Source organism: Mobula birostris, chromosome 15 (genome assembly GCF_030028105.1).
Source record: "Mobula birostris isolate sMobBir1 chromosome 15, sMobBir1.hap1, whole genome shotgun sequence".
Classification (NCBI taxonomy): Eukaryota; Metazoa; Chordata; class Chondrichthyes; order Myliobatiformes; family Myliobatidae; genus Mobula; species Mobula birostris.
In genome coordinates this window covers 59,715,523-60,003,880 of record NC_092384.1, presented here as the reverse complement: position 1 = coordinate 60,003,880, position 288,358 = coordinate 59,715,523, and the positions used below count along the sequence as shown (strand labels likewise).

The 288,358-nt window shown below is 40.9% G+C and overlaps 3 protein-coding genes across 6 annotated transcripts; 2 read left to right on the top strand and 1 right to left on the bottom strand.

Annotated features, from left to right (window-relative positions):
• Nucleotides 1-21,905: 21,905 nt before the first annotated feature.
• kcng4a (potassium voltage-gated channel, subfamily G, member 4a) lies at nucleotides 21,906-39,654 on the top strand. Of its 2 annotated transcripts, none has more exons than XM_072279873.1 (3): nucleotides 21,906-23,395; nucleotides 24,258-25,047; nucleotides 36,528-39,654. In XM_072279873.1, exons 2-3 carry the CDS (start codon nucleotides 24,295-24,297, stop codon nucleotides 37,305-37,307), a joined length of 1,533 nt encoding a protein of 510 aa, XP_072135974.1. In that variant the 5' UTR covers nucleotides 21,906-23,395; nucleotides 24,258-24,294; the 3' UTR covers nucleotides 37,308-39,654. The 2 variants fall into 2 exon arrangements, with proteins under 2 accessions (XP_072135974.1, XP_072135975.1); XM_072279874.1 differs by lacking the exon at nucleotides 21,906-23,395 and adding an exon at nucleotides 23,402-24,110.
• A 34,975-nt stretch (nucleotides 39,655-74,629) lies between these two features.
• LOC140210683 (solute carrier family 66 member 2) lies at nucleotides 74,630-188,092 on the bottom strand. 2 transcript variants are annotated; one of them, XM_072279870.1, is made up of 5 exons: nucleotides 188,071-188,092; nucleotides 174,506-174,885; nucleotides 164,547-164,680; nucleotides 103,787-104,003; nucleotides 74,630-81,040 (listed from the first exon to the last, which is right to left on the bottom strand). In XM_072279870.1, the coding sequence occupies exons 2-5, from the start codon at nucleotides 174,700-174,702 to the stop codon at nucleotides 80,866-80,868; spliced, it is 723 nt and encodes a 240-aa protein (XP_072135971.1). In that variant the 5' UTR covers nucleotides 174,703-174,885; nucleotides 188,071-188,092; the 3' UTR covers nucleotides 74,630-80,865. The 2 variants fall into 2 exon arrangements, with proteins under 2 accessions (XP_072135971.1, XP_072135970.1); XM_072279869.1 differs by lacking the exon at nucleotides 188,071-188,092 and adding an exon at nucleotides 175,211-175,570.
• hsbp1b (heat shock factor binding protein 1b) lies at nucleotides 175,262-212,637 on the top strand. 2 transcript variants are annotated; one of them, XM_072279871.1, is made up of 5 exons: nucleotides 175,262-175,448; nucleotides 195,955-196,040; nucleotides 206,185-206,251; nucleotides 208,672-208,769; nucleotides 211,395-212,637. In XM_072279871.1, the coding sequence occupies exons 1-5, from the start codon at nucleotides 175,277-175,279 to the stop codon at nucleotides 211,404-211,406; spliced, it is 435 nt and encodes a 144-aa protein (XP_072135972.1). In that variant the 5' UTR covers nucleotides 175,262-175,276; the 3' UTR covers nucleotides 211,407-212,637. The 2 variants fall into 2 exon arrangements, with proteins under 2 accessions (XP_072135972.1, XP_072135973.1); XM_072279872.1 differs by lacking the exons at nucleotides 175,262-175,448; nucleotides 195,955-196,040 and adding an exon at nucleotides 196,054-196,200.
• The last annotated feature ends 75,721 nt before the right edge of the window (nucleotides 212,638-288,358 follow it).

Below are 288,358 nucleotides of genomic sequence, written 5' to 3'. Positions count from 1 at the left end.
GAGAAAGACTAGTGATATCCAGGTCAGAGGTCCATGCTGGCAGAATGCACGAGGGCAGGTGACCTTCACCCTGGGTTGGCGAGTCAGGGAGACAGAAGTTGAGGCCCGAAGTTAGGTCAGCAGGCGCTGAGGAAAGAGCCCAGTGATTCCCAGGTCAGAAGTCCGTGAGGACACGAGGCACAAGGTTCGGTGCTCTTCCCCCCCACCCCCCCAAGTCAGAGAGTACCGGGGTTGGGGCTCCATGCAAGTCTGGATACCGAGGTCTGAGATTGGGTTGGCAGAACGGAGACCAGCAATCCCCAGACTAGTGAATCATCGGCTAGAGGTCTGTGCGAGCAGGAGGCTTCATGATTTTTATAAGTGACTTGGATGAGGAAATGTAAGGCTAGTTTAATAAGTCTGCAGATAACATGAAGTTTGGTGGTGTTGTGGATATTGTAGAAGTTCATTGCAGGTTATAACAATATTGATAGATGCAAAGCTGGACAGAAAAGTGACAGATAGAGTTCAATCTAGAAAAGTGTGAAATGATTCACTTTAAACAACAGGAATTCTGCAGATGCTGGAAATTCAAGCAACACACATCAAAGTTGCTGGTGAACGCAGCAGGCCAGGCAGCATCTCTAGGAAGAGGTACAGTCGACATTTCAGGCCGAGACCCTTTGTCAGTTAGTCCTGACGAAGGGTCTCGGCCTGAAACATCGACTGCGCTTCTTCCTAGGAATGATTCACTTTGAACGGTCAAACATTAAGGCAGACTACAGGGTTAAAGGTGAGATTCTTAGCAGTATGGAGGAACAGATGGATCTTGGGATCTGCATCCATAAATGCTTCAAAACTGCCATGCAGGTTGACAGGGTGGTTAAGGAGGTGTATGATGTGTTGCCCTTTCACTGTCCAGAGGATTGAATTCATGAGTAGTGAGCTGAAGTTGTAGCTCTATAAAACTTTGGTTAGACCACACTTGGAGTATTATGTATATTCAGTTCTTGTTACCTCATTATAGGAAGGATGTGGAAACCTTAGACAGAGTACAGAGGAGACCCACCAGGATGTCGCCTGGATGAGAGAACATGTCTTATGAGGATAGGTTGAGTGAGTAGGGCATTTCGCTTTGGAATGAAGGAGGATGAGAGATAACTTGATAGACGTGTATAAGATGATGAGGCATTGACAGAGCGGGCAGCCCAAAGATTTTTACTCAGGGTAGAAATAGCTAACATGAGGAGGCATAATTTTAAGGTGATTGGAGGAAAAGATAACGGAGATGTTAAAGGTAACTTCTTTCCCCACAGAAAGTGGTGGGTGTGAAGAGCACTCTGGCAGGGCTGGTGCTGGAGGGAGACAAATGAGGGACATTTAAGAGACTCTTTGAGAAGCACATGGATGAAAGAAAAATGGAGGGCTATGTGGGAGGGAAGGGTTATAGTAGGTTAAAAGGTGAGCACGACATTGTGGGCTGAAGGGCCTACACTCTGTACTGTTCTATGTTAATGTAGTAAAGTACCTCATGGCATGTTCCTTCATTTTTCATATCCAATCTCAGCAGGAAACAGCTGGTCTTTTTCAGCAGAAATAAATGGCCTAGAGCATTCAGCCTCACGCAGCTCCTCGGACTCATGCCTTGGAGCAGTTTTCCAAGTGAAAAGAGGAAGCTGCTGGTGAAGTAATTCTGACTGGCATACAATGGTGACTGGTTCAGCATACTCCCTAATCCAAATCCAAATCAAGTAAACAAGGTAGGAGCACAGTAAAGTAACCAGGAAGGGAACTATAAGGTACACACTGTAGTGAGGGTGTTTTTTTTTAAAGCAGCATCGATTTCAACAATTGCACAAATGCATTTCAAATTCTCTGGATCTGATAGCACTGTTCCTGAAGTGCACTGAGGCAGTTTACAAATGACTGTGGTTAAGGAGTGAGACCTGTTGCTTTTGCATTCTTCCATCCTTTGCCGCCCTCTCTAAATCTTTTTCCCCCACTTTAATACTTTCTCCTCTTCGTTGTCCACTCCATAATCATGTTCACTGCCAATCCCTCATTCACTGCTCCGGTATCCTCAATCTCCACTCTCCTGTCCTTTCACCACTTCCTCACTCTCCTGCCTGCTGCCCCAATCACCTACAATGTATGCCTTCAATCTCATTCTTCTGATTTTCATGTTCTGGTCCATCTTTACTCCCATGTCCAATCCACTCTGTGTCTTCTTCCTGACATGGTACTACATTAGGATCCCCATTATCCAATCTCTTGCCCTCATGCCCATTCTAACCTCACGTCTCTGCCTTTGTAGAACCTCCTCGTTCTTTCCGATATCTTCCACCTTGCATTCTGTCTTCTCCGAAGATTTCAGTCCTCTACATCTCCTTTCTCTGACTTCCCTAAATGTTCTGTCTCACCACCACACTCCTCTCCAATAATCCCCTACCCACCCATCCCTAGAGTCCCTGTCCTCATCAGACTCCGTCCTCTAATGAAGTTATCTAGAAAGAGGGACATTGCTTCACACTTTAGGCTTCAGCAAGGTATGTGTAAAGGAACAACTTCAAATACACCAGTGCAGCTTTGACTATAGAACATAGAACAGTACAGCCCAGGAACAGGCCCTTCGGCCCACAATGTCTGTGATGGCACAATGACAAAGTCAACTAAACCCGCTCTGCCTGCACATGATCCATATTCCTCCTTTCTGAGCATAGCATATTCATATGCTATCTAAAGCCTCTTGAATATCACCTGTCTTCTTCCACTCCTACCTCTGGAAGCTTGTTCCAGCTACCTATCACTCTTCATGTAGAAATGAAAAGAAACTTGCCTGCACATAGGGCAGCACGACAGCGTAGCGGTTGACATAACATTATTACAGAGCAAGCAACCTGCATTCAATGTCTGTACAAGCAAGAGAAAATCTGCAGATGCTGGAAATCTAAGCAACACTCACAAAATGCTGGAGGAACTCAGTAGGCCAGGCAGCACCTATGGGAAAGAGTACAGTCGATGTTTTGGGCCAAAACCCTTCGGCAGGACTACGGAATTTTTATTTTCTACCCATAACTACATGGGTTTACTCTGGATGCTCCGGTTTCCTCCCAAATTCCAAGAATGTGTGGGTTAGCAGGTTAATTGGTCACATGGGTGTAATTGGGCAGAAAAAGGCTTGTTGGAATAGAACGACCTCTTACTGCACTGTATCTCCAAATAAAAAGAAAAGAAAACATCTCTCTTAAACTTCTCCCCTCTGACCTCTAATAGATGTCCTCTAGTATTTGACATTTCTACCCTGTGGGAAAAAAATTCTGTGTTTCTGCTGTATATACATTTAATGGCCACTTTATGAGGTACACCTGTACACCTGCTCTATACAAATATCTAATCAGTGAATCATGTCACAGCAACTCAGTGCATAAAAGCATGTAAACATCAGAATGGAGAAGATTGTGATCTAAGTGACTCTGACCATGGAATGATTGTTGGTACCAGAGGGGTAGATTGAGTATCTCAGAAACTCTGATCTGGAACTTTGACCACACAACAGTCTCTAGAGCTTACAAAGAATGGTGTGGAGGGAAAAAACATAAATCATCCAATGAGCAGCAGCTCTGTGGGTGAAAATGACTTGTTAATGAGAGAGGTCAGAGGATAATGAGAGAGGTCCAGACTGGTTCAAGCTGACAGGAAAGAGGTAACTCAAATAACCAGGTGTTACAATAGTCCCGAAGAAGGGTCTCGGCATGAAATATCAACTGTTTGTTCATTTCCACGGATGCCCCCTGACCTGATGACTTCTTCCAGCATTTTGTATGTGTTGCTCTGGATTTAAAGCATCTGCAGACTTTTTCATGTTAACGTGTTACAATAGTGGTGCTAGAAGAACATCTCTGAATGTCAAACCTTTAAGTGGATGGACCACAGCAGCAGAAGACCATGAGCATGCACTCAGTGGTACAGGAGTTTCCTAATAAAGTGGCCACTGGGTGTATGCCTCTCATTATTTTATAGGCTTTGGCGATTCAGGGCAATGTTTGCGCTCCCCAAATACAAAATATGTCATCTCAAATGCTGGGAATAGGCTTTGTGAACCAAAACAGTTCTGGGCTCACTGCTTTGCCCAGAGACGTCGTTTCTCATTCAAGAGCCAACACAGAGCCAGTCACTGCCTGTTAAAGAGGAATGAAGAAAGAAGGATTTGTGGTTTCATAACACCTTTCAGGTCTAATCACAATGAGTCCTGTTAGGATCCAATGAGATTGTAATTTTTGTGTACGGTATAAAATATAAGATACCTTGGAAATAAAAGACTGGCAGTCACTTGCCTACTTGCAAGCACACTGCAGGGACTTACCTTGTTAAAATTTCGCAAGCACCTTCAAAGCAAAAGCTGCCTCCAGACAGAATAGCAAAATAATGGCCAGCTTTAAGGCTTTGTGGCCATGTGCTATGAATGAAGCTTGAAGTGATCAAAACTTTTATCCATTATATTAATGTACTGTTAGAAGCAGACCAACAGTTCTGTATCAGTAAGTAATCTGAGAAACCCTGATAGCTAGTAAATTCCTCCAGGCTGAGCAGGAAAGGCTATCAAAGCCCCTAATTATGACAGTAGTGTACCATCCCTGGGGGCCACTTGAGTGGCAACCATGCTATTGGTTTTAAGAAAAGTACTTGATCACTACTTAAAGCATTGTCTATGAATAAGAATAAAAAGGTATTGCACAATTTTTCTTGGGAATAATTTTAATATGAATTAAGTTTATTTTGGTTAAAAAAGGACTGTATCCACCTCACAGTGGGGTTAGCAGCCCGCTGAATCATAATCTGCTTTGGAGCACAGCTTTCAGCCAGCCTTTTCACATGATACATCATGTGCAGTAGAAATAACTGACCCATTGATTCGTGTGTCACAAGAAGTAATTGCATCAGTGCATCACATAATGGACATTTTCATTGTTACCTCTGATAAAGATGCGCATCCGTAAATATTAATATTTAAAGCTGGCAGTCACTGTTCATTTACAAAAAAACACTTTCCCACATAAATAGCATGATTGCTTATGGATTTGCAGAGATATTCAAATGCGCATTCAGAGCCTGCTGAAAGGAAGCCACGTTTTGCAGTAGCTTCTAGGTTTTTGCTAGTTGTTTGACATCACCTTCTGGTCACTTCTGTGCCTCAGTTTATGGCTGCTCACCATCCAGAAACAATTGTATCCCCTCAGTGAATGGCTCTCTAGTTGATAACTGCTGGGTCACCAACTTTCTGTTAGTTTTCTCTGAGGCAAATTGGAAAGTAGGCAAAATGTATGGTGGGATGTGAAGAAATCTTGTTTATGCAGAATGATCTGCCACTCTGTTGCCATAATCTGCATAGTACTCTTTATTGCAACACAGTTGAAAATAGATTTAACACGTGTAAAATCGCAGTTATGATCATTTCCAGAATAAATCCTGTCAGTCATTGAAATTCAGCTGCGTACTTTCTGTTAGGAATCAACTTTGCAATTTTGGCGTTTGAGATGCTGCTAGAAACACCATTCTCGTTACATTGTCACATAAACACGAGAGAGTCTACCGATGCTGGAAATCCGAAGCAACACACACAAAATGCTGCAGGAACTCCCAGCAGGTCAGGCAGCAGCTATAGAAATGGAAAAACAGTCACCATCTTCAGGACTTAATTCACAGGAAAACATGATATTAGTGTTCATCCAGTTTAAAGGGTGTCCAGTTAAGTTTTATTTCCTCAGTTCTCCCAATACATCCACCCTGCCCTCCATTCTACAGTGCATTCTTATCTCACCTACATACACACCATCTCATGATCTAAACGAATCTCTGATGCAGATTTTCCTACCCACATGACATACCATCTTAAATGACATACCATCTTAATGCCTCCTCTTGCTCTTAGCTCACTGACTAATCTGCACAATCAAAATGTTTCAAACGCTGGTCTCTAACCATGTCCTCAAATTGTAGATGACTCAAGACAAGTTCCAATATCCCATCGCCTAGAGACTGAACATTCCCTTATGCAGCAGGTCCAGTCCCCATATGTTGGGTTATTGAGTCTAAAGCACCCAATGACTGCAACTGAAATCCAAATATATTTTAATGGAAGAAAAAGTAAATAAAGCAATTGCTGCTCCAAAACATTCCGACCATTTCTTTGCATTGCCTGTGGCAATCTGGAATTTCCAACCATGTGTCCATAAGGGTAGTTGAAGCTGAATGGATTGTATAGGGAACTGAGAGAAAGTAACTTTGAGAGCTGTGGAGAAATAGTGGCAGAATGGATTGACAGGATGCTCTGTAAAGGGTTGGCACAGGCTCAATGAGTCAAATGGCCTCTCTTGTTCATGTAATAATTCAATGGTTCTAATATGTTTGAACTGTTGTTTGCATAGACCCAATCTCTGCTTGTTAATTTTCCCACTCTTGAATATGTACCAGTAAATATGCCCTGCTGGGTAGAATGCTGTCATGAGTTGCAATTCTTGGCTTTCTTTCCATTAAGGAATTAACTTTGCAGCCAGTCTTTATCATGGAATGACCAGATTTCATTCATCCCATGCCTATAACCTTTAGCCACCTACTGATTCAAATGATTGTTTCCTATTGGCAGTTCAAGCCTTGCCATTGTCCTATCAAGAGGCAAGGCTATACAGCTGGTAGGACTTAAAGCATCTCTTAATTTGAAGGAGATAGGTGTAGAAATTGTGCATCATAGCTACAAAGGCTCTGGAAAACAATTTTTGAAACTGGGAGACACTGAAGGATTTCACAACTATGTCTAAGACATAGACATAAGAACAGAATCGGGCCATTCGACCAATCATGGCTGACTTACTTTCCCTCGCAACTCCTGCCTTTTTCGGTAACCTTTGACACCCTTACTAATCTAGAACTCATCAGCCTCTGATTCAAATACACCCAAAGACTTGGCCTCCACAGCCTTCTGTGACAATAAATTCCACAGATTCACCATCCTCTGGCTAAAGAAATTCTTCCTCATCTCTGTGCTAACGGGATGTCCTTCCTGACCTGAGGTTTTGCCCTCTGGTCCTAGACTTTCCCACCACTGGAAACATTCTCTTCATGACCACACTATCTAGATCTTTTAATATTTGATAGGTTCCAATGAGATCCCCCCTCATTCTGCTAAACTCCAGTACAGGCCCAGAGCCATCAAGTGTTCCTCATATATTAACTTTTTCATTCCTGAGATAATCCTTATAAAATTCTTCCGGACCTTTTACAATGCCAGCACATCCTTTCTTAGATATGCGGCCCAAAACTGCTCTCAATGCTCCAAGTGCAGTCTGACCAATGCCTTATAAAGCCTAGCTTTACATCCTTGTTTTTTTAATTCTAATCTTTTGGAAATGAGGGCTAACGTTGCCTTTGCCCTCCTTGCTATTGACTAGAGCTGCAAGTTAACCTTTAGGGAACCCTGCACAAGGACTTGCAAGCCTGTGCTTCCTATTTAGAAAATAGTCCATGTCTTTATTCCTTCTAACAACCTGCAGGACCATACACTTGCTCACTCTTCTAATCTACCTGGGTTTTTCTTCTGCAGACTCCCTGCTTCTTCAACACTATCTGCTTCTCCATTCTCCATCTATCTTTCTACTACCCACAAACCTGGCCACAAAAGTTGTCAATTAATTCCATCATCCAGATCATTAACAGAAAATGCGAAAAGTTAACAGGCACCACACCAACCCCTGCACAGCAACACTCATCACTGGCAGCCATCCAGAAAAAGCCCCCTCTATTCCCACTCTTTTCCTTCCTCAGCTAGTCTTCTGACTGTCCATGTTAGTATCCTTCCTACAACACCATGGGCTCTTACTTTGTTTACTAACCTCATGAGCAACACCTTCTGAAAATTCAAGGAAACTTTATCCACTGACTTGCCTTTGTCTATCCTACTTGATTGGGTGTAGGAGCAACCAATTATATCAATCATTTTCTATATGAGGAATACCATACTTGCTGTAAAGTCAAATTAGTCAGCAGAAGAGTAGTAACTTTAATGCAGTCACTAATATGTCAAAAGAGTGTGTTCATGGTTTTATGAATGGACCATATCCTCCTATATGGAGGTACAGCCTTTCATTCCGAAGGCCCTCTACTTCTATACACCTTCCAATATGTTGATCAAATCAAGAAATTATGAGGCCCCCATGGACTGAATCCAATAAGTTTCTCTTTAAGTCGCTCTCTCAAGATTTGCTGGAGGTTTGCTGATTTTTCAACTTACTGTTGAGTTGAATTTAAAGATCAAAAAGTGAAAATGAACAACCTGATTGGTTTACTATAGTCACGCGTACCAATTTGCATACCATCCAGGGGTGGCACGATGGCATAGTGGTTAGCACAATACCTTCTAGCACAACCAACCCGAGTTCAATTCCCACCTCCACCTGTAAGGAGTTTGTATGTTTTTCCCTGTGACCGCGTGGGTTTCCTCTGGGTGCCCTGGTTTCTTCCTACAAAGGCATACTAGTTGGCTGGTTAATTAGTCATTGGGGAATTAATCTCATGTTTAGGCTAGGATTAAACAGGGGATTGCCGGGCGCCATGGCTCAAAAGGTCAGATGGGCCTATTCTGTGCTGTATCTCAATAAAATAAAAAACAATTACATTGAGGTAGTAAAAAGAAAGTAGAATGCACAATATAGCATTGCAGTTACAGGGAAGGTGCAGTGCAGGGAGATAAAGGGAAAGGACCATGGCACAGTGGACTGGAAGAACAAAAGGTCAAAAATTCATTTTATCTTATGAGGGGTCCATCCAAGAGTCTCATAATGTGGGTTTAAGCTGACCTTGCAGTGAGTGGAATATGCTTTCAAACTTTTGTAACTTCTGCCCATTTATTGATATTGAGGAGAGCAGGATAATACGGTGAACTTCCCCCGCATCACTAAGCATCCTGAGTCTGCCTTTCTCCTCTGTAACCTTCCCTTTTCTCACCTATCATCCATTAATCCTACCATTGTTGAGTCATCCGATTCCTTCCCAGGAAGGATTTTGACAACATGAGTAAAACTGCATGCACCCTCAGTTGTTATTAGCACACCAGATTATTACAATACACACATCTTGTATGCCTATCTTTAACAAAGTAATCTATCTCCTTATAATTAACATCTTAATTAAGTTTGTATTTGAAAATGTCCTTCCTTTCAGCAGGATTATCCAGATTGAATTCAAACAAACAACTCTTTGAAGCATGTATTAATCTTGTTGCAAAGTTTCCAATATTGACCTGAAACGGATTTATTTATATGCCATTTTCTAGTTTATAGAACTTACTTTAAGGTATTCTCAAAACTGGAACATACAGTGCTTTGTTTCTCAGCAATGGATAATTAAATGTTAATGTTTTAGGTGTAAATTGCTGCACTAATTCACGCATTTTCTCCAAGTAGTCATGAAACCAAGAAAGAAAGAAAGGCAGCATGATCCACCCCCCCCCCCCGGCACAAAAAAACAAACAAAAACTGAACAGGCACATTGATCCCCAAACCAACCCCCCACCCCCCAGCACAAAAAAACGAACAAAAACTGAACAGGCACATTGATCCCCAAATCCCTGTCCTCCATACAAAAATGAGAAGGACCAGGCGAAGACACAGAATATAAAGAAAACTGTAAGCCTGAAAAAGTCTATGCTGGTTCTGTAAGGAAAAGAGAGGGTTGTGATGGTGGTATCTCAGTAAATCTGCAATGCTAGAGTCAGGAAGAAGAGAATGACAATGATACGTGTATGGCTACATTAGGAATACTCAGCAATCATGCAGTTTACAAAGGCACTAGGGAGGAAGCATGTTGCAAGTCAGGTAGAACTTGTACCTTGTTTTTTAGTTGCAACAGGTGTGACAATCTGAGTTACCCAACCCCCCGTGCTCATGATAATAATATGAGTCTCGAAACTGGAAATATATCTGTGTTTATGTGTGTCCACCCATAGGCATGCATGCATGTTTGTGAACGTGCAGGAGTTGAGCACATTGCGTAAGTCCTACTGTTGTAGCTTTTCCAAACTCTGGTTCTCAAGAGTTGTGAAATCTCCCCATGAGCTGACCAAATTGACACGAGCTTTGATATTTTGCATTTATACTGGTTCCTCCAAGAGGATCGCAACCTTGTCATGGTTTACAGATTTTCATGCTTCAATGACCCAGAGAGCTATGTTGGCTGGAGCCAGGGCTTCATGCTTTGGCTCAAGGGGTAGAGGCCAGACTGAGAGTCCACTGGTCCTCCAAGGGGTTCAGCTCAGGGTTAACAACCCAGACAGGTAAAAGAAAAGTGTTACTGAAAAAGCATAGAAGAATCCTTCTGCATCTGATTGCAATGGAATTCCTGGAGTACAGTAGAGAAAGCTGAGAGGAAGCTACTGACACAATGTAGGAAGCCCTGAACACCGCCAGAGATGGAGGACCTTTATTGCTGCCCTAAACAGGAAATGGCAGTATACACTGTTAACCAAACAGACGCCTCCAAACCCTGAGAACTGAAATGGAGACAAACCCCAAGAGAACACCCAGGAAGGAAAACTTACCATAGAAACAGGCCCTTTGGCCCTTCTTGGCTGTGCCGAACCATTTTCTGCCTAGTCCCACTGACCTGCACACGGACCATATCCCTCCATACACCTCCCATCCATGTATCTGTCCAATTTATTCTTAAATGTTAAAAAAGAACCCGCATTTACCACTTTGTCTGGCGCTCATTCCATACTCCCACCACTCTCTGTGTGAAGAAGCCCCACCTAATGTTCCCTTTAAACTTTCCCCCCCCCTCACCCTTAACCCATGTCCTCTGGTTTTTTTCTCCCCTTGCCTCAGTGGAAAAAGCCTGCTTGCATTCACTCTATCTATACCCATCATAATTTTATATACCTCTATCAAATCTCCCCTCATTCTTCTACGCTCCAGGGAATAAAGTCCTAACCTATTCAACCTTTCTCTGTAACTGAGTTTCTCAAGTCCCGGCAACATCCTTGTAAACCTTCTCTGCACTCTTTCAACCTTATTTATATCCTTCCTGTAATTTGGTGACCAAAACTGAACACAATACTCCAGATTCGGCCTCACCAATGCCTTATACAACCTCATCATAACATTCCAGCTCTTATACTCAATACTTCGATTAATAAAGGCCAATGTACCAAAAGCTCTCTTTACGACCCTATCTACCTGTGACGACACTTTTAGGGAATTTTGTATCTGTATTCCCAGATCCCTCTGTTCCACTGCACTCCTCAGTGCCTTACCATTAACCCTGCGTGTTCTACCTTGGTTTGTCCTTCCAATGTGCAATACCTCACACTTGTCAGTATTAAACTCCATCTGCCATTTTTCAGCCCATATTTCCAGCTGGTCCAAGTCCCTCTGCAGGCTCTGAAAACCTTCCTCACTGTCTACTACACCTCCAATCTTTGTATCATCAGCAAACTTGCTGATCCAATCTACCACATTATCATCCAGATCATTGATATAGATGATAAATAACAATGGACCCAGCACTGATCCCTGTGGCACACCACTAGTCACAGGCCTCCACTCAGAGAAGCAATTCTCTACCACCACTCTCTGGCTTCTTCCATCGAGCCAATGTCTAATCCAATTTACCACCTCTCCATGTATACCTAGCGACTGAATTTTCCTAACTAACCTCCCATGCAGGACCTTGTCAAAGGCCTTACTGAAGTCCATGTAGACAATATCCACTGCCTTCCCTTCATCCACTTTCCTGGTAACCTCCTCGAAAAACTCCAACAGATTGGTCAAACATGACCTACCACGCACAAAGCCATGTTGACTCTCCCTAATAAGCCCCTGTCTATCCAAATGCTTGTAGATTCTGTCCTTAGTACTCCCTCCAATAATTTACCTACTACTGACGTTAAACTCACCAGCCTATAATTTCCAGGATTACTTTTCGATCCTTTTTTAAACAACGGAACAACATGAGCCACTCTCCAATCCTCCAGCACTTCACCCGTAGACAGCGACATTTGAAATATTTCTGACAGGGCCCCCACAATTTCAACACTAGTCTCCTTCAAGGTCCGAGGGAACACTCTGTCAGGTCCTGGGGATTTATCCACTTTAATTTTCCTCAAGACAGCAAGCACCTCCTCCTTTTCAATCTGTACAGTTTCCATGGTCTCACTACTTGATTCTCTCAATTCCATAGATTTCATGCCAGCTTCCTTAGTAAATACAGAAGCAAAAAACCTATTTAAGATCTCCCCCATTTCCTTTGGTTCCGCACAAAGCCGACCACTCAGATCTTCAAGAGGACCAATTTTATCCCTTACAATCCTTTTGCTCTTAATATACTTGTAAAAGCTCTTTGGATTATCCTTCACTTTGACTGCCAAGGCAACTTCATGTCTTCTTTTAGCCCTCCTAATTTCTTTCTTAAGTATTTTCTTGCACTTCTTATACTCCTCAAGCACCTGATTTACCCCCTGTTTCCTATACATTTCATACAACTCCCTCTTCTTCTTTATCAGAGTTGCAATATCCCTTGAGAACCAAGGTTCCTTATTCCTATTCAATTTGCCTTTAATCCTGACAGGAACATACAAACTCTGCACTCTCAAAATTTCCCCTTTGAAGGCTTCCCACCTACCAATCACATCTTTGCCAGAGAACAACCTGTCCCAATCCACGCTTTTTAGATCCTTTCTCATTTCTTCAAATTTGGCCTTCTTCCAGTTCAGAACCTCAACCCTAGGACCAGATCTATCCTTGTCCATGATCAAATTGAAACTAATGGTGTTATGATCACTGGAACCAAAGTGCTCCCCTACACAGACTTCTGTCACTTGCCCTAATTCGTTTCCTAACAGGAGATCCAATATTGCATCCCCTCTAGTTGGTCCCTCTATATACTGATTTAGAAAACTTTCCTGAACACATTTTACAAACTCATTATATGTCTTATAGTTCTTCGTCAACTTAAAACAATAATACTTTCTCTCTCTTTCCATTACTGCTTGATCTACTCAATTTTATTTTGTTCTAACAATTTTTTAATATAATGTTTAGTGCATTGTGTGAAACCCCATTTTACTGGGCGTTTCTGGAAATGAGGGTCGTTTCCACTGGATTCCACAGTGAGAACCCACCTTTCTCTGATTTTGTACATCTAGGGTGTATACGACTTTGGTCCTGCCAAATCCATGGTGTTGGGATGTCTCACCCACCCAAACCCCGGTTTATGTGAATGCTGTGTGATTTACTGCCCTGTATGAAATAACAGATCACACACGGCATACAATATTAAAGAAGCCGATCTGTGAACGTTAACTTAACTAAAGAGTAAGTAAAGAAAAGAAAGAAAAAAACAAAAAGGGACCACTATAATTTAACGGTCAAATGTGCACAGGGTTGCAGCTCAAATCTTGCAAAAGATCCTTGGTAGACCTCCTGCCGTGGCTCCATCGAATCGCGCTTTCCCAATGGATCGAATCCTATAATCGGTTCTCTCCAGTGTCTTCTATCTTCATCTCCCGCCAAAAAAAGATCAACCTTCGTGTTCCTCACAAAGCTTCTCCCCCCAGCGTTCTCTGGACCCTTCTCCCAATTCCACTACCCTAATTGGATGACACACATTCCCAAGCATCCCTTTATCTTTGACGGTAACCCAGACAGGCTGAAGGCAGAACAGACTGCTCTTAAAGTGTGAACCAGAGCATTACATGTGGATTTAGGTGTAGCACTATAAAAACATACCCAACTACAAGTTTAACTTCCACTGTGACGAAAGTACACATAGGCTAAGATGTTAACTGTCCTGTGCTGGCACCAGTGGGATCAGCAGTTGGTCTGCCACCTGTCTTCAGGAGAAAGAGAGATAAGGAAAACAATGGAGCAGCATTTGGAGATGTTAATGAAGGGATGGGAGAGTTTAATGGAAGGAGACACGGTCTGAGAGCTGTCAAGATCGGCTCCTGTTTGAACCCTGAACTGTTTGAAGTGATGGACAGGCGATACACCAGCAGGGGGATAAAAAGGGACAGGTTCGCTAAGGCAAGACACACACGACACCACGAGGTAACGAGATCCTGGAAGCGGTGCGCCTCCCACAAGTCGGTGGGAGTTTTGGAGGGCTGGTCGCGGGACCAAGCCATAGACGCACAGGGTGGAAAGGTACAATTGGCGGGAACCTGGTGTGTGTCCGCCCTTGCCTGGGTGCCAGGTTCACTGCAGAGAAACGATCGTATCTGAAAACGGAGGGGTCACAGTCGGTGACCTCAGAAGATATTACAAAGGGCTCGCCCGAAAGCTGACTGCGAAGAATATCGAAGGTCTGTGTGGAAGCCATTTGAATATTCATTCGCTTTTGCTCTCTCTCCTTCTCTCCTTCCTCTCTCCCCCCCGTCCATCGCCACGGCAGTGTTTACTGTGAACTGAACTGAACTCAATTGAACTGAACTTTGCGTCACTTTGAAACTGGTCATTTACCCCTAGACGACAATAGAGCTTGATTGATCCTGTTATCCTAATTCTGTGTACATGTGTGTTTATCATTGCTGAACTGTTGCATTTATATCCTTACTATTAGAGTACTGTGTTGCTTATTTCTTTAATAAAATTTTCTTAGTTCCAGTAATCCACACTCCAACTGAGTCATCCATTTCTGCTGGTTTGGCAACCCAGTTACGGGGTACGTAACACCACAAAAAAATGTTCTATTTACAATAATCAATGGATATTTTATGGCATTTTAATAAAAAGATGATCAGCTCCAGAAATGTTTTTATATTTGAATCTTGATAGAGAAATATTACTAATGCCTCAAAATAAAAGAAAATTGTTCATGCCTAACTACTTAAGGCTATGGTCTGATTTAAAGATTTGGTTCTTCACCTATACCATTCAGATATATCACCTGCCTTTAACCTGTATCAGTAATCTAATTAATATATTTTAGAAATGTAATTAAGAAAGTTAGTCTTTGCACAGATAGAGATTATATCAGGAAATAAATAATTTTGGACTTCTGCTTAATTGTCTGCTGTAGATGGGTAGCTCAGCAGTTAGTGTGATGCTAGTACAGCTCAGGGCATTGGAGATTGGAGTTCAATTCCAGCATGCATGTTCTCCTCCAGGTGCTCCAGTTTTCTTCCAAAGTCCACAGACATTCCAGTTAGTAAACTAATTAGTTATTGTAAATTTACCTGTAATTAGTCTAGGGTTAAATAAGTGGGATGCTGATGGTGCAGCTTGTTGGGCCTGAAGGACCTGTTCTGTGCTGTATCTCCAAATAAGGGAATCAGAAGTTGTGAGCTCAGTCAGCTCCATTATGGGAATTAGCCTCCCCAGCATCCATGACATCTTCAAGGGATGATGCCTCAAAAAGGCGGTATCCATCATTAAGAACCCTCATCACCAAGGACATGTTCTCTTCTCACTGATACTTTCGGGAAGTAGGTACAGGAGTCTGAAGACACACATTCATTGATTCAGGAATAGCTTCTTCCCCTCTGCCATCAGATTTCTGAATGGACATTGAACACTGCCTCACTACTTTTTTTTCTCTTTTTGCATGAGCTATTTAATTTAACCTTTTTACTGTAATTTACAGTTCTTTATTACTATGAATTGCAATGTACTACTGCTGCACAACACCTGCTGGTGTTAATAAACAACATAATTTTGATTCTGAATATTAGCATCTGTGACTTATCTGCACACAGTTTGGCAATTTAAACAGTTGGAATGTTTTGTAGTAAGTGACTTGGTACATTTTTTTTCAGTAAATACAGTTTCTCTGTCAGATGATTCAACCTCTCATCAAATAAAAATCTTTCAATGCATATCATTAGGACAAGTTAAATATATTTCTAAGAAATGTCTGTGAGGATCAGTGAAGCATCAAACAATTTACGTTTTCACCATGTACTCTTTAATCTCCCGAGTCTCTGAAGGGTGTCTCGAGTAATAAATGTTTAATTGTTTTTTAGATTAAAGCATTTATAACTTGATAACTTTGGATGATTAAGTATTAAAACATCATTCTTTCCAACTCTAATTTAATTATTAATCAAATATTCCATCAAATGTATCAAGAATATTCTAGTACATTACTCTCCAACTTTTAGCAATTTTCATTTGTTATATTTTGATGAATTTCATGTTTTAAAAGGTGAATCCTATAAGCACAAGAGGTATGAAAACTTTTCATTTTTTCCCCTTTTTGTCTGCTTGATACCAAGGACCTTTGTTCTCAACTCTAGTATGGTTCCTGGGGCTCATTAGGCAACTATGACTAATCTTCTTTCCTGCCCCACGGTGTTCTTTCATAAGTCTTTTAGATACTTTGTTTTTAAGCACAGTATGATTCATCTTCTTACCTGGTGACCTCCGGATCTATGCGCCTGGTTAGGAAGGTTGTTGTTAGGTCCCACTCCAACCAGTGTTGACAAGTTGAAACCCAAGGCCTTTTTCTAATACTGATTAATATTCTGGTTCAGGTGATCCGTTGTACTGTAAAAGATTGGAAGCGCTTTTTTAGCTATAATTGCTATCTGCCAAGAAAAAGCTAATTTTAATGTAAGAATCATGAGGAAGGCTTGAAGTCACTAATATTTTCCATTGTATTGGGCTCAAGAAGCTCATGAGACTGAAGCAGGATATGTTCATGAGTAGAGCAGTGTTGGTGAATATTGAAATCTACAGTGGTCTTGAACTCACTTGGTTAAATATTCAGAAACCTCAATGAAATTTTGTTTATTTAAAAATCTCTGTCAATATAAAAGTTGTTTTTTTCTGTATCCAGCATGGCCACACCTCTCTGATAAATAGCCTGTTAAACAGCAAATCACCTGTTTCAGGTCAAAATATAGATTTTTTAAAAATGTCTATTTATGTTTGGAAATATATTCATTTTTGACTTTAAGAAGTTACAAGTGAATGAGGCTTATAACCTTAGATAGTTCTGAAGTTCAAACCAATTTATTTATTTCATCTCACCTTTCTCACGTGTTTCCAACATTTTAAAGTGAAACAATACAATGCTTGTCCAGTTACATTGCATCTCCTGAAGTGCTTGCCTGAAAGAACTTCAACAAGCCAACAGACACTGAGCACTTCTCTAGTTCTATCCACACTCAGTCATATCCTTGGAACAGGGGCAGGCAGTTATAATTGTTCTACTTTTAAGAAAGCACTCAGGAAGCTGAATAGTCTAAAGGTAGATAAATCTCCCGGACCAGATGGAATGCACCCTCATGTTCTGAAGGAAGAAGCTGTGGAGATCATGGAGGCATTAGCGATGATCTTTCAAAAGTAGATAGATTCTGGCATTGTTCCGGAGGACTGGAAGATTGTAAATGTCACTCCGCTATTTAATAAGGGGGCAAGGAAGCAAAAAGGAAATTATAGACCTGTTAGCTTGACATCGGTGGTTGGGAAGTTGTTGGAGTTGATTGTCAAGGATGAGGTTACGGAGTACCTGGATATGACAAGATAGGCAGAACTCAGCATGGTTTCCTCAAAGGAAAATCCTGCCTGAGAAAACTATTACAATTTTTTGAGGATATTACAAGTAGGCTAGACAAGGGAGATGCAGTGGATGTTGTATATCTGGATTTTCAGAAGGCCTTTGACAAGGTGCCACACATAAGGCTATCTAACAAGATAAAAGCCCATGGAATTACGGGAAAGTTACATACGTGGATAGGGCGTTGGCTGATTGGCAGGAAACAGAGAGTGAGAATAAAGGGATCCTATTCTGCTTGGCTGCCGGTTACCAGTGGTGTTCCACAGGGGTCCATGTTGGGGCCGCTTCTTTCTACATTGTACATCAACGATTTGGATTATGGAATAGATGGCTTCGTGGCTAAGTTTGCTGATACTATGAAGATCGGTGGAGGGGCCAGTAGTGCTGAGGAAACAGAGAGTCTGCAGAGAGACTTGGATAGATTGGAAGAATGGGCAAAGAAGTGGCAAATGAAATACAATGTTGGAAAGTGTATGGTTATGCTCTTTGGCAGAAGAAATAAATGGGCAGACTATTATTTTAATGGGGAGAGAATTCAAAGTTCTGAGATGCAACGGGACTTGGGAGTCCTCAAGCAGGATACCCTTAAGGTTAACCTTCAGGTTGAGTCGGTGGTGAAGAAGGTGAATGCAATGTTGGCATTCATTTCTAGAGGAATAGAGTATAGGAGCAGGGATGTGATGTTGAGGCTCTATAAGGCGCTGGTGAGACCTCATTTGGAGTACTGTGGGCAGTTTCGGTCTCCTTATTTAAGAAAGGATGTGCTGACGTTGGAGAGGGTACAGAGAAGATTCACTAGAATGATTCCGGGAATGAGAGGGTTAACATATGAGGGACGTTTGACTGCTCTTGGACTGTACTCGTTGCAGTTTAGAAGAATGAGGAGGGAACTCATAGAAACATTTCGAATGTTGAAAGGCATGGACAGAGTGGATGTGGCAAAGTTGTTTCCCATGATGGGGGAGTCTAGTACGAGAGGGCATGACTTAAGGATTGAAGAGCGCCTGTTCAGAACAGAGATGTGAAGAAATTTTTTTAGCCAGAGGGTTGTGAATCTATGGAATTTGTTTCCATGGGTGGCAGTGGAGGCCAAGTCAATGGGTGTATTTAAGGCAGAGATTGATAGGTATCTGAGTAGCCAGGGCATCAAAGGTTATGGTGAGAAAGCGAGGGACTGGGACTAAATGGGAGAATGGATCAGCCCATGATAAAATGGCAGATCAGACTTGATGGGCAGAATGGCCAACTCCTGCTCCTTTGTCTTATGGTTTTATTATTGCTCAGATGTTTTCTAGACATTCTAAAATGTTACAAGCAACTTTTCCATCACATACAGTAACTGTTATTTTCCATTCCCTCAAGGGTGAATACTGACACAACCATCAACTATTGCTAGATGATCGCCAGTCTGAAGTAGGCTAGTGTTCCTGTGAAAGAGTTGACCACACATGAAGGCTTGCACATTCCAAGTTACAGGTCTAGCTGATGTTTAGTGTCTTCTTCTAAAGATTTTGTGGAGAAAGGCCAATGTATGAATCGTCCTGCTAAAAGACATGAAGGGTTGGGTCCTCCATGATAACCTCACACAGGTTTCACTGAGGGGATGTTTGAAGAAGAAACGTTAGTGACATGTAAATTTGTCACTAACATTGTAAATATTGACCAGGAATGCAGTGAAATGCGTGGAATGAAGAAAATATAATATCCTGATGAAATGAATGCATTTTATTAATATAGAGTAAAACACACAAAATGTTAGAGAAACTCAGCAAATCAAGCAGTATCGATGGGGAGGCATGAGAAGTCAACGTTTCATGCTGAGATCCTTCATTGGGACATGACCTGAAATGTCAACTGTTTATTGCTCTCCATAGATACCACCTGACCTGCTGAGTTCCTCCAGCATTTTCTCTGTGTTTTACTCTGGGTTTCCAATATTCGCAGAATCTCTTGTGTTTTATACACATTGCTTTTTTGGGGTGAGGGGACAATTGTCTATATTGTAACAACCACCCCTCTTTGTGTTCAGTACTGTGCAAAAGTCTTAGGCACATATAATTAGTTATGGCGCCTAAGACTTGCATCAAATTATATTTGTCAACGTGGAGCAGAAAGCAAGTTCTTAAAGCTGCCAAGAGGAAAGGATGTTGAGAACAGTGAGGGTGGAGTGCCATGGGAGGGGTGTGGGACAGGTGGCAGAGGAAGAGTGCCGGGGCAGGGGTTGGCACAGGTGCAGATACACTCAGCCCTGAGACACTAGTCGAGGTCATTTGATTCCAAACAATTGGCTTATTGGATCATTACAGAATATCTCTCTGGTGCTTCTTGCTCTTTCCCCTCTCCTTTCCCCTTTTTCCAACCATGATTTCCCTCTTCCTGCCTCCCCTCTCCCATTCCCAGTCCACAATAGAGACCCATATCAGAATTAGGTTATTCATCACTTGCATATGTCAGGATTTTTTTTTAGTGGGAGCAGTACAATGCAATACCTAATATTACTACAGTACTGTGTAAAAGTCTTAGACACCCTAGCTCGATACAGATATATATAATTATTCTGCTTTTAAGATTAGCATTGAGATGCTTTCTCGACCTTCTAAAATGAGACAAGCAATCACTCCATCAGATAACAACAGTCACTCAAGGGTGAATACTGAGACAACCATCAACTGTTGCTAGATGATCACCAGCCTGAAGGATGCTAGTGTTCCTGTGAAAGCTTAAATCCTTGCATACTCCGGTGTGATTGATATATATATATATATATATATCAGCACTGGACCTCAAGGTCAATGGTCACGGGTTCCAATCCCACTGGCTCCTTGCATGCTTTCCATCTGCCCTGGGTTGAGTATCGATCTATCAACTCAGCTGTGTTAAAAAATAGACAAATGGTAAGGAAGCAGCAAAAGAAAATGCTGCCCGATGAGTCACAAGGTGCGAAAGGGAACAACAACAAATTATATATATATATATATCAATAAGATGGCACTTGCATACAACAGTCCTTCAGCTGACATTTTCCAGTTAGTTCATGAAATCATATATTTCACTTCTTTTATATCTTTTATGATTTCATCTTGAATGTGATTCTGGAACTCTTGGAGCCTGTGATTTGCAGCTTGGAGATCACTTGGGAGTTTCAGTGCGCTGCAGTCTCCGAGAGGATTCTGGGAGGCAGAGATAATGTGCACGAACTTCATGGCGAGCAGGCTGCGGAAAGGGCACGAGCCAACGTTTGACTCATTTTCACTGATTAAGGCTTCCATTGTTCACCAATTAAGGCAGTGAGGGAGATTGAAACATCGAGGCGAATGCAGGAAGTGAGCATTGGCTACCTGCCTTTTGATCACTGGGGGAGTAGCTCTGCTACAGGAGAGGGAAGTCTGCCCTTTGATTGTTGGGGAATCACTCTGCCAGAGAGGAGAGACCGTCTTTTGATCGCTGGAGGATTGCCCTGCTATCAGGGAGGGAAGAGGCTCCACTCTGCCCTCAGAAGATTACCCAGGTTTTCTGAATTTTGGATATGGACTAGGAATATAGACTTTTTCTTTAGTCTTATAGTTTTTTTTATACTCTGTGTTTTTGCCCGATCTTTCTCGTTTTTCTTGTGGGCAGGGGAGGAGGATTTGAGGGTCAATGTGCTTATTCCAATTTTGCTTTTTTGTGCAGGGAGGAAGGATTGTGGTGGGGGGGGGGGGTTATTGATCATGCTGCAGTTCTTTTCTTTCTTGATTTCCTGGCTATCTGGAGAAGAATTTCAGAGATGTATACTTTGATAATAAATTAGCCTTTATATATATATATATATACACACACTGTACATAAACATACATATGTATGTGTGTGTGTGTATGCCAAATACTTTTGCACAGTACTCTAAAGACAGAGATTGCTGGAAGAATTCTATTATTTTGTAGAAAGAGAAAGAGTTAAAGTCTCATGTCTGGAACCGTTCAAAAGAGCTGAGGAAGAGAATCAGCTGCAGAGTAGGTGTTGAAATGCAGTGGGTGAAACAGAGGATATTTCACTCAGGGTGAAGTAACATCGTAAGTAAGAGGCAATTAAACCCAAATTAAGCATCTTGCTCTATATAAAATCAGTAGCTCATATTCTATAGTTTGTTATGTTGCTCCAGAGTCCCCGTCTGCAGCCTGTTGTGTCTCCATAATCCGTAGAATGGTGCTTTTCAAGATTACTCTTTCCCGGGAATAATGACAGGGGTTTCACTCTATGGAATCAGCCTAGATTCTGTTTATAAACGGAACCAGTTGATTTAAGAAGCTTGGGATGCACACACGGAAACACAAGTGGCTGCTGGTGCTGGAATATGGAGCAACAACCATGATGTCACAGGTCCTTTTACTCCCGCCTCCCCCAGTGCTGCTCGACCAGAGTTCCTCCATATCGTTCTGTTGGAGTGGCGCGGTAGGCATGGCGGTTACAGCTCCGATCACTGAGTGCGGTTTGATTCCTGCCACGTCTTGTAAGAAGTTTTGGAGGTTCCCCTGACTGCTTTGGTTTCCTCCCACGTTCCAAAGACTTGCCGTTAGGGTTAGTGCGTACTATATTGGCATCGGAACCATAGCGTCACTGGTGGGCTGACTTCTGCACAGTTCTCGGATTGTGATTGTTGTTGGCGCCAAATGACGCATTTCACTGTTTCTTTAGCTTTTATCGATGCTTTTATTTTGGCATGGACTTTGACTGATCTGATTGTGCACTGGCAGCACGACCCACTTCTCTCAGCAACTCTGCGCAATGGCAAAAAGTACAAGGATCTTCGACCTGAAACCTTAACTGTTTCTCTTCCCACTGATGCTGTCTGACTACCTGAGTACTTCCAGCAATTCCTGTTGTTATTTTAGATTTTGAGCACCTGCTGGTTTGATTCTTGATTTTTACTCTTGGCATTTCGCGCGTTTCCAAGAGAACTGGAATATTGTGTTCGTCACATGAAAGTGGCCTTTAAGAAAATGATAATAGCTTGGTCCGGGAATGTACATTCCGTCTATCTTTCGTTCTTTGTTGTAAACATGCGAAGAAACTTTGTCACTATTCAGGTGAAAATCAAAAGGTACACCTCTCGACAAGGCGCCATCGTCAGGGCTCCCGTTCCTTTCGCCAGTTCCCGGCTACTGGTGGCTCCGTGCCTATTATGGGATGGTTCACAACGGAATGTTAACATCACACAAATAGAAACCACTCGCACGGAAGTGATAAAAAGATGTCTCGGAGCTTTTTTTTAACGCTTATTACGGCTTCCTTCGGGAGTAAGTGAATAAAGTTAAAAGGGATTGCAAAAGTGTTTTTTTTTAATGTCCCGTTTAATTACTGCTGCCACATACTAATTACTGCCGGGAGTTCTCAGCTCCCCTTTGCCTCAGAGCAGGCTACTTACTGTGCTGCATTGCTGAACAGTGCACAGGCTCAAAGTTTAGTCTATGACTGATTATACAGTGTTTAACGCTCGACCCCAGCTCCTTCCAGTGCGAAGCCCAGGCTATGTATGCTTCAGAAGGAATGCATTCGGGGCTCGTTGACAGCGAGCAGCACCACCACTGCCCACCCTCCTACCCCTGTGTCCCGGGACCCCAGTAAGATGGAAGCAAGCGAGGAGGATATCCGCGCAACGGCACGGTTGTTCTGAAGACTGCCCCCTACAACGAGACGGTATCAGCGTCATGCTTTGAATCGTTGCATTTTCGCGAAGACCGTGCAGAAGCGAACGCGTGTACAATCGATGTCAGGGAAAGTCTTTGCTGATAATGAGCTTTGATTGTGGAAGTTTCAGGCTTCGGTTTCCAGGAACTGGCAAGGGATGGTACCGTGGATTTTAACATCGAGTTAAACTACTCCCAAAGTGACGGTAAGTTTCTTCACTGCTGAGTCCTTTCTCCGCATGCCTTGGCTGTTCTCCGCATGGTCTTTAGCTCAATGCGTTTGCTGTTAATTCATGATTGGAATCGGCTGCTACCAGCCCAATGATGTTGCAAACTAGCCTCCCTTTCCACCGGCTCCACAGAGAACTTGCCAGGTAGCCGAGTTTGGATGCTTGTCACCAACATGACAGGGAGGAGAGAGGAGGCGACTGGCAGTTGCCAATAGTAATCTGCTCCTTTAGCCTTCCATGGCCATGTTAATCAGGAGTTATCCGAAACTGTCAGGCATTTTCAACTTGAAAGACGTTCCTTATTGTTTCCGAATCAGCGATCCAGTTACGCCCAGTTTAATATTTAAGTCCCGGTTGAATTTGAATCCGAGGGGTATGAGAGATTAGGTCGAGCGGAACCGGCGCATTTTACTGTGGTTGTGATGAATGCTGGTACAAAGTTAGATTATTCCTTAACAAGCACATATTTCGCTGGGAAAGTCCTAGCCATCAAAGGAAAGGGATGTGGGTACGGTAGGGATAATGAACGCTTACATCAATCAAGCCAGGTTTGAAAAGTTGCTGCCATGCTTGCCGCTCCTCAGAGTCGTGGAGCTAGAATCCGCGGAAGCCGGACATTCATTAATGAAAGAAAAACACAGAGAAAATGCTCAACAATTAGCGCCTCTGGTCGGCGACCTTCTGATCTACTGTAAGTCTATGCCAAAGGATGTTGTGTCTCCTCCTGAATAAGTAAATTTCTAGGTGTTGTAAACATCTAGGTGTTGCGTGTTGGCTCTTATTGATTTTAAAGGTACACAGAAGTCTCCATATAACCAACCCTCTTCTTTGTGCACAGATGACTCTGCCGCCCTCTGTAACGCACTGATATCACCATGCCCATCATTTCCCGAAGCAGCGACAACGACAACAGTAACCTGAGCGACTCGTCTTGTAGTTCCTTAAATCAGATTGCTCCCTTAATTCACGCCGAAACCGCTCCTGTCAAAGGAGCCTACTACCGACGGTCGGGAAGGATCCGCCGTGCAAATCAACTGACCCAAATAGACCAGAAGCAACACATCATCCTCAACGTGGGGGGTGCCAAGTACTTGGTGCCCTGGTTAACTTTGGACGAATTCCCACTTACACGACTTGGGAGATTAAAGTTTTGCCGCAACTATGAAGAAATCGTGCAGATCTGCGACGATTATGACGAGTCCTCCAACGAGTATTTCTTTGATAGGAACCCGTGCGCTTTCCGCATGATCATCACCTTCATTTCTGCGGGCAAACTGCGGCTTTTGAGAGAGATGTGTGCCCTGTCCTTCCAAGAAGAGCTTGCTTACTGGGGGATAGAGGAGGCCAACTTGGAGACCTGTTGCCGCAGGAAACTCATTCGGAGAGTCCGAGAGGTGGCGAAGATCAGGAAAGGAGAGGAGGTAGAGGGGAAGGAGGAGGAAGTCGATGATCTGGCTACGAACGGCAAATTGGGTTACTATATGGACAAACTGCGAGATATGGTGGAGAATCCTCATTCAGGACTGCCTGGGAAAGTGTTTGCCTGTCTTTCCATTTTATTTGTCACTATGACGGTAGTTAGTCTTTGCATTGGTACAATGCCAAATTTAAGGTCGGAAGAAGACCGGGTAAGTCCCCTTATTTAATATAATGCACTGTCATTGTATTTGGAGGTCCCATTAGTTCTTTATATCTGTGTAGAAAAACTTCTTATAAAACTATATAGTTGCAGTATTTAACTTTTAGGTCACATAATAATGTCGTTTCTATTAAATAGTTTACAACTTAGTCAAATCCCAATAATGAAGTTATTTGGTCTTCTCAGAGAATCAAAGAACTTATAGCTTGGAAATATATTTGACGTTCAGGGCAATTATAAGACATAGGAGCAGAATTAGGCCATTTGGCCCATCGAGTCTACTGGAAGGAAATTATAAGGCCACCAGCAGATTAATAAACAATCACTGCAATAAAACTTTCCTTGCCCAGAATTGGGTCAATATGCACATATTTTCTCTGTGCAAATTGGGCATAAAAGAGGTTTCTGCATGTTAGACCACAATGAGTATGTGTAGCACCAATGCTGAAATTGACTGTTGTTAGAAATTGGTGCTTGTGAAGGAAACCTATAATCTTGGTTACTGTCATGAAGTTCCACAAGCACATGGCTGAGGATCTGTGAATGGCATATAACTAAAGACCTGCACTATCCCACTAATACCCTGCGCTTGGCATCTCCCAGTTTCATTGTTTTATGATTAGCATTGCAGAAAATTAATGTGGTGTTCTAATCACAACACTTTTGTTGCATATATTTTGCATGCTATACCTGCAATCACTTGCACCTTGATCATACTACACATCGCAATAGCTTACGGACACTTATGGCCTGGATATCAATTCATCCGATCCGGTGGCTGAGTGGTAGGGTGCTGGATGTTGGCGAGGGAAAGTGGGTGCCTTGACACAAGGCAGGTGCAGTTTTCTTCCTCCACTGCATTTTCTGTCATTTCCATGGCAAACATTTCAGTTGCTGTGTGTGACTGTCATGGACAGACTTCTTGACTTCGCACACTGAGCCAATTTCACTCACCTCAAAACTCAACTGTCTTCATGACCTATTGACTCACGTTCAAGCACTCTACAACATACATTCTCAATATTATTTAACTAATTGTGTTTATTATCAGCATAATTTGTGCTAATCTGCACACTTTGTTACATATCGTTTCTCATAAAATCTATTTCATTATTTCCTGTAAATGCCTACAGGAAAATGAATAATTGGGCAGTATATAGTGATGTGTAGAGTATGTACTTTAATAATCAATTTACTTTAAACTTTGAACAGTAAGAATGGAAGTGTCACAGGACCTGTCAGGGATCATGGTGTTCCCATTTCAATGCATGAATCTGTACCGGAGCACCTCATCCCATTTCAGTTCATGAATTTATGCCTTATCACCTCATCCTATCAGTACATGAACCTGGATAACAGTACTTTTTAAAATACATATATTTTTACCCAAAATCTCATTTTTTCCCTGGAGATCAGAGAGGACATGATCATTACATTCGGCACAAGTTTAGTGCAGCAAAAGAGAGTAAAATCCAATTCCTATGCACTAGTCTCTAACTCCACTTTAATAAGAATCCTCGCTTCTGAGTGAAATGAAGACTGACATTGCAGTGACTCAAACATCAAATCTAGGTGGATGCTTCAGTCCAGATGTGACAGAAATGTGCACCGTGATCCACCCTCCCCCACCCTCTACCACTCTCAGGGGCTGCAAGTCCTGAAGCTATGCCACAGCCCCAGTGATCAGTTTTAAGTCTAATTTTCAGTGCTGCCTTTATGGAGTTTACATGTTCTCCCATATCCAAAAGATATGCTACTTGTTAGATGAAGTGACAATTATAAATTCCCCTCCTGGTAGGAGAGGAGACGAATGTTCATGGGTATGTGACTGAGATTAAATTACAAAGTAATAAGAGGGACATTGGGATTAATGGGATTTCTGTAGCACTTGACGGAGATCTGATGGTCAGAAGGGCTTCCTCACACACAATAAGGAAATATGAGAAATGAGAAAATGCACTCCTGTCTGGCTACCTATCTCAATACTGCTTATAAGGCTTTATGTCTCAATTCTTTGTACAAGATCATGTATAGGAATTAATTTTTTTTGGCTTTTGGAGGGTTTATATTTTTAACAGGGATGGCAAGATGGAGATACGTCTCTACCAAAGGAGGTGTAAAGTGCTTCTCCCCTCCACTAGCCTATAGGTCACCCTTGGGCAAGGTGCAGCACCTGCTTAACCCCCCCCCCCCACCCTTCCCACCGATCAGCATCACATGAAGCCATGGGAGCATAGATAGTTGGTTGAACAGCTGTTGCCTATCATAAGTCCTGGTTATGCTAGGCAGACAGGCTCTGAAGAGGTCTGATAATGGCCGGGGTCACCCGTCTTGTAAAGACACGGTCCAGAAGAAGGCAATGGCAAGACGCTTTTGCCAAGAACATTCGTGGTCGTAAGACGTGGCACGTAATGATGATGGCAATATTCTTAATAAGATGGGGTGTATGGGTGGATGTGTATGCACAAAACCACCACCTTGCATTGGATGTGCTGTGCCCCTCTATCCAACACTTATATCCTACACTTGTCCTTCATTACAACAGTGACTGTACATCATAAATGTTTCATTTGTTTGGAAACATTCTGGAATTTTCAAAGATTCATTTATTATTGAAGTATGCATGCAGTATACAATTCTGAGATTCTTCCTCTCCGGATAGTCACGAAACAAAGGAAAAACCATGGAAGTCAGAGATACAGCAGACCTACCCCTTCCACACATACACACACACACACACACACACACACACACACACACACACACACACACACACACACACACACAAAAGAATGCCAACACGATCAGCTACCTCTCCCAAACTCTCCTCCACCTGCAGGAGTGCATATAAACAACAAGAAAACAAGAACTTTGGAACAAGAACCTCTTCTGTTTTTAAATATTTCCTTTTTCTGTCTTATTTCAAAATGTGCAGATGTTTCAACCAAACAAAATTAATGGTTGAAAGAAAAAGCTTTGCAAGTAAAAGCATTTTTAAATTCTAATAAAACTAAATATTTTAATATGAAGATACGAAATTAGATATTTCTAGATAAATCTGTATTTCAAGAAAAAAGGAAATTTGCAGGCAGAACTCAAACCCAACTTAACCATACATTAAACAGCCCAAGTAAGAGAAATTCAAGTTACAGCAGATTAATGGGCAAATATGATGCTTTAAATAAACCATTTTATCGAAGAATTTGCATTTTGAACACTCAGTCCAAACAGACTTCAGAATCAGTTCATTTATTTAAGATCTTCACCTTTGATCAAATCTGTCCCCCTTCAATCCTTTGTCAGATTAGTGCCCATCAGATTAAAATGGAAAGAGGTTTATCGGTGCTTAAGCTTGTGATGGAAGTTTCATTGAAATTGGCCAAACTGATTTCATTTTGGACTATTAACACTGAACCGAGATGGGAAAACACATACAAAAGTGCTGGAGGAAATCAGCAGATCAGGCAGCATAAATGGAGAGGAATAAACAGTTAACGTTTTGGGCCAAGAATCTTCATTAGGACTCAGACAGAATGCTTTAATGTTATCTGCCCTTGACACATTTAACCTAATTCTAAAAAAAAGATAGCTGTCCATGAGTACTGCCAGATCTCATTCAGAACCAATTCTAGATATACTGGATAAATGAGAATCATTGTTGATTTCTAATGTATCTTAGGGTGTCTTCCTTCATGAGGAAACTACAGTATATCTCATAATCATAGCTCTGTCACAGGTATAGCAACAAGAAACAGCAGATGCTGAAATCTGGAGCAAACACAAGATGCTGAATAAACTCAGAGCAAGATCCAGGTGAAAGATCTCAACCTGAAACAACAGTTGTCTCTTTCCTGATGGTGCCAGATCCACTGACTTCTTTCAGCAGCTCATTTTTTGCCTCACGCCACATATAAGTTGGACAGAAAGTTCTGGTAAACAAATCAAAAACCAAACTTGACTACCTCTTCAAGGTAGTAGCATTACGACACATACATGAGTAAGTCTGTGTCTTTGACATTTATATTTTTCTGCTTTATGCAATTTTAGGCTTATTCAAGCTTCCGTTTTTAAGGTAGTGTTTCTTTTAAAGTTGGTTTATGGTTATCTTTGCCTAAAAGGTACGGAGTGTAATTTACTACCACATTAGCATAAAGAAAGTGTTGTTAATGGTGAAATCATATTGTTGGTACAGATTTATTTCCCCTTCTATTAATGAGACAGAAAACACAACCCAATTAATTTTGATAATTGGAATACATGCAAAGCTCTGAACACCAATATTCAATAAATTATTTCAGCAAACTTAAATTGCTGGCTAGCACGCCAGATGGAAATACAAGAGACTGCAAATGCTGGAGTCTGCAGCAACACTCAAAGAGATGGAGGAACTCAGCTGGTCGGGCAACATCTATAGAGGGAAATTGAAAGTCAACATTATAAAGGGTCTTGACTCAAAATGTCAACTGTCCATATCCCTCCATAGATGCTGCCTGGACCACTGAGGCCCCCTGCTGTATTGGCTAGTGTGTCAATTCTTTTATAATGTTATAAACATCAGGAAGAAAATTTCAGATAATTTCACTGTTCTCTGTATGTGGGACATGTTAATATTAAAACCGAACACAAGCAACAAGGGACTCATTGATAGTACTCTTGGTTTAGATCAGAGATTTAGAATATCAAACGGTAATGCATTACATAAACCTAACATAATAATGTAATGAGGCACCGTATGCAGATTCAGATTCATTTATTTACCACATGTACATTGAAACATACAGGGAAATGCGTTGTTTGCGTTAACAACCAACACAATCTGAGGATGTGCTGGGGGCAGCCTGCAAGTGTTGCCCACATTCTGGCACTAAATAGCATACCATCGTGTTTAGCAGAACAACACAAGCTGCAACAGCAACAATGTGAGAACAAAAGAAAGCAACAACAGTGAAATAATACCCATTTCCTTCTTTCCACCCTACTCACACACACAGACCTGCTTCCAACCCCAGCACAGGTTGCCCTCTGGGCCTATGACCTCCATAGAAGTGTTAATTTTTGGTGAAGAAAATAAACCAAGTTCTCATCTAACCTGGGTGGACATAAAACTTTTATAGTGCTGTTTAAAGAAAAATAGGTTTTATATCCTGACCAATATTGTTTTCTCAATCAAACTACTTAATATATTACCCTAACATTTATTCTACTCATGTTTGTTAGAACTATGTTTTATGCAAACTGAGCACAACACTTCCCTACAACAACTTTAGTAACTGTTCTTCAGAAATGTTTTTTGACTGTACGCCATTTTCACATGACCTGAGATTATGAAAGGCACAATAGATAGAAGTTGTTTTGTCACCAGCCACACACACAAAGGCTTATACCAGCCCAGAGTCAACTGCCTACGTATAACTAGAGAACAGCGAATGTAATATCTGTAAACAGCCAAGGCACTATATACTAATGATATCTCATTCTATAATTATCTACAAAGCTCACTGGAGCATCAAGGTATTCTGATCTGTTTTTGCCTGATGCCTTTAGAAATTAGTAGTTTATAGTCTCAAAAATCACATTCTTTCTCATTTCATAATTCATCATTTTATTGGGTTCCTATATCATGGACGTCCATCTGCGGAGAAGGCAGGAGGTGTATAGTGCTGGTATATTTTCATCAGAGTCTGACAATGCTACAGTGTGATATGAATTACCAGAAAACGGCAGATACTTGCATTTGCAATGCTTCTCTCCTAAAGAAATACATGATGTGTTTTCTTAAGAACAATATTTTTGTAAATTACAAAGCATATAAAAGTGATTTTTGACTATAAATTTGACTATATTTGTGGTCAGGTCTCATATTTGCACAATCATTCCTCATTTAGTGAGACTTCCTGGAATTTTTAAAAACAAAATTAAACTGACAGTCCAGAAGTTCTGAATATGGTAGAAACTTAAGGTATGATGGTATTCTAATGAATGAACATAACAGCTGCTAGTGGAATATAAGGGGAAAAAAAAGCTAGCTGAAGAAAGAATTAATTTCTGACATATTCATTGATCCATTGCATATTCAGATTATTTTTGCTTCAGCATTTATTGGGAAGTGAAAGGTGATTGGACCTAGATATCAATCCATTTAATACTGAGCTATCTCAACCAAAATTTTTTTTCTCTATTCTCCCTCCACATAATGCTTTCAATTGACCTACTCTGACGCCTGGTCCACCAATGCCTTAATTTTAAAATGTCTAAATACCTCTATGACCTCACCTCTCCCTTTCCCTGTAATTCCTCTTGTGGTTTTCAGGATCTTTGCACTCACTGAATTCTACTGTCTTGAGTATCGCTCATTGTTCCGTGACACACTATTGACTACCTAGTTCCTAAACTCTTGGAGTTCCCTCACTAACCCATCTACCTGTGCACCTCCATTTCTTTGAGCTCTTTCATGAAAGCTACCCAAGTTGTCTATGGATACGTGTATGGGATTTGGTATTAAATACTATTTGAAATGGTTCTATAATCATCCTGGCCACTCAATAACATTAATTTTATATATATATGTATATATACTTATTGTCATTAAATCTTTAGCTATATACTGCTGCACCATTACATTAGTTCATAACTCATAATTTTCCAGATGCAACCTTCAGCTGATTTCTCCTCTCAATCTCTCAATGCAAGATTCCTAATTATTAATTTATCTCCCCTGATAGTAACCTGAAAATATAATATTAAATCGTCCATGCTTTCAAATGGTCACTCTAAACCGTCTTCCAAGGCACATAAAATGTCTTCATCCATCTTTCCTCACATCCGTGCTACTGATGTAAAAATCATCCATAATGATTTTGTTCAGTAAAATGTCAGTGAGCAGAGCTAACACAAAATTCTTCCAATATCAAATTCAGCATGTTGCTATATAAAAGGAAACTCCCTCAATTTTTAGTTTACCACCACAGCAGGGAGTTCATAAAATTCATTTTGTCTTATCAACAAAATTATAAATGCTTTATTTGCTTAATAGTGTCGTCTTGTAATTAGGAACAACGGGCTTTATCAGTTACTTGACTAATATTCCGACTGTAAAAGGCCTTTACAGATTTTGCTCAGGGCTCATTACCAATTGCACCTAGGGCTTTTTTTTGAAAGACAACCTTTTATGATTGTCCTGTAAAACAATGAAAAATAGAATTGATTACTTGCTGCAGTATCTGAATGGGAACACCTTCTTTTAATTTGACAGCAAAATAAATAAGCTTGGGGAGAAATATGCCACATTAAGTTAAGGTAGAAACATAGAGCAAACAGCACAGAAGTTATTTTCACTTGTGTGTGGAAAGCAAAGCAAAAATTGTGAATGAGTTTATTTTACAACTGCACTTATTTCTGTAACTCAAATCAAAGGAATATGATTATTTTGATCACAGATCTACTTAATCCATATTTTGGGTTGCGGTAATGTTATTTATTCTAAATTTATGTTCCTCTCAGGTCTTCATGTGCTTTGTTAACCTTAATTTCCCAGTACATATCTATCTGACTTTTAAACCCAACAATTGATTGTACATTTATATTCTTCTGAGACAACATTTTCACAATTATTTCCAGAAATTCTTTATGCATTCAGTTTAAGATGACTTATTTCAATTCTGAGATGTACAAGTGCATTTTCATATCTCATTGATGTGCCTTTTAATAAAAGTAGTGTTCACAAGGTCTCCCAGTAGGATGAGATGCTTTGCTGGACTAAACTGATAGAATGTCAGCATTTGAATGACTAGTAAGTGCCTCTTTCTAAAATGATAAATTTAACAATCTGCAAAAATCTTTAAAGCCTGCAGCACAAACTTACGTCTGATTTACAGATGTATCTTCCAACATAATCCAAATTCTTAGCACCTTCTATATTAATAATTTTTCTTTATGTTCTGTCAGTATATTCCAAATTCAACATGAAAGAATAAACAGCATTCGGAATGCTCCAGAAAATGGGATTAATCTTTTGAGGTCTGTCATTCACAGCAAGAGTCTTGCCTTTCAATAAGCAACTAATATGCTATGTTGACAGTATGCTAAAGCAGATTCCTTATATACAGTATCTGTTGTACAGCATGGCTGACAAGTTTAATCATTAAATATGCTGCACTGTCTGCATAGTGTAAGTGTACGTAATAGGATTTTCATTGAGCAGTTATTTAAACTGAGAAAATACTCATTTAACTTCCACATGTATCCTTTAGGTAGTGTTATCATTATGGACAATATCCCTCAAAAATGATTTTAATACAAACCATGTAATATTGCTGAGATCCCTGCTGAGTTCCTCTCTTTCCAGGTACAGCTTGAACCACAGCAGTTGTCTTTACCCCGTGATAATAAGGCATGTTATGTGAAATTCTAACAGTCACTAGTTCGACAGCACAAAATCCACGTTGATTTCCAGATGACAAAGTAGTTTGATTTCAACTGATTCTTAGTCCATGCAGGTCAATTAGTTATTGTAAACCTCACAAGCCTAAAACATCAGCCAAATATTAGGATATACTCATCACGTCACAGACATTAGTGAATTGGAGTTCTTTATATGATAAAAATCAGATTTCCAGTATTTTCAAACTAGTAGCCTCACAATAAATTCTTGTTACTCTCCTTTGGATATCCACTGGTTTGGATTTTCTATTATTCATATATCTAAGATACATTCCAGTCACCCACATAGATTCTTTCTTAGATTAATATATTAAAGTTGAGGAGAACTGAGTTCATTGTTAAACCTTATTTTAAACTTTAATGTTATACAATATCATGTGTATGACTACAACCAGGATGAATGCAGTCTTTTTGCATTGTGTTATCCAGTGCAATTTAAACAATTCCCACGCAAGGTGAATGTAATATATCAATTTTTACTGATTATCTCAATAAAGGACTGGATAATGCATTTGCTACAGTGCAGTCTTGACTTTATCATCACTCCACTGCATCAAGGAAGTGCGAGCGAAGAAGAATCAAGCATTTCATGTTCATATCTGGTCGCCTCATTATAGGAAGGATGTGGAAGTTTTAGAGGTGATTTACCAGTATGCTGCCTGGATTAGGGGGCATATCTAATTTGAAGAGATTGAGCGAGCTATGTTTTTTCTTTTTGGAGTGAAGGAGAATGAGAGGTGACTTGACAGAAATGTGCAAGATGACAAGGGGTATTGATAGAGTGTATAGCCGGAAATTTTTCCAAGGGCAGAAATGGCTAATACCAAAGGGCATAATTTTAAGGTGATTGGAGGAAAGAATGGGGGTTGTCAGAGGTAGTTTTTTAAGACAGAGACTGGTAAGTGCATGGAGTGCCCTGCCGGGGGTGGTGATAGAGGTAGATACATTAGGGACACTTAATAGCCTTATTGATTGGTGCATGAATGAAAGAAAAATGGAGGTTATGCAAGAAGGAAGTATTAGATTGATCTTGGAGCAGGTTAGAACATCCATGCAGTATCATAGGCTAAAAGGCCTGTACTGTGCTGCACTGTACAATGTTCTAATATTAGCTAATTAGTGTATAATATATTCTTATACCTTCTGCTATTTAGTAGATGTGTACTTCCAATTAGTATTTAATTAATTTTCCTTTACTATTCCGATATCTAACACCTCCATTAGGATATCTGGGAATTGATGAGAGAAGATTTAAGAGGTTGCCTTCTAATAACTAGCATCTTCACAGTAGCCAATAAATTTCCCATCTAGGTGATGTTAAACATAGGACAAAGCCCTGAGGAAGTCCTTTTGTGATGTCTTAGGTTAAATGTTTCCTTGAAGTCATTTCGGTCCCCAGAATTCAGCTCTGTTGTCCAAGTTGCACCAAGAGATTTAGAGCTAAATAATACCAGCAGAATCCGAGCAAGCATTTATTGGTAAGTTAATGCCTCTAGGAGTACAGTCATCCTGCATGGAAACAGATTCTTTGGGCCACCTAGCTCTAAGCACCCAACACAAATCCCATTTTTATTCTCTCCATTTCAACTCAGCTCAACCCAGAATCTGTCATTCACCTGCACATTTGGGACAATTTACAAAGGCCGATCAACTTACAAGAAGGAAACACTTGCTGTCACAGGGACAATGCGCAAGCCCCACGCAGACAGCACCAGAGATCAGAATGAACCTGAGTAAATGGACTGTGACATGGCTGCATTACTGTGTCGCCCAAGGCTGGTCATGTCTCCATCTCCATTGGTGATTAAGCATAGACTGATTGGTGGGAATTAGCTGAAATGGATTCATGCTTCTTTTTCTGGACGGGAGCCAGCAAAGTGATGTGCTGCTTTGTCAGGGAGATGCCAGTTTACAGTTATGTTGGATGAGCACGGTTAAAGATGCAACTAATCCTAAAACACAGCTCCCGAGTGCTACAGTCAAAATATCAGCACTGCACAGCGTTTCCCAAATAAAACACACTCAGTGATGTCTTGATTTTACAAATCTGAAAAGCAAGCAGGGCTGCAAGTAGCAAGCCTTTCTTCAAATGCAAAATCCTTAATATCCACCCAACATGACAGATTGGATCTTGGTTTAATGTTTCCTCAGAAGACTGCATGTGCCACATTTCCTCTGAATTGTCTTAGCACAGTCTACGGTTTCTGCTGATTTTCTGAACCCACGCCTTTGATTTATCAACAAGAACAAGGGTCCAGAGGAGGTTCACAAGGATGATTCCAGGAATGAAAAGGTTATCATAACAAGGAACATTTGATGGCTCCGGGTCTGTACTCACTGGAGTCAGAAGGATGAGGGGGTTCTCATTGAAACCTTTCGAATGTTAAAAGGCTAGACAGAGTAGATGTGGAAAGGATGCTTCCCATGGTGGGAGAGTCTATGACAAGAGGGCACAGCCTCAGGATAGAGGGGTGCCCTTTTAAAACAGAGATGCGGAGTAATTTCATCAGCCAAAGGGTGGTGAATTTGTGGCAATTGTTGCCACATGCAGCTGTGGAGGCCAGGTCATTGGGTGTACTTAAGGCAGAGATTGATAGGTTCTTGACTGGACATGGTATCAAAGGTTACAGGGAGAAGGCCTGGAACTGGGGTTGAGGAGGGGAAAAAAGGACCAGCCATGATTGAATGGCGGAGCAGACTCGATGGGCTAGATGGCATAATTCTGCTCCTATGGCTTATGGTCTTATAGTCTAATATCTTAGCAGTATCTGAACTTGAGTTTAGTAGGCAGATTTCCATATGATTTGCAAGTGCTTCCACCATCTTCTAAACATTAATTATGGAATTCTTAATCAGTAATATTCAAGATAAATAAATGATTGCAAGATTTATTGGATATTAAGTGAAAAGGGAGCAGATCTTTGAATTAATGAAATTTGTAATTTGTGAACTGCTGATTAGATATTCAAATAATACATTTTTTATTACTAATTATGTGTATTTCCTTTTTTTTTGGCATTTTGTCTGCAGGATAAATGTTCCCAGAGGTGCTATAACATGTTCATAATAGAAACCATCTGTGTAGCCTGGTTCTCCTTGGAGTTTGTGTTACGTTTTATCCAGGCACGAAGCAAGTGGCAGTTTCTGAGAGGACCTTTGAACATTATTGACATATTGGCAATTCTACCATATTACATTTCGCTCTTGGTTGACAAAGGACCCGGAGATAGTTATAAATCTTCAGGAAGCAACATCTATTTGGAAAAGTTGGGGCTGGTGCTCCGAATATTGCGGGCCTTGAGGATTCTGTATGTCATGAGACTTGCCAGGCACTCCCTGGGCCTTCAGACACTGGGTCTTACTGTGCAGCGGAGCGTTCGTGAGTTTGGACTCTTGCTTCTTTTCCTCTGCGTGTCTGTCACTCTATTTGCACCACTTGTCTACCTTGCAGAGAAAAAGACAGGAAAAGGAGGAGACTTCAGCAGTATTCCTGCATCCTATTGGTGGGCTATCATTTCTATGACAACAGTCGGGTATGGCGACATGGTGCCTCAGAGTATTCCTGGGCAGGTGGTGGCTCTAAGCAGCATCCTCAGTGGGATCCTAATAATGGCATTTCCCGCAACTTCTATTTTCCATGCATTTTCCCGTGCATATGTTGAACTAAAACAAGAACAAGAGAGGGCCCAGGCCCGGCTGAAATGCATTGAAAAGGCAGCAAAGCACTCAGAGAATGAAGGCTTCAATGACACAAACAATTGCTCTAATGAATTTATTGGCAAAGAGAAAAAAGTTTTCAATTACTTGTAATTTTATGGATTGGTTCGTTGTTGCTCCTTATTTATGTTGAATTACAAGGAATGTATAGCACTACAAAAGGCCATTTGCCCAAGTAACCTGTGGTAGTGTTTATACTCCACACAAACCTTCTCTCATTCCATCTACCTCATCTCAGACTTACAGTATATCTTTTTATTCCCTGTTCTCTCCTGTCCTTATCTACTTTCCTTCTGATCAAATTCAAGCCCACTAATATTCCAAATAATAGTGATTTACAAATGCAAACTGGTTCCTCAGTTAAAAAAAACAAATTCCTTACTTTCCTATAAATTCCTTATTTTGGATTCCTCCTTGGGAAACACTAGGGGCAACATTAATTCTCAATACTGGGTCAGTTTTAGTGGGTTGAGAACTTAAATTATAAAAGCAGAAACAGCAATGCAGTTTGCTTAAAACCTGCTCCTTCCTTGTTAAATAAAATGGCGGAAGTGGTAGGTGGCAGTCCCTACCCTGGAAGAAGGCCATGTGATAAACCCTTTGAAGAAACACTGTGCTTCTTTTTATTTAAAGAAAACAGCTATTTTTGACATGTTGGACAGAATTTCTGGGTCCTGACAAATCCAGCAGATAAGCCAATCAAACGCGTCTAATGGATCTTGAGTAGGACCAAATGTTCTTAGCAAGATTAATCAGTTAATCCCTGCAATATATCTAACAACCACACACTACTTGTTTGAACCCTTGATTGAGAACTACTTGTATACTACCTGAACACGGCTCCGTCCCACAACGCCAGGCTCCTCAAAATCAAAAGTGATTTCTCCTGTGGTCAAAATCCTGAATCCTTCAACAAGAATTGAACATTGATTTCTTCTCCTTGTCATTCTCTACAGCTTCCAGCACCACACAATCACCAATTCCATCCTTAACTGTCATCTCTTACCAAACATAATTTCCAGTATAGTGACAACCTTTCTCATTCTCAGCACTAACTCCCATCCTTGGGATTTCTTCCTTATCTGCTAAATAGTTTTGACAAAAATTATTCCCTTTCTCAATTCCTGCTCCTTTACTGTGTGCTGAGCGCTTCCCCATCCAATGGATAGTTAGTTTATCAATCAGGTAGGTTGCCAGCCAGAAAAGCTGGACGAATCATTTGAAAGACATCTTGCTGTTAGCAACAGCAGAACACACAAGGATCTCATCCTCTAGTGTCTCATATTATAACACCATGTGGCCACAATCCCTCCAACCTCAGCTCTCAGGAAGCGCAGCCCTATAAATATCAAGACCCTTTCTTGAAAGATCAGAAGTAACAAGCCTGGTTATCCTTGATTCAGATTTGAATTTTAATCCCACATAAAGAAATTGACCAGAGCAGCATTTCTACACGTAAGAAATAAAGGTATGTCCATCTTTATCAAGTAACCTTGGTATTGAATAGAGTACAGTACTGTGCAAAAGTCTTAGGTACACACACACACAAACACACACACACACACACACACACACACACACACACACACACACACATACTCTCACACTCACAGACACGCAAATACAAACACACACTCAGACACACATACATACAGACATACACACACACACACACACTCTCACACTCAGACACACAAATACAAACACACACTCAGACACACATACATACAGACATACACACAAACACACAGTCACAGACACACACACACACACACACACACACACACAGTTCTGTAGTAATTTTATGTTTTGCACTATACTGCTCCAAAAAAAATCATGACCTATGTGAGTGATGATAAACTTGATTCTGATATGGACCTCTGTTGTGGACTGAGAGTAGGAAGGGAGTAGGGATAGGGGAATCATGGTTGGGAAAACTGGAAGGGAAAGGGGAGAGGAGAGGGAGTGGAAAGCACCAGAGAGACATATTGTAATGATCAATAAGCAAATTGTTTGGCATCAAATGATCTTGCCTGGTGTCTCGGGGCTGGGTTTCTCTACATCCGCACCACTGCCTGCCCCTGGTACTCCTTCCCTGCAATCTGTCCCACTCACCTCCCATGGCACTTGATCTTTGGCATTCCCAACCTCCTATGCTCTCACAAGGTTTACAAACTCGCTCTCTGCTTCACGTTGATAAATACAGTACTGTGCCAAAGTCTTATGTACCTGAGCTATATATATGTGCTTAAGACTTTTGCACAGTATTGTATATTACTGCAATGCACTTTTTACTGGTCTTCCAAAGCAATCTATTGACAAAATTCAACTCATTCAGAAATGCTGCTGCTGGACTTTAAACTAAAATCAGGATGAGAAAGCATATCGCTTCCATCCTAACTATGAGGGGTGATTGATAAGTTCGTGGCCTAGGGTAGAAGGAGTCAATTTTAGAAAACCTAGCACATTTATTTTTCAGCATAGACCCCTCCTATATTTACACACTTAGTCCAGCAGTTGTGGAGCATACAGATCCCTTCTTTGTAGAAGTCCGCATCTTGGACCTCCAGAAAGTGGCCCACAGCAGGGATGATTGATAAGTTCGTGGCCTAAGGTAGAAGGCGATGAGTTAACTTCAAACTTCCTGCATAATTACTCAAAAAGTTGAACTGCATGTGCATGAACGGGAGCTGTATAACCCATGTTCTTCTACCTTAGGCCACGAACTTATCAATCACCCCTGCTGTGGACCACTTTCTGGAGGTCCAAGACGCCGACTTCTACAAAGAAGGGATCCGTAGGCTCCACGACTGCTGGGCTAAGTGTGTAAATGTAGGAGGGGACTACGTTGAAAAATAAATGTGCTAGGTTTTCTAAAATTGACTCCTTCTACCTAACGCCACGAATTTATCAATCACCCCTCATACAGTACTCTGCATTGACTTCCTATATCTTTTACAATTGATTTTAATATTATCTTACTTGTTTTTAAAGCTTTCAATGGTATTATAATCCTGTTCAAGCTCCCAGGTCTTCTCCTGCTGGTCTCTTAAGTTCAAACAATTTCCCTCAAAAGATAATTGGCAGATCAGCTTTTTTAAACGACGCTCCTAAACTGTGGAACTTAATATCAAAAACTTTAAGGGATGTAGGCTCAGTTGACACTTCTAAACACCACCAGCTCTAAACTGATTTATTTAGTTTTGCTGTTAACTAACATCATTTCATCTTTTATTTTCATGTTTGCACTTTATCCCATTGTAAAGCACTTTGAAATACATTGCTTGTACGAAAAGTGCTATATAAATAAATTATTATCATTTCCCGTTTTTCTAAACCCCCAACATTAATTTACTCCCCTCAACCTCACTCAATGGGGTTGCTGTCATGTCTAAAGAAAATCTTCAGAACTTGTTCAATCTTTCATGATAGTTGCAATCTCTTAGTTTGGTGTATTATTGTAAACATCTTCTTAAATGCCTGTATCTCCTTTCAATAGAATGGAGATAAAAAATGAGCAGATGTAAGTGTGCCCAGAACCTTAAGTGTTTAACTACCTTACTGCTTTTGAATTCTGCAAGAAATAAATGCCATTTCAAGGTTAACAGCTCTTAATTGCTTGGCTGACCTCCAATGCTACCTTCAATCACTTTTCCCAAGATTTCTGGATCTTTTAACCGATTTGATATTTTATTTTCTGAGGGGCAGGCCATCTTTTTGTTTGTGCCATTAAGACACACCACCCCACATTTATCAGTTAAGGTCAATTTGCCACTGTCCATTCTATAGGTCTTCTAATGCCATTTTGTGTTATGTTGCATTTTACAGAGGCCTATAATTGGCTTGCTTGTTTTTGGATTTAGTGAAAGTATTTTTCTTGAATTGTAGATGACTCCTTTGATGACTTCCTGCCGCTTTCTGTCTCCTTGACTTTCAAGGTTTTCTCTATTTATTTTCTTTAATCTCATTCTCATTACCTTACTGCTTGCTCTTTTTTAGTCTATCCTTACACTGTGTCCCATTTATGTCAATCTGAATCTTGAATCCTATGATGTTGTTATCACTACCACTGAGATGCTTGCCTATTCTAACTTCTGTTATCCGTTCTGCTTCTTTAATCATTATAATATACCAAACTGAATCCCTTCTTCTTGGACATTTTATATTTTTAATGAGAAAGGCCTCAAGTACATATGGCTTTTCTCACTATAAAGATAAAGATTAGCTTTATTTGTCACAGGTACATCAAAACATACAATGAAATACGTTGTCTTTGCGCCTGTCTCATGTACACTGAAGGATCGAAACATGTGACGAAGCGTTCTGTTTTCATCAACGATCAACACAGTCTGCAAGTGTCAACATAGCATGCCCACACCTCACTAACTCTAACTTGCACATCTTTTTGAAATATATAAAATTAGATGGCACTGAAATATGTGCATTAAAAATTCAGTTCTCTGCGAGTCAATGAATACTTTGTTCGTAGGGCAGAAATGGGAAATTTTAAATCAATGGACTTGTGAGTTTGAACAGGCGCTCCATCATTAAGGAGTGTTCAGAGGTGAACAGGTTTGTCTGGGGTCAGTGATCGGTGGAGTAGAGAGGATGGCTGTCAGGGATTGTGGACATGTGGTGGAGAAGAGGCCAGCAGTTAGGGGGCTGGATGCCAGTGGATGGTGACTGGTTGAGAGATGGTGTCATTTTTCATTCAGGTCAACACAACGAAAGATGGGAAGTTCAATTAAAGGCAGCACACTGGGAGAAGAGACCAGCCCCAAGGATTTGCAGATGAGATGTCAGCTGTTGTAATGTCCCTCAATGGTAGGTTCTCAGGGCCAACCCCTCTGAGAAATGTTAATGCAGATCCCACCACAGTCATTAAGGAGCAAATAAAAAGACTCCTGGCAGATCAAACAGCATTCGTGGAGGTTAAGGGATAGCTACAATTTCAGTTTGAGACCCCACATCAGAAAGTGTAGAAGGGAGCTGACCAGTGTAAAGAGGTGAGAGAGAGAGGGTTGAGGTAGGGGCTGGCAGATGGTGGGTGAAATCAGGTGAGTATAGCGATGGTGGGGAGTTGGTGCCAGTGGGTTAAAGGGGTGGGCTGTAGTCAGGAGACAGTGGTTGGTGGGTGATACACAGAAAAAGATGTCAGCGAAGGTTCTCAGTATTCCAGTCCGTTGCATATCAAGCAGTGGTAAATCAAGGCAACTGGATTTGCTGTGTTGTCTAAAAGACGTTTTGCCACTCATCCGAGAGGCTTCTTCAACTGCTTGATACACAGAGAAAGAATGTATCTGTGCATTGCACTGTACTGCTGCCCCAAAACAACAAATTTCATGACATATGTCGGTGCTGGTAAACCTGATGCTGACTCTGATTCTGAAAAGGGACAGGTGGAGCCAGGAGGGAGAAAGAGGAGGAAGGAGTGAGAGACAGAGGTCTAAATGTGATGGGGAAACAAGAGGTTACCAATACTGGGATCTGATCCCTAAAGGCCTGTTCTGCTTAAGCACATGTGTGAATGAAATTAAGTCCTTGGTACCTTGGAGAGGATTGCAGACATTGAAGCTATTGGAATTGCTAGTGCATAGATCAGATGAATGGAGGACCCAGAATGAAATCAAAAAGAGCCCCTGTAATTTGCAGTCAAAATTCCACTTTCCATTCTATTTTTCATTGCTATTCAGCTGCGTAGTGCAAAAAAACATAGTATGCAGTTTGTTTTTAAATAGGTATAAAGGGCCTACTAGGTTGTCATCTGTACAATTTACTCCTACTGCCCACTCCTGTCCTTGTTCTCTTTCTTTGCTTTCATTGTTTGGCTTCTTCTGCCTCTATAGTTGATGTGCCTTAATTCCAATTATATGTTAACTGCTGGATCCTGCCCACAAACTGACCGTGCCTAATTCACTGAGTGCTGGAACTTACACAAACATGAAGAAGAAGAAGAAAGCCCTTAACTCCGAGTGGAGTCATCGAGACACCTTCATGACAGTGTTTTTTTTAGCAGGCTTTCTTATTTTTACGAGACCGAGTTGCTAGCTCGACGCTCAACCCAGCACGGATGGAAAGCATGCAAGGGAGCCAGGCTGGATTCAAACTCAGGAACCTTCGCTCCAAAGTCCGGCACTGATGCCTGTACGTCACCAGCTGGCTACACGAACATGGTAAACAAAATTCCTGGACACTGATGCTATGCTTTTAATACTGAATTTCATCAAAGGATTCAACTACTCTCTCTCTCTCTCTCTCTCCCCCTCTCCCCTCCCCCTCCCTCTCTCCCCTCTCTCTCTTGTACATTTCTATTCTGTATGTGTGCTCCAACTTCACAGAATTTTTCCTGCCCTGCAGCAATTATGCAGATTTCCCTCAGTCTCACTACATCCACTAATTCTCCATCGTCCCCTGACTTCAATCCCTCATCATTCTTGGACAACAGATTCTATGTCCCTGTGCAAAACCAACCGACCACTGACTTTAACTCCAGACTCCATTCCATTGCCTCTTCTCTTTACTCACGGGTTAAGTGAAGCACTATTCATTTTATTCATTTATCTATTTTGACTGCTGATCTATGCTGAGCATTACTGTTAAATTTTTGCCCCTCCCTGATTCCTCTTTTCTGTTATCATTTTAATGCACTGCTCTTTAATAACCCAACCCAAAACTGAATCCCAGCACCCTTGACTTTCATACTTTCCTGCCACAGTTCCAGGATAGATAGAGTAAGTGTATAAGTTTGCTCTGTGACTCCTATCACTGGCTTCAAAGGACACTAATTGCATCCATTTTATGTGGAATAATTATAACTGTTAATCCTATACTTTTGCCAACTTTCCTGCGCAGAATTCTATCAAGGTGCTCATCTTCCCAATCTCCTTCCCACCTGAATTGTCCTCCCTGTGCTGATCTGGAGCATTGTCAGTGATTAAACCATCATCATCCATTTCCATGCCTCCATTAGAATCTCTCTCCTGTGGTGAATGAGACTCTTATCAAAGAGTTTATTATGGATTGCAACCACATCATGCAACGGGATCCCACCACTAAGCACATCCTTCCCTCCCCCCCACCCCTGCTTTCCACAGGGATCGCACCTTACACGACTCCCTTGTCCATTCGTCCCCCCCATCCCTCCCCACCGATCTCCCTCCTGGCACTTATCCTTGTAAGCGGAACAAGTACTACACATGCCCTTACACGTCCTCCCTTACCACCATTCAGGGCCCCAGACAGTCCTTTCGGGTGAGGCAACACTTCACCTGTGAGTCGGCTGGGGTGATATACTGCGTCCGGTGCTCCCGATATGGCCTTCTATATATTGGCAAGACCCGATTCAGACTGGGAGATCATTTTGCTGAACACCTATGCGCTGTCCGCCAGAGAAAGCAGGATCTCCCAGTGGCCACACATTTTAATTCCACATCCCATTCCCATTCTGATATGTCTATCCACGGCCTCCTCTACTGCAAAGAAGAAGCCACACTCAGGCTGGAGGAACAACACCTTATATTCTGTCTGCGTAGCCTCCAACCTGATGGCATGAACACTGACTTCTCAAACCTACGCTAATGCCCCACCTCCCCCTCATACCCCATCCGTTATTTATTTATATACACACACATTCTTTTTCTCTCTCTCCTTTTTCTCCCTCTGTCCCTCTCACTATACCCCTTGCCCCTCCTCTGGGCTTTCCCCCCCTCTCCCTTTTCTTTCTCCCTAGGCCTCTAGGCTCCTGTCCCATGATCCTCTCATATCCCTTTTGCCAATCAACTGTCCAACTCTTGGCTCCATCCCTCCCCCTCCTGTCTTCTCCTATCATTTTGGATCTCCCCTCCCCCTCCTTTTCAAGTCTCTTACTAGCTCTTCTTTCAGTTAGTCCTGAAGAAGGGTCTCGGCCTGAAACGTCGACTGTACCTCCTCCTAGAGATGCTGCCCGGCCTGCTGCGTTCACCAGCAACTTTTATGTCATTTGCTTGAAATTCCAGCATCTGCAGATTTCCTCGTGTTTACTCCCTGACCAGTCTGCTTCATAAAGACCTCACATTTGTCCTTTAGCAATCAAGTGAGAAAGGAGTACTGCCTTTTTGGAGGCATTGTCTTTCAGTTTAATGATGCAGTCAAACTTCTGTCTGCTGGATATAAAAGACCCATGACATTTATTTGGGTGAAGAGTAGGAAAGTTATCTCTGATGACATGGCCAAAATGTATTCATAATTTAACATTACTGAAGCAAATTATCTGATTATTATCATTTGCTATTAGTGGGAGTTTAGTTTTCCATAATTGGTTGAAATATTTCCTATAATGCAGCAGAGCTACACTCAAAATCACTTATGTAAATTGCTTCAGAACATCCCAAAGGGATTTGGGATTACAAAATTCTTTTCTCAATGGAATGAAATGGGAAAACGGAACTTCTTATGTGACCCATTTAGTTCTATCAGCATTGGAAAGGTATATTTATCCTTCAACTTTACTGTGGCTTAAAATTAAAACTGAATTCCACATTGTGAGTGAATAAAGTCACTTAACTATGCAGCACTGCGCCGAACACAGATGGAATTCAGGCCTAAAGGTGACCTTGGAGTCCTGGTGTAAAGCAACTCCTGTTGCACTCTAACTGCATTCTGAAGCAATCCATCGGAACGATCCACTGAAAGCTGTAATTCTAACTGCAGTTACTGAGGGAATGAGTACTTGAACTGCACCTTCCCCATTAGAACCAATCTCTTTGATGGTTCCACTTCTTTCTTCCAGATTACTTTCTTGTGAATGTGACCTTGGTTCCCAGGACTATACTATCGTTAGATGCTTTGTTCATTGTTAGTATGCTCATTATCCTTCTTAGAAAAAGAGAAATTATAAAATAGTCTTTACAAAACATTTCTGCACAGCACCAATGTAATTGCTCCAAATTAACAATAGTCCTCCCCTTTCCTATATTTACTGGCAGTGAATCAAAGCCAATTAATTTACCAGCTCAACAACTGCCTTCAGAATTACTTTCCATCAGACTAGATGGTAATTTACAATTTACACAATGTTGCCTAATCAAGGTATCTCCAAGAGTTTGTAGCTATTCTTTATTAAATTAGGAGTCGATTTGAGTCATTAATTTCCGTCTGTCACATAAGAGGAAGTAATTAGTACTCTTTGCTCACTGGTGATTCACTGAGGCTCAATAATTTTTACACAAAGCAAGATCAACAGGACTATGCTATTTATAGGCAGGAAACAACCACTTACTTTTGATGCTTAAGGCTCAGGGATCAGGATTAAGGATCAATCTTATTCCGCATATACATTTATATGTATTAGGAATTTTCTGTGGTGTGTTGGCATGACATGCAGCAAAAAACAATGTTTAACAATTATAAAGAATAAAGAAATATATAAAAATAAGTTAGAGGTTAAATTACAGATATGGAATAAAATGTGCATTAATGAATAAATACCAGCATGTATTTATAATGTAAACAGTACATAAAAAGTGGTTTAAAGTGTTTATTGAGTGACTGAGCTAATAGATCGAGGGGGTGGGGAGGGGCTAACTGGAATGAACTGATTGTGGGAAGAATCTTTTAAGATGGCGTGAAGTTTTTGTTTTAAAAGCCCAATATCACTTTTCAGAAGGGAGTTTTTTTTTGGGAAAGTCAGTTTGCAGAGTGGGTAAGTAAAGTAAAATCATGCCACGTGTTGTTCGAAAAATGCTGCTCTTGACCACCATGGGCATGTTTTCTGTTCAGCAAAAATGCCAACTGTTGATGTCTTTGGCATGGTAAAAAGAAAGATTTCAGCATTGTTACTTCTTGACAACAGGAACAGTTGTCAACACATTCCATAACTAGAAACAGCATTGTCATAATTACTACTTCATAGCATCATGGCTTGTATTAATTACAGCCCTACAGTGCAGTCAGTCATTCATTGCTAGCTCAACAAATCTGCTTGGCACTGGAAAGAAATCATTAATGTAATGTTAACAATGCTATTATGTACCACAGGGAAATGAAGTGTTTAAAAACATTGGAGCTGCAGTTAATATTGAATAATAAAAGAATTTTTGTTGTGTTTACTTCTAGAACCTTCCCTTAGCAGGATCAATGGCACGCAGAGGAAATTTACTGGCTCCAGCCACCTAACCCTGGCCTTGCCACCCTCACCGCTGCCCTTTTCACACCTCCCAATGTTGTTTTTAACCTCTGGCTGGTATTTCTGGTCTGTTGGCATGGATTTTGCAGATGCGCTCTCAATCTGTCAGAGATCCTTCTTGTCCCTCCCCCCAAAGCAATGACCTTACATGAGGTCAGCGGCTGCTGACAGTGGGCCCAAAGGGATATCCATACTCCGATGTATAATCCAAGCACAGTATGATAATTTTGCCTCGGGAAATTTCAATGAACATTAATTTTGCCTCTGTTGATTAATTTGGACAAAAAAAGTGGATGCTGGCAGGACCAGCAGACTGAAATTATGGATCTGTTGGCAACTAGTTGTTTTCTGGAACATGCAGCATATTTTTAAATCACAGCAAATGCAAGTGGATTTGGAAAAAACTATAAATGAACACTGATTCTAAAGTTCAAGCTCCCAACTCATGTTCGTCATCTAGATAAAGAGAATAATATTTAATGTCACTTCATAATAAAAGGGACTTTGTAGCCACTGAGGAAGACTACAGTAGTAATTGGTTTATTGCTTACTGCAAAAAGGTGATTGCTTGAGAGCATGATATAGAGGGACAAAGTATCCCAAGCAGTGAACTTATAAAAGCAATTACTTATTGTTACTTTAAAAATGTCAAGACAAAGCAAATTGATTTCAGCACATTACGAGTAGTAAAATTTCCAGCTACATTAATTTCCGAATCTCCCATATGAATACAGTGCTGTGCACACTTTTATTGGTTAATCTAGTAGAGATAGGGACATTAAGTATGAAATTTTGGCCATTGATAGTTGGAAATCCATAGGCAGTGCAGACATAATTCTTTTGGTAAGAATTTCATTTTAGTAGCAGAGTTCGCCCTTGTAAAACAGAACACTTCAAGATACCAGGCTTGGAAAAGGAATTGTAACTGAGATATGCACCCATAGAGAACTGTCCAGTTTAGATCCACAACTTATACTTTACCGCACTTTTCTACAGATTAGTTACCTCCTGGGACATGCCAAATAACCTTTTGGAAGTGGCAATGCAATGTGATTCCACCAGCATCCATTCCACTCTAAAGTTTCACCAATTCATTTAAATCAATGTCTTCCAGTTATCAATCCACTTATTAGAAGATACGATTTCTCCTTATTTATTGCACCATAGTTTAAAATACGTTTATAGGGTCTTTGCATAATCTGAAATCCTCCAACTTTGGTGGTATAAACCTTGGTGTTTTTCTCTAAGTACTTGGCATCATTCCCAATTTACACCAGTCTTGCCCAATGCTCTCAAGCTGACTAATGGTTTAGTATGATTTTTTTATTGGTATCCCTATTGTAATCAATTTGTCCCACTGTTACGTTTTGTAACTCCTGTAATGAATTATGTAACAAATGAATGCCTAATCAATCAAAATATTTACAATATTACTCAAATATTACTGAAATATTAAATACATAACACCTGCCACCTAAAAAGAAAAAAGCTAATGGCATGCTGGCCTTCATAACAAGGGGAATTGAGGTCCTTCTGCAGCTGTACAGGGCCCTGCTGAGACCACACCTGGAGTACTGTGTGCAGTTTTGGTCTCCACATTTGAGGAAGGACATTCTTGCTATTGAGGGAGTGCAGCGTAGGTTCACAAGGTTAATTCCCGGGATGGCGGGACTGTCATATGTTGAAAGATTGGAGCGACTGAGCTTGTATACTCTGGAATTTAGAAGGCTGAGAGGGGATCTTATTGAAACATATAAGGTTATTAAGGGATTGGACACGCTGAAGGCAGGAAGCATGTTCCCGCTGATGGGTGAGTCCAGAACCAGAGGCCACAGTTTAAGAATAAGGGGTAGGCCATTTAGAACGGAGTTGAGGAAAAACTTTTTCACCCAGAGAGTGGTGGATATATGGAATGCTCTGCCCCAGAAGGCTGTGGAGGCCAAGTCTCTGGATGCTTTCAAGAAAGAGATGGATAGAGCTCTCAAAGATAGCGGAATCAAAGGTAATGGGGATAAGGCAGGAACTGGATACTGATTGTGGATGATCAGCCATGATCACAGTGAATGGCAGTGCAGGCTCGAAGGGCCGAATGGCCTGCTCCTGCACCTATTGTCTATTGTCTATAAAAAGATTTGTGACTTGAGTTTCGAGGTCACCAAGCTCTTTCCCACTGCTCAAAATAGTAGTGTTTATATTAATCTTCCTTTCTATATTATTTCTGCTAAAGTGCTCAACTTTACACTAAGTTGTAACCACAATCTTCTTGTCTGCTTCACAAGGCTGAATTTGTTTTTCTTCAGTGTAGGGCTAATCTGTTACTTGGACCCAGAACCAGCTCATTCGTATATAAAGCAAGAAAAGAAGTCATCCAGATGCTCTTCAACAGACAGAAAAAAACATCAGCCACTTTTGTCTGCCTCCACTCCTTACTCATTTAACCTTTAACAACAAATGCTTCTACTTTTCAAATAATTCTGCTGTAACAACATCTTTGTGTCCATCTCCTAGACTTTTTCATGAACTTTATTATTTCATCAAATAATTAGTTTGGGCTAGTGAGACACAATTTGAGCCGATTATAAATCTACATTGGTTATCCCCTATTAATCTAAGTGAGAAGTACCACTTTCCAAACTCCCCAGCCAAGTACTTCCAGCCCCACTGATGGCAGAAACTGCAGGTGAAACACTGGTTACATCAGCCACCTCAGAACCCACTAAACCAGAGTAGACGTAAGTTATCTTGACCCCACATGGTTGCCTAAGAGAATAAGAAAGATAATGTTTTACATTTCAAATCAAATAGTAGCAATCTGATCTAATTTTAGTTTTAATTTTAGTTCACCAATGCTTTTAGTTAAAAGCCACTGATGAGAAGTACGACAAAATGGTACAATTAACTTTCAATCCCTTTGCCTTATCACTTGGTGCATGTTATCATCAGCAAGTACATAGCTTTGAATTAAGTGCCACTGAAAATTCTGGAGCCACAATACATTTCCTTCAAAAATTTGCTTTAAATCAAGAAACACAGTTTAGTTTATGAGTTGATTTAATCTAAGTGAGAATTCATTTTGTCTTTGAAAATTATGTCCAGCATTCGTTCCACATACTAGCATTAGGTTACCTGGCTTGTAGCTACTAGTGTTATCTTTCCTTCTATTTTGGAAGTAGGAAACAACCCCCTGCATTCTCCAACCCCATATTCATGAACTGAAAGATTGTTGTCAATGCTTCCCTCCCTGATGTAGGATGTATTTGTCCTAGCTCAGGTGACATTAATTGTCACAGACTATATACAAACCTACTTTTGTACCTATTTTATCAATTTTAATGCAGTCTATTAATACTATTACATTCTCCTCTACTGAGGCATTAACTTGACCCTTCACTTATTATATTTCTCCTGCAGAAATATAGTGCAAATTAATTTGAATTATGGACATAATTCACCTGAGATCACTGCTGCTGGTGAAAATGTGGCTTTCGTTATTTTGGCAGGATTCAGATTTAAGGTGTAGTTGACAATCCATAGTAACACAACGTTGCTTAACTCTCCTAAGTCAGAAGACACCAACTTAACAGATACATCAGACCTCAATGTAACAATTTGAGATATAATTTATTTTATAATTACTTTCTGCAGTTTGGTTCTTTTGAATGCCATATTTAATGCTGGTTCCATTTGCTGAGAGAAAAGAAAACTTGAATCCAGCGAAATCAACTCATAAACAAAACTGTATTTCTTGATATAATGATAACAAACTTTTGAAGCAAATGTTTTGTGGCTCCAGAATTTTCAAAAGCACTTACTTGCTGTTGATAACATGCACCAAATGATAAGCCAAAGGGGTTGAAAATTAATTGTACCATTTTGTCATACTTCTTATGTGTGGCTTTTAACTAAAAGGAAAGCATTGGTGAACTGAAATGAAAATTAAAATTAGATTATTTTGCTACTATTTGATTTGAAATGCAAAATATTATGGTTTTTTTTGCTTAGGCAATCATGTGGGGTCAAGATGACTTACGTCTACTCTGGTTTAGTGGGTTCTGAGGTGGCTGATGTAACCAGTGTTTCACCTGCAGTTTCTACCACCAATGGGGCTGGAAGTACTTGGCTGGGGAGTTTGGGAAGTGGTAGCTCTCTTCTGCTGTTTCTGTGTACACCTGGCAAGTGTCCCAGTGGCCCTTTATGCTTTTGGAAAATTGTCCTTCCCTATGAGCCAGGGATTCCCTCAAGTTAGGTGTTTGGCGCACATTAGTGAATTGTATCAGTGGTGAGAATAGTCCACTCTCTTTTACGATAGTGCTCAGAACATGATACCTATTTCGGGAGTCTAGTGTCTGGTCTGAGACTGCATGGTGACAATCCTTCTTCTCCAGCCCGTTGATATTTCCAACCCACTTCGCTTCACCTACCAGCTAGCCACCTTCTCTCCCCCTCCCCCCCCCCCATCTTTTTATTCTGGCACCTTCTCTGTTCCTTCTCAGTGCTGAAGAAGGGTCTCGGCACGAAATGTCAACTATCTATTCATTTTCATAGGTGCTACCTGACCTGCTGAGTTTCTCAGCATTCTGTGTGTGTTGCTTTAAATTTCCAGCATCTACAGAATCTCCTGTGCTACTGTTGACATTGAGACACTTACCTTGTCAGTTTGGAGGATCGCAAAGCAACAGCGTAAGTGATATTTCTCCAGGGCTTTCAATGCCTATTTAGGGAGTCCATAACTGATAAAGGTATAGTAGGGTAGGGATTACTGTTGCACATTAGGACATTAGCTTTGTGCTGGGCGTAGGAACCTAGCTTTCAAATCTCAAAATGGCTAAAGGCTGTGCGCTGATGTACTAAAGCCAAGGATAATTCATATTGTCAGCAACATCTCCTCCACAATCCCCATCAGCACAAGTGCACCAGAAGGTCTGTGCCTAGCCCCCTGCTCTACTTGCTTTGCACTTATGACTGTGTGGCTAAGCAACAGCTCCAATGCCATATTTACATTTGCTGGTGATATCACTCATTGGAGATTGAAAATCTGGCTGAGTGATGCCACAATAAAACCTCCTACTCAATATCAGCAAGACTCAAGAGCTGATTATTAACCAGGAGGAGGAAACTGGAAGTCCGTGAGCTAGTTCTCATTGGGGGATCAGAGGTGGCGAGGGTCAGCGTCTTTAATTCCTCAGAGTTACCATTTCAGAGGACCTATGCTGGGCCCAGTACATATGTGTAATTACAAAGAAAGCATAGCAATGTTGCTACTTCCTTAGAAATTTGAAAAGATTCAGCATGATATTTTAAATTTTGACAAACTTCTATAGATGTGCAGTGGAGAATATATTGACTGGCTGCATCACAGCCTGGAATGGAAACACTAATGCCCTTGAACAGAAACTCCTACAAAAAGTAGTGGATATGGCCCCGTCCATCACGGGTAAAGCCCTCCCAACCACTGAGCACATCTTCATGGACTATCATCACAGGAAAACAGCATCCATCATCAGGGACCTCCACCACCCAGATCATGTTCTGTTCTTGCTGCTGCCATCAAGAAGGTAGCACAGGAGCCTTAGGACTCACACCACCATGTACAAGAACAATTATTATCCCTCAACCATCAGGCTCTTGAGCTAGAATGGATAACTTCACTCAACTTCACTTGCCCCACCACTGAACTGTTCCCACAACCAATTGACCTCTTTTTCAAGGACTCTTCATCTCATGTTCTCAATACTTATTGCTTATTTATTTATTATTATTTCCTTTATTATCTTCTGTATTTGCATCGTTAGTTCTTTGCAAATTGGTCCATTTTATACCAGGGAGCTATTCAATTGTCTTATAATAGGGGGAGTAGAAGCTCTTCTTCGGTCTGGTGTTATGTGCTTTCAGGCTTTTGTATCTTCTGCCCAATGAGAGAGGGAGAAGAGAGAATGTCCTGGGTAGGTGGGGTCCTGGCTGCTGTACCAAGGTAGCAAGAAGTTTAGAAAGAGTCCTTGGAGAGAAGGCTGATTTCCATGATGTGCTGAGATCTGTCTACAACTCTGTAGTTTCAGCAGTCTCAGGCAGAGCAATTGCCTTACCAAGCTGTGATGCATCCAAATAGGATGCTTTTTATGAGCATAAGTGAAAATTGGTGAGGATCAAAAGGGACATGCCAAATTTCTTTAGCCTCCTGAGGAAGTAGAAGTGCTGGTGAGCTTTCTTGGTTGTGGTATCTATATAGTTGGACTGGGCAGGATATTGGTGATATTTATTCCTAGGAACTTTAAACTCTCAACTCTCTCAACCTTGATGTAGATAGGAGCATGTGCACTGCCCTTCTTCCTGAAGTTTTGCTGACATTGAGGGAAAGATTGTTGTCATGACACCATTATCACTGGGCTCTATATCTTCTTTCTGTGTTCTGACTTGTTATTTGAGATATGACCCGCTATGTTGATGTTATCAAGTCAAGTTTATTGTCATTTCGACCATAAGCTGCTGGTACAGTACACAGTAAAAATGAAACAACGTTCCTCCTGGACCCTGGTGCTACATGAAACAACACAAAACTACACTAGACTATGTGAGACAACACAAGGCTACACTAGACTACGTAAAACAACATAAAAACTGCACTAGACTACAGACCTGCACAGGACTACATAAAGTGCACAAAACAGTGCAGGGCAGTACAATAATTAATAAACAAGATAATAGGCACAGTACAGGACAAGTTACAATATAATAATAAATGATGTAGATGTCAGTCTAGACTCTGAGCATTGAGGAGTCTGATGGCTTGGGGGAAGAAACTATTGCACAGTCTGGTCGTGAGATCCCGAATGCTTCGGTATCTTTTGCCAGATGGCAGGAGGGAGAAGAGTTTGTGTGAGGGGTGAGTGAGGTCCTTCACAATACTGTTAGCTTTACAGGTGTAGCATGTGGTGTAAATGTCTGTAATAGCAGGAAGAGAGACCCCGACGATCTTCTCAGCTGACCTCACTATCCGCTGCAGGGTCTTGCGATCCGAGATGGTGCAATTTCTGAACCAGTCAGTGATGCAGCTGCTCAGGATTCTCTCAATACAACCTCTGTAGAATGTGGTGATAATGGGGGATGGGAGATGGACTTTTCTCAGCCTTCGCAGAAAGTAGAGACGCTGCTGAGCTTTCTTGGCTATGGGGCTGATGTTGAGGGACCAGGTGAGATTCTCCGCCAGGTGAACACCAAGAAATTTGGTGCTCTTGACGATCTCAACAGAGGAGCTAAAACTTGGAGGTGGAACTAGATCAGAATGTGGTCACACAGTTGTGACAGTATAGAGAATGGAGCAGTGGGTTGATAATGAGGTCTTGTGGGTTATCAGTATTGAGGATTATCATGGTGGAGGTGTTGCTGTGTATCTTTACTGACTGCAGTCTGTTGCTCAGGAAATCAAGAATCCACTTGCAAGGGAAGGTGTTGAGTCACAGGTCTAGAAGTTTGGAGATGACTTTGCTTGGAATTATACTATTCAAGGTGCAGCTGTAGTCAATAAAAAATAGTTTAATGTAGGTGTCTAATGTCTTGAGGACTCGGAGATCAAGATCTCTTGTAGGGTCAAGGACATGGTGTGTGCCATAGACTTGTTTCAGTAGTAGGTAAACTGCAATGTATCAAGGTTGAAATGCCATGATCAGCCTTTCAAAATGCTTTAATGATGGTGGATATCAGAACAACTGGGTGGTAATCATTAAGGCACATTACCTGGTTTTGATAGGCACTGGGATAACACTGATCTTCTTGAGGCAGAGAGGAAGCTGAGACTGAAGCCAGAAGTGGTTAAAAATGTCTGAAAATACTACTATATAAGCAATGATCACTGCTGACAGGGCAGGATCTGGGCATACAGCCAGTGACGCCATCCGGCCCAGATTGGATTGTTTTCCTTTTTTAAAGATAGTCGTGATTATGGCTGGGAACTTAATTGTTTTTGCTAAGATAGTTTATTTGAAATTTCAATGCCTCTGTGTTTGAAGATCCCTCTGGGAAAGGTTGAGCTTACTAAATAGATTCGAGACTTTGCATTATTATTTTTTAATAAAATCCTTGACTTTGCTTTCATTGGTGTCTATTAGCCACTCAGTATAAAAAAGAATGGGCATGAGCTCTGTGGTTGGCATGGATAAGTTGGGGCAAAAGGCTGGCTTCTATCGGGGGTTACTCTTTGATCCTATGCCCCAAACCTTAAATATTTCTGGTTTTTTTACTTTATATTGAGTCACCTTTTTTCAGGTTGTCTTACATGCAGTTTTAAAAACATGAAATTATCATTGCTTAAATTGTATTACTATATTTCTACAAAGGTAATCTTTATCCCCAGAATTCCTCAAGTACTCTCTTTGCCTCTGACTCTGGTCTTACCTCATTCATCATATTCCTGTCACATCGTGCATTCCACAAGCTCTTAAAATTCTTCCCTGACCCTCCCTGCTTCTCTAGCCTTCACTGAGACCTTTCCTGAAATTCCTCTGAGCAGGACTTAGGCCACATTTTTCTTTCAAGTTTGCAGCACTGCAGTTTTTTAAACTATCTTCACTTATTAAAATACTTTCATGAATACACTGAGAAGTTTGAACATGATAAAAGCTTCTGAATAAACGATAAATTATTTTCCAATCAGGATTAAAGAAAGTTGCACTTCAAGGTTTCTGGAGATGAAGAAATCTATAAACTCATTAGCCTCTGGGAGGGACAAGGATGGCAAGTGAAAGGTAGATTGTGAAGAAAGTGGTTTGGGAAGGGAATTAAAATCTTAGTGTAGGTCCTTGTCATGGATCAATTTTCTGCTATTAAGTAATTTATAAAAGAGGCTGCCATAAGCGATATAGTATTTGAAGGTGTTTCAAAAAGTAGAAGAAATAGTGGATATCACCATTGACTGTTTCTGCTGCTACCTATTAGTTTCTCAATATCAAAAACATATTAGGAATATGGGTGCCACAGAAATGTAGTGGTTAGCGCAACTCTTATCACCACTTGGGATGTCAAAGAGTTTGGAATTCAATTCCGGTGCTGTCTGTAAGGGGTTTGTGCGTTCTCCCCATGAGTGCATGAGTTTCCACCAAGTGTTCTGGTTTAAAGACGTACCAGTTACTAGTTTAAATTAAATCATTGTAAATTTCCCTGTGATTGTGCCAGTGTTAAACAGTTGGGATGCTGGGCGACCTGGCTCATTGGGATGGAAGGACCTGTCTGCGCTGTACTTCTAAGTAAATAAATATTAATCATTGAGGCAAGTTTTATGGGCACCATGGTTGGCATGGACAGGCTGGATATTGGATAAGACCAAGTTTGCATTGATCGTGTGGATAGTCAGAGGCTTTTTCCCAGGGCTGAAATGGTTGCCACAGGAGGACACAGGTTTAAGGTGCTGGGGAGTAGATACAGAGGAGATGTCAGAGGTAAGTTTTTTTTACGCAGAGAGTGGTGAGTGCATGCAATGGGCTGCGAGCAACGGTGGTGGAGGCGGATACGATAAGGTCTTTTAAGAGACTTTTGGATAGGTACATGGAGCTTAGAAAAATAGAGGGCTATGGGTAAGCCTAGTAATTTCTAAGGTAGGGACATGTTTGGCACAATTTGGTAGGCTGAAAGGCCTGTATTGTGCTGTAGGTTTTCTATGTTTCTATGCTTCTAAGTCTCAAAATTGGAACTGTGTACAGTGAGTAATCCAATGTAATAACAACATGCATTTATATAGTATTTTAGGTGCAATAAAAGGTTTTGTGATAGCAGTTATCTCAACTATAATTTGACATTAAACAATTAAAGAGATATTAAGGCAAATACTAATTTTAAGAAAAGTTTTTGTTTAAAAGACTGAGGTAGAAATTGGAATGACTGACGAGGCAACTCCAGTGCTTAGAACCTCTGCAGCTGTAGGCTTAGCCATCAAATATAAAAAGGAAAGTTCAAAGGCTTGAATTTGAGATTCGTTGGCAGATTACAGGCCTGAAGGAAACAGCAGGGGGAAAAGCCACGTGAAAGGATTTCAAATTAAGTGTGAACATTTTTAAAATGTCGATGAATGTGGAGCAGGAGCCATTGTGGATCATTGAGGACAAATAATTATCAGTATCAGGATTTATAGCAACTTGCAATGTAAGAAGAATTCCCTTAGTTAAGGCACATTTACAATATCCTATCCAGCCCTTTCATCTGAGAGAGAAATTTAGACATCTTGGAAAGGGATTTGGATGAAATTGGCAGATTTAAGGATCCTCAGACTGATGGATCTGCAGAACTTTAATGAAGAGATTGGATTTAACTCAGGTGTGCTGGTTATTCAGGTTAGGGAAGTTAGCAAAATCCAAAGACAACAAGTATAAATAACAAAGACCAAGTTGAGGCCCCCAGAATCACCTCTTGTGAGAGAAAGTTCAACACTTGTGTGGCCATTTTATTAGGTACAAGAGTGGAGCCTGCAGTAGTCTTCACCTGCTGTAGCTCATGCACTTCAAGGTTTGATGTATTCTGCATTCAAAGATGCTCTTCTGCATACCAGTGTTGTAACATGTGGCTATTTGAGTTACTTTCACCTTTCTGTCAGCTTGAACCACTCTCAGCGTTCTCCTCTGACCTCTCTTATTATCACATAACCGCTGCTCACTGTCCATTTACTGTTTTCTGCCTCTGTAAAATCTAGAGACTGCTGTGTGCCGAAATCCCAGGATTTCTCAAATACTCAGTTTCTAAAATACTCAAACCAACAATAATCCTACCGTCAAATTCATTTAGAACAAATTTCTTCCCCACCCTGATGTTTGGCCTGAACAACAACTGAACTACTTGATCGAGTTTGCATGCCTTTATGCATTGAGTTGCTGCCGCGTGATTGGCTGATTAGATATTTACATTAACGAGCAGTTCTGCAGGCAGACATCCCACCCTGCAAAAACTCATTTCAGGGAGGTATCACCACCATTTCAGGGAGGTAGCACCCCCCCCCCCCCGCAACACCATATCCCGCACCGCCCCCCCGCCCCCGTCAACCTCCAAGGGTGTATGTAATACTTTGTTTAGTTATTTTGTCTAATCTGTAAACCAAGTTGGGTATATGCAGCAAATGTGACATTAAAATATGTCCTTATATTATATTATAATGTTTATTCTATTATAACTTTAAGCAAGTCTATAGGGAGTTTGGCCTCATCACGTAGGACATCAATAGAGTAGCTCCTCAGCAGCTCGCCAGCTAGTTTAAATAACCTTAGCTATGCTGTAATGACACCTGTTAAATTCACCTCAACATGTCTTTTACATTTTAACCCACCATGGGCAATAGAAAAGTCACTGTTGCAAACAGTGCAGCGAGCAGCGCTGTCATTATTTTTGAGGTCGACTGTAAAGCCCGCCCACAGAGAAAACTGATAGGTCTACTTAGCAGGGGTCCCCAACACTTTTTGCAAAGCAGACCCGTTTCATATTGACAATATTCTTGCGGACCGGCCGACCGGGGGTGGGGTGTTAGTCACGACCGGATTATAATCAATAGCATCATAACATTTTAAGTAACGTTTGGATATTAAACACACAGCATGAACATATAAAATCGTTGCAACACACCAATATCGCTGAATCAGTGGGAGCCCTGGGCTTGTTTTCCTGCAACAAGACAGTCCCATCGAGGGTTCAGGGGAGACAGCGATACTCGAAGGGGGTTCCTTATGTCCAGTCTATTCCGCAATTTAGTTTTCGTTGCATTCATTGCAGAAAACTCCGCTTCGCAGCGATATGATGTTGGAAATGGAACCAACGTTTTCAGTGCTTCCGTGGCTCTCTCAGGATATTTAGCCTTGACTTTGATCCAGAATGCGGGCAGAGATGTTATATCAAACATACTTTTCAGCCCGCTGTCACTTGCAAGCTCGAGTTGATCTTCTTCCCGCGCTGACATGGATGACGCGTGCGTAGTGACCTCGCATGTGTTCAAGCTCAACAGTGCGTGACAGGGAATGAGGAAAGGTGCAAATAACTCGTATCGTTTCATATCGCCAAATCATAGTGTTTCCTCACGGCCCTGTGGTTGGGGACCACTCTTAGCACGAAGAGAGACCAATCAGGATACTCGCTCTCCCTCTCAAAAAAATCTATTTCCGGGATATTGCATATAATTTCCGGGCGTCAGGGAGCCACTATCGATATGCGGGAGACTCCCGGATCTTCCGGGAGAGGTGGGATGTCTGTGCGGGTGTCCTGGGAGGGGTAGCACCTCTGGTCGCGGGCTCTGTCCAGGGGCAACTCATCCACCTTTGATCCCCCACCTGCCACCCAGCTCTCAACTTTGGCTCCAAGTAACTACATATGAAAGTGGCCACACTCCCAGTAAATCACTTTGACAGGCGAGCTAAACCCTGTTGGTTTGCCAGGAACCTCCAACTCTGGTGAAATAGAAATATGCCTACCCCAGCATGCAAAGCCGGCGGACTGGGCGAATCAAGATTTTTGAGGCCAAGAGAGTGGAACTGCCCCAGTGCAATGGCTTTTTCACTATAAGACTCCTCCCGCACGGGTTTTAACGTCATCGTCAGAGCCGGCAGACAGGTGTTCCAACACACAGGTAATAGAGCGGCCACCGAGTTTGCGTCAGTGCAAACAAGCCGATCAATGTTCAGGCGGAGTTTTACTTAGCGAACTTTAGAAGGAAAGGGCAGCAGTGTTAATTCACAGTTAGTCAGGGTTTTCTTGTTCATTTTTCAGGCTGGCAGCTGCTGCAGTCCCCAGAGCTCAATGTATGCGTAAGTGAAAATGTATTGAAACTGCAGCATGTCAGGATGGAGCACGCTGAATCGACCAGCTGATACCCAATTGTCCTTTTTATGTGATCGCGTACAATCAAAAAATCACCAATTTTATGAATAGTAACAAAACAAAGGCAATCAACACAATCTAAATCAAATTAATAAAGACTCTGGAGAAAACTAGTAAGTTATTCACTGGAAGAAGAGGTGAATTTACATCATTAAACTCCCAACAGATAGAGCAGATTTACAATTCAGTTTCACATTATCAATGGCTTTGCAGGTTTCTTCAAGTCGAAACTTGTACAAATTATATTGTGTTTCTCGAGTTTTAATTCCCTAGGAAACATTTAGAGCATTTGTAGTTCACGTTTTTCTTTGAGCAGTACAAGTCAAATATTTACATTCCTGGTAAATTTCTGGGATTTCTATAGCTGCTCCAAGAAACATTTTCTTTTTGCACAGTAAACCATGTGCCACTACTTAGCTTGACAAGGACAAACTGTCTTAGCTATTCTGAAGGTCAGAGGGCTGCTTTTCTATTTCACAGTGAGAAAAAGGAAGCTATTCAGTCCATTAAGTTTATATCATCTCTTAGGACAACCTCATTCCCCTATTTCTTTCCCTAAAAGTTATTGTTTACCATTACATAGAAAAAATAGGTGCAGGAGTAGGCCATTTGGCCCTTCGAGCCTGCACCGCCATTTATTATGATCATGGCTGATCATCCAACTCAGAACCCCGCCCCAGCCTTCCCTCCATACCCCCTGACCCCCGTAGCCACAAGGGCCATATCTAACTCCCTCTTAAATATAGCCAATGAACTGGCCTCAACTGTTTCCTGTGGCAGAGAATTCCACAGATTCACCACTCTCTGTGTGAAGAAGTTTTTCCTAATCTCGGTCCTAAAAGGCTTCCCCTCTATCCTCAAACTGTGGCCCCTCGTTCTGGACTTCCCCAACATCGGGAGCAATCTTCCTGCATCTAGCCTGTCCAATCCCTTTAGGATCTTATACGTTTCAATCAGATCCCCCCTCAATCTTCTAAATTCCAACGAGTACAAGCCCAGTTCATCCAGTCTTTCTTCATATGAAAGTCCTGCCATCCCAGGAATCAATCTGGTGAACCTTCTTTGTACTCCCTCTATGGCAAGGATGTCTTTCCTCAGATTAGGGGACCAAAACTGCACACAATACTCCAGGTATGGTCTCACCAAGGCCTTGTACAACTGCAGTAGTACCTCCCTGCTCCTGTACTCGAATCCTCTCGCTATAAATGCCAGCATACCATTCGCCTTTTTCACCGCCTGCTGTACCTGCATGCCCACTTTCAATGACTGGTGTATAATGACACCCAGGTCTCGTTGCACCTCCCCTTTTCCTAATCGGCCACCATTCAGATAATAAATCTGTTTTCCTATTTTTGCCACCAAAGTGGATAACTTCACACTTATCCACATTAAATTGCATCTGCCATGAATTTGCCCACTCACCCAACCTATCCAAGTCACCCTGCATCCTCTTAGCATCCTCCTCACAGCTAACACTGCCACCCAGCTTCGTGTCATCCGCAAACTTGGAGATGCTGCATTTAATTCCCTCATCCAAGTCATTAATATATATTGTAAACAACTGAGGTCCCAGCACTGAGCCTTGCGGTACCCCACTAGTCACCGCCTGCCATTCTGAAAAGGTCCCGTTTATTCCCACTCTTTGCTTCCTGTCTGCTAACCAACTCTCCACCCACACCAATACCTTACCCGCAATACCGTGTGCTTTAAGTTTGCACACTAATCTCCTGTGTGGGACCTTGTCAAAAGCCTTCTGAAAATCCAAATATACCACATCCACTGGTTCTCCCCTATCCACTCTACTAGTTACATCCTCAAAAAATTCTATGAGATTCGTCAGACATGATTTTCCTTTCACAAATCCATGCTGACTTTGTCCGATCATTTCACCGCTTTCCAAATGTGCTGTTATCACATCCTTGATAACTGACTCCAGCAGTTTCCCCACCACCGACGTTAGGCTAACCGGTCTATAATTCCCCAGTTTCTCTCTTCCTCCTTTTTTAAAAAGTGGAGTTACATTAGCCACCCTCCAATCCTCAGGAACTAGTCCAGAATCTAACGAGTTTTGAAAAATTATCACTAATGCATCCACTATTTCTTGGGCTACTTCCTTAAACACTCTAGGATGCAGACCATCTGGCCCTGGGGATTTATCTGCCTTCAATCCCTTCAATTTACCTAACACCACTTCCCTACTAACATGTATTTCGCTCAGTTCCTCCATCTCACTGGACCCTCTGTCCCCTACTATTTCTGGAAGATTATTTATGTCCTCCTTAGTGAAGACAGAACCAAAGTAATTATTCAATTGGTCTGCCATGTCCTTGCTCCCCATAATCAATTCACCTGTTTCTGTCTGCAGGGGACCTACATTTGTCTTTACCAGTCTTTTCCTTTTCACATATCTATAAAAGCTTTTACAGTCTGTTTTTATGTTTCCTGCCAGTTTTCTCTCATAATCTTTTTTCCCCTTCCTAATTAAGCCCTTTGTCCTCCTCTGCTGAACTCTGAATTTCTCCCAGTCCTCAGGTGATCCATTTTCTCTGGCTAATTTGTATGCTTCTTCTTTGGAATTGATACTATCCCTAATTTCTCTTGTCAGCCACGGGTGCACTACCTTCCTTGATTTATTCTTTTGCCAAACTGGGATGAACAATTGTTGTAGTTCATCCATGCAACCTTTAAATGCTTGCCATTGCATATCCACCGTCAATCCTTTAAGTGTCATTTGCCAGTCTATCTTAGCTAATTCACGTCTCATACCTTCAAAGTTACCCCTCTTTAAGTTCAGAACCTTTGTTTCTGAATTAACTATGTCACTCTCCATCTTAATGAAGAATTCCACCATATTATGGTCACTCTTACCCAAGGGGCCTCTCACGACAAGATCGCTAATTAACCCTTCCTCATTGCTCAAAACCCAGTCCAGAATAGCCTGCTCTCTAGTTGGTTCCTCGACATGTTGGTTCAAAAAACCATCCCGCATACATTCCAAGAAATCCTCTTCCTCAGCACCTTTACCAATTTGGTTCACCCAATCTACATGTAGATTGAAGTCACCCATTATAACTGCTGTTCCTTTATTGCACACATTTCTAATTTCCTGTTTAATACCATCTCCGACTTCACTACTACTGTTAGGTGGCCTGTACACAACTCCCACCAGCATCTTCTGCCCCTTAGTGTTACGCAGCTCTACCCATATCGATTCCACATCTTCCCGGCTTATGTCCTTCCTTTCTATTGCGTTAATCTCTTCTTTAACCAGCAACGCCACCCCACCTCCCCTTCCTTCATGTCTATCCCTCCTGAATATTGAATATCCCTGAACGTTGAGCTCCCATTCCTGGTCACCCTGGAGCCATGTCTCTGTGATCCCAACTATATCATAATCATTAATAACAATCTGCACTTTCAATTCATCCACCTTATTACGAATTCTCCTTGCATTGACACACAAAGCCTTCAGGCGCTCTTTCACAACTCTCTTAGTCCTTTTACAATTATGCTGAAAAGTAGCCCTCTTTAATGCTTGCCCTGGATTTGTCAGCCTGCCACTTTTACTTTTCTCCATAGTACTTTTTGTTTCTACCCTCACTTTACACCCCTCTGTCTCTCTGCACTGGTTCCCATCCCCCTGTAGTGAACTAACCTCCTCACGCCTAGCCTCTTTAATTTGATTCCCACCCCCCAACCATTCTAGTTTAAAGTCACCTCAGTAGCCCCCGCTAATCTCCCTGCCAGGATATTGGTCCCCCTAGGATTCAGGTGCAACCCGTCCTTTTTGTACAGGTCACGCCTGCGCCAAAAGAGGTCCCAATGATCCAAAAACTTGAATCCCTGCCCCCTGCTCCAATCCCTCAGCCACGCATTTATCCTCCACCTCATCGCATTCCTACTCTCACTGTCGCGTGGCACAGGCAGTAATCCCGAGATTACTACCTTTGCGGTCCTTTTTCTCAACTCCCTTACTAGCTCCCTATGCTCTCCTTTCAGGACCTCATCCCTTTTCCTACCTATGTCATTGGTACCTATATGTACCATGACCTCTGGCTCCTCACCCTCCCACTTCAGGATATCTTGGACACGATCAGAAATATCCCGGACCCTGGCACCAGGGAGGCAAACTACCATCCGGGTCTCTGGACTGCGTCCACAGAATCGCCTATCTGACCCCCTTACTATCGAGTCCCCTAGCACAACTGCCCTCCTCTTCCTTGCCCTACCCTTCTGAGCTACAGGGCCAGACTCTGTGCCGGAGGCACGGCCACTGTCGCTTCCCCCGGGTAAGCTGTCCCCCCCAACAGTACTCAAACAAGAGTACCTGTTGTTAAGGGGCACAGCCACCGGGGTACTCCCTATTACCTGACTTTTCCCCTTCCCCCTCCTAACCGTGACCCACTTGTCTGCCTCCCGTGGCCCCGGCGTGACCACCTGCCTGCAACTCCTCTCTATCACCTCCTCACTCTCCCTGACCAGACGAAGGTCATCGAGCTGCAGCTCCAGTTCCGTAACGCGGTCCCTTAGGAGCTGCATCTCGATGCACTTGGCGCAGATGTAGACGTCCGGGAGGCTTGGAGACTCCAAGGCCTCCCACATCCGACACCGAACTGCCCTCACACTCATACTGCCCCTCTCCTCAAATAACAACAGAAAATGAATGCCAAACCTTCCTCGCCCGTTTCCGCCTAAGCCCTTAAGTCTTCACTCTGCTCCCGGCTCACTCCGCAGCCCGCAAACTACGCTCCAACTACCTCCCTCTCCCAGAAATGTTCCACAAGCCTCCTATACAAGGGATGATTAAGAACTGGTACTTAACCAGACAAAAAGCATGCCTTTAGAATGTGAGGAGAAAATGGAACTCCCTGGGAAACCTCCACAGTTACGTGTATTCGATTTCCACAGAAAAGCTGCATCATTCTTCAAAGATGAATAGGGCAAGGGTTCCCAACCTCTTTTTATGCCATGGAGCCTTATCATTAACCAAAGATTGGACCCTAGTTGAGAATTCCTGGAATAGAGGAAGAGTTATGTAAAGTTTACTTTGACACATATCTAAGCAGTATGAAAAACAAAAGTAATAGAAATATTTGGCAAATCGGGCATCTTCTAAGTAGCAAGGAACAAAATTAACATTTCAATCCAGTGATCTTTCATGAGAATTGGGAAGTTACTGATAAAATGAGTTTCCAGTTGCTGAGAAAGGTCTAGGGGTCAGTAGCGAATGAGGGATGAGGATCTAGTTAAGAAGCAAAAAAAAAGGTGTAGATTGGGAGTGATTCAATGACTGAACATTTGATGGTGTTATCTGAAAGCAGTGAGTAGAGGCTAACGAGGAACACAAACTTTGTTGGTAAGGGAAAGAGCAAATTAATGTCATCTGAAATTTTGATAAAGGGAAAGAGGAAAAGAACTGAATGTCAAAAATACCAGGAATGGATGATTATCTGACTTGCTTAATTCAAAGTTGAATACTGAGTCTGCAGTCTGGTGTTAGATAACAGAGCAGTGGTAGATTTATATTTTTTCACGTAGATGTCAAATACCCTCTGGAGGATCTCTAACAGATAATCGGCAGAGAAGATGGCATGTTGTCAACTGAATTTGCCAGAGCTTCCTTTATTTGAATTGAACAGAGGGTAAATGTCATTGACTTTCTGAAATACTAGGCTTTCATTTATGTGCATTATCTAGATAATAAAGCTTTTCCTTCTTTCAGATGAGAGTCTTCCAAAATCTGTTTGCTGCCTCCTGTGAATACAAATTATCCCATGTTCCCATTCAGGGAATTCTCCCAATTTTCAGGTTCACATTCTTCCATTAACCAACACCTAAAATAACCTATTAACCTAAAATAGGTATTCATGCCGTAAACAGTCCAATGTATTTGGTTACATAAAATGATTGCCTTCAATGTCAGGAGAACATCGTGCATATTGGAGTAAGTTACATAGTTCTGAGATGAATGTGTCTCCATATTTGATTTGTTTGAACTCTTTTTTTTATAATTCAGCATGGTGCATAAATAAAGTTGGGCATTGCATGATGCTAAGTGCAAGGGTTCTGTGTGCAGAGCAATGACACTCAATTCCTTGCATGATAATGTGTTACCAAAGTCAGAATCAGGTTTATTATCACTGGCATGTGACGTGAAATTTGTTAACTTAGCAGCAACAGTTTAATGCAATACATAATAGAGAAGAGAAAATAATAATAATAAATAAATAAATCAATTACAGTATATGTATGTGGAATAGATTTTAAAATGTGCAAAAAACAGAAATACTGTATATTAAAAAAGTGAGTTAGTGTCCAAGAGTTCAATGTCCATTTAGGAATCAGATGACAGAGGGGAAGAAGCTGTTCTTGAATCGCTGAGTGTGTGCCTTCAGGCTTCTGTACCTCCTGCCTGATGGTAACAATGAGAAGAGTGCATGCCCTGGATGCTGGAGGTCCTTAATAATGGACACTGTCTTTCTGAGACACCACTCCCTGAAGATGTCCTGGGTACTTTATAGGCTAGTACCCAAGATGGAGCTGACTAGATTTACAACCTTCTGCAGCTTCTTTCGGTCCTGTGCAGTAGCCCCCGGCCCCCCACCATACCAGTGATACAGCCTGTCAGAATGCTCCCCACGGTACATCTATATAAGTTTTTGAGTGTATTTGGTGATATGCCAAAGCGGTCTTGCCTTCTTTATAACTACATTGATATGTTGGGACCAGGTTAGATCCTCAGAGATCTTGACACCCAGGAACTTGAAACTGCTCACTCTCTCCAAGTTTGATCCCTCTATGAGGATGGTATGTGTTCCTTCATCTTACCCTTTCTGAAGTCCACAATCAGCTCTTTTGTCTTACTGACACTGAGTGTCAGTTTATTGCTGCAGCACCACTCCACTAGTTGGTTTATCTCACTCCTGTACACCCCCTCGTCACCAGCTGAGATTCCACCAACAATGGTTGTATCATCAGCAAATTTATAGATGGTACTTGAGCTATGTCTAGCCACACAGACATGAGTATAAGTAGAGCAGTGGGCTAAGCACACATCCCTGAGGTGTGCCAGTGTTGATCGTCAGTGAGGAGGATATGTTACACCAATCCGTGCAGATTGTGGTCTTCCGGTTAGGAAGTCATGGATCAAATTGCAGAGGGAGGTACGGAGGCCCAGGTTCTGTGACTTCTCAATCAGGATTGTGGGAATGATGGTATTAAATACTGAGCTCTAGTCGATGAACAGCATCCTGACATGGGTCCAAGAGCCTATTGATGACAGCATGGGAGTAGACTCCTGTGGGGTTTATAACGAGTGGCTAATCTGAAATAAAGGGGAGAGGGGGTTGGAAGGTGTGTTTTTCATAAGCTAGGCTAACCTATTGTGCTTCGCAGCAAATGAAATGTTTATGGAGTGCGATCAGTTTAATTGGAAAGATCAATTGTCAATAGCTCCTATAAAAAACAACACAATAATGATGACTAAATCTTCATGGGATGTTGGTTGAGGCAACAGTTGGCTGGCATAATAAAACAGTGTAATGGGACCAATATGTGATTGGGAATAGATTTAAAATCTGACCTAAAAATGTGACCTTTGTGACATCGTAGCTTTCTCACCACACAGGAGTATCAACTTCGATTTTCTTGAACCCCTAGCCTTCTGTCAGAGGTGAGAATGCAACAACCTTGAGCCATGGATAATAACTAACACAATCTATTGCAGTTTCTACTGAGCAGGTAGTTTAGTTTTATTGCGGCCAGGAGATGTTAAATGTGTAAATTGCAATTTTAAACTAATATCACATTTGAGGTTATTGGAACCAAACTTGTGAAAGCAAATACGATTTGCTTACACTGAAAGCTTGAGACTAATGGCAAAATTCTCCTGTTTTTTAAAGGATATAACTCATTTTATTTGTAACATGTACATTGAAACATTGAGTGAAATGAGTCATTTACATCAACGGCCACTCACAACACGCTGGAGGAACTCAGCAGGTCGGGCAGCAACCGTGGAAATGATCGGTCGACATTTCGGGCCAGAACCCTTCGTCAGCACTGTAGGGGGAAGGGGCAGAGGCCCTATAAAGAAGGTGGGGGGAGGGTGGGAAGGAGAAGGCTGGAAGGTTCCAGGTGAAAAACCGGTAAGGGGAAAGATAAAGGGGAGGGGGAGGGGAGGCAGGGAGGTGATAGGCAGGAAAGGTGAAGAAAGAATAGGAGAAAGCACAATGGGTAGTAGAAGGAGGCGGAACCATGAGGGAGGTGATAGGCAGCTGGGGGAGGGGGCAGAGTGACATAGGGATAGGGGAAGGGAGGGGGAGGGAATTACCGGAAGTTGGAGAATGCTATATTCATACTAAGGGGCTGGAGACTACCTAGACGGTATATGAGGTGTTGCTCCTCCAACCTGAGTTTATCCTCATCATGGCAGTAGAGGAGGCCATGTATGGACAACACACTCCGAGGATGTGCTATGGTGAAAGTGCAAGGTTGCCTTGCTTCTAGCACCAACATAAGCATGCCTACAACTTACTACCTCGCACCCATTCGTGTTTGGGAATGTGGGAGGAAACCAGAGCACCCAGAGGAAATTGACACAGTCATGGCGAGAAGGTACAAACTCCTTCCAAACAATGGCAGAAATGAACCCTGGTTGCTTGCACTGTAATACTGTTTCAGTACCGTGAACATTGGAGAAAAGTCATCAGCAGGATTACATGAGCTGAGATTATGTCAGCCTGATAACCCTTTGCTTACAACTGAATTCCTGGGATCATTCTTGGTGAAACCTCCATCGCTCCATTACCATGTTCCCGACTTAGGGAACTGGGACACCTATCCGATCCATGTCCAGAATTGTGGCTCCAGTAGGGGGTAGTTCTTTATTACCGAAGAAAAAAATATTTTTGAAATCTTAACTGTAGCAAACTTTGAAATTTGTATAAAGATCTTGCATCATGAACAGCTGTCTGTGTAATATTATTTGCTTCAATTATTTTGAAATAGAAATGCATTATTCATAATCAACTGTGAAATTAGGTTTGTAGTCTCAAAGGAAGTCAATAAATGAAGATTTAGAGAGTTGTTTTGCATTAGTCTCAAATATTCAAAGATCAATTTGGAAAGTATGAACCATGAATAACAATAATATTATGTATATATCTATCAATAGATCTTCTAAGTTCCTTATTTTAAAAAAAAAGTTCCATTATTTCTTCAATATTAGAACACCTTGTTAAAAACAGAGTTCATTAGACATTATGTTAACAACTCTAACAATTTACATTTATACATCACTGTAAATGCATGAAGTAGTTTACAGGAATATAAAGTTGCAAAATTTGACAAAATTGGAACTGATAGCCAAATAGGGCCATTAGTTGCATTGTTTTACAGGCAGAAATGAGGACCCTGAAACACATCTGGGTACAATAGAAAGGATAGCCAAGGACAGGCAGAAATGGAGGACCTTCATTGCTGCCCTAAACACCAGTAGTATACCAGGCAGTACCTAACTTACAGTGCCAGCAATTACTGATCGGGGTTCAGTTCTCACCACTGCATATAAGAAGTTTGTATACGAAGGGTGATTGATAAGTTTGTGGCCTAAGGTAGAAGAAGTCAATTTTAGAAAACCTAGCACGTTTATTTTTCAACATAGTCCCCTCCTACATTTACACACTTAGTTCAGCGGTCTTGGACCTCCAGAAAGTGTATCCACAGCAGGGGTGATTGATCAATTCGTGGCCTACGGTAGAATTAACTTCAAACTTTCTGCATAATCACTCAAAGAGTTGACCTGCATGTGCATGTAATGAGAGCTGTATAATTAATCTCCGTCTACCTTAGGCCACGAGTTATCAATCACCTCTGCTGCGGACATTTTCTGGAGGTCCAAGATACGTATGCTCCACGACCGCTGGACTAAGTGTGTAAATGTAGGAGGGGACTATGTTGAAAAATAAATGTGCTAGGTTTTCTAAAATCGACTCCTTCTACCTTAGGCCACAAACCTATCAATCATCCCTCGTATTCTCCTTGTGATTGTGTTGGTTTCCTTTGGCTGCTCCGGTGTCCTCCCACATTTCAAAGTGTACAGTTGTGGGCATTCTACATTGGTGCTGGAAGTATGGTGACATTTGCAGACACAATCCTCGCTGATCTGATTTGATGCAAACAGCACATTTCACTTCATGTTTCAATGTACATGTGACAAGAAAAGCTTATCTTAATCTTATATGGAGCAGAAATGTGCGGAGAGTGAAGATACCTTTGTCAGTAATCGAGAAAAGACAAAAAAAAAAATGTACAGTGGATCCTGGAAGGAATTCAGAAGAATTGATGTCCAGTGAGAGTGAAACCACTGCAGAAATTCCTCTGCCAATGACTGTCAGAGAAGCAGTAGGTGAATTCTGTCTTCCTCTGGTGGAAAATGGAGCAGTGCACTAGAGGAGGATGCCAAGACCACTGTGCCAGAAACCGAGAAGCTATCAGATTATCTTGCACCTTTGTCGCAGTCAGCATAGGATGTTACTTGCGGTTTTGACGGAGTTCACCGATGGGGGAAGTCTGATGGGTGGAGAGATCTGAATAAGCACTTGCAAGTTACAAGAGTTGCAATGACTGATTATGTCACCTCCAAGGGGAGTGAAACTACACAAGAACATTAATGATCTTCATCAAGTATTTTTAGTGCATAGTAGAAGAGATTGTCCATTACAGTTCTGTGACCCTGTAACTATTCCATTTGAGACTCATCTTACGAGTCCTCCCACCCCACACAGAATGCCTCAAATCTGACCACTCATGTTTCAGGGTCCAGCAGGCTACTGGCTCTGCAACAGTGAAAGTGTGGTGTTGGATGGAAGATTTCTTATGCATACTTCCTACATATGCCGCTATTGCTGCAGGAGAAATGGTTCTACAACACCCTAGAGCAGCAGGCCATTGGTAGGAAAAAATCTGATATAAAACAGCAGTATTTTTTCACAGTTTGAGTGCCTTGCATTTTATATACCCAGTGTGAAAAGCAAGGATGTGAATGTCATAACACTGGTGACAGCTGTCAGGTACACCCTTTATTAGAGCTCATTTCTTTGATAACTTCCATCCATCCCCTGTCAACACCACAAGATCTATGTATTTAGTCAATATTTAGCACATTACTATAAACAAATACTGTCTTTATCTATATAACAGGTTACAGAATGGGATATTTTTCTACAACTTTTATTTTTGTAAAGTTGCTCAAGGAATGTTTCACCGCAGAAATTTATGCTGGAACCTTTTTTGAGCCAGTGCTCTGCATTATTTATTTATTTACTTTTTACTTATTCATTGACAGGATGTGGACGCTATTGACAAGGCCAGCTTGGCCTGCCTAATTGCCCTTGAACTGAGCAGCTTGCTGGGACACTTCAGAAGGTCATTAAAAGTCAACCAATTATATATTCTCCCCTAGGTAGACTGCCAGACTAATAGAATTAGTTAACACAAAATTATCTTGGACAATCGGGTACTTCTGGTTACACAACCACCTACGTAAAATAGGGAAGATGTAGAAATAGTTCAATTTTGCACTATTATGAAGCACACGGACAAGAGAAATCCTGGTGATATCAAAATAGGGAGATAGGAATATATATTATGGGTGAGCCAAAGTGCTTGGTATAATCTTCTGAAAGTCACAGCAGAGGCAAAAATGGTTTCCATTTCCACACTAACATGTCTGTCCATTGCCTCATTTACTGCCGTGATGAGGCCAAATTCAGGTTGGAGGAGCAACATCTCATATTCCATCTGGGAAGTCTCCAACCTGACAGCACGAACATTGATTTCTCTAATTTCCAGTAATATCTTCCCCTCTGCCTTCCTTTTTGCTTTTCTTTTTTGTCCCTCGCCCTCACCCCCATTCTGGTTGCATGCACCCCTTTTCTCCTGCCCCCACCTCCTCTGGTTTCCCACGTCCTTCCTTTTATTCATGGTCCACTGTCATTTCCTATCAGATTCCTTCTTCAGCTCCCAGCTTCTCACATCATCCCCCGCCCCCACTTGCCCACCCCTGTGTCTGGTCTCACCCATCACTTGCCAGCTAGTACTTCCAACTAGTGCCATAGTTGGATGCATCAGCAAGGGAGATGAGGCTGAGTACAGGGCTACGGTAGGAAACTTTGTCACATGGTGTGAGCAGAATTATCTACAGCTTAATGTGAAAAAGACTAAAGGAGCTGGTGGTAGACTTGAGGAGAGCTAAGGTACTGGTGACCCCTGTTTCCATCCAGGGGGTCAGTGTGGATGATTACAAATACCTGGGGATACGAATTGACAATAAACTGGACTGGTCAAAGAACACTGAGACTGTCTACAAGGGACAGAGCCGTCTCTATTTCCTGAGGAGACTGAGGTCCTTTAACATCTGCCGGATGATGCTGAGGATGTTCTACGAGTCTGTGGAGGCCAGTGCTATCATGTTTGCTGGTGTGTGCTGGGGCAGCAGGCTGAGGGTAGCAGACACCAACAGAATCAACAAACTCATTCGTAAGGCCAGTGATGTTGTGGGGATGGAACTGGACTCTCTCACGGTTGTGTCTGAAAAGAGGATGCTGTCTAAGTTGCATGCCATCTTGGTCAGTGTCTCCCATCCACTACATAATATACTGGGTGGGCACAGGAGTACATTCAGCCAGAGACTCATTCCACCGAGATGCAACACAGAGCGTCATAGGAAGTCATTCCTGCCTGTGGCCGTCAAACTTTACAACTCTTCCCTTGGAAGGTCAGACACCCTGAGCCAATAGGCTGGTCCTGGACTTATTTCATAATTTACTGGCATAATTTACATATTACTATTTAACTATTTATGGTTCTATTACTATTTATTATTTATGGTGCAACTGTAACGAAAACCAGTTTTCCCCGGGATCAATAAAGTATGACTATGACTATCTAGATTTCCAGCATCTGCTGAATATTCTTTAAAATATTCTAAATTCAGTTTGATCCTACAGTGTGGATATTAAAGGCTGTAATTCCAAGCCTACTTTTCCTGTGTTTGTTGATTATCAGTGTTTTACTTGTCAACATCTTCATTATTTGCATCGTCTTATTAAGAATGAATCAACAGATTTGATTTACTTGAGTTTTTAAATCAGGCCATCTGTTTCATTTGGCAAAGCAGTACTACGTATTAGAATTCTGCAGAATGTGCCATTCACAAAACATACCACCCAAATCCAAAATGTCTACTATCAAAAAGAACAAGGACAATAGGTGCAAGGGAACATCATCATCAGCAGACTCCCTGCATTTTGGCTGCCACACCACTTTGGAAATATATTAGCTGTCTTCCTCGTTACTTGGTTTCATTCAGGAAGTCTCTGTCCTACAGCACTGTGGGAGTGACTTTGCTTCTGGGTATTGCAGCTGTCCAAGAACACAGCTCATCGTCACCTCCTCAAGGGTATTTAGAGATTAAACACTGATCTTGCTGGCAACATCCAGGTTCTGGAAAAAGAAATGAGAAGCAAAATGTTTGCAGGGAATTGCAAGGGAGTTTACGCAGGTTGTACTTTTTGGCACAGCAAAGTTGGGGTTGAATTCGAGAATTTTTCTCCAATTATATACTTTTCACGCATGGGGAGGAGTACTGCCAATCTTGTGTCACCTTCACAAAGCAGAAAATAGCTTGGCATTTAAAATTATATCACTACATTGATTGAACTACAGAGAAATTAATAAATTCCATTCAGTAATGAAATAAATTAAGCTTTTTAATACTGTACTCCTGTACTTTATCATATAAGTAATGAGATAATAAAAGACACATCAAAAGTTTTTTTAAGATACAATATTTGTAAGTTTTATCTGAACTCTTTTTCTGATAAAAAGGAAAAAACTTAAAATCATTAACAGCAGAATGCAGCATTAAGTTTACACTCACTATGTACACACACACAAGGAATAATTGTGTAATCTTTCCACTGTGAATAAAGTGCCTATAAAAGTACTCACCCCCCTTGGAAGTTTTCATGTTTTATTGTTTTACAACATGGAGTCACAGTGGATTGAATTTGGCTTTTTTTTACACTGATCAACAGAAAAAGGCTTTTTGTGTTTAAGTGAAAATAGATCTCTACAAAATAATCTAAATTAAATACAAATGTAAAACACAAAATAACTGATTGCATCAGTATTCACCCCATTTAATATGACACACCAAAACATCACTGGTGCAGCCAATTGTTTTTAGAAGTCACATAATTAGTTAAATAGAGATCATCTATTTGCAGTCAAGGTGTTTCAATTGATCATAGTAAAAATACACCTGTATCTGGAAGGTCCAACTGCTGGTGAGTCAGTATCCTGGCAAAAACTACACCATGAAGACAAAAGAACACTCCAAGCAATTCTGTGGAAAGGTTATTGAAAAGCACAAGTCAGGAGAATACAAGAAAGTACAAGAAAATGTCCAAGTCACTGAATATCCTTGGAGTACAGTTAAGTCAATTATCAAGAAATGGAAAGAATATGGCACAGCTGTAAATCTGCCTAGATTAGGTTGTCCTCAAAACCTGAGTGACTGTGTAAGAACGGGACTACTGAGGGAGGCCACCAAGAGAACTATGACAACTCAGGTGGAGTTACAAGCTTCAATGACTGAGATGGGAGAGACTAGGCACACGACTGTCGCCTGGGTGCTTTATGGGAGAGTGGCAAAGAGAAAGCCACTGTTGAAAAATACTCACATGAAATCTTGGTTAGAATTACTCAGAAGTCAACTGGAAGAGGTTTCTATGGTCAGATGAAACCAAAATTGAGCTTTTTGGCCATCTGACTAAATGCTATATTTGGTGTAAGCCAAATACCTCACATCATCAAAAACACACCATTCCTACTGTGAAGCATGATGACTGCATCATGCTGTGGGGATGCTTCACTGCAGTAGGCTTAGGAAAGCTTGTGGAAGTAGAGGGTAAAATGAATGCAGGGAAATCCTGGAGAAAAACCTGATGCAGTCTTCAAGAGAACTATGACTAGGGAGAAGATTTGTTTTCCATCAAGACAATGACCCCAAGCTTAAAGCCAAAGCTACACAGGAATGGCTTAAAAACAACAAAGTTAATGTCCTGGAGTTGCCAAGTCAGAATCCGGACCTCAATCCAATTGAGAATTTGTGACTAGACTTTGAAAAGGGCTGTTCAGTCACAATCCCTATGCAATCTGACGGAACTTGAGTAGTTTTGTAAGTTGTAGTGTCCAGATGTGCAAACCTGATACAGATCTATCCACACAGACCCAAGACTGCAATTGCTGCCGAAGGTGCATCTACTAAATACTGACTTGAAGGGGGTGAGTAATTAGCAATCGCTTATCTTGTGTTTAATAATTGTAATAAATTTAGACCAAATTGTAGAAATTTGATTTCACTTTGATTTGAAAGAGTCTTTTCTGTTGATCAGTGTCAAAAAAGCCAAATTAAATCCACTGCGATTCAATGTTGTAAAACAATAAAATAGGAAAAGTCCCAAGGGGGGTGTATAATTTTTATAGGGACTGTGACATAAAGCTCGAATAGATGGTCATGTGGGTTAGGAGAAGGATGTTGTGCTGTAAGATCAATAATGTGGCCCATTCAATGTACTGGGAGTGTAAATTAATAAATAACCTATTTTCTACTGGATACCATTCAATGGATGGTAGCCCTGAGAGACTATATTAGGCTTTCATTTTAGGTTAGTGTGAGGGACAATAACATATTCCAACTGGTGCAACTGGAAACATAATGAATTTCTTACATATTTTGACACCAGTGATCCTGGCACAGCACACAAAACATCAAACAAGTCTTGGATTTCTCAGTGATGAGTTCCAACAATTCTGATTCAGGCAAGTGATAATTAACTGCATCTTAAAATCTCTACACAAGTTCTAAGTAACAAGGGAGTCTGGGAGAGAATCATATGGACAAGAGTTGTACTTAATCCTCTGTACCAGCACAGAGGACCCAGGTTTAAACCGGGATCTGGCTTAACTTCTTCTGGTGTTGCTCATCAGCATGAATTATAGCTACCATGTTAAATTCATTGAAAACTATCCAGTATTTTATGTACCTACTGTTAACAATTTTTGAACATTCTCAGGTAGAATATGTTTGTTTAGCCACTGTATGTTGTGTTACAAGTGACTATAAAGAAAAATTGTCCTGGTTTACAGAATTACATCCACCATCAAGCTGCTGAAAATAAAACTCAGCCATGCATAAGTGAAAATGTAATTGAATTAAAGTTAAGTGCTGCTGTATCACATATAATAACCAAAGCTGGCCATTCTGTCTGGTGAATTGTGTTTGAAGTAACTCACTGCAGCATTAGAATTGTTATATAATGCAGTGGCTGTAGGGTTTATCTGTGCCTAAATATTAAAAATATATCAAAATAAACTATTCTGAACAGAACTATGGGATATTTCATGCATGAAAAGTTCTGTTCAGAGCATCTTTATTTTATCAAAAGGTTTTGACAAAGAAAATTATAGATGTCATATTTTGGACTGTAATGTTCGGCAAGTCTTCAAAAGCTAGCCCAGTATTGCTATATTAAAGCATGTTGTAGGCTTCGGTGCAGAAACAATGTACCTGACAATTATTGACACTGACAGGAAAAATCACTGCCAAAGTCTGACCCATTAAAAAAAAGCCATGATTAATAATGTACTAGCAAGTCACCCAGCCCTGCTGGAGTCCAATGCAATTGAACCTGAGAATCACAGTGGCAGTACATTCTGTAATGGTGCAGACTAACAAATCAAGCCCTGGAGAAGGTGAGGAAAAACTTCACCACCTATAATTGCACATGCACAAATCATCTGACGTTCATTTTCACAATGCACTAGAAGAATCTGCTTATGTAACAGATGTATTTTTGGAAGGCCGTGCTGAGTCTTTCTTTGCAAAAATCAACAAAAAAGAAATCCCAAAGCTATAGGAACATGCAGACTATGATCCCAACAGCTGCACTGGTATTTTTCTGATGGTACACTACAGCAATGACTCAGCCAGAATCTTTGGGAAGTCAAAGGAAGATGCATCATTTGCAGTAAGCCCTGTTACACTGTTGTCTTGTGCCTGAAAACTGCCTATCCCGTACCACCGCAGTGACACCCATTGTTGGGGTAAGTGGGGCAACATGAAGAAATAAAGACTCCACCTTCATTCAAAAATGGTGGTAAATGACCTCCTTTACTACACTCAGGGAATCTTGTGCAGTCTCACCATCTGTAGTCGGGCAGCCCTAGCATTCTGATCCTGCATATCTATCTCCAATGAATGAAGATGCCTTAGGGAATTAGCCATTGTCAGTACCTGCCCTATGAAGTGACCTTCTTAAATACCCCCTGAAGAGATTGAGGTCCTGCCCTTTAGAAGAGCAGAAGCAATTTTATAACAACTGCTGTAAAGAAAATTTACAAGAATGCTGCCAAGACTCAAGAGCCTGAGTTGTAGGGAGAGGCAGAGTCAGTCAGGGCTTCATTGGAATGTAGGAGGTGCAGGGGTGACCTTATAGAGGTGCATAAAATCTTAAAGGACCTAGACAGGGTGAATATGAAAGGTGTTTTCTTGGGGAAAGGGAATGTAAAACTAGGGAGTATTGATTTAAGGTGAGAGGAGAAAGATATAAAAGGGGCCTGAGGGATGACTTCTTCACACTGAAGATGGTGAGTATATGGATCAGGCTGCCAGAGGAAGTAGTTGTAGCGGGTACAATATCACCATTTAAAAGACATCTGGATAAGCATACGGATAGGAAAGATTAAGAAGGATTCAAGTAAAATACGAGCAAATGAGACTACCTTAGGTGGATGCCTTGGTCAGCATGGATGAGTTGGGTTGAAGGGCCAGTTTCTGTTCTGTGTTCCTCTATGACTATAATTGCTGGCAATTTTCCAAAGTTGTCCATTGGACTCTTGCCAGTAGTACTGTGGAATGTTGGCAGTACAACTGAGAGAATCCAGCACAGCACATCCTGAGATAAAGGAATCGGGTATTGGTGCAAAAATATGGAAACAGCTATATTTGATTGATGTTACTGACTGTATTTGTACAGTGAATGAGAAAGGTTAAGGCAGAGGTCAATTCCACAATTTTAAAACTACAGTAACATTTTTTTGGATGACATTATGGATAAAAAAATTGTAACTGCTTAGATAATCTGATAGAACTCAATGGATTAGATTTTAAAAATGACTAAAGTGACTAACAGTCTTTCATTTCATTGTTATTGCTAATAAAACTTTTTTTCAGATCACAGTGGTATAAGGATACTGGGAAAATATTTCTAATTAATGATCCAAAGGTCTTTATGGAGTTCCGAAGCTGGTGGCCCTTGCTAGCACAACTAATAGATTGTGGGGAAGATGGAGAGGAGGGTAAATTTTATCATTCACCTATTATGCTTGCTTCATGGAATCTCCTGGCGTTGAGCAGCCTACTCATCATCAAAAGAAAGGAGGATGACTAAATATAAAAACCGGTACTCCAGGGCACAATGTAATTTTCAGGTTGCCACTGCACCCATTTATAAAAGACATAGTGCAAATTGATCAGAGACCATTTGGGGACTACCTGAGGTTGCTCACAAAGCAGCTGAGGAAAGTGTTTCTCTCTCTTGGGGCAGAAGATGTGACCAGATGTCTCTAGCCTGAGCCCCTTCTCAGAGACAGAATCCTATTCTGGCCCACAGCTCAGTCTGGGGACCAGTTGGTTCTTTTTCATCTGATAATCAGCCAAATACAACTCCCTCAGGACTTGGGGAATGTGGGAGGGCTGCAGCTGTCCCTGTGGTCTATATGGTCAGAAATGCACACTAACCCTTTTTCCCCTACCCAACTCTACAACCAGTCAAATTACAGAAAGAAAAGTATAGCGCTCAGTTCAACTACAGTATGTGACCTTAAAAAAATCCATCAATCTATCAAGTCAATAATGCTTAAAATTAGTATGTAGAAATATTCAGCCTTGGAGTGCCCTTCCCAGCATTGTACCATTCAATATGGTACAATGGAGTTTATTTCCATCTCAGTAATGTCACAGCAACAGAAAAAAAATGCATTTTTTAGTTTTAAGGTCAAACTTCTTGTTTATCCTATCTAACAGTGTTAGTAGAGAAAATATTCACGTTCCACTTGCCAAAAATCATAACACAATAAAATAACTTCTAAAACAATATTTCAGTAATAAAAATTGCATCAGCTCCCAAATCTATTAACTGTGTCATCATTCATAATGGATACAAAAGAAGCACAGAGGGTCCATGCAAAGTTCCTCCCCAACTTACTACCTTTTCTTGTAAATGCTGTTCTTTGATTGTCAGTAAATCTAGGAACACTGTATGGTAAAGCACTGTGGAAGTGTCTGCTGCATAAAGATCGCAAGGGTTAAAGAAGGCAGCTTGACACCACCTTTGAAAACCATTAAGGATTGGAATCAAATACAGTTCTTAGTCATGATGTCCATGAATAAGTTTTTAAAAAAGTAATAAACCCAGAAATAAAAATCTAGAGTCCAAAGAAGGTCATTAAGCTGACATTTCAGCTCTGCTTCTTTTTCAATGGTGCTTCAAAACATTCGGAGGATACCAGCATTTTATATTTGTATTACTTATTATCCAATATCCTCTCATGGGGTTATTTGTATGCACCATAAATGCGGAGTACAGTAAATTAGCTTTCATGCAGCTCGGTATATGTGATTTGGAAATTCCCCAACGTCCACAAGCAAATGATAAAATGGTTGGGAAACACACCAAAAAATAAAGGCTCATAAATGATATAAAAACAAATCTAGCAATATGAAATACAAGCAAAATTGGAAAAGGAGAGAGCAGAGCATCAACAAGGACCATTACCAGTTTCCCAATCAACAACATAATGTAATGAATCCTTTACTGGATTACATTGGAATACATTTCCAATGAATTGTAGATTTTTTTTCAGTTTATATCATTAGTTTATCCAAAATAGTAAAAGAATGCCCATTAAACATTATCTGCATATTATAAAGAGCATAAAGTCATATCAATTATAATTCAATTTTAAGCACTTGCCCAAGAAGTATTAAAAGAATGAGACGCAAGGTAATTTTCTGAATAGGTGCTGACACAGTGGAGCCTCACAACACAGCATGCAGCAAGAAATGACAGGCGACACTTGATGCTAGCAAAAGTCCCTGTCCCAGTGTGGAAACAGAAAACTTTTTGATGAAGTTGAAGTTATATTAAGGTGCAAGGAGAATTTCAGAACCATTCACAGAACTTAGCAGTAATTATCTGGTCAGCCCTTATGAAATGCAGAGTGACAAGGATCAGCCTGTTTTTCTTCTGCCTTTTTATGCCTCCTCTTTTTGAAAACTGAATGGTGAATTATATAAAGCTAATCTTCTCTCTTGCCTGTTGGAGATCTTCAATATCGTGAGTGTACATCCTGTAGACAAGAAATTTTAATAGGAAATGCGTTCTTTGGCTAAGGCACTTTAGCATACTAGTCATACCATAGGACATTCTTCCCTGAATAAGGAAGGAAAACAAACTTCTTGGCATGTCCCACACAGTGTCATGTGGCTCAGGCAGGCAGGCAGTCATTCACTGTGCAGTTTTGTTAGGTATATTTTTCATGCTCTCCTTTCCTGTAGGTGAACACCTGAAAGAAAATTGCGATATCAATGCAAATCTGAAGAGTCCCACAAACCCAGAATTGCACTGGGGTTGCATTAATTATGAAGTACGCAGTCTTAAAGACATCGCCCAGGGTCCACAGGAGCACCATGTTAACACTGGAAAAAGAAAACAAAAATATTATGTTGTACTAACTCCATGAGATTTATAAATAGCAATACTGTCAAATATTAAAAAGGAGGAACACTTACATTTTATATACTACTTTTAACTGAGAAGCAAAAGCCTAATCTCAACAGTTTAGCAACACCGCAATAACTATGTTCACATTGCACTAAAATGGACCGTCTTTTTTTGTTTTAATTATGTCCTTTCTTGTAAAAATGTGTATAATTTATGCTTAATTTATGGTCTTCTTATGCTGTTTATGTGCCATGTGCCAGCGATGCTGCTGCAAGTTTTTCACTGCACCTGTGCATACAAATATTTGGGCGTATGACTATAAACTCAACTTTGACTTTGGAAACTTCACAAGATGTACACAGAACTGTAAAGGCCATAAAGGGTATGCCATTGAAGGAGAAAATATTTCAAGGGGTGACCAAATTATGAATATTAAGAGTATCTTAAATGAGTAATGGGAGAGGGAAGAGACAGATGGATTTTGAAAGAAATTTAGAGCATAGGATCTTCAAGATTGTTTAATAACATTTCCAGTACACAAGTGTAAAGGAGAACAAAATAATTGTAATTTCAGATCCAATGCAGCACAAAAACACAAATAAGATAAAAAAACACAATAATTAAGAATAATGCAAAAGTATTAAAACATAGGGTAGCTTGTATACATTAATTGTCTGACTCTGACAAGAAATGATAAAGTAGTGATGTTGGGGGTTGTGGAGGGGTGGGATAGTGGGTGGAGGTTTTGATCAGCCTTACTGCTTGAGGAAATTTACAGTTTTGAGTCATGGTCATGTGGTTGTGGTGTGGATACTACGTGGCCTCCTCCCTGATGAGAGTTGGAAAGAAGGTGGGTGGGATCCTTCATGATGTTACTAGCCCTTTTCTGACACCTTTCTGTATATATACAGTATATATATCTCCTTGATAGTGCGTGTGCTAGTGATGCATCGGGCAGTTTTGACCACCTGTTGTACAGCCTTCTTGTCTGTCTCAGTGCAGGTTCTGTACCATGCAGTGATGTAGAATGTCAGGATGCTCTCTACTGCACATCTGTAGAAGGTCGTGAGTATTAGAAGTGCTTGATAGCAAAGTAACAGTCAGAGAATCAGTGAACCCAGTAATGACTGGGGCACATTTTGCCAGTGGAAAGGTAAGAGTTTTGTTTGAGGGAAGTCTGGATATTTTCCCCTTCCAGCAAAGCCTCCATCCTAAAGGAGTCTAATTAATAGATTGGGATACGTGTTCATTTGGAGTGCACTGGAGGAAGTTATAATTTTGGCTCAGATGTTGATGAAGAACACTATTACTTGCCTAGTTAAATAGAAACAAGTCGAGTCTTTCTGCATTCCAAATGAGTATCAGCAAAATCTGGCCAATTCAAAGAGACAATGTACAGTATCTCCCCAAACCATGTAAGCTTGTTCCCCTCTTCCCCATTAAGATCAAGAAGTGAGTAATTTGGAGAAATTACATGAGCTTGATATTTTTGGTTGAACCCGACCAAAACCAATACTTTTTTAAAAAAAAGTTAGAACAACCTTGCAGTAAATTATATCACAGGAGACAGGGATTCAATAAGTTATGCTAGGAACAGCACTTCAAATGAACTAATTGGTTTCATTCCTGACACTTTCCACATGTCTTTTCATTTTCTTGCACTTCCTCTTTATATTTGCTGTTAAAAATGAAACTTAATCTATTTCAACAACCCTTTCAGGCTATGGATTCCTTGCTGTGTAAAACAATTTCTCTTCAACTCCCCTTTAGTTCCTTTGCCAATTATCTTAAGCTCCCACTGACTGTACATCCTTACTTCTGACACCAGCATTTCTGTAGCTCACCCAGGCACAGACCTGCTTATCTCTATTCTCTCAATATTCTCAGATCATATAAATGATAAATATATGCTCTTCTATTCCTCTTCTTATCATCAATACATATGTCTAAGCCTCAGCTGTGTTTTTCACGACAGAAGTGTTTGAAACCAACTGCATTCTAAAATAAGCAATCACAAGGTATATGAAAACACTGGGCTGACCAATATATTGTCAGCGATTTGCATTTCATCACCACAATTTTTAGTACAAGCCGTTGAGGTCCAAAATGTGTGATGTAAATTAAACAGCACAACAACTATAAGATAAAGCTGGGCTGATACTGTATTTTCACAAGTACTGAATACTGAGCTCACACAATAACCCTCTATCATAAATCAGAGTATCAATAATTTTAAAATATTTATTTTGCATTTCTCCAGCTCTTCTTCTGTTGTTGCAGTCTTCATTGAGAAACACCACGGACATTCACTGTTGACCTGCTGAGCATTTCCAGAATTTCCAGTTTTTGTTTCAAATTTCCATCGTTTGCAGTTTCATTGCTTTTAGATTTCTGCACAGCAAATTCAGATTTAATTTTAAATTCTCGCCTTCCATCTAAATCCCAACCAGAAATCCGTGAGAAAAATGGAAAATAAAATGTTCTGGATTTTGGTTATAATATCAGATGTGAGGTTAGGGTTGGGAGCTAGGAGTACAAAATAGTGACTGGAGGCAAGACCAGTCTGCAACACTCTGATTTCCTTGTCAAGCTCACAGGAGTTTTTTTGAAAAAAAAACCTTTCAAACTTTGCTTTGATTACTGAGTACATTCCTGCTCTCACTGTGCTCCTTTGCCTCAGAGAATGAGTTAAAATTAAAACTGGATCCTGACGGCATTACGGGTACACGTGGAAAAGGGACACGTTGACTTCTGGGCCAACAAAGTGACCCAAAATGAGAAGCTGTCAAATTCTCGCATCCCCAGGGCAGCTTATAACTATGAACAAATATCATAACCAGTTGCAGTTTTAACTGTCTGCTTACCCAACGGTGGGAGCTGTGTGGATGAGGCATGCAATGGAGAGAGATGAAGCTGCCTCACACCATGCATTAACAGAGTTATAGGAATGCAATAATAAGATTAATCATGATTTTTTTCAAATGAGATAAATTGCGCAAGTACATGAGCAATGTTAAGTACTGGCAACTACTTGATTGGCTTCTATTGGTGCAAAACAAAATAGACTGTGGAACAATTAAGCCAATTTAGAAAAAACAGAACACGCAGTAACAGTTGGCCACAGTCTGTGACTTTGAAATGGCACACAGAAGAGTACAGCCCTCACTTGATGTCTGTGCCAAACATGATGCTGAATTAAACTACATCTCTCCTGCCTGTTCATGATCCATACCCTTCCGTTCTCTGCATATTCATGTGTCTATCTAACAGCCTTTTATATACCACCGTTATATTGGATTCTACCACCTGTTCTAGGCAGCTACACTCTGAGTTTAAAAAAAAACTTGCCCTGCACATCTCCCCTCAGCTTAAATGCATGTCCTATAGTACTCAACATTTCCACATTGGAATAAAGATTCTGACTGTCTTCCCTATTTATGCCTCTCATGCTTTTATAAATCTTCCACATATCCCCTCAGCCTCTGATGTCCCACAGAAAACAACCCACGTTTGTCCAAGCAACACACCGAAAATGCTGGAAAAACACAGCAGGTCAGGCAGCGTCAATGGAAAAGTGTAAACAAACGATGTTTCCAGCTGAAACCCTTCGTCAGGACTGGTTAGGTTCCTCTTGGTGAATTGTGCTACTGAGATTATCACTTTCAGTTTTTTTCCAGTCCTGTTGAAGGGTCTCGACCTGAAATGTCAACTGTTTACGTTTTCCATGGACGCTGCCTGGCCTGCTGAGTTCCTCCAGCATTGTGTGTGTTGCTTGGATTTCCAAGATTTTCTCAACCAAGTTTGTCCAATCTCACTAACATAGTACTCCAAGAGGAGCCTAACCAAAACTTTCTACATCTGCAACATGACATTGTTACTCTTGCACTCTATACCTGACCAATGAACTGCAGGCAAGCATGCCATACGCTTTCTTTATCACACTTGTGGCCACTTTAAAGGAGCGATGGACTGGGACTTTGAGCCCTTTGTACGTCAACACTTTTAACGATCCTGTCTTTTACTGCATACTTCCCCTTTAGGCTTAACATCCCAAAATGCAACACTTGCTGGGATTAAACTCCACGTGCGATTTTTCTCTCCCCATCTCTGTACCTGATCTATATTCTATGACATTCTCAGACAGCCCTCTACATTGTCTAAAATTCCATTAATCTTTGTTCTATTTGCAAACTTATTAATGCATCCATCTACATTTTTATCCAAGCCACAAACAACAGAGGACCCAACACTAATCCCTGCAGAAAAACTGATCATGGACCTCCAGTCAGAATAACACCCTTCCACCACCATAGTCTTCCATAGTCAAGCCAATTCTGCAATCAACCTACTTCATCTTTCACTTTCTAGCTTTGTCTCCCAACCCCCACCTTTTTTCTGCTGGCATCTTGCACCTTTTTTTCCAGTCCTAAAGACGGGTTTCAGCCCAAAACATCGACTGTTTATTCACTCCCATCTATGCTGCCTGACCTGCTGAGTTCCTCCAGCATTTCGTGTGCATTGCACCAAACTGCTAAGTCAGCGTGAATCCTATGAATTGCACAATGAAAACCCAGTTTTCATTGTTCCCATGAATATATACTCAATGGGCACTTTATCAGGTAATTCCTGTACCTAATAAACTGGCCACTGAGTGTATGCTTGTGGTCTTCTGCTGCAGTAGCCTATCCACTTCAAGTTTTTATGTGTTGTGCATTCAGATGTGCTCTTTTGCACACTAGTATGGTAATGTGTTATTATTTAAGTTACTGTTGCCTTCTTATCAGCTTGAACCAGTCTGGACATTCTCCTCTGACTTCTCTCATTAACAAGGCGTTTTCAACCACAGAACTGTTGATCACTGGATGTTTTGTTTCTCGCATCATTCTCTGTAAACTCTAGAGGCTGTTCTGCATGAAAATACTAGATCAGCAGTTTCTAGGATACTCAAACCACCCTGTCTGGCACCAACAATCATTCCACGGTCAAAGTCCTTTAGACCACATTTCTTCCCCATTCTGAACAACAAACGAATCTCTTGACCATGTCTGCATGCTTTTCTGCTGGCATATGATTGGCCGATTAGTTATTTGCATTAATGAGCAATAGAGTGGCTACTGCAAGTATGTCAGCAAACTAGTTCTGTTGCCTTTAGTCAATTCAGTGTGATACTCTTCATATACAATGTTCAGTCATTCTTCTGCTTTCCTGGAATGAAACTGAAAGATATGATACTGAACAACTTCTAATAGGCATTGTCAAGAACCCTTAGTATATCCTTCAATCATTTAAGAATTACAACAGGACATAAAGACGTAAAATGGTGAACGAAGAGTACAATCATGTTAGCAATGCATTAATGTTTTACTTCTACAAATACTGCATAGCATAGTTAAACAAAGCTGAGAAGTGCTGGGAAACCGGTATGACTTTATTTGTCACTTGCACATTGCAACATGCAGTGAAATGAGTCACTTGTCTCAAATCAATCAATGAGGATTGTGCTGGGTAGCCTGCAGGTGTTGCCTCGTTTCCGGTGCCAACATAGCACGCCCACAGCTGTATGTCTTTGGAACATGGGGAAGAAACTGGAGCACCCGGAGCAAACCCATGCAGCCACAGGAACATGTACAAATTCCTTAGAGGCAGTGGCAGAAACTGAACCCCAATTGCTGGTCTGTATGATACACCAGCCACTACACTACTGTTCTGCTATCTTGCAAATATTCCTCTAGAATATTATTCCTAACTTTCTAAGAGGATTATCAGTAAGTATTAAATTGTTGAAAATTGTAATATTTAGAACATGTGTAATTAAATAATGGAAGCCTGATTTTGATAGTTGCTTCCACTTACTGCAAATGTTGAGTTTTAAAGAGTTGAGTATTTTAATTTGGAGGGGTAAGTAAGAGGGTTTGGGTGCAGCTGAGATTTAAATGGAGCACAACTGCAGCAACACATTATCGGTAGGGTAAAACTAACCTGTCTCACGACGGTCTTGTACGGGAGAGTGAGGAGATCATCGATCGGAGTTATAGGGAAGCAGTTACCCCTAAGTTGCAGAGGCAGGTAGCCGGGTGACTGTCAGGAGAAGAAATGGGAAGGTGAATAGGCAGTTAGTGCAGAGCACCCCCGTGGCCATTCCCCTCAATAATAAGTATACTGTTTTGGATACTGCTGTGGGGGATGACCTTCCAGGGGAATGCCATGGAAACCAGGTTATTGGCAGTGAGCATGATCCACAGTGCAGAAGGGAAAGAGGATGAAGAGGGAAGCAGTAATGAAAGGGGACTCAACAGTCAGACAGATAGGAGGTTCTGTGGACATGAACATAGAAATCTACAACACATTACAGGACCTTCAGCCCACAATATTGTGTCGACCATGTAACCTACTCTAGAAACTGCCTAGAATTACCCTATTGCATAGCCCTCTGTTTTTCTAAGCTCCTTGCACCTATCTAAGAGACTCTTAAAAGACCCTATTGTATCCACCCCTACCACCATCACTAGCAGTGCACTCCACACACCCACCATCCTCTGTGTGGAAAAACTTGCCTCTGATATCCCCCTTGTGCCTACTTTCTAGCACCTTAAAACGAAGTGCCCCCTCGTGTTAGTCATTTCAGCCCTGGAAAAAAGCCTCTGGCTATCCATGCAATCAATTCCTCTCATCATCTTATACACCTCTGTCAGGTCATCTCACATCCTCCGTCGCTCCAAGGAGAAAAGGCCAAGTTCACTCAACCTATTCTCGTAAGGCATGCTCCCCAATCCAGGCAACATCCTTGTAAATCTCCTCTACACTCTCTCTATTGTATCCACATCCTTCCTATAATGAGGTGACCAGAACTGAACACAGTACTCCAAGCGGGGTCTAACTAAGGTCTTATATAGCTGTAACATTACCTCTCAGCTCTTGAACTCAATTCCACAGTCGATGAATGCCAATACACCATGTGCCTTCTTAACAACACTGTCAACCGGTGCAGCAGCTTTGAATGTCCTATGGACACAGACCCCAAGATCTGGCTGACCCTCTACAATGCCAAGAGTCTTACCATTAGTGTTATATTCAGTCTTCAAACTTGACCTGCCAAAATGAACCATTACACTTATCAGGGTTGAACTCCATCTGTCACTTCTCAGTCCAGTTCAGTATCCTCTTGATGTCCCGCTGTAACCTCTGACAACCCTCCTGACTATCACAACACCCTCAACTTTTCATTGGCAAACTTACTAACCTACCCTTCTACTTCCTCATGCAGGTCATTTATGAAAATCACAAAGAGGAGGGGTCCCAGAACAGATCCCTGTGGAACACCACTAGTCACTGTCCTCCATGCAGAATATGAACCATCTACAACCACCCTTTGCCTTCTGTGGGCAAGCCAAATCTGGAGCCACAAAGCAAGGTCTCCTTGGACTCCATGCCTCTATACTTTCTGAATGAGCCTTACATGGGGAATCTTATCAAATGCCTCAATGAAATCCATATACACTACCTTCATCATTGTGTTTTGTTACATCCTCAAAGAATTCAGTCAGGCTTGTAATACACGACCTGCCCTTGACAAAGCCACACTAACTATCCCTAATCAGAGTATGTCTCTCCAAATGCTCATAAATCCTGCCTCTCAGGATCTTCTCCAACAATTTGCCCACCACTGAAGTGAGACTAACTGGTCTATAATTTCCTGGGCTATCTCTACTCCCTTTCTTGAACAAGGGAACAACATTTGTAACACTCCATTCTCTGCTATTTCTCCCGTCCCTATTGATGATGCAGAGATCATAACCAGAGGCTCAGCAATCTCCTCCCTCACTTCCCACAGTAGTCTGGGGTATACCTTTTCAAAAGCTCCAGCACATCCTCTTTATTAATATCTATATGCTCAAGCATTTCAGTCTGCTGTAAGTCATCCCTACAATTGCCAAGGTCCTTTTCCCTGGTGAATATTGAAGCAAAGTATTCATTAAGCACCTCCGCTACCTCCTCCAACTCCATGCACACGTTACCACTATCACACTTGATAGGTCCTATTCTCACACAGCTCATCCTCTTGCTCTTCACATACTTGTAGAATGCCTTGGGGGGTTTTCTTAATCCTGCTAATCAAGGCCTTCTCATGGCCCCTTCTAGCTCTCCTTAATTTCATTCTTAAACTCCTTTCTGGCAATCTTATAACTTTCCAGAGCTCTAACAGTACCTAGTTTCTTGAACCTGTCATAAGCTTTTAATTTCTTCTTAACTAGATTTTCCACATCCTTTGTACACCATGGTTCTTTTACCCTGCCATACTTCCCCTGCCTCAATGGAACATACCTATGCAGAACTCCATGCAAATGTTCCCTCAACATTTGTCACATTTCTGCCGTGTATTTCCCTGAGAACATCTGCTCCAAATTTATGCTCCCAAGTTCCTGCCTAAGAGCATCATATTTCCCCTTACCCCAATTAAATGTTTTCCCAAATTGTCTGCTCCTATCCCTGTCCAGTGCTACGGTAAAGGGGATAGAGTTGTGATCACTACCTTCAAAATACTCTCCTACCGAGAGATCTGATACCTAACAGGTTCATTTTCCAATATCAGATCAAGTACAGCCTCTCCTCTAGTGACTTATCTACATATTGCGTAAGGAAACCGTCTTGAATACACCCGACAAACTCCACCCCATCCAAACCCTTGCTCTAAGGAGATGTCAGTCAATATTAGGAAAGTTAAAATCACCAAACACAACAACCCTATAATTATTGCATCCTTCCAGAATATGCCTTCCTATCTGCTCCTAGATGTCTCTATTACTAATGGGGAAGCCTATAAAGAACACAGTAGAGTTATTGCCCCCATCCTGTTTCTAACTTCCACCCACGCTGACTCAGTAGACAATACTTCCATGACTTCCTCCTTTTCTGCAGCCATGATACTATTCCTGATTTGCAACTCTCCGCCCCACCTCTTTTGCCTCCCTCCTTGTCCTTGAAACATCAAAAGCCTGGCACACTCAGCAGCCACTCCTGCCCCTATGACATCTAAATTTCTGTAATGGCCACAACGTCATAGTTCCACGCTTTGATCCACACTTTAAGTTCATCTGCCTTGTTTAGGATACTCCTTCCATTAAAATAGACATATAACAAACCATCTGGCTGAGTGCATCTTTGCTCTATCATCTACCTATCCTTCCTCACAAACTCCGTACAAGCTGTCTCTGCTTGTGCGCCTACTGCCCCTTCCTCTGCCTCTTCACTTTAGTTCCCACCCCACTGCAAATCTGGTTTAAAGCCTTCCCAATAGCATCAGCAAACCTCCCTCCCAGGATATTGGTTCCCCTCCAGTTCAGAGGCAACCTGTCCCACCTGTACAGGTCACCCCTTCCCCAGAAAAGGTTCCAATGATCCAAGAACTTCAAACCCTGCCCCCTGCGCCATCTTGTCAGCCACTCATTCGTCTATGCTATCTTCCTGTTCTGACCTCCCCTAGCTCATTGCACCAGGGGTAATCCAGAGATTACTACCTTGGAGGTCCTGTTCTTCAGCCTCCTTCCTAACTTCCTAAACTTACTGCGCAGGACTTCTACCCCTCTCCTGCCTATGTCATTGGTACCAACGTATACCATGACCTCTGACTGCTCACCTCCCCTTCAAGAATATTTTGCAACTGTTCAGAGATATCCTAGACCTTAGCATCCGGGAGGCAATGCACTATGTTGGCATCTCTTTTGCTGCTGCAAAATCCCCTACCTGTCCCCCTAACTATCGAGTCCCCTATGACTTGCTCCGCCAGACTTCACCCTACCCTTCTAAGGCTCAGAGCTGATCACAGTGCTTGGTTGCCGCTGCATTGCCCAGATAGGTCACCTCCCTCAGCAGTATCCATAGGGATATACCTGTTGCTGAGGGAAATGGCCACAGGGGGACCCTGAACTCACTTCCTTCTCCCTTTATCCCTCTTGGTGTTCACCCATCTACTCCCTGAATTCTGTAATCTGGGTGAACCACCTGATCAAAAGTCTTATCAATTGCTCTACCTCAAGGATGATCCTTAGTTCATCCAACTGCTGCTCTGACTCCTTAATGTGATCTTTCAAGAGCTGAAGTTGGCTGCACTTCCTGTAGGTGTAGTCATCAGGGAGACCATCAAGTTCCATGAATTCCCATATCCTACAGGAGCAGCATTCCACTGCCATATCTGCCATCCTGCCTGCACTGTACTATGGGCAACCAAGACCAAATCAGTAATAATGAATGAGAAAACCTACCTTTCTTACCTGTTTCTTTGGCCCCAGCCTCTTCTTGTTGAAGCGTCTTGAGTCAAAGCCTCTAAGTTCCCACTCTGACTCTAACTATTGCTTCGATGATAGCCATTCTGCTGGACCCTATCTCTCTCTTATGATTTAAAAAATAAACACACAAGGGAAAGAACCCAACATGTTTGGTGGTGCTCCACCTGCTTTCCACCGCCATTCATGCCTCCTGAACGGGACACCGAGATAGTATGTTGCCTACCAGGTGTCAGGGTCAGGGATGTCTTGAATTGTGTCCACAGCATTTTGGAGGGAGAAGGAGTGCAGCCAGATGTCTTGGTACATATTGATACCAAAGATATGGGAAGGAAAAGCAAAGAGGCCCTAAAGAGAGAATTTAGAGAACAGGGCAAAAAAACTGAGAAGCAGGACCTCCCGGGTAGTAATATCTGGATTGCTGCTTGGGCCATGCACCAGTGAGAGTATAAACAGGATTGTTTGGCAGATTAAAGCATGACTGAGAATCTGGTGCAGGGGCAGAACTTCAGGTTCTTGAATAATTAGGATCTCTTCTGGGGGAGGTATGACCTGTACAAAAGTGATGGGTTGCACCTGAACTCAAGGGGGACCAATATTCTCATGAGCAGGTTTGTTAGAGCTGTTGGGGAGGGTTTAAATGAACTTGGCAGGGGGCTGGGAACCTGAGTGAAGGAACTCAGAATAGGACAGATGGTAAAAAAGCAAAAATAGCATGCAGTCAGACTGTCAGCAAGGGCAGGCAGATGATAGGTCAAAATTGCAGCCAGCAGGGTGAGTATCAGTGCATTAGGGATGCAGAATCAAAAAGGGTAGCAAATACACTACTCAAAAAGTGTTGTATCTCAATGCACAAAATATTATCTTGTTGCACTTTTACAGATTGTTAGGTATGACATTGTGGCCATCACTGAATCATAGCTGAAGTATGGTTGTAGTTGGGAGCTGAATGTCCAAGGTTACCATTGTATCAGAGGGATAAGAAGGTAGGCGGAGGGGAAGGTGTGGCTCTGCTGGTAAAGAATGGCATCAAATCATTAGAAAGATGTGTCATAGGATTGGAAGATGTTGAATACTTGTGGATTGAGTTAAGAAGCTACAAGGGTAAAAGGACCCTGATGGCAGTCATATACAGGCCTCCAAACAGTTGCTGGGATGTGGACCACAGATTACAATGGGAAATAGAAAAGGCGTGTTAAAAGGGCAATGTTATGATAGTTATGGGAGATTTTAACATGCAGGTAGATTGGAAAATCAGGCTGGTAATGGATCTCAAGACAGTGAGTTTGTTGAATGCCCACGAGATGGTTTTTTAGAGTAGTTTGTTGTTGAGCCTACTAGGGATCAGCTATACTGTATTAGGCATTGTTTAATGAACTGGGGGCGATTAGGGACCTTAAGGTAAAAGAACCCTTAGGAGCCAGTGATCACAATATGATTGAGTTCAACTTGAAATTTGATAGGGAGAAAGTAAAGTCTGACAGAACAGTATTTTGGTGGAGTACAGTGGCATGAGAGAGAAGCTGGCCAAAGTAAATTGGAAGGAGATGCTAGCAAGGATGACAGCAGAGCAGCAATGGCTTGAGTTTCTGGGAAAAATGAGGACGGTGCAGGATCAATGTATTCCAAAAAGAAAGAAATACTCAAATGGCAAAATGGTACAACCATGGCTGACAAGGGAAGTCAAAGCCAATGTGAAAACAAGAGAAGGCAAACATTAGCGGGAAGATAGAGGCTTGCAAAGCTTTTTAAAAAAACTACAGAGAGCAACTAAAAGAATCACCTGGGGGAAAAGAATAAATATGAAAGCAAGCTAGCAAACAATATCAAAGTGGATAGTGAGTGTTTTTTCAAGTATATAAAAAAGTAAAAGAGAGATGAGAGTGGATATAGGACCGCAAGAAAGTGAGGCCGGAGAAATAATAATGGGGGACAAGGAGATGGCAGATGAACTAAATTAGTATTTTCATCAGTCTTCACTGTGGAAGACACCAGTAGTGTGCCAGGTGTTGAAGGGTGTGAGGGAAGAGAAGTGAGTGCAGTTACTATTACGAGGGAGAAGATGCTCAAAAAGCTGAAAGACCCAAAAGTACATGAGTCACCCAGACCACATTATATGCACCCTATGGGTTTTGAAAGAGGTAGTGGTAGAGACTGTGGAGGCATTAGTAGTGATCTTTCAGGAATCACTGGACTTTGACATGGTTCCGGAGGACTGGAAAATTGCAAAGGTCACTCACTCTTTAAGAAAGGAAGAAGACAGGAGAAAGCAAATTATAGACCAGTTTGCCTGACGTCAGTCATTGGGAAGATGTTGGAATCAATTGTTAAGGATGATATCATGGATTACTTGGAAGGACAAGATAGATCAAAGTCAGCATAGTTTCCTTGAGGGAAATCTGGTCTAACGAAACTGTTGGAATTCTTTGAGGAGATTACAAGTAGGATAGATAAAGGGGATGCAGTGGATGTTATATATTTGGATTTTCAGAAGGTGTCTGACAAGATGCCACACATGAGGCTGCTTACCAAGTTAAGAGCCCATGGCACTATAGGAAAGTTACTTACATTGTTAGAGCATTGGCTGATTGGTAGGAAGCAGCGAGTGGGAATAAAAGGATCCATTTCTTGTTGGCTGCCAGTGACTAATAGTGTTCTGCAGGGGTCAGTGTGGGGACTGGTTCTTTTTATGCTATATATCAATGATTTAGATGATGGAATAGATGGCTTTGTTGCCAAGTTTGTAGATGATACAAAGATTGGTGGAGGGGCACTTGCCTGGTGGGGAAACAGGATGGCTGCTGAAGAACTTAAGCAGATTAGAAGAATGGGTAAGAAAGTGGCAAATGTAATACAATGTTGGAAAATGCATGGTCATGCACTTTCGTAGAAGAAATAAATGTGCAGACTATTTTCTAAATCCGGATAATATCCAAAATTCTGAGATGCAAAGGAACTTAGGAATCCTTGTGCAAAACATCCTAAAGGTTAACTTGCAGGTTGAGTCAGTGGTGACAAAGGCAAATACAATGTTAGCATTTATTTCAAGATGTCTAGAATACAAGAGCAGGAATGTGATGCTGAGGCTTTATAGGGCAGTGGTGAGGCCTCACCTTGAGTATTGTGAACAGTTTTGGGCTCCTCATCTAAGAAAAGATGTGCTGGCATTGGAGAGGTTTTAGAGGAGGTTCACAAGAATGATTCTGGGTATCATATGAGGGATTTTTGATGGTTCTAGTCCTGTACTCACTGGAATTCAGAAGGGTGAGGGGAGATCCCATTGAAACCTTTTGAATGTTGAAAGGCTTAGACAAAGTAGACGTGGTAAGGATGTTTCCCATGGTGGAGGAGTCTAGGGCAAGAAGGCACAGCCTCAGGATAGAAAGGGTGTCCATTTAAAACAGAGATGCAGAGAAATTTCTTCAGCCAAAAGGTGGTGAATTTGTGTAATTTGTTACCACAGACAGCTGTGGAGACCAGATCATTGGGTATATTTAAAGCGGAGATTGATTCTTGATTGGTCATGGCATCAGAGTGCAGAAGGCTGAGGAATGCGACCGAGAAGGGGAATAAAGGATCAGCCGTGATTGAATGGTGGAGCAGATTTGATGGACCATATGGCTTAATTCTGCTCCTGTGTCTTATGTTCTTTTGGTCTAACTGCCATTTAAATACACGGTGAATCAGATGCATGAACATAGGTGAAAAGGGGCAGCTGAGAAAGAAAGGAATGAGCATCAACGATCTGCAGCAGGGTGAACCAGACGGAGAAGGGCAATGGGAAGTGGACCGCAGAAAGTGAGGAGGTGCAGTGTGATGCAAACACATCTGGTAGGATGAAGTATGAACAGTCCGAGGAGACAAGGCAAAGCGAGAATGAGCCTCAAGGACACAGAGACGGTGTAAAAATTAAAAAGTAAAACATGTAAGAAATAGAAGAAAGAGTAGACCATAGAGCTGCCTGAGTTTGCTCCACCATTCAACAGATCATGTGTGAGCTGTCTGCCTGTACTCCCAAAACTCTTGAATTCCCCTTAAGTACAAAATCAATAATACAGTCTCTGTGGTGCTCTGGGGGTAAGGAATTCCGAACATTCACAGTCATTTAAGGGGAAAAAAATTCTTACTCATCAGTGTCTTAAATGGACAAAGTCATTATTCTGATGTTCTGTCTCCACACTCTGGACTCTCCCATGAATAGAAAACATCAACAAAGTTTGTACTAATAATGCAATTGAAATACCATTTAGCTTCCAAACCCTTTAAGCACTTTTTGCTGAACTCTTACTGTATATTTGATACTCTGTACAGTATATTGGATATATTTAAAGCAGAAGTTGACAAGTTCTTGATTAGTTGATGAGGTCCTGGAGAACTGGCAAGTAGCTAATAGTAGTTCTATTATTCAGGAAGTGAACCAGGGATAATCCTGGAAACTATGGACTGGTGAGTCTTATGCCAGTGGTAGGGAAGTTACTGGAAAGAATTCCTAGGGATACGATTTATGAGCATTTGCAAAACCATGACCTAATTAGGGAGAGCCAGCATGACTTTCTGTGGGGCAAGTTGTGTCTTACTAACATAATTGAGTATCTGACTATCTGATGAGGGTGCTTGATGAAGGCAGAGCTATGGATGGTGTCAACATGGATTTTAGTAAGGCGTCCGAAAAGGTCCCTCATCCAGTAGATTAATATGCATGGGATCAATGGTGAATTGACCCTTCGGATTCGAACTGGCTTGCCCATCGAACAGGGGTCCCAACCTGGTGTCCTTGGGCGCCTTGCTTAATGGTGCTGGTCCATGGTATAAAAAAGATTGGGAAACCCTACCATAGAAGTGGTTGAAGGGACATTTTTGCTGAAAATCTGAGATCAGTGGTGTTCTGTGGAGATTAGAACCTCTACTGTTTGTGATATATGTAAATGACCCAGATGAAAGTGTAGATGGGTGGATTAATAAGTTTGCAGATGATACAAAGATTGGTGGCATTGTGGATTGTGTAGATGATTGGCGGGATATAGGTCAGTTGCAGATATGGGCTGAGAAATGGCAGATGGATTTTAACCTGGCCAAATGTGGAGTGTTGCACCTCGGTAAGTCAAAAGTAGAGACAGTACGCTGTTAAGAGCAAGACCTTTAACAGTGTTGATGAGCAGAGGGATCTTGGGGTCCAAGTTCATAGCTCATTGAAAGTAGCTACACAGGTTGATAGGGTGGTCAAGAAGGCAAATGGCACTGAGTTCAAAAGTCAGGAAGTTATGTTGCATCTTTATAAAACTCTAGTTAGGCTGCATCTAGAGGATTGCATTCGGTTCTGATCACCCATTATAGGAATGTTGTCGAAGGTTCGCAAAGCATGTAGAATAAGTTTACCAGGATGCTGTCTGGATTAGGGGGCATGTGCTATAATGACAGGTTGGACAAACTTAGGTTGTTTTCTCTGGAGTGGTAGAGGCTGAGAGGAGATCTGATAGAGGTTTATAAGGTTATAAAGGATATAGATTGAGTAATCAGACTGTATATTTTTCCCAGAGTTAAAATGTCTAATACCAGAGGGCATGCATTGAAAGTGAGAGGAGGTAATTTTAAAGGAGGTGTTACAGGCGAGTTTTTTTTACACACTGAGAGGCAGATGCCTGGTAAGCGCTGCCAAGGTTGGGACTTTTAAGAGATGTTTTGATAGGCACATGAATGTGAGAAAAATGGGGGGATATGGACATTGTGTAGGCATAGAGGATTAGCTTAGTTGACCATTTGATTACTAATGTATTTGGTTCGGCATCATATCGTGGGCTGAAGGTCTATTCCTGTGCATTCACAACGCCTGAATAGTTTCATAATCAAGCAGTTTAAGAAATAAAGGTGACCCCCATGTTACCGAGAAGCTGTATTCCGAGAAAACCATTTGTATTGCAATTTGCCATAACATGAAACACTATATCCCACTGAATTCCATGTTGAAAGTGTAAATGGACGTCTACAGACGATTTTCCCTTAATAGTGTTGATAATGCCACAGCTGCTGGTTCATGGCAGACAGCCACTTTGTCAGTTTCCAAAGTAAAGTGATCAGCAGCCACATTTGGAGACAGGAGTAACAATTGAATGGAGAGAAACACTTTTAAATATCAGATGTAGATAATGATATAGCTTACAGCAAATCACAGTGGTCATTTAGGTTAAACTCACTGGACCTGTTTCAAACAACTGAGGGTAAATAATATGGAAAGCTCATAAAAATAAATTTGCTACATGGCAAAAGAAACCTACTAAAAATACCACGTGTATCAAGGAATGAGAGTTAAAAATAATGTAGAAAAAATTTGTTGTTCCTTTTGCAATCTTTATTTTTTTTAATTTACTTTCCAACATAGATTAAATTTTACTCTGTAATTTGGATTTTTGGGTAATGGTTAGCAAATATAACAATAACTCCAACAGTATTAATGTGGGGGTTACCTATACAATATTGATTTTAGGTAATAATTTGGGAAGGGCTGAAGAGAAAATTGATTCTCCAAGAAAAGCAAATGACTACCACTTGAAAAGTTACAAGAAACATAGAAACATAGAAAACCTACAGCAAAATACAGGCCCTTCGGCCCACAATGCTATGTCGAACATGTACTTACTTAGAAATTATCTAAGGTTACCTATAGTCCTCTATTTTTCTAAGCCCCATGTACCTATCCAGGAGTCTCTTAAAAGACCCTATCGTATCTGCCTCTACCACCGTTGCCGACAAATTCTCAACATTTTTAGCTTGCGTTTATCTGGATGTTCTCCTGACCAGCTGCATCACCATCTGGTATGGAAATTGCAAAGTATCTGATTGCAAGTCCCTACAAGGGTTTCAAGGACTGCTGAGAGGATCTTCGGGGTCCCTCTCCTACCTATCAAAGATATTTATCAGGAGCGCTGCGTATATAGGGTGCCTATCATTGTCATGATCCAACCAATTTGTCCAAAAATCTCTTTAACCCCTAACGTCAGGCAGGAGGTACCAGAGCATTAGGACAAGAACTGTTAGGTTGAGAAACAGCTTCTTCACCCAGGCTATAAGATTACTGAACTCCCTGCCAACACCCAGGTCTCATCACGTATAAAGCGCCAGTTTACTTTTTTATCACATACATGCATCTTATTATTTTTTAATTTATTTGTGGTAATATTACTTTATGTGCTGTGTGTTTAAGTTATATGTACTGTGTTGTGCACCTTGGTCCACAGGAACACTGTTTCAACATGTCTACGGTTGAATGACAATAAACTGAACTTGATCTTGAACTATCTTTACTAATGGAGCAGTATTCAGCCATTTAATATGGCATACCAAATTCCATCACTAAATTAAACAATATGAGAGTTCCAACACTGAAATAGGATATGAAGCAACTATAAAACAGACTTCTTAAATCATTTACTAGATAGATGGCTAGGTGGCTATAGTCTGAATCTCTGGTGGTTTGCTCAAAGTCCCACACTAATCTGCTGTCACTTCTCACTTTAAAAAATGATTAAGATTTGAGTCATCCACCAGCCATCTGCTGGCTGGGCTCCAGAGAAAAACTTTGTTGAAATGCCCCAGCACATATGCTGGGGATTATTTTTGTGATTTACAGTATTATTCATGTACTCTACTGTACTGTTGTAAAACAACAGATTTCTCAACATATGTCAGAGATAATAAACTTGATTCTGAATTCTGAATTACTTACACATAGCTTCTTTATCAGGGGTATCAAAAAGACTTAGCAGCTGGAAGAGCCAGCAAAACTGAAGACAGCATCCACCGCTTTCAAAGGGTTTGTGAAAAGTGTATAATGAGCCCCTCACATTATTCTGGGACCCGGCCCTCAGGTCCAGATGGGCAGATTTGGTTGAAGGAAGTTCAGAGGCATGCGGAATATGGACAGCAAGCAGCTATCAGTAAATTCAGAGTCTGAGTGTTCAGAGTGCCAGCAAGACAATTGGGTCAAGAAGCAGCTGAATGCCAACTTCTGGTGCTAAAATAACATTGTGGGACACTCCACTGCTTGTGTGAAAGCTGCATAAAGACCAGAAAGCTAATGGGTCATTAATGCCATCTTACAATGAGTAAACTACCACTTGCCTCCTGCCTCCTGCCTTAGCACTGCCCCTCTCCTAAGTCTTTCTTCCCTTTCCACACTTGGATCTGATGCAGACTTTTGATCCAAAGCATTGCGACTATTCCTTTTCCCTCCACATTTGCTGCTCGACCCAATGAGTTTCTCCAGTAGATTGTTTGCTGCTCCAGATTGCAACATATGTCATCCCCCTTTGTCTACAATGTGTAATGGTACACTGCTAGTATCACTGTAGCATTTCCCACTGGTATATTTCAAGTTCTTAAAAGTTGTAAACAGGTCACCTAGCAGGCAAGGTCTTAGTGGAGGACTGTCAAGAGCATCATAGCACAATGCAAGGAATAATCTGCCAGTTACTCTCAAGAGTCAGAAAGAACAACAAGCTATTAAAGATTGTTTCTGTGGGAGGCATTTCCCTTGTAGATGGGGGCAAAAAGGAATACCCTAGAGCAGCGGTTCCAAACTTTGGGTCCACTGACCCCTCGGTTAACTGATAGGGATCCATGGCACAAGAAAGGTTGGAAACCCCTGCTCTACCATCATAGCCAAGTGCTCTGGGCAAAAGGTTGCCATGAAACCTCTATAAAGACATGAACACATTCTTCACCTGTCTGCACTTTGGAAAATCTTAAAAAAGCATGAAAGTATCTGTGCTTGCTCCAGGGGAAAGGAGATAAAGTAGATGATGTCACCTCCCCTTGAATATGGAGTCTGGCTGCAGCAATGAGCAAAAACGGTGAGAGGTGGCCAATATTAAGAAGCTGAGACTGACTATGATCCTGACCTCCTCCTGCAATAGATCAAGAGGTTGCCTCACTATCACCCTCTCAATGACAATTAGGAACAAATACGGGTTTTACCACATACACTTACATTCTGAATAATGAATAAATAAGAAAACCCAAGGCACACGTGTGGTACAGTGGCTCACTCGAGGTAATAGACATTGGTAATGATGGAGACTGAATGGTGATGGCTGATTGAATATTAATCCCTAACCAGCACAGTTTCCAGGAGACAAGGTTAGTAAAATTTGGTAAATCTGAGAACAATTAAGTACTGTAATTTTTAAATCAAATTAAGGATGTGGGGGAAGGTGAAAGAATACAAGCTGGCAGGTGATAGATGAGACCAGGTGAGGAGGATGAAGTAAGAAGCTGGGAGGTGATAGGTAGAAGATTTAAGGGGCTGAAAAAGAAGGAATCTAATAAAAGATGACAGTGGATAATGGAAGAAAGAGAAGAGGTGAGAGGGTAACCAGAATGGAAAGTGGGAGGTTGAAATTACCAGAAGTTGGAGAAATCAATGTTTATGCCATATCATGTTGGAGGTTACCAGACAGAACATGTGGTTACGTTCCTCCAACCTAAGTTTGACCTCATCAGGGCAGTAGAAGAGGCCACAGACAGACATGTTAAAATGGGAATGGGAAGTTGATTTGAAATGGGGAGCCACTGAGAAATACTGCCTTTAGCATCAGCCAGAGCAAAGGTGCTTGACGAACCTGCGTTGGATCTCACCAATGTGGAGGAGGCTGCAGCAGCAGCACTGGATGCAATAGATGATCCTTTCCATATCCTACCCAGTTTTGTATTGATTCAATGAAAAGAAAATTACTGACACATGTTACAGGCAGCCAATTCACAAAACAAAATATTAACATAAACCTTCCCCCTCCCCACCCGCAGATGATACATGACCTGCTGAGATCTTCGAGCGTTATGTTCTTTTCTTCCCTAGATTTCAGCATCTAGGTCAGTCTCTTTTGTACTCCGCCAATTCAAAACTCTGGGTTTACCAACTGGCAGTGAAAAACCATTCAACAGCTCCCAAACCCTGGTATTAATTTTATGGTATTTCCTCTTGATTCTTGAAATTTGCGTAGGTACCCTTAATATGCAGAAATACCTACAGTATTTACAATCTTATTACACAATTTTTCAATCATCTTCCTTTCTGTCTTGTGCAAGATTATACAGGACACACAAACATCAAAGGTTATTTGCACGTGATGCTATTTTTGATTAAATGCACTCGTGCATGATCCAGATTCAGTAATCATTCACTATTATCTGTAAGGACTTCCAGTTTAAGATGGCGCCAATGAAGCACACTGACTACTTGCTGGTGGCAAACAAAAATAATGAGATGAATCTCAAGGTTGTATATAGTATAGGTGCATTGATAATAAATGTTTTTTGAACTTAAACCTTTCCAATAATAATTGTCCGCTTTAGTTTCTATTTTTCTACAGTGAATTTTTCCTTCTACCAGTGGTGAACAATATCTCACACCTGCACGTACCTGGAGAAAGGTCCATATGTTCAAGCCTTCCATAGTGTGGAGTCTGGCCAGTCAGGTGATGGCAAAGTCCAACTCCACAACACTACACACAGTACAGACCTTTTGTCCCACGATGTTGTGCAGGCTCTTTAACCTACACTAAGATCAACCTACCGCTTCCTCATACATAGCCTCCATTTACCTATCATCCATGTGCCCAAGAATTTATTAAATGCCCCTAATACAGGAGTTTGCAACCTTTCTTTTTCATGAACCAATACCATTAAGCAAGGGGTCCATGAACCCCAGGTTGGAGAATCCCTGCCCTAATGCATCTGCTTCTATTACCACTCTCTGTGTAAAACAAAATACCTCTGACATCTCCCAAGCTCTTTTCCAATCACATTACAATTACAACCCCTGGTGTTAGCCATTTTTGCCCTGGGGATAACGTCTCTGGCTGTCCACTTGATCTATGCCTCTAATCATCTTGTGCAGTGGTCCCCAACCACCGGGCCGCAAAGCATGTGCTACCAGGCCGCGAGGAAACTATATGATTTGGTGATAGGAAACGACATGAGTCAGCTGCACCTTTCCTCATTCCCTGTCATGCACTGTTGAACTTGAACATAGAGTTGCCAACTGTCCTGTATTAGCCAGGACATCCCGTATATTGGGCTAAATTTGTTTGTCCCATATGGGACCGCCCTGTCCCGTATTTCCCCCGCTAAGGTAGAGCGTTCCTATGAAACCTTTTGTGCCGAAATGGCGTAAAGCGAAGAAGCAATTACCATTAACTTATATGGGAAAAATTTTTGAGCATTCCCAAACCCAAAAAATAATCTACCAAATCATACCAACTAACACATAAAACCTAAAATAACACTAACATATAGTAAAAGCAGGAATGATTTGATAAATACACAGCCTATATAAAGTAGAAATAATGTATGTACAGTGTAGTTTCACTTAACAGAATCGGGAAGATTAAGCCAAAACCGATTTGTAGAAAAAAATCAGCACGTACACGCATGCGCACGTCACACATGCGACACAGGTGCCCGCGCAAGGCTTCATGGTCATGGCAGTCTTTCTCGGGGTAAACACAAGTGTCCCGTATTTGACTGCTACTTTTGTCCCTTATTTGGGAGTGAGAAAGTTGGCAACCCTACTTGAACACCCCCTCTTGTCAGCCGGTCCGCAGTGCAAAAAAGGTTGGGGACCCCTGATCTTGTGCACCTCATGAAGTCAACCCTGCTCTTCCTTCGCTCCAAAGAGAAAAGCCCTGGCTCGTTCATCCTACCCTCATAAGACATGATCTCCACTCCGGGCAGCATCCTGGTAAATCTCGGCATCCTCTCTAAAGCTTTTACATCCTTTCTATAATGAGGTGACAGAACTGAGCACAATATTTCAAATGTGCTTTAATCAGGGTTTTATAGAGCTGCAACCTTACCTCATGGCTCTTAACCCAATCCCCCATTAATAAAGGCCAATACACCACATGCCTTCTTAGTCACCCTATCAACTTGCATGGCAACTTATACTCTGATGGCAGAGTAAACCACAACCTTCTTTATGTCAGAACTGTAAGGAGCTTGAGTTTACAAACATTCAAATATATTACAAAACTACTAAAAAAATTCAACAACTAACAAGACTAAAAGCACTAGAAACTGCTTGTTTTAATTTAAGATTTAATACATCTAAATTAACTCAATTAATTTAAGAAAAACATATAAATTATGTGAAATTTAATTCTATTTCTGGCAGCTATTTTTCCCTATTGAAATGAATGAACCTGCATTAAGTGTAGGTTCGTCCATTTCAATGAAGTATTATCCTACGGATCTCCCGGGATAGTGAAGCTGGAATTCTACTGCTGGGTTCCAGGAGATCATGACTACCTTGCTGAAGTGAGTGGTCCCCTGCTGCTTTAGACAATGTCTTTGCTACCTCTATGCTACATTTTAACATAAGGCACGCCTCTTCTTTGTAGCAACATTCTAAATATTCGAGTTTTAACTTGAGAGAACATTTTTACGCACCTCATCCCTGCTGTTGACTTGTTCTTGAAGTTCCGCCAAAGCTGAGGCAACCCCAACATGGCTTCAGTGAGGACAGCCGAGAAGCCAAGAGTTTCCACAAAGAGTTGAGAGTCGATTAGGAGGTACGTCACAAAGAGGCACGCCACAGTAAAGGATAAACAAAACTGGATGTAATCAAGAAAGCGGCTCCAGGCCCAAAAATATCTGGGATCAAAATCTATGTGGAAAAAGCAACAGAAGGTTTTGATTAGCCACAGCTCCACTGAATCTCAGTTTATGACCATTTTTTATTTTTATCACCATTCTCATTAATAGCACAAGGTAATCTTTATTATTTGAAAGAAAGGAAATAGTACACTTAAATTAAAAATATCACAGAATTGGCAGAGGAAATGCATGGACATATAACATACAAAAAAATGTGTAAACCTCCCCTTTGCGTCATGACCTATCAGCTGTAAAGATTTATCTGTGTATAATAGGCAAGGAACTAGGCTGCTGGCTCCAACCAGTGCACATTGTTTACTCTCCATAATGAGCAAATGATTCCTATCATAATTTATCTCCCCATCCCAATATAAGTGTGGGCAAGTGGCCAAGTGGTTAAGGCATTGGACTAGTGACCTGAAGGTTGTGAGTTCGAGCCCCAGCGAGGCAACATGTGTTGTGTCCTTGAGCAAGGCACTTAATCACACATTGCTCTGCGACGACACTGGTGCCAAGCTGTATGGGTCCTAATGCCCTTCCCTTGCACAACATTGGTGTTGTGGAGAGGGGAGACTTGCAGCATGGGCAACTGCTGGTCTTCCATACAACCTTGCCCAGGCCTGCGCCCTGGAGAGTGAAGACTTTCCAGGCGCAGATCCATGGTCTCGCAAGACTAACGGATGCCTTTACTTTTATCCCAATATTCTCCAAACTTTCTTCTTCCTGTGCAATTTAATCATGTATGTTGACAATGTTCCTGCCTCAATCAGTAGCACTGTTCATTCCCAAAGAAAATCTCAAGAATATTTGCAAATACTTATTTAAGCACAATTAACAAGCCAAAATGACTTTTCAGCAACTATTGATCCTGTAAAATAAAAGTTTCCACTTCTGTGGTTAATAGTTACTGAGAGCTTTTGCATTGGAAGTGACTATAGAACTAAGGAGATGAAAGTTCAATGCTGTATAGTACAGCAAGGAAACAGAGAAGAGATAGAAGAGAGGAAAGACTAAGAATACATCAGTGAGTTATATTCAAGCTAAATTAGTTCCTATACATAGTGAACAACAACAGAAACTTTAAACAACTAGCCAAGAGCAGAAACAAACTCCGTGCTTTTCCTAGGATTAAGAAACAGAGTCCATTTTAAAATTCAGTAACAGCCACAAAGACTTCAAACACAGAAAATGTGATTCATTTCTGAACAACACCATTTCCTTATTAAGGAAACAAGTGGTACACATAATCACATCCCTAAGGGTTTTTTTTAAATAAAAAAGAACAAAACAAGAAGACAAACCATGCCAACACAGCATTTTTTAGTACAGCTAAGCTGCCAAATTAGACAAAGGCAAATTTTCTTTGCTTTGCAGTTGGTTCATGAACAGAGCTCATATAATGAAGCTGCACACCTAAGGCTGCTATTTTCTAGCCATTAAAATTAATGAGGAGATCTTTACGTTTACCCTGCAGTGAAATTGGAAAATTAGCCTTATTGTTCCTTTCATTTTAAAGATGTTGCATTTGATCTGCTTCAGAGAGTCAGTTAACTATGAAGATTCACAGCCAATTCAGTGGCGAATGTTATATCCTGTGAAGTTCAAAAAGAATCTCAAAATGTTACCGTGTACCTTTACAAATTTAATATTTCAAACTGAAAGCCAGTAAAGATTTAAACATTCTTTAGATATTAGAGATGGTGATCTATGCTGTAGGATGTTAAATTGGCTATTAGAGGCTGGGCACAGGAATTTTGTTGTACAACTAAACCACACAGAACAGCATGGTAGTGTAATAGTTGTCGCAACCGTTTTACATCGCCAGCGGTCACTGACTGGGTTTTGATTCCTGCCATGGTCTATAAGGTGTTTGTATGTTCTCCCCAAGCCTGTGTGGGTTTCTTCTAGGTGCCCCAGTTTCCTCCCACTTTCCAAAAGTCATACGAGTTAAGCCCAATTTATACTTCTGCATCAAATGTAAGCCGTAGGTACCGCATACGCTACGCCGTAGGGTGACGTGCACCTCCCCAAAAATGTAACTCACGTGTTGCGGCGATGCAGACCGCAACAACTGTGATTGGTCCGCTTGGCAGCATCGCATTTCCTTGGTTGCTTTTCTCCGCCATGTCTGTACACTGATGCGAAATAAATGGTTGGAGACGACGAATCAAATTGTCAAATCTACCTGCCAACATCTGAAAGTATTTGAAATGCATTTCCTCGGCCATGTCTCTCACAAAGAAACTCCAACACAGTGGCATAGAAACCCCACTGCCAACTAGCGTTTTGGCGGTGAACTGCAGAGCAATGCAGACACAACTACGCATGCTCACTACGGCGTAGGGCTACGCAAAAGTATAAACCAAGCCTACGGCGTAGCCCGTACACACAAGTATAAATCAGACTTTAGGTGTAGTAACTTGTGGACATGCTTTGCTGGCGCTAGAATTGTGGTGACACTTGCGGGTTGCCCCAGCACAATCTTCGCTGATTTGATGTGATACAAGCAACGTATTTCAATGTACATGACAAATAAAGTTAATCTTTATCTTTAATCATTACAAGTGCAGATGGGAATGGAAGTAAAATGCATCTTGCCTGTGGTTTCCACAATATCTGCATGTCGACAGTGTAAGAATCTACCAGGAACCAGATCTATGAATGGATAATATTACATTAAAGTTGGTCTAAATCAGTCAAAAACAAGCCATTTTGTGACTGCTGTGTGGGTTGGGGTCCAGTGGTACCGTCAATAATGTCTGGTCATGGAAATGAACAGGCACCACGATTGGGGGCAGCGTGGAGTCTGTTCGAGGAGAGGTAAAGGTAAACTGCCACCTGCGCATTGAGGGAATGGTATGGAGGAGGCAGTGGAGGAAGTCAACGCCATAACTACAGCACCAGGCATCAGAATCATATTTCATATCACTAGCATATGTTGTGAAATTTGTTAACGTTACAGCAGAAATACAATAAAAGACGATAAATATAGAGAAAAAAACTGATATATATCTATTAAATAGTTAAATTAAAACAAGTAGTTTAAAAACAGAAATAAAAAAGTAGTGAGGTAGTGTTCACGGGTTCAATGTCCATTCAGAAATTGGATATTGGATGGCATAGGAGAAGAAGTTGTTCCTAGATTGCTGAGTTTGTGCCTTCAGGCATCTGTACCTCCTTCCTGATAGTAACAATGAGAAGAGGGAATGTCTTGGAAGATGGGGGTCTTTAATGATAGATAGACACCACTTTCCTAAGTCACCATTCCTTGAAGATGTCATGAATACTATGGAGGCTAGTACCCATCACACCTCCAAGTGCCACATCCCACCAGTGCCCCAGACATTGGTCGATTATGCCTTCACCAACCATCAGGTTTAAATGTTCCATTTCACCCTCAGCACTAATGCAAGCCTCAAATCAGTATCTTTCAGCTTGCACACACGGCCAATTGTGCATGTCATATCATCCACCTTCCAATGAGAATGGGAGAAAAGCACTCTAACCTTCCATTCCCCACTTCCTTATCCCTCACACCCCATACCATGGAGAATGATGGTGCTGAACCTTATCAGAATTTGAAGCAACTGACAAAGTGATTCCCCACTCTTTAATCAGTCCCCTCTCAATCAATCTCTCCTTCATTTTACAGTCTGAGAAGCTATGACTGATGCAAACATGAACTTACATTGTCTTCTCCCTCACTATAACCTGGCCCTTCTCTACTTATTTATTTGATTCTGCAAAATATCAATTCGCCTTGGCACTGGAGATAATGCACACCATAATTCAATTTCTCACTAACATCCACCAGTTCAGATACAAACACTGTGCATATTTTAGGACATATCATGGAAGAAGAATCAGCAAAAGGTACCCATATTAGCAGTGTGCTTTCAGAGGCAGGTCTGTTAGGAACAACTCTTCATGAGTTTCACACTGAGAGTCCATTTGCACACTGGGATCCAGAGCCACGACGACAGCCGGCCTGCCTCTGTGGTGGCACTCAGACACTGGATGAATGCAAGGAAGCTGAGACATCAGTCAACAGACCTAGTAGTACCAGTTAATTCCAGAGGTGTACCCTATAGATGTAGAAACATTCCACATCAGAAACAATGCACAACCTTGAACTGACTCAATATTCACTTTGGCATCAAGTTCCAATGTGAACATCTGCTAGTTTTCTTCTGAGGTTATTTTCCTCCATTCAGTAGTACTGAAGGATTTTTGACCTGAAATGTTTGTTGTTTCTTTCTATAGATACAGCTTGACCTCTTGAGTATTTCTACAATTTTAGGTTTTTATTTCAACTTAGCTTTTCCAGAAGAGTTAAGGTGCAATCCTAACCTCTGACAAGACAGGAGTTCCTCCATCATTTTATCTTTCCAGTTTCTTTTACTGAGCCCTAAACTGATCTTCCCACCACACACAAGCCATTTTGTGCCCACTGCCAGCACCACTCCATTACTACCATCTGCTGCTAAATCTTTGTCACTTTTAGTTCAACACACATTGTGAGGCCTCCATTTACCTAACAACTATAAACCTAAGCTCAAACAAAATTGACACTTGCATCTTAAATCCTATCCATGCTGATTTACTCCAACCTTCACGAACCTACCCAGAATGCCAGTTTAAGCATTGTTTTCTTTTTAAGGTTCTCTTACATGTCTGTCCGTGACTCAATACACTTCATTACCCCTCTTGCCCTGAGAGTTCTTTGTACTTTTTCAATTCTGTTACCTTTTTTTTAATTTTATTTATTTTTATTGAAGGAATGACACAATACAGAAAATATAATGGATTGCATTTTCCTCCATTTTGCTTTAGTATCGTACCCCCAAAACAAACCTCTCCCCACCCACCCTCCCCGAACATATCATTGCAGCTAATATATTTACAACACAACAATTCACAAATACAAGTACGGACATTTCACAACCATACCCCCACACTACTTCAAGACGACGGCTCACACACATCTGCAACATGTCAGATGATCCAAAATACACTCATATTTACAATTCATCAACCACCCTGTGAGGTAAATTATAAGCGTGTTAAATGGGAGGCAACTTCCCAAGTACAATCAAATGCCCTTAACTAGTAGGTAATTCCTTAAGACTCCCAAAATATGACAAGAAAGGTCCCCATTTCGAATAGAACTTTTTCACAGACCCTCTCAAAGTGAATTTAATCTTTTCTAATTTCAGAAAAATCATAACATCTTCTAACCAAGCAGCAGCAGTTGGGGGAGTGGCAGATTTCCAATGCAATGATATCCGACTGGCTTGCATTTAAACCCAAATCATCATCTGCCACACCAAATACAGCTATAAGCGGGCAAGGTCTCAGAGTCACCCCAAAACCTCAATGATAATTTTAAAAACCAGTGCCCAATAGTCATCAAGCCGAGGGCATGACCAAAATGCATGTACTAAACCAGCCGGAGAGAAGGAACACCTGTCACAGCCAGCGTCTGTCCCAGGCTATATGTCTGCAGGTCTGGCTTTATTTAAATGTACCCTGTGTAAAACTTTAAATTGTATGAGCCCCAGTCTAGCACATGATGATGAGAAATGAACCCTATTCAATACTTTTGCCCAATATTCCTCCGCCAGATCCATACCGAGGTCATCCTCCCACCTACTCTTAGTTTTGTTTAGATCTTGAACTCCCAAAGACATCAGCTGAGAGTATAGTTCAGAGATCAGCCCTTTATTGTTAAAGCTAAGAGTGGGTTTTTCCCATAACATAGCAGGTGGTAGAACAGGAAAAGAGGCAAATTTTTCCTTGACAAAGTGGTGAATCTGCAGGTATTTAAAAAAATGATTATGCAGAAGGCCATACTTACCGTGCAGGTTATCAAAACTATCAAATATGTTATCAGTATACAAATCCTTAATGCGCATAAGACCGCATTGTCTGAAAGCTGAATCGAATGTGGAGGGAGGAAATAAATGGTTTTTATGAATGGGGCCCAAAACTGAAGCTGATATGAACTTATAGTGGCAGCGAAATTGATTCAAAATTTTGAGGGTGGAGAGCACAACCGGGTTAGATGTGAATTGAGAGGATTTCAACGGTAAGGAAGAATACACCAAAGCTGGGAGAGACGAGGAGTGGCAAGACCGTGACTCAAGCAGGCACCAGATTATATCTGGCCGGTGGAGCCAAAATAATACTTTTTGAATGTTCGATGCCCAGTAATAATGAATAAAGCTGGGAAGACCCATTCCACCTACGTCACGACCTCTTTGGAGAGTGTGCTTATTAACCCTTGGGACCTTATTTTCCCAAATAAAGGAGGTTATAGCTTGGTCGACTGATTTATAAAATAACTTCGATAAGAAAACTGGCAAACACTGAAACAAATAAAGAAATCTAGGAAGTATAGTCATTTTCACTGACTGAATTCTCCCAGCTACAGTAAGGGGTAAACTGCGCCATCTCTCGAAATCAGCCTTCATTTGGCTAACCTGAGGCCTGTAGTTAGCTTCAAACAGAGATGTAAAAGAGTGAGTAATATGTATTCCTAGGTATACAAAACCATCTTGAGATAAAGGAAAAGGCAAAGATTCTTGTCGGATCTGTAGGGCCAAGTTATTAATGGGAAAGCATTTTCTTTTTTGAAAGTTCAGTTTATAGCCAGAGAAGGCTCCAAGTTGACCTAATAATGACACAATAGCAGGACTACTACCAACAGGGTTGCTAACATAAAGTAAGAGGTCATTAGCATATAGGGAAACACGGTGTTCCACGTCCCCTTTTCTAACACTTGAAATAATGTAGTTGACTTAAGTGCAAGAGAAAGAGGCTCAATTTCAATTGCAATTGCAAAAAGAAGAGGGGACAATGGGCAGCCTTGGCGAGTGCCACGTGTTAATGGGAAATAGTCAGATCGAAAATAATTTGTCTGTATACATGCTAAAGGCGAGTGGTATAATAGCTTAACCCAAGCTATAAATATTCTGCCAAATCCAAATTTCTCCAAAATACTAAACAAGTATACCCACTCCACTCTATCAAACGTCTTCTCCACGTCCAAGGAGATAACAACCTCTGGACTTGGAGAATCACTGGGTGAATAAACCACATCAGCCAGTCAACGGATATTAAAAAAAGAATAGCAATTTTTAATAAAACCTGTTTGATCATCTGAAATTATCTTGGGAAGGGGACGCTCTAAACAACATGCAAGCACTTTAGCCAAAATTTTCACATCTACATTCAAAAGTGAGATGGAGCGATGTGATCCACATTGAGTTGGGTCCTTGTCCTTTTTAAGAAGTAGTGAAATAGCTGCCTGTGAAAGAGAAGGGGGTGAGGAGCTGTTCTCCAAAGATTCCTGAAACACTTCTAGAAGGACCGGTATCAGCTTATCCTTAAATTTCTTATAAAATTCTATTGGATAACCATCAGGACCTGGGGACTTACCACTCTGCATAGCCATAATGGCATTATTAATCTCTTCCTGCCCAAGAGCCTGATCTAGGTTCTCCACCTCCTCTGGTTCAAGAGTTGGTATTTCCAAATTATCTAAAAAACATTCCATATTGGTTTTATCTGAGGGAAACTCTGAGGCATACAGAGAGGAATAAAAAGTTGCAAAGATGTTATTAATCTCTTTTGGATTGCTTGTCAAGTTCTGGTGCGTGTCTCTTATCTGGGGAATAAGTCGTGATGCAGCTTGACGTTTCAACTGATGAGCCATAAGCTGGCTCGCCTTGTCACCATATTCGTAATAGACGCCACGTGTCTTAAGAATTAATTGTTCTGATAGGTTTGTAGATAGAAGATTAAACTTAGCTTGCAAATCAACCCGGCTTATATATAATTCCGCAGTGGGTGCCTCAGAGTATTTTCTATCCAGGTCCAAAATAGATTGCAATAACACTTGCATTTCCTTCCTAAGCTCTTTATTGGCATGTGAAGTATAAGATATTATTTGACCCCTCAAGTAACCTTTTAAAGTTTCCCAAAGTAAAGAGTACGATACTGACTCAGTTTTGTTAGTCTCGAAGAATGTGTCAATGTTAGCCGATATATAACTACAAAATTTCTCATTAGAAAGCAAAAGGGGGTTAAGTCTCCACAGAGGCCATTCTCTAACATCTGAAGGAAAACATAGGTCCAGTTTCACGGGCAAGTGATCAGATATAACTATAGCAGTGTATTCAATTTGTCTAATCATTGGTATCAAGGAGTTATCTATAAAGAAATAGTCTAGCCTGGAATAGGAGTGGTGAACATGAGAAAAGAAAGAGAATTGCCTAACTGATGGATTCAAAAATCTCCAAGGATCCATATAACCATTTTGTTGCATAAACATTGAGAAGGCTTTTGCCATACCAGAAAATGTTCCCCTAGGGCAAGACCTATCAAGCAGTGGGTCAATAGCACAGTTCAAATCTCTGGAAAATATTAGCTTATGTGTATTCAGGTTAGGTATTAATGACAAAACCTTATTTGCAAATTGGACATCGTCCCAATTAGGAGCATAAACATTTAGCAAAATAACAGGTATCTGAAAGAGAGAGCCAGAGACTATAATAAAGCGACCATTAGGGTCACTGATTACATCAGATGGTGTGAACTGCATTCTTTTGTGATTAATATTGCCACCCCCCTGGACCTAATATTAAATCTGGAATGAAAAACCTGACGAATCCATGCTATACGAAGTCTATTATGGTCCTCCACTCTTAAATGTGTCTCTTGTAGAAATAGTATATCTGCTTTTAATTGTTTCAGATGAGAGAAAACTTTAGCTCTTTTAACCGGACCATTGAGCCCCTTTACATTCCAAGAAATAAACCTCACAGGGTGGCCTCCATCAGCAGCACTCACGTTAACCATATCAAAAGGCACACAGGGCCTACAATCCAAAACAGTGTGAGGGCATAAGTTGCACACAAAAACGCACAATGAAAAGAAAGTCTGATCAATCCGTAACACGCAAAAGAATAAACTGCCATGGTAATCCCCTAAAACACTCTCCCCATCCCTTTACACAAACAACAAAAAAACCCAATTAACCCCCGAAACCTGGATCTACCTCCCCAATTGAGGATAATCGCAGGCAGTACCCAACAAAAAACTTCCAAGGCGTTCCCCATACAGCCCAATTTTCAATCTAATCTAGGGTGGCTCCCCTCCTTAAAATTTATCCTATCACTTATACTACCTTTAATATAACATATAGGCTAAAGATGACACAGGTCAAGCTAAGCATTAAAAACAAAAAAAAAACACTAGGCAACTTAAACGCCCGAGATACAAATCCAAAATATTTACATTTTGCTGGTTGAAAGTTTTTGTTAATCAGTTTCGGCAGCATAGCAGTTCGACCCGATCGCGTTCCACAAATTAAACTGGAAAAAATGAACAAAGAAGTGGATTGTGAAAATTAACAGTTTGCCTCAGCATGAGGCCCCTTCAATGCTGCATGAATAACCTAAAAAAAAGTCATTGCTCTTCTCGTTCTTCTTCTCCCCAGCGCGAATGGTAAAACCCTTTGGCCGCCTCTGGTGTATCGAAATAATGCTTTTTACCTTCATGTATGACCTGGAGCTGGGCAGGATACAACAGGCCAAACCTGACCCCTTTCCCACAAAGCAGAGATTTCACTTCCTTGAAAGCTGCTCGTTTTTTACCCAGCTCCGCACTAAAATCTTCATAAAAAAACACGCGGTGTCCGCGGAAATACAGCTCCTGCTTCCGTCTATTGATGATGCGTTGCTTATCTTGAAAGGAGTGAAAGCAAACCAGGAACGTTCTTGGTCTCGTTTGCTTGGCTTCAGAGACACCGGATGGTTTACGTCCGACTCGGTGAGCACGCGAAAGTACGAGAGGCCTTGGGAAAAAATTTGTCCCCAGCACTTCGTCAAAAAACTCGGTCATAAATTTAACAGGGTCTGAACCTTCCAAATTTTCAGGAATGCCGACCACTCTCAAATTGGATCTCTGTGACCGATTTTCGAGGTCATCAAGCTTTCCCTTCAGAAATGCGTTTTCACTCTGCAACGCTGCAATGGCGGCTTCAGCGCCCACCAGTTGGTCACTGTAATCATTCAGGCCAATCTTCAACCCCACGAATGCGTTCGTTGTGTGACTCGTAAGAAGATATAATTTGTTCCATGGTAGCATCCACTGGTGATAAAGCATCTTCAAGTTCTCTTTTTAGGGCAGAAAGCACCACTTGCGTCACGTCAGTAATAAGTACTAAACGAAGCCTCTCCAAGTCATCGGGTAGCGCAGGTCCGGGTCCAGGTCCAGGTCCAGCAGCATGCAACGGCGCCATTACTGTAACATTCGCCTTCTTGCTCGAGGCTTCGCTATCTTTTTCCCCAGTTTTACTTCGAAGTTACATTCTACCTGCCATTTCAATGTCCAGCTATGTCCTGCGTTGTTCACAATGGTAAATATTCAGTTATCTCGAGCATACAGCAAAGATAAACAGGTAGATTTTCATTAAAAATTGGGAGCCACACTCACACGCACTGAGTCACTCCATACTCAACCCCGGAAGTCTCTGTTACCTTATTAATTCTTGATTTTAATTGTTTCGGTATAAAAGGAAGCCAATGCCTTAAGGTCAGGAATTCTAACCCCAAACATTTTGGTTCAGTTTCCACCTTTAAGCACTAAGTTGTGAGAGATGGAAATGGGTAAGGCTGGCCAACAGGACCCTGGTGAAGATGTACAGGCCAATACCCACTAGAGTGGATACAATGGATTACTGAAACATTGATAAACTCTAATTATACCATCGACTTCAGAGGACAATAGAGATGGGAGGTCACTGATGGCCTATGTTCTACTTGGGAGCTTAAGGCCCAAGTAAGCAAGCACTGTAAGTCCATTTTTAAGGTATTTTTTAAATCCTTCCATTTTACCCGAGCACATTTCATTATGAAGCATGGTGTCAAATGTTGATTGAAGATATTCCTCAAAGCATTCTGGGATAATTATCTGCACCAAAGGCACACTGCAAGCTACTGTTGGCATCATTGCCATCAATTAAGAACATCACGAACATAAGACTCATTCCAGAATGAATATGAAAGGAGGTATTTTGAGCAGCACAGTGTCAAGGATGTGCAACATTACTGGACGTACTGTCCTTAGATGAAACATTAATCAAAGAATGTATTTATCTGTTTTAATTAGGTAATTATTGACTGGGCTATTACTAAAAGAACAGTGAGTTGTTTTAATTAGGTAATTATTGACTGGGCTATTACTAAAAGAACAGTGAGTTTTCTTTTTGGTTTGTGCTCCTCTCTCAAACAATACCACCAAATATAAATTACATGGTCTCACTGATTTTGCAAATCAGCATGGTTTCAATGCAGTTTTACATACCTGAACTACATATGAGGCACTTTGAGAGCTCTTTTTATTTATGCTGATTGCAAACCTCACTTCCGAAACAGCATTTTCATCCAAACTGATTTGAACAGAGCTTTTAACTTGGGCAGGAATGTGGTGGGAGATGACAGGCACATGCAGAAAAGCTAGAGCAATCTGGCCACATGAGGTTGTGTAACTCCTGGACCTGGTATAGACAGCGAATGGGGAAACTGGTGGATGGAAGACAGCAGGACGTCAGGCTACGAGAAAGAACCAGAAGGCACTGAGGAAACTATCCTCTAGAACTTGGATTTGTAGGGAGAGTTGATTTTTGAAAGCTGTTATGCTCATGGTGGTGTGGAGCCCTATGTGAATGGGGTTTAATATTTTCCTGGTCTGGTCTGTACCCCTCCATGCTCTTAAAGCCAATAAAACAGTACTTCAGCAGGGATTATTATTATTTTCTTGTGACTGCATGTTATACTGCTATCGTGAATTATGTGCTGTATGCACCGTGTTCTATGTGGGACCGTTGGTACTGCGTTTTGCACCTTGGCCCCGGAGTAACACTGTTTCATTTAGCTGTATTCATGTGTGGTTGAATGACAATTAAACTTGAACTGACCTGACATAGCCCTGCCTTTAGTGTTGTCCAATTAACATGAAAGAGCTCGAGTTGTATTAGCATCTAACAGTCATTTACCAACTACAATAATTTTAAAATGGCATTGATGTGTAGAATCAACAATAGCACAAAGGATTGGAATATATGGCACAGGTTAATCAAACAAATCCCGCCACAGTCTTTCATCAAGAGTACATTATTACGTTGGGCAAAAATGAAAAAGGAAAGCTGACTTACCCAGTGGTCTTTGGCAGAGATCATTTCTGTTTATCTTACCTTTCAAAAGTGGGGATGTTTAAGGACCTACTTTAATGAGCAAACCCTGATAAATTTATTGAGGTTAGTAGATTTCTTCCCTTCAAAGTTTTTTTTTCACTTCAGAACAGTGAGAACGAGATTTGAGCAAGAGCAGGAACCATAGGAATGAGCAAGTCTCATAGTGTGTGGGTTTTACTTGGGGCAATAAAAGTTCAAAGTAAATTTTATTAACAAAGTACATATATGTCACCACAGACCGCTCTCAGATTTATTTTCTTCTGGGCACACCCAACAAACCTATAGAATAATAACTATAACAGGATCAATGAAAGACTGCCTAATTAGTGCATAAGACAACAAACTGTGCAAATGCAAAAAAGAAGAAACAATAATATAAATAAATAATCAATAAATATCAAGAACGTGAGATGAAGAGTCCTTGAAAGTGAGTCTATTGGTAATGGGAACATTTCAATGATGGGGCAAGCAAAGTAGGGTGAAGTTATCCCCTTAGGTTCAAGTGCTTGATGGTTGAGGGGTAGTAACTGTTCCTGAACCTGGTGGTGCAAGTCCTGAGGCACCACTACCTTCTTCTTGATAGCAGCAGTGACAAGGGAGGTTGAAGTAAAGAGGCCATTGTGGGAGTAGCTATAGTGTGAGTGGGCAGAGTCAGAGTGGGAAACAAAAGCCTTGGCTCAAGAGGCTTCAGTGAGAAGAAGCGGAGGCCATGGTCACGGAGCTCATTTTGGACCAGCTACTGAGTGAATGGGCTAGTGGAGCAGTCTGGGATCTGAGGCTTTGGGTCAATAGACTTCAGAAAGAAGGCACAGGTATGTATCAGGTAAGAACAGATAAGGAGGAATGAAGGGTATCTCAATCATACCTATTGAATAATGAAAAGCCTAGATAGTGTGGACATAGAAAGGATGTTTTCAAAAGTGGAAGAGTCTAGGACCAGAAGTTACAGCCTTAAAATAGAAGAATGTCCCTTTAAAGCACAGATGAGTAATTTCTTTAGCCAGGGTGGTGAATCTGTGGAATTCATTGCCATACACAGTTTTGGAGGCCGAATCATTGGGTAAATTTAAAGCAGTACTTGATTAGTAAAGGTGTCAAAGGGAAGAAGGGAGAATAGAGTTGAGAGAGAAATTGAATCAGCCATGATTAAATGGTAGAGCAGAATGACCTAATTCTGTTCCTATGCCTTATGGTCTTAAAACACTCTCAGAAACACTGAATTGTCTTGTATCACAACTGAACATATGCAAATACAGGACATTTTCTATCAGTGAAATGTGGTATTAGCTTAGAATCCTCTTCTGTGAATGGCAATCGGCACTAGGTCTATTGCTAATTTTATATCTAAGAATGGAAGGTGTTTATTAAGCAAAGTTATAATGGAATACATAACAAGCACAGATACATATAGTTAGGTTACAGCCTAATTATCTTGCGGAATTTAGCATTAATATGAAGGATTTAATGGGCTAATCCCGTCTCCATATTTGTTAAAGGCCTACCTTAATCCATGAATATTTTACATTAATCTGTTTTTCCATTTTCAGTTCAATGGTTTTGAAGTTATTGATTTTTGTCTAAAACAATACTCTGCAATCTCTCTTCCCCAATGGAGATCGATTTATTTTTGTACAAACCAGTGAAGCTTCTTGTTAATCAGCTGGAAATTCTGATCAACTGACAGAAGCATTATTCATTCAAAAGCTTCTGTGGAAATTGTTATGTAACACATTGAACCATCTTGAATCAGCTTGAAATATAATATTCAAGAAGTGCCTCTGTTAAGATCAGTGATTCAGACTCTGAAAACTACAGAAAATAACTGCTTTGTTTCAGAAGGAGCTGAATGGTGCTGCTCCACTATGAAGTCTCTTTGAGTTAAGCCAATCATGCTACCGTCTGACTTTTTCATGATGTATTCATCCAGTCTGCTATCACAGCCACGTCTTTTCTGAGAATTGGTCTCTGCTGCCATCTTGCACCTAACTCCTTCCAGATTGTACTCCTTCCTCCTCCTCCCCCTCACCATCTTCTTATTCTGGCTTCTTTCCCTATCCTTACTAGTCCTGGTGAAGGGTCTTGGCCCAAACCATCAACTGTTTATTCCTCTCCACTGATGCTGCCTGACCTGCAGGATCCAGCACTTTGTGCATGTTACACCGGATGGTTCACTTGGTGATGCTATTGGCTGTCCAGTAAAATTCCACTCTTTACATTTGAGATATAGAGGTTATTTTAGCCTGGCTTATTAAAATACTGACAGACCAGACCAGAACAACCATGCATTTTACATCCTGTCTTGATTTTATTTTTGTTTATCATGTTCTATAAGAAGGAAAATTAGATGGGCTACAGGTACATGGTTAGTTTTTTAGGATCAGTTTCCTAAAACTGATCAGGTTAAACTTAAAATAGATCCAAAGGAGGTCAATGTCTTCCAAATGCTAATTTTATCCACTTATCAAATTTGGTTCAGGTGGTTACCAAGAACAATTAACCTGCAAGTGACTGGATAGTTAAATTATGCGGAAAGAATCAATCACAACCACAGTAAGGGGGTCAGCAAGCTCCCTGTCTCATCAATTCCAAGTTGGGGATCAAAGTCAGGTGTGAGGGTAGCATCTTTCACAGCCCCTTGTTAAGCTTCCACCTGACTTCTGTGGCCAATGAATCATTCACAGGATCCTCAGACTAATGTTTCACAGTACGGCGGGTGAATTGATCGGCGTGTCCTGTGCTCTTTTTGTGTTTATGGCTGGTCTCCATGTGACCTCACCCAGATGTTCCGTGCACTTCCAGATGTTGTTTCTTCATTTTGAGTGGTCACAGGCTAGGGGGTCTCTTGAGTCCATTAGAAAGTTGCACATTTTCTCAAGGAGAGGTTGAAAACATTCTTGAACTGTTTTCTCTGTGTTCCTGGAAATCACAGTAGCATATTTGATTTGGGAGTCTACTGTCAGGCATGTGACAGTGTAAACAATCCACTGTTTGAGTGTTATCAGAGGCTTAATGTTTGGGGTGTTGCCTGGGAGAGGATGCTGATGTTGTTTCATCTATCCTGTCACTGGGTAAGGATGATTTTGAGACGTAAGATTTAGTAGGTTACTGAAATCACTAGGCAGTTTCTACTGAGGTAGGGTAGATAGTATTCCGAGCAGTTGCTTTACTGCCTGGTACAGAGACTCCCATGCACAGGATCAAAAGGGTATGCAAAGGGTTACAGACTCAATTCCTCATCATGTACACAAGCCTTCTCACTATCAAGGACATCCTCAAGAAAGTGGTATCCATTATCAGGGAGGTGGTACTGGAGTCTGAAGATGCACACTCAGCCTCTTAGGAACAGCTTCTTCTCCTCTGCCATCAGATTTCTGAACAGTCCATGAACCCGTGAACATTGGCCCACTACTACTTCTATGCACTACTTTTTAGTTTTGTTGTAAATTATTGTAATTTTTTTTATGTCTTGTAATGTATTGTTGCCATAAAACAACAAATTTTACAACATATTTCAATGATAATAAATTTGATTGCGATACTGGTTTTGAGCATTGATGATAATACTCCAAATCTTTAAGGTACTTATTATTGATTATCCACAGTACCTAACCATACAGGACAGTGAAAATCAAGCTGCTTGAGAGACCTTGAACTTAGTACTGGGTCTGACATCTTACTCTCTGAAGGCTGCACTGCTACACGGGAGTTAGCAATGAGTCTGTCATCAGTGTTGGTCTGTGCTAGGAGGTGGCACCCAAGATATAGAGAGCCACCGTTGTTTTCCAGAGTCTCATTGTACCTCTTAAATAGTGAATGATCAGTGCTGTACAGAGTACAGATTGGCAGACGTCCTTTGTTTTCCAGGAGCTCAGTACAAGTCAAATCTGCCTGTATACTTCAGTAAAAGAGTCAACAAGTGCATGCTCGATTTAAACATATAAGAGAAGTCTGGATAGGTACATGGACTGGAGGGTCATGTCCAAGTACAGGTCAATGGGTTGAGGCAGAATAACAGTCTGGCATGCACTAGCAGGCTGAGGGTAGCAGACACCAACAGAATCAACAAACTCATTCGTAAGGCCAGTGATGTTGAGCGGATGGAACTGGACTCTCTCACGGTGGTGTCTGAAAAGAGGATGCTGTCTAAGTTGCATGCCATCTTGGTCAATGTCTCCCATCCACTACATAATGTACTGGATGGGCACAGGAGTACATTCAGCCAGAGACTCATTCCACCGAGATGCAGCACAGAGCATCACAGGAAGTCATTCCTGCCTGTGGCCATCAAACTTTACAACTCCTCCCTTGGAGGGTCAGACACCCTGAGCCAATAGGCTGGTCCTGGACTTATTTCATAATTTACTGGCATAATTTACATATTACTATTTAACTATTTATGGTTCTATTACTATTTATTATTTATGGTGCAACTGTAATGAAAACCAGTTTCCCCCGAGATCAATAAAGTATGACTATGACTAGATGGACCAAATGGCCTCTCTCAGTGTTGTAGTGCTTAATGACTGGAATACTCCAACTTGACAAACCATGCATACAGCAGAGTTAAAATGCACTACTAGTTACTTCTGGGTGAAAGTATGCTAAACCTAGCTGGATATTTCTGTGTGTGATTCACTTTAATATGGGAGTCGTTTTCCCAAGGTCAGTTTTAGACTTGAATTACATCACAGGCCATGAACTGCACATTTCCTTCATGGGCATGGCAATGATTATCCTTAAAAAAGAGCAGGAGCACATCATCCATGGGCTGACAAGACATTAATTAAAGAGTTAACCCTGTGACATTGATGTCTTGCACGCAAAATCTGTTAGAATCAGCTTTCGATGGTCAGATAATTGAATCCGCAACACTGCTGACCCTTGCGTGTTGGGAGTCCGTCTGTACAAATCAGGCTTATTATCACCGACACTGTTGTGGAATGTGGAACATCCCACCACTAAGCATATCTTTCCCTGCCCCCTCTCTCTCTGTTTTCTGCAGGGATCGTTCCCTACGTGACTCCCTTGTCCATTCGTCCCCCCCATCCCTCCCCACCGATCTCCCTCCTGGCACTTATCCTTGCAAGCGGAACAAGTGCTACACATGCCCTTACACTTCTTCCCTTACCACCATTCAGGGCCCCAGACAGTCCTTCCAGGTGAGGCGACACTTCACCTGTGAGTCGGCTGGGGTGATATACTGCGTCCATTGCTCCCGATGCGGCCTTCTATATATTGGCGAGACCCGACGCAGACTGGGAAATTGTTTCGCTGAACACCTACGCTCTGTCCGCCAGAGAAAGCAGGATCTCCCAGTGGCCACACATTTTAATACCGCGCCCTATTCCCATTCTGATATGTCTATCCACGGCCTCCTCTACTGTAAAGATGAAGCCACACTCAGGTTGGAGGAACAACACCTTATATTCCGTCTGGGTAGACTCCAACCTGATGGCATGAACATTGAATTCTCAAACTTCCGCTAATGCCCCACCTCCCCCTCGTACCCCATCTGGTATTTATTTATTTATATACACACATTCTTTTTCTCTCTCTTCCCTTTTTCTCCCTCTGTCCCTCTCACTATACCCCCTGCCCATCCGCTGGGTTTCCCCCACTCCCCCTTTTCTTTCTCCCTGGGCCTCCTGTCCCATGATCCTCTCATATCCCTTTTGCCAATCACCTGTTCAGCTCTTGGCTCCATCCCTCCCCCTCCTGTCTTCTCCTATCATTTTGGATCTCCCCCTCCCCCTCTCAAATCTCTTACTAGCTCTTCTTTCAGTTAGTCCTGACGAAGGGTCTCCGCCCGAAACGTCGACTGTACCTCTTCCTAGAGATGCTGCCTGGCCTGCTGCGTTCACCAGCAACTTTTGTGTGTGTTGTTGTGGAATTAATTGTTTTGCAGCAACAGTACAGTGCAATAGACAAAAATAAGAAACTTATAAAAAGTAAAAAAGTGCAAAAAGAGCAAAATAGTGAGGTAGTATTCATAGTTTAGAAATCAACGGCTTTTATTTACTTCATTTATTTGGACACAGAGAACAGTTCCAATCCAGCCCAAAGAACCGGCGCTGCCCAATTGCACTCATATGATTAATTAACTCCGTATGTCTCTGGAATGTGGGAGGAAACCAGAGCATCCAGATGAAAGTCACACGGTCACGGGGAGAATGTACAAACTCCTTTCAGACAGTGGTGGAATTGAACTTGGCTTGCTGGAGTTGCGGTAGTGTTACGATCCCTGCTGTGCTACCAAGTTTTTTGATTAGTTTACACTTTCAGTGTAGTGGGGGCATCTACACCATGGGAGTCAATGAATACAGACCATCACATGGGGGAGTGGGGGGGATGCCTAGAAAAACCGCGAGACTGTCATACCCCTTCCCCTTTTCACACATTTTCTCACGCCCACATCATCTCTTACCACAGCATTCCATAAAGGTCCTGCACAGATGCTAATTTAGTCACAATTCTCTGTGCAAACGTTTAATAGTGTTACATTTAATAGAATTCCAGCCAGCTTTATGAGATTTTGCTTGAAATCTATCTAAGCAAGGCTGCTAAATACAGCGCATATTTGGCGCACCAAAAGATATTGTAACACTACAGTTATGCAGATAAGTCTCATTACGTCTTTATTGTAAGCTGAAAGCCAGAGGAAGTGACGGATCACGGTCATTGAATCTCCTAAATTCTCTTCCCTGCTCGCCTATGGGTACTAGTTAAGGAAGAGTCAAACACGTTTTTGAAAGAATGGGAAATGAGAGAATTGAGGGCCACAGGGAACTAGAAAAGCAGAGGAATTCAACTGGAGCAGGTTAGGCTAGGATTATTCACACTGAATAGCAGGACCAGGGAGATGGTGCAGGTCGTCTTTACCTTCTCATATTTTCTTTTATTGATGTGACATCTGCAGTTAAACATGAATATGTTGCAATTAAATTTATTTATTGATTTATTGAGATACAGCACAGAGAAGGCCCTTCCGGTACTTCGAGCTACGCTGCCCAGCAATCCTCAGTTTAACCCTAGCCTAATCATGGGTCAATTTACAATGACCAATTGCCCTACTAACCCGCACGTCTTCGGAATGTGGGAGGAAATTGGAACACCTGAAGGAGACCCACGCGGTCACAGGGAGAACGTACAAGCTCCTTACGCGCAGTGGCGGGAATTGAACTGTAAAGTATTGTGCTAAATACTATGTAACCCTGCCGCCCCAAAGTAGTATACAGTATATTTAATATACAGTATACTTCTTTGTTCAACTACCACTTTCGATGACATGCCTGTGGGTAGACTAGTACACAAATCCACATTACAATGGACAATATTAATAGGCTGCAGCAAACAATTGGGGTGTCTCATCAGGAACAGTTCAGGTGAGTACTTTTCAAGAATTTCTTAAAAGAACTAACCAGAAGCCTAGTTTTGAGATTCATTATATTGCAAAATAACTACTTTAAACTATGTCCATTTCTGCATTTTGTGTCAATTATTAAAATCTTCTTCAATTATCTGATACATCGAACTGCTCTGAAAATGTTTTCCTGATTAGCTGAGATAATGCTTAACAACTTGCCATGTCTACAGACCAGGCAATCCTATTTGCTGGGATGATATAATTAATTATTTACTCTTGTATTTCGGAGAAAAATGTATAGAAACAGACATAACTGAAGCTAACAAGAAGCTTCAATTGTGGTTATGCTACATTGTGAAAGACAATGACCTCATGGATTTATTTTTATTATCAAAGGAGGTACAGGAGCCTCAGGAGTAACATATACAACTCTGACATTTATTTTCTTGTGGGCATACTCAATAAATCCAATAAACATAACAGAATCAATGAAAATCCACATCAACAGGGTTAACATCCAGTGTGCAAAAGACAACAAACTGCGCAAATACAAAAAAAAAGAAACTAATAATAAATAAATAAATAAATAAATAAGCAATAAATATCAAGAACATGAGATGAAGAGTCTTTGAAAATGCATCCAGACGTTGTGGGAATAATTCAGTGTTGAGGCAAGTGAAATTCAGTGAAATTATCCCCTCTGGTTCAAGAGCTTGATGGTTAAAGGGTAATAACTGTTCCTGAACCTGGTGGTGTTATTCCTGAGGCTCCTGTACCTTCTTTCTGATAGGCAGTGAGAAGAGAGTGGTGTGGTGGAGATCTAGGTGGTGATGATGGATGCTGGTTTCCTGTGACAATGCTCTGTGTAGATATGCTCAGTTGAAGGGAGGGTATTACCCTTGATGGATTGGGTCATATCCACATAATACATTGTGAAGAGCAGGGTCTGAATAATCTATCAGGAAGCTAATTACATATAGAGAGCAGTGGAAGGTGAGAATGAAGCACGGAAGGAAAGGCCAATATAGGCTGCAGTATGAGGCTTTATAAGGCATTGGCCAGACTGCACTAGGAGTACTGTGGGTCCTTCATCTGAGAATGGATATGCTGGCATTAGAGGATCCAGAGGAAGTTCACGATAATGATCCCAGGAATGAAAAGGTATGATAAGCATTTGATGGCTCCGGGTTTGTACTCACTGAAGTTTAGAAGAATGGTGGTGGGGTAGGGGGATCTCATTGAAACCTACTCAATATTGAAAGACATAGACAGAGTAGATGTGGAGAGAACGTTTGTTTATGTGGGGGTCTCAAAGATCAGAAACACAGTTTCAGAATACAAGGATGTCCACTTAGAACAGAAATGAGGAGGAATCTCTTTAGCCAGAGGATGGAGAACGTGTGGAATTCATTGCCAAAGATGGCTGTGGAGGCCAAATCATGGGTAGATTTAAAGTGGAGGCTGAAAGCTCTGGATTAATGAGTGCGTTAAAGGTTACCGGGAGAAGGCAGGAGAATGGGGTTCAGATGGATAATAAATCAGCCATTTTGGAATGGTGGTGCATACTCAATGAGTCAAATAGCCTAATTCTGCTCCTATATCAAATGATTTTATGCCAGCAGAGGAATAAATCTATTCAGCCGATTTGACAAAAGTACACAAGGCCCAATATGACTTTTTGAGCAATGTTTACACACAGCAACTATCAGCCAAGCTGAGGGAGTGCAGACTGATTCAAACTTAATAGATTTAAATGCAGAATTGTATATGCGATTTAGAAAATCTGAATGCAGAATTGTATATGTGTAATAACAGAATCTTAATTTAACTTGTCAATGATAAATTGAAAACTTGAGTTTAGGGACCAAAGAACTGAGAAAAATTCAGGTCAACCTTAACTAAAGGCCTGGTTGCACTCCTGCGGTTTGGTAAAGACTAGCAGATAACTACCACTATCTCCATTCAAATCTAAATAACCTGAATTAGTAGAACAGGAAACCGTTACACTTTATAACAAAATGTGATTTGCGTGCAATGCAATTTACGAATCATAATACTAATGCCTTGCTTGGGCAACAAATATGCAAAAATGCATATTAAAAGTTAGATTTATTTTTATTTATTGGGATACTGTGTGGAATAGGCCCTTCTGGCCCTTCGAGCCATGCTGTCCAGCAACATTGCAACTTAATCCTAGCTTAATCATGGGACAATTTACAATGACCAATTAACCTTTGAACCGGTAAGTCTTTGGACTGTGGGAGGAAACACACACGGACACAGGGAGAACGTATAAACTCCTTACAGGTAATGGTGGGAATTGAACACAGGCTGCTCGTATTGTAAAGCACTGTACTAACCACTACACCAAGGTGCAGCCCTGTGGACAGATGTCCAATATTCCATCTCAGTAATTTTGGTCACCTGGTGTGAACTTGCTGAGCTGAGGCTAAGTGATCTTTTGGGGTGGGGAGAGAAAGAAGAACAAAATACTTCAGGAGAATCTCTGCTTTAGAAGTCTCTTGATGGCATGGAAAATGAGGAACTGACAGAGGCAGGAGCAAGCTATCTGTACATTCTGGATGGATAATCTGGAAATAACATAGAAACCATAAAAGGGGCAAAAGCAACCCTGTGTTCAAAGGAAGGTGTAGGGTCTGGAAATAAATAGAAGAACTTGTATCAGTAGATTTACAGCTGCTGTAATCAATAATACTGATCATTGTTGTAGCGATCTGCCAGGAACGATTGAGAGTGTGTCATCCATTAAGAGCAAAGTACTACAGATGTCAGTGCTGAAAATTGAAGCAAATGCAATGGTGGGAAACACAGCAATGTAATGGGTGTTAATTGACTACTCTAAAGAAGAATCAGTACCTGAGATGTTCGTAAATCTGTCCTCTTCACAAGAGGCTGACAGGCCGACTGTGTGCTTCCACCACTTCTACTTCTGTTTCTGATTTAACTTGTTGTGCTTGTTTTGTGTGATATAAAGGACAACCTGGCTGTGGGCAGATATGACTCTAACAAAGGAAGTATAAGGTGCTGCTTCCCTCTGCTAGCCTGTAGTTCATCTTTGGGCAAGGTGTCGCACTTGTTTAGCCTCCCACCCCGATCAAGGTCATCTGAAGTAATGGGAGCAGGTGATGGATGGTCCTATGAGCAGCTGGTGCAGAATACAAGTCCTGGTTATGCATCCACTGACTCCAGGAAGGCAATCTCTGAAGAGATTGATACTGGCAGAAGTCACCTCTCTGGTAAAGCCAATGCCCAGAAGAAAGCAATGGCAAACCACATCTGTAGAAATATTTGGCAAGAACAATCATGATCAGAAACCATGATTGCCCACCTCATGCGACGTGGCACAGAATGATGCTCATTAATAAACTAATCTGCCTCACGGTCTCTTTATGCTATGAACACACACAAAATGCCGGAGGAACTCAGTAAGGCAGCATCTGTGGAGTGAAATAGACAGTTGACATTTCAAGATGAGACCCTTACCAGGGCCAGAAGTGAAGGGGGTATGAGCCAGAGTAAGAAGGTATGAGGAGGGGAAGGAGTAGTAGCTGGCAGGTGATAGGTGAGACCAGGTGAGGGAGAAGGGGAAGGAAGGATGAAGTAAGAAGCTGTAAAGGGATAGGTAAAAGAGTTAAAGGGCTGTAGAAGAAGGAATATAATGAGAGAGGCGAGTAAACCATGACAGAAAAGGATGGAGGAGGGAAAACAGGGGGAGGTGATGGGCAGGTGAGAAGAGAGGGGATAAGGGGGTAACCAAAACAGGGTATAGAAGAAGAGAGAAGGAGGGAGGGAGGAGAAATTATCAAAAGTTGGAGAAATTGATGTTTATGCTATCAGGCTAGAGGCTACCCAGATGGAATATGAGGTGTTGCTCCTCCAGCTAGAGCCTGGCCTCATCTTGACAGCAGAGGACATCAAGGACAGGCATATCAGAATCAGAATGGGAAGTCAATTTGAAATAGGTAGCAATAGAGAGATCCTACCTATTGCGGCAGACAGAGTGAAGGTGCTTGACAAAGCGGCCCCCTAATCTGCTTAGGTCTATGGTATGCTATGCTATGGATTTGTTGGCTCCCTTTGCATTTAAACTATAGAAACTGTTTTCCTGGAAATAAATGAGTAATACAACCGAGAGTCCTTGTGTTAATTCTTATGAAATACAGTACCAACATTCTGAAAATCTTAACAGTGTTTTTGCTCTCTGACTTGCTGTCTATTCTCAGTACTTGCTTTTTATTTCTGAGTTCCAGCATCTGCACAATGTTGTCTCTGGCTTCCAGATATCACACTGAGCAAACCTGCTGTATGTAATCCCAGTGCACCATACCTTACACTTTACCCTAACATTTACTTAAAGATAGGTATCAAGATACAGAATACTTATCTAAACAAATTATGAAAGCAATTCTCAGTTTTGATTGTTTTGTAACTACCGGCATTCTAAAACAAATATGCACTGTGAATTTATCTTGGCCACAAAGATAAGTAGTCCTTTGATTACCAAGTTGTTAAGTGAGGCTATGTTAACAATGGAATTTTAAGGCAGCATACATGTTTCTTTTCAATAGAGATCACATCTGTAATTAAAACTGAATGTTTAATTTTACCCAGAAAAGGAAAGCAGAGGAATCTATTTTATTTTTATTCCAAGAAAGGGCACAATGACAGACCCTTCCAGCCCAATCAACCCATGCCACCCAATTACACCCAAGCAACCAATTAGCCTACATGTTTGGATTATTGGGAACAAAACTGGAGCACCTGGAAGAAACCCACGTGGACATAGACAATAGGTGCAGGAGTAGGCCATTCGGCCCTTCGAGCCAGCACTGCCATTCACTGTGATCATGGCTGATCATCCACAATCAGTATCCAGGAGAGAATTTACAAACTCCTTACAGACAAAGGCAGTAATCAAATCTGGGTCGTTGGCACTGTAATAGTATTACGCTAACTGTGCCGCCCATAATTTAAAGCATACAGAAAAGCTTTAAAAGTATGAATTGCATGTGTATTTCAAAAAGAACAACTGACAGAGGACTGCAAAGCATTACAAGTTTAAGATGGCGAAGCTCTGGTTTAAGATGGCACCAGTGACTACTTATCGGCAGTAAAAAACAAAACAAAGAAAACTGCTAAATACCTTATGACTATCTCTATCAATAACGATCAAAAACACTTTGAACTTTGAACAAGTTATTTGACACAAATTCCCAACAATATTTAATAGCAAGCAATAAAATAGGATTTTAAGCGGATGTGGTCAAAGGGTGAAGAAGCTCTGATCAGTATCTTACAGGATAAGAGGTGGACAGAAAAAGAGAATGTCTCTGGGTGCTCTGGTTTCCTCCCCTATCTGTCAGTGTTGGTACACTAAATAGCAGCCATAAATTGTCTTGAAATTGTGAGTAACTGGTAGAATCTGGAGAGAATTGATGACATCATGGTGAGAATAGCTACAGGGAAAGTTAGTGGGAATGTGAGCTGGGATAAATTTGATGCACCAAACTTGCTTCCTTGTGTGTTGTAAGGAAATGTGGTAATTTGAGAAAAAATTCCAGACTCCTGCCTTTGGCAGCTAAAACATGGCTGCTCATGGTGGAGTGATTCAATTCAGGATAAATACTACAAGAATCATGGTTTTCTCAGAGAAATGCTGTGACTTATGGGGATTGTGGGGTACAACCCAGAAGAGAATTTTAAAATTGCAGTGTTATTTAACTGAGAGCAAATGTGGGTTAATGGTCACAAATGTTGTGAGTGATTAGGAACATTGAGCATGGCCAGCAAGATTTCTGGATGAGTTCATGTTTTCAAAAAAATCCCTCTCTTCCGTGCATTTCAAATGGTTGAAGGCCACATTTATTCAAAGCAATATTTAAGCCAAATTCCTCTCAACTATAATAGCAGCCATCTGGTGCATAACATATTATTGGACTTCATAATGGACTATAATAAAATGGATAGATCTAACCACAATGATAGGAGATCCAAAATGATAGGAGAAGACAGGAGGGGAAGGGATGGAGCCAAGAGCTGGACAGTTGATTGGCAAAAGGGATATGAGAGGATCATGGGACAGGAGGCCCAGGGAGAAAGAAAAGGGGGAGGGGGGAAAAAACCCAGAAGATGGGCAAGGGGTATAGTGAGAGGGACAGAGGGGGGAAAAGGAGAGAAAAAGAATGTGTATATATAAATAAATAATGGATGGGGTACGAGGGGGAGGTGGGGCATTAGCGGAAGTTAGAGAAGTCAATGTTCATGCCATCAGGTTGGGGGCTACCCAGACGGAATATAAGGTGTTGTTCCTCCAACCTGAGTGTGGCTTCATCTTTACAGTAGAGGAGGCCGTCGATAGACATACCAGAATGGGAATGGGACGTGGAATTAAAATGTGTGGCCACTGGGAGATCCTGCTTTCTCTGGCGGACAGAGCGTAGCTGTTCAGCGAAACGATCTCCCAGTCTGCGTCGGGTCTCGCCAATATATAGAAGGCCACATTGGGAGCACCAGATGCAGTATATCACCCCAGTCGACTCATCACAGGTGAAGTGTTGCCTCACCTGGAAGGACTGTCTGGGGCCCTGAATGGTGGTGAGGGAGGAAGTGTAAGGGCATGTGTAGCACTTGTTCCGCTTACAAGGATAAGTGCCGGGAGGGAGATCGGTGGGGAGAGATGGGGGGGACGTATGGACAAGGGAGTCGCGGAGGGAGCAGTCCCTGCGGAAAGCGGGGGGGGGGGGGGGAGGGAAAGATGTGCTTAGTGGTGGGATCCCGTTTCTGGATCCATCCCTCCCCCTCCTGTCTTCTCCTATCGTTTTGGATCTCCCCTGCCCCTCCCACTTTCAAATCTCTTACATGCTCTTCTTTCAGTTAGTCCTGACGAAGGGTCTTGGCCCGAAACGTCGACTGTACCTCTTCCTAGAGACGCTGCCTGGCCTGCTGCATTCACCAGCAACTTTGATGTGTGTTGCCTGAATTTCCAGCATCTGCAGAATTCCTCGTGTTTAAGACCTAACCACAAAGTCCTTCTCAGGGTTAAAGAGCTGTGAAGCAGATTGAGGTTCTCATTACTGTTGTGCAAACAAAAAGCAATGGAGTTGCAAGGAACATGATTTAAACATGAGAATCTGCAGATGCTGGAAATCCAGAGTAATGGACACAAAATGCTGGAGGAACGCAGCAGGTCATACAGAATCTGTGGAAAAAATCTATCAGATTCCTTTTTCTTTAGCCCTTTACCTTTTCCACTTAACACTTCCCAAGTCCTCACTTCATTCCCCTCCCCCATCTACTCCCACTGCCTCCTCCACTCCCTCATCTGGCTTCACCTACTTTCCTTCCCCTTACCTTCTTACTCTTCCTCCTTCTCTTCCAGTCCTGATGAAGGGCCTCGACCTGAAACATCAACTTTATTCCTTTCCATAGATGCTGCCTGACCCTCTGTGTTCCTCAAACAGTTCAACATGCCATCGGCTCTCTCTCACTAACAAGGGGGAGAGAGGGATCACTCCTTCCACAGCGAGAGTGGAGACCTCTGTTGAACAGTGCTTAATAGTAAATACAAAGTAAAGTCACCATATATGCACCTGAGGTTCATTTTCTTGCGGGTATACACAGTAAATCCAAGAAACACAATAGAATCAAGGCAAGACCATACCCAACAGGGCAGACAAAGAACTAATGTACAAAAGACAGCAAACCATGCAAATACTTCACTATTCCATCATGGCTGATATATTATCCTTCTCAGCCTCATTCTCCTGCCTCCTCCCCGTAACCTTTGACCCCCTTCCTAACCAAGAACCCATCAACCTCTGCTTTAAATATATCCAATGACTTGGCCTCTGTGGCAATGAATTCTACAGATTCACCACCCTCTGACTGCAGATGCATACACTTCTGCATCCTTTATTAATCACACTTTGCCCACTGGACTTACACCCGCATGGGTTCTATGGTATGGGAGCAATGATAGCATTAAATGGAAGCACACAATGTCATCATGAATGAAATGCAAATGTTAAATAAACATTTGGATGAAAAATCACCAGCATAAAATGTTAACTATGCATCTCTTTGCATCTCAGTGTGGTGTGCTGCAAGAATATTGTCAATATTAAACCGGTCCGCGGTGCAAAAGAGATTGGGGACCCCTGTTATAATTGTCTTATCACTACATTCATGCGAGGAAAATATGTGCTGTGTGTTTAATATTAAATTCGTTAGATAAGCCCCTTTAGAAATGAAATTGAGTGTATTAGCCACTTATAGTTGACTTATCACCTATATTCCAGTTGTAATTAACACCCCCCACCCGCCCCCGGTCGGCTGGGCCACAAGAATATTGTCAATATTAAACCGGTCCACGGTGCAAAAAAAGGTTGGGGACCCCTGTGGTATGGCAATTGTCCCGTATCGGACCGCAAAGCACTCCAGCATGTGGTGAAAACTGTCCAGTGAATTACTGGCACCCAATTGCCCACCATTGAGAACATCTACATAAATGCTGCCTGGGCAGGACGTAAAGCATTATCAAGGATGCATCTCACCCTAACCATGGACTTCTTACTCTCCTCCCATCTGGTAGGCACTACAGGAGCCTCTGCTCCCACACCAGCAGGCACAGGAAGAGCTTCTTCCCTGAGGCTGTGACCCTGCTGAACCTCATATCACAGCGCTAAGCAGTATTGCACTCATATTGTACTGTCTCAGTACTTTTATATTTGTGTGCTGTAGCACTTACTTTTTATTCACAGTTATTTTGAAAATAACACTATTCTTTGCATTTCTGGTTAGATGCTAACTGCATTTCATTTTCTTGAAATCTAGAAAAAGCTTGTCAGAAGGGCAGTGTTATGATAATTGTGGGGGATTTTAACATGCCAGTGGATTGGGAAAATCAGGTCGGCACTGGATCTCAAGAGAGAGAATTTGTAGAATGTCTGCGAGATGGCTTTTAGAACAACTTGTTGCTGAGTCCCTAGGGGATTGGCTGTACTGGAATGGGTATTGTGTAATGAACCAGAGGTGATTAGAGAGATTAAGGTGAAGGAACCCTTAGGAGACAGTGATCACAACGTGATTGAGTTCACTGTGAAATTTGAGAAAGAGAAGTCGAAATCCGATGTATCCGTATTTCAGTGGAGTAAAGGAAATTACAGTGGCATGAGAGAGGAACTGGCCAAAGTTGACTGGAAAGGTACACTAGAGGGAAGGACGGCAGAGCAGCAGTGGCTGGAGCTTATACGAGAAGTGAGGACGGTACAAGGCAGGTATATTCCAAAAAAGAAGAAATTTTCGAATGGAAAAAGGATGCAACCGTGGCTGACAAGAGAAGTCAAAGCCAAAGTTAAAGCAAAGGAGAGGGCATACAAGGAAGCAAAAATTAGTGGGAAGACAGAGGATCGGGAAGTTTTTAAAAGCTTACAAACGGAAACTAATAAGGTCATTAAGAGGGATAAGATGAACTATGAAGGGAAGCTAGCAAATAATATCAAAGAGGATACTAAAAGCTTTTTCAAGTATATAAAGAATAAAAGACAGGTGAGAGTAGATATAGGACCAATAGAAAATAATGCTGGAGAAATTATAATGGGAGATAAGGAGATGGCGGAGGAACTGAATGAGTATTTTGCATCAGTCTTCACTGAGGAAGACATCACCAGTATACCGGACACTCAAGGGTGGCAGGGAAGAGAAGTGTGCGCAGTCACAATTGCGACAGAGAAAGTACTCAGGAAGATGAATAGTCTAAGGGTAGCTTAATCTCCTGGACCAGATGGAATGCACCCTCGTGTTCTGAAGGAAGTAGCTATGGAGATTGCGGAGGCATTAGCAATGATCTTTCAAAAGTAGATAGATTCTGGCATGGTTCCAGAGGACTGGAAGATTGCAAATGTCACTCCGCTATTTAAGAAGGGGGCAAGGAAGCAAAAAGGAAATTATAGACCTGTTAGCTTGACATCAGTGGTTGGGAAGTTGTTGGAGTCGATTGTCAAGGATGAGGTTACAGAGTACCTGGAGGCATATGACAAGATCAGCAGAACTCAGCATGATTTCCTTAAAGGAAAATCCTGCCTGACAAACCTATTGCAATTTTTTGAGGAAATTACAAGCAGACTAGACAAGGGAGATGCAGTGGATGTTGTATATATTTTCAGAAGGCCTTTGACAAGGTGCCACACGTGAGGCTACCTAACAAGATGAGCCCATGGAATTACGGGAAAGTTACATACGTTGATAGAGCATTGGCTGATTGGCAGGAAACAGAGAGTGGGAATAAAGGGATCCTATTCTGGTTGGCTGCCGGTTACCAGTGGTGTTCCACAGGGGTCCGTGTTGGGGCCGCTTCTTTTTACGTTGTACATCAAAGATTTAGATTATGGAATAGATGGCTTTGTGGCTAAGTTTGCTGATGATACAAAGATATGTGGAGGGGCTGGTAGTGCTGAGGAAACAGAGAGTCTGCACAGAGACTTGGATAGATTGGAAGAATGGGCAAAGAAGTGGCAAATGAAATACAATGTTGGAAAGTGTATGGCTATGCACTTTGGCAGAAGAAATAAACGGGCAGCCTATTATTTAAATAGGGAGAGAATTCCAAGTTCTGAGATGCAACAGGACTTGGGAGTCTCGTGCAGGATACCCTTAAGGTCAACCTCCAGGTTGAGTTGGTGGTGAAGAAGGCGATTGCAATGTTGGCACTCATTTCTAGAGGAATAGAGTGTAGGAGCAGGGCTGTGATGTTGAGGCTCTATAAGGCACTGGTAAGACCTCACTTGGAGTACTGTGGGCAATTTTGGGCTCCTTATTTAAGAAAAGATGTGCTGACGTTGGAGAGGGTACAGAGAAGATTCACTAGAATGATTCCGGGGATGAGAGGGTTAACATATGAGGAACGTTTGTCCGCTCTTGGACTGTATTCCTTGGAGTTTAGAAGAATCGGGGGGACCTCATAGAAACATTTCGAATGTTGAAAGGCACGGACAGAGTGGATGTGGTAAAATTGTTTCTCATGATGGGGGAGTCTAGTACGAGAGGGCATAATTTAAGGATTGAAGGGCGCCCATTCAGAACAGAGATGTGAAGAAATTTTTTTAGCCAGAGGGTAGTGAATCTATGGAATTTGTTGCCACGGGCAGCAGTGGAGGCCAAGTCATTGGGTATATTTAAGGCAGAGATTGATAGGTATCTGAGTAGCCAGGGCATCAAAGGTTATGGTGAGAGGTGGGGGAGTGGGACTAAATGGGAAAATGGATCAGCTTATGATAAAATGGCAGAGCAGACTTAATGGGCCGAATAGCCGACTTCTGCTCCTTTGTCTTGTGGTCTTTGTATCTGTACTCAGCACAACGACAATAAAATTGAATCTAATCTAATCTATTCTAAGATGCTTCCTGACACGCTCAATGCTTCTAGCATTCTCTGCTTTAATTTTTAGATATTTTACTGTTTCATTACCTTTTCTATACCACAAGACATTCAGAAATAATGCGGGACATATGCAATTTATTATATGACTAAACAGATGTTTGGTAACTTGTACAATGAAAAAGATTTGTGGGGCTAAGCCTAGAATTAATTCTTATTTCACATTTGCAGTATAACATCGTCATTTTAAATACTGAAAGTTCCCTCCTATAGCTTTTATCTCACTAGTCTGCCAATCTGCCAAAATAATTATACATGTTGAAAGCAAGGAAAAAGATGACATATAAATGGTCTCCATGTCTGCATCAGTATTTGGGGACTCATTCATATTTATCCCTTCTTAGATGCTGTCAGTGACTGCTTCCACCACTCACTAAAGCAGTACATTGAAGGTAATCACCACTTTCTAGGTGAAAAGACACCCATCAGATCCGCTCTAAATCTGTAAATCATTCCCCTAAATATATGTCCTCTAGGTTTATCTACCTATGATATATGCAAAATGTTTCTTGCAGGCTCTCCTATCCAAATCCCTGTTGATTTTAATTTGTCCGATGAAACATTTTTATTGAAGCACCTTAAAGTTGACCTAGAACAGGGGTTCCCTGTTACACAGACCCCTTGGCTAATGGTAGGGGTCCATGGCATAAAAAAGGTTGGGAACCTCTGACCGAGAAACATGGTGAAGTTGAGAGGATGAATTTTAGAGATGGGTGTATTTGCACTTGGATTCATGATCAGAACTAATGGAGACGTTAAGACCAAGATGCTCAAGTAGTGATCAAGAAAGCAGGATTGATCTTTACCTTCTTTGAGGTTAGAAGAACAAGAGGTGTTATTGAAACACGCAATTTCCGAGAGATTTGGGTGTTTACAACCAGGGGTCATAGCTCAAGATAAGCAGTTGGTTATTCAGGACAGAGGTGAGGGGAAATTCTTTCACCTGAAGAGTACCACATCTTTGGAATTTTCCCTCTAAGGTGAGTGCAGCGTCTCCAAGTATATTTGAGATATAATTTGACAAAAATTAAGGGAATGAAGAGATGTGTGGTTAGTGCAGGAAAGCATTGCTCACATGAAGAAGATGGATGATCTCACTGAATGGTGGAGCAGCTCATAAGAAACCAACTGGCCTACTCCTGTTTTTACTCATGATATTCTAGTGTTAACAGGATGAAGTAAGTGCACAGATCTGATAAAGAAACTAATAAACTTAATATAAAGGTCTGGTGCCCAATTTTGACTCTATATAGCAGTGGTCCCCAGCCTCCGGGCCGCGGACCGATACATTGCCGCGAAGAATGCAGTGGTGGCCGGAACGCACCCAGCACATCTTTAAGAAAAAAGCCGAAATAAACAAGCTAATTAATTAGGTGCCGGCCAGCTTGTTTATTTCGGCTTTTTTCTTAAAGATGTGCTGGGTGCGTTCTGGCCACTGCTGCACCACTGCATTCTTCGCGGCAATGTATCGGTCTGGGGCCCGGAGATTGGGGACCATTGCTATATAGCCTCTCAGAATTGCTTTGTTCTAAAGGTGCAATATGAATGCAAATCATTGTTGCTGCTCCTACTCTTCTGACTCCGATCTTAGCAATTTCAGCTCAAATTGAGAGAAAAATATCCCCAATACCCCCTTACATTTGTCAGGCCCAGCTTGTTTATTAATGAAAATATTAATAGATTTATATTAGTTTTAAAACCACCTGGATATGCTGCACAACCTAACTGTTAGTGCTCTCTTCAAAGTTCAAAGTAAATTTATTATCAAAGCACATATATGCACGATATGCAATCCTGAGATTCATTTTCTTGCAGGCATTCTCAATAAATCTAATAACAGAACAATAACCATGATAGAATAAAAAAAACAACTGGGCATTCGACTAGTTTGCAAAAGACACCAAATGTGCAAATACAAAAAGAAAGGAAGAATAATAATGCATAAATAAGCAATAACTACATAGAACATGTGATGAAGAGTCCTTGGAAGTGAGCCCATAGTTGTGGGAACATTTCAGTGATGGGGCAAGTGAAGAGGATAACTCTTTGGTTCAAGAGCCTGATGATTGAGGGGTAATAACTGTTCTTGAACCTTGTGGTGTGAGTCCTGAGGCTCCTGTACCTTCTGGCAGCAGCAAGTCAAGAGCACGACCTGGGGGTTGGGCATCACTGATGATGGATGCTGCTCTCCTGTGACAATGCTACATATAGATTTGCTCAACAGTCAGGAGGGCTTTACCTGTCATAGACTGGGTCCTATCCATTACTTTTTGTAGGATTTTCCATTCAAAGTTCAAAAGCTCAAAGTAAAATTCATTATCAGAGTACATACAACCCTGAGATTAATTTTACTGCAGGCATACTCCACAAATCTATACAACAGTAACTGTAAACAGGATCAATGAACAACAAACTGTGTAAATGCAAGCATAAATAGATGGCAATAAATAACTAGATCAAGAAATAACAAGATGAAGCAAAAGGATTTATTTATAGCTTTTTTTTTTTACCTTTAATTGATCAGATTAAATATCTGTTTACTAAATGGTCACCAATGTCTCTATCATTGATAGGTCAGATTAATGCTATCAAGATGATTATTTTACCTAAATTCTTATATTTACTTCAAGCGGTGCCAATTTTTATTCCGAAATCCTTTTTTGATAAAGTTGATTCTAAAATTTCTTCATATATATGGCAGAATAAAAATCCTAGATTAGGTAAAAGGTATTTACAGAAGTCTAAAAAGGAGGGTGGTCTGGCATTGCCGAACTTTAGATTTTACTATTGGGCAATTAATATTCAATATTTAAAATTTTGGTCATGGGACTTGGACATAATTTCAAGCCCACATTGGGTAAATCTTGAATGTAAATCTGTAGAAGGGTTTTCACTGGGTTCTATCTTAGGGACTTCGCTTCCCTTTGCTCCTTCTAAATTGCAAAAACAAATGGAAAATCCAATAGTTAAATATACTTTACGAATATGGTTTCAATTTCGAAAATTTTTTGGGCTGAATCAATTTATGCTAGCAAGTCCTATTATATCTTTTTTTTTTACCCTTGCATTTAAATTTAGAAAAAAATTAGAAGTGTCATTTATGATCCTTCTATTAAATTTGAACAGACTTGGAGGCCATTTATTCAACATTTCCATATGATGTAATTTGACCTTTTCCAAACCTATTCTATTTCTTTTAAATATATACAGAGAGGAGCAGAGTCAATGACACTAATGGCTCTTTTTGATGTTATACAACAGCCCATGTCTTTTCTTTTCCTTAGTTTACTTGGTTAGCATTGTTAGAAATTTTTTGGGGGTATTTTTATTTTTTCCCCCTTTTTCATGCTATTTCTTCTTTTTGTATATTATATTCGTATTTTGTACGATTTTGGGAGGTTTTAATACCTGTGTGTCAACTGTTTATATTTATATATGTTAATTATTAACAATGTAATCCCAATAGCTTTGTATTAATACTTTATGTTTAACATTTTGATATTAATAAAAAGATTGAAAAGAAAGAAAAGAAATAACAAGATAAAAAGTCCAATAACAAGATGAAGAGTCCTTAAAGTGAGATCACTGGTTGTGGGAACACCAGAAATAGAATGAGTGTAGTTATCCTCTTTTGTTCAAGAGCCTGATGGTCGAGGGTTTGTAACTGTTCTTGCACCTGATGGTGCGAGTTCTGAGGCACCTGTACCTTCTACCTGCTGGCAGTAGCTAGAAAAGAGCATAGCCTGGGTGGTGAGGAACTGTGATGACGGATGCTGCTTCCTACGGCAATGTTTCACGTAGATGATGATGTACTGGACTGTATTCAATACCTTTTGTATGATTTTCTGCTCAAGGGCATTAGTGTTTCCATACCAGGCTGTGATACAGCCAGTCAATATACTCTCCACCACACATCTATAGAAGTTTGTCAAAGTTTTAGATGTAATTCCAAGTCTTCACAAACTCCTAAGGAAGTGGAGGCATTGCCATGCTGTCTGCGTAATTGCATTTATGTGCTGGGGCCAGGACAGGTCCTCTGACCTGATAACACAGAGGAATTTAAAGTTGCTGACCCTCTCCACCTCTGATCCTCCGATGAGAACTGACTCATGCACCCCTGGTTTCCTCCTCCTGAAGTCAATAATCAGCTCCTTCATCTTGTTGACATTGAGTAAGAGACTGTAGTTGTCGCACCACTCAGCCAGATTTTTAATCCCTCCCACACATGCTGATTTGTCACCACCTTTGATTTGGCCTAATACAGCATGTTGCCAGTAAACTTGAAAATGGCATTAGATCTGTGCTTAGCCACACGGTCATAGGTGTAAAGCAAATAGAATAGGGGGCTAAGTACATAGCCTTGTGGTGCACCTGTGCTGATGGAGATTGTGGAGGAGATGTTGTTGCCAATTCAAACTGACTAGGGTCTGCAAGTGGGGAAATGGAGGATCCAATTGCACCAGGAGGTATTGAGGCTATGGTCTTGAAGCTTATTAAGGAGATGATAGTATTGACTGCCAGGCCAGCTGCAGTCAATAAAGACCACCCTGATGTATACATCTTTGCTGTCCAGATGTTTCAGGGTTGAGTGAAAAGCCAATGAGATGATACCTGCTGTGGACCCGTTGCACTGGTAGGCAAATTGGTGCGGAGGGATCCAATTCGGTTCTCAGGCAGATGTTGATATGTTTCATCGCCAACCTCTCAAAGCACTTCATCACTGTGGATGTAAGTGCTACTGGATGATAGTCATTGGGACAGGTTACCATATTCTTCTTTGGCATCGGTACAAATGAAGGAAATTTTAAAATATATACTTTTTGACCACAGCACATGAAACAAGAAATATTGAGAGTAAGAGTTCGGCACGAACTAGAAGGGCCAAGATGGCCTGTTTCCGTGCTGTAATTGTTATATGGTTATTAACTAGGGTTATTGAAGAAAATCCGTTTTGTAATCCTTTTGAAAAAGGTTTTTATGAAAGTTTCTAAATAAATATTGCAAAAATCTGAAGGTATACATTTACAAATGTTTGTAAATATCCTTGTTGATAGCTCCTCTATCCCAATTATGTGCAAAGCAACCTATTATTTTTCTCTTATTATTTATTATTTTTCTTCCCTAACTGTTGTTATTCCAAGCAGTTCTAACATGGAAAAGATGTATGCTTTGACATTGATCCTGCATACAACATTTGTGCAGCCAAAGGTGTGCAGTTATGCCACTCATTGGCAGAAATATTTTGATGCGTCGGACATTAAATTTCTCTGACCCATATAAAGGGCTTCCATCTCTCTCGGTGTACTGCTGCTGTGATGGCACTGGTCCAAGCAGTAGATTGGGCTCACAGTCACATTTTATCTCAGGGGGCTCAGACTTCAAGGATGAGTTTGAAGGAGCAACAGACAAGCTGCTGGAGAAACTCAGCAAGAACTGTCTGGTCAACAACTTAACCTTTCAGGAGTAGCTTTTGTGACAACTGATACTGCACCCAGCAGGACTGGTAAAGAAGTTTTGTCCATCTGTTTGCAAAGTATGTTGGACATCCACTGATAAGCTTTCATTGTAGTTTATGAGGAGGTACTGTGTACAAAAGCTGGCCTTAAGGAACTTGAAGTGATGAAAATTGTAATCATGGTAATTAATTTTATTTCTGGGCATGGTTTGAAAATTAGAAAATTTTAGAACTTACTGAGCGACGTGAATTTGGTGTACAGAGGACTACTTAACTACAACAATGTTCATTGTCTTAACAGAGGTTCCTTACAATCTGATGAGGTACCTTAGCAGACACAATATTCTTGCTGACAACCAGCATGCTTTTAGGAAGCATAGATCATGCGAGTCTCAGCTTATCCTGACAATAAATGACCTGGCCATGAATTCTGATAACAATGTCATCAATGATTTAGTAGTGCTCGACTTCTCCAAAGCATTTGATGTTATTTCCCTCCAAAGGTTACTTAGGAAGCTCGACGTCTATGGTGTTCGCTCCAATACTAAAAGATGGATTTCTAGTTTCTTGACAAAATGTCTTCAGCGTGTGTGCGTGAATGGAAAAAGCTCTAAATGGCATCCAATGTTAAGTGGTACACCCCAGGGCACAGTGTTGGGCCCACATTTGTGTTTACTTTACATTAATGACATCCACAAAAAGGTCTCAAGCACCACCAGACTACTTGCTGATGATTGTTTGATATACCATCCAATTAAGCCAGCTGATGATGAAGATGCTCTCCAAAAAGATCTTGATAGTATGGTTGAGTGGTCACAACAATGGGGCATGTAGTTCAATCCTTCCAAATGTGAAACCATGCGTGTCACCAGGAAGAGAAAACCAGGTAAAGCATCATATAAAATCCTGGGTGCACCCTTGAAGAAACCAAACAGATCAAGCGTCTTGGTATCAAAATCCAGAATGATCTACGCTTGAATAGTCAGATGCATCATGCAACAGTGAATGAAACAGGAGTCCTACGTTTTTTGCGATGCAATTTTCATCATTGTTTAACTTCAGTCAAGGAGAAGCTGTACCTCACCCTTGTTAGGCCATATTTGGAACATGCAGTTGCTGCATGGGACCCATACACAAACAAAAACACTACTTCAATCGAGCAAGTCCAAAGACAGGCAGCCTGATTTGTCACAAATACCTATGACAGAGAAGTAAGTGTTACTCAACTTTTAAATTCATTAAAGTGGAACTCTGTCCAAGATAGACGTGAAGCACACCACCTGACCTGTTTTTACAAAATGTTAAATGGTCAGCTCAACATAGAATACCAATCCCACATCAAACCCAAACTTATTAGGAGCAGACGAGGGCACCCAATTCAATTTGAAATACTAACTACCAAACTACCAAATCGATGTGTACAGCAATTCATTTTCCCCCCGCACAATTAAAGCATGGAATAATCTTGATCCTACCATAGTCACACAACAAAACCCAATTAAGTTTAAGGCAGCTTTTCTTCTTCAAAAATCTCTTTCTTAAGTCCACCCTCTGCCACCTCCAGTTTAAATTCCATGCAGAATATTTTGGAGAATCAAGAACCAAGAACCAAGGTTCTGTCCTTAAAGAATTTGAGTGTCTGGATGAAACTTGTCTCTTTTTGACAAATGAAAAATGTTCTTTTCAAGAATAGTGTTGTCTGGATTTGTAAATTAATGACTTTTTGCAGATTTCTCCTCACATTTAAATTATTTGAACAGCAAGTTACAGGGATCTGGCAAAACACTCAATGTTATGCTTGATAATTTAAGAGCCTTTGAAATTAAACTGGAAGTATTTAAATGTGATGCCGAAAATGGCACATTTAAATATTTCACAAACCTAAAACACATGACAGATATTGAAATTCCTGAAAGGACAGACATTCAGAGCTTTCCCATGCAAGAACTGAACAATTTTCTTTCAGATATGCTAAATTCAGGTCATTTGGAGAAACAGCAGAATAGTGTAACATTAGGCACACTGGATTTGGAAATGTTGCATGGATTGATTTGAATAATTTTGAAATGCAATTAGTTGATTTACAAAATTAAATTTGGAAGCAAAAATTTGATGACTGGACTAGAAATTATTGAAGAAGGTCAGAAGTTCAAAAGTTTAAAAGTTCATAGTAAATTTATTCTCAAAGGACATATGCAGTTGCAAGAAAAGTTTGTGAACCCTTTGCAATTACCTGGTTTTCTACATTCATTACTCATAAAATGTGTTCTGATCTTCATCTAAGTCGTAATAATAGACAAACACAATCTGTCTAAACTATTAACACACAAGCAATTGTACTTCTTGTCAATACTGAGTATACCATTTAAACCATCACAGTCTAAGTTCAAAAACGTATGTGAACCTCAGGGGAAATACCTTCTACAAAATCTATATGGAGTCAGGTGTTTAAATGAATAAGATGAGATTGGAGGTGTGGGTTGTTGAGGCACCCTGCCCTATAAACTAACACACAAGTCAGGTTACTGCCAGAGCCTGCTCTTCTCAGGAAAGATCAGTTTATGTGCACTATTCCTCAATCAAAACAACTTTCAGAAGACCTTAGAAGAAGAATTGTTGCATTAAGCTGGAAAAGGCTACAAAAGCATTTCTAAAAACCTGAGTGTTCATCAGTCCATAGTAAGGGAAATTGTCTACAAATGGCAGAAACTTAGTACTGTTACTACTCTCCCTAGGGGTGGGCATCCTGCAAGGATCACACCAATAGTACAAGGTGCAATGCTGAAGAAGGTGAAAAAGAACCCAAGGGTAATTGCAAAAAACCAGAGAAAATCTCTAGGACTTGCAAAGATCTCTGTTCGTATGGCCACTATCAGGAAAACACTGAACAAGAATGGTGTTCATGGAAGGACACTATGGAGGAAACCACTGCACTCAAAAATTGCTGCATGTCTCAAGTTTGCAAAAGACAACCTGGATATTCCACAAGGCTTCTGCAACAATATTCTGTGGACAGATGAGACAAAAGTTGAACTTTTTGGCAGAAATGTACACTGCTATGTTTGGAGGAAAAGGGGCACTGAACACCAACTCCAAAACCTTATCCCAGATGTGAAGCATGGTGGAAGGAACATCATGGTTTGGGGCTGCTTTGCTGCCTCAGGGCCTGGACAGCTTGCATTCATTGAGGGAACTATGAATTCAAAATTGTATCAAGACATTTTACAGGAGAATGTCACGGTAGCAGTACATCACCTTAAGCTTAATAGAAGTTGGATGATGCAACAAGATAATGATCCGAAACACAATAGTAAATCAACAACAGAATGGTTTAAAAAGAAGAAAACTTTTGTTTTGGAATGGCCAAGTTAGAGTCCAGACTTAACCCAATTGAGATGATGCAGCATAACCTGAAGAGGGCTTAACATGCAAGGTAACCCAAAAATATTGACGAACTGAAACAACTTTGTATGGAGAAATGGTCTAAAATTCCTCCTCGTTATTGTGCAAGTCTGATCAGCAACTACAGGAAATGTTTGCTGAAGGTTATTGCTGCTAAAGGAAGTTCTACCAGTTATTAAGTACAAGAGTTCACATACTTTTTCCAACCTGGACTGTGAATCATTAAACAACATGTTCAACAAAGACATGAAAAGTGCAATTGATTGTGTGTTATTATAGAAAAATTGTTTGTCCATTATTATGATTATGATGAAGATCAGACCACATTTTATGATTAATTAATGCTGAAAACCATGTAATTGCAAAGGGTTCACAAACTTTTTCTTGCAATGGGTATGTCATCATATACTACCCTGAAATTCATTTTCTCATAGGCATTCACAGTAAATACAAAATAAATTCACAGTAAATCCACTGGACTCAATATAAAACCATACACAGCAAAGATAGACAAACAACCAATATGCAAAATAAACTGTTCAAATACAAAAAAAACAAACAAACAATACATATTGAAAACATGAGATTGAAAGTCTTTGAGAGAGAGTCCATAGGTTGTGGAATCAACACTATTGTGTTGAGTGAAGTTAACCACTCTGGTTCAGGTTCCTAATGGTTGAGGGATAATAACTGTTACTGAAACTGGTGGTGTGGGACCTGAGGCTCCTGTTTCTCCTTCCTGATGGCAGTAGCGAGGCGAGAGCATGGCCAGGATGATGAGGGGCCTGGATGATCGATGCTGCTTTTCTGCGATAATGCTTCTGGTAGGTATGCTCAACGGTGGGGAGGGCTTCACCCATGATGGTCTGGGATCTGTCTGCAACTTTTTGTAGGTTTTTCTATTCAAGGATATTGGATGGAAAGACCTACAAAATGTAATCAGTCAGCATACTCTCCACTGCACATCCAGAGAAGTTTGTCAAAGCTTTAAATGACATGCTGAATCCGTGAAAATATGTAAGGAAGTAGAGGTGCTGCTATGCCATTTTTGAAATGGCACTTATGTGCTGGGCCCAGGACAGATCCTCTGAAATGATTAGACCAAGGAATTTGAATATGCCTACCCTCTCCAAAGGACTGGTTCATGGATCTCTGGCTTCCTCCTCCTGTATCAATATTCAGCTCCTGTGTTTTGCTGATGTTGAGTGAGACGTTGTAGTTGTGGCACCACACAGCCAGATTTTCAATCTCCCTCCTATATACTGATTCATCACCACCTTTGATTCGGCCCACGTGGTGTCATCTGAAAACTTAAATATGGCACTGGAGCTGTACTTCGCCTCACAGCCTTAAGTATAAATTGAGTAGATCAGAGCTAGGCACACAACCTTGTGGTGCGCCTGTGCTGATGGTAATTGTGGAGGAGATGTTATTAATCCAAACTGACTGGGGTCTGCAGGTGAGGAATTTGAGGATCCAGTTGCACAAGGAGGTCCTGAGGAATTGGAGCTCACTGATTAGCTTTGAGTGGATGACAGCGGTGAATGTAGGGGAACTGATTACAAAGTGCTCAATGTGTTGTGACTTTTTAAAACAACACCCTCCTCTTCATTGACTAGAGCTCTGCACGATGAGCATCCTGATATATGAATCTTCACTGTCCAGATATTCAGCAAAGAGCCAATGAAAAGGCATCTGATGTTGACCTATTGTGACAGTGGGCAAAGTGGAGCAGATTCACGTCACTCCTCAGGCAGGAGTTGATATATTTCATCACTAACCTCTCAAAGCACTTCATCACAGTGGCTATAAGTACAACTACATGATAGTCATTGAAACTGGTTACCACATTCTTATTGGGCAATGGTATAATTGAAGTCTGCTTGAAGCATGTGGGTATTTCAGACTGCTGAAGCAAGAGGTTAAAGATATCAGTGAACACTCCAGTCAGTTGATTAGCACAGGTCTTCAACACTCAATCAGGCACCCTGTCTGGGCTGGATGCTTTCCATGAGTTTACCTTCTGAAGGATGCTCTCATGTCAGCCTCAGGGACTGAAATCACAGGGTCGTCGGGCTGTGGGAGTTCGTTAAAGTACCTCTATGTTTTGTGATCAGTTAGTAACTGGATAAAAATCCAGACAATGAGATTCTGAAATTCTGGAATTCTATTCCTGGAACTTCTAAATTTTTAACTTTCCTTGAATATTGCAATGAAAATATTAACCATATTTTAATACTTGTGCAGCCTCTGGTGTACAGTTCAAAGGTTCAGCTCATTGTCTAAGTACACGTACAATACAACTCTGATAACCATTTTCTCCAGATAGCCATGAAATACAGAAAACAATGCATGAGTCATTAAAAGACATCAGTTATGCTACTCAATGGCTATAATATTTTAGTACGTCAGACATTAAATTTCTCTGACCCACATAAAGGGCCTCCATCCCTCCAGGTGTATTGCTGCTGCTGTGATGGCACTGGAGCCATAAGCAGTGGATTGTGACTCTTAGTCATATTTTAACTCAGGGGCACATTTTAAGGATGAGTTTGAAGTAGTCCGTGAGCCAGGACCCCAAATTTGGGCCACCGGTACCATCTGGGGGGAATAATTCTTATAGTGATTTTTGGCAATGTGCTAGAAAATATATGATAGTATTGCAGTGGTGGTAGTTTTCTGTGAGGGGGACTGGGAGTTGCACCTCTATGCTATAAGAACCATGATCCCATGGTGCTTTGCCTATGATAAGATGAATTATGCCAGGTACCTGTCTCCTTACTTTGCTCAGATGATGAACCTCCCAGAGACGAATCCTTCTGTGTATGAGGCCTTCAAGACAGGCCAATTCTCAGCGCAGCTGTCAAGTAACAACCCCTTTGGGCAGATCCCCGTGGACCAGGCTATTGAAGCCACAGTGAACAAAGACACACAGACTCCTGGAGGCACATCACGGTTCAGCCTGAACGCTGGAGCTGTCAAGCGTTACTACATAACAGCTGAGCAGTGCAATGCATTCCTGGAACAGTTAAGGGGGATGGTGCAAGGCAACAAATCAGAGCTTTGTCATTCTTTGCCAAGAATCCAGAAAGATGAGGAAGCAGTTTCAGCAGTAGTTAGCCTCATATATGAATGGGTCAACCCATTTGCAGAGAGAAGTGGGACCTTATTAGCATCTCTACAGCAAAGGGTGCCCCCAAGGACATTGCCTCCGACCTGATGAAGGCATATGAGATTGGTGAGCAATGCTATACAACCTTCAAGGATGAGAGACCAGAAGAAGACCCACAGCAAGCCAACTACCAGGCTGGTATATGGAGAGGATGTTTGGAGAAGGACCCACAAGTGCCAAGCCCTGTTGGCACAGGATGGAAGATGGAGAGAAAAGAGGAAGCTGAACAGTTGGTGGTGCACTGGATGGAAGGCCAGCCAGCACCCGATGCCATCCTGGATCTACTGGCCTGTAACTGTCCAAAAAAATGTTCACTCCCAAGATGTATGTGTGTTGCAAATGGCCTCAGGTGTACTGACATGTGTAGACTGGCAGACTGTGAGAACCAGGCATCCACCTCAGAGAGTGTGGAAAGTTCATATGAAGATGAGGAAGATGTGGAAGACTTGGAAAATTATGATTATTAATAGGTTATGAAAGTGTGGAAAACTAAGTATGGAAAGCAGTCTTTGATTAAATATATTCATTTTACAACCAAATGGGGCCTAGGTCATGGCTATCTGGAAGCACACATTTGAATTATTGTACCATAATTCTATATGCTATGACAAAATCTTAAGATTGTTTTGATTTGATACAACAATATGGAAAATATTATGACATAGAAAAAACTCCAGAAATCTCTCCAAATGAGATTTTTTACCGGGGGTGGGGTGGGGGGGGGGGTAACATTTTTTGCTGTACTGATGTAAATCTGTAATATATACAAAAAGTGACTACATATTTGAAGTAATAAAGCTACCACTAGTGCAATGCTATCACATATTTTCTAACTCTAGAGATGTATACCTTGTCAAAAATCATTATGAGCATTATTCCCCTCAGATGGTACAGACCAACTCTACTGGCTCATGGACTAAGGTAGCAAAAAAACAACTTACTGGAGGAACTCAGCAAGTCAAGCAGCATCGGGGGGGGGGGGGGGGGGAATGAAGAATTGTCATTATTTCAGGTCCTGATGCAGGGTCTTGGCCTGTAAGGTCAACAACTCCTCTTCCACCCACCTTCCCCCTCGCCTGATCTCACCTATCACCTGCCGGCTTGTACTCGTTCCCCTCCCTCCACTTTCATAACCTGGTTTCTGCCTCATTCCAAAGTCTCGACTGGCATCATGACAAATGGCATGAGCAATGTCAGAAAGAGGAGACCCTTACTGCCAGGTACCAGCTTGTATCTTGTTAGCTTTGAATAATGTAGTTAAATCCATCATGGTGACCACAGGAAGAACAAGCCGCACTCCTGTCTGTGGTCACAGTCCATCTGCTGGTAGACAATGTGGCTCCACCCTTCAGAAATAATTTTCTTTTAAACCTTGCTTTACTCTGTCACAGGAAATCATAGGAGTTTCAGGGCTGCTACTGGCTCCTTGTACAAGGTATTGCACAGTTCAGCATGATGTGGAAGCTGTGGGGACTTTTACAGCCACAGGCAATACTGCCCATGCGCCGATTTGTGCTGATACAACAAGAGGCACAAACTTGCAACAGACTTTTTTTTTTAATTGTGGAACAAAGAACATTACCCCTTGGTAAAGGCAATGAAGGGAAATTGATTACAAAATACTCAACATAGTGTGACTTTCTAAACAACGCCCTCCTCTTCATTCTTTACCACTAGCTGAGTTTCTCACATGACTGTCATTCTCGAAGGCAGCTAATTATCAGCAATGTAGTATGACACACCATGAATAAAATATTATACATTGTAAATAAACTGTACTTTCACAGTATTAAAACATGAAAGATGAACAGTATGAAAACCAGCTACCAGCCCTGCAGTTACGTCTGATCATTTTAAATTAATAAGGATGCCTTCCTGCTGCAGAATCAGATTTAATATCACCAGCAAATGTCGTGAAATTTGTTAACTTTACAGCAGCAGTACAATGAACTACATGATAAATAAATAGAGAAAAAAATCTGAGTTACATTAAGTGTATATATGTCTATTAAATAGTTAAGTAGTACAAAATAACAGAAATAAAAAATGTAGTGAGGTAGTCTTCAAGGGTTCAATGTCCATTTAGAAATCAGATAGTAGAGGGGAAGAAGCTGTTCATGAATCACTGAGTATGTGCCTTCAAACTTTTGTACCCCTTTTTCAACAGTAACAGAGTGAAGAAGGAGTAGGTCCTGTGGGGTGAGATCCTTAATGATGGATACCACCTTTCTAAGGCACCACTCCTTGAAGATGTCTTAGATACTATGGAGACTGGTACCCATGATAGAGTTGACTATTTTTACAAGTTTCTGCAACTTATTTCAATCTTGTGCAGTAGCTTCCCCATATCAGACAGTGATGCAGCGAGTCAGAATGTTCTCCATGAAGCAGCTTTTGAGTGCTTTAGTTGATAAACCAAGTCTCCTCAACCTCCTAATGAAATATAGCTGCTCTCTTGCCTTCTTCATAGCTGCATCAATACAGGTAGGACATAAAAAAAGTCTCTTGTAGATCAATGAATCTAGTTGATTGTGAATGCAGATGTAGGCTCTTTTTTTTATCATTTCAAAGTGGATAAATATTGACTGACCTAGGAGTAGTGAACCTATGGCATGTGTGCTCAAGATGAGACATCCAAAACTTTGTTAGCATGCGGTGTGGAGTGTCACCCCTTGATTCTTTAAACCTCATTCATAATTAAAAGGTACATAATGATTATCTTTATTGCCAAATGAACCTGAGGGCAGGGAGATGTTTTCACAGGAAATGTCTTGGCACCAGCTAGATGGTTACAAGAGCACGTGACGTTGGATGATACATTTTGAAATCTTCACAGAGCTGGTGCATACATCCATATTTGCATAATAAACAGTTGAGCCAGTTGACATTGGTTTTGATCAGTTTGTGAGGCAGTGAAATTAATGGCAAATGCTCTATGCCATTTAATGCCTCCATGAATATTTAATTTACCACCATAAATATTTTCCTTATATTAGTAAAAACAATGTCATTTAAGTTTATTGGTGCAATATTTTAAAATTGTGTTTACTCTTTTACTTGTTCAGAATGTCAAATACAACAGCAAAGAAACAAGAATATTCAAATGGTGGAAGAAGCAGCAGAGATTTTTAAGAGTGGTGTGGTGAAAGATTTGGTATGATTGAAAAGGGTGATAAAGCACTATGCATCATTTGTTCCAAAAATGTGGAGTGCAGGACTTAGTCTGTAAAATGGTATTATCAAACTGTTCATAGATGGCTATGTGATAAAAGTGAGCAGTAACAAAAAGAATGCGTTTCTTGAGAAAACAACAATGAAAAATGTGAGGAAATATTTTAATGACATTTATTTCATGTGTTCCAACTTAGTTGCTGCTCACTATGTAGTTTCAAAGATTATTGCTCAACATGGAAAAGTACTCAGTGATGGGGAATATGTTGAAACATCAGGGCTGGAGTGAGCTCCTTTTCCATTTTGACAGTTTTCCAAACCAAAAAAATACTCAATGAATTGGTGAACAGAATCTCGGTTAAAAATATATTATTAATAATGGGAACAAGAGTAGTAGGACAACTAACAGAAGATATTAGTTCAGGCAAATTTCTTTCCATTTGTCTTGCTGCATCATCAGCCAGACTAGCTATTACTGCTTGATTCTGTAGGGGTGGTGAAATAAGCAAAGGACTGGTTAACATGATAATGTTACCTGAACATACCACAGCGAATGAAATATGTAAGGCAGTAGAAAAAGAATTGTCTGATCAACCAGTTAACCTTTCAAAAATAGTTTCAATGACAACTGATGGTGCACCCAGCATGATTGGTAAAGATACAGGTTTTGTCCATTTGTTTTCCAAATATGTTGAACATCTGCTAATAAGCTTTCATTCTATAGGACATGAGGAGGCTGTGTGTGCAAAAGTTGGCCTTAAGGACCTTAAAGAAGTGATGAAAATTGTAACCAAAGTAATTCATTTTCTTTCTGGGAATACTTCAAAAAAAAAAAAAAAAAAAAAAAATACAATTTCAGAATTTACCGAGAAGGGTGAATTCTACTACTTATGTACAACAATATTTGTTGACTTAGTAGAAGTTCTGTGCTTAAATGGTAAATGAAAACTTTTCTTGTCAAGAATTAAATGACGTTATCTGGATTTGTAGACTGTTTTTTTAAAAACTGATTTCTCCTCTCATCTTAGTGATTTGAACACCAAATTACAAGGATGTGGCAAAAGTGCTTGATAATATAAAACCCTTTGAAATCAAACTGGAGGTACATAAACATGATGTTGAAAAGGGCATATTTAAATATCTTCCAAACCTTTAAAAAAAATCCTGAAAAGAAACATTTAGAGTCTTCCCATGCAATTTTTGAGCACCACTGGTTCAACTACTGAACATTTTTTTAAAAAGATTTGCTAAGTTCAGCTCATTTGAAGAAACTACAAAATTCAGAAAAAAGTGTAACATTAGACAAACTGAATTTGGAAATGTTGCAATGAAATGATTTGGATAATTTTGAAATGTAATTGATTAATAAAGTTCAATTTGGAAGCAAACATATGACAACTTTTAGAAAAAAAAACTATTTAAAGAGATTGACTAATGACTGAGTAAAAATCTAGATAAGATTCTGCAATTCTGTAATTCCATTCCTGAAACTTAACTGTCTGGAAAAATCTTGCAATAGCAATATGAACAGTATTTTCATTGACATATTAATGTGTATCATTGTGTTCAGTGATGAATTTGGTGAAATATAATTTTAGAAGTAGACTTATGATTAAGCTAGTGCTACATGCATAGCTTTTGGAATAAACAAATACAGGCTGGATATTTACCTTGTTAATGTAGCAACTAAAGTCTCACAGAGTAAATTGTATTTATTTTCCTTTTCTAGATCTTTATGAATATTCACCAAAGCTTATAATTTCATGTTGAAATTTTTTTATATATATATATATATATATATAGTACAATAACAATACTATTGAGAAATTGTTATTTTTTAATTGTCATTTCAGAAGATTAATACTAATAATCTTTGAACAGATTTTCTAGAATATGACATTTATTTCAATCTCTGTTATACTTTATTAATACTAAAACAGTGCATATATGTAAATAAACAACAGGACTTATTCTTTTTCCTTATAGAGATTCATAATTATTATACTACTTAATTAATCAAAGATAATCTCTGCTCAAATTTACCATGGCACTAGAGAGAATCTTTAAAAATATTATTGCCAATTTGGGCAAACAATCTCAAAAAGATTTGCCACTAAGCATTCTATTAAAAAGTTCCTTTGAATTACAATAGTATTGAACTCCTCTATCCAATAAGCAGCTCTACAGTCGTGTAGGTCACAATGGAGCAAAGTCAACTTTCCTGTGCATTAGGTTTAACTGGCTTGGGACATTGCTAAGGTAATGGATTGTTCTACCAGGAGCTGACAAGGATCCAACAGGCTAACCGCTGTCTGTCACTATCCTAATAAAGACTAAGATCTGAACTGGAGCAAGAAACTCTAGAGTTCATTCTGGGAAAGCTATCTCTTTAGGTAATCTCTCTGGATCGAGGGGGATTTACTTCTACTCCACTTCTGAGGAATGGAAGATACCTGGGTGTAATTTTTTTTTTAAATGGGGTGGGGGGGGGGGGGGTGGTGGCCATTGCAAACCAGCTGCCATATGTACTTAACAAAGTTCGTCTTGATCCAATGTCAGGGAGGTCCAAAAGGATTCAAGATTTTTAAATTCAAGCTTGAATGTCATTTCCAGTACACAAGTATAAAGGCGAACAATGTAATTGTTACTCCAGATCAGATGCAGTACAAAAAAACCACAAGAACACAATAATAGCGAAAAAAAATCAATATAAATGCACAAGGTAGTTTATATACTGTACATAGACCGCTTGTATGACCATAAAGTGATGCTAGATCATAGGTATCTATATATAAGGTGACTGACAGGAAATAATAAAACAGGAGTGAGCTGGTGGCCAGGGGTGGTGAGCTGGTGGGTGGGGGTGTGGCAGGGTGGGTTAGTGGTCGGATGTGGTGATAGGGGCATGGGGTGGGTTAGTGGTTGAAGGTGTGACAAGATGAGTTAGTGGTTGGCGGTGGGTTGGGATGGGTTAGTGGTTGGAGGTGGTGATCAGCCTGATGGGTTGAGGGAATTAACTGTTTGACAGTCTGTGATCCTGGCATGGATACCTCTTCCTTGATGTGAGTGGGGGGGAAGAAAAAACAGTCCATGAACAGTGTAGGTGGAATCCTTCATGATATTGCTGGCCTTTTACTGACACATTTCAATATACATGTCCTTGAAAGTAGGTAGTCTGGTGCGGGTAATGCATTGGGCAGTTTTAATTACCCACTGTAGAGACTTTCTGTCCACCACAGTGCAGTTTCGGTAGCATACACTGTTAAGATACTCTCCACAGCGCATCTGTAGAACGTGTGTATAGATATGCAAAGTCCAGCTCTCTTCAGCCTCTTTCTTGATTGTGTCGGATTGGAGAACAGGATGAGTGGACACACACACACATGGACACATTTGACATCTACTTGTGTGGAATTTGACTTGCAATGTAGTCCTGCCTGGACTCCCTTGCCTGCTGTCTCTGAACTTGTTCAAAACTCTGCTCTATGTGCTTTAATTTAGACCAGATACTGAGGGCCTCAATTGATACTTAGAAAGTTAGTTTAAAAAAAACTTCTCTCCAAAACAGGTGTAAGGGCCCAATTTCTTTTTAATTCCTTAGTTTTCAGTCACTGGGTAGATTATTAAAAATCTTAAATGTACCTCATTTGTTCAGAGTTTTTGACTTTTACAGTTACAAAGCAAGTCATAATGTCTCAGTTCCACCAGAAAACAAAAGAAAACAGAAACTGCAGATATCAACTTTCCCAACAAGTGTGGTGTGATCATTATGCTTCTTCTGCCATATCCTAAGCCTTTCCTTCCTCTTTCAACTCTGGCCTTTATAACTACTTCCAGTTTATGTCACTTCCTTTTAACTTGTTTTGTCTACATAATCATTTTAATACTGTCTTCTGACTGTTAAATAATCTTACATTCCAAATGCCAGGTTGCTGATTAACTACCCTTGCTTAAAGGAAGCAAACTGAATCCAGTTACAACCAAGAATTACTTTCTTTAATCCAGCAAAGCGTTCCAACGTACTTCTCAGAAGCACCTAAATAAAAGTCGAGTCCATAGCATGTAAGGAGAGTAGTTATCAATAAACTCAGTCCATGATATAGTTTACAGGAAGAAATGAATCGAGTGGTGACCTCGGCCAATAAACACAAGGTGACCATTTGTAAAGTAATTAAAAGTCAGCATTGCAGAAGGCTTTGTTTCACATACGTGCCGCTATCTTGCAGACTTTGGATGAAATAAAGGACAGTCAACATCATGGAGGGATTTGAAAATCAGGAACACAAAAATGCTGGAGGAACTCAGCAGGTCAGGTAGCATCTATGGAAAGGAGTAAAGAGTTGATATTTTGGGCTGAGACCTTTCATAAGGATTTACTTTGAAAGTAAGGCAACTGAGCGGCTCTTTAGGTCCGCGTGCACTTGGCTGTCTTGGTAACATAGCGCTTAGCACCAATGACCCAGGTTCAATTCCAGCCCCATCTATAAGGTGCTTCTACATTCTTCCTGTGACTGCATGGGTTTCCTCTGCGTGTTCCAGTTTCTTCCCACATTCCGAAGATGTACGAGTTAGTACATAAATTGGACACATTGGTGTAATTGAGCAGCATGGGCTTGTTGGGGCTGTTACCATTAGAACCATAGAAACTACAGCACAGAAACAGGCCCTTTGGCCCTTCTTGGCTGTGCCGAACCATTTTCTGCCTAGTCCCACTGACCTGCACACGGACCATATCCCTCCATACACCTCCCATCCATGTATCTGTCCAATTTATTCTTAAATGTTAAAAAAGAACCCGCATTTACCACCTCGTCTGGCAGCTCATTCCATACTCCCACCACTCTCTGTGTGAAGAAGCCCCTGCTAATGTTCCCTTTAAACTTTTCCCCCCTCACCCTTAACCCATGTCCTCTGGTTTTTTTCTCCCCTTGCCTCAGTGGAAAAAGCCTGCTTGCATTCACTCTATCTATACCCATCATAATTTTATATACCTCTATCAAATCTCCCCTCATTCTTCTACGCTCTAGGGAATAAAGTCCTAACCTATTCAACCTTTCTCTGTAACTGAGTTTCTCAAGTCCCGGCAACATCCTTGTAAACCTTCTCTGCACTCTTTCAACCTTATTTATATCCTTCCTGTAATTTGGTGACCAAAACTGAACACAATACTCCAGATTCGGCCTCACCAATGCCTTATACAACCTCATCATAACATTCCAGCTCTTATACTCAATACTTTGATTAATAAAGGCCAATGTACCAAAAGTTCTCTTTACGACCCCATCTACCTGTAATCTTTGTATTATCAGCAAACTTGCTGATCCAGTTTACCACATTACCATCCAGATCATTGATATAGATGACAAATAACAATGGACCCAGCACTGATCCCTGTGGCACACCACTAGTCACAGGCCTCCACTCAGAGAAGCAATTCTCTACCACCACTCTCTGGCTTCTTCTATCGAGCCAATGTCTAATCCAATTTACCACCTCTCCATGTATACCTAGCGACTGAATTTTCCTAACTAACCTCCCATGCGGGACCTTGTCAAAGGCCTTACTGAAGTCCATGTAGACAATATCCACCGCCTTCCCTTCATCCACTTTCCTGGTAACCTCCTCGAAAAACTCCAACAGATTAGTCAAACATGACCTACCACGCACAAAGCCATGTTGACTCTCCCTAATAAGCCCCTGTCTATCCAAATGCTTGTAGATTCTGTCTCTTAGTACTCCCTCCAATAACTTACCTACTACTGACGTTAAACTCACCGGCCTATAATTTCCCGGATTACTTTTCGAACCTTTTTTAAACAATGGAACAACATGAGCCACTCTCCAATCCTCCAGCACTTCACCCGTAGACAGCGACATTTTAAATATTTCTGCCAGGGCCCCCGCAATTTCAACACAAGTCTCCTTCAAGGTCCGAGGGAACACTCTGTCAGGTCCAGGGGATTTATCCACTTTAATTTTCCTCAAGACAGTAAGCACCTCCTCCTTTTCAATCTGTATAGTTTCCATGGTCTCAATACTTGATTCCCTCAATTCCATAGATTTCATGCCAGCTTCCTTAGTAAATACAGACGCAAAAAACCTATTTAAGATCTCCCCCATTTCCTTTGGTTCCGCACAAACCCGACCACTCTGATCTTCAAGAGGACCAATTTTATCCCTTACAATCCTTTTGTTCTTAATATACTTGTAAAAGCTCTTTGGATTTTCCTTCACTTTGACTGCCAAGGCAACCTCATGTCTTCTTTTAGCCCTCCTGATTTCTTTCTTAAGTATTTTCTGGCACCACTTATACTCCTCAAGCACCTGATTTACCCAGTTTCCGATACATTTCATACAACTCCCTCTTCTTCTTTATCAGAGTTGCAATATCCCTTGAGAACCAAGGTTCCTTATTCCTATTCAATTTGCCTTTAATCCTGCCAGGAACATACAAACTCTGCACTCTCAAAATTTCCCCTTTGAAGGCTTCCCACCTACCAATCACATCTTTGCCAGAGAACAACCTGTCCCAATCCACGCTTTTTAGATCCTTTCTCATTTCTTCAAATTTGGCCTTCTTCCAGTTCAGAACCTCAACCCTAGGACCAGATTTATCCTTGTCCATGAGCAAATTGAAACTAATGGTGTTATGATCACTGGATCCAAAGTGCTCCCCTACACAGACTTCTGTCACTTGCCCTAATTCGTTACCTAACAGGAGATCCAATATTGCATCCCCTCTAGTTGGTCCCTCTATATATTGATTTAGAAAACTTTCCTGAACACATTTTACAAACTCTAAACCATCTCGACCCCTAACAGTATGGGAGTCCCAATCAATGTATGGAAAATTAAAATCCCCTACCACCACAACTTTATGTTTCCTGCAGTTGCCTGCTATCTCTCTGCAGATTTGCTCTTCCAAGTCTCGCTGACTATTGGGTGGTCTGTAATACAATCCCACTAATGTGGCCATACCTTTCCTGTTTCTCAGCTCCACTCATAAGGACTCAGTAGATAAGCCCTCTAATCTGTCCTGCCTGAGCACTGCTGTAATATTTTCCCTAACAAGCCTTTTCCCTAATTCTGTATCTCTAAATAAAAACACTTTTATTATGCAAGGCAGCCCAAGGGTTTTTATTTCCAGTAAGATTAACTTCATGGGAGATAAAATGTTCATAAATGCAAGAACCTACTTTGCCAGTGCTGGTCCATTAAGAACACACACAAGATGCTGGAGAAACCTTTGAGACCTCCTTCATCAGGAGTTCTCAGCCTGAAATTCAGCTGCTACTTCCTCTCCATCAGTGCTACTTGACTTCCTGAGTTCCTCCAGCATTTTGTGTTTGTTTCTAAGATTTCCAACATCTGCAAAATGTTGTGTTTTGGTCCATTAAGAGTCCTCCTGCCTCCAGTAATCCTTAAGCATTTCTTTTCTGGAATCTATTTGCAGTTAGCTGATGAGATTTTCCAATGCTACGGAGATCCATGTGTTATATACCAGGGATAACCAGTCCTACCTGTATTCTCACTTCTCACATGCAATGAGGCTGGAGATTCCTTCTCTGGCTTTAGTCTCACTACAACAGGATCTCCCTTTGGATCATGGATTCACAACTTTTTTTAAGCCATGCACAAATACCATTAAGCAGGGGGCTGTGGACCCAGGTTGGGAACCCCTGCTCTGTATATTTATTATAATTCACCAAAGATGAGCTAATCCATAAGATATAGGAGCAGTAGGCCATTCAGCCCATCAGGTCTGTTCCACCATTCAATCATGGGCTGATCCAATTCTTCCAGTCATCCCCACTCCCCTGCTTTCACCCCATACCCTTTGATGCCCTGGCTAATTAAGAACCTATCTCTGCCTTAAATACACCCAATGACTTAGCCTCCACAGCACTCACGGCAACGAATTCCACAGTTTTACCACCCTTTGACTAAAGTAATTTCTCTGAATCTCAGTTCTAAAAGGACATCCTTCAATCTTCAAGTCGTGCCCTCTTGTCCTAGAATCCCCTACCATGGGAAAATAACTTTGCCAGATCTAATCTGTTCAGGCCTTTTAACATTCAGAATGTTTCTACGAGATCCTCCCCCCCATTCTCCTCCAGGGAATACAGCCCAAGAGCTGCCAGACGTTCCTCATACGGTAACCCTTTCATTCCTGGAATCATTCTCGTGAAATAAGACTATCTATGTGTATATAAGAGAAACACTGGATAACACTGGCCTTCAAGATACAGTATAATTCACCAGATAACAATGACTGGGAACGTCCTACAACCTATTACAACTCATTCATTTAGACTATATGGTCCTCCAGTTTCAGTATCCACTTGCTAGTGCTGGTGAAGACAAATTTTAGGGTTGAATACTGCATATACACTTTGATAATAAATGTACCTTGAACCTTAAATGGTTCTACCATTGCTTATTTTTCCTTTTTACTTAAACCTTCTCTACACTAAAAGTCCATTGATCTGTCTCTTTACTTCGTTTCTACAAATATTCCTGTAGCATCTGAGTTGTCCCCTCCGATATCAATGTTCCCCTTCCCCTTGGTTTGATATCATTAGCAATTCCAACCACCTCACAATGAGGTTTTCATATGGACTATGAAATGACCATAGCTGTGGATGAACAGCCAGATGCATTTTAATGTGCCTTATAACTATATCTACTTCATGTAAAGGTAGAAATAGTCATTTATTGAACGCTGCAGTTCAAAATTGCACGTCAAACTAAGAGTGTTTGTGATTGAGAAAGGATATCTCTAAACATGAGACTCAGACAAACCAGTGCACTGTATTCTCTAACCTTGAATACAATGTTTGCACTCCAGTGGTGACTGATTGACAATTTAAATGATAAATGATATTTACATTATATTTCTAAAGCTCATGTATAATGAAATTACAATGGCTTCTTTAGAAATTAACTTGAGTGATGCTATTAAATTTTAATTGTTCTGTTTAGAAATTAATATTTTAACATCAATACAACTGTTAACAAAGGCAAAATGAAGTACATCCCATTACTGAGGTACTGAAGCTAAACACTCAGTGGCCACTTTATTGGGTACACCTGCTCATTATGGCATTTATTCAGCCAATCATGTGACAGCAACTTGATGCTTAAAAGCATGCAAACATGGTCAAGAGGTTCAATTGTCAATTGTTGCTCAGACCAAACAATGGAATGGGGAAGAAATGTGATCTAAGTGACTTTGACCATGGAATGACCATTGACCATTGGTGCTAGACGGAATGGTTTGAGTATCTCAGAAAGTGCTGATCTCCTGGGATTTTCACGCAGTCTCTAGAGTTTACAGAGAATGATATGAAAACAAAACAGAAAAAAAACATCCAGTCAGTGGCAACTTGTTAATGAGAGAGATCAGAGGAGAATGGCCAGACTGGTTCAAGCTGACAGGAAGGTGACAATATCTCAAATAACCATGCAGTTACTTCAACTGTGGTGTGCAGTAGAGCATCTCTGAATGCACAACACATCATGCCTTGAAGTGGATAGGCTACAGCAGCAGAAGACCACAAATATATATGCAGTGTATATTGGCATCTTGTAAAGGTCGAAATAGTCATTACTTAATGCTGCAGTTCAAAACTGCACATCAAACTCTAACAGTGTTTGTGATTGAGAAAGGATAGATCCCGAAACATGAGATGCAGACAAGCCAGTGCACTACATTCTCTAACCTTGAATATTGTACTGTGCTTACACTCCAGTGATGACTCATTGACAATTTAAATGATAAATGATATGTATTTGCATTATTATTTCTGAAGCTCATGGATAATGAAATTACAATGGGTTCTTCGGAGCTGAATTAGTAGGATGCAATTAGATATTAATTATTTTATTTTCAAATTAATTAACATTTTCTACTTCATTTTACCTTTGTTAACATTCATATTGAAGGACATCCCGCGACTAAGGTACTGAAGCTGAACAATATTAAAACTAATATGCTTAGAATTTCTCTTCCAGTCTCCCACAGAATATAGATTTTTCTTCAATGTTCAAATACATGAATATTTGTATGAAGTTACACACAGCTATGAAATATTTTTAGACTAAATGGAAATTTTCATGATTTATCTGCTTCCATAAACACATTCTTGCATTTAATCAGAATCGAAATGAATGAAGTATGCATTATTCATAAAAGTACAGAAAAGTTCTAAAATCAAAATTGAAGCCCTATCACCGCATATTGTCACTCATTTGAAAGTGCAAAACTGAATAAAAGGTGTACACTATGTTTAAAAACAGTCTTACATTTTTATGTTTTAACAGAGATCTGTTGTCCACTCTTGAGAGCTATACTAACTAAATTAACAGGATTGATATTTCACTTTAATGAAAGGACAATAGTAAACAAATGCTTCCCCCGCCCCTCAACAAGACACTAGCAGCTTTTCTGGAACTATCATTTCTACTGAACATGATCCCACACAGGAACAGTATACAACCATATGCTCTTTACAAATGCTATTTCATGCAGCAGTTGTAGGGAAACATACCGGTATGAATTTCTTATTTAATGAAACCTGCAAAATGATCATGATGGCACATGCAATAATGGTTTTAGGGGAAAATAGCATAAAATTGCAGAATTCATATAGCAGTGGAGGCCATTTGGTACATCTAGTCACAGCAGCTACCTTTAAAACACTCCATTTAGTCCCACTACTCTATTCTTTCTCTAAAAATCCTGTAGTCACTTTCTATCAAGTGGCTATCCAATTTGCTTCTCAAAGCCCTGAGAGAATGCTTCCATCACCTTACACACACTGACTTCCAAACCATTGCTACAGTATGCAAAAATGATTTCTTTCCTTATATGTTCATTTTCTCCTTTACCCTTCACTTTAAACCTGTGTTCCCTGATCTCTGAACCATCCATTAATAGGAAGAGCTCTTCTCATCTATTCAGTCATTGGAGCTTGACCCATACAAATGATCATAGCCTTTCATTCTGCTTGAACACTGCTAAAAGAGATTGATTTATTCTTCAATTCATCTCCACTTAAAGTGACTCTAACTCATAATAGGTATCTATTTGCAGTTGTGCTTTTGGAACAATTTTGTTAGTATTCACACACATCCTGTCTCCTTCATAAAGGATACTTAGTTTCATCCTCAGTACAGCAATGTGGTGGCACAGTTGTTAGCAATATGCTTTACAACACAGCTAACTGCTGTCTGTAAGGAACTTGTATGTTCTCCCTGTGACTATTTGGATTTCCTCCAGGTGCTCTGGTTTCCTCCCATATTTGGAAAGACCTACATTTAGGGTTAGTGAATTGTGGGTATACTATTTTGGTACCGGAAATGTAGTGACACTTGCAGGCTGCCCAGCACATTTCCCACTGATTTGATTCAAACGACACATTTCACTGTATGTTTTTAATTGCAATGCCTAGCTTCCTGCCTTGGCCTATTATCTACTGAAACCTCATCCATGCCTCTAACACCTCCCAATTAGACTACTCCAAAGCATTCATGCAGCAACTCTCACCTTGGGCTCTTTTGATACTCTACAGCTTCCGTTAATTAGTACTAAGACCCCCTTCACCCATTTTCTACATTCCCCCCCCCCCCACAAGGTCTCTCTGCTGCAATATCAGAATCAGGATTATTATCACGAGCATGTGACATGAAATTTGTTAACTTAGCAGCAGCAGTTTAAAGTAATACATAAAAAAAATAATTATAGTATACATATATTGAATAGATTAAGAATTGTGCAAAAACACAGGAAGACAATATATGTAAAAAGTGAGATAGTGTCCATGGGTTCAATGTCCATTTAGGAAATGGATGGCAGAGGGGGTGAAGCTGTTCCTGAATCGCTGAGTGGGTGTCTTCAGGTTTCTGTACCTCCCACCTGATGGTAACAGCGAGAAAAGGGCATGCTCTGGGTGCAGGAATTTCTTGTGATATCCCACTAAATCCATCACCTTGTTCTCAATATTTATCACTTATGAAATAATTCTCCATAGTCCATGACCAAATTCTGCCTGATTATGCTGCTGTGAAGCACCTTGGGGTATTTTATAATGTTTATAAGACTATACGATATAAGAGCAGAATTAGGGCATTTGGCCCATCATGCTAAGTTCACATCCTATCAATGATTTTTTGTTAAAAACCCAGTGACATCCTCTATCCAATTCTCTGGATGAAAAGTGTTCCCCAGTTCTTCTACCAATTACGTCACATGTGTAGATCCTCAATTATTGATCTCTTAGCTGGCTAAATAGTTTATAATTACGTAAACTCTGTTAACCCACCCCACTCTCCTCCAAGCTTTAACCAAATGTTCTCATGATATCATTAAAAACCTTCACATCTATCTTTAGTTGCAAAGCACTCCTACAGATTTCCGTCATTCTTTCTGTCGTATGAAATGTGATTCTGGCTGAGTGAATATCAAAAGCTAACAAACTGTATGCATGTCCCATCTCATGCATTAGCATCAAGTCAAAAGAAACACAATATACTTTAGGCCAGAATGCCACAGATCTGGAATTTAAATTGGATATGGTTAATTGACATCAGGACCCATACATTTTGACCCAAATAGCTGAAGCTTTGTGGAAACAGTAAAAGGAATAAAAAAAGACAACTACCATTTAACTAATTAAAAATATGTATTTAAATGAAATACAGAACAAATTAGAACACTACCAATTACACTACAATACTATAAAACTGTGTATTAGTTCCTAATAGATATCGATGGAGTGTGGGGTGTCCAGGGGGAGGGGTAGCTCCTCTGCTGAAGCAGCTTGTCTTTTCTATGCTGGGGCAGCTCACTCACCTTTGGGCTCCATCGGACGTTCAGCTCTCACCTGTGGCTTCAAGTAGCTGCTTGCATGCAACAGCAATCACAACGCTTCGACAGGCAGGCTAAACCAGGTGACGGCAGCCTCATATCTTGGTGAGATAGGGGTATACCTGTCCTAGCATGTGAAGTCGGTTCCTGCAGACTGGGCAGATGAGATCTACAATGGGATCTAATGGCCAGAAGGTGGTTCTGCAACACCCCAAGGAGAGCAGAGAGCATGATGAAGCAGAAGTCATGGTCATTGCTTACAACCACTTTTTAAAAAAAAAGTATACAGTATTTCTGTTTTTTCATTTTTAAATCTATTGAAAATATGTAATTGATTTCCTTGTTTATTATTTATTATTATTTTTCTCTGCTATATTATGTAATGCATTGAACTGCTGCTGCTAAGTTAACAGGTTTCACGTCACATGCTGGTGATAATAAACCTGATTCTGATGACCCCTCATACCACTAGATCTGGACTTTCGAGGTCGAGAGAGTGGCACTGCCCCAGTGCAACAGCTTTTCCAGTAAAAGCAACTCTCCCGCACAGGTTTCCTGTCATTGTCAGCCAAAATGGATAACCAACCACAGTTATCAATGGAGGAATTCATGCAATGCACACTGCGGTGTTCCTTTGATTGACTGTAAATGAACAAATTCAGTGCAGACACCTAGTACAGGTAATGGACTAGTTTTCGAAGACTGCATCCTCCAAATCATTTTCATTATAACATACAAGATGATTGTTGATACCTTCAAATTCTGCATAGTTCCTAACTTGAAGTACTGAAATCATTTCATTTTGGCTCCCAGCCATTTCTGGCATCTTTGAGCCTGAATGCTTGAAATCGTGGTGAGCAAAACAGTTCTGAATTGTCTTTCTGCTTATTTCTCACCAACTATCAGTGACCGAAATCACTGTTTTTGAAAACAGACACATGCAACTAAAGCTATTAAAGCTGTTCACTCTGAGCACGGTGTAGTGTCCGATGGCCACACAAGTGAACGCGAGAGATGCTAATTAGAAACAGTTCAGCAACAATGTCCTATCCCACTTAAGTAGCATAATGTCCCAAGTAAACGAAGGAAATCCCAGCTATTTTGTCATTTCATTTTTGTTCTTTAAAAAGGTGTCCCATATAAGCAGCTGTCCTGATTAACCAATGACCTAATTAATCAGAATCTATCAATATTGCATTTTAAACAAACACTAATCTGAATCAATTCTGTGCAATTCTGAACAGGGAGAGATTTTAACATACACAACACAACTCAAACAGATTTTAAAAAGCATTTTATGCTGTTTTAACAAGTTCATGGAAATGTGTAACAGCTTCTCTTCATTGGAAAGTAAAATAGTCAATTATTCATAATTATGGAGATATGATTATCAAAATGAGAGTTCAGACCTGTGAAACGGTGTATACTGGTGCTCATCCTGGATGATTGCTGTAGATCACAGCACAAGTACAACAAGGCCAGCATGGTGATTATCAAGACAATGCTTTGCCATACGAGGGTCACATCAAAATTTCTTCCAAACCTGTAGTAAAAAAAATCAGTGATATTATCAGTAATTTGCACCTATTACACAATATTTTACCAAAATATAAATGCAAAATTGATCACAAAAAGAAAATCTGCAGATGCTGGAAACCAAGCAACACGCACAATATGTGGCGGAATTCAGTAGGCCGGGCAGCATCTATGGAAAAGATGTTTTGGGCCGAGGCCCTTCATCAAAACGGGAGAAAAAAAAATGTCAAGAGTAAGAAGCTTGGGGGGGGAGGGAGGTGATAGTAGGTGGTGATAGGTGAAATCAGAAGAGGGGAAAGGGTGAAGTAAAAAGCTGGAAAGTTGATTGATGACTGGAGAAGAGGGAAATCTCATAGGAGAGGACAGGTGGCCATGGGAGAAAGAAAGGGGGAGGAGCGCCAGAGGTGTTGGGCAGGAAAGCAGATAAGGTGAGAGAGGGAAATAGGAATGGGGCGTCATGAAGGAGAGGGGGAGGCCATTACCGGAAGTTCGACAAATCAGTGTTAATGCCATAAGGTTGGAGGCTATCTGTGAGTCTGTTGGGGTCATCTACTATATCTGGTGTTCCCAGTTTGGCCTCCTGTACATTGGTGAGACCCGACATAGACTGGGAGCCCACATCGCTGAGCACCTATGCTCCGTCCGCCTTAAAAAGCGGGATCTCCCAGCGTCTACACATTTTAATTCTGTGTCCTCTTCCCATTCAGTCCATGGCCTCCTCTACTGCTGGGATGAGACCACATTCAGGTTGAACAAGCAACACCTTATAATCCGTCTGGTTAGCCTCCAAACCGATGGCACGAATGTTGATTTCTCGAACTTCCGGTAATGCCCCTCACCCCATCATTCCCAATTCCCATTCGTCTTATCTCCTTACCTGCCCATCACCTCCCTCTGGTGCTCCTTCCCCTCCCCTTTCTTTCATGGTCTTCTGTCCACTCCTATCAGATTCCCCCTCCTCCAGCCCTTCATCTTTCACTAATCTACTTCCTAGCTCTTCACCTCATCCCTCCCCCCCCGCCCCAGTTTCACCTACTACCATGTACTTCTTCCTTCCGCACCCCCCCACCTCCTTACTCTGACTTCTCATCTTTTTTCTCCAGTCCTGATGAAGAGTCTCGGCGCAAAATATTGAATGCAAAATTGTTCTATGCTAATCTATATAAGTTATCCATTGACTCGCTGACAACAAAAAAAAACAACATAACTTGGGCATAATCTCACTCTATTTCACCGTTCCTCAGAGTTAAGGATAATTTTCTTCCAACCTCATTCGGGTGGGTAACGTGAGATCTGAGAGCTCTGCTAAATGTAGATCAAGAGGTGCTATCAGAGGTTGGAGCAGGGATCCAATCATAGACCCACTACTGTGTACACAGTGATATTAATTGAGTAACAAATTCCAAGGTGTAAAAAAAGTTAGTGTCAAAGTTCAGGCAGGGATCAAAACATCCAGAGAAATCTAAAAACCAGAATCAGAAGACAGGCAGAGTCGATATTCAGACAGACACAATACAGATACAAGTGCTGGAAAGGCTCAGGAAAATTCACTGGTACAATCTGGCCACAAACAGTTGTCTGTCTGTATCTTGTTTTACGGCAGTTGGCATCCAGCTTAATGGTGCATTACCGCCACCCTCTGCTCTGGAATGTGCACTAGACATATATTCTAAATCCCTTCACCCAATCGTGCACACACACACCCCTACACTTTACCCTCCCATCTTTGACCATCCTAGTACCCTATTCCTGTTTATCCGTCATATCCTATAAAAAACCCCGGTACCCCTTAAAAACGCTAAAAATACCCGGACGTGCTCTCTCACCCATGCCCAGCAACCCTTTTAATGTGAATTCCTGCACCCCCAACTCCCTTAGTTTAATTCTCATCACCTCTCTCTGTCTCCCATACTTCCTACAACACAAAACTACATGTTCTACTGACTCCTCTTCCTGACATTCCTCACACAATCCTGTCTGGTATTTAACAAACAGGTGAAACCACAGGACTGAAACAATAAACAGAGATGCAGATGATAGGTGGAGCACAATGAGACACAGGTGGAAACAATACAGGTAATAATGAGAAACAGATGAGAGACGGAGTACTCAGTAATACAGGGGCCGGAGTAGAGCAGGAGCAGGGACAGGAGCACATGGCAATACAATGCCACAGACTGACAGCTAGGGGGAAAACACACAAAAAGACAAAGTTCAACTGGAGGTACTGACAGGTGCTGATTGTGTGGGTTCAAGTATATTTTTGCAAACATCTTTGCTTTGTTGAATTAGCCAACCTCAACCTTAATATGCATGGGGCAGACTAAAGACCTCAATTTGAGAATCAAATCTACTAGACTGCTTGTTCATTGGCATTTAATAATTTAATAAAAAAGATCTTTTTTGTCAAGGACAATAGGTGACTTCTTATGACTGGAGAACTTGTTGTCGGTTACGATTAAAGCTTATCTATTTATTCCTATCACTTAGATAAATACCAAAGGATATTCAACAACATGTAAACCATATTCTCTATGGAGACAAACTTCCCAGAGGGGAGAATAATAAAGGTTGCCAGAAAGTAAAATTGGCTTTAAATCACTGATTTGGACACTTTATTAGGTGCAACTGTATATCCACTCGTTAGAAACATAGAAAACCTACAGCACAATACAGGCCCTTCGGCCCACAAAGTTGTGCCGAACATGTCCCTACCTTAGAAACTACCTAGGGTTACCCACAGCCCTCTATTTTTCTAAGCTCCATGTACCTATCCAAAGGTCTCTTAAAAGACCCTACCACCTCCGCCTCCACCACCGTTGATGGCAGCCCATTCCATGCACTCACCACTCTGAGTAAAAAACTTACCCCTGACATCTCCTCTGTACCTACTCCCCAGCACCTTAAACCTGTGTCCTCTTGTGGCAACCCCTATTTCAGCCCTGGGGAAAAGCCTCTGACTGTCCACACAATCAATGCTTCTCATCATCTTATACACCTCTATCAGGTCATCTCTCATCCTCTGTCGCTCCAAGGAGTAAGGCCAAGATCACTCAACCTGTTTTCATAAGGCACGCTCCTCAATCCAGACAACATCATTGTAAATCTCCTCTGCACCCTTTCTATGGCTTCCACATCCTTCCTGTAGTGAGGCAACCGGAACTGAGCACAGTACTCTAAACACAAGGAAATCTGCAGATGCTGGAATTTCAAGCAACACACATAAGAGTTGCTGGTGAACGCAGCAGGCCAGGCAGCATCTCTAGGAAGAGGTACAGTTGACCTTTCGGGCCGAGACCCTTCGTCAGGACTAACTGAAAGAAGAGCTAGTAAGAGATTTGAAAGTGGGAGGGGAGGGGGAGAGGGAGATCTGGAATGATAGGAGAAGACAGGAGGGAGAGGAATGGAGCCAAGAGCTGGACAGTTGATTGGCAAAAAGAATATGAGAGGATCATGGGACAAGGAGGCTTAGGGAGAAAAAAAGGGGGAGGGGGGAAGCCCAGAGGATGGGCAAGGGGTATAGTGAGAGGGACAGAGGGAGAAAAAAGAGAGAGAAAAAGAAAGTGTACACATAAATAAATAAATAACGGATGGGATACGAGGGGGAGGTAGGGCATTAGCGGAAGTTTTTTCATAATTCCTCCGTCTCTGCCGCATCTGCTCTCAGGATGAAGCTTTTCATTCCAGGACGAAGATGTCCTCCTTTTTTAAAGAATGAGGCTTCCCTTCCTCCACCATCAACTCTGCTCTCAAATGCATCTCCCCCATTTCACGCACATCTGCTCTCGCTCCATCCTCCCGTCACCTCACTAGGAATAGGGTTCCCCTTGTCCTCACCTACCACCCCACCTCCGGGTCCAACATATAATTCTCCGTAACTTCCGCCGCCTCCAACGGGATCCCACCACTTAGCACATTTTCCCCCCCCCCCCCCGCTTTCCACAGGGATCGCTCCCTACGCGACTCCCTTGTCCATTCATTCCCCCCCCCACCATCCTTCCCCACCGATCTCCCTCCTGGTACTTATCCTTGTACGCAGAACAAGTGCTACACATGCCCTTACACTTCCTCCCTCACCACCATTCAGGGCCCCAGACAGTCCTTCCAGGTGAGGCAACACTTCACCTGTGAGTCAGCTTGGGTGAAATACTGCGTCCGGTACTCCCAATGTGGCCTTCTATATATTGGCGAGACCCGACACAGACTGGGAGATCGTTTCGCTGAACACCTACGCTCTGTCCGCCAGCGAAAGCAGGATCTCCCAGTGGCCACACATTTTAATTCCACATCCCATTCCCATTCTGATATGTCTATCCACGGTCTCCTCTACTGTAAAGATGAAGCCACACTCAGGTTGGAGGAACAACACCTTATATTCTGTCTGGGTAGCCTCCAACCTGATGGCATGAACACTGACTTCTCAAACTTCCGCTAATGCCTCAGCTCCCCCTTGTACCCCATCCGTTATTTATTTATTTATATACACACATTCTTTTTCTCTCTCTCCTTTTTTCTCCCTCTGTCCCTCTCACTATACCCCTTGCCCATCCTCTGGGCTTCCCCCTCCCCCTTTTCTTTCTCCGTAGGCCTCCTGTCCCATGATCTTCTCATATCCCTTTTGCCAATCAATTGTCCAGCTCTTGGCTCCATCCCTCCCCCTCCTGTCTTCTCCTATCATTTCCGATCTCCCTCTCCCCCTCCCACTTTCAAATCTCTTACTAGCTCTTCTTTCAGTTAGTCCTGACGAAGGGTCTCAGCCCAAAACGTCGACTGTACCTCTTCCTAGAGATGCTGTCTGGCCTGCTGCACTCACCAGCAACCTTTATATACAGAATTCCAAGTGGGGTCTGACCAGGGCCCTATATAGCTGCAATATTATCTCTCGGCTCCTAAATTCAATTCCACAATTGATGAAGGCCAATACACTGTATGCCTTCTTAACCACAGAGTCAACCTGCGTAGCTGCTTTGAGTATCCTATGAACTCAGACCCCAAGATCCCTCTGATCCTCCACACTGCCAAGAGTCTCACCATTAATACTAGATTCTGCCATCATATTTGACCTACCAAAATGAACCACTTCATACTTATCTGGGTTGAACTCCATCTGCCATTTCTCAGCCCAGTTTTGCATCCTATCAATGTTCCCGCTGTAATCTGACAGTCCTCCACACTATCCACAACACCTCCAACCTTTGTGTCATCAGCAAACTTACTAACCCATCCCTCCACTTCCTCATCCAGGTCATTAATGAAAAAAAAGAATTAATAAACAAAGCATTAATGAAAATATCTAATCAGCCAATCATGTGGCAACAACTCTATGCATAAAAGCACAGATAGGGTCAAGATGTTCAGTTGTTGATCAGACTGGTGAAGAAATGAGACCTAAGTGACATTGACTATGAAATGATTGCTGATGCCTTACAGGATGGTTTGAATATCTCAGAAACTGCTGATCTCCTGGGATTTTCACGCACAACAGTCTCTACAGTTTACAGAGAATGGTACGAAAAGCAAAAAAAAACCAGTGAGCAGCTGTTTTGTAGGCAAAAATGCCTTGTTAATGACAGAAGTCAGAAGAGAATGATCAGACTGGTTCAAGTTGACAAGAAGGTGATAGTAACTCAAGTAACCAGGTACTACGACAGTGATATGCAGAAGAGCATCTCCAAATGCACAATACCCCAAACCTTGAAATGGACAGGCTATAGCAGCAGCACATCATGAACATACGCCCAATGGTCACTTAATTAGATACAGGAGATACCTAATAAATTGACCACTGAATGTATAGGTCTCTTTTCTTAAATAAGGCACTACTGCAAGTTGTATAACTCGCTGTTTCCTATTCTGTCAGTTAAACCATAACAAGATATTACTATCCCATTACAGTTGAGTTCCATGTATTACGAGTGTTGCTATTACAAATAAAAATGGTGATTAGAGAAATAAAAGGCATTTTAACTAAATAACTAGATTTTTTTCTTTATAATTCAAACATATACTTCTGTCAAGCTCCCTCCAAGAACATATTGTGAATAACATTGTAAAACTGATTCTGGCTTTGTAGGTAGTGTGAATCAGAGTTTACTACTTAATTTATTTGAATACCCTTTTTTTTCAAAAATGATTGATATATGGTGATTGAACACCAGACATATTTTGTTGTGTGTGTGTGTGTCTGTCAGTTGGGGTCAACCATGGACGATGCATCCTAGCTCTTTGAGAAATAGGACAGAACAATACGGAGAGCAAACTATATTGCCCATGCAGCACCCCCAAAGCAACGGCAGAGACCAATACATTTTGCACTAGAGGTATCGCAGGAATTATCAGTCACAGTTGAACTCAACGTACCACTGCCTTAGGGACTCCAGCTCTGGACTTCTCCCTGGGGTTTACTCCTGAAGCATTTCCCAATAGTGGGTATAACCACAAGGTAGCAGGGGTTTGAGATCAGAGTTTTCATTCTCCTAGATGAGCTGCCAACCATGGCTGATAAGCCCCTTCTGCCTAATCTGACTGGTTTGAAGGCGCCATTGATCCCTGCATGTCTCTGAGGTGTGGAAGGAAACCAGGGCACACAGAGGAAAATCACACAATTACAAGTAGAACATGCAAGCTCCACAGAGGTAGCACCAGAAGTTAGGACTGAACAAAAAAATACAATTTTACTAATTGGAGGACATAGACCATAACAAATAGAACAAGTGAGCTGTCCTGTCAGTTAAACTTGACCCTCCATCTCAGTGCCATTTTCCAGCATTTGGGTGGCACAATGATGTTGGCAAGTTGAGCTGTGATCTCACAACTCCACCGACCTAAATTGGTGGTGTTGTCGTAGTTTACAACAGTATATTGATGGGATGCAGAGTTGTGCTGAGAAGTGGCAGATGGTTTAATCTGGAAAAGTGTGAAGCAATGCACTCTGAAAGGTCAAACTTGAATGCAGAGCACTGGGCTAATGGCAGGATTCTTCATAGTGTCGAGGAACACAAGGATCTTGGGGTCTATGTCCACGGATCCCTCAAAGTTGCCGCAGAAATTGAGGAGGCATATGTCTGGGGATTGAGTTCAAGAGCCATGAAGTAATACTGCAGCTCTATAAAACTCTGCATAGACCACACTTGGAGTATTGTGTTCAGTTGTGATCGCCTCATTATAGGAAGAATGTGGAAGCTTTACAGAGCATGCAGAGGAGATTTGTGAGGATGCTGCCTGGATTAGAGAACATGTCTTATGTGGAAAAGTTGACTGGGCCAGGGCTTGTCTCTTGGAGCAAAGGAGGATCAGGGGTGACAATAGAGGTGTATAGATAAAAGGCATTGATAGAGTGAACAGTCAGTGCTTTTTAACCAGGATAACAATGACTAATGCAAGAAGGCATAATTTTAAGGTGATTGCAGTATAGAGGGTTGTTAGTCGTACGTTTTTTTTACACAAAGAGTGCTAAGTGCATGGAATGCACTGACATGGTTGGTGATAGATGCAGACACATTAAGGATATTTAAGAAACTCTCAGGTAGGCACAGGGATGAAAGACAAATACAGGGCTACATGGGAAGGAAGAGTCAGAATGACTTTGGAGTAAGTTAAAAGCTTGACACAACATTGTGGGTCGAATGATTTGTATTGTACTATATTGTTCTATGTTCTAATCTCTGGCGTGGTGTGTGTGCTTTCCCCATTCTCCCTGTGACCATGGGTGTTTTCTCTAAGTGTTACCATGCCTTCTCATATGACCAGGATATGTATTTTGGCAGATTAATTGGCCAGTGTAAATACCCGCTGTGTGTGGGTGCCTGGGAGTGATGGAAATGTGGGAAGAATTAAATAGTTTTGTATACCATTAATGTAAATGAATGCTTTCTGGTAGGAGTGAACTTTGTGGGTTTCTGTGCTGAATGACTTCATAAATCTTGATTTTAAATATTGATCTCTGTTTTGTTTGAAGAGTTTAAGATGCTTAATTCCATGAACAAAAGGGAATATTAATTGTGGGGAAAATATGCAGGAATTTGACATCTTTGACTTTGAAGTAAACCAACCGAGATATGACTCTATCACATGTAAGGTATTAAATTATGTCGCAAGGTAAGTAGAGGAGCCTGATTATGTTAATTCTATGAAGCAAATATGTGCAAATAGATCTATGTCACTATATTTTTCAGCCACTGTAAGTGACTCATGAAATTAAGCCTTGGAAAGAGTACGCGAAGTCAAAGCTTGGTATTATTTAAAATGTTGAGCGTAAGACAATGATATTTTGTCTGAATGCATAAAGCAGTGGGAGAACTCAAAGGTCAGATAATCTTAGAAAAAAGGAGTTGAGAGCAATCACTACTCTGAACTGATTCTAAAACCTACAGATATTCAAGGGCTCTTTACAACTCATGTTCTCAGTATTTTGTTCATTTGCACATTTTGTCTTCTTTTGCACATTGGTTTTCAGTCTTTGTTTAAGTAATCACTTTTCATAAATTCTATTATAATACTTCTTTTCTGGAAATGCCTGCAAGAAAGTGAATCTCAAGGCAGTATATGGTAACATATATGTACCCGATAATAAATGTACTTTTAAGATAGCATGGATAATATCACATGTGTGTGCGGGTGCAGTTGTTGGAGATGTATTTTTGATTTGATGATGGTACAAAATCTTCTTTGTTCTTAGATAGTTCTTCATGATTAAGATATATTTGACCCTCTTCCCCCATTACGAGGAATAAAAGATTGTGTATGCATTTACTTTTAAGGTGAATGGCTGTTGCTTACATTACCACAGGACCTCCTTACCTTTGGACCATGTCAACTTTCAAGGTCCTGTGGTAATGTAAGCAACAGCCATTCACCTTAAAAGTAAATGCATACACAATCTTTTATTCCTCGTAATGGCGGAAGAGGGTCAAATATATCTTAATCATGAGGAACTATCTAAGAACAAAGAAGATTGTGTACCATCATTAAATGAAAAATAGGTCTCCAACATCTGTATTTCAAGGTGCACACAAGCATCACTAGTGGTACCATGACGATTCAGCCCATCAACCACTTCCCTTTCCAGAGATGATGCCTCATCTGCTGAGTATTTTCAGCACATTATTTTCACAGATTTCTGCATCTGCAATGCTTTTGTTTTTTTTTATTAGGGCTTACTTTAGGGCTAACTGAGTTAGATATGGCCCTTGTGGCTACGGGGGTCAGGGGGTATGCAGGGAAGGCTGGGGCGGGGTTCTGAGTTGGATGATCGGCCATGATCATAATAAATGGCGGTGCAGGCTCGAAGGGCCGAATGGCCTACTCCTGCACCTATTTTCTATGTTTCTACTTTTGTTCTGACACAGAGAAGGGGTTGACATCCGGGGCTGAGACACAAGCAACTGCTGATATAGGACCAAAAGAAATCAAACTGTTGAAGAAACTCAGAATATCAGAGTATCCAGATGAAAAGTCTTAACCCAAAATGGCAACTGTTCATTTCTCTCTACAGACGCTGCCTGACCTGCTGAGTTCCTCCGATGTCTGGGTTGATCAGCCATGGTCATACTGAATGTAGGGTTGAGTGGGCTACTCCTGTTTCTTTCTTTCTCCTTGTGTTCTTGTGTTAAAGATTAAAATGGTCCAAAAGACTTTCCTGATCTGAAATTATTTTGTGATCAATCTTGCTCGCCCATTATGACGACTCAACAGTCACTCCATACGAATTGCTAGCATTGAATTTGAAGAACTCCAGTAGGATCAGAGTGGCGATAGAAGAGAAAGCACGTCCTGTACTATACATGAAAACAGGAGCTAGGAATAAGTGAAGGCGAATTAAGTAGGCACTCACCAGAAGAAGAGGCGGAGAATATTCGCTATCAGCAGCACTAGGCACACATGTGTGGAGAAGCCCTCGGTATTGCCACTTTTTTGGATCTCGCGGTATTGCGGGATGTAAGGAGCCGCGCCCCCGAACACCATGAAGAAGGTCGCGACCCAGGACAGGAAAGACCAGACGAAATAGCTCTGGGTCTCTTCATCAGCCATTGGCACACTCGAAAGAAATTTGAATCTAAATGCAGCCAATGCCAAACTGCTGGTATTTAGTGTTTGTCAAACACAGGGTTGGGCACAAGTACAGGTCATCATGATCAGACAGGATACTCGCATAAAGTCACGGGCGCTTTCTGAAACTCTCTCCTCTGTACCAGGAAGTTTCGATGCTGCTTCCTGATGATTAAGAAAACAGGAATTACATTAATTTGTTCGTGTTTTTTTTTCTGCATCTTGTTTCTCATTGGAGTTAGTTCAAACTAAGTTACCTTCCCACAACCCCCAGCCTCCCTATCCGAGCATTGTCGAGTTCATTAGTGGGAACTGAGATGGTTTTTGCTTTACAGTTAAACATTAAAAAGGATTTGCAAAGTCCGACGTAACATCTGGTTGGCAGGCGGATGGGTTGCCTGCAGAAGGCTCCGCCTTACATTAAGTACACATCGGAGCCCTCTTAACAACATAAGAACAAATACTAAGATGTATATCAAGCTAACCTTACCCTGCTGCGATGTATCCCGGAAACTATTTCAGCCACAAACAGTGCAAAGAACGCACTTCCTGCAGAATGGTAATAGAATATTGCTGGCAGGACGCATACCCATCTCCACGAGGTCAATGTCTGCTGTTACTGCAAACCTGTCACATCTGCTGCCCAGTCTTTGTTACAGCTCAATACGCGGAAATTCACAGCAGACTGTGTGAGGGCGTTCTCACTCTGTCCTCATCTCTCCATTTAGGTATGTTTTGATCGACATACATACTGTCAAGCGCGCTGTTGGGCATGCTGGCGTCACGTTGTTTATATTTTCACTAACACACTGCTCGACAACAGCCTCATCCGCCTACCTGATCTGGCAGAGTAACTGGTTCTGTTGTTGCTTAATGTGCTTATCTAGCCTGTCTGAACTGTTCAACTCAGTCACTCCCTGTGCATAAACATTCTCTCAAAACGCACACAGAAAGTTTCATATTCATACTTCTTTATGACGTAGAACGACATTTGGCCCATCAGGTCCAGGTTGACTCTTAGAATCATCCTCCCAATCCCATTCCCCTCTTATTCACCTTCGTATCTCCTACACACGTATTGCTATTAACAGCGTCCTGATTCTCCTACCAGCCACCTTTATATCAGGGATAATAGATTCAAGATTGTTTAGTGTCATTTCTAGTACATACGTGTAAAGGAGAACGAAATAATTGTTACTCTGGATCTGCCGCTGCACAAGAAAAAACGCGAGAAGATAAAGAACACAATAACATAAAGCACAATAAATACAACTACATAAGGGGATACTTGATGGAGGTATACGAAGTTAGGAGGGGTATGGATAGGGAAAATGCAAGCAGGCTTTTTCCACTGAGGTGGGGGAGGGCAATAAGCAGAGGTCATGGGTTAAGGCTAAAAGGTGAAAAGTTTTAAGGGAACATGAGGGGCAATTTCTTCATTCGGAGGGTTGTGAGAGTGTGGAATGAGCTGCCAGTGCAAGTGGTGCATGAAAACTCGATTTTTAACGTTTAAGAGAAGTTTGGATAGGTCCATGGATGGTAGGGGTATAGAGGGCTATGGTCCCAGTGCAGGTCGATGGGACTTAGCAGATTAATTATTTTGGCACAGACTAGATGGGCTAAAGAACCTGTTTCTGTGCTGTACTTTTCTATGAGTCTATAGCTTATATACATGGACTGATTGTATGTCCATAAAGTGACACTAGGTACAGGAGTGTCATACATAGGTGACTGACAGGAAATAATAAAGCAGTGATGGTTGGGGTGAGTTAGTGGGTGGGGGTTTTGACCAGCCTTACTGCTTGGGGAAGATAACTGTTTTTGAGTCTAGTGGTCCTGGTGTGGATGCTACATAGGCTCCTCCCTGATGGGAGTGGGACACACAGTCCGTAAGTGATGTGGGTGAAACCCTTCATGATGTTTCTGTCACATTCCTTGAAGATGGGTCGGCTGGTGCGAGTAATACGTTGGGCAGTTTTGACCACTTGTTGTAGAGCCTTCCTGTCCACTGCAGTGGAGTTTCTGTACCATGCAGTGATGTAACTTGTTAGGATGCTCTCTGCTGCATATCTGTAGGATGACATGAGTATAGATGTACATAGTCCAGCTCTCCTCAGAAGGTAGAGGCATTAGTGAGCTTTGTGTAGGATGTGTTCTGGGACCATGAGAGGTTGTGTGAGATGTGCACTCCTAGGAATTTGAAACTGCTTGCAGTTTCCATTGTTGTGCTGCCGATATAAAGAAGGGTGTGTGTGGTGCGAGTTCTCCTGAATTCAATAACCATCTCCTTTGTCTTGCTGACATTGAGGAAGAGTTTATTTGCCTGGCACCACCTCTTCTTTGCAGGCCGTCTCATTGTCGTTGCTGATGAGCCCCACCACTGTTGTGCCATTAGTGAACCGAACAATGTGATTACTTGGGTGTTTGTCCATGCATTCATGTGTGAACAGAGTGCACAACAAAGGGCTCAGCACACAACCCTGAGGGGCACTCCTACTGCTGGGGGTAGGAGCAGCAGTTGAGCATGCTGACTATCTGAGGTTTATTTGGTTTGGAAGTCCCAACACCCAGTGGTGTACTTACACCAATAACTAGGAGTTTGTTCACCAAGGTCTGTGGGTTAATAGTGTTGAATGCCAAAATGAAATCCTGAAGCAGCATTCTGACGTAAGTGCTCTTGTTTTCTAGATGGTGTTAGCATAAGTGCACTTGAACAGTAGTTAAGTGTATTGTCACCTGCTTGTATACATGCTGTATAACTAAACAAAGCAATGGAACAGTAACCAGTTAAGTGAACAATCTTTATTCTTTGGGATGTGGGAAGAAACCAGAGCACCTGAGGAGGAAATGCAAATCTCACACACACAACACGGATTTGAACCTACATCACTGGACTGCTGCCCAAACAGCACGGCTACCAATCTCATGCAATATCACATTATTTACATGATTTCTTAGGGACATGCAGAAATGCATTCAACATCAACTTCCAAACATCATCATCAGCATGTGCCATGCCATGGTCAACCCATGACCAATCCATGACAATGATTGTTCTTGGCAATTTTTTCTACAGAAGCAGTTTGCCATTACCTTCTTCTGGGCAGTGTCTTTACAATACAGGGTGACCCCAACCATTATCGATACTCTTCACAGATTGTCTGCCTGGTATCAGTGGTTGCATATCCAGGACTTGAGAAATGCATCAACTGCTCATATGACCATCCATTACCTGCTCCCATGGCTTCATGGACACTGATTGGGAGGTGGGAGGGCTAAGCAGGTTCTACACCTTGCCCAAGGGTGACCTGTAGGCTAGCAGAGTGAAGGGGTGCCTTACACCTCCTTTGGTAGAAACTTACCTCCAGCCCACCACCCAAACTTCCATTAACATTTTCAAAATATCTAAAGGGGCTTCACAGGACTGTGGTTGACCACTGAAGAACAGAACACAGAAGGAGATGGTCAGACAGATAAGTCAGAGGTAGGGAAAAAAAGAAATGTCTTATTGGGATGATTGAGAAGGGTTGTGCTCTTGGCAGCTGAAGACTATGAGTGGCCACAAACAGTAGAAGGATGGAATTTGGGGATGAGCAGAATTCATGAATTAGAAGAGCACGTGTCTCAGTTATACGGCAGGAGGAGGTCAGTCCTCCTCACTCATTTTCCATTCCCCATTCTGACTTCCCTGTTACTCCTTACCTTCTTTGCACCTACCTGCCACCTCCCTCTGATGTCCCTCCTCTTTTCATTCCCCCTACATTCTTATTCTGGTTTATTTCCCTTTTCCTTTCCAGTCCTAATGAAGGGCCTCAGCCAGAAACATTGACTGTTTATTCAATTCCATAGATGCTGCCTGACCTGCTGAGTTCCTATAGCGTTTTGTGTGTGTTACTCTGAACTTCCAGCATTTTCAGCATCTCTTGTGTTTATAGGGGGGTTCATAAACGAGGGTAAACATTTCAAAACCAGTTGTAGATTAACAAGGAGTATGTTGCTTTATGACTATTCTATAAAAACTTACAAGAATTTTAAAAAAAATTAAGACAAATGCAGCAGGAGTTTAGAAAGGCAAATGGTGTTTAGGCCTTTGTTTTTTTTTGGATTCTTATTGTCACGTACTAAGATGCAGTGAAAAGCTTGACTTGCATGTTATTCATACATATCAAATCATTACACAGAACGCTGGGGTAGAACAAGGTAAAACAATAACGATGCAGGATAAAATTTAAAACATACAGAGGAAGTGCAGTGCAGGTAAATAATAAATTGCAAGATCATAATGAGGTAGATTGTGAAGTCAAAGTGTATATTTTATTGTACAAGAGGTCCATTCAAGAGTTCGATAATAGTGGCATAGAAGCTGTCTTTGAGCAAGGTAGTATGTGCTTTCAGGCTTTTGTATCTTCTGCCTGATGGGAGGTGGGGCTAAGAGGGGAGAATGCCCAGAGTGGGTGGGGTCATTGATTATGCCTGCTGCTTTACTGAGGGAGCAAGAAGTACAGACAGATTCCATAGAGGGGAGGCTGGTTTCTGTGATGCGCTGAGTGTTGTCCACAACCCTCTGCAGTTTCTTACGGTCACGTGCTGAGAAATGCCATGCTAAGCCATTATGCATCCAGATAGAATACTTTCTATGGTGCATCATAAAAAATAAAAGTGTCTACAGGAACATACCAAGTACCTTCTTCCTCATGAGGAAGTAGAGGTGCTGGTGGGCTTTCTTGGTGGTGGTTGGACAGGGATAGGCCATTGGTGATGTTCACTCCTCGGAACCTGAAGCTCTCAACCCTCTCAACCTCAATACCGTCGATGTAGACAAGAGCATGCACATTGCTCTTGTCTTGCCGAATGGTCTCAGCCTGAAATGTCAACTGTACTCTTTTCCACAGATGCTGCCTGGCCTGCTGAGCTCCTCTGGCATTTTGTGTGTTTTGCTTGCACACTGCCCCTTTTCCTGAAGTCAATAACCAGTTCTTTTGTTGACATTGCGAGAAAAGTTGTTATCATGACACCATGTCACTAAGCTCTCTATCTCCTTCCTGTAGTCTGATTCACCATTATTGAACATGTTTTGAAAGGGGCTTGGAGTTTAGAAAATAGAAAATACTGTGAGTGAGGTAACATCTCGAGTGTGTGCACAATTTGGTTCCCTTTTTCAAGAAAGGATACACTGACATTGAAAGTAGTCAAAAAGAGATTTACTGGGCAAATTCCTGGCATTTATCCTATCAAAAGTGACTAGAAAAATTAAATCTATTTTTAGAATTTTCTAGTATGAGGGGTGATTATGTTGAAATTTATAAGATCCTGAGGTGTAAATATTTTTGAAAGATTGAGAGATTGATAGCTATTTACAGCTAGCATGGAAGAGGAGGTGAGGGTCGAGGCAGATCAGTCATGATCATATTGAGTGGCAGGGCAGGCTTGAGAAGCTAAGAGGTTTTCATCTGCTCCTAATTTCCTGTTGTCCAATGCTATCATTCTTAGCCATTGCAAAAAGCAACTCATAACCTTATAAACCAGACAATTTGTGCACCATCTTATACAATGCATCCCAACTGACTTCAAAAAGAACCTTGTTATTGGTGATGCATACATTGACTCATTGGCAGCATTGAACATTGCCTTGGAAGACCTCCAACATAATGGAAGACAATCAGCTGGTTTTTATAATCCAATTATTTATGGAAAACAATTGCTTTAGTGTTGAACATGGAGGAGAATGCAGCAGCTGACAATTATAATGCTATAATCTACCGCAGGGAAGTGTATTGACATCGCTGTCCTTTAATTTTTACACACAAATTGCCCATCAAATCTATCCAAGTATTTGGAGCTTTACCTATGTGGATGACCTGATGACAGCAGTTGAAACAGGAATCTTGGCTGTGGTTCAGCCTAGCCTGATGGCAGCAACGGCCTGGCTGATTGTCTATCATGCTGTTCATCTACAAAGTAAACCCAAACAAATCATAGGTCACCATTTCTAATTGTGTTATTGTGATGTCAATAAAGAGCTACAAATCACCAAGAACTGTGACTGTGGTGACTAAAGCCAGTGTAGATGTAAAAGGTATTTTTTCAACAAAAGCAGATCTTCTGCAGAATCTATTTCTTCTCTCTCAACACTCACAGAACAGTGATGTGTTATATGTTTTGAACATAGAGATAGTAATAAACAATTAACTACAGTTTCAATTACTATGAATACCTACTTTAACATTTGATTGTACCCAGGTAACTTTGCAAAATTACACAACTAAAACTAGTTGGCTGAAAATAAGTAGTGGGTATTGATTGGAACTAATTCTGAAGCACGGTATTAATCAGCATTTAGCGTGCCAGAGGTTATTCAGGGACAATCAGCTTGAACTTGTTAATGGTCTGAGAAATGAATAAATATTTAGAGTAGGTAACAAGAATTCCTAATTAGGACAGTGTGTTTGAGGTATTCTGTATAGATTTTAGAACAAAGTGACGGATAATGATCAGAATCAGTTTTAATATCATCAGCATATGTTGTGAAATTTGTAAATTTATCAGCAGCTGTACAATACATGATAGCATAGAAAAAAATAAGTAAGCCAATTACAATAAATATATATATATATTAGAAAGTTTAATTAAAATAGTGCAAAAATAGAAATAATATAAAGAAAACTAAGGTAGTGTTCATGGGTTCAATGTCCATTTAGAAATCAGATGGCAGAGGGGAAGAAGCGGTTCCTGAATTGCTGATTGTGTGCTTTCAGGCTTCTGTACCTCCTTCCTGATGGAAACAATGAGAGGGGGCATGTCCTGGGTGATGGGATTCCTTAATGATGGACGCTCCTTGAAGATGTTTTGGATACTACGGAGATTAGTACCCATGATGGAACTGACTAATTTAACAACATTCAGTAGCTTCTTTCGATTCTGTGCAGTGGCCACCCCCCCCCCCCCCCCCCCACCACACATACCAGACAGTGATGCAGCCTGTACGAATGCTCTCCACGGTACATCTGTAGAAGTTTTTGAGTGTTTTATGTGACAAACCAAATCTCCTCAAACTCCTAATGAAATATAGCCACTGGCTTGCCTTATTTATAGCTGCATCGATAGGTTGGGACCAGATTAGATCCTCAGAAATGTTGACAGCTAGGAACATGAAACTGTCTACTCTCTCCACTTCTGATCCCTGTATTAAGATTAGTTTATGTTCCCTTGTCTTACCCTTCCTGAAGTCCATAATCAGCTCTTTGGCCTCACTGAGATTGAGTGCAAGGTTGTTGCTGCGACACAACTCCACTAGTTGGCATACCTCGCTCTTGTATGCCCTCTCATCCCCATCTGAGATTCTACCAATAATGGTTATATCATCAGTAAATTTATAGATGCCATTTGATCCAAACCTAGCCACATAGTCACGGGTATAGAGAGAGCAGAGCAGTGGGCTAAGCACACATCCCTGAGGTGCGCCAGTGTTGACTATCAGTGAGGAAGAGATATTATTACCAAGCAACACAGAGTTGCTGTCTTCCAGTTAGGAAGTCGAGGATCCAATTACAGAGGAAGCACGGAGTTCCAGGTTCTGTAGCCTATCGATCAGATCAGGACTGTAGGTATTAAATGCTGAGATATAGTCAATGAACAGCATCCTGACCTAGGTGTTTGTATTGTCCAAGTGATCTAGGGCCATTTGAAGAGCCACTGAGATTGCATCTACCATAGACCTATTATGGTGACAGGCTAATTGCAGTGGGTCCAGGTCCTTGCTGAGGTAGGAGTTGATTCTAGCCATAACCAACCTCTCAAAGTATTTTCTTACTGTGGATGTGAATGCTGCTAGATGATAGTCATTAAGGTAGCTCACACTACTCTTCTTGGGCACTGGTATAATTCTTTCCCTTTTGAAACAGGTGGGAACTTCGGACCATAGTAGTGAGAGATTGAAAATATCCTTGACTACTCCCACCAATTGGTTGGAGGCCATATGGCAATAAACACTCATGGGATCCAAGGCAAAGTGGTAGTTGGGTTATAGCAAACATGAGGAATTCTGCAGATGCTGGAAATTCAAGCAACACACATCAAAGTTGCTGGTGAACGCAGCAGGCCAGGCAGCATCTCTAGGAAGAGGTACAGTCGACGTTTCAGGCCGAGACCGAGACCTCTCGGCCTGAAACGTCAACTGTACCTCTTCCTAGAGATGCTGCCTGGCCTGCTGCATTCACCAGCAACTTCGATGTGTGTTAGTTGGATTATAGACTAGCTCAGTGGAACAAAGCTAAGAGTTAGGCTCAAAGGGAGAGTTAATGCCATGAGAATGATGGTAGTAGGGTTTCAAAGACTCAGCCCTAAATATATATTAAGATTTGGATATCAATACAGTGTACTTGATTATAAAATTTGATGATGATAAGAAAATTATGTTATTGGAGAGAAAGACGGTTCTAGGCTGCAGGGGAATACTGTATCTGCGGAATAGTTAGCTGAACATACAGTAGAAGTTGTAAAGGGCATTCAATCTAAGAAATGTGTGGTAATGTTTTTGAGGAGAACAAAAAAAGGTGAGGGATTCCATGATAAATGACAGGATGTCAAGAACTTCAAAGGAACTTGAACCGCCTGTCCACAGATCCCCAAAAGTAAAGGGCCAGATACATAAAATGGATAGGAAATCATGTAGAAAATTTGGCTTTATTGGCAAACTACGAAGGTAATGATAGAAGTATAGAAAACTCTTTTTATAGTACAGGATGGAGTATTTTGTATAGTTCTCTTTAAAATGCTCCTAAAAGAATTTGCAGCAGAAATATGCAGAAGAGACGTGCAAGGATGTTACCTGAGCTGAGGAATTATAGATCCGAGCAGAAAATGTCCAGGCTGCATTGCTTTCATTGGAAGAAAGGAGGCTAAAACGAGATCTCTTTAAGGTGAACAAAGTTATGGGAAACCTAGGTAAGGTGAATAGGGAAGATTTATTTCTCTTTTTGTGTCATCGTCATAAGCAGAAACCAGATTGCATTGAGGGGACAGTTGGCACATTTTGTGCGCTGCAGTCCTGAGGAAACACCAGAGTGTGTAAAGGGAGAGAGAGTTTAAAAGAAGCAAGCTGGAACAGTCAGCACATCTTGCACGCTGCCGTCCCGAGGTGACCTCAAATTGAGTTGAAGGAGAGAGAGTTTAAAAGAAGCAAGGGCGGGGGGCAATCCGGACTTTTGTGCTCCACAATCCCTAGGTAACACTGGATTAGTGGATTGCACGGAGGGAGAGAGAGTTCAAAAGAAGTGAATGGGGTAGTCCATAATTCCTTAAAAGTGGCGTCACAGGTAGATAGGGCTTTAACGCCAGCTTTTGGCACATTGGCCTTCATAAATCAATATATTGAATCCAGGAGTTGGGATGTTAAGTTTAAGTTGTATGGTGAGGCCTAATCTGGAATATTGTATCCAGTTTTGATCACATACCTATTGGAAGGATGTACCAAGATTGAAAGAGGGCAGAGAAAATTCAGAAGGATGTTGCCAGGACTTGTGGGCCTGAGTATAGAGAAAAGTTGAATAGGTTAGGACTTTGTTTTCTAGAGTGTAGGAAAATGAGGGGAGATTTAATAGAGGTGTGCAAAATTAGGTGAATAGATAGAGTAAATGCAAGCAGATTTTCCTACAGAGATTGGGTGAGACCACAACGAGAGGTCATGGGTTAAGGATGAATGGTGAAATGTTTAAGAGGAACATGAGGGGGAGTTTCTTCTCTCAGAGGGTGGTGTGAGTGTGGGACAAGCTGCCAGTGCAAGTGATAGGTGTGGGATCAGTTTTCAATATGTAAGAGAAATTTGGATAGGGACATGGATGGGAGGGGTATGGAGGGCAGGTTGAGGGAATAGGTGGATTAATAACACCATTAAGACACGAGCAGATTCAGGCCATTCTGCCCATTGAGTCAGCTCTGCCATTTGATTATGGATGATCTATTTCACTCTCAAGCTTGTTCTCCTGCGTTCTCCCCATAACCTTTCACACCCTGACTTATCAAGAATTTATCAACCTCCATCTTAAAAACACCCAGTGACCTGGCCTGCACAGCTGCCTATGGCAATGAATTCCACAGATGAACCACTCTCTGGCTAATGAAATTCCTCACAATCTTCATTCTAAATGGACTTCCCTGTATTCTGATGTTGTGTCCTCTGGTCCTAGACCCCTCCACTATAGTAGGAAACATCCTCACCATGTTCACTCTGTCTAGGCCTTCTAACATTTGACAGGTTTCAATGCGAATCCACACCCCCCCCCGTCCTAAATTCCAGTGAGTACAGGCCCAGAGCCATCAAACGATCCTCATATGATAAACCTTTCATTCCCAGAATCATTTTGTGAACTTCCTTTGAACAATCTCCAATGTCAATGGGCCCAAAACTACTCACAATACTCCAAGTGAGAACTCACCAATGCCTTATAAAGCCTTATCATTGCTTCCATGCTTTTATATTCTAGTCTTCTTGAAATGAATGCTAACATTGCATTTACCTTCCTCACCACTGACTCAAACAAGTTAAACTTTAGGGAGTCCTGCATGAAGAATTCCAAGTGTCTTTCCACCTCAAATTTTTGAATTTTCTCCCTGTTTAGAAAATAGTCTGTGCCTTTATTCCTACTACTAAAGTGATGACCATTCATATCCCGACTCTGTATTCCACCTGCCATGTCATTGCCCATTCTCAGACATCCCACCCTGCAAAACCTCATTTCAGGGAGGTAGCACCATCAATTTGCGGTACACTTCTGGGAGAGGTGGGATGTCTGCAATAGAGTAGCTCCTTAGCAGCTGGCCAGCTAGTTTAATATAAACGTTAGCTATGCTAATGAACGAATGACACCTGTTAAACTCACCTCAACATGTCTTTTACAGTTTTAACCCACCATGGGCAATAGAAAAGTCACTGTTGCAAACAGTGCAGTGAGCAACACTGTCATTATTTTGACCCCTATTAGGCAGGGGTACACTTTAGTGTAGTCTGGGGTGACGTACGTTTTATTTTTTTTTGGAATACTCTGCCATGGCGCGCTCTCGCTCGCGCTGTCTCTCTCTCTCATGGTCGCTCGCGTGCTCTCAAGTGCTCCCGCTTGCTTTCTCTCTCGCTCGCTCTCTCGCTTGCTTGCTCTCGCTCTCTCTCTCGCGCACACTCTCTCTCGTGGTCGCTCCCGCGCTCTCTCTTGCTTTCTCTCATTCGCTCTCAAAAAAAATTGATTTCCGTGATATTATATATAATTTGCGGGCATCAGGGAGCCACTATTCATATGCGGGAGACTCCCAGAACTTCCGGGAGAGGTGGGATGTCTGCATTCTTCTAATCTGTCGAAGTCCTTCTGCAGCCTTGCTGTTTCCACAACACTACATGCACCTCCTCCTATCTGTGTATCATCTGCAAATTTGGCCACAGAGACATCAAATCCATCATCCAAATCACTGACATACAATGTAAAAAGAAGCAGTCCCAACACTGACTCCTGCGGAACAACACTAGTTACCTGGCAGCCAATCCAGAAAGACTTCCTTTATTTCCAGTCTTTGCCTCATGCCAATCAGCTAATGCTCCATCTATGTAATGTCTTTCCTGTAATACCACCTATGAGACTCTTATCTTGTTAAGTACCTTCACATGCGACAACTTGTCGAAGGTCTTCTGAAAATACAAGTACACAGCATCCACTGATTTTCCTTTGTCTATCCTGCTTGTTATTTCCTCAAAGAATCCCTATAGATTTGTCAGGCAAGATTTCCCCTTTTCTGAACATTAATCAGTTGGAAAAGGAAAAATGGGGGAAATTTCCCAAACATCAATGGTTAGGCACAGAGTAGATGGGCCAAAAGGCCAGGTTCTGTGCAATGGTGTTCTATGCATCTGTGACTCTATAAGGGACATATGTTAATGCTAATTGGTAAATGGATTAGAGGGGGCTGAGGAAGATTTTTCATTCATCCAAGGAGTACCAGGGTTCTAGAACTCAAACCGGAAAGAGTGGTTAAAACAGAACCTTACAGTGCATTTGAAACCTACCCAGTGAATGAATATTTGAAAAATTGTAACTAGGAGCCCTGACCCAACAGCTGGGGAGGGAACCTCACCTAAACTGTTCCATTTCTTGCAAACATTGACTGCAAAGGGCTGCATGCACCCCCCCCCATTATAAATTTCAGTGATTCTATTATATAGTATTTTCTGTTTTCCTTCCCCCTCCGCCCAGAAATGAATTCTCCAATTTTTCTGACTATCAGCTGGTTTTGAAACTCACAAAGCTAATACATATTTCTCTGGTTACATGGCAATTAGCAACAAGTTGATGCCTGCTCCACTCACAAGATGAAGAGTATGCCAGCTAAGCAGGAAGTTAATAAATCTCTTTCTAGATAGAAATACAAATGGATTGGTAGATAACTAGTTATACTATCATAAGACATAGGAGCAGAATTAGGCCATTTGGCTCATTGAGTTTAATACACCGTCCCAGCATGTCTGATTTATTTTTCCTTTCAGCCCCATTCTCTTGCCTTCTGCCCGATTTTCTTGCCTTCTGCCCGTAATCTTTGACACCCTCACTAATCAAGAACCCATCAACCTCCGTCTTAGTTTACGCAGTGACAGCCTCCACAGACGTCAGTGGTAATGAATTTCAGTGAATTATAGATGCGTAAAGTAACAACAATGTTCACCATTTAAATAAAAGGAATGTGTGATCCCTTTCTGTGTTGCTTTGCAATATTTTCTATTCCTTATCAAACCGAAGGCTGTAAAATTTCAGTCGATGAGCACTGTCATGGAAACTTGGGCAAAATCGTGCCCATGCAGAATTGCAGTGGTGTAAAGCGCAGCGTGAATGGTACTTGAAGCCCATTCAGTAAACTCCTCCCCCGCTTGTCTATTTATAAATGTGAAGAATTGCTATGTAAACGATCAGAATCGAGTGTGTTCATTTCCTGTGCTACTCTCGGGTTTCGTTAGCTGTTGGTCTGGGTTATTTTTAATATGGAGCCATATGTTTAAAGCCAAGCTTTCTGTAATTGGCAAATAAACACAGTTGTTTGGGATAAATTCATATTTCCTGTTTGAACAGGAATATCACGAGAAAACAAAAGCTTAAATGAGTTCAATGTCACATTCCTGCCCGCGCCCTTTCCATCTGCTTTCTCCCATGCGATCTCCTTATATCTTCGCTATATTAGATTACACTGGCTTCGCCTCCCAGGGCCATGCCTGCGGTTGCCTCTCGGTCAAACTACTGCAATACCCTCCTCAAACCCATTCGCCACACTACGCCTTCCTTCCTAAAGACACAACTAAAAAATTACCTCTTTGATTCTCACCTGCCCAACATCTCCGTCTGTGACTGGTGCCGAATTTTGTTTCGCAGCGTCATCTGTGAAAAGCTGTGAAACATCTTGTTAACCTTGTGGTTTGGGGAACCATTGATCACGGAATCAGAACACTTTGGGTTATGAGAAGAAACAACCCCAACAGCTGCGTTTAAAATAGCAGAAATCCGGGTGTTCAGAATTGCTCTTCGGCTTTGTAAATCCTGGTGCATTCTAATTGCGCATGCATCAATCTACTGTCAGTAGTTCACGCCAACTTGCAAGCGGATTCCTCCATCAGCAAGTTGTTATCGAACACCGCACGATTTTTAATATTCTGCAACAAAATCCATACCGTCAAATGCGCATGCAACGGAGTAATCAAAATGTGTAGAATTAAGCGAAAATTATATACTGTGGGAAATCATTCATTGTAGCCCCCTACCTCGAGATTGTCTCTGCACAGATATCTTTATCTTCTTCTCAATGGGTGGACTTTAAAGGGGTGTGGACTTTTTTGCGGGCAGATTTGATAAACTTTACTACTCGCAAATGTTCTGCGAAATAGTAAGCAGGTTGCGTGGTCCCGGGTGAGGCCATGCTGGCCGGTAGCGTTATTTTGCTGATGCAGTGGTTTATTGTCTGAGAGTTTATTAGTACAAAAGACGGCTTAGGGGATAGCTAATTATTACGACATTCATTTATATCAGTTTACAGCAGAAAGATAATTTTTCGGAAGTAATTTCATATCAATTTAAGAGAAAAATAGCTTTTTAATTTAATACTTTTATTTAATCTTTCCGATGCACTGAGAGGAACTTGAACAACTCCATTTTTTGAATTTTAATTATCTTGAGAAGTGGTATCAAAAAAATTGTTAAAGTTTGCCAAGATTAAAGTTATGCACAGTTAAACCGAAAGCGCCCGTCTTTGGAATAGTTATAGCAAAATTCAACTAAACTCTGTTCAATTATTATGAAACTTTTTTTAATTGCTGCTTTAAATGCATGACTATGTCTTCATAGAAGGGAAAGATTTTAGATTGCGTTTTAATAGGGCCATTAAAGTCTTTAGACTTTCGTTTTGCAATTCTGGATGGTTACTTTTAATAAAACTACATTAGTTTTAATTTAATACCAGAAGCCTCCAAACAAGAGAAATGGGAGTAACTACAGGTAGTAAGTAGTTTTCTAAAATATATATGTTTATATGTCTGAAGTAATTCAGTAGGGCAGGCAATGGCTGTAATGAGAAAAAAATGTTTCAGGTCAACAATCTAGGAGCTTAACTGTTCCTTGAAGGCAATATTATTGAACTGAAGTATTAAATCTGCAAATCAACAAAGAAATCCCAGACAATGCAACAATATTTATACTTTTTCATAGGCATCCGATAGTCTCGTGGGACCGTAGATTTGCACCTGGGAAGGTTTCCAGGCCGCAGGCCTGGGCAATGTTGTATGGAGGACCGGCAGTTGCCCATGCTGCAAGTCTCCCCTCTCCACGCCACCGATGTTGTCCAAGGGAAGGGTATTAGGACCCATACAGCTTGGCACCAGTGTCATGGCAGAGCAATGTGTGGTTAAGTGCCAAGGACACAACACGCTGCCTCAGCCAAGGCTCAAACTAGTGACCTTCAGATCACTAGACGAATGCCTTAACCACTTGGCCACGCGCCAACACTATTTATACTTTACAACATTAGATTTCAATTCCAATTCATTTACTTAACATATTTAAATCAGGGAAATGCAAAGTTTGTGTTAACAACCAGCACAGACTAAATATTCGCTGGGGGCAGCCCACAAGTATCACCACACATTCTGGTGCCAACAACATTAGGAAGATATTATGCAGGCAATAGAAGTTAACCTTTCCCTAAAGTCTACATTATTTCACTGTAGCACCAATATTCTTACTGACTACACAATGCACTATCCTGTCTTCTCTGCTATCTTGATTAACTTGTTTTTTTTCTCTCTCTCAGTTCTTATGATGGTTAAGTCAAGTCAAGTCACTTTTTATTGTCATTTCGACCATAACTGCTGGTACAGTACACAGTAAAAATGAGACGTTTTTCAGGACCATGGTGCTACATGAACAATACAAAACCTACACTAAATACATAAAAAAAAACACAACACTACACTAGCCTACAGACCTACCCAGGACTGCATAAAGTGCACACAACAGAGCAGGCACTGTTTCTCTTTCCATGGATGCTACCTGACTTGCTGACTTTTCATTTTGTGTTTCTATGTTATGTTATGTGCCACGCGACAGTGAGAGTAGGAATGTGATGAGGTGGAGGATAAATGCGTGGCTGAGGGATTGGAGCAGGAGGCAGGGATTCAAGTTTTTGGATCATTGGGACCTCTTTTGGCGCAGGCGTGACCTGTACAAAAAGGACGGGTTACACTTGAATCCTAGGGGGACCAATATCCTGGCAGGGAGATTAGCGAGGGCTACTGAGGTGACTTTAAACTAGAATGGTTGGGGGGGGGGAATCAAATTAAAGAGGCTAGGTGAGAGGAGGTTAGTTCACAACAGGGGGATGGGAACCAGTGCAGAGAGACAGAGGGGTGTAAAGTGAGGGTAGAAGCAAAAAGTAGTAAGGAGAAAAGTAAAAGTGGCAGGCCGACAAATCCAGGGCAAGCATCAAAAAGGGCCACTTTTCAACATAATTGTATAAGGGCTAAGAGAGTTGTAAAAGAGCGCCTGAAAGCTTTGTGTGTCAATGCAAGGAGCATTCGTAACAAGGTGGATGAATTGAAAGTGCAGATTGTTATTAATGATTATGATATAGTTGGGATCACAGAGACATGGCACCAGGGTGACCAAGGATGGGAGCTCAACGTTCAGGAATATTCAATATTCAGGAGGGATAGACATGAAAGAAAAGGAGGTGGGGTGGCGTTGCTGGTTAAAGATGAGATTAACACAATAGAAAGGAAGGACATAAGCCGGGAAGATGTGGAATCGATATGGGTAGAGCTGCATAACACTAAGGGGCAGAAAACGCTGGTGGAGTTGTGTACAGGCCACCTAACAGTAGTAGTGAGGTCGGAGATGGTATTAAACAGGAAATTAGAAATGTGTGCAATAAAGGAACAGCAGTTATAATGGGTGACTTCAATCTACATGTAGATTGGGTGAACCAAATTGGTAAGGGTGCTGAGGAAGAGGATTTCTTGGAATGTATGCGGGATGGTTTTTTGAACCAACATGTCGAGGAACCAACTAGAGAGCAGGCTATTCTGGACTGGGTTTTGAGCAATGAGGAAGGGTTAATTAGCAATCTTGTCGTGAGAGGCCCTTTGGGTAAGAGTGACCATAATATGGTGGAATTCTTCATTAAGATGGAGAGTGACATAGTTAATTCAGAAACAAAGGTTCTGAACTTAAAGAGGGGTAACTTTGAAGGTATGAGACGTGAATTAGCTAAGATAGACTGGCAAATGACACTTAAAGGATTGATGGTGGATATGCAATGGCAAGCATTTAAAGATTGCATGGATGAACTACAACAATTGTTCATCCCAGTTTGGCAAAAGAATAAATCAAGGAAGGTAGTGCGCCCGTGGCTGACAAGAGAAATTAGGGATAGTATCAATTCCAAAGAAGAAGCGTACAAATTAGCCAGAAAAAATGGCTCACCTGAGGACTGGGAGAAATTCAGAGTTCAGCAGAGGAGGACAAAGGGCTTAATTAGGAAGGGGAAAAAAGATTATTAGAGAAAACTGGCAGGGAACATAAAAACTGACTGTAAAAGCTTTTATAGATATGTAAAAAGGATAAGACTGGTAAAGACAAATGTAGGTCCCCTACAGACAGAAACAGGTGAATTGATTATGGGGAGCAAGAACATGGCAGACCAATTGAATAATTACTTTGGTTCTGTCTTCACTAAGGAGGACATAAATAATCTTCCAGAAATAGTAGGGGACAGAGGGTCCAGTGAGATGGAGGAACTGAGCGAAATACATGTTAGTAGGGAAGTGGTGTTAGGTAAATTGAATGGATTAAAGGCAGATAAATCCCCAGGACCAGATGGTCTGCATCGCAGAGTGCTTAAGTAAGTAGCCCAAGAAATAGTGGATGCATTAGTGATAATTTTTCAAAACTCGTTAGATTCTGGACTAGTTCCTGAGGATTGGAGAGTGGCTAATGTAACCCCACTTTTTAAAAAAAGGAGGTAGAGAGAAACCGGGGAATTATAGACCGGTTAGCCTAACGTCGGTGGTGGGGAAACTGCTGGAGTCAGTTATCAAAGATGTGATAACAGCACATTGGAAAGCGGTGAAATCATCGGACAAAGTCAGCATGGATTTGTGAAAGGAAAATCATGTCTGACGAATCTCATAGAATTTTTTGAGGATGTAACTAGTAGAGTTGATAGGGGAGAACCAGTGGATGTGGTATATTTGGATTTTCAAAAGGCTTTTGACAAGGTCCCACACAGGAGATTAGTGTGCAAACTTAAAGCACATGGTATTGGGGGTAAGGTATTGATGTGGATAGAGAATTGGTTAGCAGACAGGAAGCAAAGATTGGGAATAAATGGGACCTTTTCAGAATGGCAGGCAGTGACTAGTGGGGTACCGCAAGGCACAGTGCTGGGACCCCAGTTGTTTACAATATATATTAATGACTTGGATGAGGGAATTAAATGCAGCATCTCCAAGTTTGCGGATGACACAAAGCTGGGCGGCAGTGTTAGCTGTGAGGAGGATGCTAGGAGGATGCAGGGTGACTTGGATAGGTTGGGTGAGTGGGCAAATTCATGGCAGATGCAATTTAATGTGGATAAGTGTGAAGTTATCCACATTGGTGGCAAAAATAGGAAAACAGATTATTATCTGAATGGTGGCCGATTAGGAAAAGGGGAGGTGCAACGAGACCTGGGTGTCATTATACACCAGTCATTGAAAGTGGGCATGCAGGTACAGCAGGCGGTGAAAAAGGCGAATGGTATGCTGGCATTTATAGCGAGAGGATTTGAGTACAGGAGCAGGGAGGTACTACTGCAGTTGTACAAGGCCTTGGTGAGACCACACCTGGAGTATTGTGTGCAGTTTTGGTCCCCTAATCTGAGGAAAGACATCCTTGCCATAGAGGGAGTACAAAGAAGGTTCACCAGATTGATTCCTGGGATGGCAGGACCTTCATATGAAGAAAGAATGGATGAACTAGGCTTGTACTCATTGGAATTTAGAAGATTGAGGGGGGATCTGATTGAAACGTATAGAATCCTAAAGGGATTGGACAGGCTAGATGCAGGAAGATTGTTCCCGATGTTGGGGAAGTCCAGAATGAGGGGTCACAGTTTGAGGATAAGGGGGAAGCCTTTTAGGACTGAGATTAGGAAAAACTTCTTCACACAGAGAGTGGTGAATCTGTGGAATTCTCTGCCACAGGAAACAGTTGAGGCCAGTTCATTGGCTATATTTAAGAGGGAGTTAGATATGGCCCTTGTGGCTACGGGGATCAGGGGGTATGGAGGGATGGCTGGTGCAGGGTTCTGAGTTGGATGATCAGCCATGATCATAATAAATGGCGGTGCAGGCTCGAAGGACCGAATGGCCTACTCCTGCACCTATTTTCTATGTTTCTATGTTTCTATGTTCTTTTTTCTTCCCAGTTATTATCTGGCCGACTGAGTATTTATAATATCTAATGTTTTAAATTCCAACAACCAGAATTTAAACATTTTGCTTCTTCTTTTCACTTTTTAAATTTTTATCTATAATTTAAATTACTTTGGACTTGTCAGCAATAATGTTCTATGGTGTGACATACTATATAGTCCAAAGACACTGTTTGGGTTAAATTTAACTTTAAAAGTATGATTTTAAAGGATAGTTTTTGGAGGTTTGACTAGCGATCAACCGGAGTGAGGATGTAATTCACTCAGGTGTGCTGATTAACTATTAAAGGCAGTGACTCAAGCCAGATTTTTGGAGGCTTGACCAGCGGCCAAGTGGCATTTGGGATTGATGAGCAAAAACAAATTAAAGTAATGCAGGGACAAACAGAGTGACCAGCATCCGAGTAGAGAGAGTCAGAGTGAAGATTTTGAGCCTTTAACTCTTCGAGGCTTCAGCAAAGAAAGGCTTCAGACAGGGAAGGCAAAGACAAAAAGTTGTAGGTAGAGGGTCCCCCACCTTCTTTACAGGTGGGATAGTGGAATGTTCCTCTTGTGGGATGTGGGAAAGCAGGGAGACCTCCAGTGCCTGTAACAACTACACCTACAAGAAGTGCATACAGCTGCAGCTTTTAACAATCTGCTTTAAGGAATTGGTGCTGGAACTAGATGAACTCTGGATGATTGGGGAGACTAAGGTCATGATAGATAGGACACATAGAGAGGTAGTTACACCCAAGGTAGAGGTCACGGGAAACTACTGCCTGACAGTCAGGAAGGGGAAAGGGGTGCAGGAGCCAGCAGCAGAGTACCCCTGTGGCCATCCCACTCAACAACAGGTATATCACTTTGGACACTGCCTTTTACTGCTGCTCTTATTGAAGACCGATATTGGTACATCCTTGAATATGGTTGGACGTGGAGATCAAGTGGAAAAGTGAATGAGGTACAGGGTTAGCCAAGATCTTATTAAGTAGCAAGGCAATTTTGAGAATTTATATGTTTTTTTAGACCTTACCAGCTATTGATATTTGCTTACAATACATGTCCCTTTTAAAAATGTTATTTCTTTCAGGTATTAGTAAAATACTATTTGAGTGACAAAAAAGTACAGTACAGAAACAGGCCCTTCAGCCCATCTAGTCCCTGCCAAACCATTTAACCTGCCCACTCCCATCAACCCACACCACGATCATAGCCCTCCAGAACCCTGCCATCCACGTGTCTACCCAAATTTCTCTTAACCGTTGACATCAAGCTTGCACCAGCAGCTCATTTCACACCCTCACGGCCCTTTGAGTGAAGAAGTTTCCCCCTCATTTTCCCCTTAAACTTTTCATCTTTCACCCCTAACCCAAGACTCTTGGGTTAAAACTCAAACTCAGTGGAAAAAGCTTGCTTGCATTTAACCTGTCTATAGCCCTCATAATTTTGTACAACTCCATCATATCGCCTCTCAATCTTCTATGTTCCAAGGAATAAAGTCCTAAAGTATTCAATCTTTCCTTACAACTCAGGTTCTCCAGACCCAGCAACATCATTATAAAATTTGTCCATACTCTCTCAACCTTGTTTACATCTCTCCTGTAGGTAGAAAACTGCACACAATACTCCAAATTAGACCTTACCAATATCTTATAAAACTTAAACACAACATCCCATCTCCTGTACACAGTACTTTGATCTATAAAGGCCTATCTGCCAAAAGCTTTCTTCACGACCCTACCTACCTGTGATGGCACTTTCGATGAATTATGGACCTGTATTCCCAGATCCCTTTGTGCTATTGCATTCCTCTGTTTCCGACCGTTCACTGTGTAAGACTTACCTTGGTTAGTCCTACCAAAGGGTAACACCTTGCACTAGTCTACATTAAATTCCATCTGCCATTTCTCAGCCAATTTTTCCTGCTGGTCCAGATGATATTTTAGTGTTTGCAGTAAAGAATGCCATACATTCCTGAATTATTTTAACTTACTGTTCTAGTGAGCATATTCAGGATGTTTGTTGCTGCTCTCCTTCACATGCTGTCTCATCTGCTTTCTTTCCTTAAAGACTGGAACTATAGTTGGCTGGAATGACAGTTCAATTTTGGAATGACACCTTTTGTCTCATTATTCCCTACTTGATAATGGATTTGAGTTTCTATTGTACAAGACTATGATTGACCTTTGTATTTTTAAAAATGTGTTCTGTAAATGATTTTGTTTTAGACGTTATTAGCATATACCCACAATTATTTAACTCTTTCAGTATGCAACCTTTTCCATTGGAAGTTTGACTCATCACCAAAGGCACCAGATATGGAACTACGACTCCCAGGAGGCCGTGGACGACTGGTGAGTTTTCGCGAGAGTTTAATAGTGACGTAGAGAGGAACGAACTTGAGGAGAGTTGTTGTGGTAACCGATTTGCAGGCGGAGGCTGTGTGTTTGAGGGCAAGAAACACTCGGGATGTCGGAGACCGACCCAAAGACGGTTCAGGATCTGACCGCTGTGGTGAGTGAGTAAGGCGGAGGGAAGGAGTCAGGGACGTGGTCAAGCGACCGTCCGGCTGGGCTGAGGCAAGAGCGACGCCGAATGTAGGCCGCTCCCCACTCCGCGTTTCTTTTGCATTTGTTTCCTTGGCTGCAGATTCGCTCAAATGTATCTTGCGACTAAGGAACTGCGGCTAACACAAAGTGTACAAAATAATTTGTACGAAGTTTCCGAAATGGTTTTAGGGAAACTCCCATTTAATGTTAACAAATTTCACGTCACATGCCGGTGATAATAAACCTGATTTTGATTCTAATATTTGTAAAATAAGTAAGGCTAGATCTCCATATTCATACGGATTTTTATGCACAATTTACACTTCTATCAGCCGAATTTTTTTAAGATAGTGGGCTAACGTGCAAATTTGTTTTTGAATACAGTATTTTGTTTTGGTGAATAAAAAGAACCGTATCCAAGTTTGCTGGCTGTGGATACAATTCTTTGCTACTTTTGAAAGATGCATTTCCCTGTAGTTGAGTATCTTTGCTTGTGGTGTTGTGCTGCTGCTGTTGTCTCAAAACTATGGGTGAGCGGGTATAAAAGGGATCTGTATAGGATTTTGCTGGACATGTAGCAGAAAGTGGGATGCTTGGCCCAACCAGTGCACGTTGGTGTTTATGCTCCACTCGGGCCTCATCCTCTCCATTTTTCCTTCTCCCTCAAGACTTTGCAATTTTCCTTTGAATCTGTATGATTACAGTTACCAGTCTAGATTCCTTGACTAGCATCTCTCAAACCACTGTCTTCCCACAAAAAGGAAGATATTGATAGTGGACATAATGGAGCATCACCTGCCCATTCCCCTCCAGGTTGAATACCACCCTGACTTGCAAATATAACTATCTTTCTTCATTTTCACAGAATAAATCCTGAACTCCCGATCCTAATGGTATTGTGGAATCACTATAGTAACATGGGAAGTCTCTTCATCAAAAATGTTTCCAAGTCAATTAAGGATAAGCAATTATAGAATCAAGTAACCATATAGCATGGAAACAGACTCTTTGACTCATTGTGTCTGTGCTGAACATTAAATATCTATTCGGTCAATGTCATTTTCCAGCACTTGGCCCATAGTATGGTGAAGTTTCAGATTTTAAATACTTGAGTGTTGTGAACTGCCTATCTCCACCACTCGGGTAGTGTTTTCCTTTAATCCCTTCTAATTCTTCTTTCTTTTAACTTAAGCCTTCAGGTTTTCAACATCACTGCTAAGGGGAAATATTTCTCACTATCAGTCGTACCTATGTCCCTTATAATTCTGTATTCCCATTAGGTACCTCATCTGCTCCGAAGAAGGCAAATCTAGCCCACCCTGGCAAAACCCTAGTGAATCAACTCCGATTCCTTTAAAGTACAATCACGTCCTTCCTAAAATGTGGGCAGTCTACTCCAGTTGCAGCCAAATATTTTGTATGACATAACATCGCTGGTCTTGTATTCTATTGTCTGCTTAATAAGGTCATGTACTTGTAGTATTGTCTTCAGGGACCTTTGGAAGTTCTTACAAAGGTTCCTGTATTTCTTTGCACTTCCATTGTGTATATCTGAATCTTCTCATCCTCCAAGTGCTTACAAATGCAAATTAATTAGCTCTTGTGTAGAACATTTTGTTCAGGGTATAAATTTTTTAAATGATACCAAGTTGGTAGAGGGAATATAACCTAATACAACTCTTATTGTGCTTGGCACAATTTTATGGCTAATTATGATAAAATTATCTTGACTCTTTAATGAAAATTAGTTTGCCAATTTTCCTGATTTCCAGAGTAGATCAGCAATGCACAAAATAAATGATAGCCTGTTGAATGCACAGTATTCCAAAGCAAATTGTTTTACATACCTAGAATGGTAGAATGTTCCAGTGTGGAAATGGACACATTTTGCTTTTATTTACAAGATTTCAATTAATAGAAGTCTTCTTACTTTGCCTCTGAATGCAAAGTTTCTGTTTTTGAATATTTATTTGCCTAATTACTCTTAAATGTCCATTACATTTCACCGGAAGCAAGCAAGCAGTTGTCACACAAGAAATCCAAATGAATATGGCCCTAGTTAATGTATTCTTTCCTTATAATTCAATCTTCACTTATCTGGTTATTATTTTGATAAATGTATGCTGCTCTGCTTCCAGGGCCAATACCCCTTTCCTCAGATGTGGTATAACAAGGGTTGGTATTTCCATAGTTTAATGTCTACCTCTTGTATTCCATTCACTGCGCCATTAGTCTTTTTGATAAAATGTCATGGAAAGTATTGAACTATCAGTAAAGACTCAACTAGATCTTTACTGTTCTAATTTTTTTGTTATTGTTCCTTTCCGTGCCTTCTGGTGTATGGGGCAGCAAACTCACTGTATTTTTTAGCATTTTTGTCTTTTTTTATGAGGCTGAGTTTCCAGCTCGACACCCGGCCAGCACAGATGGAAAGCGTGCAAGGTGCGGGCCAGATTTGAGCCCAGGACCATTTGCCTCAGTCTGTTGTGGATGCTACTACACCACCATTTTCTTTTTACCATTTAGAAAATACTTTAGTCTTTTGTTTTAGCCCATAATAGAATAACGTGAAAATGGAAAAGCATTAGGATGGGGATCCTATGTGAACCTTTTGCCAGAGCATCTGCAATGTTCTTGATTCTTCCCTGAAATTCATTTGTTCTTGTGCTCGTTAACAGATTCATCCATATTACTGTGGGAAAGTGGTTCCTTGCTCTCTCTGGTCAACTTTCCGTAAAACTCAAATCTTGGGGGCAGTTTCATGTATTTCCTTTTTGTACATGATATGGAAATGTAAGCAATCAAAATATTATAAATATTCATATATTGTAAGGCTGTTAATTAAATTAGGCTCAGACCAAATCTAATTTGGCTGTCTTTGGTTGTTCAAGGACATTGTTATAAGCTATCCCGATAACACAGGTATAATCTAGTCTGTTCCTAATCCATATTAAAGTTAAAATCCCTCATTAACACTACTGTCTGTTTCTGTATACTTGTTTAACCTCTTCATTTTCACACTTTTGCTTCACAACTACTACGAGGAGCCCATATACAATTGCCATAGGAATCTTAGATATTTATTTCTTTGATTCACAAACAAATTATAACCTGTGAAGTGATTGCATTGGTATTCCTACCACGGCCCTACCCCCACCCCAGAACTTTTCTGGTCACCGTCATTTTCCTAAATTCAAGGACATATTGCAGCCTCATGTATTTGGTTCCCTTAATACCAAGCCACCTTGTTGAAGTTTTAGTGATATCTGCCGTGTTATACTCTCCAAGCTGAATGTGCATCTGGAGCTTATTCATTTGTTTCTTGTATTTCAAGTACTTGAGTGACGACTGCCTGCTTGTGCTATAGACCCTAAATATTCCTTCTGATCTAATGCTTCTCTTTTGTCCCTGTTATTTTAATTCACGTGTTTTAGTTTTCCCATTGTCTGTTGAAATGAAAATAAGTTTTCTATAAGACTGGTCTCTTTTCATTTTGTTTTACAATCAACATTGCGACTCTGTTTCAGGCATCCCTTTCTGTACAAGTACTCACGTAAACAAGTGGAATAACCCCTGTTTTACTCCTGATGTAATGACTCCTGAAATAGAACCCCTCCCAGAGCTATGGGAATTTTTTTTTTAGTATTATTATTTGTTCTTCAAATTGCAAATGGCCCAGGTAATAATCCAAAGATTAATAACAGTAAGCTACAGTTCCTTATAATTCGGCTCCTTTCTCCAAGTATGACTCTTCCCTTAACCTGCTTTGTTGTAGGTTCAGGTGTATAGTTCAGTACTGGATCCTGATTCCTTCTGTTTTTGATTCTAAGCATCTAGACACAAAGAAATCAAAGGATTCTTTTTGTGTATATTTAGTTCTTCCACTGGAAGATTGACAGGATATGGAGAACATCTGTAATTTCAACTCCTTTTAGTACTTTCCAGTTTTGTAATGTTACTTTATTCTAATTCCCTCATAGTATTTTGATTTTTCTATATTGAGCCTGTGTCTGTACCTTACCTGCTCATTCTCATCACTTTCTCTACATCCCATTTGCGGGTGCCTAGGAAATTTCCATATTTCTTCTTCAGTTGTGCCTTCAACCAACTTCCGGTTGGCAGCCACATGGAGTAGTCGTAGAGAACGGGCGCTCCGTCCTACTTTTTATCTCTACGCTCCTTCTTTCCCCTTTTTTCATACCAAACTGTTGGACTTTTTACTCTTCCCTCTGCCTGTGACTATGCTCGCTTCACAATGACCTAGAAGAGTACTAAATCCGCGAAAAAAGACGACTTGGTGGTTGGCTTGACAGTAGAGGCTATCTCCATGCTACTAGACCAACACCGTGAGGCGCTAGCAGCCGAATTTAAATCTTCTTTCAGCCTGCTGGAAACGAAACTCGCCCAAATCCAATGCAAAGTGGAGGACCATGGCCAATGCCTACCCTCTCTCGAGCTCGCTACGGACGACCTGAGCCAGCATATCATTGAGCTGGAAAACATCTGCTCCAGCTTACGTGAAAACAATATCAAGCTAATGGCTAAAGTTACTGACCTGGAGGGCCGGAGCAGACGGCAGAACTTATGCATCCTGGGCCTGCCGGAATCTATTGAAGGTGGGCATCCTATTGAATTTTTTCCAGTCTGCTTTGTGAGATCTTCAGGAAGGAGACGCTCCCATTCCCGTCAGAGACTGATAGAGCCCAATGTTCACTAGCAGCTAAGCCGGCCCCAGGACAGAGACCGCGCCTGGTCATTTTTCGCCTGCAGTGCTACCAGATTAAAGATCTCCTGGTTAGAGAGCACTGGGTAAAGCCCGGCGGAGAGGGAAGCTAGAATACCACGGCCAGCAGATTCGGGTTGTGGAGGACTACTCTCCTGAAGGTTTGAGCCTGTGAGCTGAGTACAGAGAAGTAATGATGGAGCTGAGGGTTCAGGCCTTCCCTACTATATCCTGCACGGCTCTGTATCACACTTCCCAGCAGTGACAAGAAGTGGCTACGCTCGGTAGACGAAGCATGGAAGTGCATTGACAGTCTCCCCACTACACCGAATTCTTCATAAAATACTTTCCTCCCATACCCTCTGCCAGGTAATGTTAGCAGTGCTTGGATAGCGAAGTCTGGTCTGGCTTGGCAGGGTTAGGTACTGACTACCATGATAGGTGGAACAATATTCACTCAGACTTCTCCCCCCCCCCCTCTCCCCCCTCTCCCCCCCCTCTCCCCCCCCCTCTCCCCCCCCCTCTCCCCCCCCCTCTCCCCCCCCCTCTCCCCCCCCCTCTCCCCCCCCCTCTCCCCCCCCCTCTCCCCCCCTCTCCCCCCCCCTCTCCCCCCCCCTCTCCCCCCCCCTCTCCCCCCCCCTCTCCCCCCCCTCTCCCTCTCCCCCCTCCTACACTGCAAATATGAAAAGAAAGACCCATAAAGAATGACTACATCTGGCCAATCAAATTAAAGAAATAGACCAACAATATGCTCGAATTAAAAATCCGGAGCTGTACAAAAAACAAGTGGAACTCCAAACTGAATTTGATCTTGTTTCCACTCACCCAATTGTATGCCTACTTTTGAAGAGCAAGAGCCAGTTCTATATCCATGGTGACAAATCTGGTAAATTTTTAGCCAACCAATTAAGGGGAAATTAAGCTAAACAACACATCACAAAAATTCAAATGGAAAATGGAAGCATCACCTCGAATCATTCTGAAAACCATTCTGGTCAAGTCAATGGACTATTGATACAGAGAACAATCAGTTTGATAACCATTCTGGTCAAGTCAATGGACTGTTGATACAGGGAACAATCAGTTTGATAACAATTACGGCCAAGTCAATGGACTATTGATACAGAAGTACAATCAAATTTGTTAGACACTCCAGCCACCTTAATTAAAGAAAAGAATGTCCTACCTGGAGGAATGGCTCCATCCCTCCCCCTCCTGTCTTCTCCTATCATTTTGGATCTCCCCCTCCCCCTCCCACTCTCAAATTTTTTACTAGCTCTTCCTTCAGGTAGTCCTGACGAAGGGTCTCGGCCCGAAACGTCAACTGTACCTCTTCCTAGAGATGCTGCCTGGCCTGCTGCGTTCACCAGCAACTTTGATGTGTGTTGCTTGAATTTCCAGCATCTGCAGAATTCCTCGTGTTAATGCCCTATCTGGTTTGCTGGAGCCACAACTTAATTCATTCCACTATACCAGCTGCACTTGGATGGTGAGCACAGTGAAATTGCTGTTTTATTGCCAGTTCTTTTACAGATTTTCTCATTTATCTTAGCAATAAAATGAGAATGTCTGAGCTTATTGATTCAGGTAATCCATAATGGGGGAATCACTTCTCAATAATATCTTTACAACAGTATTATCAGTAGTGGATATAGCCTCTATCTGCTAAATACATCTACTATTACCAGGCAATATTTACAACAATGTACTCTAGGTAATTCTACAAAATCAAGTTGCAGACAATAAAAAGGTCCACCAGGCAAGGGGTTGGTTCTGAAAACACAAGGCATTCCCTTTCCAGCATTCGTTTTTTTCACATGCTGTGGCTCACTTTTCAACTGGAAATCGGTGCCACCGCCACCAGGATATTAACCATTTTTTCCTTGTCCAAATGTGTACAATTAACATAATCTATCAAGATAGATAAGAACACAGAGTGAACACAAACCTGTCCCACAGAGGTCACCCATAAATTGGTCTGAGGTTCAAGGTGGCAACCCATGTGGGACCATAGTTTGCGTTCTCCATCAGGGGCGTTCCCCTAGAATTTACGTACTTTCCCCCATATCTGGCATACCCGTCCTTAGGTTTTTGTCTAATAAGAGCTTGTTAGGCTCCCGAGGGGACTAAAAGTGTGGGGTGCAGGGCTGTCTGTTTTGCTCTGCACCAGTCCGAGCATTACCCTTAAATATCTCATCAGATTCCCCATTATGGGCTGCACATCTAATAATAGCCAAAACTCGAGGTAGCTGTAGAGATGTGAGTAAGTTGTTTACAAAGGCAGCATTACTAATGGGGGGGGGGCGGGCAGAGGAAGTCAGGAATCCCAGAGTTCTGTAGTCAGGGCATAACGGGAGTCTATGTAAAAGTCCGCACTTTAATCTGTTTGAGATTTATTTTCCACAGGCTTTTTCATTTTAAAATTCGAGACGTTAATCAAAGAGGCTTCCAGCTTAGGCTTGTACTTTTGGCTTCTCCACTGAAGCCCTCATTCAGGCTTTTTAAATTTTGTTCCAAATAGTTGTGGACTCCCTCTTCAAAGTCATCTTCATTTATGACTTGGCGTTTTTTTTAAGGTTTTCTACAAAGAATTGGTTCTGTAGTGGATTCTTCAAAATCAGAACTGAGTACGCTGTTAGACTATTCTGTTGTTGAGATTCAGGCACGAGTCAGAGCAAGTAGCGCAGCTTTCTGGCGGTGACAGCTGCTGCAAAGAAGACTTGTTCAATTACTTCACTGTCGTCACCTATCGCATAGCCAGAACAGTGTTTTCCTGCTGGATCCACAAAAGAGCTTCCATCCTCGTAAAACCTTGCCTTGGGCTTGAGGGGGTATTGTGGAAGGGATAGGAGAGTCTGTCCTTCTTTCATGGTGATCTCGGGGGGCGGGGGTGGGTTGGTGCAGTTGGTGTGAGCGACTTCATGGCTTGAAATTGCTCAGAGATGGGGTACAACGTCTTAGGTTTGGTCAATATTAAAAGAGTGTCTAGCAATTTTATCTAAAAATTTTATCAAATTATTTCATAATTTTATGAAACAATTCATTGTTTACAGGGATCTGAGAATCCCCCATTCCCTTAAACTTTATCAGCTAGATTCAGTCATATTGTCCTGCTAAAGGAAGGGCAAGCATCCCCGACTGAATAAAGTCCATCTTCAAAAATCTAAAAGTGTTGTGGGCATGGCTTTGCTCAATTTCTGCTTATATTACTGGGCAGCTAACATACGCTGTCTGATCTTTTGGTCTCATTTTTACAACCAACCTGACTGCCCAATATGGGTGGCAATGGAGCTGAACTCTATTAAGAATTTCTCCATCTCCGCACTTCTTGGATCCAAACTCTCTTTTCTTATGCCTAAACCAATTGTTAATCCTGTTATCAGGCACACCCTGAGAGTATGGGCTCAGCTCAGAAAGCCTAGTGGTCTCCGTGGCTTCTCTCTTTCAGATGATTATACTATATAATCATCTCTTCCAGCCTTCTATATGTGATCCAACATTTCAAGACTGGTACAGGAAGGGCATCAGGTGCTTTAAATATCTTTTTATAGACAACTGTTTTCCATCATTTGAACAACTGTCTGCAAAGTTTAACCTACCCAACACTCACTTTTCAGATATTTGCAAATTAGACATTTTATCAGCCCTTTGATATCAAACTTCCCCGAGGCACCGGACACATATGTCATTGATATGTTTCTCTGCATGAATCCATTGTGCAAAGGTCTAATATCTACTATTTGCAACAAGCTAGCGGTCCTGAGGCGAGCCTCCGCCCCCCCCCCCGACAAAATTAAAACTGCCTGGGAGCAAGATTTAAATTTCTCACTGTCAGACGATGTATGGATTCAGTTCTTAAGTTAGTTAACTCAACCTCTTTATGTGCCAGCTACTGCTTGTTACAGTTCAAGGTCGTACACAGGGCCCATATGTCTAGAACTGAATTATCTCTCATTTTAATCCCTGCTGCGACAAATGCAAAAGGGGTGAGGCTTCCCTTATTCACATATACTGGACATGCCCTAGCTTGGAAAAATACTGGAAAGGTGTTTTCCAAACTCTATCCCAAATACTTAATTATAATTTGGAACCTAACCCTTTGATTGCTCTTTTCGGCACCTCTGGAGAGGGGGACATGCACCTAGGTCCAACCAAACGTCGCACACTGTCTTTAGCCTCTCTTTTGGCCAGGCGCGCAGTCTTGCTCAGGTGGAGGGATGCTGCCCCACCCATCCACGCTCAGTGGCTCAGGGACATCATGTCCAGTCTACACCTTGAGAAGATCCATTATTCAATTCTCAATTCGGACATAAAGTTCCAAAAGGTATAGGGACCCTTCCTTGAAGATTTTCAGAATTCCCAGCCAAACTAAAGGTCCATCCTTTCTTTCTTTTCCTCTGCACATAAATCCCTGACTTCCAGCATTTCTCGGTGAAATTCTACGGACCCAGACTTGTAAACATACAGCAGTCTATGTATTAGGGAAATACACCTTCTCTATACCAATGCAGCTCTGTGGGGGAAAAAGGTTCTGTTTAACCCTTTTTGCTAATGCAGTGATGGATTGGGAGGGGTGGGTTGGGGCAGGGAGGCAACCAAAGCATGATTGTACTATGGGTGCATCTCTTTCATAGATGTGAATTGTACGTTTGATACATTTGTTATGAACTGCACAGACCTCCTTTATACTATGCTCTCTTTATTTAAAAAAAAATAAAAAGAAAAAAAAATTGTACCTTCAACCCAAAACTACTATGAAATACAGATATCACATACATGGTTATTAATACTTTTGTCTTTTAACTTTGCCTTGTTTTTGTGTTGTAATTACAATTCAAGGACAATATTTCTCTCATTTCTATATCTTTGTTTTGCCTATTAGGAGCACAATCTCTGTGCTCCTTTGTTAGTTCTTCAATATTTTATCCATTCGGTCAAGCATGATACATCTTCCAGAAATTAGTGCAGGCAGGCCTTGCTTAACATAAGTGCCTATTATTGGCTCAGTGATTACACTGGTGTCTGAGTCAGATGATTTGTACATTTTCAGTAGCAATCAAAGACCTGGTCGTAATCTAAGCTGCCATTTCAGAGGAGAATTTAGGTACTGATTAGCATGTTGTCTGCCAATCAGAATGCTTTCTTAGTAGAAAACATCATAGAGCAAGTTCTGGCATTTTTAATCAGCTGCAAGGTCCTAAAACATGATTTGTTTGTATTTTGCAGGTTACCACACTCCTCCAACAGATGCAAGACAAATTCCAAACAATGTCTGACCAGATCATTGGTAGAAATATCCTTGCTTTTAAAGGCAAAGCTTCAGTGTGTACATTTAGCTCTAGAATAGGGATGTGAGGAGCTTTGAAAACAGTTTAGGGTTGTTTCTGAGCTGCAAGTGCTTTGTAATTCTGTAATCCACATTTATCATGGCACCGCAATTTTTCATTTAATTTATATTATGCAAATTTTGTGCAAACATAAATACTATGTATAATAGTAAAACCTTAAAGGAAATTTGGTGCAATAAGCATCCTAAAAGCTCTCAAACTGCGGTAAGGTTTGCTTCTTAAGCTAAAGATTCCTTGAATGGTATATGTGAAACCCAATACATTTTCATTGGTGGCTCTGTGGGCTTTCTTTAAACAACAGAAGTCTTCAAGAATTGATGTAGCATAGTTCTGAAGTTATGGTGAAGGTCTTAATCAATTTAGAATTCATATCTAATGCAAATGCCTTGATAAATGTGACACCGTTGACAAAATAGATGAGGAAATTTTAAAAAAGCATTAGTTAACTAAAGCCAATGGTGAAGAATTTAAAGGGGTGTAAAACTGATCGCCACTTTGCCAAGACTTTTTAAGGAGGTGGCTGTAAAGACAGCGGGTGCTCTGATTTCATTCTCCAAAATTCCATAGTTTCCAGAATTGCTCCATCCCAATCTATTACAACCAATGTGAACACTTTACGAAGTGTAGTAGGGAAAATGTTGTAATCTATCAAGTGGCATCAAAGACTTTTAATATAATAATAGGATTAGGTAGAGTCAAGATAGATTTATGAAAGGGAAAACTTGTTTGATAACTTTTTTTAGGATGTAATTCACAAAATAAGTATGAATTGATCTGTATTTAAATTTTCAGAAGACTTTTGATAAGGTACCACTCAAAATCATTACATGACATTTGATTGCATGGTAATGTAATTTAATGTATTAGATATGGAGGTAATGTATTATGGATTGAGGAGATAACATTTTGAAAACTGGGTTCTTTCTTTTGTTAAACTGTAAACTGTGGGGTGCTGCACAGAGTGTTGCTGAGACTACAACTGTTCACAATCTATATCCAGGATTTGGATGATGTATTCCAATTTGTTAATGATACAAAGTTCAGTGGCCAAGTGGATTGTGTGGCGACTGCAGAAATGCTTCAAAGAATGTAGACAAGCGATCAAGAATGTGCTAAATTCAATATAATGCAGGGGAAGAAAAAAGTTATTTGTTTTGTTGTACAAAAGAGAAATGTAAAGTATATTTAAGTGGTTATCAGTTGGTGAAACAGATATGTTCAAAAAGATCTAGGTGTCCTTGTGTGAGGCCTTCTGTTGGTCAGGGTTGACCGTGGAGCTTGCTCCATAGCTGTCTAAGTAATATGCAAGCCATTGCAGTACATTATGGAGAGCAAGCTGTTGCCCGTGCAGCAGGCTCCTCCTCTCCACACAGCTGATGAATGCAGTGGGACAGCAGAGACTGATACAGTTTGACACCAGCGGCCTTGTAGGAGTTGCCAGGCAGCGTTGAACAAAACGTAGGATTGCCTTAGGGATTCCACCTCCGGATTTTTCCTCTGGGTGTACTCCAGAAGCATCCCTCATGAGTGGGTACAACTGCAAGGCAGTGGAGGTTTGAGATCAGTTTTTCTTCCCTTAGGTGAGCTGCCAACAATGGGTGACAAGCCCCATCAGTCCGAAGCAACTGGTTTTCGGGTGCCAGTAACCTGCCTTTGCTCCTTTTGCTGTCAGTAGAAATCATTCCGTCTGGCTTAGTAGCTAAGCCCCATGTGAAGGCCAGGAGCTGGACTTGGTTGTCAGAGGCTATTTGAGATGTTTGCCATTAGGTACATTTAACAGGTAGTGGGAGTTACCTGTTATCCTTGTGTATGTACTTGAAAGTTAACTTGTTAGTGCAGTAAGCAACGAGAATGGTGAATGGTAGATTGGCTGTAAAGATATCTTCCTGTAGGATTTCTGAACTTATATATCCCAGGGAGTTATGGAGCATTGAGTTCATTGGGGAAAACAGTTAGATTGGTGGGTGTTTGGGTAAAAGGAATTAAAATGGTGGAAAATGAATGTGAGGTAGAAGATTGTGATGGATGACATGTGCCAGTTCACTTAATTTGTCTGTTCAAAGGTTGCTACAAAAATCTGTAAGTTGCGAGAGGGTTGATGTTCTAAGGGACTTGGATATTCTTTGTACATGAACCTCTGAAAGCTATGTAAATTGAGTAAGCAGTTAGGAAGCAAACTTTCTTTGTGATTCTGAAATTGGGTTTTGGAGTGATTCTAATGACTTTTATCTAATCTCTGGATTTGGGTTGCTTTTCATTCTTCATAGCAGTTTCCATGATTTGATGATATTCCTTTGAGCAAATATTTACTGTTCCCTAAAAAATATAAATGCTTAAAGAATTAGACTTCCTTGACATTTTTCACTCGATGAGATGAGTGCTCGCATTGATGACTTGGAGAAAAACATTGCTGACCTGATGACACAAGCAGGTGTTGAAGAAATCGAAGCAGGAGAAAATAAGGTAAATACGAAGTTTTTAAAAGCCTTTGAGTCCCAGTCTGCTTCTCCCTCTTAGAATGAGTCAATTTCAAATAGTTCAGAGTTGGTTGGCAGTTTTTCTTCAGTTAATTCTGCATAATCAATAGTGAAACATATTTCAGTATCCAAAATAACCCAAGATCCAAAATTAAAAAAAAAGTGTATCCATTCAATAATTTAATTTGATAATGCCACTGTGTGCCAGGAATCTCTGTCTGGAAGTTCTGGTGACTGTAAGAAGCAAATACAAAAAGAAGTTAATTAATTATTGGGAACAAGCCACTGTAGTTTAATTTAATAAATAATGAATATAGCTTACTTCATTAATGAATTGCTTCCTCTTTGAGGGTGTCTTGTGTTACATCGGCATAATCCTTAACTATATGCATCATTTCCAGATGAATACATTCACCTGTAATTTTGATGGAATCAATTACTCACCATTGATATTCTAGGATTTCTGCTGAAAATGCATATGTGCATTCATTGGGATGTATTTCATTTGTGATGCTGGTTTTACAGGCAATAAACAATGCCCACCTGTGCAAGACAGAAGCAGCTTCATGTGGACTAGTGGTGCAGCTGGTAGAGGGTCTTCTAGTTTCAGTTTCTATGTTATGCAGAGTTTGCACATTTTTTCCAGTTTCCTCCCATATCCCAAAATTATGGCAGTTGGTAGGTTAAATGACCAGTGTAACTTTACTGCAGTGTATAGGTGAGTGCTAGAATCTGGGGTTGGGGAAGAGTTGATGGAAAAATTGGTTAGGATAGTTCAGTGTAAATGAGTACTTAATGTTCAGGAGTTGACCTATTACCTATTCACAGTAGATGTGAATGCCACTGGACAATAGTTGTTGAAGCAACACACCCTGCTCTTCTTGGTTACTGGTATGATTGTCACCCTTTGAAGTAGATGGGAACTTGCGATTGGAACAATGAAGATGTCCTTGAGCACTTCTTCCAGTTGTTTGGCACAGGTTTTCAGAGCCCTACCAGGTATACTATCAAGGCTTGACACCTAGCAAGGGTTCACTCCCTTGAAAGATATTTTGACGTTGGCCTCCGAGACATTAATCACAGTCACCAGATGCTGTCGGGATTCTGAAGGTTGTAGTTTTATTCTCCCTTTCAAAGCATGTAGTGACTTCATAGGAGAAGTCACAGTGTGGTAGTAGATAGTTGCCTTTATGACTGGAGGCCTGTGGCTAGTGGTGTGCCATGGTAATCAGTGTTGGGTTTGTTGTTATTTGTCATCTATATCAATGGTCTGGATGATAATGTGGTTCACTAGAATAGGAAATTTGTGGATGACACCAAGATTAGGGGTGTATTGGATAGCGAGGAGAGGATTTACAGCTAGCAACAGGATCTGGACCAGCTGGAAAAATGAGCTGAAAAATACCAGATTGAATTTAATGCAGACGAGTGTGATGTGTTGCTCTTTAGGAGGACAAACAAGGGAGAACTTGCATGGTGAGTGTAAGGACACTGAGGAGTGCGGTAGAACAAATGGATCTGGGAATACAGATCTTAAATTCTTTGAAAGTGGTGTCACAGGTAGATAAAGTCATAAAGAATGCACTTGTCACATTGGCTTTCATTAGTCAATGTATAGAGTATTGGAGATGGGATGTTTGGGGGATTGTTGGCAGAGTTTTGATCATCTACCTATGGGAAAGATGTCAATCTGATTAAGAGTGCAGAGAAAATTCAAAAGGATGTTGTCAGGACTTTAGAACCTAGGTATAGGGAAAGGTTGAATGGGTTAGACCTTTACTCCCACGTGTAGGAGAATGAGGAGGAGAGACAGAGTAAATGCAAGCAGGCTTTTTTCCAAAGAGTTTGGGTGAGACTAGAACTAGAGGTTATACATTAAGGGGAAATGTTGAAGGGGAACATGAGGTAGAATTTCTTCTCTCAGAGTGTGGACAAGCTGCCAGCAGGAGTGGTGGATGCAGTTTCGATTTCAACATTTAAGAGAAATTTGGATAGGTACATTAACGGGACGGTTATGGAGGGCTAGGGTCAAGATGCAGGTCGATGGGACTAGACAGATTAATAGTTTAGCACAGACTAGAATGGCCAAAGGGTCTATTTTTGTTCTGTAGTGTCCTGTGACTCTTGATTTTTTTTTTCCCCTCTGGAAGATAGTAAAATGTGTGTTAAGTAGTTAGCAATTCACTGAATATTATGCTGACATGAAAGACTTTTACACTAGTAAGCAAACTATACTATCTCCGATTAGCCTTCAAATATTAAAATTGAAGGTCAGTGGAAATCTGTAATAGCCCTCAGCTTCCCAGTCTGTAAAGTTGGACATGTACTGCTGAGCTGTAAAATCAAACGTGTTTAAGGTCACAGATCTTCTATTTAATGATGGTGGAAATTGGCTGTGGTAACTAGTTTACATTAATACTCTGAGGTTATGGAAACATTAGTTTACTTGGATGACACTGTCCCTAAAGTTTTGCTTTAACGTTCTAGAAATGTGTAAAAGACTTGAAATAAAACTAGGGTATTTTCTATGGTATTGCAGACTTCGGGTTGTAGATCTATGCATCATAATTCCTGTCTTTTTCCCAGTTATAATATTGTGTTCTTTATACAGGCTCCGAAGTAACCTATTGAGGATAATAGAAGGTTCTTTTTCAACAAACGCCGGTTCAGGTTGATTACTTTAAGAATTTCTGCTGTGTTAAAGTACATTTTTTTAATCAGTTATAGGTGTGCTTACAGCTCTATTTGAATTTTTTTTGTAAGGAAACACTTATTGCTTGAAATATAATTGATATTAGCAAATTATAAATTTGCTCAAATTTGAATATCTGGTCTTGCAGTTTTTCTTAGACAATTTTGAATAGTCTAAAACTCAATTTCTGATTATGTTTATTTGCATTTGAATTATTTGGACTGCATTTTTTATAAACCAATTTTGTAGTAGATCCAGTTTGTATATTTAATGCATTATTTCTATGTTTTTGTCACTTGGAATGTTTAGTAAGAGATGCAGATAAACAGTCACATGAGTTTTATCTTTGGCATTAAAAGTCAATGACCTGTTGTCCTACATAAAATAACACAATTGTTGGCAACTCTTGTTCCTAAGCTTGCAGTTATGATTGTTATTAGTTTAGTGATGCTATGTTGGGCATGTTTTGATGGTGATGCCATATTCCATTTGCCATCTTGTGCTTGTACAAAATATTTATTGTCTTAGAAATTGCTCAAAAATGTGATTAACTGTGCTCAATTTGCATCCATGGTTATCTGATTTTTCTTCCTCGTTAACTCTAACCATCTTAATCATATCTAATTTGTAATAGGGGACATATTATTAATATCGAGGTATCTTAAATCAAGTGGCAAAATGTCCATTGTTTTTCACTGAAACTATTCCATATGTGAATTAGTGTTTTTGTTTAAGATTTCACAGGATCTGTTATATTGTTTTACTTGAATGCTTAAGTCCTTCATTTGACAGCTGTATTTCATAACTAGTTGCATGTTGTGATTATTTGGATATTCAAGAAAACATGTCTAAATTATTAAATTATAGCAGAATTACTGATAACCTTTCATAATATTTTGGTTAAGCATCTGTTCATGAATGTTAAAATGTGTTTTAAAACAATCACTTTATTGTCTAATCTTAAATATTTGTACCTTAAAATTGAGATGTTTGAATTTTGACATTTCAGTAGCATATTTCCACCCAGTGATTAAACAATGGATGCAGAGATTAAATAAAATGTATAAATCATTAATCCATCTGTAAGCATGCTCAAAGGCTTGAACATGTTGGTTTGTACAGTTCTACAAGCTTTAGAATAAACTAATAAATTCAGTTACTACATTGGTTGTATTGACTGCTCTCCCAGTTCACCACATAAAACTGAACTCAGAACTTGTATTTAGAAAAACAACTTAGAACACCACAGCACACTGCAGACCCTTCAGCCCATGATGTGCCAACCTTTTAACTGACTAAGATCAACCTAATAGAGTCCTCTCCTTTTCTATCATCCACGTACCTATCTGGGTTCCTTAACCGTCCCTAATGTATCTGCCTCTACCGTCACCTCTGGTGTTCCACACATTCACTACTCTCTATGTATTATGCTTCCTCATATTAGAAATTTCTGCTCTGGGAAAAAGTCTCTGACTATCCACTCAATTTATGCCTTATATCATCATGTACACCTCTATCAAGAGAGATTCAATATTGGTAGAATTTTAAGTCTTGTGTATGTTCGTTTTAGTTTTTCTTAACATTTTAACCTTTAGAAAAATGTAAAACATGCAGCACACACAAAATGCAAAATGCTGGAGGAACTCAGCAGGCCAAGGAACATCTATGGGAAAGAGTAAACAGTCAATGTTTCATGCTGAGACATTGATTTCTCGATTCTGGTAAATCCCCCACCCGTCACCTTTTCCCGTTCATGTTTCCTCTCTCTCCTATCAACTACCACCTTGTACTTCCTTCGACCCCTTCCCCCACCTTCTTACTCTGACTTCTCTTCCTTTCCAGTCCTGATGAAGGGTCTCGGCCTGAAGATAGTCTGACCTCAGTGGTTGGGAAGATGTTGGAGTCGATTATTAAGGATGAGTTCTGTGGATATTTGGAGGCACATGATCAAATGGGCCATAGTTAGCATGATTTCCTCAAGGGAAAACCTTGCCTGACAAATCTGGTGGAATTCTTTGAAGAAGTCACAAGCAGGATAGACAAAGAATTGGTTGATGTAGTGTACTTGGATTTTCAAAGGCCTGTGGCAAGGTGCCACTCATGAGGTTGTCTAACAAGCTATGAGCCCATGGTGTTACAGGAAAGATTCTAGCATAGATAAAGCAGTGGCTGATTGGCAGGAGATAAAGCGTGGGAGTAAGAGGAGCCTTTTCTGCCTGGCTGCCAGTGACTAGTGGGGTTCCACAGGGGTCTGTGTTCAGACAGATTCTTTTTGCATTATAGGTTAATGATTTGGATGATGGAATCGATGGCTTTGTTGCAAAGTTTGCAGATGATATGAAGATAGGTGGAGGGGCAAGTAGTTTTGAGGAAGTAGAGAGGCTACAGAAGGACTTAGATTAGGAGAATAGGCAAAGAAATGGCAGATGGAATACAGTGTCAGGAAGTGTATGGCCATATCATGAGGAAATGGACTCTAGGTAAATACTCTCTCTAAGCCTCTCAGAATTTTACATATGTCTATCATGTCATCTCTCAGTCTCCTTTGATCGAGGAAGAGCAGACCCAGCCTGTCCAATTTCTCCTCGTAACTTAAGCCCTCCAATCCAGGCATCATACTCGTGCGTCTTCACTGCACCCTCTCTAACGTAATCACCACTTTCCTGTAGAGTGGTGACCAGAACTGCATATAATACTCCAGCATTTCCAACGCCTTGTACAGCTGTAATGTGACAACCTAATTCTTGTAGTCACTACTTCAACCAATGAAAGTGAGTATGCTGTATTCCTGCCTTAACCTCTTTGTTGCCAGTTTTGGGGAATTCTGTACTTGTATTTTTGAACTAGGATGAAATTGTATCCATTATGCTAAAACACCAATTGTAACTATGGTGGGTGGCATATGTAGATTTATGACATTGAAATTTGGTTCAACATTAGCTATGGACTAGAATTTGCAGCCAACAACGTAACATTACTTGGTACAATGGAAATTGCAACAGGTGGAAATGTGCTTGTAATTTCCCAAGATTGCACAGACTTCTAGCTAATTCATTTGGTTGTGTCATCGGGTACAAATATACAGCTGATAAAAGTATGTAAGGATTTGAATTAATTACAAGTCTTGTTCCATATTCCATACATTTGCAATGAATAGCAGACAGCAGACTGTACTTGATATCATGAACAAAAAATACATTTCAAGTGATAGCATCAAGACTCAAGTATTAATGGCATGGCTTAAATTATCATTAACTTGGTTGTGATTGTACACCAAAGCCACTGAACATAAAAATATTTTGCACAAGGAATACTTTGAGTTAAGAATCTGTGTGCCTTTGATCTAGGAATTCCAAAGTTAAAGAGAATTTTTTTTCCTGTTCTGTGTCCTTCTCTCTCTGTGACCAGTTTGGATGGGGGATGTTTAATCAATTGTTTTATTTTTTACAAAGCTCCTATCTACTAATAAAATCTCCTGGTGTTTATGAATCATTGATAAGGAATCCTCTATGGTTCAGGAAGCTAATGAAAAATTTAGGAGGCTGGGTGGAATTTTGCAGCTCATTAAAATATGATCATTATGGAAGACAGTTGAAAGTAAAAGCATTATCAGTAATTCTTCTTCAGTAATTATTGGTTCTTTTGAAATAGGGTTTCAAGTTCCAGGAATGCAGATGATGAAAAACTAAGAAGCGTATGAGTTGTCTTGTGCAGTAAAACACCAATTTGTGCAAGACCCTAGGATGATCCAGCAATGTTTATCTTCCCTCAACAGCCGAGACTCCATCTGTACGACATGATGGATTTTGATTCCCAGTGCTTGATGGTGGATTAACCTTTATAGAGCAATTTATGGAATATTGCTCATAGAAATAACCTGGACAGTGTATGGTATCCAACTGGAGCTCCACAACAAACTTTCTGCTCATAGTTTCTGAACTCAGCAGGTTAGGCAGTATCTATGGAAAACAGTGAACAGTCGACATTTCAGGCTGAGACCCTTCAGGACTGTAAAAGAAGTTGAATTTCTGCTGATTTAATTAAATGGAGGCCGCATTCCTGCTGAGAGACATTTTGTCCCGCATGACAGATTGAGGAATTTCAGAAGTTAGTCATATATAGCACAAATCATGCTTCCACAATTAATGCTAGTATACTAGTTCTAAAAATATAATAGGCAAGTACATAGCAATGAAATTAGAAAGTGATTTGCTATAAAGTTATTTTCACTTTTTTAAAAATAAATGAACCTCATGCAGCTGAGAACATTGGTATTAAACAGACTGCGATAACCTATTTTCAGCTATATTAATAAAGTTACATCAGGGTAACACTTATAAGAACTCCTTTATTTGATTTAATACAGGTAGTTAAAAGCAATTTCATTCTATGATGATGTGTGACTACCAATTTATGAAGGATGTCGATGGTGACTATGCAGGTAAATTTGAGTACGTTTAAGCCACTGTTTTTCTCAAGTGAAACAATGCAATTCTGAATATGATTATGAGTAGATTACTGATTATACACAATCTGCACCCACCAAAACACCTTTCAAGAGCATTAGGTATAAATTGCAGGACGTGGCCACCGGGAATTTCTGATAATGACCCTGTCAGATTTCAAAGTTCAGAGTAAATTTGTTATCAAAGTACTTTTATTTCACCATATACAATCTTGAGATTCATTTTCTTGTGGGCATACCTGACAAATCCACAGTAGAATAGTAATCACAATAGAATCAATGAAAAATGCACCAATTTGGGCATTCAACCAGCGTGCAAAAGACAAACTGTGCAAATACAGAAAGAAAGAAATAATAATAAATGTCAAGAACATGAGATGAAGGGTCCTTGAAAATGAGTTCATAGGTTGTGGGAACATTTCAATGATGGTTCAAAGATTTGCATTGATGACAAGTGATTTGATGTTATTGGAAAGTTTCATGGGTTCCAACAATATGGGTGTCTGCAGGTTTGAGAAAAGTGGTCTGTTGTAGGATTGTGAATGTAGGTACCTGTGTAGTAACTGTCTTCAGTTGCTTAGTGGGGGATAAAGCATATTGTGCAAGATACACTGAAATCAAGTTGGTATTGGTAAAGTTCAGGTTCACTTATCTCAAGGCATATAGTCACTTAAATTATTTAATTGAGATTTGAAATATAAACTTTTAATCTTTCCAGGGAAAGTGTATCCTTTTTTCATTGATTAGAAAACTGATAGTAAAAGAACCTTGAGGCTTGAACATTAATGACACTTTCACTTCATTGTATCTATTATATCTTCCTTCATTCAAAATACCACTCATGGTTCATCTATTTTTAAGCTGCTATTTTATTTATGATTTAATTTTTATGAAAAACTTACTCATTAGTGGTCAAGTGGCAGAAATGTTAATAATTCATGAAATTCAGTTTAACTATTCAGTTCTTCAGACTGCATGATTGAAATCGGCCAGACTACTTCATTTAGAATAGAATGACATTTGCTAATGAATTCATACTTTTAATGTCTTTACTGTCTTTATCTGAATGCAAATTGCAGTGAACACCTATGAAAAGCAACTTGACGTGAATGGATAGAGTGATATCACTGGGAATGCTTATATTTTGTATTTTCTGTGCAGGTTCTATTAATATCCTGGCTTAAATTCAATGAATGATTTAAAGTTTTTTTGTTTCTTCCATACTTCAGTAAATAGCTTGTATATCTCATTCTCAGCTTGTGAAGAGAAGATCTTAAAATTGGCTGAGTAACCCAAAGAAAAATTGTATCACCTAAAAAATAAGCTCTTCTAGCCAACATTTCTATCTCAAATCCTTGTGGGTGACTAGCCCTATTAGGCAGTCTAACAAAAATCTTTCCCTCAATGTCAGCAAAATAATGGAGCTGGTAAATTGAGTTAAGGAAGTGGGGAGGAGTACATGTCCCTGACTGTATCAATGGTATTGAAGTGACGATGGTTGAAAGCTTCAAGTTTCACATACCCTGTAAGTATAACCAACAATTTGTGTTGGTTCAGCCATGTGCATGCTAAGGTCAAAAAAGCACATCAATGCCTCTGCTTCCTCAGAAATCTAAGGAAATTCAGATTGTCTCTCGTGACTCTTACTACTTTTAGAGATACTCTATAGAAAGCATCCTACCTGAATGCATCATAGCTTGGTATGGCAAATGCTGTGCCCAAAACCACAATTTATAGAAGAGAAAGATGAATACAGCTCAGTCTATAACACAAACCAGTTTCTCTGTTGACTCTGCTTTGGAGTGACAGATGTGAATCCTGGCAGATGTGTTGCCTTACTGGTGCCAGTGCTGGGATCAAGAGTATCACAGAATGTTTATAGGGTGTTCTGAAAGATGAAGGTAAGATTAATGTAAAATCTGTTTGATTTTCAAATGTACGATAAAATGAAAGAAGAGATCCACAAATTTAGGGATCTAAGTCACAGGTTAAAAGCAGAACCTCTATAATGAATAAATTCTTCTCAGACTTCCAGCTGAGAATAAGTAACCCATACCTGGCTGCAAGCCCAAGAAGAGTTTGTTCATCATATACACTGGGAAAGCACTAGATCCTTTTCGGCCCTCTATAACGTTGTATCCTCTGGCTTACTTCTGGAGCCACATACATTAAGTATAGGCAATGCAAGAAAGGTCAGAAGAATTAATGTAGGAGGGAGGGATTTAGATTTCTGGATCACTGGGACTGTCGCTGGAGGAGATGAAACCTATACAAGCTGAATGGGCTACACCTGAACCAGAGCAGTAGCAATATTCTTGCAGGAAGGTTAGTCAGTACTGTAGGGAAGGTTTTAAATTAATTTGGCAGGGGAATAGGGTACAGAGTAGATGTATAGTGGGGAAGAAGTCAAATATAAAAGGGAAAGTGTCAGTGCAGTGGGCAGAATTTTTCAACATAGCTTTCTGATTTTTGCCTCATAGATGAAGGTAGATTACTCATAATAAGAATTAGCTTCCTACTCCTGCTTTTGTCCTTGGTAGTTAAATGATTGCTCACTGATGGACCCAATTATGTCGATGTTGCTGTTGAGTTCCAAGGGTTGGCAGTTATTGCCACATCAGCCAGATCTCGATTTGATCTGGTGTGAGTGCAATATGTGTGATTCCATTTTGCACTGGCATATATGCTTATACACTCAGCTTATTAGGCACATCTGCACATTAAGGCAAACATTTAAACATCAGAATGGGGAAGAAATGTGATCTAAGTGACTGAGTGATTGTTGGTGCCAAGCAGGGTGGTTTGAGTGTCTCAGAAACTGCTGAACTGGGATTTTCATGCACAACAGTCTCTAGAGTTTAAAAACAAAAAATGACAGAAGTTAAAGGAGAATGGCCAGACTGGAATGACAAGAATGACATTAATTCAAATAACCATGTGTAAGAACAGTGGTGTGCAATGGAGCATCTCTGAATGTGCAACACGAAGTATCTTGAAATGGATGGGCTACAGCAGCTGAAGACCATTAAATACACTCAATGGCCACTTTATTCGGTACAGGAGTGTTTTTTACTCCTTTAAGAGAAAGTTCAATTCTTCTATTGGCCTGCTCTTCTCTCACTCTAGATGGGTCTCCTGGTGCACAAGCCCTCTCTCCTCGCCTCCATCTTATTAACAAGCGCTCTTGTGTCCCATCATGTCAAATATGGAGCTGATTTCTTCTTCCCCAAGTAAACATTGTGTTCTTCCTGCTGTTTGGCTGCCTTGCTCTGAGTGCCTTGAAAAGCTGAAGGCGGCCTTAAATTGTGACACAGCACAATGTCGGCAGCCGTACTGAATTTAGTGTGGTCCCATCATGAATTGTATGGGCTACATTTTACACTTATTCCTAGAAGCGAAATACCTTAACTGTTCTTGCATGCTTATTTTCAAGATTCAAGTTTGTTTGTCACGAATATATCAAAATATACAGTGAAATGTGTCATTTGTGTTTACAGCTAACACAACAGAGGGTGTGCTGAGGGCAGTCTGTAAGTTCCGCACATTCTGGGGCCAACATACCATGCCCACAATGCTCGGCAGAACAACACAGAACACAACAAGCAATGAAACAATAGCACAAACAAGTCTCGTTTTTTGTTTACACATTTATCTGGGGGAACCTGATTTGTGATTTACACTGTAAAATATCCAAACTCTCAGCACTTTCTCAGATCAGTCAGATTGAAAGTCACTCTGGTAAAGATTTTTTGTTACTTTTGTTATTTTGTGTAGAGTTCCTGTTGTTGGGAAAGCTATACTTTGTGGAAGAATGGTGCTGGGGCAAGCAAAAATTCAACACATTCATAAGCAAACTTATCAGAACTTCATGAAGTAGTCACCCTTACTTTGCATCCTTTGACACTTCCAGACAAATTTCATAGCTGTAACATTTGGATAAACACAGTTTTGCTGCCACCTTCTGGTAAAAAGCGTTATAACATATAAATAGAAATCTGACCATTTTGAATCTGTCATCCAATTATAAATGCTATCAAATCACAATGTCCATTTGATAATAAGATGTATACCAATTTGCCTATGGTTTATAAACACTTGTGTTAGGATTTCAAATATTGATATATCTGTAATATTGACATACAGCTCAATGTCCATCCATCATTAAGGATCCTCACCACTTGGGACATGCCCTCTTCCCAGAACCACCATCAGGGAGGAGAAACAGGAGTCTGACGACCCAACACTCAATGTTTTAGAAACAGCTTCTTCCCTTCTGCCATCAGATTTCTGAACAGTCCATAAACCCATGAACACGACCTTGTTACTTCTCGAAAAGTTCGAAGCACATTTATTATCAAAGTATGTATACTATATGCAAGCTTGAGAGTCATCTCCTTACAGGCAGCTACAAATGAAAGAAACCCAATACCCGTAGTTTCTCTGTGTCTAAATCTGTACTGCTGGCACAACACAACATATTTCACAACATTATGCCAGTGATAATAAACCTGATTCTGATGTCGCCTATTCTTCAAAACTACACTCCCAGTAGCTTGATTAGATTTGAGTTACAACTCTATCTTTATACTTTATACTTGATTGAAGTATTGCTGGGAACACAGAATCACTGAATTTTCCTTTGTACCCTATGCCATAAAGGTACTAGAACACAGAACAGCACACACTGGGAGCAGACTTTGGTCCACAATGTCCGTGTTGAGCATGATGCCAAATTAAGATAATTCTCTTCTGCCATATGTGATCCATATCCCTCCATTAAGATTCATATTCTATCTAAAAGTCACATACTATACATGCCACTATCATATCTGTTTCCACCTCTAACAACCTATTCCAGGCACTATGGCTCTCTGTGTGTTGAAGAAACCTTGCCTCGCCCATCACCTTTCAACATTTCCCTCTCACCTTAAGACCATAAGGTATAGGAGCAGAATTAAGTCATTCAGCCCATCAAGTCTGCTCCGCCATTCCATCATGACATCCCAGATCCTACTCAACTCCATACAGCTGCCTTTTTGCCGTATCCTTTTTGATACCCTAACCAATCAGGAAACTATCAACTTCCGCCTAAACTATATCCACGGTCTATGGCAGAGCATTCCACAGATTCACCACTCTCTAGCTTAAAAAAATTCTCCTTACCTCTGGGCTCTCTCCAATGACAACACATCCTTTCTGAGATATAAATGCACTTCTTCAAATATTTGTCCTCTTGTCCTCTACTACTTGTAACATAAAGAAAATGAAAATATAAAATCTTAAATAAGTAGAAGCAGGAGTAAGCCACTCAGCCACTCAATCCTACCTTACAAAGCAATATCTACTCCAGGCCTCAGATCCTCTTTTGTGTCAGTTTCCTGTAGCCTTCCATTCCCTGATCTTTCAAGAATGTATCTACTTTCTCTTTAAATAATCCTAATACTCCAGCCTCTACAACCACTCAAATTGAGAATCCCATAGATTCACTACCTTAAAAGGAGGTTTATTAACCTCCTGCTAATCTGGTAACGATGTCCCATTATTTGACATTCTCCCACTAGATGGAGCCTTTCACTATCTATACAGTCATTGTACTGTAAAGACATGCATGCTTCAAAAAATCACCCCTTGTTCAAATCTCCAAAAATATTTTTGATCTAGATATAATTTATTGCTCTACAGAAAGAGAATGTAAATAAATAAAGAAAATGGAAATTATTATGTAGTTCCTATCCAATAAGCTACAGTTTACATCTTGGTTATTCACAATTCAGTGTGTTTGGCAGAAGTGACATTAAGCACAGCTATTCCCTTCTGAATAGAATCTTGTCTCTACTCATCTGTTTTCAGATTTTTCAGTTAGAAATAAATTTCCTGCATCATGTTTGTCTTTTTTTTGCAAAAAAACCCAAGGCATCTAATGTTGTTTCAGCAAGATTTTAGTCTATCACATAAATATTCTGTGCTTTCATTATTATTTATAATATAGGAACATTTTTATAGGTGCATTTTTCTCCAACTAATGTATAATCAGTGGCCACTTTATTAGGCACACCTGTACAGCTATTCATTAATGCAAATATCTAATTGCCAACCATGTGGCAGCAACTGAATGCATAAAAGCATGCAGACATGATCAAGAGGTTCAGCTGTTGTTCAGACCAAGTATCAGAAGGTGAAAGAAATGTGATCTAGGTGGTTTGAACATGCTTATGATGGTGCTGCAAGTAAGGTTTCCATTACTCTTGTGCATTGACAATAAACTCAACTTTGTCTTTGTTGAAGTGACCATATTCTGGTACAAAATCTTCTTTGGGATTGATCATGTGACCTGGAAAGTACATTGGGTGCTAGTTCTTCATGGATAAATAATTTGCATTTATAATAAAATATTACTGTTATCAAAGGAAAGCTGAAACTAACTTAGTTAATTGAATGGGTGTTTCAAATAAATATTGCTTTCCCTCACCTTAAGAAGCAAAGTGACAAAAAGGATTAAAGAGGAAATTATGAAGAAGCAGATGCTTCTGCTGCCAGCAATCAGAAATTTTGAACAGATCGGAACTGAAGGAGCGTGAGGATTGCAGGGCTGGAAGAGGCTGCAGAAATGGCAAGGGGGTGGCTATGAATGACTTGAACAACAATTTAAAAATCAATCCATTGCTGCATGTCAGGGCTTTGGAAGTCAGTGAGCACAAGGTGAACAAAGGTGAAAAGTGCAAGAAACAAACTACTGGAGAAACTCGGCAGGTCAAGCAGCTTCTGTATAGGCAGAGGGATAGTTAATGTTTTAAGTTAAGGCTTGCATCACTGTTAGGTATCTTTTAATATTTGTTATTGTGTATAATCAATTAATGCAATCATTATAAAAGTCATTTTAACACTTTATTTGTTTAAGTCATTTTAAATCTGGAATTAAGAGGGATCACTTTAACATTGTCAAATTTATTACCAATAACATAATATTCCTTGAGATGTCCTAGAGTTAGAGAAGGTGAGGTGAAGAATTTCCATTTAAACTTAATAAAATGAGTGTCAAACAGAAAATAAATTTTAAAAAACTGATGAAGGGTCTTACCTCGAAACTTTGACTGTTCATTCCATTCCATTGATGCTGCCTAACCTGCTGAGTTCCTCCAGCATTTTGCATATGTTATCAAAGATTTTCAGCATCTGTGGAATCTCTTGTATCTACTAATTACATGAATTCCTGTAGTTCAGCTGAACTGTGTGATCCAAGTGCAATGTTATTACTTCACAATATCCTCAGCCCTAAGAAGGAAATGCAGAAACTAATAATGCAAAAGTTATCTGAATCAGATTATGCTTACATAAGAAACTTGTATAACCTGGCTTCCTGCAGACTTAAACTGATAAAGCTCAGCTTCTGTAGTTTTAGGGCTTCCTGTGTATGTCTTGTGAACTCAACTTAAGAAAATTGTTCTTTTATGAAAAATCATATCCCTGCAAATGATTGCAATCCTGCCCTTTGATGTCAAACCACATCATGGGATGCTCAGTAGATGTAATGGCTACTTCGATATATGATAAAGATCAGCTGACTTCCTGGATTGTCTCAGGCAATTAGTATGCTTGTTTACTGACCTGTCCTCTATCTTCTATTTTTCCAGCCAAATCCCAACTTTCGCAAGATGCTGATGTATTTTATAGCAAGGTTGAAAATATTTTCACTGGAAAATAAACCAATTCTAAGTACTACGACTTACAAAAGAATTGTCTTGAGAGATGGGGCGGCACGGTAGTGTATTGGTTAGCACATCACTTTACAGCACCAGAGACCACCAATCAGTGTTTCATTCCTGCCTCTGCCTGTAAGGAATTTGTACGTTCTCCCCATGACTGCATGGGTTTCCTCTGGGTACTCTGGTTTCCTCCCACATTCCAAAGATGTATGGGTTAGGGTTAATAAGTTGATGTGCATGCAACAAATGAAACTAACCTCTCTTTACCTTTAACCAAGGTGAAGTAGCAAGACTCATTCTGTTAGAGCCTTTTGCCAAAGTAGAGTATCATAGGAGGGTCAAGCTTGTCTGAAAGCATGCTATCGTGTTTACAGATGACCGAGCTATGTCAGCATCAGCAAGCCATGGGAGCAGAAGACAGGAATTGCTGCAAATTACCCAACTATTTGCAAAGTACACCCTTTATAGCAGGGGTTCTCAACCTATGGTCCATGGACCTCTTGCTTAATGGTATTGGTCCATGGCATAAAAAAGGTTGGGAACCCTTGCCTTAGAGGTTCCCAACCATTCTGGATGACCATGAAACGAATGGTTGACTTCTTAGAGGTACAAATAAATAGCCAATAAATTTTATCATGAATAAACATTATACAGCAGGTTTTATCATGAACACAAGATGAAGGGTATTGCCCAAAATGTCGACTGTTTATTCCTCTCCATGTATGATACTTGATCTGCTGAGTTCCTCCAGCATTTTGTGTGTGATGCAGCAAGCTATTGTTGTTTAAACTGTTGTCTTCACTACACTATGAAGTACTTTACATATGTACACAGAAGAAAATTCTAATTCTAACCATAGTTGGAACTCACATATGTGGAGATCACAATGAACAATATTATGGGACAGGGACCAGAAGGAGAGAGGTAGTTTCATTTTCTATAAACCTTTTTTCCCTCTGTGTGTCTGTAATTGTCTTTATTTACTTAACACTGGTGTTGTCTTCCATATCAATGCAGAAAATAAACGGACTTTATTAGACAACCAGAGGCCTGGAATTAGCTTGATGGTTTGTATAGAATTACAGAGCTTATAATAGGATGTATGTTAAGAACATATTACTCCTAGGAACAGAAATAACATTGAAATACTCTAACAACATTTGTGTGATCCCTCCCAGTATTTTAGAGCTTTCTGAGGTTGATAATATTTTTTAAGTTCGTTGCAACACCAAGCAGATGCGAAGTGTAAAACATTCTTTACAACTTTCCCTATTTCCATACTTTAACAACCCCAATGAACACAGTGGGACTAATCTTCAAGTGTGGGTCATCAGCGTAGCATTGTACAAGGCAATTTCATGGATATGTGAAACTGTTGAATCACTACCAGGAAACCAAAATGTCATGACCAGTGTGGCTTTCAAAACCTTTGCAAATGAATCCCAGTTACATAGAAATTATACAGAAATAGAAACTCGCTTGGCTGTCACAGACTGTAACACAATCTATGGACTTTGAAGATATTATTAGCTGTCTGATCTTAATTATTCCTACTACTGACCTCATAAGACTGATTGATCATGCTGCAACCTTCTAAATCTATTCCCAATTGTAATTTGTTATGCATGATGCAGAAATCAACAGAATTAATGTTGTAGGAAAGTGTGTGAATGATTTACTATGGTTAAAAAGGAAACGGATATTTTTCTGTTCAGCAGAAATGCACTTAAAGATTGTTGGTAGAAGGAGTGCAGGAGTTGTGCACATACTTGTTAATCATGTTGTGCATGGATTTCACAGTAGTCTCAAGGCTAGTGATCTAATCAAGGGAGCCAAGTGGGGAGGAGCAATTTTCAAGGACATTGAGGCAGTCAGTGCTGCTAGGAGGAGGATTACACTGAATTCCTCAACAGACACTGTCTTCAATACAAGTGTCCTTAACTCTATCTGACAACATACTTTCTGGTCTGTCCTCACCACATAACTAGCTTGAGAAGGAGGTTGAAAATGCACAAAAGCCTTATCAGTGCATTCTATGGCTGCTGTGCCTGATGCCTGCCATCATTGACATACTGTTAAACTCAACAGATGCTGTGGCTGTGGTTTCTGGACCATTTTGGGATCCTGCAGTTTGATATTTAATATTCTGTGTGTTACTTGTTCATTTTTTGTTGTTCGTGCGAATTGCTATTTTTCCTCACATATTGGGTGTTTGATGTTTTCTTTAAATGGGCTCCAAGGTGTTTCTTTGTTTCATGGCTGCCTGTGAGGGCAAATCTTAGGTTTGTATACTGTATACATACTTTGTTATTACATGTACTTTGACATTTTCCTCGGCAGAAGTTGGCGCCAGTGAACAACGTGGCCGAAGGCGACATCTTTCAGACAGTTTTCAAAACTACTTCTTTTTCTTCATTTACTTCTTCTTCTTCCAAGTGTGATCCAGTTACTATTGGAACCCGTGCTTTACGTTTTGATGGTGTGTTTTCGGGCTAATTGAACATACTGGTGCTTCGCTGTTTCCATGGAAGTTCAGTGAGGTTTTGAAGGGTCTGGGGGCCTAGAAGCCTGGAGATGGGGCGTAGGCCCATGATCGACTCCATTTCTCATCAATTAAATCATCGAGCAAGATTGAAATCAATGAGAATGAGAACAGAAGGCGAGCGGGTGTTCAGCACAGACTCAGACAGAGAGACTGACCAAACTCAGGCAGACGACGCTGAATACCCACTTGCTTTCTGCTCTCATGCACCTGTGTTTGACCAGTCTCTTTCTCCCTTTTGCTCAATGCTGCCGGAGGATGGTGCCAGAGTATTCCATTTTGGATTGGACTCTGTAGTTCATGTTTCTGGTTCCCGGTTACTCCTTCCTTTATTGCTATTTTGTAAAAATTTTGATCAGGATGGACTGGCTCTACAGCCTGCAGCCAATGAATGGCACAACGGTAAATTAAACTGAACTGAAGTAAACCAAACATTCCTAGACTGGTTTGATGTTTTATATTCTGTATTTTTCACTTGTTTATTACTGTTTGCAGAATTTGTTCTTTATTTTTGCGCATTGGGAGTTTGATTTTTTTTTGAACGAGTTCCATGGTGTTTCTTTGTTTTATGGCTTCCTGCAGGAAAATGAATCTCAGGGCCGTTTACCGCTTACATGCCTTGATAATAAGTGTACTTTGCCTCTTTGAACATAGAAACATTGAAGAAGAAAGTCTGGCACAAATTCACAATCTTGTCTCTCATATCTGGGAAGAGAGAATAATGCTAATGGACCACAAAGGTGTCATCGTCATGAAGTCTTCAGGAAGTAGACAAATACAGTTGTACTAATTTCCTGCTTTTTTCACAAGGAAAATCATTACAAGGGGTCTCCTCCCAGTGATTGTCAGATTTGCAGTGTGAATACTCTCCATCAAGAGGTACAGTGGATGAGATTTTTTACCATGTGTCAACTCCAAGAAAACTTAGGTAACAGCATCACCCATTATGCATAGTTTTTATTTGATTTCCTCTCTGTCAGCTGAGAAGTGCAATGGTGAACTCTTTACAACATTGTCTGCTGTGGTCTTCATTCTATGTCTGCTACAGGATGACAGTTAAACCATGGTTCTAGCCCCTATAGATATAATTTTGGAGTAAAACAATTATTCTATGTTATTGGATATATTGCTTCGTGAATCCAAGAAGCTCTCCAGTGGGGTTCTGTCAGAGTCCATGATTTACAGTTGCACTCAAACTGCGTTTTTTCACAGCGGATGAGTTCTTACTCCTGGAGCTCACTGATTGGCTGTCCTCTCATACATTCAGGAGTGACCATGAAGACGCAAACCTTCAGGGTGCAGCCCCGTGGATGAACTGATTCCATGCCGGGGTCACTGACTGAGGCATCGTGGGAGAACGGAACATCACGAAGGATGGATGCGGCTGTTGGAGGCCTCCGTACTTGGGCGATTTCTCTTTCTTTTTCTCTCTCTCTCTCTCTCACACACACACACACACACACACACAATGGTGGGAGGTAGTTTGCTGCCAGTTCTCGGATCGGAGAAGCTGAATAAAAGTGATGTGGCAGACTGTAATATTGTAACAGTGAGCTGCTTGTTTTTGTTGGTCTCCCCTCTCACTGTGGAAGGGGCTGCCCCTTGTTATTAGAGAGAGAGAGAGAGAGAGAGAACCTGTGGCATGTTGAATTGTTGGGTAAACAGTAGTTTTTGTTGACTGCAGATTATGGTCTCCCTTTGGGGGCTTTGCTGTTGCCTGTTTGGTGGGTGGTGGGCACTGATGCTTCCTGCTGAACTGGGTGGGGGAGGGGGAGAGTTGATACTTTACTGCTGCTTGTGAGTGGGAAGGGGAGAGGGGGCTTTTTGGGGTTCTAACTTTTTTTTCTGTTGTTCATTCTTTGGGGTTCTCTTCTATTTTTGTGGATGTCTGTGAAGAGTAAGAATTTCAGGTTGTATACTGTATACATCTTCTGATATTAAATTGAACCATTGAATCATTGAACTAACATACAGGATGAATGGGAAACTTTTCGCACTTTATGATTTCTGATCCAGAACCCATATAACTAAAACCTCGGTCTTTAAGTTAAAATGAATCTCAGGGTATAATATAATGAATCTCAGTGTTGTATGCAGTGACATATATGTACTTTGATAATAAATTTACTTTGAATGTTGAACTTTGAATTTAGTATGGACTCTGTAAGAGCATTCACAAAGTCATCCAAATGCATTGGTAGGACAAGCGAACTAGGCTTAGTGTCCACTGCCTAGGTACCACTACTAGCAGAGAAACTCTAATTACAGTCAACCAGCAATGATAGGTCCTAGGGTCGCATCATCCACATGTCTGACATCAGAGTCCTGAAACAATTACTCTAATCCAAGCTCTGCTGCAGCAAGAAATTTTCAGGAGGGCATAGAAAATGCTACAAGGATGTTCTAATCGCCTTTTTGGAAAACCCAGGATCCTCATGAACACATGGGAATCCCTTGTTCCAGACTGTTGAAAATATATAAGAAAAATACCTATGCACGTTGTGGCCAGAAAGTTCTATTTTAACTTCATCAGTCCACAGGACTTGTTTCCAAAATGCATCAAGCTTGTTTAGATGTTCCTTTGAACCTTTTGAATAGAACTTTTTGGCCGCAATGAGCAAAGGTATGTTTGGAGAAAAAAGGTGCAGAATTTCATGAAAAGAACACCTCCCCAACTGTTAAGCACGGGGGTGGATCGATCATGCTTTGGGCTTGTGTTGTAGCCAGTAGCACAGGGAACATTTACTGGTAGAGGGAAGAATGAATTCAATTAAACACCAGCGAATTCTGGAAGCAAACATCACACCGTCTGTAAAAAAGCCAAAGCTGAAAAGAGGATGGCTTCTACAAAAGGATAGTGATCCTAAACACACCTCAAAATTCACAATGGACTACCTCAAGGGGCACATGCTGAAGGTTTTGCCATGGCCCTCACAGTCCCCTGACCTAAACATCATCGAAAATCTGTGGATAGACCTCAAAAGAGCAGTGCATGCAAGACGGCCTAAGAATCTCACAGAACTAGAAACCTTTTGCAAGGAAGAATGGGCGAAAATCCCCCAAATAAGAATTGAAAGACTCTTAGCTGGCTATAAGAAGCATTTACAAGCTGTGATACTTGCCAAAGGGGGTGTTACTAAGTACTGCCATGCAGGGTGCCCAAACTTTTGCTTCGGGCCCTTTTCCTTTTTTGTTATTTTGAAACCGTAAAATATGGAAATAAAAAAATTTTCTTGCTTAAAATATTAAAGAAATGTGTCATCTTTAACGTTATGCCTTTTAGAAATCAGTTCATCTTTTACTCGCTTAGCTATTCACAGTAACAGAAATTTTGACCGGGGTGCCCAAACTTTTGCACGCCACTGTACATGCAGGTAGACCATAGGCTAATGAAAATATGGTCATTGTATAACAAGCAAGACAATGAGAAACAACTTAAGCAAATCATTGGTTTGTACAGAGCACTAGCACCGTATGCACTTTGTAGAAAAAAATAGGTTGGCATGGTAATGTAGCGATTAGCGTAATTGTGTGAGTGGACGATGTTAGAGTGGTCAGGTTTTGGCTCAAAAGGCTTGGGCAAGCACAGGTGGAGGTTCTAAGTAAGATTGTAGTAAGTTTTTTTTCTGTTAGCACATAGCTAGTGCACTGAGAATGGGTTCAGAGTTAGTGGTATGATCCTTGTGCGAGATGTTTGGGGGACCTTCAGTCTCCCTGGCAACTACATCTGCACAGAGTGCACTGAGCTGCAGCTCCTTTGAGACCTTCTTAAGGAGCTGGAGCTGCAACTGGATGAACTTCATCAAATGAGCTGATAAATAAGAGTTACAGAGAGGTAGTTTCCCCAAAGTTTCCCGCTGGGTCTCAGGAGCGGGAAAGGGAGTAGGCAGCCAGCACAGAGCACCCCTGTGGTTGATCCTCTCAATAATAAGTATACTGCTTTGGATATTGTGGGGGGGCGAGTGGTTGGTGGTGTGACCTACAAGGGGGAAGCTGCAGCAACCTGATTTCTGGCACTGAGTCTGTCTCTGTAGCTCAGAGGGGAAGGGTGGAAAGGAGGAGTACAGTAGTAATAGGGGAGAGGAGCAGACAGCAGATTTCATGGACATGTAAACGACACCTGGATGCTATGTTACTGCCCAGGTGCCAGGGTCAGCTTGTCTTGGATTGGGTCCACAACAGTCTAAAGGGGGATGGCAAACAGTCAGAAGTCATGGTACATATTGGTACCATTGACGTCGGTAGGAAAAGAGAGGAGGTCCTGAAGAGAGAATATAGGGAGTTGCATAGAAAGCTGAAAAGCAGGACCTCCAGGGTCATAATCTCTGGATTGCTGGCTGTGCCATGCACCGGTGAGGGTAAGAATAGGATGGTTTGGTGGATGAATGCATGGCTGAAGAATTGGTGCAGGGGACCAGGTTTCAGATTTCTTGATCATTGGAATCTCTTCTGGTGAAAATATGACCTGTACATAAAGGATGGGTTGCACCTGAACACGAGGGGGACCAATATCCTTGTAGGCATGTTTGTTAGAGCTGTTGGGGAGAATTAAAACTAATTTGGCAGGGAGGTGGGGACCAGAGTGATTGGGCTGAAAATGGGGCAGTTGGTATACAACTAGATGGCAGGGTGTAGTGAGACTATAAGGAAGTACAGGAAGCTGATAGGGCAAAATTGCAGTCAGTGGGATGAGTTAAGAGATTACTAGGGGGCCAAAATGAAAAAGAGTGATGAATACAGGACTGAAGTTGTATTTGAATGCACACAGTATATGGAATAAGGTACAATTATGGCACAGTTAGAGATTGGCAGGTATGACATTGTAGGCATCACTGAGTTACGGCTGAAAGAAGATCATAATTAGGAGTTTAACATCCAAGATACACATTGTATCAAAAGGATAGGCAGACAAGCAGAGGGGATGGCTCTGTTGGTAAAAAGGAGAAATCAAATCTTTAGAAAGAGGTGATATAGAATAGAAAGATTCAGAATCCTTGTGGGCAGAGTTAAGAAACTGCAGGGGTAAAAAGACCCTGATGGGAGTTATATACAGACCTCCAAACAGTAACCAAGATGTTGGCTACGAATTACAATGGAAGATAGAAAAGGAATGTAAAAAGGACAATGTTACAATAGTCATGGGGGACTTCAATATGCAGGTGGATTAAGAAAATGAAGTTAATTTTGGATCCCAAGAGAGGGTATTTGTAGAATGTCTACAAGATGGCTTTTTAGAGCAGCTTGCAGTTGGGCCCACTAGGGGAATGCAATTCTGGTTTGGGTGTTACGTAATGACCTAGATTTGATTAGGAACCTCAATGTAAAGGAACCCTTAGGAAGCAATGACCATAATATGGTAGAATTCATTCTGCAGTTTGAGAAGGAGAAGTTAAAATTGGATGTATCAGAATTACAGTGTAGTAAAGGGAATTACAGAGGCATGAGAGAGGAGCTGACCAAGGCTGATTGGAAGGGGACACTACTAGGGATGATGGCAGAACAGCAACGGCTGGAGTTTCTGTGAGCAATTCAGAAGGTGCAGGAAAGATACATCTCAAAGATGAAGAAGTATTGTGAAGGGAGGATCAGGCAAACATAGGTGACAAGTCAAAGAGAGCACAAAAGCTAAAGAGGGCATAAATTAGTGGAAAGGTGGAGGATTGGGGAACTTTTTTTAAAACCAACAGAAGGTAAGTAAAAAGCAATAAAGAGAGAAAAGATGAAATATGAAGGAAAGGTAGCCAATAATATAAAAGAGGATATAGAAAGTTTTTTCAGAGACTATAGAGACTAGAGTGGATGTTGGAGCACTGGAAAATGACACGGAGAGATAGTAATGGGGGATAAAGAAATGGCGAATGTACTTAATAAATATTTTGCATCAGTCTTCGCTGTGGAAGACACTCGCAGAATGCCAGAAATGTGAGAGTGTCTGGTAGCAGGAGTTTTGTTGCTATTACTAAGGTGAAGGTGTTTGAGAAACTGGAACGTCTGAAGGTAGGTAAATCTCCCAGACCAGATGGACTACACCCCAAGCTTCTGAAAGAGATAATGGAAGAGACTTGGAGATATTAGTAATGATCTTTCAAGAGCTAATGGATTCTGGAATGGTTCTGGAGGACTTGAAAATTGCAAATGTCACTCCGCTCTTTAAGAAGGGAGCTAGGTAGAAGAAAGTAAATTACTGTATAGGCCAGTTAGCCTGACTTCAGTGGTTGGAAAGTTGTTGGAGTCTATTGTTAAGGATGATGTTTTAAGGTACTGTAAAGTACTTGGAGGCACATGACAAAATAGGCCAAAGTCAGCATGGTTTCCGAAGTGAAAATCTTGCCTGACAAATTTGTTGGAATTCTTTGAAGAAATAGCAAGTAGAATAGACAAACAAGAATCAGTGGATGTTGTGTACTTGGATTTTTAGAAGGCCTTTGGCAAGGTGCCACACGTGAGGCTGTTTAACAAGATAGAGCTCATGATGTTACAAGAAAGGTTCTAGCATTGATAGAAGATTGACTGACTAGCAGGAGGCAAAGAGTCAGAATAAAGAGGGCATTTCATAGTTGGCTGCCGGTGTGCCACAGAGGTCAGTGTTAGGACCACTTCAAGTTATATGTCAATGATTTGGATGACATATTTGATGGCTTTGTGGCCAAGATTGCAGACAATACAAAGATAGATGGAGACACAGGTAGTGTAGAGGAAGCAGGGACTTAGACATAGACTTGAGAGAATGGGCAAAGAAGTGACAGATGGAATATAGTGCATGGTCATGCACTTTTAGTAAAAATGAAGGTGTGATCTATTTTCTAAATGGGGAAAAAATTCAAAAGTCAGACATGCAAAGGGACTTGGGAGTCCTTATGAAGGGTTCCCTGACTATTACCTTTATGTTGATTGGATGGTAAGGAAGGCAATTACAATGCTAGCATTAATTTTGAAAGGACTAGAATATAAAAGCAAGGATATAATGCTGAGGCTTTATAAGGACCACGCTTGAAGTATAGTGAGCAGTTTTCAAGTTCAAGTTTAATTGTCATTCAACTATACATGAATGCCCATGAATACAACCAAACAAAACATTGTTACTCTGGGGCCAAGGTGCAAAACACAGTCCCAACAATCATTTACAGCACAAGGCAAACATAACACATATAAGATAGCAGTAAAATACAGACAGACACACACACACACACAAATAATATAGTCCAGGTCCCTGAGTCCATGTCTGCAGACAAATACAACACACCCTATCTTCTGCTGAGCGAACACTGGAGAGCAGCACCAACTCTATCATGGACGCTGTGCCACACGGCCTCCAGCACTCCGGAGGAGCACACCAACTCTGACACTGCTCCTCTGGCAGCTGCAAACAGGCCATACTGTAGTTTGAGGCCTAGTCTTCCCTACAACTAAGGCCGTGCCATAAAATGCCCCCGCTGTTCGCCAATAAACCAGAGAGACTTGCAGCATCCCACATTAAAACATCATTGATTGTTAACAAGCTAGTTATTAAAAATATATTTAGTTTTACTTTAATGCTTTGTTTCTACATATTTTAGTTAACTTTATTTGTTTTAATATTATGTTAATTAACATGAATCCAGTGCCTTATAAAGCCTCAACATTGCATCCTTGCTTTTACATCCTAGTCCTCTCAAAATGAATACTGACATTGCATTTGCCTTCCTCACCACTGACTCAACCTGCAAAATAACCTTTAAGGAATCCTGCACTAGGACTCCCAAGTCCCTTTGCACCTCAGATGTTTGAATTTTCTCTCCATTTAGTCTATGCATTTATTTCTTCTACCAAAGTGTATGAGCAGCTGAACGTCTGCAGATGCTGGAAACCAAAAGCAATACACACAAATTGCTGGAGGAACTTAGCAAGTCATGCAGCATCTATGGAAATGAATAAAAGGTCGACGTTTTGGGCCATACAAAGACTGACAAATAACCAATGTGCAAAAGACAAATTGTATAAATAATTAAAGACAAATAAAACTGAGAACATGAATTGTGAAAGTCAGTCTGCAGGTTGTAGAATCAGTCAGAGTGATTAGTATAGCAGACATCCCACCCCGCAAAAACTCATTTCAGGGAGGTCTCAACCAGAAGTCTCAACCTCATAGCATTCTATGTCAATGAATTTGTTAATCTTGCAAGACATCAGATTCACAAGTGTTTTGTGAGACAGCTGACTTCTGAATTCTGTCTTAATGTGCCATAATCACAATAGCTGCTGTCTTGGTTGATGAGCTGGCATAGTTTTTTGCTATTTCTGAATCAGGAAACATCTTCCCAAATAGCTTGTCTGTGTGCTTACACACCTGGAATGGCAGGTTATGCTCAATGATGAAAGATGTAAAGTACACCTCAGCACTAGTGGCCTTCTCTGTCAGACTTTAGTTTTCTGCTGAAAAGAACTGTGAAATACTTGAGCAGTTTTCCCTGCACTTAGCCTCCCTAATATGTTGTGGTCCCTAAAAGAAATAAAAGCATAAGGTGTGTCCTTATTACAGGTGTGCGCCGCTTAACGTCCATTCGGACAACATCCGATCACATATACATCCGTAGTCTCTCTCTCTCTCTCTCTCTCTCTCTCTCACACACACACACACATTGCCTGCAATACTCAGGATCAGTATTTACTTTTTTACATAGAAATGGGGGATTTTAAATGAGTGATTTAGAAGTTCTGTACCTTCAAGTTCCAGTTTATTGTCATCTGGCTGATTGTCCCCAAACAAAACAACCTCTGTCCGGACCACGGTGTAGCCATAATACATATATCACGCACACCACATAAAACAATATATTACCATATTATTTAATAAAGTGTAATTCAAAATGCATGTAAAGTGCGCAGCACAGGTAAACAGTTGGCTGTTCTAATGACGAGACCTTGGTGGGGGCCGGGTTTTTATTAAAATCATTTTTTCTTCTGAAAACAGCTGCGCTTAAACCCGGCCCATTAGGGGCTTCGATGTACCTGTAAGTGGAAGTGTTTCAGGAAAAAAAAACCAAAGAATTTGCTTGCTGCAAGCGCATTTTTAAAGATGTCTTAGCGGACGACTTTGGAATTTCGCTCCAATTTAAACCCTGCTCTATTGTATAGGACAGCCTTGCGTAGTCAGGTTGTCACCGTCAGCCTTGGGAACTTCTTCGCCAGGCTTTTGTACTTCATCATTGACAGATGTCCAGATGATTTCAGCGTCATTACAGACAGCAGTAACTGAACTGATGGAATATGGAAGAGAGAGAGAGATCGACTGTAAAACCCACCCACAGAGAAAACTGGTAGGTCTACTTAGCACAAAGAGAGATCAAGCAGGATTCATTCATTTTCTTTCTTTCTTTTTTTTCCCCTCTCCCTCTCCAAAAAAATTGATTTCCGGGATATTGTATATAATTTGTGGGCATCAGGGAGCCACTATCGATATGCGGGAGACTCCCGGGAGAGGTGGGATGTCTGGTATAGTTGTCCACACATCCCTGATGGATTGAAAGGTAATAACTGTTCCTGAACCTGGTGGTGTGGGACCCAAGGCTTCTGTGCCTCCTACCTGAAAAGAGGGCACAGAATGGTTGGGGGGGGGGGTGGTCCTTGATAATGTATTCAGTTTTCTTGCAGCAGCTTGCCATACAAAGTAACTGTGCTTAGTGATGGGGAAGGCCTTTGATGGTGTGGGTTTCTGATGTGGGCTGTTAAGTTGGTTCATTAGTGATACCTTTTGCTGTTATATATTTAAAAATAGACATTCTCTAATGATTTGACCAGGTAATTTAAATGAGGTCCTCAATTTGCTGAATATAGCCATTGTTCCAAAAGGACATAGATTGTAATGGAATTCTTGAACTGCAGTGTCTCTAATATTTTCTAGGAAGATGATTTTTTAGGAGGCAATGGTTATCTGATCTGATCTTCCCTTGAACTAAATAATGCAGTGCATGCATGCTTCTCAAATGGTGAGAAAAATCTATTTTAATCTGTTGTAATTGTTATATTGCAGAATCCAAGATAATGAGGATTCTTTTGCAAATGTGATTGTTGTCTTTTATTTTCACAAGATACAGCTCCCTATTAAGAAAGCATTCTCTTTAATCATATTTAGAACATACTGTAAATTAGACAATATCAGGGTATTGCTGCAGTTTAGATTGTTCTTGCATGCATTTTCATTGCTCTTTACAAGACTTGGATGAATGACTTGGTAATTGACCCATTTTTTTTTTAACAAAGGGGGAGTCTGCCAAAGAATGTAAAAAGATTTGATGACTGCAGATCAATCTGTAACTAGCACTGTCAATGCTAATAGAGGTCATGTTACAATAGAGGCCTGTTATGCAGAGCTTCCAGTTTTATCTCTTTTGTCAATGTTTCACAAAGTGGCTGGGTACAGAATTTCATGAGGAACCTTGTAAGTGCTTAAAGAAACACGTTTGAAAGCGGAAACAGCACTGTGCCAGACAGGAGGGTCCTAAAGTTACCCAAAATGTCACCAGCTCCAGCATAACTGCCATCATACAGCGAGGTGCAGAAAAAGGTCAGGATCCCATCCACCCTGCTGATGGACTATTTGCACCCCCTTTTCCATTGGGAGGAGGCTACACAGCATATATATCAGGACCACTGGACTCGGAAACGGTTACTTCCCAAAGCCACCAGGCTGATCAACACCTCCATCCATCAACCGACTGCACCACACACACCACACTCCCACTACATACACATCACCAAACCTTATTTTATGCACATACAATCATTCTATGTATATAGTTGTGTTCTACTGGGTGGTTTTTATATTTATATTTACTGTATTTTTAAAAAAAAATTGTGTTTATTCTAATGCTGTATTGGATCCAGAGTAGCAATCATTTCATTCTCCTTTACTGAAGACTGACAATAACCAATCATGAATCTTGCAAAGCCCAGAGGTACAGCCGAGACACATGAGACTGTAGGTGCTGTAATTTGGAGCCCAAACAAACTGGACAGTTCAGTCTGCATCTGGAAGGGCAGAAGTAAAATCCAGTTTAATATCACTGGCATAAGTTGTGAAATTAATTGTGTTGTGGCAGCAGTATATTGGAATACATAGTAATAAAAACTACAAATTACATTAGTCTCTATAAAAAATTAAATAAAAAGTACAAAAAGAGAGGGAAAATACTGAGCAAGTGCCCTTGATTTGTTGTCCATCCAGTAGTCCAATGATGGAGGGGAAGAAGCTGTTCCTGAAACATTGAGTGTGTGTTTTCAAGCTCCTGTACCTCCTCCTCAAAGGTAGTAATTAGAAGAGGGCATGTCCTGGGTGATAGAAGTGTGTAATCATAGACTGCTGCCTTTTTGAGGCACTGCCTTTTGAAGGCATCCTGTTTGCTGGGGAGGCGAGTGCCCATGACGCAGCTGGCTGACTTTACAACTTTCTCCATATCACACGGTGATACAACCAGTTAGAATGTTGACCACATTACATCTGTAGGAATTTATGAGTGTCTTTGGTAACATCCCAATTCTCCTCAAACTCCTAATGAAGTATAGCTACTGTCATGCCTTCTTTGTAATTTCATCAATATATTGGGCCCAGGATAGATCCACAGAGATATTGAAACCCAGGAAGTGGAAACTGCTCACCCTTTCCACTTCGGATCCCTTAATGAAGACTGGTGTGTGTTCCTTCGACTTACCATTCCTGAATTCCACAATCAATATTTTTGCCTTACTGATGTTGAGTGTAAAGTTGCTGCAACACCACTCAACCAGCTGATGTATCTTGCTCCTGTATGCCTCCTTGCCACTGTCTGAAATTCTGTCAACAATAGCTGTGTCATCAGAAAACTTATGGATGAGGTTTGAGCTGTGCCTAGCCACACATTTGTGGGTATGGAGAGGGTAGAGAAATAGAGCAACAACTTTCTTTCCATATTGTACTGGCCAGGCTTGTGTATCATGTAGACTGCTGGGACACAACATCCTTGGTTGACCCCGACGCCTCAAGTATTTTAAGTATCTTAGCTGTCCTGGGTATGATGAGAAATTGATTGTGAGTTGCAGTCAGTGGATTGTTTGGAGTTATTCTAACACAGTCTGGGCAGGAGAGCATGTCCTAAGGACTACACTTGACGGTACTGTGTTTGCTCCACAGTACCAGATATTTGGGTTGGTGTATCTCCTAACCACATATTTTGGATTTCACAAGAGGTATTTTGGGTGTCAAACCAAGAAATGGGTATCGTGATGAAGCCACTGAGGTGAATTATTGCCTCCATGCTCCACACTGCACCTCACTCGAATTTTTTGCTCAGCCAATGATCTCACAAAACTCATGATCCTACTGAGAGAGATGTCAGAGCAGAATTATGTTTGATTTTGTGGGCATAATGAGTACAGAAATCCCACCAGTTTAATTGGGGAAGGGGGCTGACTTTGTCCAAACTCTCCAGCTTTCGACCTTCTACTAAATCTGTCAGGTCCCTTCTGTAGGTACACAAGCAGAAGCCAGTCCTCAGTTCTGCGGTAATAAGAACGAAACGGACAATGAACAATTCTTCTGCATTGATAACAGGTAAGTGGAAAGCAATGGTCTAATTTAAAAACATTCTTGTGAAGTCAGGCAGAGTTTAACATGCTGTTGGAGTTAGCATGCTCTCTGCCAGGAGTTCTACTCCAGTTGTCCCTGATCCTGGTACTAGCTTCAGCTGGTGGTTTGTCCTAGGACATGTAGCCAGTTCTGATCATTGCTGATGAGGCCCAAGGACGATTTTCCATCAATGCTCTGGTTTAGGCTGAGGTTAATCCTTGGGTGATTATAACTGGAACTTGTTGTTTGAAAGAATACTGGAGGCCAAAACACTTACCATATTTAAAATGTAACTGAATAAGCACTTACAGAATCATACCCTAGAGGTTTACAGACAAAGAATTTTGAAGTGTGATTAACTTGCTCTATTTTTGGCTGGCATGAACACAGAAGGCCAGACTGCCTCCTTCTGTGACTTAAATTTCTATATATTTATGTCTTAAGGGAGAAAAACTAATTAAGCTGTCACACCTTGCCCTTTTGGGAACTTCAATTTTAAGAAAACGCTTTTTGTGGTTTTAAAATGCGTTTAAATTTTCTGCTATAAGTGTTAGGTGAATAATGAAAAAAAAGTCAATTTAAGTTTTGAAAACCCTATTTATTTCATGAATTATATACTGTGTTTCATTGCTTCAAGTTTAGTAAAATATGAACAAACATAAATATGCAGGCATCAATATGTAGCATTCCAAATATAAATGCCAAATTCTATCAATTTAAATTAAATTAGCTGACCATTCCAGTATACACATTGAATTGGTGAACAAGATGCACTTTAGTGCTTTCCAAAGAAATCCAGCAAATATATCACAGCTATTTTTACAGTTATCAAATCCGTTTATGTTAGTGAAAAAGATAGATTAAAAATAATGGATCTGCAGCAGAAAGCTTCCTGTGCTTATGGGAAGAAAAATGTAATGATCAAACTGGTTAAATCAGGCTGATCAGGCCATAAAAGTACAAGGAGCAAAAATGGAGGATAGAACGATGCATATTTATTACACACTCAGTGGTCACTTTGTGGGGTAAATCTGTACCTGGTGAAGTAGCTGATGTATGTATGTCTGTGGTCTTCTGCTGCTGTAGTCCATTCACTTCAAAGGTTGATGTTTGTGCTCTTCTTTACATACTGTTGTAAGGCATGGTTATTTAAGTTATTGTCCCTTCCTGTCTGCTTTAACCCATCTGGACCTCTCTCATTAACAAGGTACTCTCCCAGGAGATAAGCATTTTCTGAGAAACTCAAACCACCCCATCTGGCACCAACAGTCATTTCACAGTCAAAGTCACTTAGATGACATTCCTTCCCCATTCTGTGGTATGAACAACAACTGAATTTTTTGACCACATCTGCATTGAGTTGCTGCCATATGATTGGCTTATAAGATATTTGCATTAATGAGCAAGTGTACAGGTGTACCGAATAAAGTGGCTACTGAGTGTATATTAAAAATGAGCCATCATAACAGGCATATCTGAATACATGAGGCAGGGTGGCAGTTCTTAGGCCACTGCTCGTGATCAAAGAAAATGTACTTCCACTCGTTTTGGGGTTCTAATGAAGTCAATAATGGAAATGACACTCTTCCGTAGCTGTCACCCAGCTGTCCACCAATGGGTGAGTAAGTAGTTGTGATATATACTCTTTCTGATACTTGTGTAGGTTCTTCCAGCGCTCGAGTTTCCTTATACCTTCCTGAGCACTTTTCCCTTTTGATTTGCCCTAGTTGGAGGTCCTCACAATCAAAGGGGTTGCTGCTCTTCTTCACAAAGGCTCTGAGGATATCCTTGAACTTTTCATAGAAATATAGAAAACCTACAGCACAATAAAGGCCCTTCGGCCCACAGTGCTGTGCCAAACATGTACTTACTTAGAAAGGTTACCAATAGCCCTCTATTTTTCTAAGCTTCACGTACCTATCCCGGAGTCTCTTAAAAGACCCTATCGTATCCGCCTCCACCACCGTTGCTGGCAACCCATTCCATGCACTCATCACTCCTGACATCTCCTCTGCACCAACTTCCAAGCACCTTAAAACTGTGCTCTCTTGTGTTAGCCATTTCAGCACTGGGAAAAAGCCTCTGACTATCCACATGATCATCACCTCTCATCATCTTACACACCTCTGTCAGGTCACCTCTCATCCTCTGCCGCTCCAAAGAGAAAAGGCTGAGTTCACTCAATCTATTCTCATGGGGCATGCTCCCCAATCCAGGCAACGTCCTTGTAAATCTCCTCCGCACCCTTTCTATAGTACTTCAAGTGGGGCCTGACAATTTCCCTCTGATCACTTGGCAATGCCCCTTGTGTCTGTCAGAGGAAATTATATGAATGATATTATTAGCTCACTGAGTGTGCAGAAGCCCAGCCTTGTGCCCAGGGACATACTGTTATCACTCTCAGATTTTCCCATAACAGTTAAAAATGGGCCACTTGTGTCCACTGACACTAGGTTCATTTTCAGGCCATTCTGAATTACCAGAATTATTTTCCATGTAATCTATTTTTTTCCTCACATGTCCATCACCTCCTTTGAATTCCCCTGCCATTCGTTTACATGGACAGCACTGTAGCATAGTGGTTTGTATGGAACTGGGTTCAATTCCCGCCGCTGTCTGTAAGGAGTCTGTACATTCACCCCTTGGCCATGTGCGTTTCCTCTGGGTGCTCCAGTTCTACCCACATTCCAAAGGTGTACAGGTTAGTAGGTTAGTTGGTCACATGGGTGTAATTGGGCGGCGCGGGCTTGTTGGGCCAGAAGGGCCTGTACTCTTATGGCAATAAAATACTCTTATGGCAATTTACAGTTCATCTGCCAACGCTGATTAATACACTCATGTGCCTTCAGGATGTCAGAGAAAACCTGACCACCCAGCAAAATGCAGTCAAGATTGTACGAATATTAAAGTTCCACACAAAGAGCTCCTAAGGTGAACTGTGATACAGCAGCCCCAACTGCATCACTGCAGTTTTACTCAGAAAAAGCTGGACATCTTGGACAGCAATTGTTAATTTCTGTGTTCAACTGCTGCAAACCAGTGTCTGCTTAACACTGTGATAATGATACGTGGTGTTGACCTGATGCTGTGACTTTCTGAAAGTGGATCTTGTTACCATGAAGTCACTGAATCAAGCAACATGCATGGGGAACTGAGGCGAAGCAAGACTAAGGGAGAAGAAAAAAAGGAAGCAGGAATATGCTACAAAAATAAGATATTGAAGATGCTAGAAATCTAAAATAAAAATTGTATACCTTTGAAATTCTCCAAAGGCCGGGCAGCTTCTATAGAGGGAATGTTATCAGAAATGAAAATATCAAATCTTAAGATGCAGAGATGGGGAAGAAAGAGTGAAGAAAGGATTGTTTTATCATAAGGTATGAAGTGGGAGACGTTAAATGAATCTGAAAGACCTGATACAGTTCAGTTAGAAAACTGAGAAGATGATGAGTGGTAAATCAGTAGATGGGCTTGTTATTCTTATGTGTCTCAAGATATAGTGCAAAAACATTGTCTAGCATAGCATCCACACAGATCAATACATAACAATACCAGCATGGAATGCAGTACAAATACTCTTCTTTTGCAGTAAATTCTCTGTAATTCTATATAATTCAAATATTCAACTCAAGTCAGTCTTAATCAGAAAGTGAAAGCTGCAGAGTGTTTAGGATACATTCTGTTTTAAAATTCAGCTGCTTTACATTCCTGGAGTTTTAAATGCAGAAGTGCTTACCACCACCTCTGCATTATTATTTATAGCCAGAGTAGGGAACTAGGGCTCAGAACAAAGCAAAACTTCCTGAAATTGGTGGAATGGCAATGGAATTAGTGGGAAAAAATGTTATTAAACACAAGAAATTCTGCAGTTGCTGGAAATCCAGAGTAACACACACAAAATTCTGGAGGTTAGGCAGCATCCATGGAAATAAATAAACAGTTGAAGATTCAGGACTTAAGTACTGAAGAAGGGTATCAGTCTGAACTGTCGATGTTTCTGGACTGCTGAAAAAGGATCTTGGCCTGAAACATCATTTTTTTCTTCATTGCCATAGATTCTGCCTGACCGTTGCTCGAGAGAAGTTTGCGCTTTCTATCCATTGTAATTGCAGTATCTACTAGTGACCACAGAGTGGTGCTAAAGCAGCACATTTCTGCGAGAAGACATTCTTGCTTTACTAAAGATAAGTCATCACTTTGCTCGGCTGGGATATTCGACACACACCATCGTAATTTTGGATACCTTCTCTGGGATATATTGTAGAACATCTCCTGAGTGAGGCAGACAATTAAATCATTGCTTCAAGACTCCAAAACCCTGGTTGTGGATGATAACCAGAATCCCCAAAAGCTATCCATCAAATGTACTATCTCCCTGGAACAGATTTTGAATGCTGGAAAGTTGCAGAATGTGAGAGTCATCACAGCCCCCGAGGCATGTGGCATTATCATGGAGAATGATTTATTAAGTGTCACCACCATGTGCATGTTGAATAACATCCTTTTCTCTTTCTGTGTGGCACATGTCTGTGCAAATATGTGAAATCAGTGTGATCATGAATTCTCTGAAAAATAACTGTGTTAAAGAATCATTGCTGAGCCTTGATGCTAAAAATGCAATTAACTGTGAAATTTAGAGCAGGCTGCCTTGTTTGCTAATGAAAAAAATAGGTGACATTGTGAAGTGTGGATGAAAACATTAAATTAAAATTAGTAATGTATCAACTAAATGAAAAGACAAAACTGTGTTAAGTGGATTTCAACCCAAGCAAAAATGAGGAAACCAGCTTTAAGTAAAATAAAACAATATAACGAAGTACCATCTCAAATTGGAAGACAAGATTCTGGAATGCCAGAGTAATACACACAAAACACTGCAGGAACTCAGCATCTATGGAAAAGAATAAAGAGTTGATGGTTCAGTCTGAGATCTTCCTTCAGGGGCTCGGCCCAAAACGTTGACTCTTTATTCCTTTCCACAGATGCTGCCTGACCTGCTGAGTTCCTCCAGCATTTTAAATGTGTTATTCTAAACAGGGAGGTTTAAAAGATTTGGCGGGGAGTGGCTATGTACTTGAATGCTTACAATGAGCAGATACAGAAATAAGATCAATGAAACTGGTCTTAACACCTCAAATGCAGTGTTATGCCACAGCTGTGAAACAGTGTGGTTAGACCACAACAGAAGTACACTGGGAAGTTCCTGGTCCCCTACCTTAGTGAAGAGGGAGTATGGTGTGCATTCTTTCAAATTAAGCCTGGATTTGAAGGGTTGGCTTATGAATAGAGATTCTAGAAACCAATGTAATATTTTAACTGGAAGTTTAAAAGTTATTTGGTAATGTGATCTTTAAATGTTTTTAAAGTTAGATGATAGGGTAAATCAGGGTTTCTCAACGGGAGTTCTGCAATAGTCACTAGGGATTCCGCTAGAGATTGTGATTAAAAAAAAAGAACATCCTTTTTTGAACTTCACGTGATACTAGCACTTACAGTGGAGGGTAGTGACTGCACAGCCCTGTTAGCTATCTCGTTAGAGGCCTCCCAGCCCAGTATGGCAGTGTGCAGTAGGGCTGTGTTTACTTGGTTGAGTCCATTCTCAGTTTTTGGCACAATAGGGGAGGCCGTTGATAATTGGTGAGAGCTGAATTGCACGAGAGGGGAGGACAGTAGGCTGATAATTGGTGAGTGCTGTATTGTGCAGAGGGGAGGACAGTAGACTGATAATTGGTGAGTGCTGTATTATGCAGAGTGGAGGACAGGAGGCTGATAATTGGTGAGTGCTGTATTGTGCAGAGGGGAGGACAGGAGGCTGATAATTGGTGAGTGCTGTATTGTGCAGAGTGGAGGATAGTAAGCTAATGAGGAACATGAAGTGCATTTTCCGAGCATTGAACGGACTCACCCAACTTGGGCTATGATGTCAGCCTCTCCCTCCCGAACTACCTCCCCCAACTTACCCTTGCGTGCTGCCAACTGATTGGGATGGGATTGAACAAACTTTGCTGGTGTAGTAGACATTTGGAGGGAAATTTTCATTCTAAAGACAGTCCAATGTGGCGATTTTTGAAAAGGAGGTGTGAGATGGAAGAGGAGAATTCTAGGCCTCGGCTCACAGACGCTTTTGATAAAGTCAATAATGAAGAATTGCAACCTTCTGAGTCATTTCACTGCACTAGTGTAACAAAAAACACGAAAAATTCTGTCTTTACAATGAAAGCTGCTTATCAATGGGTTTACATGGACTGGTGATCCAAGTTGTCCTACTCCATTGAGCCTGGTCTGTGACAAACAACAAGCACAGGTTTCATATACTAGGCCTATATTTGAGCCTGATCATGTCACTTAGTAAGAAAATGTTTTTTTCGAAGTCTTGTACTGTATAAAGTTGTGCCTTAGGCTATATTTTATTCATACTGCTTTGGCTTATGGTTTTTAGTAACTTTATTAGTCAACTTTGTCAATAAATTTTCATGCTATAAATAGAATTAATTAAAATCAATTTACAACCTTTATTTAAATTAAATCTACTAAGCCTACCTTAGAAAAAATAAATCTCATTTTGGCTTAAGCCAGTTATTTAACAGAAATTTATTATGTTTGCCTTAAGAGTTTTTAAAATTTATGAAAGGAAAAGAAAGGGATTAATTTCAAGAAAGGTAAGCTAAGCTTAACTACTTGTTTTATCAAGAAAGGTTGGCTAAAATTCATTCTCAGAAGAGCATTGATAATTATTTTTGGATTATTATATCTACAACTTACTGATACAGCTGATGTACTGTGAACTGTAATATAATAATTTATACACAGGGGTTCCCTGAGACTTGAAAGTTATTTCAAGGGTTCCTCCAGAGTAAACAGGTTGAGAAAGGCTGAGGTGAATGGACAGCAAATAGGCTGGAAGTCTGGCTTACTGTAAAATTTCAGGCTAGGCTTTTCAGGAGTGAAATTGAGAAGCACTTCTACAGGCCAAAGGTGGGTGAAGACCATAAGACCTTAAGACATCGAAGCAGAATTAGGCCATTTGGCCCATGGAGTCTGCTCCGCCACTCAATATTGGCTGATCCTTTCTTTCCCCTCCTCAGCCCCACTCGCCAGCCTTCTCCCCATAACCTTTGATGCCGTTCAATCAAGAACCTGTCAAGCTCTACCTTAAATACACCCAATGACCTGGCCTCCACAGCTGCCTGTGGTAATACATACCATAAATTCACCACCCTCTGGCTAAAGAAATCCTTTCACATATCTGTTTTAAATGGATGCCACTCTATCCTGAGGCTGTGCCCTTTTGTCCCTGACTCCGCCATCACGGGAAACATCCTTTCCACATCTACTCTGTTTAGGACTTTCAATATTCAAAAGGTTTTAATGAGATCCCCCCTCATCCTTCCAAATTCCGGTGAATACAGACCTAGAGCTATCAAATGTTCTTTGCATGATAACCCTTTCATTCCCGGAATCATTTTGTGAACCTCCTCTCCAATGCCAGCACACCTTTTCTTAGATGAGGAGCCCAAATCTGTTCACAATTCTCAAGGTGAATCCTCATCAGAGCCTTATAAAGCCTCAGCATCACATCCCTGCTCTTGTATTCTAGACCTCTTGAAATGAATGCTAACATTTCATTTGTCTTCCTCACCACTGACTCTACCTGCAAGTTAACCTTTAGGGTGTTCTGCACAAGGTCTCCCAACTCCCTTTGCATCTCTGATTTTTCACTCTCTTGCTCATTCCCCTAATCAGTCTAAGTCCTTCTGCAACCTACCTGTTTCCTCAACATGACCTGCCCCTCCACCAATCTTTGTATCATCTGCAAACCTGGCAACAGAGCACATCTATTCCATTATCTAAGTTATTGATATACAACATAAAGAAATGGTCCCAACACTGACCCCTGTGGAACGGCACTAGTCACTTGCAACCAATCAGAAAAGGATCCTTTTATTCCCACTCACTGTCTCCTAAGAATTAGCCAATGCTCTAACTGTACTAGTAGCCTTCCTGTAATGTCATGGGCTCTTAACTTGGTAAGCAGCCTCATTTGTGGCAGCTTGTTAAAGGCCTTCTGAAAGTCCAAATATGACATCCACTGCAACCCCTTTATCTATCCTACTTGTAATCTCCTCAATGAATTCCAACAGGTTCATCAGGCAAGATTTTCCCTTAAGGAAACCATGCTGACTTTGTCCTATCTTGTCCTGTGTCACCAAATACTCCATAACCTCATCCTTAACAGTTGATTCCAACCATCTTTCCAACCACTGAGGTTAGGATAACTGGTCTATAATTTCCTTTTTGTTGCCGTTCTCCTTTCTTAAAGAGTGGAGTGATATTTACAATTTTCCAGTCCTCTGGCACTATGCCAAAGTCCAATGATTTTTGAAAAATCATTACTAATGCCTCTGCAATTTCTACCGCTACCTCTTTCAGAACCCTAGGGTGCAGTTCATCTGGTCTGGGTGACTTTTGTACCCCTAGGTCTTTTAGCTTTTTGAGCACCTTCTCCCTTGTAATAGTAACTTCCTTCACTTCTCTTCCCTTACACACTACAACATCAGGCACACTGCTAGTGTCTTCCATAGTGAAGACTGATGCAAAATATTCATTCTGTTCATCTGCCATCTCTTTGTCCCCCATTACTATTTCTCCAGCCTCATTTTCTAGCAGTCCTATATCCACTTTCATATCTCTTATTTTTTTTACATACTTGAAAAAGCTTTTACGAAACACTTTGATATTGTTTGCTAGCTTGCTTTTGTGTTTAATCTTTTCCCTCTTAATGATTCTTTTACTTGCTCTCTAGGATTTGAAAAGCTTTCCAATCCTCTGTCTTCCCACTAATTTTTGCTTTGTTGTATGCCCTCTCTTTTGCTCTTACATTAGCTTTAACTTCCCTAGTCAGCCACGGTTGTACTATTTTCGTCATTTTTGGAATACATCTATCCTGCATTTTCCTTATTTTTCCTAGAAACTCACGCCATTGCTGCTCTGCAGCATCTCCTTCCAATTTGCTTCACTTTGTTTTATGTATTTAATTTTACTCAGAGATACAGCACAGTAACAGGCTATCCGGCCTGAGTCCATGCTGCCCAATTACACTCATGTGACCAATTAACCTGCTAATCCATATGTCTTTGGAATATGGAAGGAAACTGGAGAATCTGAAAGAAACCCATGCAGTCACTTGGAGAATGTACGAACTCCTTATAGAGGGTGTGGGAGTTGATTTTGGGTTGTTGGCATTGTAATAGAATTACACCAACCTCTACACTACCTTGCCACACTTCCTAAAACAGCAGATCATGGCAGATCAAATGCTAATTTAGGATGTGAGATTGAGAGGTTAGTTCATTAAAGGCAATGCAATTCAATCACACATCAGTCATACAGCCTTTGACTGGGTGAACATGCTCATGGGATTGAATGTTGTCCTACTCCTGTGCCAGTGTTTCTGACAGGATGCATTATCCAAAGCTCAGTGATGTGCTGATGAGTGCTCCTACTGTATTGATTCATTGAGGATCTATTTTTCCATCTTCATACTCCAGAATTTCTGAGATGCTTTTTAACTGACTGAGATTGTCCACCAGCAGAAAGGGTCTGTGAAAATGACTCAGGTGCAGACATTGGCAATATTGCTTGTGGTATAAATTGCAGTATTTGTCATTGATGCTCTAGTGTAAAAATAAATTTTTGAGGTCCTCCACAGCTCGGGTTTGACCATAGATGTTGCTTCCCAGCTGTCTACATGATACACAAGCCAGGGCAGTATTAATCAGAGAGCAATGTAGCATGTGGCAGCTTCCCCTCTGCATGAAGCTGATGAGTCAAAAGGAATTGCAGAGGCTGACACAGTTTGGCATCAGTGGCGTCGCAGGATTTGCGAGTCAGAATTGAACTCAGCATAGGATTGCCGTAGGGACTCCAGCTCTGGATTTTGCTTTGAAGTTTACTCCCGAAGGCTTCCTCTTAGGTTGGTATAGCTGCAAGGTAGTAGAGGTTTGAGATCAGAGTTCTCTTGCTCCTAGAAGGGCTACCAACCATGGCTATGAGACCCATCTGCCTGAAACAACTGATTTTAAGGTGCCAGTAATCAGCCTTTGTCCCTTCTCCTGTCAGTTGAAACGGTTCTGCTGGGCTTAGTAGCTAAGCCATGTGTGATGGCCAGAAACTGGATTTTGTTGTCAGTGGCTGTTTGAGAACCATTGCATTAGGAGCATTTAGTAGGTAGTGGTAGCTTATCCCCTCCTCGTCTCTCTATTTTCACCCCATCAAGCAGGGCTTAAAATGAAAGTTGACAAGCTTACTAAAATGCCTGAGATTACAGGACAGATCCAATTTTCCCATTGCCCCTAGCACAGGAAGTCAGTCTTGCCAATGAGTTGATTGCTCGTGATATATTCTCACCCAAGCATTCATCAGGCCTTCACTGAGTGTGGGACATGGGAAATTGGAACCAATTTGAACAAGGGGTGAGATCCTGCACCACCAGAATCAGACTTACTATCACTGATATACATGATTTTGTGTTGTTTTGCGGCAGCTGTACATTGCAAAGCTACAAAATTACAATAAAGTAAAACAATAGAATAATAAGGTAGAGTTCACAGTTTCATGGCCTGTTCAGAAAGCTGATTGTGTAGGGGATGAAGTTGTCCCTGAAGAATGTGGTCTTCAGGCTTCTGTATCTCCTCCTGAGGGTAGTTATGAGAAGTGGGCATGCACCGTATGGTGAGGGTCCTGAGTAATTCATGCTACCTTCTGGATGGTTGGGAGCTAGCCTGGTCAATAATACAATACTCTTGCGATCCCGTGCATTGGAGGCTCCACACAAGTTTGTCAACAACTGGTCAGAATGCTCCCCACTGAACATCTATAGAAATTTGAAGTTTGCAGCAATACTGTAACCAATTGAGCTTACATCTCTCAGCGTCTTAGAGCAACACTGTAAAAAATGGAGGCCCTTTGGCCCACCAAGACCGTACTGGCCATCAATCATCCACCAGTTTGGATAAGCTGGCTAAATTCAGGACGTGCAACTCTCAGGTTGTCCCTCAAATATTGTAGACTTTACTACTGAGATAGAAAATGAATTTCAGTTTAAAGGTATTATCTCAACACTTGATAGCCTTCAGAGCACAAAATGCTCATAACCATGACAACTAAACTAAAATCCAGCAGAGAAATGCAATTAATTCTGATTAAAACTTCAGGGCGACGGATAATGAATTAGTTATCTGTAACAGACCAGCTCAGAAAAGGGCAGCACCAGAAATGCCGTGGCTTGAGTTGATTGATAAGTAAATCTGTAAGCTCAGTCTTTCTCACAAGCATGCGTTTTATCTTTTTATTTATCAACTGAGGAGATGTGATCTTCCAGCCACAATGTTTTAAGGTAACTAATATGTACTTAATTATTGGCTTTCAGTCACCTCTAAGGGAATGGCTGAAGTGAGTGGTTTTGGAATACACAAATGAATAAGAAAGTGGAATCTGTGGTTGGAGATAAGAACATCAAGGTTAGAAAAGCAACTAGGGAATATTTTAGCAATGCATTATTGTAGCAGGGGATGTGAGAGGCAAATCTGGAAGCAGGCTTTTTTCCCAGGAGTGTCCAGACCTGTGGTTACCAGAGGAAAACGACTGGTCGATAACAGACCACAGGAAGAATGTGAAGCTATTACATGAAATTATTCATGTAAACGTGAAAATAACAAAGCATTAACCTGTAGAACACCGCTACTGCACTATGCAAGAAAATTGATAGGAGACAAAACAAAAAGAAGTCATTAGTGAAGCAACTCAATGCCACAAACAGTGAACAGAATTGATTTTTAAAGGGAAAGGATCTTTCGAGTCTGAAATCTTAATAAATATCAGTGACAAGTGAAGAGATAATAGTGGATTTTAAAAGTTGTCTTGCACTATAATACAGCATAATATCTTCTTACAGGATGTCTGCCATAAATAAAGCTTAAACTGACTTCTCTAAAAAAAATCTCAGTTGTATGTAAGATACAAATCTGTGTATAATGAGTCTCTGTGATTGAAATTATAATTTTAAAAAATGGTGCATGATTTTCCAGCACTTCTTATTTTTGATAGCTTTAAATGATTTTTAGAATGCCTCATCAGTATTGGTGATAATGTGTATACAATAGATTAATGAAGATTTATGGCTAACATTAGAAGTTACAATGCAAAGGCTGGCCACTCAAATCAACTAGATTGTGTTGCAATTTATCTTTCATGCAAATAAATAGTTCTAATCACATTTATCTATCCTGTTACTATATTCTTTCAATCACACTGAACCAATTCATCTAATCTTAGTTATGCATCAAGTCTTAACCCTGCAAGTACATCCCACAGCCTCATCACTTCATAGGAAAAGGCTTCTACCAGTCTCTGATCTCAGTGTTGAAATTCAGTCCTGTGACTATGATGGTGCAACCTCCAGCTTGTTACCCTCTCAATACGAATACTAGAAATAGCCAGCTTTGGTCTATCCTTCCACTATTCAAATCACTTCTATGGTGTCAATGATAAATAGTGAATAAAGTCAAGATGTCAACTATAAATGGTGTAAGACAGGGGTAGGCAACCTATGGCCTGTGGGCCAGATCCGGCCCGCAAAGGTATTTTGACCAGCCCACAAGCAAATATTGAGATGCTACGCTTATCTGGCTTGCGAGCGATTTTTCCTTATTCTGAGTGTTTCACACGACCACAGTGATGGACATGCACGGTGTCTTGTTACACTGGCCCCAGGTTCCATTTTGTTCCAAACCAAACACTGGTATATACGAATGACAGGAAGGCAGACTACCTTATTAATATGTATTGGATACTCTCCGTGCATGCACAGGTTTTCAGTTGGGATTGTTCAAATTTGTAAACAGAAACAGCATCACTGTGTTTTAACAAGAAATCCATGTTAAATATCCAGATATTTACATGTGCTATGATATTTGTTGACTAACTTGTGTTTCGAAATAAAATCAAAGAAAAAAATTCCAATGGCCGTCATCGTGGCTATCCCTCGAGGTCGAGGATGATGGTCTCCATTCTGTTGATCTACTTTTGGGCTCTCAAGTGGCTTATGAAGAAGTGGCCCACAGAGCGAAAACACCTGTGCATGTATTTGTTTAACGTGTACTTGATGTTGCACTCCACAAAGCACACGATACTTCACAGATCAACCAACTGATTCCAATGGCATGGAAACCACGACAATTGGAGCTGATGGATTTGTTGCAGCCTTCATCTGCCTTCACAGTTGTTGAGTTCGAAGTAACTTTGTCTGCCTGTTCCACTGTTGAGGTCTTGGTTGGATTGTTCATTGTCAGGGACCTCACCCTTGACCTTACCGCCATGGGAGACCCTACCAGGAGTCTAGCTCCAGACGGCATCACTCTCGGGATCACAGGACCACACAAGCTTCTCCACCACGATAAGGTGACAATCCATGGAGAAGTCCAATGGCAATGAATGCAAAACGCAGGAAGGCAGACGCTGAGTGCCAAAAAAAGTGAAAATGAAGGAAATACCCGTGCCAACATCGAAGTCTCAAAACGTATTGCAGAAAAGATGAAGCCTTTTACAGATAACACACATAAAAGTTGCTGGTGAATGCAGCAGGTCAGGCAGCATCTCTAGGAAGAGGTACAGTTGACGTTTCGGGCCGAGACCCTAGTCCATTTGTCTCCCCCCCCCCCCCCCCCATCCCTCCCCACCGATCTCCCTCCTGGCACTTATCCTTGTAAGCAGAACAAGTGCTATACATGCCCTTACACTTCCTCTCTCACCACCATTCAGGGTCCCAGACAGTCCTTCCGGGTGAGGCGACACTTCACCTGTGGGTCAGCTAGGGTGATTGATATACTGCATCCAGTGCTCCTGATGTGGCCTTCTATACATTGGTGAGACCTGACGCAGACTGGAAGATCATTTCGCTGAACACCTACGCTCTGTCTGCCAAAGCAGGATCTCCCAGTGGTCACCCATTTTAATTCCACGTCCCATTCCCATTCTGATATATCTATCCACGGCCTCCTCTACTGTAAAGATGAAGCCACACTCAGGTTGGAGGAACAACACCTTATATTCCATCTGGGTAGCCTCCAATCTGATGGCATGAACATTGACTTCTCTAACTTCCGCTAATGTCCCACCTCCCCCTCATACCCCATCCATTATTTATTTATATACACACATTCTTTTTCTCTCTCCTTTTTCTCCCTCTGTCCCTCTCACTATACCCCTTGCCCATCCTCTGGGTTCCCCCCCCCTTCTCTTTCTCCCTAGGCCTCCTGTCCCATGATCCTCTCATATCCCTTTTGCCAATCACCTGTCCAGCTCTTGGCTCCATCCCTCCCCCTCCTGTCTTCTCCTATCATTTCTGATCTCCCCCTCCCCCTTTCAAATCTCTTACTAGTTCTTCTTTCAGTTAGTCCTGACGAAGGGTCTCGGCCTGAAACATCGACTGTACCTCTTCCTAGAGATGCTGCCTGACCTGCTGTGTTCACCAGCAACTTTTATGTGCGTTGCTTGAAATTCCAGCATCTGCAGATTTCCTCCTGTTTGAGCCTTTTACAGATGGAGAGTTTGTCCAAGAATGTTTACTGGCAGTGGTGGATATTGTTTGTCCTGAAAAAAAAATCTTTATTTGTATCTATCAACCTGTCAGCAAGAACGGTCACATGGTGAGTTGAAGAAATGTCAGCAGATGTTAAAGAGTTGTTAAGGGACGCCTGCCGAATTGCATTTTTTTTCCCCCAATTGCGCTTGATGAGAGTACAGACTTGAGAGACACTGCTCAACTTGCAGTGTTTGTGCGAGGAGTGACCTCAACTTTTCAAATTTTTGAAGAGTTTATTCAATTAATTCCTATGAAGGACATGGTTACTGGAGCAGGCATTTTTGAAGCTTTGTTGAGGATGATGTCAGAAATGAAACTTAATGTGTCGAAGCTAATTGGCTTCGCAACTGATGGGGCACCAGCAATGGTGGGACAGAAAAACTAAACTCAGTTCTTTGATTACTAATTGGCATCCTTGATTAAGCACAAATGATTTTCTGGCATGTGTTATTCATTAGTTTGAGGCAAGACATAACTAGGTGTATTTAAATGGATAATTCCTATATTTCAAGTTTTTTTTATGGCATTTATCTGGCCCATCATCGGCTCATTAATACGCGATCCAGCCCACAGAGACTAAAAGGTTGCAGACCCCTGGTGTAAGACAATAAGAAAATAAGGGTAGGAGTAGACTTTCAATTCTGCTCCACTATTCAACATGATCTGACTAATCTGCCCAGACATCCTCTTCTCACCTATGCCAGTTCCCTATTGTCACTAATCATCTGATCTTTCAAAAATATATTTAATTTCTCTTCAGATATCCCATGGTTCTGGTCTCCATGCTCTCCTGGTTAGAGAATTCCAGAGATTTTCCATCCTCTGTGAGAAGTTCCAATGAACCTTTTTAAGGACCTCCCTGGCCTCTCTACGAGATCCCCACTATGACTGGAAACATCTCAACAGTTATCCTGTCGAGGACCCTCACAATCTTGTATTTTTGAATATTATTTCTAATTCTTCTAAACTTTACAGAATATGGACCAATTTTCTTTAGTTGTTAATGAAAGAGCAACCCTCTCTCCCCAGGAATTAGCCAACTGACCACAGAAGTAGTTGATCCTTGGAGTTAGTGATCCAAAGATTTAGTCTATAAATACATGCTCCTTTTATTGTAGCTTTCAAGGTGATTGAGAATGATAGCACAATGTTCAGTTCCATTCCCAAATTGTTCCTGAATGTAGCAGCTGTACCCTACATGCAGGAAGACACGAGATGACATTCAACCATAGGCTGTTAAGTGGTAAATGCCACTTCAGCACAAAGTGTAAAGCAATAACCATCTCCAACTCAGGAGGAGAAGGGTCTCAGTCCAAAACATCAACGGTTTATTCTTTTCCATAGATGTTGCCTGACCTGCTGAGCTTCCAGCATTTTGTGTGTGTTGCTTTGGATGCAGAGTATGGCAACTGATCGGCATATGACTGCAAGAAACTGTTGAGAGTTGTGGACACAGCTCAGCACATCATGGAAACAAGCCTCCTCTTTATGGACTCTTGTCTATACTTCTTGCTGCCCTGGTAAAGAAGCCAACATAATCAAAGACCCCACCCACCTAGGACATTTGTCTTCTCCCCCTTCCATCAGGAAGATAATAAAGTCTGAAAGCATGCAAGGACAACTTTTACACCACTGTTACAGAACTATTAAGCAGCTCCTTAATACAATATGTTGGGCTCTTGACCTCACTATCCACCTCATTAAGATCTTGCACCTTACTGTTTCCTTGTACTGCACTTTCTCTATAGCTGTTAGACTTCGTTACATGTTCGGTTAAGTATCATTTGGATATTAAACAAACATATGAATTAGTAACAGGAAGCCTCTCAAGCATTCTCTAGCATTTAATAAGGTCATGACTAGTCTGACCCAGTTATTATCACAAAAATATGCTAGGTATTTTCTGGTGGGAAACTAAGAATCTACGCAAGTGCTAGGTATGGTTGACTTCAAAGCATCATGAATATTCTGCAGCTCCTTTTGTTCAGGATTTTTAAAATTATCTATCAGTATTGCCAGATGAACTTACTTTCTGGGGTCCTTGCGATCTTCCAAGTTGATTTTCTTCTGGTGGTGTTTCTGTTGCTATTGTAGCTTAGTGACCAGGCTGATGGCAATGTGATAGGGCTGAATTTCTCTCTCTAATGTAAATGGTACTAATATTAGAAAGTTTGTTTTTGCAGTTTCACAGTTTGTTGTCTTGTCCACATTGGTTGTTTGTACGATAGGGTGTGGTCTTTCATTGATTCTATTGTGTTTCTTGGATTTACTGTATGCCCTCAATAAAGTGAACCTCAGGGCTGTATATGGTGACATATATGTACTTTGATAATAAATTTACTTTGGACTTTGAACTTTGAATAATTAGGCTCATTTTAGATAATCTTGCTTGACTTTACTGGCTTTTTGCTCACAGTAGCCTGACAGAAAAGGGCTGAGGAGATGGAGTTCTACCTTGGAAAGAATATTGCCTTCTCCCTTCAAGAACTCTGCAGTTCATTGTACTGCAGAGACTTGAGGACAAAATCTATGTCACTACTTTGTCCTCTCGAGGGGCACAGCTATGTTGAGGTGTGGCCTTTTGAATAAGATGGTCAAATCAAGACCCAAGTGCTTTCTAAGTGGAAAAAGAATGCCTGGCAGCACAATTTGATGAGCAGGTAGCTTTCCTAAACTAATTTTCCCTCCTCATCCCCTCTTCTTCTATTCCCCATTTTGGCTTCTTACTTCTTCTCATCTGCCAATCACCCACCCTGGATTCCCTCATTCTTCTCTTTCTCCTATGGTCCACTCTCCTCTCACATCAGATTCCTTCCTCTCCAGTCCTTTACCTTTCCTACTCACTTGGCTTCTCCCATCACCTTCTAGCTATTCTCCTTCCCCTCCCCCCACCTTTTTATTCTGTTGTCTTCCCCCTTACTTTTCAGTCCTGAAGAATGGTCTTGGGCCAAAAAATTGAATGTTTATTCATTTCCATGGATACTGCCCGACCTGCTGAGTTCCTCCAGCATTTTGTATGTATTACTTTGGATTTCCAACTCTGTAGAATTTCTCCTGTTTATAAGTAGCTCTCCTAGTGACTTTGCTACTTATTTCACTGTTGTCTGCGGCTGCTTGCTATGTACAAATTTATTGTTTTCTCTTACATTAAAGCAGTATCTGTATTTCAAGAGTACAATTTTTGTTGTAAAGTGCTTTGGGACAACCTCAAAATCATGAAAGGTTTCAAGTTAGAGTAATTCCATTTTTCTTTTTTACTTTCTTTGCTTCCTTTTACATTGGCAAGGCTTTCAGCATTAACAGATTAAAAACTTAACCAAAATTGCTTGACTTTCCAGCTTCTGAGATTTTTGTAAATCCTTTTATAGGATTCTGAAACTGCTTTTTATGCAAGTATATTCACTGAAGCAGTATTAGCGTTTTATCTCACAGAACTGCACTGATTTATTGCCATTTTTCACCATCTTAATAACTAAGACTGTTACAGCCAGAAGTTGTAAAATGACTTCCAACAGTAGAGTGGAGTAATTTCTGTTAATAATTAATGGAAGTCTAATGATAAATTGAACAGATTTTCTTGTATTATAGGTCATTTGTGTCCTTTCCATTTATAAAATGCACTCAAGGGAAAATACCTCATACAGCCAACTATATTTTATAAAGTGGACACAACATAACTTCAGAGAAAAGCTGACAGACTCCCATAACTGAGTCATTATACCATATGGCTGAGGTTAAATCTAATTTATCCATGCCAATATAGCATCTATTTTTAATAAAGACAGAAAGTTCTAGAAATCCTCAGGTGGTCAGGCAGCATCTGTAGCGGGAGAAATAGTTAAATGTTTCAGCTCAACATACTCTGGATTTATATAGTGTCTGTCATGTGGTTGGGATGTCTAAAGCACCTCAGTGGCCTCTGTTACATTCCTGTAACAGCCATTTGAATAAATGAAATAATGTTAATTTAGAGGTGTTTTTGAGGGATAAATGGTAATCAGGATGCAGTGTTCTTTTATGAATTATGTAATTGTTGTATCCTTAATATGATTCAAAGAGAGCAGATCTGGGTTTAGCCTAATATTTCATTTAAAAGATAGTACATCTGACAGTGCAGCACTTGACAATTATTGCACCAAGATCATGTACTGAAGTTTCTGTTCTGGGGCTTGGACACACAAGCTATTTATTCAAATCTAAGATATTCAAAAATTAATCTGCTTGATGTGTTGCATGAGACAATAGCTGTTTGCACAATTATAATCCACCTTGAAGGAGGAACTATTAAAATCAAACTAAAGAATGGTTTAAATAGAAGGGATTTATTGATATGCTTTCAATTCCCATAGAGATAAAGTTGTACTAATTAATAGTAGACAGAACCACATATAATGTATAAAAAAAATCAGACCAAGTACAGATATTTCTATCACCAGCAAGCCTATTTTGTTCTGTTATTGGTTTTGCTGCTGTAAAATCATTTTAAATTAGTCAACTTGCAACATACACTGTGTACATGTAGGAACAGGGAGACATCAATATATTTTATTCTACTAGGCACATGAATTTTCAGCTTCTTATAATGTGGTGTTGCCTTTACTTCATCACAGCTCTAATATACAATGGTTATATCTCTGATGTTTTTCAAAATTGTACATAAAGATACTAAACAGAAGAGGAAATGAATCATGGTGATATTAAGTGAATTAAAGTGATGAGAGTTATATACAGACTTCTGAACACTAGACACGAAGTGGTGTACAAATTACAATGGAAGGTAGAAAAGGCATGTAAAAAGTACAATGTTATGAAGGTCATGTGGGATTTCAATGTGCAGGTAGATTGAGAAAATCAGCTTGGTGCTGGACCATAAGCGAAGGAACTTGTAGAATGTTTAAAAGATTGTAATCGAGCCCAGTAAGGAAAAGGCACTTGTCTATTCAGTGTTGTATAACAATCTAGATTTGATTAGAGAGCCTAACGTAAAGGAACTCTTAGGAGGCAGTGATCATAGTACAATAGAATTCACCCTGCAGTTTGAGAGGGCGAAGCTAAAATCAGATGTATTGGTATTATAGTGGGGTAAAGGGAACTACAGAGGCATGAGATGGGAGCAGGCCAAAGTTGATTGGAAGAGGAATACTAGTAGGGATGATGTGCACAGCAGTGATTGGAGTTTCGGGGAGCAATTCGGTGATGCAGGATTGGTTCATTCCAAACAAGAAGCAAGGCCATACAGTATACAAAAAGCTAATAGGAAATCAGAGGGTTGGGAAGCTTCTGAAAATCAACTGAAGGTAAGTAAAAAACCAGTAAGGAGTGCAAAGATGAAATATGAAGGTAAGCTAGCCAATAATAGCAAACAAAACACCAAAAGTTTTTTTTCAGATATAGAAGGAGAAAGAGAGGCAAAATTAGAGTTTAGACCACTGGAAAAAGATGCTGGAGAGGTAGCAATAGAGGACAAGGAAATGGCATATTGAACTGAATAAGTATTTTGCATCAGTCTTCACTGTGGAAGACACTAGCAGTATGCCAGATATTTGAGAGTGTCAGGGGACAGAAGTGAGTGCAGTTGCTATTACTATGGAGAAGATATTTGGGCAGCAGAAACATCTGAAGGTAGATAAGGTACCTGGATCAGATAGTCTACACACCGGGATCCTAAAAGGGTTAGCAGAAAAGATTGTGGAGGCATTAGTTAATGATTTTCCAAGAATCACTAGATTATGACATGGTTACAAGGACAGGAAAATTGCAAACATCACTCCACTCTTCAAGAAAGGAGAGAGGGGAATAAAAAGGAAATTATAGGCCAGTTAGCCTGACTTCAGGTAGCAAGATTTTAGATTCCACTATTAAGGATGAGGTTTTATGGTACTTGGACATACACAATAAAATAAGCAGGAGTCATGATGGCTTCCTTCAGGGGAAATCTTGCCGGGTAGATCTACTGGAATTATTTGAGAAACTAACAGGGAGGATAGACAAAGAAGAGTCAGAGGATGTTGTTTACTTGGATATTCAGAAGGCCTTTGACAAGGAGTTGCACATGAGAGATTTGGACAGAGGATTGGCTGACAGAAGGCAAGGAATGGGAATAAGGAAGGTCTTTTCTACTTGGCTGATAATGAAGCGTGGTGTTCTACAGGGGTTGGTGTTGGGTTTGCTACTTTTGATCCCAATGATCTGGATGATGTGGCCAGGTTTGTAGATGATATAAATATAGGAATTGTAGATAGTTTTGGGAAAGCTGGGAGTTTACAGAAGGACTAGAACAATTTTGGAGAATGGACAAAAAAGTGACAGATGGAATACAGTGAATGGAAATGTATGGTCATGCACTTTGGTAAAAGGAATTAAGGTATAAACTGTTTTCTAAATGGGAAGCAAATTTGCAAAACCAGACATAGTCAAGAAGTTCAGTTGTTGTCTGCACCAAACATTAGAATGGGGAAGAAATGTCATCTAAGTTACTTTGACTGTGAAATGATTGTTGATGCCAGATGGATGGTTTGAGTATCTCAGAAAATGCTGATCACCAGGGATTTTCACACACAGCAGTGCCTAGAGTTTACAGAAAATAGTACAAAAACAAAAAAAAAATCCAGTGAGTAGCAGTTCTGTAGGCAAAAATGCTTTGTTAAGGAGTGAGGTCAATGGAGAATGGCTAGACTGTTTTAAGCTGACCCAAAGACTACATTAACTCAGATAACCACATGCTACAACACTGGTGTGCAGAAGAGCATCTCTGAATATACACCACGTTGAACCTTGAAGTGGATGGCCTATGACTGCAGAAGTCAATGAGCACACACTTGGTGGTCAGTTTAAGTACAGGAAATACCCAATAAAGCGGCCACTGAGTGTACTTGTCAGGCATAAAAAACACAACGTGAAAAGGAGAATCTGTAGCGGACAGGGGAAAATCAAAGACAAATTTAAATCCATAGGAATAGTTCATAAAATTGCCATAAATATTAGTCTTGGTATAGATTATTGTCACATGATAATATAGTGAAAAGCTTGTCTTGCATACTGCACATACAGACCAAATCATTACAAGTGCATTGAGATAGAATAAGGTAAAACAATAACAAAGTATATATTGTAAAAGCTACTGGAAAAAATGCAATGCAGTAAATGATAAAGTGTGAGATCATAACGAGGTCGATTATGAGGTCAAGAGCCCCCTTTATCCTGGTTTATGTGAAGTTTCTGTATTGGGGCTTAAACATAAAAGCAGTTCATTCAGGTCCAAGGCATTCAAAAATTAAGCTGCTAGATGTGTTGAATAAGACAATACTTGTTTTCACAATTATAATCCACCTTGCAATAGGAACTGTTAAGCACAAACTAAAAATAAAATGAATTGAATAGAAGGGATTTACTGGTGTGCTTACAATGCCCATACAGTTAATAAATTTGCACTAATTTAACAGCAGACAGAACCACATATGAAGAGAATGGATATTCCATTAACAACAAGCTTATTTTGCTGTCTGTTATTGGTTTTGCTGCTGTGAAACCATTTTAAGTTAGTCAACTTGCAACAATCAGTGTACATTTAGGAAGCCTTTAGAATTCAGCAATGGAGACAAAACGTATTGATAAACAAGGACAGGCAGAACACATAAGTAAACTGATACACATTTTGAATACAGAGGGTAAAGAAACTCATTTGAAAAAAGAGTCACACACATAAAAGTTACTGGTGAACGCAGCAGGCCAGTCAGCATCTCTAGGAAGAGGTACAGTCGATGTTTCGGGCCAAGACCCTTCGTCAGGACTAACTGAAAGAAGAGCTAGTAAGAGATTTGAAAGTGGGAGGGGGAGGGCGAGATTCAAAATAATAGAAGATTGGGGGGGGGGAGAAAGAGGGCGGGAATGGAACCAAGAGCTGAACAGTTGATTGGCAAATGGGATATGAGAGGATTATGGGACAGGAGGCCTAGGGAGAAAGAGAAGTGGGAGTGGGGAAGCCCAGAGGATGGGCAAGGGGTATAGTGAGAGGGACAGTGGGAGAAAAAGGAGAGAGAGAAAAAGAGTGTGTGTATATAAATAAATAAATAACGGATGGGGTACAAGAGGGAGGTGGGGTATTAGCAGAAGTTTAAGTTCTGAACATTGACTTCTCAACTTCTGCTAATGCCCCACCTCCCCCTTGTACCCCATCCGTTATTTATATACGGATTCTTTCTCTCTCTCCTTTTTCTCCCTCTGACTATACCCCTTGCCCATCCTCTGGGTTCCCCACTCCCCTTTTCTTTCTCTCTAGGCCTCCTGTCCCATGATCCTCTCATATCCCCTTTGCCAATCAACCATCCAGCTCTTGGCTCCATCCCTCCCCCTCCTGTCTTCTATCATTTTGGATCTCCCCCTCCTCCTCCCACTTTCAAATCTCTTACTAGCTCTTTTTTCAGTTAGTCCTGATGAAGGGTCTCGGCCTGAAACATCGACTGTACCTCTTCCTAGAGATGCTGCCTGGCCTGCTGCATTCACCAGCAACTTTTATATGTGTTGCTTGAAATTCCAGCATCTGCAGATTTCCTCTTGTTTGCGTGAAAGAAGAGTCCCTAGGTAGATCACGTGACATTGAAGGTCATATATAAATTGAGAACTGGTTAACAGACAATGCAAAGTACACAGATAAACAGATCTTTATCTGGCCCGCGCCCAGGTACCCAGTCTCTTCACCCTGGTCCAACAACGTCGTCTCCACTGGCTGGGCCACGTACACCTCATGTCAGATGGGAGGATCCCAAAAGACCTGTTGTACGGGGAACTGGCCTCTGGCAAGCGGGCACAAGGGCGGCACCATCTTTGTTTCAAAGACATTTGCAAGAGAGACATGAAGTCACTGAAAAGGAACATCGAGAGGTGGGAGGACATTGCAAGCGATCACTCTCACTGGAGGCTGGAACTACGCAGAGGTCTAAAAAGGGGAGAAGAGAAGCCGAGGCTTGGTTCTGAAGAAAAGCACACTCGTTGGAAAAACAGCACCAAGATAACACCGGAGGACAGCGCCTTCAAGTGCAGTTGCTGCAGCCGAGACTGTCACTCCCATGTAGGACACTACAGCCACAACAGACGCTGCTCTAGCACAGACTGAAGCAAGACTTTCCAGGCGCAGATCCATGGTCTCGCGAGACTAACGGATGCCACCACTTAAACATATCTTTACCTTTCCCCAAGGGATTGCTTTCTCTGATTCTCTCGTCCATTTGTTCCCCTCCCCTAATTTCCATCCAGCACTTATCCCTGCAGCAGCCTAAGTGTTGCTCCTGCCCAAACATCACCTCCCTCACCTCCATTCAGGGCTCCAAACAGGTGAGGCAACACCTCCTGTGAATCTGCTGGGTTCAACTATTGTGTCTAGTGCTCTCAGTGTGCCCTCCTCTACACTGGTGAGAGCTGTTGTAAATTGAGGGATCACTTCGTTGAGCACCTCCACTCTATCCGCAACAAGTAGGTGCCTACCACTGTGTGTAAAAACTTAACCATTTCCTTCTGCAGATTTCCACGCGTTTCCATTTCCTTTGTATTTACCCACTCTCACCTTAAATACATGTTCTCTGGTATTAGACATTTTGACCCCCAGAAAAAGGTACTCTTTCTATGGATCTCATAATCTTATAAACTTATGTCTCCCCTCAGCAAACAACTGAAGCTTGTCCAGCATCTCCCCAAAGTGCATATCATCTAATCCAGGCAGCTTTCTACTAAACCTCTTCTCTACCCTCTCCAAAGCCTCCACATCATTCATAGTTCAAAGGAAATTTATCAAAGTACATATACGTCACCATGTACAACTCTGAGATTCACTTTATTGTGGGTATACACAGTTAATTCAAGAAACAACAGAATCAATGAAATACTGCACCCAAAAGGACAGACAAATAATGTGCAAGTACAAAAGTAAAAAACAATATTGAACATACAATGTAGAACAGCACAGCATAAGAACAGGCTCTTTGGCCCATGATTAAACTAGCATTGAACACTTAACTAATTCCTCTGCCTACACAATGTCCATATCCTTCCATACTCTGCACATTCATGTACCTTTAAGAGCCTCATAAATGTCTCTTCCATATTTGCCTCTATTTCCACCCAGGCAGAGCAACCCAGGAGCCCACTACTCTGTATATAAAAACTTGCCCTGTACACCCCCTTTGAATTTAACCACTCTCCTTAAATGCATATCCTTCAGTATTACAGTATTGCAGGCTTGAAGGGCTGAATGGCCTACTCCTGCACCTAGTTTCTATTACACATTTTGACCCTGTGAAGAAATACCAGCTATCTACTCTATATACACCTCTTATAATTTTATAAACTTCTGTCAGGTCTTTCCTCAGCCTCCACTGTTCCAAAGAAAACAACCCAAGACTCTCCTCATAGTGCTTGCCCTCTAATCTGGGCAGCATCCAGGAAAACCTCTTCTGTAGCCTCTCCAGGGCCTCCACATCCTTCCTGTAATGGGTTGAATAAAAACGAATGCAATTCTCCAGATGCAGCCTAACCAGAGATTTATAAAACTGCAACTTAACCTCCTGAATCATGAACTCAATTCCTCAACTAAAATAGGCAAGCATGCCCTATACCTTCTTTACCATCCTGTCAACCTGTGCAGCCACTTTCAGGGGGCTATAGACATGGACTCTAAGATCCGTCTACACATCAACACAGTATATTAAACACATATTACATCTGATTCCCCCAAAGTTCAGCACTCCCACTTGGCTGGATTAATCTCCAATCTTCTGGTCTAGCCATATGGTGTGGAAAACTGAGTTTATCCAGATTTGCACCAAACAGAAAAATCAGTTAATTTTTGAATGATGAAATTTGGAAAATATCAATGATCAAAGAGACCTTTGTCCCTGTACACAAGTCAATGGAAGTTAAACTATAAATGCAGTTAGTGATTAGGAAGGTAATTAGCATGTTTGTCTTTTTTAATGAAAAAATGAGTTCAGCAGTAAAGACATTTTATTATATCAGGACGCAGTGAGACCATGTCTGGAGCTTTGTACACAGTTTTCATCTCCTTCCTTATAAAATAAATGCAGTTGCCACAGAGAGCACACTGGAGATTCTCCAGACTGATTTCTGGGATGCCACTTTTCCATGTGAGGAGAGGTTGAGTGGATTAAGCATCTAGAATTTAGAAGAATGATTCTTGCAGGACATGTTAGAACTGTATGAGTTCATGTTATAACTATACAAATCTATAAGACCATAAGACATAGGCTGTAGAATTTGCCTCCACAGATGTATGTGGCAATGAATTCCACAGATTCACCACCTTATGGCGAAGGAAATTCCTCCTCAGCTCTGTTCTCTGGTCCTAGACTCAGCCACTATAAGAAACATACTCTCCACATCCAGTCTACTTAGGTCTTTCAATCTTTGATAGCTTTCAGTGAGATCTTCCCTCATTCTTCTAAACTCTCCTCATATGTTAAACCTTTCACTCCTGGAATTATTCTTGTGAATCTCCTCTGGATCCTCTCCAATGCTAGCACATGTTTTCTCAGATAAGGTCCCAAAACTGCTCACAAATCTCCAACTGCAGTCTGACCAATGCCCCATAAAGCCTTAGCATCACATCCTTGCTCTTATATTTTAATCCTCTCAAAATGATTGCTAAAATTGCATTTTACTTTCTTTCTACTGACTTGCCTACAAGTGAAGCTTTAGGCAATCTTATACAAGGAGTCCCAGCTCCCTTGGCATCCCTGATTTCTTATTTTTCTCCACATTTAGAAAATAGTTTATGCCTTTAATCCTTCTACCAAAGTGCATGACCACATCCTTCCCTGTACTATACTCCATCTGCCACCTTGTCAAAGTCCTCTGAAAATCCAAGTGAACAACAGACACTGTCTCTGTTTTGTCTATCCAACCTGCAACTTCAGTCAAGGCTCCCCCTTCAATAAAACCATGCTGGCTTTTATCATGTGCCTCTAAGTTTCCCGAAACCTCATCCTTATTAATAGAGTCCAACATCTTGTCAACCACTGTAGTCAGGCTAACTGACCTATATTTTCCTTTCTTTTGTCTCCTTCCCTTCTTAGATTCAAGATTCTAGATTGTCCAATGCTATTTGCAATACACAAGTGTAAAGTAGAACAAGATAATTGTTACTCTGGCTCACATGCAGCATAAGTACGATAAAATAAACAATGCAACAATAACTCAAATATAAATACATAAGATAGCTTATGCACTTAGATTGATTGTATGTCCATAAGGTGATGCTAGGCACAGGAATGTCTGTACATAAGTTGACTGACATGAAATAATAAAGTAGTGGTGATTGGGCTTGTGGAGGGGTGGGTTAGTGGTTAGTGAGTGGAGTAACATTTGCTCTTTTCCAGTTCTCTGGAACCATTCCAGAAACTAGTGATACTTGAAAGATCACTACTCATGCCTCAACGAGCTACCTTGTTCAGAATCATGAGGTGCAGTCCATCTATTCCAGATGACTTCGATACCTTTTGACTGTAGGAGAGTGAGGGATAACCTTACAGAGGTGTATAAAATCATGAGGGGCATAGATCAGATGCACGGTCACAGTCTTCTGTAGGAGAATTTAAAATTAGGGGCAGTATGTTTAAGGTGAGGGGAAAGACTGGGACCCAAAGGGCAACTTTTTCCCCCACAGAGGATGGTGAATATATGGAATAAGCTGCCAGAAGAAATGGTAGACGGGAGTACAATTAAGCTGCCAGGAGAAGTGGTAGAGGGGGTACAATTACAACATTTGAATTGCATTTGGGTAGAACTTTTTTACCCAGCTTCTCTTTATAACCGAGTCCTCCATGTTTGGCAATATCCTTCTAAATCCCTCTTGCACCCTCTCCAGTTTAATGAGAAACTTCATGAAGCTTAGTAACCAGAACCACACACAGATGGTTTGTTTTTATTTCTGATTCCCAACACCTGCTGCATTATGCTTTTACATATTGAGCTTGTGTGATACACAGTGATCTTGTTTCTGTTGCACTGGTAATATGAAATATATTAAACTGGCTGGTTTAGTAAACTAATTAGTTAGTTTCACAGCAGTTAAATCTTGCTTAAAATTTAAACAGTTCTCCTGTAGCAATTAGAAAACTATTCATCAGTTTTTCAGTTTTAGTTATGAATCCCTAAATGAATTGAATTCACTTTCAGTTTTTTGTTTACAAAGCATAACAAATCGGATTCAATACCCCTTGGTTTGAGTTAAAAAAAAACAATTACCAGCACTTAATATTGTCCAATGCTATCTTGTCTGTACAAGGGTATTGGATAACTATCAAAACTTCTGTGGGAGCCCGTCAGAACTGAATATATTAACAACTGTCATACATCAATGATTACACCTTAAGCATAATTAACTTCTGTAGAACTTTATTCTATCGAGAATCAATAAAATTAGGAGATGTATGACAGGGACATATTTTGGAGAATATTAATGAAAGTAGTAACCAGGTGTTGTAATATCGCAGGCTTTAGTACCTGTCCAGATGAAAGGTCTTGACCTTAAATGCCGAGTATCTATTTTTCTCCATGGATACTGCCCAACCTGCTGAGTTTCTGCAGCATTGAATTTTTGCTCTAAGTTCCAGCATCTACAGTCTACTGTTTTCACTTGTTTTCAATTATTTGCATTATCCTAATCTTCCCTAACTTTTCAATAGTTCATGACATAAGAACATATGCATTTTTGAAGAAAATGATAAAATGTTCACCATACTCAACTGTTTGTAGCTAGATTCAAACTCATCTACATGCTTTCTCATCATTTCTAATGCAACACCTCTTCAAAAATATACATGGGTGTGACTTAGATCCATTTCCTTCCATTAGGTTTTCATGTTTCATGAGTCTGTCATGAAAGTGCAAAACAACAGGAATTCTGCAGATGCTGGAAATTCAAGCAACACACATCAAAGTTGCTGGTGAACGCAGCAGGCCAGGCAGCATCTCTAGGAAGAGGTGCAGTCGATGTTTCAGGCCGAGACCCTTCGTCAGGACTATCTGAAGGAAGAGTGAGTAAGGGATTTGAAAGTGGGAGCGGGAGGGGGAGATCCAAAGTGATAGGAGAAGACAGGAGGGGGAGGGATGGAGCCAAGAGCTGGACAGGTGATAGGCAAAAGGGATACGAGAGGATCATGGGACAGGAGGTCCAGGAAGAAAGATGGGGGGGGGGGATCCTGAGGATGGGCAAGGGGTATAGTCAGAGGGACAGAGGGAGAAAAAGGAGAGTGAGAGAAAGAATGTGTGTATAAAAATAAGTAACAGATGGGGTACGAGGGGGAGGTGGGGCATTAGCGGAAGTTAGAGAAGTCGATGTTCATGCCATCAGGTTGGAGGAACAACACCTCATATTCCATCTGGGTAAAAGATGAAGCCACACTCAGGTTGGAGGAACAACACCTTATATTCCGTCTGGGTAGCCTCCAACCTGATGGCATGTTGAATTTAACAATTTCAATAAACACATTTTATTTTTCCCTGTTTCAACTTAGTTTCTCCTTCAATCTCTAACTGCTGTTTTTCAAAGTAATTGTTAGTTTGACATCTTTGGTGTGCACCTTATCATAAATTTTCTTTCCGTGCCTACCTGTTCTCCTACCTCTACAACTTCACACTAGCTTGTTTTTTCTCACTTTTCCAGTTCCGATGGAAGGCCGTTGACTGGAAACATCAGCTCAATTTTGTCCTCAGAATTCTGACCTGCTGTATGCTTCCTGCAATCTCTGCTTCTTGGCCTTCCTAAAGTATTTAAATCTTACATCTTCAATCTTACAATGCTGGTGTCAGAGGTTGCCAACTGCTTCAAAAGGGCCTCAATCATGCCGGTGCTCAAGAAGAGCTGGATGAACTGCCTCAATGAGTATCATCCAATAAGACCAATGAATTGATTGTGGACTTCAGGAAGGGAAAGTTGAGGCAACACACAGCAGTCCTTATTGAGAGATCAGCAATGGAAAGGTGAGAACTTACAAGTTCCAGGGCATCAACATCTCTGAAGACATATGCTGGGGCCAATATGTTGATATAATTACGAAGAAGGTACACCAGTGAATAAATTTCAAGAGGAGTCTGAGGAGATTTGGTATGTCACCAAAAATACTAGCAAATTTCTACATGGAGAGCATTCTAACTGGTTACATCACCACCGGCTATGGAGGGTCATTGCACAAGACTGGAAAATGATGCAGAGGGCTGTAAACTCAGTCAGCTCCATCATCAAAGGACATCTTCCAAAGGCAATGCTACAAAATGGCAGCATCTATCATTAATAACCCCCACCACGTGCCAACTTCTCATTCCTACCATTACAGCAGAGGTACTGGAAGCCGAAGCCATACACTCAATGTTTAGGAACAGCTTCTTTTCCTGTGCTATCAGATTTCTGAACAGTGAACCCATGAACACTACCTCACTATTTTTGCACTACATGTTTAATTTGTTATATACATTTCTTATTGTAATATATAGTATATTTTATGTATTGCACTGTCCTGCTGCTGTAAAACAAATTTCATGACAAGTGAGGGCCTCTGTCAGTCAGAGGTGACCATGGATATTGCATCCTAGCAATGATAAACCTGAATCTGTTTCTGATTTAGATTCAGAATATTAAGTGTTGTGGATCCATTTTGAACACATGAAGCTGTGACCATGCTAGGTTGCTTCACTGAGTAGTATTGATTGACTTCTGCTGTGCTATTGAAATTGAATGTTGCATTATATAAATCAGATGACATGTTTAAGTGATTATGTATTCTTCAAAGTGTGTTGCGGTCCAGGTAAGCTGACATCATTAGCATTAAAGTAATAGTAGAAGGACCAATGGCTTTATAAAAAAAACATACAAGGCAATGCTATATGCAGGAGTTGAACCCAAAACTTAATAACTGAATCTCATAATTATGACCTTGTGGTTTCTAATGTAATATTGACCCTATTGCTCAGCTGCATGTGACCAAATGCCAGCAATCCTTACTTTAATTCTCCAAGACATTTAGGACTGTGGCATAAAAAAAGTGCCAGCACTCATACAATCATTGCACACCTATGTGAACTGAGTTACCCCTTCGAGCTGTTTTCCTGTCATTACCTCATATTCCTACATTCTTCTGTACACTCTGACCTGATTATTGATCATATACAGGAAAACATTTAAAACACATACTGAAAATGGTGTAAGTCAATCCCTTACGCCATCCTACCTCCAATTTAGTTTTTTTTTGATACCATTTCTACCAGTGAGGTAAGTCAACATACCATAAATAGCTAAAAAAGGCCTGCTAATATTAGAACTCTGAATGAAATCAAACTATGAAGATGTAACAATAAATGTGGAGAGAACAACCAATCATGTAGCAGCAACTCAATGCATAAAAGCATGCAGACATGGTCAAGAGGTTCAGTTGTTGTTCAGACCATACATCAGAATGGGGAAGAAATACGATCAAAGTGACTTTGACTGGGGAATGATTGTTGGCACTAGGCGGGGTGGTGAACTGGGATTTTCACACACAGACTCTGGAGTTTAGAGAGAATGGTAGGAAAAATGAAAAACATCTGGTGTGAGGCAGTTCTGTGAGTGAAGATGTCTTGTTAATAAGAAAGGTCAGAGGAGAATGGCCAGACTAGTTCAAGCAGACAGGAAGGTGACAACAACTCATAACCATACATTACGACAGTGGAATGCAGAAAAGCATCTCTGAATGTACATGTCAAACCTTTAAGTGGAACAGGTACAATAGCATAAGACCAGGAATATACATATTCTAGTATCTAAAATACTGGCCACTGTGTGAATTATGTTAAATCACATCATTTTAAAAAGTAGAAGTCATTGGATGCATGCAACATCGTGGTGAACTTAATTTTAACAAAAATTATGCCATGATTAAAATGGTTGTGCAAATACAGTAGATTTTGGTTAATTGGGCCATCAGTAAATTGGGGCAACTGCTTATTTGGAACAACTCTTAAAGAACAAAAACTAGTTGAGGAAATAGCTGGGATGCCCTTTGTCTTCTTGTATGCTATTCCACTTAATTAGGGCAGGATACTTGCTGAACAGTTTGTAGCTAGCATTAGACACGTGCGTTTCTTGGCTGTTAGACACTACACCATGCTGAGAACAGTTTCTGAATAGTGTCATTCATATGTGTATTCAAAAAGCAGTGATTTCTGTTACTGATAGTTGATGAGAACTAAGCAGTAAGACAATTCAGAATTGTTTTTCCTCACTGTGGTTTCAAGCATTTACACTTAGAGATGCCAGAAACAACTGAGCAAAAATGAAATGATTTCACTACTTCAACAAGTTAAGAGCTGCAAAGAATTTGAAGTTATTGACAATCATTTTGAATGGTACAATGAAAATGAAAATTTGGAGGATGCAATCATTGATACCCTTGTATGAAAGCAGTCCATTACCTTCACTAGGCACCTGCGCTGATTTTGTTTATTTATAATCAATCAATAGAAACTGTCATCATACACTGGATGAATTCCTCCATCGATAACTATTAGGAACCAATACACAGTTTTATAGTAATACTGGAGTAGGGGGGGATGGGGTGGGTATTTGTTCTGAATTTCATTTAAATACTAATTTGTTACTCAGTTAAATGGTAGTTTGCCTTTTTTATACCTTTCTAACTATTTCCTTGAAACTATGGTTAATTGGGGAGCTGCTTAATTGTGCCAAAATGCCCTGGTCCTGATGTATCCCAATTAACTGGAATCTACTATAATTAAAAATTCATTGTTGTCACTTAGCAGTGTTTGGAGTCGTATCACATTACATAAATCATCTTTGGGGGATTATTTTGGAAATGGTCACATCCTCTCTTCTTTGCATGTAATTCAGAACAATTATTTTAAATATACTAGTTGCTTTTACTAAGCTACCTGCTTTATTGTTTACAGTTCACCAATTGTCTCATTAATGTGTACTTTGTCAAAGATGTATGCTAATGATGCTACCACCAAAGCAACAATATAAATTTAGCTTGACTAGGCATTTTATATGCCATAGTTAAACACTCAAGTGTTTTGTATAAACTGCCTGTATATGCCGTTATATGTCAGTAATATGGGATTTATATTTGTTAGAGAAGAATAGAATGATTGATGAGTTGAATGAAATGGATTAACTTTATATGGAACAAAAGGAAATCTGCAGGAGCTCCAAATCCAAGCGACACACACGAAGTGCTGGAGGTGTGCAGCAGGCCAGGCAGCATTTGTGGAAAAGAGTACGGTCGACGTTTCAGATTTTGATGAAGGTCTTGGCCCAAAATGTCGGCCATCCTCTTTTCCATAGATGCTACCTGGCTTGCTGAGTTCCTTCAGCATTTTGTATGCGTTGCTTAACTTTATATGACACAGCACTATAGTAGATGGTATTGCAGCCTCACAGGTCCAGGAAATCAGCTTCAGCCATGACTCTGGGTGATCTCTGTATCAGTTTATATGTTCTTCCCATGAGCGGCATGGGTTCTTGCCTGCTGCCTTGGTTCCCTTTCAAATACCAATACTGGTAGGTTAGTTGGCTACTGTAAGTTACTTCTTAGTAAAATACGTGACAGAGTAATCAAAGGAAGCTACTGGGCATGTGAGAGAAATAAAATGCAGGGCCGTAGGGGAATAATTTGAAGGGGGATGAGACTGATGGAATTGCTGTAATAAAAGTAAGTATACACTCAGTGGGACAGTTGGCCTCCTGTCCCTCGGTAAATAAGTTATGTAACTGAGTTCTGATCAAAGGTTAAGAGCACAAAATGTTTTATTTGTCTTTTCACAGTTGCTGTGTGAACAGCTGATTTTTTTTAAAACCCTTGTTTCATTTTTTTTAATAGCCTTATGTGGAAGCTACAGTTACCAAATGCATGAAGGTCATTGAGCTGAATATAAAGTATTTATTCAATGCCAGGGGCTATTCACTCCAGCAGGTTTACAGGTTTACAAAATCAGAAAGATTAAAATTCTATTTTGAGTTTCAAGTGCCAGTAAAGTTAATGTAGTTTAAAATTTTTGTAACTTACCAAAGCTATATTGATAGCATCTTACAAGATCAAGCTCTCTACTATGAGTCCCTTTCCAAGTCGCACAACATCCTCAGTTGAAAACATATCCCTGTGGTAAAGGTATTCCCAGTCATTTGCTTAAACTGGGACTCCAGGATTTAGATGCTGATTCTTCCCAGAATCCTATAAATCTTATTCTTCCTATAAATCCTAGAATATCCTACTCTCTGGGTGTGCTTTCACCACAAGGACAACACAATCTTCAGGGAAATTAGGTCTGATCAGAACTGCTAAGACAAACACATCCCAAGAAGGAAATATAACAGAGTCAGGTAATAAATCAGGTTATAAAGATAAGATTGTTACTCAGTCTGTAGTTAATATATAATGTGGGCCTTCCTTCCTGAGAGTGGAAAGAATAGAGCACAAGTACGAGGTGAGATAACTCTACTTTTATGAGTTTGGGGGTTGGGATTATGTGAAGCGAGGACCAGCAGATTGCTTGGAGTGGGATCGGCAATTCTGGGGGATTGGGACGGATGTTAGGCAACAATGGGAACAAAGGAGAAGATAGATTTGGAAGTACAGTATGTGGTTTATGCAAAATTTGGAAAAAGGGTCTACCACTGGTCTCAGATTAGCACTCTCAAGAAGGTTAATGCCTGGTTATCTACCGAGTGCTCATTTAGCTCCCTTTGAATATAGGATGAGTTAATTCTTTTTTCTTTTACTTTTTTTGACCAAATTCATATTTAGTCTGAATCCTTCTGGACACAATATTAATCTTCCTAAGTGTTTCTTTATCGGAGTGGGCATCACTTACGTCTGTAAAATGAGATGCATGTTAGTGCTTCTTTCAGTTTTATGCAGTTGAAATTGAATTTGTTTCATGGAGTTATACAGCATGGAAATACCCTTTGGTCTAAATGGTCCAGAGAATCATGATAACAACCATTTCCAGGCCATTTAATATCACCTGGAAGATTCAACCAGGGACTTCCTGTTATCAGTCACAATTGTGACTTCAATGCAATTTCCTCAACAGGAATGAATGCTCAGGGTGAGGCTGATGGAGCATTGCAGGAATGTTGCACCGTGCTGTTCTACTGATGGGACTTCGAGGAAGTGTGGGTTCCACACCCTAGTTTTACATTATATGGCCTGCAGAGTAAGTTACAGGGCTAGATCCATGGGCATCCACTTGCCAACCCCAACATTTCATTGCAATACACAATTGCTTACATCATGTACCACCATTACAGACATGGCATAAAAAGACATAAAAATGGCATTAATGTAAGATTAGTGCAATTGAATGATTAATGGTTGATACAGACTCAGTGAGCCAAAGGGCCTGTTTCTCTGCTGCATGTTTCTATGAAAAAATTTGTGAGGTAAAGAAGTCAGGAGAGTTAAGATGGGCTCAATCAATATTATCACTGGTTATTTAAATAACATTTATCTAAGTGATTACTATGAACAGATCAGAAAAAATAGCCAAGCAGAACTCTGTGTGGAGGTAAAGCAGGAATGTGTAGTACTAAATTCAAATTTTGAAATACAAAGATGCATTATTATATAAACTCAGTGGTCACTTTATTATGTACACTTGTACAGATGCTTTTTTTTATAAAATTAAGTGCAGTCATGAATAGCCAGATCAGAAATGCTGATCAAGTCAACTAGTTCCCAAAGAGAACTCTGATAGGCCAATCAAATGGTTCACTGCTGCTCAGCGATAGAACACAAAAAAAATCATATGTACAATTAAGAAACGTTAAAAAATAGTGGAAGTACTGGAGTCATGACGATCATGATGAAGTCTGCTGGAGAGAGACATTTATACACATGCTGTCCTCCATGATTCAAAGAGATTGAAGGATAAAGTTGCAGGGTGACAAAACGTGGCAGGAGCACTTGGAACTAAAAACTAATCCCCACCAGGAGAAAACAGCACCTGTTCTTTCCGCACTGTTCTCCAGCAGTTTAAGGACTAAGTCCAGCTGGAACATAACTCAAGTCCTCTTGAAAGTCAGGTATTAACCCTACCTACCAACAACCAAGCATTGCCATCCTGGTCCCCTTCATGATAGCTTATGAAGAAGTATGCGACTTCCCTCCCAGAGATGATAGGTGTTTGTGCACTCGACTCTTGAAGGCTTGGACCCCATCGTCGCAGATGTTTCCAACCACAGCATCTGGAAGGATGTTCCAAATTCTGATAGCACAGTGAAGGAAGGTTCTATCCAGTGTGTAGGATCTCGCATCAGGCATAGAAACAGCATGAGCAGGCATAGATAAACTTGATCGTGTGGTGCGCCGTCTCTCATAAGATGAAGGCAGCATGGCGCGAAGGTCTGCAGGGCTGTGGCTGGTGTGCATTTTGTACAGCACAGTAGCTGCAGCAATCTGTCGTCTGTGGTGTAAGCTACTGATGGCTAGCTTCTCACAAACTGTGGCTTCATCTACACTTACAATCCTGAGAGCCTTTCTTTGAATGGAATCAAGTTGGCTGAGGACACTGAGGCATTCATCCATGATAAGCAGGAATACTCCATGATACTTCGTACCTGGGGTTTGTAAACCGTGGCTCTGCCCTCTTTGTCTAGTTTGGATGCTACTTTCTGCAGAGCTCCAAGCCTTTGTCCAGCCTTGTTTGAAATAGTGGAAGGTGTTTATCCCACACCAACTTGCTGTCAATATTAACACCAAGGATTACCAGCTCCTGCTTTAAATCCAGTTTGCAGTTCCCAAAATACAGGCCGGGGTTAGATGGATTCCTCTTCCTAGACATCACCATTGCCTTGCACTTAGTAGGCTCAAAGGTGGCATTCCAGTCGTCTGCCCAGGCTTTCATCCTGTCAAGATCCCTATTCAGGCCTGCTGCCACTCTATTTCTCTTGCTCTAATTGGTGCAAATAGTGTGGAGTCGTCAGCGTACAGGTATAGCTCGTTACTGCATGCATCAACCAAGTCATCAATAAAGATGGAAAACAGAAGTAGCCCAAGTATTGAACCCTGTGGAACAGATGCATTAATGGTTGAAGAATCAGAAACCTGACCAGAGATAACAACTTTGATGGTCTGTCCATGAAGGTAGTTCTACAGCTATCTAAGCAGCTTTCCAGGTATTCCTTTGGATCTCAGCTTAATACAGAGTCTATTATGCCAAGGATTCCCATTATACTTGATAATGCAAATATCTAATCAGCCAATCATGTGGCAGAAACTCAATGCATAAAAACATGCAAACATGGTCAAGAGGTTCAGTTGTTGCTCAGACCAAATCTCAAGATTGTGGAAAAAATGTAATCTAAGTGACTTTGACTGTGGAATGACTGTTCGTGCCAGATGGGATGGATGGAGCATCTCAGAAACAGCTGATCTGCTGGGATTTTCATGCACTTCAGTCTTCAGAGTTTACAGAGAATGGTGTGATAAACAAAAATCATCCAGTGAGTGGCAGTTGTATGGGTGAATATACCTTGTTAATGAGAGAGGTCAGAGGAGAATGGCCAGACTTGTTCAAGCTGACAGGAAGGCGACAATAACTTATAACAGTATGTTACAACAGTGCTGTGCAGAAGGGCATCTCTGAGAGCATAACACATCAGACCTTGATGTGGATGGGCTAAAGCAGCAGTAGATCATGAACATACACTCAGTGTCCATTGTATTAGATACAGGAAGTGCCTAACAAAGTGGCCACAGAGCGTATTTACTATTGATTGCATGTACCGTTTGTTCAAGGACTTCTGATGAATTACTTTTCAGCTAACTTTGTCCTCAAGCTGACACTTCTGATTTCTTGACTCTGAGGTTAAGGTCTGATACATGGATTAACCATTCTTGCTCCATGAATATCAATGGTTTCATGACAAGGAATTAATCCTTTCCAGAATCCATGTTCTCCTTCAATAAGGCAATGAAATAGGCTATCAGCATTCTGCAAGACTAGTGCCTTGGCAGCTCTGCAGGAGCTACTGGAACTAATGCCAGACACACAGGAACAGGTGCAGCTGTTTCTCTGTATCTGATGTCAGTCCAAACATTAACAACATCGGTAAACCTTTATGCCGCACATCTTTGTCTCAGTAGGAAACAGTTTTTTTTTTCCCCAGAAGCATCACTGACTAGGAACTGAAAATTAAAAGATATTGGGAATCTAAAATAAAGACAGAAAGATCTGAAAATAGTACAATTCCTCTCACCTCTTTTCTTACCTGCATAATCACCTCTCTGGTGGCCCTCCTCCTTCCCTTTCTCCCATTATCCACTCTCCCCTCCTAGCAGATTCCTTCTTCTTCAGCTCATTTCCTTACCCACCTCTGACCTCGCAGCTTTGCACTTAATTCCAGTCCACCACCCACCTACCTTCCCCCTCACCTGACTTCACCTGTCACATTCTAGCTTGTACTCTTGTTCCTCCTCCCACCTTTTCATTCTGGCTTCTTCCCTCTTCCTTTCCAGTCCTGATGAAGAACCTTGGACTGAAACGTCAATTCTTTATTCCTCTCTATGGGTGCTGTCTGACCTGCTGAGTTCATCCAGCATTTTGTGTCACTCTGGATTTCCAGCATCTGCCAAATCTCTTGTATTTATGATTTGAAGCTCCATCTTCCCTGTGCACAGATGCTGCCTAACCATCTGAGCACTCTGTTTTTATCACTGGTCATCCTCGTCCTTTCTAAATTCAATATGCTAATATAATCATCATCTTGCTGAAGTGGACTTTCCTCATTATGGAATGCTCTTTAGTTTCCCACTAAAATCACTATGAATCCATCAAAAGATGAACAACTACCATTGCTTATTTGATAATCTGCTGTCCATATTCATTATTTCCATTTGAAAACAGCTCTGTAATTGGTGAGAAATGTGTGCTGAAAGCAAGAGAGGTCTATGCTGACTGAAGCTTTGGGAATATGATTCTCTAATATAAACCACATACATTTCTTCAGCAATATATTTCTTGTCTTAATTGGATTGTACTGTGGATGCCTTACAGAAAGAATATAGCATTTCCATTCCTGTGGCGAAAATGCATTGAAAACAATAAGTTCCACAGGCCAAACTAACCATTCAGTTCAAAGATCTCAGTCAGTGATCAAGCCTGAATATACTCAGCAATGTACCAAGAAATTCGAGAGCAATTTGATGCAAAGGGCAGCGGAAGCCAATTTCCTTCCTAGGCAGGTTATTGCATAGCAATCACATCTCCTTACGATTGTAAACTCTATTATAGAATGATGCTGGAAATCCTGGTATCACTGGATCATCATTTAAATTTAAGGCATATGTTTTACTGTTTGCTAAACATCATGACTTCAGTGACCAGCCAACTTTAACCATGCTGTAACTGGCTAAGGTGTATTCTTGCTAGTTCAGTTTGATAACTGAATATGCTTGGAAAAATGTGCACAGTTTTCTGGTTGCCCAGCTACAAGGATATCATTAATCTGGAAAAGGTGCCAAAAAGATTCATGAAGATATTATCAATATCCTTGTCATCTATAAATTATAAATTTGCTGATGATACAACCATTGTTGGCAGGATTTCAGATGGTGACAAAAGGTGGTATAGGAGCAAGGTATACCAGTTAGTTGAGTGGTGTAACAGCAACAACCATGCACTCAATGTCAGTAAGACCAATGAGCTGATTATGGACTTCAGGACAGGTAAGACAAGGGAACACAAACCAATCCTCAGAGGAATCTGAAGTGGAGAGTGTGAGCAGTTTCAAGTTCCTGGGGGTCAATATCTCTGAGGACCTAATCTGGATGCAACATATTGATGCTGCTATAAAGGCAAGATGGTTGCTATATTTCACTAGGAGTTTCAGGAAATTTGGTTTGTCAACCAAAACACTTGAAAACTTCAAGTGTGCCATGGAGATCATTCTGACTGGCTGCATCATTTCTGATGGGAGGGGGTGACTACTGCACAAGATCGAAATAAATTGCAGAAACCTGTAAAAGTAGTCAGCTCTATCATGGGTGCCAACCTCTGTAGTATCCAAGACATCTTCAGGGAGCAGAGCCTTAGGAAGGTAGCATCCATCATTAAGGATCCCCACCACCCAGGACATGTCCTCTTCACACTGTTACCATCAGGAAGGAGGTACAGAAGCCTGAAGGCACACACTCAGCAATTCAGGAACAGGTTCTTCCCCTCTGCCATCCGATTTCTAAATGGACATTGTACCCATAAACACTACCTCACTTGTTTTTCATTTCTGCTTTTCTTTTGCACTATTTATTTTAACGTAACTATTTGGTAGAAATAAATGTACTTAATGTAGCTCAGTTTTTCCTCCACATTTATCATGTATTTCATTATACTGCTGCTGCAAGTTAACAAATTCCATGAAATATGCCGGTGATATTAAACCTGATTCTGATTCTGCAATTGATTACCAAGACTGAAAGGAGAGGCTGGATCTTCTTTTCTCCTGAAATGTAGGAGGCTGAGGGGTAACCTTACAGAAGTACATAAACTCATGGGAGTTACAGATAAGATGAATAGTCACAGTCTTTATTCCAGTGTTGGGGAGTCTAAAACTTGAGCAAAAAAAAATCTAAGATGAGAGGAGAAAGATTTGAAAGGGACATTTAATCCTAGCCTAATCATGGGTTAATTTACAATGACCAATTAACCTATCAACCAGTATATCTTTGGACTGAGAGGGGAAACTGGAGCACCCAGAGGAAACCCATGTCATCACAGGGAGAACATACAAGCACCTTACAGGCAGCAACAGGAATTGAACCCATAGCACCTGTACTGTAAGGTGTTGTGCTAACCACTACGCTACTGTGTCACCCTAGAAGATATCATTTCTAGCATGGATACAGTGGACATCTAATAAATCTAAGACAAAGCATAACACTTTCGGACAGATGGACTCAGTGCCGACTGAAGTCGGCAGCTTCCAAGGCATCGGCAAGTCGCTGGTGCCTGGAGGTTTATGGCAGGGAGTTTCTCCCTTTTGCTGCCGCTATCAGGGACTCTGGGACTTTTGAGACTTTTTTAAACCGTGCCCATGGTTTGTTCTTCATCAAATCATGGTATTGCTTTGCACTGCTGTAACTATACATTATAATTATGTGGTTCTGAAAGTGTTGGTCTTTGGTTTGTCCTGTTTTCTGTGTTATCACTCCAGAGAAATTGTATCATTTCTTAATACATGTATGCATTTCTAAATGACAATAAAAGAGGACTGAGTGTTCTTATAATCTAATCTAATGCTTTGGTTGTACTGAAAACAGAAGTCTCTCAGTATCTGGAGATTCACAATTTTTCCCAACATGCTTGTGGAAGCTGGCTTTTGTAGGGACTTCAATGATGTGCCTGCACTCTAGACATTTCCTCTCCAACAGATTCCAAGCCCTGCTGAGGTGACAGGTGCTCTGAGTCCAACTCAATTATCATTTGCTTGACTAGCAGCAGGATGTGTAAACTATAGATCTGGAGATAAGAGTTCAAATCCCTTCAAGGAATCTGGAATATATATTTTTAAAAAATCAGCTCTTGGTAATGGTGAACATCAAACTAACAGAATGGGACTCCCAGTGTTGACTTCTTGCTCCTCTTGCTCCATAGCCATTAGAGCACAGTACAGTCCCTTTGGCCGATGATGTTGTGATGACATTTTAATCTACTCAACAATCAAGCTAACGTTTCCCTCATCATTTTTCTTTCATCCGTGTGACCATCTAAGAGCCTTTTAAACATCCATAATGTATTTGCCTCTACCATCACTCCCAGCGCGTTCCATACACTTACCATTCTTTGTGTGGAAAAAAAAACTTACCTGACATTCCTCCCCCTTCCCACCCCTATTTTCCACCAATCATCTTAAAATTCTGCCCTCTCATATTAGCCATCGCTGCCCTAGGAGAAAGGCACAGGCTGTCCACACTATCAATGAATCTCGATTAAGCTGCAGGATAAATAACCACAAAGTAAACAACAAATCTGCCCCAGACAATTGTTAAGAGCCAGGCATTGAGAGCATAGATAGCTTTGTAGCTCTGGTGTGCTGCAGAGGCTCGGAGTATGGCCCAGCTGGCAGTCATAAAATGAGTGAATTGTGACTGCTACCATGCATCAGTGATTAACTCATTGGACTATCAGATGCTTGTGTGGGGGAAATTAGCCATACATCACGACTTGAAGTGTACTGCTGTATTAAGGATAATGGGGAAACTGTTTCAGGATAGGAAAATTAGTATCTATCCCCGTCACACAGCACATCAATTATTTCCTCTCCCAGTTATGAACCATCTCTAGATTCTCATGCAATGTATTTCAAAGAAAGTGGATGATGTCCCTGTAACCTTACAAAACCCTAAGCTTTACAAATCCACGCCCTGCTGGTGTGAGCAGAGATAGAGATGAATTTCCACTGTGGTTGTTGGAAAGTAAAGGAAGCAATTATTTGAGCAAGGAAGACTGATTCAATCAAGCACTGCTCCTTGTTGAAGCTACTGTTGAACCAATCCTTGGATTCCTTTCAATATAGGTTTACCTGTTAACGGCCATTGTATCACTGCTCCTGGTCCTCTTAAAGTTTTCACTACTCGGTGGACTCTCTCTTTATTGTCCTCACAGAAAAGCATAGCCACCAATGTCAAAAACATAAAAGATTCTGCAGATGCTGGAAATCCAGGCAGCATTATCAATGTGCCTGTGATAACATGGTTTACTGGAAAGGACACCATTTTTATTTCAGCCACACTCTGTGCAGACCAGAAACAGTGGCAAAGTCCACAAAGCCAAGCCCATGTTTCTTGCAGCTGACACAATTACAGTTCAATTATCAACAAACCTGCAGATAAGGGACAATCTCTTCAAATAGCACAGATGGGGGTCATGTTCTGCCTGAAGTTAGCTCTGGAGCCCCTGTGCAGTAAACACCTGGCACACACGAGGAAATCTGCAGATGCTGGAATTTCAAGCAACACACAAAAATTACTGGTGAATGCAGCAGGCCAGGCAGCATCTATAGGAAGAGGTACTGTCGACATTTCAGGCCGAGACCTTTCGTCAGGACTAACTGAAAGAAGAGATAGTAAGAGATTTGAAAGTGGGAGGGGGAGATCTGAAACATTAGGAGAAGACAGGAGGGGGAGGGATGAAGCTAAGAGCTGCAAAGTTGATTGCCAAAAGGGATATGAGAGGATCATGGGACAGGAGGCCTAGGGAGAAAGAAAGGGGGAAGAGGAATCCCAGAGGATGGGCAAGGAGTATAGAGAGGGACAGAGGGAGAAAGAGAGAGAAAAAATATATAATAATAATAAATAAATAAATAACAGATGGGGTACAAGGGGGAGATGGGGCATTAGCAGAAATTTGAGAAGTCAACGTTCATGCCATCAGGTTGGAGGCTACCCAGACAGAATACAAGGTGTTGTTCCTCCAACCTGAGTGGGGCTTCATCTTGACAGTGGAAGAGGCCGTGGATAGACATATCAGAATGGGAATGGGATGTGGAATTAAAATATGCGGCCACTGGGAGATCCTGCTTTCTCTGGCGGACAGAGCATAGGTGTTCAGCGAAACAGTCTCCCAGCCTGCGTCGGGTCTCGCCTATATAAGGCCGCATCGGGAGCAATGGACGCAGTATATCACCCCAGCCGACTCACAGGTGAAGTGTCGCCTCACCTGGAAGGACTGTCTGGGGCCCTGAATGGTGGTGAGGGAGGAAGTGTAAGGGCACGTGTAGCACTTGTTCCGCTTAAAAGGATAAGTGCCGGGAGGGAGATCAGTGGGAAGGGATTTATTTATTATTAATTTTTTTTTTTTTTTTTTTTTTTTTTTTTTTTTTTTAAATCCCTTTCACTATACTCCTTGCCCATCCTCTGGGCTTCCCCTCTCCCCCTTTCTTTCTCCCTAGGCCTCTTGTCCCATGATCCTCTATATCCTTTTTGCCAATCATCTTTCCAGCTCTCAGCTTCATCCCTCCCCCTCCTCCTATCATTTCAGATCTCCACCTCCCCACTTTCAAATCTTACTATCTCTTCTTTCAGTTAGTCCTTACGAAGGGTCTCTGTCCGAAACGTTGACTGTACCTCTTCCTATAGTAAAGACCTGGCATTGGCTTTTTGATTGAAGTACAATTTGTCACTGTTAAATGCCACAAACCACTGGTTCTGCGAGCTTCCTATGTGTATGGGACTTGGATCCCCTTCCCAATATGGTGGACAATGTCACCCATGCTACAAGCACACCAGTGTGTGTAACAGAAAATTAATTCAAGCTCTCTGTAATTTTTGATTTGAAGCACTAGGTTGAAACACAATTCCCTTTTGAGAATATTCTAATGGAGTCTGAGCATATTGTACATCTTGTGCAAATGCTCAGCAAAATATTTATTGGCCTTTTGACATTACAATGGAAAATTTAAATGACGCAGATGTTAAGTAATGTTAATGTAATTCTGGAGCTTAACAATGTTGAAGCTTGCTGTAGTACACTAGCCAAAACTAAACCATTAAGCAAATTCAGCCAACAACCACTCTCCAAGCATGGACAATAGAAGAAAGAGAAAAATCATTCTTGTGATAAAATATTCATTAAATCTGATAGGCTTCTTGTCAGCTCGATAATTGTAATGTTCAAATTTACATGGGAGAATGGCAGAGGACATAATTACTTGTCTGAGGGAATCTAATTCTAAACAAAATCTGTATATGCAGGCCCTGACTCAAGTAAACCAAAGTAGTAAATTTGTAATTCTGAAGCATATTCTGAATTATTTTAAATAGAACAGATCTAACAAGTCTAATACCCCTGGCAATAAAGCTGTGAGATTTATAAATTTTCATCCGGTGTTTGGATGTGAGGGAATTTCACAATGTTCTGTAGTTGGCCACTAGAGGGGGCTGAGCAGCCAATAATTAGCTTTAATTCTTGTTTTGCCACTGCACCACATCCAAGGCTTGGTTTCCAGGGCAATCGAAGTTAAATTCAGAGCTTTTGTTGCAGTTGGTGAGCCACAATGATATGCTTGCCATAGACTGCAAAGCTGATTAACTTCACAACGAACATATATTTGCTACATTAGGTTTGTAATCACAGGCTTCATTTGTCAAATGTTATTTCATAGGAATGCATAACAATTTGGCTTTGTATGCATGGTTAAAGTCCCAAAGATGGATAGTGTCCTACAGTGGATTCCAGTTAATTAACCAAGCCATCCATTAAATAGGTCTACCACTTATTTGGGACAAACTTTAAAGAACAAAACCTAATCGAGAAAATTAATCAGGTGGCATGGTAGTGTAATGATTAGCATAACACTTTTCAGTAATGGTGACATGGGTTTACTTCCCACCACTGCCTGTAAGGAATTTGTACATACTCTGACTGTGTGGATTTCCTCCAAGTACTCTGGTTTCCTCCCACAGCCCAAAAACTGACCAGTTGGTAGGTTAATTGGTCATTGTCAATTGTTCTGTCATTCAGCTAGGATTAAATGGAGGGGAATTACTCGGTGGCACGGCTTGAAGGGTGAGAAGGGCCTATTCCATGCTGTATTTCAATAATGTAATTTTTAAAATAGCTGCAATTCCCTTCATTTATTTGAGACTATATCACTTAGTTGGGGCAGGGGACTATTGCTGAACAGTTTCTAACTAGCATCACTCTCATGCTCTTGTAGGGCTGCTAGAGCTTGCTTAGAGTGAACGATTTTAAAGCAAACAGTTTCAGTTTCATGTGCTTGTGTTCAAAAAAACTGACTTTTATCACAGATAGTTGGCAAAAAATAAGCAAGGAGACAATTCAGAACTGCTTTGTTTACTGCCGTTTCAAGCATTTAGGCTTGGAGATGCCAGAAATGAAAATGAAATGATTTCACTATTTCAACAAGTTAAGAACTACAAAATACTTTAAAGGTATTGACAATCATAAATTTACAATGAAAGTGAAGATTTGGAGGATGCAATCATGTTGCAGTGGTATGTGCATTTGACACTAACATATGGAACCAAATGTTGGACAATATCAAAGCAAAATGAGAGAAGACTCAAAGCCACAGAAATGTGGTTTTTGAGAAGAATGATGAAAATAGCAGGGAAGGACAGAGCAACAAATGAGGAAGTGTTATCAAAAGCCAGAATAAGAATAGAGTTGATATCATCAATCAGGAAATGGCAGCTGGAGTTTCTGGGACATGGATTAAGGAAAGAAGCTTGAACATCTTGCAGTGACAGGAAAAACTAATGGAATAAATAGCCACAGTTGACAGCACACATTCATGAGTTACATGAAGGGATGGACAGGCAAAAGCTTTGACAAGCTTATTAGAACTTCTCAAATTAAAGACAGATGGAATACCATGAGTGCCCATGTCATACAACATGGCACATAATGATGATGATAAATTATGGAAAGTTGTATGAAGGTAGTCCATAATTAACTTGGTGTCTGCACTGATTTTGTTCATTTATAGCCAATCAAAAAAGCACAGCAGTGCACACTGGATGAATTCCTCCAATGATAACTATCAGGAAGTAATACACAATTCTAAGGTACTATACTGGTATTGACAGTGTTCTAGTTTGTTCTGTATTTCATTTAAATACATAACTTGTTACTCAGTCAAATGGTAGTTTATCTTTATACCTTTCTATTTCCATGAAACTTCAACTAACTGGGACAGCCACTTAAGTAGACCAAAACTTACTGGTCCTGATGTGTCCCAATTAACCAGAATCTATTATATTTCTATGACAAAGCAATTTTGAGTCTGGTGTTGTTGGGTTCTGTTAGGTTTCAGTGGGACTCAAGTGTAGACCAATAGCTACTTTTTCACTAGGATGTATTAGGAAGCACAAGGGCAACAGTCTTTCAAAAACAGAGGGCAGGCACAAATCCAAAATGGTAGGCAGAGGTCTTACCAGGAAAGGCAGTCAGACAAGGGCAGACAATCCAGAGCACACAGGCAAAAATCAGGTCTTAGAACAGGCAAAATCCAAAACACAGAATCAGGCAAAATCAGTTGGCAGAAGTCACAATGACAGGCTAGAACAACACAGGTCAGAACTGAGACAAACTGACAGAGAATGCTACTCAAGGCAGGGTTTAAATGGACAGGGTAATGAGTGAAAATTAGAAACAGGTGGGTGCAAATGAGGAGACAAGCAGGTAATTGGAGGAAGTCCAGAAAAGAAAGGGGCTGGACCAGGTGAAAGAAAACAGAAATTAAAGACTGTCGTGATCCAGAGCTACCAGCAGAGGCCCTTTGACCCAGTGTTCAGGCCGGATCTTTACCAGGCGTGTTCATGCATTTTGATATTAAGAGAAATGGTGTTTGTTGTGACTGGGAGGATGAAACAGATTGTGGTCTACACATGTTTCACAGCTTACTCACTTACTTAGGAAGCTGTTTCCTCATGTCCCAATGTATATCTATTTAAATTCCACACCAAAAATTTGTGCTTGAAAATCCAGCTTAGAAATTCAGTGCAGTACTGTGGAAATGCTATCTTTGAGATGTTGATCCATTTAATTTATCAGGGGATTAGAAAAGAATCTCATTATATATTTTGAAGAAGTTCTTTCCAGTTGCACTGGTCAATATTTACCCCACAATCACTATCACTAAAATAATAACTGTCTGTAAATTGAGGTTCACCCTGTTCTTTGGAGATAAATGTGCAAATAGGTCATACCATATGATTAATCCCTAGGATGTTTATAGAACTGGGAAACAGTCTGTTAAAAGCAGCCTTGTGCACAGCACTGTGAGCTAAAAAGGGAACTGTGTGGGTCAACTCAGAGGCTATGTGAAGTCAGGTCAGTACTACACCAGCCAGTGGAAAGCTGATCAAAGCTGAGAGAAGCAGTTGCAGAGCAGCAGCTGAAAAGGCTGACATGGAGAGTTGGGTGGTCAATAAAGAGAGAGGGCAAGGAAGATACCGATCGTAAATGCGTTAGGTTACTTATCAAATGATTGTCAGGCCTGGATGACCCCAATGACAGCAAATCATTGTATTTCCACTGACCATTGATGACGTACAGAGTGTAAGGCACTAAAGTGACAGTGTAGAGCAGCTACCTGCCATCTTGTTTCCAATCTATGCACAATGTGCTCCCATTGATTTTGTAACTGAACAGTGGAGATCATGGATTGTACACAGATCATTCAATCTTTACTGCCATCAGAGCAAATGTAAATGGGCAGACGTCAGAGGCACTGGAGTGATCTGCACATGAAAATCCTTCACAAGTAGATCCATTTTCCAGCCCTGTTTACCTGGCCATTATTACTTGCGATACTAGCTGCATCCAAAATAGCCATAGTGTTTTCTCACTCATTGTAAAATAGATAGGATGTCTTGAGTTTGTGAAAAGTGCTCTGTTAATATGGAGTGCCAGAACTATTGAGATATCCTGCTTCTTCAACGAAAGGGGCTTTCCTTCCTCCATCATCAACGCTGCCCTCACCTGCATCTCTTTCATTTCACACAAGTCTGCCCTCACCCCATCCTCCTGCCACCCTACCAGGGACAGGGCTCCTCTTGTCCTCACCTACCAGGCCACCAACCTCCGTGTCCAGCTCATAATTCTCTGTAACTTTCACGGAACACAGCTTGGTAGCGAGAGAACGTACAAACTCCTCACAGCAGGAGAACGGAACCGGGTTGCTGGTGTTGTAATAGCATTACGCTAACTACTATGCTACTGTATCTTCCAGCTCTGCTACCTTGTGCCCCTGATTCTGCCATTCTGTGTACAGTGCATCAGAAAGCCTCAGCATTCCTCTGAATCTTACTGTTCACTTACTGTAGATTGTAAGAGAAGTCTTAGCTTTATCTTTGGAGCAGAATTGGAGAGAAGTGGCATTTGTGTTCAAAGTTTAAGGTAAAATTAATTATCAAGGTATGTATATTTTGCCTTATACTACCTTGAGATTAAGTTCCTTGCAGGAATTCACAGGAAAAATAAATATACAATAGAATTTTATGGAAAACTGTACATAACCAGAAAAAGACTGACAAACAACTAACATGCAAAAGACGACATTGGAGAGCGTGTTCTTCATTGTGATGCGCCTGAAGGTGGGGGTTAGCTGAGTCATTCCTCTGGGGCAGACTCTATCACTTAATCCCCAAGCCAGATGGGACTGCAGTCCCATGGGCGTTGTTGATGATTCTCCCTGTCAGCCTGCCTTGAGAAAAGTAAATTTGTCGCCAGATCCTGGTCGTCTTCCAACTCTGCTGCTCAAGTGAAATCCTGCCGAGCTTCTATCGTATCAGCAAGAGATGTTTTTATCTGGTATCCTCTAGCAGCACCTGCACTTATCCTGAGGACTTCTAAGCATTGGCTCAGGCCAGCAATCTCTAGGCTTAGCTAAGTGAAGTATTTTGGTATGACATTCTGTGTCCATTTCAGAATGAACAGGAGCCTGCACTTCTGCACGCTCCCCTGCAGGTTACGTACAGCAATAAGCTTTCAACATGTCAGACACCTGACTGATGAGAGAAACAAAATCTTCAGTTGAAAGTAAATAAAACAGAAATTGTACTTTATTGTGATGATAATTGCTGTCTAGGAAGGACATCAGCCTTAGTTTGCATATGGATGTCCTCCAGATATTTCAGTGCAACATCTGTTTCCATCTCTGTGCCAAAACTATGTGATATCCTACAATACAGAGTAAGAGAGAAACAACATACTCCATCATTGAAACATCACCATCCATTTCCCGGTGATAGCGCAGAACAGTCTCGAGCTAATGTTAAGTTGTTGGTGCCAATAACATTAATCTTCAGCACATGGTTTGATGTACTGGCATAATTTTCCAAATCTCTGGTGAGTCCACATTGCAAGCTTAGAGCCAAAGACCAGAAAAGTCTTAGGTTTGATTGTGATGATGTTGGGGCTCAATA

Coding starts and splice junctions, on each gene's coding strand:
- LOC140210683 (XM_072279870.1), bottom strand. CDS start 174,702: ATGGCTGATGAAGAGACCCAGAGCTATTTCGTCTGGTCTTTCCTGTCC. Junction 104,004..164,546: donor CAGTATACACCGTTTCACAG/GTCTGAACTCTC, acceptor TTTTCCACATAG/ATTTTGATCCCAGATATTTT. Junction 81,041..103,786: donor AAGTCAACAGCAGGGATGAG/GTGCGTAAAAAT, acceptor TTCTTTTTCCAG/TGTTAACATGGTGCTCCTGT.
- kcng4a (XM_072279873.1), top strand. CDS start 24,295: ATGCCCATCATTTCCCGAAGCAGCGACAACGACAACAGTAACCTGAGC. Junction 25,048..36,527: donor TAAGGTCGGAAGAAGACCGG/GTAAGTCCCCTT, acceptor TTTTGTCTGCAG/GATAAATGTTCCCAGAGGTG.
- hsbp1b (XM_072279871.1), top strand. CDS start 175,277: ATGGTAATAGAATATTGCTGGCAGGACGCATACCCATCTCCACGAGGT. Junction 175,449..195,954: donor GTCCTCATCTCTCCATTTAG/GTATGTTTTGAT, acceptor TAACTCTTTCAG/TATGCAACCTTTTCCATTGG. Junction 196,041..206,184: donor CAGGAGGCCGTGGACGACTG/GTGAGTTTTCGC, acceptor TGTATTTTGCAG/GTTACCACACTCCTCCAACA.